The sequence below is a fragment of the Nesoenas mayeri genome, assembly GCF_963082525.1.
Source record: "Nesoenas mayeri genome assembly, chromosome: 2".
Classification (NCBI taxonomy): domain Eukaryota; kingdom Metazoa; phylum Chordata; class Aves; order Columbiformes; family Columbidae; genus Nesoenas; species Nesoenas mayeri.
The window spans coordinates 102,349,762-102,633,912 of record NC_137543.1 but is presented as its reverse complement, the minus strand read 5'-3'; the positions used below and the strand labels follow the sequence as shown (position 1 = coordinate 102,633,912).

At 39.0% G+C, this 284,151-nt stretch overlaps 4 protein-coding genes and 1 long non-coding RNA gene across 22 annotated transcripts; 3 read left to right on the top strand and 2 right to left on the bottom strand.

Moving 5' to 3' along the window:
• Positions 1-30,227: 30,227 nt before the first annotated feature.
• Positions 30,228-33,298, top strand: LRRC14B (leucine rich repeat containing 14B; the record flags this gene model as incomplete). The annotated part of the gene is made up of 2 exons (XM_080364318.1): positions 30,228-31,132; positions 32,653-33,298. 2 exons carry the CDS (start codon positions 30,228-30,230, stop codon positions 33,296-33,298), a joined length of 1,551 nt encoding a protein of 516 aa, XP_080220444.1.
• Positions 33,299-43,554: 10,256 nt separating this feature from the next.
• Positions 43,555-111,443, bottom strand: SLC12A7 (solute carrier family 12 member 7; the record flags this gene model as incomplete). 2 transcript variants are annotated; one of them, XM_080338957.1, is made up of 26 exons in its annotated part: positions 43,555-43,691; positions 44,158-44,291; positions 46,958-46,972; positions 49,116-49,297; positions 51,278-51,394; positions 55,148-55,255; positions 56,822-56,953; positions 57,102-57,271; positions 57,590-57,785; positions 62,384-62,552; positions 63,666-63,770; positions 65,756-65,875; positions 68,017-68,115; positions 69,253-69,371; positions 71,902-72,076; positions 74,319-74,376; positions 75,108-75,206; positions 76,575-76,742; positions 81,101-81,312; positions 83,716-83,957; positions 87,555-87,685; positions 89,744-89,798; positions 90,519-90,665; positions 92,524-92,646; positions 95,133-95,227; positions 111,329-111,443. In XM_080338957.1, 26 exons carry the CDS (start codon positions 111,441-111,443, stop codon positions 43,600-43,602), a joined length of 3,378 nt encoding a protein of 1,125 aa, XP_080195083.1. In that variant the 3' UTR covers positions 43,555-43,599. The 2 variants fall into 2 exon arrangements, with proteins under 2 accessions (XP_080195083.1, XP_080195084.1); XM_080338958.1 differs by lacking the exons at positions 46,958-46,972; positions 51,278-51,394.
• Positions 111,444-130,248: 18,805 nt separating this feature from the next.
• NFX1 (nuclear transcription factor, X-box binding 1) lies at positions 130,249-193,998 on the bottom strand. Of its 10 annotated transcripts, none has more exons than XR_013921779.1 (26): positions 193,940-193,998; positions 184,728-185,771; positions 182,005-182,166; positions 176,765-176,842; positions 175,101-175,206; positions 171,435-171,506; positions 169,657-169,796; positions 168,600-168,699; positions 168,270-168,487; positions 167,097-167,194; positions 165,795-165,825; positions 164,607-164,689; positions 163,980-164,088; positions 157,434-157,553; positions 156,687-156,766; positions 156,119-156,349; positions 155,759-155,832; positions 153,096-153,197; positions 150,083-150,124; positions 149,603-149,701; positions 143,879-143,945; positions 139,429-139,574; positions 136,675-136,738; positions 135,540-135,641; positions 133,948-133,993; positions 132,795-132,804 (listed from the first exon to the last, which is right to left on the bottom strand). XR_013921779.1 is itself a non-coding variant. In XM_080338935.1 (26 exons), the coding sequence occupies exons 1-26, from the start codon at positions 193,962-193,964 to the stop codon at positions 132,802-132,804; spliced, it is 3,483 nt and encodes a 1,160-aa protein (XP_080195061.1). In that variant the 5' UTR covers positions 193,965-193,998; the 3' UTR covers positions 132,795-132,801. The 10 variants fall into 10 exon arrangements, 6 of the variants coding, with proteins under 6 accessions (XP_080195060.1, XP_080195062.1, XP_080195063.1 ...); XM_080338935.1 differs by having other exon boundaries at positions 136,675-136,779; XR_013921777.1 differs by having other exon boundaries at positions 130,249-133,993.
• Positions 193,999-216,085: 22,087 nt separating this feature from the next.
• On the top strand, positions 216,086-255,847 carry ICE1 (interactor of little elongation complex ELL subunit 1). 6 transcript variants are annotated; one of them, XM_080338584.1, is made up of 21 exons: positions 216,086-216,901; positions 217,709-217,767; positions 219,040-219,075; positions 219,521-219,538; positions 220,290-220,401; positions 221,856-221,932; positions 228,407-228,444; positions 230,769-230,851; positions 231,122-231,161; positions 231,249-231,305; positions 233,014-233,103; positions 233,186-233,239; positions 238,836-239,188; positions 239,775-239,928; positions 241,741-244,511; positions 246,230-246,398; positions 249,249-249,409; positions 251,481-251,671; positions 253,017-253,123; positions 253,873-253,971; positions 254,911-255,847. In XM_080338584.1, exons 1-21 carry the CDS (start codon positions 216,683-216,685, stop codon positions 255,090-255,092), a joined length of 5,070 nt encoding a protein of 1,689 aa, XP_080194710.1. In that variant the 5' UTR covers positions 216,086-216,682; the 3' UTR covers positions 255,093-255,847. The 6 variants fall into 6 exon arrangements, 4 of the variants coding, with proteins under 4 accessions (XP_080194710.1, XP_080194707.1, XP_080194708.1 ...); XM_080338581.1 differs by having other exon boundaries at positions 239,775-244,511; XM_080338582.1 differs by having other exon boundaries at positions 216,795-216,901; positions 217,650-217,767; positions 239,775-244,511.
• A 1,427-nt stretch (positions 255,848-257,274) lies between these two features.
• On the top strand, positions 257,275-263,729 carry LOC308037280. Of its 3 annotated transcripts, none has more exons than XR_013921782.1 (4): positions 257,275-257,454; positions 258,136-258,250; positions 258,579-259,178; positions 260,926-263,729. It is a non-coding gene; the product is annotated as an uncharacterized lncRNA (long non-coding RNA). The 3 variants fall into 3 exon arrangements; XR_013921783.1 differs by having other exon boundaries at positions 257,276-257,454; positions 258,576-259,178; XR_013921784.1 differs by having other exon boundaries at positions 257,278-257,454; positions 258,576-259,178; positions 260,954-263,729.
• Positions 263,730-284,151: the final 20,422 nt, after the last annotated feature.

The following is a 284,151-nucleotide window of genomic DNA, read 5'->3' as shown; positions in this document are numbered from 1 at the left end:
TGGACTCTATTGCATTCAGATATACAACAGGAGTAGCAGGGCTAGATCAGCAATAAGCTGGGCTAAGATTCATTCTTAGCATAATTAGAATACGATTTTTGATTCTGTTGTTAAGAAGCCTTGAGTCAGTTATGAACATTTGTCTTTATTCAGTGCCCAGGAAGGGAAAACGGTTCCACTGCAACAGTACAAGTACTCAATCACACTGCTGATGTCATCATCAAATGACATAAGAAATGGTTTAAAAATTAGGCATGTTTACTAGAATGCATCAGAATTCCCTTGCGCTGGTACAGGTAATTGCACAACAGACTGTGGATAAGAAGCATTCCAGTTTTGGTTAGAGATTTATCCTTAAACTGTGAGTTTATCTTAATTCAGACCTTATATGAAACCAGAAAAACGCTTAGGTTTCTGATGCAGTAAATAACTAGTTGTTTCTAATGTGTTAGAGACTTAAAATTAAATTTACCCTGGGTTTAAACAAATATCCTAGTTGCCATTTAATTCACACTTTGTGGAAATTTTCCACACCATAAAAAGCAGCCTTTGCTACTATAATCAACACAGTGAGTGCTGTAAATGAGGTGGGTCAGGCCACAGTTCAGACATCATAATTGAATAGAACATAGGGCACTCTGAGGACTATGCAGTATTCATCATGATTTCGATTTTGTGAAATCCATGATCACAAATTTATGGCCTAGTGTCCTCTGTGCACCAACAAATAAAGGAATGTGGTAAGCTGAATGTACTTCTGTAGTTGATGAAACTTTGTTCAGACAAATACCTCAGGATAAGAGTGAATGATGGAAATTTGATTTGAGAAGAGCTTCATAAAGTTTTGAAAAGAAAAAGGAAGTTCAATTTTTCTTCTGTTCTGGTTTCTGTCCCTGCAGAAGATGTGCTAGTTCAAGTGTAATTATAGGAAACACATAACTTTCTTTACTGGAGTGTCTTGTTGGTCTGTGGTTGTTCTAGTACTCAGTTCCTTATAAATACATTGTTGATTATTTTTAAATGGTGTTTTAAAATGAACACTGAATTAATTAAGGAACTGTGAATTAAATTCCAATACCCTGATTTAGAACTTGAACAATGAGCAGCATTTCAAAAGGACAACTTCTCCTTGACACTTATCCACATTGAAATTATCTTCATTATTTTCTCCCACTGAGAACTTCATCATAAAATATTGGCATATGACTTACTGACCATTTTGTTGCTAACCTTTGTTCTTTTTTCCATTTTGTTGCCTTATTTATAATGGAGTTTATTATTAGGAACTGGTATGTGTACGTGCTTGTGCAGGTATCTTTGATATATCAAAATCACTGCATTTTGACTACTATGTTTCTTAAGAAGTGTTTTGGGAAGTTAGACTTGCAAAGCTAACAAACTTTGGCCTTGATTACTCTCTGAAACAGTCCTCTGAATTACCTCTTAATAGGAGAATGATACTGAAATTTCACTTAAAGCTTTTAAAAAACAATGTAAACTGGAAGTCAGTGGTGGAAATGTGAAGTTTCTCTACACAGACTAAAGTATACAGAAAAGTGGTTGTAGGCTCTGGTCAGTAAGAAATTGACTCCCTGGTGACACCCTCTGCTACTTGATTGAAAGACCACCATTTCTTTCAAAAGTTTCTGAAAGATTTCTTTGCTGAGAATCAGGACTAAATGTTCCAAGATAAAGATACACCTTAATGACCAGATGATAGCTCCGTCTCCTAAATATCTGAAACAGGTTCATCACAAAGCCTGAACTAAGTTTTGACTGATAATCAGCAAGGATAAGAAGTTTAATAAACCTACTTTAGTCTGTCCATGATATAAATTGGGACATTGCGCTGTTTCCCAGAAAAAGAAAAAAAGCCATCTAAAAGCCGTCTTAAACCACTAACTTTCGTAATACTTTCATAAAAATAGCCAAATGCAAACCCCAACAGCCAGCATACTAGTACAGAAAGTATGTTTTACAAATTTTTCTATTTCCCTGTGCTCTCTAGGTGATATGGACCATGATGTTGAACTGACAGAATACTCCTCTTCAGATGACCAGCTAAACCAAAACCAAAGTGTTTCAGTGACTCCACTCCATTTCTTCCCATCTTGCCTCCAAATGCCTCGGGGACCAAACTATTCTTCGTTGCAAAACAGAGGGAATATATCTCTTTCTACTGTCTCTGAGTATATAGCTTCTTGTGACCCAAATGTGCCTGACCTCTTCTGGGAAGCACATACAGATATGAATAACAAACAGACAGTAAACTCAGGATATTGTTCTGAAGTTAGCTACAAGTCAGAGAATTCACAAGAAGAGAATCCTCTGCTTATGTTTGAAGGGCTGGAAGACTCTTTTATGAAGGAGCCCCAAGAGAAGGAAACGTTAATTGATGCACAAGGAAATTACAGATCTGCTGCAGCCAGACGTGTACAAAGTCGACGTTCTTTTCACAGGCCAAAACCTCTGCAACACCCCAAGCTTCAGAAGCTAGCATCTCTTCCAGCATCTTGCCATGTCCCTCCACATTCTTTGGAACAAGAGGAAACACAGTTGTGAGTCAGGACTTACTTGAAAGAAGATGAGAGAGAATAACTTGAAAAAAGGGCTTCTGTAAAAAAAGAGAGCAACATATTGATTCACGGGCTTTGCTCTAGAATGGATTCAGATGGAAAGGGAGTGGGGTCCCATGATGTCAGAAACACTGGAGCTTTTCTGCTGCACTTACATGTTTAAGTTCTCGTTTGTAATGAAAGGGTGCACAGTGAAGGGGAAATATGCCTCCTTGCTATTTTTTCATGTGGTCTGTTACAAAAAATCAATATTATTTTTGGAGGCTAAACCAGTAATCTTTTCACATACTAAATCCTTGTGGTTGTTTTGTTTTGGTTGTGATTTTGCTTGTTTGTTTGGGGGTTTTTTACATTGAAATGGTTTATTATGCCATAAATACATTTAAAGAAATAGGTTACATTTGCTGCTTCAATAATGAAATTCAATATTTATGATGACTGAAATTAACATAGGAGAAGTCAATGGTTAGCCTTTTGCCTACTAAGCCTACTCTGATTGAAATGGATCAGTGCCTTTCATAAGTGCAAGCTAAAGAAAGATATTTTCCTGCTTTTGAATACTTGTGTCACTGAGTAATCATGGGATATTGACACTGGAAAACTTTCCGGGGAGAAGAAAGTCTTAGCATCTTGAAATTTAATCAAGGACTCCAGGAAGGCCATTTCCTTCCTTCATCTTCATTTCCTCTAGTCAGCATCACCCGAATGAAAGAACATCCAGAATTAGTTCGGAAATTTAGTTCGTGTGGTCACAAACAACTAATTTAATATTCTTAATTAAGCTGCTCTATTTAAATAGCCTCATTCAGACAGAAGTATAAATATTTGTCATTTTTACTGCTGCTTTGGAAGACGGATTATTTTGTTAATTTATGTACCACTTTCAATAGCTGATCAGGATAATGGTCTCATAGATGCTATCCTATGTCTTGCCACACTGTTTAAGTGCCACAATGACTCAGGATGTTGATGGTTCAAAGTATTGCACAGAGTTATGTACCTGTTTGTGTTAGGAACTAGCTTTATTCTTTTTGTCCCCAGTTTTCTGTTAAACAATCGTAGTTATGATTGCACCAGATAGCTATTGTGCATGAATCTGATCTACATCACCCTGAGAACAGCTGGAGACATCAATAAAAGCCAACTCGGATGAATACTAAGTGAAATTTTAGCTTGAAATCTTCAATGTATAAGTTGCAAAGGTTCTGTGACATCAATAGAAAATGAGTACTTAACTGTTTTTGTGATCCTTACATGTACCTTATTTCTATTTGGTATCAGTGTAAACCATTTGTAAATGAGTTAAATCACCTTCAGGGAGGTATTTGAATCGCTTAAGACTGAATCCAACAGAGGCTTTATTTGGTAAATTTTACTTTACCTATAGGAATTAGTGGTTGTTTCACTCTACCTACCCAGATCTTGAATGGATTCTATGTGATTCTGTGTCAGATGTCAAATTTGAGATCTACCCAGACACCCAAAAAGAGTGGAGCAATATGTGAAAATTTCATACCCCCATGTTTTTCCTCTCTTTGTCCTTTTTGCTAAAACCGTTTTGCTGTAAGGTGAGTGCAAATTGCAGAGATATGACGGCAAGTATCATATATAAAATTTGATACATAATGTAGAGGTTAAACTCAGAATATTGGTTCTTTTGATATCAATCCAAGAACAGCTGCCTGTTTGCAATCATCCTGGGCACTGATTCAAATCAATTTCCCTAATTGGAAAGCTTCATCATCCAAAGGTAAGTCTTGTTAATGAGGGTCATGAAACATAAGGCTGTCACCAGCAGGGATGCTAATTTTATGATTCAGTAATGTAAATACAATTTTTTGAAAACTGAATACATATGAACACACTTTTTTGGTGAAATAGAGCATATCAATGTTGTTCCAGATACTATAATTGGAGCAAGTCATTGGCATAGATATTATAACAGGACAATGACTGATCCCAAATATTAACACAGGTAAAGTGCAATGTGCAAAAATCTAACCTCCAGTATCATAGCGTAATACTGAAGTACCATCACCAAAGTTAGCAATATGCTTATCAGGTGTTGACTTTGAAATAAAACTTGCATTTCTTATTGCTGGTGTACAGAGGTCATTGCTGTGCAGCTGGAAGAAGAGTGACACTGTGGACTGTGCTTTCTGCATGCTTGTTGGAGCCTTCCTCATCTGTTTGCGTACAGGCTACCTCAAGAAAACATCTGTAAATCATCATCAGCAAGGTTTTGTTTGGCATAGTTTCTCAATTTGAAATGCAATTGAAAAAAAGCTTCATGTCCCAAATTTCTATATTGAGAATATACACTTCGCTAGAATATAGTGGATTATAATTCCTTTTTTCCAAGGCAATTGCTCCAAAAAACATGTTATAAGAGTTCATCATCTGTCTTTTTTTTTTTTTCCCCATACTCTTTCTATGTACTTTCACATTTCAGTACATTTCCTGTGGGTGCAAGTGTTTGGTTGCTTCTTCAGCACACTTTATCAGTCAAACACTACTAAGCTCCATCCCAGCAACACAGATTTAGAGCTGCTGAGAATCTGGCTGTATGTATCAGCTTCTTTTTTTATCAGGTCAATTAGATTGGAATGATCAGCTGGTAAATTAGTTCCCCTCTGGTGAGGCCAGTTCCATTCTTGCTTCCCTGGCTGAAAACTCTGGTGGTTTTTTTTTTTGGTGACACACTCTGTCAAAGAAATTAAAGTTGGGAATTCCACAGTTGGTATTTCTCAAAGAAGTAACCATGGCCTACCTTATTGTAAAAAGATGAAATGCAGAAATATTTGATGTGTTGTCTCTGCATTTTGCTCCATGTATAAGGTTCTTTTTAACAATGTCTATTATGCTGCACTATGACCTACCAATGTTAAAAAGTGCTGCCTGCATTCAGACAAATTCTTTCTCTCTGAGCTGTGAAGCTAGTTATTGAACTATATGAAATTAATGTTTTACAAATGTATGGTCTAACCAGAGATTCATGTAACAAACGTTGGAAAATAATCATGTGCCTTAAATTGTTACTCTTTGGAGTGCTGTTGTTTGGAGATTTTTGTGTGTACTTTCCAAAAGGTGTCAACTTACTGCATATATTTTTAAACAAGTCAAGTTGTTCTGCTAATGTGTCTTTATAGAAACATTTTAATAGTATGTCATAATGAGAAGTTTGGCAATAAATAGTATCACTTTGGTGGAATCACACTGCTTTGGCAAGTGATTTAGAGAATCCTTTATTTAGTACTTTTAGAGAAGACCTTCCTTCCATACAAGACTCCTGAGTAGATCGCATTTCTGCCATTAGCTCAAACTTTGAAAAGACAATAGTGTGCTGCTGATAATTTTTGTCATTTAAAAAATGCAAATCATTAAAAGCAGCAGCAGAAGTTATATATCTCCTGAGTATTTCATCATCTGACAACTATGACACATTTTGTATAGGTCTAGCCCTACTGCAGTCAATGGCACAATTCCCTATGATTTTATAAGCCAATATTTCCATCCTTAGAATAGAAGGGTCTGTGAAGAGCCACTTCTGTTGGAAAACCTAAACTCATAAATCAGCATTGAAAGCTATTGGTAAGGCTTCTGATAGGTCAGATTTAACGGCTTCTTAGTTTAATGAGCCAAGAGGTACATCACAGGTCATAGGCTTTTGCAAAAACATGTGCACAACACAACAGGCACACAGAAGATGAGAGAATTCAGTGTCGTCCATTGCTTAGAAACGCAAATACAAAGTTGTGGTCAGCACAGTAGACTGAAGCAAGGTAAGAGTAAATAGTCCAAGAGGTTTTAGAAAATACTGCACATGAGATTTAATCCCTAATAAAAATAGTGTGACTGTAAGTTTCAAATCCCAACTGTGTTTTCATTTTTTAAATACTGTTAGTGGACTGAACACACCACAAAAGCTTTTATATTCTTTCCCCTTCACATCTGTTTCAGGCTCTCCTCACATTCTGAGTGGCAACCCAAATCTTTGCACCTTGGAGCTTTGTACTTCATAGATCTGGAGGTAGAGAAAGGCTCAGTGGCAATTATTAGTGATTTCAGCAAAAACAAGCAAAAACGGAGTGCCATATAAACACTGACTTCTGGCATTGGATCTGGCTCACCTCTCAACTTGAACAGTATAGAGTGGCTTTTGGAAGCTACAACATTCACACTATGAGAAACTCAAGATGGGTGTTGGGGCACACAGCATCTGTTGCAAAGTTGCTACTTTGCATCACTCTGCCATTTTGGTTTGTTTGCAATTTTTAAATTCATAATGTGGAGTGTAATTTTGCATGGAAATTAGATTGATTTCAGCTTATATATTTTTGAGTTTTGGAGCTCTGTATTTAAAAAATATATCTTTATCTACTGGTATCAGTTCGTGTCAGCACCTGCTATGATACAAGATAATGGCTTTTGCAGTCATCACACCTATCATAGCCAATATCAGAAGACATTGTGCTTTATAGGAGGATGGAGAAGTTTTTCTTTCAGAGCTTTTACAAATTGGGTTTCATGTTTAAACCAAGACATAATGTGAAACTTGGTCAACAATTGTCTTTTACCTATCTAGAATAAAAACCATGTAAGCCTAGGAAGTTTTCAATGTTCTAACTTGCTCAGTAATTCTAACCTGCTCTGAAATTCTAACCACACCTGCAGTTCAAGTTTTCTTACCAATATTACACCCCACTATGCTCAACAGTTATGGAAAGGGAGCAGGTTTTCTGTGAATTTCACTTGACATTGTTATGGATCTGAGTGGTATCACTTCTGCTTCACAAAGCAGGTCCTTCTGATGGGTTGTGCCACACAGAACCTGTACTTCCATCCATTACAGGTGAGCTGATTGGCCCGCAACGCCTCTGTCAAGAACAGACTAGAATAAATAACCATCCAACATTTCTCTTGTTAGAGCTACTGCATTCTAGTATTTGCGAAACCTGATCCTTCTCATCTGTATGCATTTACCATCTAATTACTTGCTGTTCTGAAATATTGATGCATTCATCTTGAATTCTGAAAGTGTCTATTGCATCCAACATATAATTCAAAGAAATAAAATTCAACTCTATCTGTATAACTGGGCTGTGAACTGTGGGGCTATGGATGAGTGAATATTTGGCTGATACTGCAGTAAGATTATCAGAATCATAGAAGAAGTTAAGTTGGAAGGGATTTCTGGAGGTCACCTAATCCAACTTCTGAGGAGCTAGCTGAAGGCTAACTAACTTAGAGCTAAATGACCAAAGTCAAATCAGATTAGAATCTGGAATGATAAGGATATGTGAGAAGGGTATTCAGCTCTTTACACACACACACACTAGCAGTTCTCAAGTCTACTTTCTCAGCTCGCCAAAAGAAAACCTACCTTCCTGGCAGAAGGCCATAAGGGTACCCTCCAAGAAAACATTCCAAGTACCTGTCATCTCTGATGTCTAGAGCTTTATACAGGACCCAAGAGTCCAGGCTGCAGATGCGTGATATGGGCTGCTCAGGGAAGAGTAGGCTAGGATCACTTCACCAGACAAATAAAGCCTTCTGCATATACTAATCCTCAGAATGTGTGATAGAGTGGTGTTCATTGTGCTGATTTGTGTGGCACAAATTTTGAACACATGCCCTTTTGCCTTATAGACATCAACCTACCTTGCTGTATGAAAGACACTGCTCCTCTGTTCATCAGAGGTTGTAGCTACAAGTATGATCCTGATAATAGTATTTAAGATAGGTAGTCTTCTTCTTTAGCTTTAACGGGCACTGCAGGAAGTCGATCATGTAACTGCTCTGCAACAGACTTGTATGTGGCCAAGACCCTGCAGGTGGCAGCAAATCGTGCTTTCTAGTAGTCTTCACTATGTAAACACATCTGTCATTTAAGCTTTGCATTTCCTCTGGGGCTTTCTTCATTCTTTAGATATAAAAAGACTCCAATAGCATATGTACCCATTTTTTCTAGTCGTCATTTAGAGACAGCTACACTAAAGCCCACCATCTGCGGATTTTCACCTGATTCAATGTCAGTGTGCTGCATGCAGAGGAACATGGGAATGGAGGTGTGTGCAGGGAAAAGGCTAGAAAACTGGATCACAAGATGGGGAATACACCCTGAAGTTGTCTCAACCATACTGCCTGGGGGAGTATTCTGTGGAGAATGTAGCCACTGAATCTCTCCTGAGAGCTTGGTGCAGGACTTGGTTGTTCCCATTGCAGAAAGCACCATGGGAGTGATTTGACAAGCAGGAAGTGTTGGCAGTCTGGAAAGCAACCCAAGCCAACAGTGTGTACAAAGTCAATGTCTGGTTTCTACACACAACCAAGAATGTACAGTCCATTCACATCTTCATTTGTGAAATGTATTAATTTCTACTGAAAGACTTAAAAAAAAAAAAAAATCTTTAAAATGCAAATCTGGGAGGAATTTTAAGATCTCTGTTAAAAGTGATGACTTTTTAACCTCACAGCCATATACAGGCAGAGAACTGAAGGAATGGCTTGAACTTGTCATAATCTTCAAAATGTCTCTCATTCTCAAGGGGTGATCCCTCTCTGTCAGTGAACGTGCTTCAGGAACAACAACTGTAAGGATTAACTGTATGGACACAGAGTTATGTGGGACTGATGCTGTTTCCAGTCGGCTTTCAGGGAGAAGGATGTTGCATTCCCTGAGTGATGCTAAACAGAGAAAGACACTACACCTCCTTCTGCCTGAACATAAGGAGAAGCAAGATAGACTGTCTACATTAAAAAAAAAAAATCTGGAAATATCTTAGAAATGTGAGACAATCAAGATCTGTGATCATGATCAGTTGTCAGGCATTTGATTATTTTATTTGGATCCTGGTAGCTTTTGGGGCCATTTAAAAGTAATAATTTTCTAATGATCATGATCTCAAAATATTTGGATGGCCTACAGGCCTCTGGTATTCATTTTTACATTTACTATGAAGATGACAGAGAATGTGCATATATGTATGAACAGACAGATTGGTTGCTTGTGTTTGTATGTCGTTAACAATACAGGAAGAAGACCAGCTGAATTTAAAACCAAACTACAGTTATACTGGTAATCTAGAAAAACTGAATTGCATATGAGTTGCTTAACCTGATACAATGAGAACATATTTCTTAGACTTGAGCTAATGACTCTCTAAAAGATTTTTGTTTGTTTGTTTATATATTTCTCCAGTGACTGGGCAGTGTGAGGAGTCCATATTCCCCCAAAGGAAAAAAAAAAGAAAAAAAAAGAAAAAAAAGAGAAAGAGAAAGAGAAAGAGAAAGAGAAAGAGAAAGAAAAAGGAAAAGGAAAAGGAAAAGGAAAAGGAAAAGGAAAAGGAAAAGGAAAAGAAAAAGAAAGAGAGAGAGAAAGAAAAAGAAAAAGAAAAAGAAAAAGAAAAAGAAAAAGAAAAAGAAAAAGAAAAAGAAAAAGAAAAAGAAAAAGAAAAAGAAAAAGAAAAAGAAAAAGAAAAAGCAGCATTTCTCTGTTGTAAACTCAGTTTGTGTGTAATTTATTCTAGCTCACCAGCCAGCTCCAGTCACTCTGTTGAAGGTGGGTGACTGGACTCACTTCAATAAGTAACAATTTTCACAATGTCCCTCCTTTCCTTCTTTCATTCCAGTCTGTCTGCTTAATTAATCATTGCTTGAGTGAATAAGTTATCCAGTGGAGGGGAATTAAAATAGACGAAATTACTGCTTGGTCCTGTGAATGACAGCAGTAACTGTTAATAATAGTAGGAGTAAATTCTGTAATTAACCTTTTGCTTATAATATACTGCAATTACAAGCCTGCCCAAAACAGACTAGCTGGAGGTCCTGTGTTGTGAAACACAGTTTGTTCTGAAAGCTCATACTGTTAATGCCAATTAGAAGCTAGAATGGGAACCGGGTTTTCATTGTTCTCCCGAAAAGGGCAGATACAAGGTCCCTTCAGAATTGAATTTTCTTCCTTACTTCTACTCACTGTAATTTCCTCAAGCAGCAAAATGACAAATTCTTCCCAGTGTGCCATAGCACACTGTGAGCTCACATTTTTCTTGCTTAGTGGCTCCAAAAAAAGTGACTAAATTTTAAAATTACTACTTTATGTCAAAATCCTGGAATATAAGCCATCCTTGCACTTGTGCACTTCACTGACTCAAATGTGGAGTTTGGGATGAACTAATCCAAGGAGTGTCCACAATGTTTCAGTTCTAGAAGTGGGATATTAGCCTTCATTTCAGTTAGAAATTTTCTTTCCTGGATTATTTTTTTCCCCTAGCAATTCTTACCTCACTGTCTGGTCAACCTAGACTTAGTGCATACTGAGCCAAACCAGAAAAAGAGATTGTCAACATTTCTGAGGTTTACAACAACAACAAAAAAAACCCAAAATAATTCCTTGAGAAAAGCAAAGCTGCAGAGAAGATTGCAATGCGGGTGCTGTTGGTCAGCAACCCAAATATTTAACCCAGCAATCATTACTACCTTCAAGGTTTCCTGTAGATCTGACATCAATAAGGGCATAGACTTTTATTAGAATTAAAACACTGGAGGATAAAACATTTACTATCATAATCACATTCCCAGAGCTTTCTTTGTTATGTGGATCCCGGTAGATCACTCTGCCTCACAGGTGATAATGAGTGTATTAATGCAAGCTCTACAGTTTAGACTGGCTGCTTGCTCTCTACCTTTCTGACCTCTGCGGTAGCAAGCAGAATAACTATCCCTTATTCTCCCCATTGTAACAGTCCTGTACTCAGTCGCTTTGATTTGGGCAAGTTTTAACTTATGTACAGAAATTCTTTGAGTTAGATATACACAAAGTATGAGTAACCAGCAAATATCTCTTTGGTAAAACAGTGGTGCTGAACAAAGCTATGCCTGGAATCACTGTATTTGAAGAGGAAGACATATGAGAGACTTCTGTTCCTCTGAGCAGGACCTACAGTGGGAGACATTGACACTGGAGACTGGGATGGAGACGGTACAGTGACAAACCTCCAGATCCACTCCTCTCAAAAAGCCTAAGAGGTATGCTCCTGTACGCTCTCTTTATGTCTGTTGGCTGCAAGTGCTGATCAGAGAAGTGGAACAGGCCTGACAAATACCAGTGACCCTGACAGTTGAACTCAGAACAAGAACCTTAAGCTGCAGCACTGCCATGCAGGGGAAGTAAGTCTCCAAACCCCTGGGAGGAATGGTTATAAAGTTATTGTGAGAGTATCTACAACTCTGTTAGACTGAGGAGTCATGTCAGTATCTATAGAAGACCTATCATCAGTATATCAAGAGGGAATTAAATGCATTGCCGATGGAGAAAAATGAAAGCCCAAAGAAAGCCTAAGAAGAACGGAAGCCGAAAGAGGAACATGCTCATAAGCTGAACATGCACATAAATTGAAGTTGAAAGCATATTCTGAAATTATGTGGACATCAAATTCATGTTCTTTACCTATAGTAACTTTTGTTCTTGTTTTAAAAGATAAATATTACAGTTGTAATAAACTGTTTATTTTCATTTCCATTTCACTTATATGCTGTTTCAGTGTATTCCTCTTCAGATTTTCTGAATATCACAGATGTGAAATACCAATTAGCTTGAAAGCAGATCTCTAATGACAGCAAAAAGAAAGGTGTTTTCCTTGATATCAGTGATAAAACTTTCCTTAATTTGTGGGAATGGATAAACTAGCGCAGTACAAGTTTCTAAAACTTTTGTGGAGTAGCTTTCTAGTTATATATCAGGGGTTTGTACTTTTTCTTAAATGACTATGTTGCTCTAGAAAGCCTGACTTAAGTTTTAGTTGGTTTTAGAATTTAGGAAATAGTATCGAGCCATAAACTCGTAACTGCAAACATTGTATGTATCCTTGATTTAAAGTGGATTTTATCTCACATTTCCAGTTTAAAAACAAAAATGCTTTATTTTAAGAACTCCTTTCATTAGGTCCAATTCTTTTGACTAAGACTTTATAGAGGCGAGTTGTACCTCACCTTTGATGAACAACATTACATCCTAGGAGTACAGAATATTATCAGTAATGGTAAGCAATTTAGCTTCTGTGTGATTCAACTGTTTAGAAAGGTAGGATGCTGTTGGCCTTTTTGGTCACCTGGGCACACTACTGGCTAATGTTCAGTCAACTGTCAACCAATACCCCCAGATCCCTTTCTGCCAGGCAGTTTTCCAGACAGTCCTCTCCAAGCCTGTAGCACTGCCTGGGGTTGTTGTGACCCAAGTGCAGGACCTGGCAATTGGCCTTGTTAAACCTCATACAACTGGCCTCAGCCCAATGGTCCAGCCTTCCTACCCTCCAGCAGGTCAACACTCCCACCCAGCTTGGTGTCAGCTGCCAAGCAGAATTGGATGAGATTTGTCTTAGAGTGATTTCTACAGGATGGGAGATGTGAAAGGGTAGAAGGAGGCACTCCTGTTGAGTCATAAGATTCAGAATGGGCCCCTTTACTTTCTAAACTCCCTGTAAGAGTCCAGGTGTGGCTGGATTCAAACAGACCCAGACTTGATCAACAGTTCATGTCTAAGAGACATAGAGGTTAATGGAAAACACTGAGGGACTGTATGTATTTATGGCCAAAGGACTACATGTGCACACCTGGTTCTGCTTGGCATATTTGGCACACACAAATACTATGGCTTTCCAGGTAACTGGCATTCAGTGCCCAGGCTTCCAAGAAGCTGGCTCTGAACTCTTGATCTCCCTGTGATCTGGGAGCTGGCTGACAACTGGGCATGCAGACCCCTGAAGCCTGTAATCACATACCAGTTGTTACTCAGACACTCCTACATGGACTAACACATGCACAGACACACATACTTGGATCCTGCTGTCTCCTGTTGCATAGACACACACATGCAAGTGTGTCTCACAGTTGACCCCTAGACCTTATGGTCTCTTCAGTAGTGAAGCTGGACCACCTCAGCCCTTCTGTATCTAACACCTCCAGTTGCCTCAGGCATTGAGATACACACATGTAAACAGGCCTCTCACTTCAACCCAGACCATATGGTCTCTCCAGTAGCTGGCTGAACCTTCCTGGTCCCTTCAGTATACAACCCAGAGTTACAGTTGCTTTGATTCCTGACTTACAAACCACTATCCTATTTGCCACCTAGTCTGGCTTGATATTGGCTAGTGTCACATGCTATACCCACACCATATGCACTCACTCTGGTCTCTCCTGTTGCTGGCACCACTGACACAAAGACCTCTATGAGCTGTGGTCTGATTCCACTTGCTGGACTTTGACGTCCATATACACACTTTTATATAGAATACTGAGACCTTCACCCAGGAAAATAGAAATGCATTTTAATAAGAAGACAGAAGACACTGCAGTGATCAGATGTAGGGCATGACCAAAAGAGCACACTGACCAGCAATCTGTTTACATACAACCAGTCCCTGAAATACCTTTATCCCTCTATCTTCTTACACTTGTTCAACCCCCAAACACCTTGATCCCCCCCTTTCCCTGTCTTTGTTTCCTCTTCAAAACTTTTTATAAAATGTATTACAGAATCCCAAGATGCTCTTGCCCAGCATCCCATAAGCAGTAATCCTCCTTGGTCTGTAGGTTGATCAGAGAATCTATCCAGTTGATTCCTCTTGATGATTTTCACCACACAATGGAGCTGATCATCCCCCTGTGATAGCCCTGGAAGGAACCAGATCAGAGCGCACCACTTTCTCTACTTACATTATAAGTGTTTCCTGATTATCATTGTCCCTCTGTGCTCCTTTGTGTGTGTGAAGACCTTATTTCATAATCTAACAGTTTAATTGTAAATCATGGGTGAAAAAAAAAAAGTTCTAAAATTATGATTTTCTACTTATTAAGGCTAAGTAAAGATAATAAAATTTTATATTTATTCTGAAATGGCAAACATCATATACTGCTCATGCCTGGACAGTCATATAGCCCACCACTGGCAAAATAACAGCTGATTGATGGGAATGTGGGTAGAAATAGTGTAGGTGAATGGGACACACAGCCTGAAAGGCTGTTTGGCTCAAACTGATAAACCTAAAGAGGAAGATAACCCTGAACTAGATTGAACAATAACCAGGAAATTACCAAGAGACTTTTGGATCAAAGAAGGGGTCATCTCATAGAGAAGTGTAAAAGAGGCATGAAGGTTTGTAATAATGGGGATAGATCTCGGAGCAGCAAGGACCAGTCAGTTAAAACCCAGTTTTAACAGTGCCAGAAACTGTCCCACCACAGAATGACCTCTCCAAAACTTCCTCTCTGTCTGATGTCATGATTAAGCTGCATCTGCACTAACACTGTAGGATATACCAAGTTGAGACTTACACCTCATGTGCATGCATATGACATTTTTGGATGTTCTCTTACCAACATGCAGATTAGCACATTGTGAAAAACACATGGGGACACATAAAGCTAGAACAGCAGCACACTTTTGAAAGTGGGGGAACCCACGCTCCCAGAAGAGGGTTTATGTGCTGATATTCCATGGTCTGTTGAGGAAAGGAAGCATATAATTTTGAAATACATGTGTATGTCTGTGTCTGGATTGGCATTTTTTAGAATTAGCTATAGAGAGTGTTCAGAAATTAGATGCAGATGCACATTTTGTTACTGTCTAGTGTTAGACACATACTGACATTGATCCTTCATAAATAGTTCAATAGATGTTATTTAACTACATCATCAATAAACCAAGAAATTCTTCAAACTTCATGTGATTTAAAAATCTGTGACTCAATCATGTTTTGTCTGTGGCAATCTGCATTTTTTGAGTTGTTGGGATTATCAAGATAAGCAGAGTTACTTGCACCAACAGATCATGGTCACAGCACATTCAGTAATTGGTTTCTGCTTGTAATTAGAGGATTCTATCAATCATCTGACATACATAATGAACAACGGCACCTTTACAAAATGGCAATTGTAATTAACTTAATTCGGCATTTCAGATAAGTGTTTCAGTAACACTATTTATAACATCACTCCAACAAATTTGCACTTCCTTTGAAATGTTTAAAAGCCAGATCAAATTTACAGGTAAAGTACAGCCCTGAATTCAATTCAGTGAGCACTGCCTAGATTTCCTGGGTTAACAAGGTTATTCTGACATTCTGTGACAGTACATTTTACACAGGTAATTGTATTTTTAAACACCCTCATCTAAACTCACACATTAAAATACATTTGTCATAGGAAGACGATGTCTCTTAATTCTAGAAAGTGGGAGTTACCCCTACCAGTATTTTCTAGCCCTTGGTAAAATCTCTTTGAGTCTTACTTCCCTCTTGTGCTAAGCATCAACAGTAGGATTTTCTGTGGAGATTTCAGCAAGAAAAAAAGAAAAAATAGAGTTGCTATTGCCTAAAAATAAAGGGAAACTGGGTTTTAACAATTAATTGACTTCATACAGAAGGGCAAAAAGACCAGGCATGCTGATAAGTACACAATTTCTCCTCAGGTCTCAAAGAACAGCATCAAACTCCAGCAAAAATTTTACCTTATGCAATAAAAGACACTACCTCACCTTGCCACCTACTCTATGACTAGGCTGTCACGACTACAGAACTTTTTCTTATTTTGTATCAAGAGGGAAAGCTTAAAATCTAAAGGAAAAAAAATACTCTAAATTTTAAAAAATAGAAAATAATTTCAGCCTTGTATTCAAGGTTCATGTCCTCAAAAGATCGAGATTTTTGGTGGATTTTAGAGAAGGTGAGATACTTTAGAGGTGATTTAGAGAAACTAGCAAATGGTTAAAAGGATTTCCTTTTTTCTAAGGTCCTTGAGCTATAAAAGAAAAGGTTTTAGTCAGGAGGAAATTAAGGCATTTTCCTTTTAGACCCTCACTGATAATGCCTGATTGTCTGTGGAAGACAAAACCAAATGATTTTTTAGACATAGGAAGGAAATGCAAGAGCATAGCAGAAAAAGATAGAAAAGTCTCTCCAGCAAATCCATTAGGGGAAAGGGAAATGACAACATCTTAGAACTGGTTGCTTCAAAGTTGCTGCACTATTCTAATACAGATATGCACTGAGAGCCCAGGTTAGCAAGGATGTTCCTCTAAGTAAAGGAGACTCACCAAAAATACATTTTTCACAGCCACTGCTAATTCTGAGAACTCAGTGGGACATCCAACTGCCAGACAAGTCTGCCTGCATTACAAAAAAAAAGTTGCAGAACTGAGTTCTACAGCAAGAATTTATTTGGATTTAATTTAGGAAAAGTAACAAAAGAATACAAACCGTATTTAATGTTATGCATGAAATGCAATGGTTTTCTTCAGCACAGTTCTACACTAGCATTTAGTTGATAGCAAAAGCTGTTTCCTCCTCTTTGAGCTCATATATTGACTATAATCAGAAGGAAGACTTCGTATTTTTGTGATCTCCAATGATCGCAGACTCACACAATCATAGAATCACAGAATGGCTGAGGTTAGAAGGGATCACTGGAGGTCATCTGGTCAAGCAGGACCACCTAGATCCGGTTACCCAAAACAGTGGCTTTTGAATATCCCTGGGGATGGAGATACCACAGGCACTTTGAGAAACCTGTGAAAGTGCTCCACTACCCTCAAAGTGAAAAAGTGTTTCCTGATGTTCAGAGGGAACCTTTGTAGCCATTGCCTCTGGTGCTGTTACTGAGCACCACTGAAAAGCATTGCAGAGAAAAGGACTTCAGAGTTCTGGTTGACGACAGGTTGACCACAAGTTAGCAATGTGCCCTTGTGGCCAAGAAGGCCAATGGTATCCCAGGGTACATTACGAAAAGTGTGACCAGCAGGTCAAGGGAGGTTATCCTCCCCCTCTACTCTGCCCTGGCAAGGCCGCATTTGGAGTACTGCATCTAGTTCTGGGCTCCCCAGTTTAAGAAACACAAGGAATTACTGGAGGGAGTCCAGCAGCAGGCTGGTGCATGAGGATTCCTCCAAGGTACAGGACTTTGCACTTCTCCTTCCTGAGCTTCCTGAGGCTCCTGTCAGCCCATATCTCCAGCCTATCGATGTGTTGGATGGCAGCATGAGCATGTGGACTATCAGCCACTCCTTCCAGCTTTTTGTAATTGGAAAACTTGCTGTCCCATAATGCAGATCACTGATGAAGATGTTAAACAGGACTGCATCCAGTACAGACCCCGCCATTCAGAGTACACTGCCAGTTACAGGCATCCAGCTAGACTTTGCACCACTTATTGGCACTCTGCAGTCCCAGCCATTCAGTCAGTTTTCAATGCACCTCAATGTCTGTTCATCCAGCCCCTGTGGCAACAGCTTGAGGGGCTATGAAGGTCTTAATGGAGACAGTTTCAAAGGCCTTACTGAAGGCCCAGTAGACACTAGCCACTGTTCTCCTTTCATCTACCAGGCCTGTCATTTAATCATACAAGTTTGCCAGGGGTGTCAAGCATGACTTCCCTTTGGTGAATGCACGGAGACTACTCTTGATTACTTTCTTGTCGTTCATGTGCCTGAAGTGTTTTCCAAGATTAATTGCTCCATCACCTTCCCACAAATCAATGTGAATCTGACTAGCCTCTAGTTCCCTGAATTCTCCTTCATGTCCTTTTTGAATATAGGAGTGACATTTGCTTTCCTTCAGTCTTCAGGCACTTCTCCCAGTTGCTGTGATCAAAAATTGAGAAGCAAAGAAAGCATTCAGTGCCTCAGCCTTTTCCATGTCCTGTGTAACTAAGTTCCCTGTCTCATTCACCAGTGGGCCTACTGTTCCCTAATCTTGTCTTTGTTACCTATAAACTTATAGAAGATGTTCTTGTTGCCTTTGACATCCCCCACCAGTTCAGTTCCAGGTGGGCTTTGATTTTCCTAAACTCATCTCTACATGCTGAATGTTTCTCTATTTCACTCAAGTTACTTGTCCCTGCTTCCACTTTCTGTATGCTTCATTTTGTGTTTGATTTTGCCAGAAGTTCCTTGTTCATCCATGTAAGCCTCCCGTCATTTTTGCCTGACTTCCTGCTCAATGGGATGGAACACTCTGGAGCTTGGCAGGGGTCATGGCTGAATGTTAGCCAACTTTCTTTGAAGAGACCAAAGTCTGCTCTCCTGAAGTCTAGTGTCATGATCCTGCTTTCTGCCCTACTCCCTCTTCTCAGGATCCCAAACTCCACTATCTCATGGTCACTATGCTTTTCTCTACAGCACCTTTTATCTGCTCTACTGGACATCAGATTTCAGGAAAAGTCTTCCAAAATCTTCCAAAGAGAGTTCTTCTGATGGCCAACTGCATGTACATGTATACAAGTACAGCCCTGGGAACCCTGATAGGAACAATCTCAAAAATATGACCTCAGAGTATCTGTTCATAATAAGTCAGAGACAAAAAAATGACATAAATGTTCTGAAAGCAGCATAGTGTACCTCAACTTGTGTACAAGACCTCCCAAAAGTATAGCTCAACAGACATAGCAAAACTGTGAAAAAATGGTATGCAATTAGCTGAGATTGATATAGATCCTGGTGATTATGAAAGGTGTACTTGGGCTATGGTCCAATCTGATACTGGCTATTTAACAATGAAGAATTAAACTCAGAGGGAGTTTAAGATTATATTATTACATGCTTTTCCCAGAACTACTGATTCACTGAAAGAATAGAAATCCAAGGGGACAGATCCAGCTATGATTCTCAGGTGATATGTTTATACACCCACTGTACATCCAACCCTTGCCAAGGAGACAAGACCTAAACAAATCTCAGGCAGCACTGGTACTAGGTGAGAAAAAGCATAATTCATTAATCCTGTCAGATTTCCTGTTTCCCTGTTTGAAAAGGGCAAGGAATTGACTTTAAATGAAACTGGGAGTGAGAAGTCTTAAGGGTCACTGTTTTTAATTTAATCACTGAACTGTCGTGAGACGATGTGGAGAATGCAAAATTGCCAGCAGGACCTCTTTGAGCACGACGGGCGGGCCAGCGAGAGTAAAGAGTCTAATTCAATATGCATTTAACATCAATACCCTTTAATGAACTCTTAACAACACTGAATATCAATGTCCGCCAGACCACGTTTTTCCAACCCTTATATACTCTATACCGAAAGGCCATGCGGCTAGCACAGGCTACGATTGGTTACACTTGCAGTCATTCTTACGCCCCCACGATGGTGATTAGCTGCAGGGCACCGTATGCACAGCAACGATGGCAGTGCCCGTCCTGGAGCCTGGATCGAGGGCAGACCAGCTTCTGTTTACTTCCGTATGGTCCTAGTGCACCACAGCCACATCAAGCGCTGGCTTGTTCACAGCAGACAGCCCAAAACTCTCCACACTGAACCACTTGACCCTCAAACTGAAGAAGAAACTATAAAATATTTATTTAACCTGTTAAAGAGGTTGATTGAATGAAAAAATGAATGAATTAAAAAATCCTGTAGTCCAGTAAAATGTAGTGCACCTGAAATGACAGCATCTAAGTACAAGACAAATGCAGACATAGAAATGAACAACCTACTTCAGAAAATGTGAACATTTAATCTCATTAGCCTTCCCAGGCTATCTTAACCATTATCATAAGATTACCACTGACTATAGAGAATTTCATACTGAGCTCTGTGATATATCAGATCACTGGGGAAAATGACCAACAAATTCCATTTTTAGTTATGTATAACTTAAAGTATCTCTTTCTGCTACACAAAGCAATGCTAAGGAATAAACAGAAAACTGAATACCTGAACATTACACTGTGTAGTTCTCACATTATTAGATTCTGTTAAGAGAAATCTAGTTAGCTCCAAGACAGCAGCTGAGTTCCGTTCAGGAGATTATTTGCTTCAGAGACCACTGTCATAGGCAATGTGAACGACAGTGTTGCTGGATTGTTTCTTTGCACAGTTCTCAACATTATTCCAGAAGACCTTGTGCCTTCACATCTCCTTACATACCACACACACAGTGTTTCCTATACAAACCAAATTTCCAGAGGCCTAAGTAGACTTTTAATCGCTCAGGAGTAAATTAATCAGTGTGAGTGGTTGAATGGAGCTCTAAAAGCTCAAATCTCCTTCCTGCTGTCAAGAGACTTAACAAGATGGTAGTCAAAACAGGCTCCTGGGCCAGTGTTAAACATTTAGCTCTTTAAGTACCTCAGATGAGTCCCATTAGACACCATTGACTTATAAGGATCTAGCTAGTGCAGCAAATCCCACACAAGTTTGGGGGTGGCTTGGAGTTTCGCGTTCTCACAGTCATGGTACTCTAGCCCAGGACCCTGGGGGTCCCAGAACCCATCATGGATGTTGAAAACCAAGGAGAAGAAAGCTTTGATGGTCTCTGCTTTCTCTACGTCCCTGTTTGTGAGGTGACCATACTCATCAAGTAAGAGGCTAGTGTTATTTCTGGCTTGCCTTTTGCTATTAACATATTTTTAAAAGTCCTCTTTATTGTCTCTCACAGTACTGTCCAGCTTCAACTCTAATTGAGCTTTGGCCACACAAATTTCCTCCCTACAGTGGTGAGCAGCATCTATGTAGGCCTCCCATGATGCCCAACCCTGCTGCCACTGGCCATATACTTTCTTTTTTTTTACCTTAATTCTAGAAGAAGATCTCTGCTTAGCCAAGCCAGCCTTTTATCTCTCCTGATTGACTTTCAACATTTTGGAATTGCTTGCTCTTGTGCTTTTAGGAGGTGATACTTTAAAAGTGACCAGCACTGGTGGACCCCAGCACCTTCAAAAGCTTTTTCCCAGGGCATCTTACTAAGTAGTCTGGTCTCTTTGTTTCCAGAGGTCTTGCTAGCAAATTTCCTCCTGTTAGCATGGATTTTAAACCTGACTGCTTCATGGTGACTCTAGGCAAGGCACCACCAACCACCACTTCACCGATGAGATCCTCACTTCTGTGTGGGTGTACAGCTAGATAGAAATATAATCCTCCTTTCTACCCTTTTTAAAAATCAGTGTAATGTTTCCCTTTTTCCAGTCACCAAGGACTTCACTTGACTGCCATAACTTCTCAAATATAACAGAAAGGGGCTTGGCAACTGCATCATCCAATTCCCTCAGGACTCTTGAACGCATCTCATCAGGTCCCATAGGCTTATGGATGTTCAGGTTCCTTAGGTGGCCACGAACCTGATCTTCACTTACAATGGAGAGACTTTGCTCCCTTTGTCCTGGCCTTGAGGTCCATCCACTCAAGATGTGGGAAGAAAGCTTGCCAGTGAAGTCTGAGGCAAAGAGGTTGTTGAGTACTTTGGCCTTCTGCTTGTCCATTGCTACCAGTTTGCTGGTTGTATTCACTGGGGCAGACCACTTTCTTTGGCCTTCCTTTTCTGATTGATATACCTATAGAAGCCTTTCTTATTGTCCTTTGCATCCCTTGCCAAGTTCAGCTCTACCCTGTCTCTGCACAACAGGGCAGTGTCCTTATACTCTTCCCAGGATACCTGTCCCTGCTTCCACTGCCTGTGCATTTCCTTCTTGCCCTTTAGCTTGTCACACTGGTCTGTTGCCTGCCTTTCCCGATTGCTTACATCTGGGGACTGAGAGCTCTTGCACTCAATGGAAAGTGTCCTTGGAGATCCACCACCTCTCTTCTGCTCCCTTGTCCCTGAGTACAGTTTTCCAGGAGGATCCTATTGACTAATTCCTGAACACCTGGGATTGTGCATTCCTCAAATTACTCCTCTCCTTACCCATATCCTTCAAGACTGTGAACTCCACCAGTGCATGATCACTGCAGCCCAGGCTGCCTCCTATCTTGATGTCTCTGATTAGTTCATTTGTGTTGGTGACCATCAGGTCCAGTATTGCATTCCCCCTGGTATGGTTGTCTATTACCTGGCTGAGGAAGTTATTCTCAATACACTCCAGGAGTCTCCTGGATTGCCAGTTTCTATGTGAATTTATTTATCAATGATCTGGATGAAGGGATTGAGTGCACTCTTACTGAACTTGCAGATGACACTGACTGACTGGGAGTGTTGACCTGCTGGAGGGTCAGATGGCCATGCAGAGGGATCTGGACTACTTGGGTCATTGGGCTGAGGCCAACTGTATGAAGTTTAAGAAGCCCAAGTGCCAGATATAATCAGTGCTTTTCCTTCAATTAGTTTATATATTTCTTGAACTGCTTCCTCATCACTCATGTCTTTAAATCGCTTCTTGGAGAGTTCTTGAAGATCTTCCTTAAACTGCTCAAAAGTGATAGTTCTGGAAGACTTTCCCCTGTCAAAATGCACAAAAATTGAAAGAAATTACCAGAGAGCATAACAAGCATTCTAAGAAGAGCAGAATTGTTTCAGTTTACTACAGTGAACAACAGAAAACTGCAACAGAACAAGAAGACCCATGCAGCCCACTTAAGGCGTGAAGTAAAACATATCCCACGAACATCACTTTCTTTGTTATGTACATCAGTAGGGCAGTGCCTCAGAAACTTCACTTGAGGAACATTCAGAAATAAAGACGAAATAAAGGGACCTGGCCCGCTGTGAGAATGCTTGTGGGTCATCAAATCAAACAGTCTCCTTTGAGTTGATCACTTGTAAAGCCCGCATGCATAAAAGACAAGAACTGAAGCATCTTCAGGGAGTTTTGTTATTTAATATTTTTTTATTCCTCTTTGAATAACTGGTTCTAAAGTATTAATCATAGGTGACTATTCATGTATTTACAGGTAAATGACGAATAACACTATTGTGTAAAGCAAACTATTGAAAAGCATTTAAAAACTTGAAATTCCTCCTCTGTTAACAACTGACAATTTTTAAAGTGATGCATTTAAATTCAGTATGTTTTTCTTCTTAGATCATCACCTTCATAAACATTCAAAGGTTCACAGAAAACACAAGACAGCACATAAATCCCCCAGAAATTCAGACCTGAAGACTTGCTGTTGTTTTCACTAATAAGAAGCCTACATTTCCACACTAGTAAATTACTACTAAATTTAGTGGAGAAGATATTGCTAAAGCAGTGTACAGTGCAAAATCTGAGTGGGAAATCACACTTTACAAACAGCTATTTATAGTCACTCCTGCAGATCTCTTACATCCATCAGGCCGAAGGGTTCAGTTGATAAAACTCTTACAAAGAAACTCAGCATTCACCAGAAACGTGTTTAACTAAAAAGGGAGCCAATGCAAGTCTGTTTTCTAACATTTAAAATATTCAGTTTAGGGAGGATACATTATGAAACTTTCGAAGTCATAGAAATATTTGAGGGTCCCTGTTCCTAGGAAACACGCTACTACCAACAGTTAGGATGTGACTCTGACTTCAATTAATTAAACATAAAATTAAATTTTATCCCAGGCTTTTAACACAAGGAGAAATCAGTTATTCACAACGAAATACACCACTAACACAACCATTTACATACCATCTATTACTAGTATCCTTTTCAACACAGATCAACATGTAGCAAAGCCCTACATCCCTCACAGTCCCTATTTTACCCAGAAATAAACTCTATCTGTTTTTTGACCAAACTTTGCCATTTGCAATTATTTTTCTGCTTTAGGTGAAGCATATGCTGGGAGTATCTCAGGGAATTACCTAGTAAAAGAACATCATGGCAATGGAAATGAAGAATATAATCCACTATTTCATTAATCAGAAAGACACAAGGAATAAACTGCAATTAATTAATTGGAATTTGTCCAGGATTTTCATTAATAGGGTTAAAATCCCTCTTCTGATGAAACATATCCAGTAACTTTTAACCAGCTCAAGAGGTCAGGACTTCATTTTGTTTTGCCTCTCATTTAGAAAAAGATGGCATTGGCATCTGCAAATCTTCAGCATAACACCACACTACAGCCCTTGTTCACTAGAGACACAAAGCTAAGTCTAATATACAGACCTTCCAAATGCAATTTTCTGTAGCACATAGTTTACCTGAAATCTCTAATCAGGACTGCTAGAGTTTGGCTTGGATCATCAGTCAGGATCATCACACAGAGAATGACCACCTTCAGCAAAAACTGTTGAAGTTCACGTTGACTCCTTTTACTTTTATTAACATATGCAGAATTTTTGGTTCTGCACTTATCAAATAGAAGAGCATGACCATTTTTTTTCCCTCTGTATTGAAAGGAAAACTACATAAATAATGGTGCCAAAAGGAACAAAGAACATACCCTCCTGGTCTAAGACACAGCCATTGCTACCTCTCACATTTGATATTTTCCCTGTCACTGGGAGTTGGTTCTTTTTCCCCTCCAACTTAAGGTGTAACATATACGTAAGCAATGTAGTATTGCTGCTGGACCCAAAACAAAAATGACAGATATTCTTTACCAGCAAAAAACATTAGTTGGAGCGACACTAAAAGTAGGCTTGGGAGTAAAGGAATTTTTGGAACTATATCCCAAGTAAAAGTTTCCTAGTAAAGCAGCTTTGATTTTAAAATTCATTATCTTTTTCTACACACTAAAAACAGCCTCTCTCTCCCCCTCCTATCTATTAGGATATGATCAAACCCATTTGAAAAGCATGATCATTGACTCAAAAATTCCACAGTTGCAAGGTATGGTCCATCTTGTGGAAAACCCTAAGAGCATAACTCTTAATTAACTCGCAACACATTCTGGCACTTTTGGTATGGCATGTATGCTGCATGTATGCCAGGTACCATAACATCTAATTGACCAAGTAGCCATGATACAACCCCTCCTGTCTCTCGAGGCAGGTCTCAAAGAGCAAAAGAGCTCAAAGAGCTCTGAGCAGCTGCTGTCAACATTGTTACTCAGCAGGACCACATGCTCCTACCCTGTCTTCCGTCTGTACAGTCACGGGTTGAATGTAGAGGAGAAAAGAGACTCAATAGGTAGAAATGACAGAGGCAAAGTCTGTCAACAAACCCACATAGCTCTTGATTTACATGTTCTTAAGCTACATGATCAGTCGCCTCCAGGTCCACAAAAATGCCCTGCAGAGAACTCAGAGGTACTAGTGAATGAAAAACTGCACGAGCTGGCAGTGTGCACTCACTGCCCAGAAAGAATAAAATTGCAAAATATAGACATACAATGTAAAAAGCTTACAAATGCAAAAGAGAACAGTTTCTTGGCTAAAAATGAACAATGTATGACTAACCCAAAGCAGAGACTTGTGTAAAAATCTGACAAATATCAATGAATAAAGAAGGGGGCAGAGGAAAGGAAAGATACCATAACAATTCTATCAGGTTATTTGCACTGCATTATCCTATAGCTCTAAAGAAAGGTGGTTGTAAAAGAACCAATTTATGAAACAAAACTTGAGGTATCACACCAGAGACTTCTGCCCAGTTAACAGGTAGAACTGGGATAACAAAATCAGACATCTGGATCTTGATGCCGTGACAACCTTGAAGTGCTTTCCCCCCCCCATCCTTAGCAGAACAAGGGACCTTGTTATGCCTTAAACGTCTGGTTTTTGTTGCGTTGGGAGTAAGAGATAGATAAGACCTCATCTTATCTGTCCTGAAGTTTTATGACCATGAAGGCAGACATCTTGGAAGATAAGGACAATTAACAGTGTTGCTATGAAAGGCCTCATGGCCTAATTGGGATGACAGAGATGAACCATCTGTCAGACAACCAACTACCAGAAGAAACCATGAACCAACAGGTACCCTTGACGGGCAAGACAACTCACTTGTGGTCAATACCGTGAACTTTCCCCTAGTTTGAAGACCCCAGACCCATTTCCAGAAGAGTCTTCCTAATTAGCATGAAGAGCGAGCAGAGGGAGGAGACGAACCGCCTTCTCCTATCTTGCATGTAAATAAACTGGGTTATAAAACAACCTCACGTAGGATACAGGTTGGTGGCGTGTAAATCTTCAATGCATCCCCCCCTCCAGAGGTCGTCGCGGGACCGATGTACCTGTGGAGTGGTGATATCTTACTCTCCCTCTCTGTCTCTCTGTCTCTCTGTCTCTCTCTTTCTCTTTCTGTTATCTTAGTTGTCCTCTTCTCTCTTTCTCTTCCTTTTTCTTAAACATTCTTTATAAGTAATACCATTGTAAGTTCTGCTGCTAAAGTCTTGTTAAGTTTTGCATTACAGTTTACTAATTGTTGCCAATCCACCGTTTCTAGAAGGGTTTTTGCTGTCAATGTATTGATAAGTTTTGTGGTACTATAACATACTTTTGCCAAGTCACTGATTGCTGTAATTTGTATACCACTATGTGCTTTTAGTAAATTCATAATTGGACCTGCGGAATGATTGTCTGTCATTCACTTCGCATTGCTGTGCACAATTACTCGGAGCTAACTCACCTGATCTCACCTGTTGAGTCAGGGCTCGTGCCGCGTTCAGAGTTAACTCATCTCTCATCCCATCTGTTGGGACGGGACAGATGCAAGCAGGACTAAGTTGGAAAATTGTTAGGAAAGTAAATATCCTTCTAGAAAACATCCCCAGAAGAATGATCCTAGGAAGAACATACAACAGAGATCTTCAGTTAACGCAGTGGTCTTTTCTGGAGCACAGGCACGTTTGAGTGCATGGCTGTTTACCAGAAGTGGATTCCCTTGAGGGAAAGATTAGGACTGACAAAGAAGACGTTCAGATGACTTTGACAATTAGTCTATAACTTCTAGTACCTTGATCAAGTCAGATATAAGGACCTGGACTGAATGACTTTATATACCCCACAATCACAAGGCAATGCCATCACCAGTTTTCTCATCATTCCAGGAGTGTGAAGCAACTAGAGAGGCGTCATGCAAAACACACTGCAAAACGGTCTCTTGATATCACAGAAATAGCCATGACTTGTAGAAACCTTTTGGGAGCCATGGAATGGGCAGCAAGGGCAGAAGAACACACATCATTCGCTTAGGAACTGAGGGTGGAAATGCCAGTTTCCTCCAGGTACTTTTTGTCTCATTACTGAGCAAGGGTAAAGCAGAGTGCACATAGTTCATTCTAAGTATCTGAAACTAAGACAGCTCGTGAACTGCCACACTTTGAAAACCTGAAGCAAGTGACTGACTTCATCAGCTCTCTAAACCAGAAGTAAATACCTTTACCAGGCTTTATTTTAACCTAAATATTTTAGGGTTCTGTCATGAAAACTCTCTTCTATTTGAATTTAACCTTTTCCTCCTCTTGACTTTATTTTAGGTAGCATTTCCTTCCTATGTGCTTCACTCACAGTGAAAATTCGTTTTTGTATTGGGAAGGGAATGAAGAGGGTGACTGGAGAACGAAAATGACTTGGCAAAAACATGTAGTAGGTAAAAGCCTCCAAAGGAAAGCAAACCCCAGAATGAGTTGCGGGGGTTAAAGACATTAATGGGACTTAAGGCGGATGTGGAAAATAAAAAGCTCACATAGAAAGTAGGTCTGATGATTATATAGGGCTTAGGAGAAGAAATAAAATTTGCTTAGAAAGAGTAGCAGAATCGGAATCTACTCATTTGGAGGTTTGTTTGTTTGTTTTTTCCCCAGTTAGAGAGCAAAAATAATGTTACATCTGGATATTTAAGAATAAAAATCCATGTAATGGTTAGCTGCTGATAAAAAGCTGTAAAGGAAGTATTTGGAAAATTCTGTGAAGCATAAAGAAAGCACATGCCTCAACATACGTTGAAGAAATCTGCAAATGCATTTCTCATGACAGGTATGTACCTGAGTTTGAAAAGACAGAAACATGTGCTACCAAGTAGTCTGGGAGGACTTCAACTTTTCCTTGTTAACTGGTATTATAAAAAGAATATATCTGGCTGTCAATCCCTTGGACTTTACACAAAGAATGTAATAACCGTACACACAAAATGGATAAAAGTGCTTTTATCCTTAGAATACTGTCTACTTCTGTGAAAGAATCCAATAAATGACATGAAACTTACAGAGCATGTTGCTCAGTAACATAGAAATCTACCTTTCAGGTACATGAAAGACTAGCACTCTTTGTCAGCACAACTCAGGTAGAAGTTAGACATTAAAGGACGTAGCAAGGGTGAGTGACAGCCGCAGAGCAGTTAGCCAAAGTACAGAAATATGTAAGAAATGGTCAGCAAAACAAGAGAGGCTGCAGACAGGTCTTAGACCCAAATGATAGGGGACAAACCAGTGGTGACATAGAAAGACGGTTGCCTCAGAATCAGGCTTTTGCAGATATGCTGTTTTCTTCTCCAGAGGGCTCAATTTATTTGCCATTCTCTTTGGATCTTGTCATCTTGAGGATATGCACTAGGCTGGGCACACACACACAGATCACAGGGCAAGGAAGCAGAAACTGTTAAGCACAGTGTAACAACCTAATACAGTTCACAGCTGCCAGGGACACCGCTGAGCTCATCCAAAATATGAAAATCCAAAAGGATGATGTGCTTTCCAATCCCTAACATTCTGTGATTCTGTTATTCTGTGATACACTGAAATCCCAATTGTACAGCAAGAAGCTACATAACTCAAGTGTAAAACACATCCGTCCCCCCCCCAACAAAACAAAACCAACAAGAATCCACACATACATATATAGATATAGATATAGATATAGATATAGATATAGATATAGATATAGATATAGATATAGATATAGATATAGATATAGATATAGATATAGATATAGATATAGATATAGATATAGATATAGATATAGATAGATATAGATAGATATAGAGATATAAAAGTGATCCAAGTAACTTAGAAGCTTCAGGCTACGCTCATTCTCTATCCCACTGGTTGCACAGCAAAAAGACATGAGAGGACACCATTCGACATCACTTTCCTGGCAGGCAAGTGCCAGGTTGAAAGAAGGAGAGAAACATTGTGTCTGCTTTTGTGACAGACAGGTGAGAGAGATTTTTCTCCTGGCCTGAAAAGAAATAGATTTCAAATATTTTCCCGCTGTGTATCACAATGAAACCACAATTTCTCAAATAACAGGAAAAAAAAACCAAAAAACCACAATTTGTCTCTCAAATCAACAGCAGTAGAATGCTTGCCTGGAAAGTTAAGAGAAAGTTTTAACTCTGTCTTGTTCAGCTTGTCTTGTCCTTAACCCTCAATCTCCTATCACGAACAAGTGTTCTCGTCACCAAGGCTCTGAGCTCTTCTACAGTCTTTTGTCTTTTCCAGTGGAGCCACTGCCAACTGTTCCTTTGCTGATAGGGCAAAATGGAGGGACACTGTGTAGCCCAATGACTGTAGCACCTCAGTCGTTCTCCATTACTACAGTTTTTAGGAGAAGGTCTATGCTAACTTTGAGAAATCTTCCCTGTTGAAATCAGAATGTGAATCCCCAGCATGTCATCTTTCATGGAAGAAAGCGGAATACAAACCATGTTATAAGTTGGAATCCTGAGTGACTTTTTGTATGGTATAATAAAGATGCAGAAATATTGTCATGTATGTGCACTGCACTGATCTTACTATTCCTGCTGGGCAGTGGTCTGTGCTTAGTTGAGTTAACTTTTTTATAATGTTGTATATGAAGGTTTAAATAAATAAATGCTGTCTCACTAGAGATCTCGCAGTTAATTACTGCAGAACCACAGTATAGCTCCAAAATAGAAAGCAGATGATCAGCATGTGACTGTTCATTCTACCTTCCCAGTTAGGCTTCCTTTAGCAGCACACAGCAGCTGCAGATAAAAATAGAAGGTGATAAGCAACTAGAATCTCTAGTTAAACACAGAAGTCACTCTCTGTGACAGCAAGGAGTCCAGAGCAACAATGAAGTCTCTCCGATTCATTAGTGCTGAAGCATTCGTGTCAAATGCAGAGTTTGCCAGGAAGAGTCTCAGCAGTATTGCTCATAATCTTTTTCCTCTTCTTTTTAAAGCCAGCTATTTATTGGAGCAAGGGGAAGTGATTCATGACTTGGTAAAGAACTGGCCACTTGTTGACTTTAACATGGGAAACCTTTTGGGAACTACTGTGGACTACCAGGAAGACCTGAGCCATAGAACATGCGCAGTGTGCTTGGAAAGCTGTCTGACAGGGCTGAGAGACTATGTGCTGAATCATCCTTCGCCATACGTGAAAAGGTTGAAAGTGGTCGACCTGACAGGTATAAAAGATGTTGAAGTTCAGTTTTGTGAATGTAAGAAGACAATGGGGAGGTGGGCCAGGACACAGCTGCTCTCTAAGCTTTGTTTAGAACTGCTTGTTTACCTGCAACAGATGCAGTGCAATCCAGGTACCTTGGAAATCAGTATTGATGTGCTGATTGACTTGTTTGTAACGGAGCGAAACTATGAGCTGGTAGTGCAGGCCCTGTTGAAGAAATGCCATTGTCCACTGAAGATCTGCTGTGTGTCATTCAGATCTGACAACCTGGCTTTGCAGAAATTCTTCTATATCATAAAGCTCACTGAACCCTCTTTATTGCGCAAACTGGAAATTGTTCACAATGTTCGCTTGGAAATGGAACACTTGGAAATACTCTTCAACAGTATCCACTTCCCTCTATTGATGTCCTTGACCTTGCCAGCACGAACATTTAATGTGCGAAGGTTCACAGCTACAGATGAACAGATGCTCACTAACATTGGAGAAAAGTTAGGTGAAATGACGCAGCTGACTGAGCTGAGTATGCCATTTTCTATACTCACAGGAAGAATACAGGGACTCCTCAGGTAATGTGATCATCCTGCTTTCAGTCAAACTGAACAGCCCTTTGTGCCATTGGTAAGCTAAGAATATCTGAGAATAAGGGAAGTGAGCATATCTCAGGGTATGTGTGAGAAAGGAAAGTAGAAAGCTAGGAAAGAGTATTTGTTGTGGAGAACTGGAAGCCAATATATATATTTAATACACTTAGAAGAACTGCCTGTTCTTATTAGCATTCCAGAGTACGTCTGATAAGTATGATGAGAATATACTTTTGGCTACCACATAAGAGATGGGTGCACCCAGACATTTTTTATTTGCCACATTCTTGAGCTTATATCTCAATCAGCTTGGGTTTGCCTTTGGTGCAATACTTGAGTCATATTCTGAGTGTTTTTCAAGGTCTCTACTGAATTTTTGTCCTCTAAAAAACAGGCAGTAAATATACTAACATTTGCAGATACTGTATTTTTAGGTGGGCAGGGGAATAGTAGACTTTGATTTAAGACTTTGATTTCAATTGTTTGTTGTGTCTTTTGATCTCAAGGCAAGAAAGATCTGATGCTTTTCTGTACTGTACATTAAGCTAATACATGAATATTCATTATTAATTCCTGGGAAAAACTGGAAATTCTCAAAAAGATAACAAGGTGCCAGCAAACAGTTCATATTTGAATAGAAAATAAGTTAACTGTATGCTTTTCAGAGCATTAAAAAAAAAAAATCAGACAAAAGTTTCACTGAGACAAAATCACCTTGGTCTAAAATTCCTCCTATACAAAAAATACGTAGTTTCATGTATAAGTTGTGAATGGCACACTGCTTATATTGACAGATATTAAGTACGTTTCTAACCTTGATCCAGCTGAGATCTATGGCAGAAGTTTCACTAAGATTTAATATGTATGAAAGGGATCTCTTAATTTTTATCTGTCAAAACTATTTTATATTCAGCTAGAATACTTGCACATAATCTAAGGTACAGTTTTTCCAACTTTCATCATCAGAAGGTCTTCTTACAATTTCAGAACAATACAATGTATAATCCTATTGGACGTTTAAAAATATAGCAGAAACAAAACTAGAAACAAAGCAGAAGTCTTGTCAGAATACTAATTGGCTTTCACTTTGGAGTGAATCCTTCCTTAATGAAAATGATCTAAATTTCTGGAGCTATAACAGCCTTCTACAAGGAGCAGCCACCAATGCTTTTATGGTATTAATGATCTGCTGCTATTAATTCAGCAAGTAATAGACACCTGACAACATACAACTGATAACAGAATAGACACATGGAATTTTACCAAATTAATCCCCATTAAAACCACACAGTTGGAGTCATGCCCAGTAGGAGCTAATTCATGGAACTGATTTCAGGAGGAAAATATATTTGTCATTGTTGGCACATGCTTCTGTTTCTCAAAAGAGGTTATAAAAATAATATGTCAGATAGCTGCATTCAGAATGGGGATAGCTGTATGAAAGTTTGTAAATGTAGTTTTTCATTGGTTTATGCCTTAAAACTTTTTTCTCTTTAATTCTGCAGCCCACTAAAAACTCCGCTGAAGAAACTGAATGTTTCTAACTGCTCATTGAACCATGCTGATATGGCCTATTTAGCCAATAGCTTCCAGGTTAATCACTTAGAAGCCCTGGACCTGAGCGGTCACAATATACCTGACCTTTACCCATCAACATTCTTTAAGCTTCTCAGCCATTCCTCTTCAGTGCTCAGGAGTCTTACCTTGGAGGACTGCAACATCCAAGACACTCATGTCAACATGTTGATTTTAGGTTTAAGTCCTTGTCAGAAACTACAGGAGTTTAAGTTTCTTGGAAACCCACTGTCATCCCATGCACTTAAACAACTTTTTACATTTCTCCGTGAGTTGCCAATGCTGAAAAACGTGGAGTTTCCAGTTCCAATGGACTGCTACCCTATTGGCATCACGTACCCAATTGAAGACATCAATCTCTGTAGATTTGATCACCAGAAATATGAAAGTGTAGCAGAGGAGCTTAAGTTCATTTTACTCCAAGCAAATAGGGAGGATGTGAAGGCTTCAACTCCACTCTTTGGCAGTTATGATGCAGCTGTTCAGGAGACAAACAATGAACTGGGAGCTTACTTGATCAAGTCCTTCAAAGAGGCTGTGGAAAAGTTCACTATTTCTCTTAACAAAATGAGTTAAAGGCATAATACAGTGGTGATGAAATGCTCTGTCAAATCAAAAGTTAATTTAGTCTTTTCTAGAACTGTACCTTCATTGACAAGTCTTGAGTTTCTTTTAATTTCTTGGCTGAATTTACTTCTGTTTCAATAACCTGTGATCATCTGAGGTATTTTAGCTATGCCATATCTATTGCATATACTTTACATAAGCACTACTTGATCTCGTAAGAGATCAAAAGCACTTCGTTTCTCAGTAAAACAATAGGTGTCTAAGCTTGGCTGATTTCTTATACAGTTTCCTCTGGATTTGGCAATGAGGATTGTAGCCATACAGAAAAGACAAGACCTTTCAAAAGTCCAGCAGGATGTCCCAAAGATTTTGCGCATATCCTCACCTATGGCTCCCTAAAACAGTTTTTGGCCTTGGCCTTCCAAGTTCACCATTCTGTGTTTTATCCAGTACATTCCCAAAGGTGAGTGATGTATAACAGCCTCCATTCCCTTATGGTTCTCTTTCTTCTACAGAGACAAGCACAATAAACCTCCTTTTGCACAGGGTTTTGTCTACTACATTGTTAGTGAGGAGTGAAGTTCTGTACTGAGGAGGCAGCAAACCAAATTGTTGGTTGCCTTCCCTCAGAAATACAAAGCAGCCTATGAGGACTCTGCTGAAGCTCTTGCAAAGTTTATTTCACAAAGCCGTACCAGCACAGTGCTGTACAGCTACGAGTGTGATGCCAGCAGGTAAGTGCCTCTAGTTACTCCCTTTGTTGTATCACCTTATTGGCTGGTAGAATGTATCTTGCTGCTTTCAGCTGTTTTAAAGAAAGTCTAGGAGCAGTGTCAAAAACAAACATATAAAAATTAATCCAATGCCAATTTCAAAAAGGGAGAAGGTGGGTTCCTGAGTAACTAGAAGTTCATCTACATAAAATACTGCCTTCTTCTGCCAGGACTGTGTATTGTTCTTCTTCGTAAGTAAATACCGGCACCTGGAGGAATCACATTTATTTGGCAAGCTACAATGCAAGAAATGTGTTTGCATGACAAAGAAAATCCCAGACAACCACACACACTTGTGTTGGAACGTGGGTAAAGGAGCCACAGAACAAATCTGGGAAGGGTACTATAATTGGGGAGTAGGCAAGTGTCAGAGTCTTCCCAGCTTCTCACCTGTAATGCTGTAGACAGACCAGAGAGGAAGATATTAGAAAATCTTACCTAGTATCAGCCAATTTTAGATCTCTGCTGACAGCCTCTGTCAACTCAAGAGGGTTAAAAGTGCTCTGATGTAAAACTAGAGACTTGGTTAGCTTCTAGGTGATACAAAACAAAAAAAAATAAAACAAACAAAACAAAACAAAACAAAACAAAAACAACCAACCAACCAAAAAAAATAGGATGCTCAAGTTAATGCCCAGCACTCTGCCACTAGATATACCTTAACAGCTCATGAGAACTTGATTTTACAGTATTAAAAGTGAATGTTGTAGTAGTAGTTGAGGTATCATTGTAAACTAAGCTCGTTTCCAGTTTAAAAAAAAAAAAAAAAGACTGAATGCCAAGCATAGCTTACAGGTTGCACAGCATGCATTTAAATGATTTTTTGATGTCTTCTTAGCTTATGTTCTTCCTTCTAGCATGTTTTATTGATTAAACATACAATGGTTAAATTAAAAGTGAACGGATGTGGCCTGTTTATGTTTACAGAGCACTACAGAAATTGGGTTCAAATATGGTCTTGCTTATATTTGGACAGACTTCCACATGGTCCCTTGTCCTCACCTCTGCTCTTTACCTTTCCCTCCTTCTGACCTTGCATTTTTTTCATCCTAGACTTGACCCATGACTTCTAGGCCAGACATGAGTGGTTTGAGTTTTGCTAGGCCAAGGCTCTACTTCTTTGGGATGAGTACTGATACTTCCTCTTGCTGGGAGAGAACATTCCATGTAAAACAGCTGCAAACCTATGTGTAGTGATTCCTCCACCCTGGCACCAGGACCAGCTAACAGGTTGTACCCGGAGGTGAAGGTTGACTATTTTAGAAGCATGTTGTGCTACAATAGCCAGTCCCTGCCCTTTTCAGAACAAACAAAACAGACAGCTTGTTCATAGATCAGTTCTTTTTTTCAGAATATTTAGATGCTGTCTGAAGACTGTTGCCTATGCAGCCATCTCCCTGCTTTCCTCTTGTCTAAAACCAGTCCTGGTCCATCCATTTATTTTATTCCCTCCTTCTTCTGCTTCCCACAAACTCCTGTCTGTCTTCCCTTTTCAGTCTTACATATATATGCTATCTATTTATGACTCTCTGGGCCAGGAAGAGTATGTAGAGGCCATGGTTCTAGTGCCCAGTGTGGATCAGCACTATGTCTATTTTGAATATTCTGTTTGAGCCTGGAGTATGGAATGCATTGCATTATAGAAGAAGTGTGCATGCATTGCTTCATGCAGAATAGCTGTGAATGACTGACAAACAGTTGTAGCACACAGATCCATGTGCAGAAAGGATTTGGACCTCTTTCCCAAGAAGTCAACTGCTCTGCAGATGTGTGCAAGAATTTTCAAACTTTTGTGATATTCTAAAATGCATTTTGATAGGACTGAAGCAAAAGTTTTATTGTTTACACCTGCATGTTAAAATGTTATTGCATGAAGTACAGTATAAACTAAAATACATAACAGGTATAACAGTACTTTGAATAGTATTGAATCCAAAATGCTGAATTGCAATAAAATATTGCTGGTATATGACGACAGTATTTTACTGACACAAAACCATATTTCCTTCAGAACTTGTTGGGAGAAAATTATATATTTAAGGTGAGTGGGAATTTGTACCCTTCTGGAACGGAATCAGGTATTTTTTCTGTTTTAAATAAAACAATTTCCAGCTTTAGAGCCAACTTTTTCCAAGTGCTTAAGAACTTCAAACCAGCTGCACGCAATTACCTTTGAGGTGGTGATAGGAGCTCCTTTGTGGAAATCCTGTCCTTAGCTCTGTTTTGTGATAGATATCCTATCTTTGTCTCTTGAATTTCTTAGAATCATAGAATAATTTTGGTTGGAAAATACCTTTAACACCATCAAGTCCAACCATGAACCTAATACAGTCAAATCCACCTCTAGACCACATCCCTGATAATCTCTGCTATGTATCTTTTAAACACCTTCAGGGATGGTGACTCAACCATTCCCTGGGCAGCCTGTTCCACTGCTTCACAACCATTTCCATGAATTAATTTTTCCTAATATCCAATCTAAACATCCCGTGCAAAGGACAGTAAGGCAGGTCAAGGCACAGAAAGGCAAAGGCAAGGCAAGACAAAGCAAAGGCAATGCAAGGGAAGGCAAGGCAAGGTGGGGCAAGGCAACAAAAAGAAAGGCAAAGGCAAGGGAAGAGAAAGCTAGGGGAGGAAATGCAAAGGCAAAGCAAGGAATAGCAAACTTAATGCAAGGCAAGGCAAGTTAAGGGCTAGCAAGGCAAAGGGAAGGCAAGGCAATGCAAAGGCATGGCAAGAAAAGGCCAGGCAATGGTAGGCAAGGAAAGAGACAGAAAAGCAAAGGCAGGGGAAAGGAATGCATGGCAAGGAAAGGCAAGGCAAGGCAAGGCAAAGGCAAGGCAATGGAAGGCAGGGGAATGAAAGGCAAAGGCAAAGGAAGGTAAGGCAACCAAAGGAACAAGCAAGTCGAGGAAGTCAAAGGCATGACAAGGCAAGGGAATGTAAAGAAAATGCAAAGGCAAGACAAGGGAAGGCAAGGCAAAGGTAAAGGAAGGCAAGTCAACTAAAGCAAGGCAAAAGCAAGGGCAAGCCAGGCAGTGCAAGGATAGTTGATATCCAGGCAAGATAAAGGCAAGAGTAAGGGAAGGAAAGGCAAGGCAAAAGCAAGGGAATGTGAGACAAGACAAAGGTAAGGCAGACTAAGGCAAAGCAAGTGAAGGAAAGGAAACCAATGCAAGACAAGGCAATGGAATGCAAGGCATGTGTGTATGCATGTGTGCGTGCCTGTGGATACACTGTGCGTATATGTGGGTGCCTGTGTATACAAATGTGTGTACACATGTGGTTGTGCGTGCACTCACGTTTGTGGCTATATGGTTTTGTGTGTGCACGTGTGTGCGTGACATATGCATATATGTGGGGGGGTGTGCACACATGTAGGTGAGTGTGTGTTTATACACGTTTGTGTGTGCACACCTGTTCATCAGTGTAGACATGCATGTGCATGTGATTGGGTGCACAAGTTTGTCCATGTATTTGAACACAAGCAACAGATAGCTGCTCGCAGGGTCCAACGAGAAGAAACCAGAACTGAAAGTTTTTGCTGGCAATCACTCTGGCCTCACAAACTCTTCACAGTCACATGAAAACTAATGCTCTGTCATTGATCTACTACGTATCTCTCACCAAGCCTATCATATCACCAATTAAGAGCAACATGTGCATTTACACACCTGTTCGTATACATGGGTGTGTACTTTTGCATGTAAGTGCATTTTTGTGCATTTGTAAATGTGTGTGCATGAATGTGCAGGTGTATGTATAGATTAGTGCTTGTGCATGCATGCCTGTGTGCACATGTGTATATATACGTGTGGTTGTGTGGACACATGCCTGCATGTATGTAGGTGTGTGTCTGTCTTGTTGCACGTGCATAGACTTCTGTGTGTGCACAGCATGTGGCTAGGTGTGTGTGTACGCACACTCAGACACTAATAATATGTGGCTGGTCAACAAGATATTCCTCACCAAGCCAATCATATCAGCAAAGAGCAACAAAGTGTGGGTCACACACATGTCCATGTATGTTGTAGTGCGTCCACACATATGTGCGCGTGTGTGCATATGATTGTGCATGCACGCTTGTGGTTGTTTACATGGGTTTGGGTGCATGTATGCATGTATGTGTGGGTATATGCCTGCCTGTACATAAATGCGTGCGTATTCACGTGTGTGGACATTCATCTATGTGTATACGTGGACACAGACCTACACAGGTATACACATGCCTTCCCATACATGAAAATGCTTTTGAGCACACATACATACACTCACATGAATGTAGACATGCACACACAGGTGCATATGCATGCCCTAATTTACATGCAAACGCTAATACATACACACACACACACGTATGTGCATACTCACTTCTATGCGCACAAGTGTGCATTCAAACTTACAGCTGTATATATTCACATACACATTCACATTTGTGTGTACACAGACTCACATACTCTCACACTTGTGAGAACCGTCACGTTGTGTTTCTTTGGCAATATGTCTTAACGAGGGACATCTTACAATCAACAGAGATTACCCATTCTTGTGCATCTGTGAGGTGTCTATCAAGGAAAGTTATTGCCAGCAACAACTTCCAGTTCTGGTTTGTTTGTGTGGGAGCCTTGCCAAGCAGTTATCCATTGCATGTGTCTACATAAAGGGACAAGCTTGTCTACCCAGTTACACTCACATGTGTGTCTGTGCACATGCACATGTGTAAACACACACCCACATCCACCTTACAGAGTGTGCACACTCATGTTGACTGAAACACATAGATGTACATGCATATGCACACACACCCAAATGCAAGTTCCCACACACATGCATACAAGCACGTGTGAGCACACACACAAACACATTTGCACACACATCTACACATGTATAGACACACCCTCAAGTATACTCAAATGTGTGTGTACACACACAGGCACATATGTGTATATGGACACATGTGTGTCTATGTGGCTGTGTGTACACACGAGTGTATATATGTGGGTTCATTTTTGCCCACAGGTGTGAGTGTATATTGGGGTGTGTGTGTCAACAGGTGTGTTCTTTTGTGCACACACATGAAGGTGCATGTGTATATATGCTTGGGTGCCTGTGAAAATGTGAGTGTGCATCTGTGGGTGCATGTGTATACATGTGTGAATTTGTGTGAACACGTGCACAAATGGGTTTGTCTGTGCAGACACATACACGCAGACAAAAATGTATGTGAGGTTGTATGTATACATGTATACATGCATGGGGGTGTGTATGCACGTTTGTGTGCATGCACCCATATATGTATATTTATACGCTTCCACATACACTCACAGGCACAGGCAAACTCACAATCATATAAATGACCTCACTTGTCCATGCAAATGTGTGTACATAAACCCACATGTGTATACACATGCACCAACATACATGCACATGTGTACACATGTGCCCATATACAATGTGCACAAGGGCGTGCACATAGAAGCACACCGACCCTGACACCTGACTCCTAATCCTGACCCTGAACCCAAACTCTAAGCCCTGACCCTAACACTGAACATTATTCTTGACACTAACCCTTGACCCTAACTTTAATCCTGATCTTTAAAACTGACCCTGACCCCAAGCCAAACCCTAACCCTGACCCTCATATTTGAGTCTGGCATTTTCTTGCTTCTCATTGGTTCCTTTCACTGACCCCAGGCAGGCCTTTGTTCTTTTTTAGCTGCAAACATTGTTTATATTTTGTCTGAATTAATCCTATTTTGTTCAGCAAAGTGCAAAACAGGCCTTATCTTGCAGGTGTCCATGGTGATCTTTAGATGGTAGACTAAGTAGATACAAGTTTGGTGATATGATTAGAACTTTACAACATACAGCTTAAGATTTCAGCAAATTCAGCTTACTAAATAACATGAAGAAGATGGTATATTAAAATCATGACCATATAATTCTAAGTGATTCGTTCTATTTAATATGCAGTTACTTAAGCTAAATGAGCAATATGAAACTTAAATTTGGCTCATCCAGTGATGTGTGAGCAATAAAAGATTGTTACCATAGAGCCAGCCTGCGTAGCAGAGAGAACTCACTGTGGCTCATGCAGGCTGTCACATTCATGGAATAAAGCACTTGGCTCATAGTCAAATCACACACAGTGGGAAAGATCTGCACCCACAACTGATTGGTATTCAGTGCTGTTCTGCTTCCTTATGGGTTTCTTGAAAGGAGATCTTGGCCCAGCTGGGGCTCAGGCCTTTACCTCCCCTGGAGCTTGGACCAAACTGCTGCTGGTTTGGCTGGGGGGCGGGAGGGGTGGCGGGTAGGTTGAGTGTATCCATCACACAGAGTTAGAGATTTTGGGTTAGGGTTGGGTTTGGGACCACTAGGGTTGGAGTTAGGTTTAGAGCCACTATGGTTAGTTCGAGCTGACAGCCACTCATTTTGAAACTGGGCTCTGGCCATAGTGAGCACAGAGGAGAATGTTTAGGATTAGGTATAGGGTTAGTGCTAAGGTTAGATTTATGTCCATTAGTGTTAGCACCATTAAGACTAGGGTTAGCACTAGGGCAATTAGGTTTAATGTTAGAGTTAACATCTACTTTCACTCAAAGAGTAAAGTCCTATCCCAATTCCAGCCAAGCATTCTGACACCTGCTTTGGCTAGAAGTGATTGTGTAGTCACATCATGAGGCAGTTGGCTTACTGATCTCTCTGGGAAAAAAATATAAAAAAGAATTGTTGCCAAATAGTTACAAACTCTGATGGTGCTGTCACAACTCTTCACTTTTTCTTTCTTACCATGGTCCATCCTGTACCTCTTGCTACCCTCCATCTTATCCACCTGCCTTGGCTTTTAAGCTACTTTGTACCTTTCCTACTACGCTTCTTACACAGGTTATGTGGGGAGGTGGAGCAAAAAAGACAGTGATCCTGATTTTATTTCCTGATGTTTCAAACACCACAAGGTTCTTGCAGTGACAGACTTGGAGGTTTAGGTGCCAAACTAGTAAGTGCTTACTGAACATACTCAAAAAGAATTTTAGAGGCTAAAACAATGACATTTCATTTTCACTCAGTTCTTTAAAAGGAATAAGAATGCAACTCTTACATCCTAGAATCAGACTAGCTTATTTCCTAAAGACTCTAGTCTTCAAGGCATTTCAGGACTATAATTTCTCAGTAGAATTATTATTAAATATATATGTATTTGTAAGCATTCAGTATCAAAATTAAAAAACCCTCCCAATCTTAGTTTGAAATATTTGAACTCTTAAACTCTTATTCTGTGAGGGCACAAATGATACTACCAGGGAAAAACTGGACAGTATCAAAACTGGCTACAGACCTCATGGCAGGGGTGGTGGGGGCAGTAGCAAAGGGCATGGGGAAAAGCCCAGCTGGTGTTCTTGCCAATCCTGCTGGTGAGGGAAAAGGCAACTAAAAAGGAACTAAAAGCAAGTAGAGACCTGACATGCACTCTGCTGGTCTCCAAAACACACCAAGAGGCATGTGGAGGCACTCACATTTCAGTGAAAGACAGACAGAGCACCCTGGCTATACATAAAGCACTGGAAGCACCCCAGGCAAAGCATCCTTGCCCAAACCTACTGCTGACTCTAAGACTAAGACACCCATAGTGGTGTACCATTGTTACTGTTCATCTTGACCTTCTGAATGCCTTTCAGTATGCTTCAGGCACATCTGGGAGCTGTGTCAAGTGTACCAGAATCATATCAGGGGTTTTCTGTGCTCCCCACTGCTCTCAAGAGTGTTTCTGAGGTGAACCAGGGTTTCAAGTGACATTTTGCACATACCAGGCTCTAAGTATCTTACAGTATGGCTACAGGAGCCTCCATTAGCCTTGCCTTGCACCATGGCCCTCTGAGAGCCTTTTATTATGTCCTAAGAGAAGCCAAAAGATATTTAGAGTGCACCAAGGGCATCCGATTACATTTCTCTCCTCCCCAGTGGTCCAAGAATGCCTTTTCATCTATTACTTGATGTGCTGTGCAAACCTAGCACCTTCAGATGCCTTCTGGTAGCCCACAGGTCTTTGTCTTTCATTGTACCTAAGGGCCCCTGGATTGCCTTTGATGTGCCCCCAGGGTATCTCTGAATGCCTATACATACACCTGATCCTTAACTAAAGCCTAAACCTACACCTACACACAGTGGTATGCAGGTGCCTTCTGGTGTACAGCATGCCTTTCCAAGTGCCTTTTGGTGTGCCCCAGCAGTGTTTGACAGTTGTCTAAAGTTAACTGGGTCATCTGATCACTTTTCTGTGTTCCCTCTGTTGCTGCACATCAAGCTACAGAGACTGGTAATAGCTACTTTCAGCTTTGGTTGTTTATAACTTAATTTTGCTTTGCCTGAGAGCACCAAGATAAAAGCACTGGCCTTGAACTTAGTGAGGAATTTGGGCCCTGCATCACTGCTATCCCACTCAGAGCAGATATGTTGATTGTATTACAAAAGAATGGTTTTATTTAATCATATATAAACTATGAGAATAGAACAATCTTCCAATACCCAACAAAAAACATTAGGTCCTAAACATTATCAACAGCAAACAATGTGTCCAAAAAGGGGAAGAATTGAATGAAGCAAGAAGTTTTTATTGAGCATCTAAATTTTTCAAAAATTCCAAAATGAAACACTGAAGAGGTCATTCAGTTCAGAAAAGCAGATTTAACAGCAGCACAAACACTTTCAAAATATACATATTTGAAAACAGACTGTATTTCATCAACTAACTTGTGGTTTACCAATTGTTACAGTTATATTTGCAACCAGGTGGAGTGACTACATCATAGCCTTCTGTATGAGTTGGGTGCTCTCAGGTTTCACTGGTGTAACTGCAATATACTATAACTGCTAGTAGCTCATAAAACAAAACAAAAACACAAAACAAAACACATAACTTGTCAATTTACTGTTACTTTCACCTGGAGGCTTCAGCTAACAAAGTATTTTAAATAGAGAAATGTGATTTTTTAAAAAGTGTAGCAAATTATGAACTTCAAGGAAACACTTTATGCATGTAATAGACAAATTTGAGTGGGCATACATATTTCTGAAGTTTCCTGAACCAGGACTAATCCCAAAACAACCAACATAGCAGCATTTTGGTAAGGGAGGAAGCCAACTTTTCCTAAAACCTTTCCCTTTTATTTAGATGCAGAACAAAAATTAAAATAATCAAAAGTTGCTTACATTTCTAGATATTTAAAAATACCACTGCCTTACCAATTATTTTCTTTTTCACCAGTTTAACAACTGTCAGAATATGCTACATATAAACATCCTAACCCATTCACCATTTACCAGTTGACTACAGAAATATTTTCTACATCAATTTATCCTCTTAAAATATAATTTAAATACAATTTTTAAACAGAAAACCAGAACATGTTATCAGAAGATACAGCTTATGGGTAATTTTTAATGCACTGGAACTCTTATGAAGCTGCTCAAATTATGGCAAATAAGTTTGTTTTCTCATTTGGGAGGGGAGTTTGAACGAAATGTGCAATCAAGTTAAGAATAAATGGTGATCACTTCACGTCCACTGCCTCGGACCAGGAGAACTCTATCCAGACCTTCTGTCAGAACTTCCAAAAACTCCATGTCTGAAATATCATTAAGTCAAGGAATCTATTCAGAAAAGAAACAAAACAACCACTAATCTCTCAAAAAGTCTAACATATAATGCAAAAATTAAATTCAACAATTTCATCAAGGAGTTTTCCTGTGTCACCCTTTACTGTCCCATTATGTAATCTACTTGCTTGTTTAAGTGGAAGTAAGGGCCAATTGGGGGGAAAATTCTAATTCTGCCCTACTCACCTCCAGAAAATACTAAAGCACATATTATTTTACAATAAGTTTAAAATTTAGAAATGCTTTACATCAATTCCATCAAAAAAACACCGTTAACATTTCTTAAAACTCTGTGGAATCAAAAGTAATTTTCTTAAAGGTAAACTCATGCTTACTACAATTACTAATGGTTATCCCAACAAATAAACAACACCACCATCACAAAAATCAAGTTCCCAATTTGAAGAAATATGGAAGCAATATAGTAGAGGATACAGTTTTCATCTCCTTTTCTGTTTTTAGGAGGTCCAGGCATATTCAAGAGAACTAGCTGAGCATGCTGTGATTTATCAAGCACTACTCCATTGAGCTTCACAGCGGTGTGCATTCTTCTCACATTTGTCTGATTCCTAACATGCAAACAAACATTTTTAAGTATTGTCACAATACTTATTTATTTGAATTACATGTCTTTAAATTTATATATTTAATCCATACGCATGTAGAATGAGCTGTTTTCATGGACACTAGTATTTGTACACACTCAAAATAAATTTGAGAAAATACATTCCCTAGGTTTATAAGATTTTTTCTTTGAACAGAACATGTAACTCTGAAATTCAAACAATACTAAGTAGATTGCAAAAATGCATGAATCTTCTGATTGCCAGTTAACTTTTACAAAGATGAAGTAGAAACTGAATTTCAGTAGAAATTGTTTAGTGAAAACACACTGAGAATCTAATTCGTTGAATTATATAAAAAAGTAACTGGATTTGTACAAGAAATTCCAAACAAAGGAATTACAGGAATGTGATGGAAAGATTACAGTATAAGATTGCCCTCATGCTCCTTTAGAAAGGATACAAGATTACTGTAAGCCTGGTGAAGAAAATTCAGAAACAATACAGAACTTCTGAAAAAATCACTAGCTTCTCATGTCACAAGAGTAAGACAGTAAGCAATAAACTGAAATTGAGCCTCTCTCCTTACATTATCAATAGTAACTAATGCTTCTCTTGTGCATCCACAACTATAATCACTAAGTTTGTGTGCAAAAGCAAGAAATTGCTAGGACTTCAGAGATTTCCTTATTTTAGGATCTACCATGGATGATTAGTTGCTCTTCTGAACAAAATAAGAGTTTCCTTACAGTTCCTGAGAAACTGCCATCTGTGTAAAACTAACAAAGACTGGAAACTATTCATATGCTACAGTGCAACAGAAACATCCAGACTCTACTTAAGGCCATTTATCAAAAAGATCCACGGCCCCAAAGCAGATTCTTTACAAGTGAATTGAGTCACTTCAAAGGGAACATCAGAAACACATCTCAAGAGCTGCTATGCTGACATAAGACATATGTTGCTCTATCCTGTGCAATTTTCGTAGCACTGGAACTAGTGGTCTTCCAGTAAAAGCACAACTGCCCCCTGCCGAGCTGGGCTCACATGCTGTCCTGTGGCAGAGGGAGGAACAGCAGATTACCAGCAGCAGGTCATGAGACAGGCAGCCGGCATCTTTCAAATTCCACTAAGCAATCAAAATTACAGCACAAACTCCAGCACTGTTTCAGCTCAATGAAACAATAGAAATGAATGAGATGTCTTTTCCCAAAAGACAAATGTTTAGGAGGCCAGAATTTACAAAAGGAAACTCAACTTTGTTCTACTACCAGAATTCATTTCAGTGGACTACACCAACACACAATCCTGGAATCTTCTAGCAACAGCCTCAGATTATATAAATAACTGTGGAGCTGAGAACAACCACCAGATACAGGATCATTCAAACACAGGAGACCAAGAAAGGTGAAGAATGCTGGGATCATATGTACTTGTATTCTATTAAGTCTTATTTTTACTATGAAGGGTAAAATGCATTAACAGAACACTATTAGAAATAGTATGTCTCATATAGTATTTTCATCCTTGATTTTGCAAGGGCAATTAAAAAGCAAAGGCATTTGGCCTGAAATTTAGTGGCCAGTGGAGACCAACTTCATAATTTCAAATTATTCTCTTCGCTTCACATTCTCTTCACATTTTCCCTCAAGACAATGACATTTCCAAAACTGAATTTATCAGTTCCCTCGGGAAATTTTCTGTCACATCTACCATCTATCCTAAGACCCAACTGTATAACAATCATATAAGGAAGAATACTTGAAGCTCAGATTTTCAGAAGCAGAACAGCAGCTCAAAAAGACCAAAGAATAACTGAAGAAAGAGTGTATAATTAAAGAGGTGTATAAATACTGAAGTAGAAACATTGCCAAGCTAAAGATAAAACGCAAGGGAAATATGGAGGGTGCATATTTTTGACGGAGTGGGCAAGAATTAGGCACTGAAAGGCTGAAATTAACTAAAGGTACGTTGTGTACAATGTGAACCAAGGCTGATTAACTTCATTTAGCCTTCAAGTTCTGGTAGAACTGAAACCATGCATGGTACACAAAGTAAGTTTTTTAAGTTTTTGTAAGAAGCTCAATTTGTTAAACAGACAAAACAAAGGCAACACTGAGCTCTGGAAAAAGCAGAGCAGTCACAAGTCAGTTCCACCCATGAATAGAGATGCAGTGTCCCATTTTTGTAAGCTGTCATACCCAATGCATATCTGTACTTATGCTATTTCTGCACATACATGAGTTGGTAGAATGGAGGCAAGAACTGGCTTTTGATAAAAAATGAAAGTTCCCTTTGTGATATAACTACTTGGACAATAAGGATAGAACAATGTGGGCTGTTTTTCCAGAACAAAAATACATTCACTTTAATGTAGTTAATTAGAAGACTACACCAGTGTAATATTTAGTTAAGTTTCACATTCTTACAGAAAATAAAATTCGCATTCTGTGACTTACCTTGAAGGGAATGTTGATAATATTTAGAAGAAAGCATAAGTCAAAATGAAGAATATTTTTCAGTGAAAAATGCTAAATCACAGTACATAAAACAACACACAAAAATACACATATTGCAAATCATTATTTAGGCAACATGCATACAATGCACAAGACCACAAGAACCAGGGAACACAACCTAGGTTGCTTAAGTGAAATGAAATTTCAACTTACAGATTTCCCCATTCTCTACATGGAAGGGAAGCAAATGCACAGAAAAAAGTGCATGCCATTAGGTACATTTTTAAATCAACAGTATTAATATATTGTAGAGGCACAGCAAGTTTGAACTGTAATTTCCACTCCCAATCACATATAGTAGTTTTAAAATAATATCTGAAGTCTGTCTCTTGCACAATTCTCAAGTAATAGGAAATATTTCCAAAATACAATAATAGAATAATTTCAGTTGGGAGAGACCCTCAGGATCATAAAGTCCAACCACAACCTAACTCTAGCACTGAAACATGTCGCTAAGAGCCTCATCTAAATGCCTTTTAAACAAATCCAAGGATGGTAACTCAACCACTTCCTTAGGCAGCCTGTTCCAACACGTGACAACCCTTTCTGTGAAGAATTTTTTCCTAATATCCAAGCTAAATCTCCCCTAGTGCAACTTCAGGCCATTTCCTCTTGTACTATCACTTGTTACTTGGGAGAAGAGACCAACACTCTCCATGCTACAGCCTCCTTTCACATAGTTGTAGAGAGTGATAAGGTCTTCCCGCAGACTCCTTTTCTCCAAGTTAAACAGCCCCAGTTCCCTGGGCTGCTTCTCATCAGACTAGTCTCCAGACCATTCATCAGCTTCTTTGCCCTTCTACAAACTCACTCTAGTACCTCAATGTCTTTCCTGTAGTGAGGGGCCCAAAACTGAACACAGTATTCAGGGTGGGGCCTCACCAGTGACAAGTTCAGGGACACAATCACTTACTTAGTCCTGCTGGCCACACTACTGCAGATACAAGCCAGCATGCTGTTGGCCGTCTTGGCCACCTCGGCACACTGCTGAGTCATGTTCAGCCACCTGTTGACCAACAGCCCCAGGTCCTTCTCCTCCAGGCAGCTTTCCAACCACTCTTCCCCAAGCCTGTAGTGCTGCCTGGGGTTGTTGTGACCCAAGTGCAGGACACAGCACTTGGCTTTGTTAAACCTCATACAAATGGCCCCAGCCCAATGATCCAGCCCATCCAGATCCCTCTGTAGAGCCTTCCTACTGTTCAACAGATCAACACTCCCACCCAAGATATTAACAAAAAAGCCCCTAAGAATTACAGTATAATGCAGGCCAAAACAAAAACTGTGCTTTAGAGTGTGAGCAAGGTGATGTTTGGAATTTGCAGAAGCCAAACTGTTTCTGAAAAGCTCAGAGCAAATCCACAAAACAACATCAGACTTTAAGGTGCTAATTCTAACTGCATCTTCTAACTTCATTGTCTATGAGACCTAGATTTCAGATTTCCTTTAGATATTTAAATTCCCCTTGACATCCACAGTTTTGCTTTAGGCATGTGGAAAAAATAGTCTAGGCCATGGTTATAACAGCATTCTTCCAGAACTCAAAAGATATGCATGCGTATGCTTGAATCATAACATGAGGAAGCAAGGAAGTCCATTCCATTCTGTCTACGACATCACGCTTGACAAAGGTAGTAGCTCTTACCTATTTAAGAGCTTAAGACTTCAAATTAATAAAAAGACAAAAATATGTCACAGAAAATACTTATAACAAGACATACATGTAAGCACATGTTGCTTTGTTTACAGAATGACGGCTGAATGTCCATTTAAAAGAATAAAAAATAAGATCTTGTGAATGACTCTTCTCTCTGGTGACCAATGATAGCAGTCAAGGGAATGGCAGGAAGATAGGCCAGGGGAGGTTTAGGCTGGACATTAGGTAAAGGTTCTTCACCACCTCAGAGGGTGGTGGAGCACTGCAACAGGCTCCTCAGGGAGGTAGTCATGGCCCCAAGCCTGACAGTGTTCAAGAAGCAACTTGACAATACCCTCAGACACATGGTGTGAATTTTGGGGTTGTCATACGCAGGGACAGGAGTTAGACTTTATGATCCTTGTGGCTCCCTTCCAACCCAGGACATTCTATGATTCTTCACAGTCATTGTTGCTCCACCCAAGTCCATGCTAGTTTCATAAGGATGGCATTTAAGTGCATGGAAAGATCACCTTTGTAATGAACTCTACATAAAAATAAAAATTAAATATAAAATAAACCCACAACAGAACAATCACCACCACCCCCCCACACACACTCTAAAATACAGAGTCAAATAATAAACTCTAAACACTACACGGCTACACATATACTTACGGCTTCATGTTAAAAATATCTTTAAAGCCAGACACATTCAAATCTTTGTTTTTATGCTTTTCAGCTACAAACTTTTCTTTAGTCCAAGTCATTTGCACTTTTTCTGGCATAGCAGCAGCCATGCTTGATTTGACTGCTGGAGTTGAGTGCGAAGCAGTGTTTCTGTCATGGATCAGCTGAGCCTGGCCACAGAACAATCAATTACCTCAAGATTCAGTCAAAAAGAGCATTTGTAGATTATGCAGTATTAAAATTTTGAAAAGGAATTTCACAGCAGCTCAACAAAATAATATACAGAAAAATGCACCTTATTATTTTCTCAGATACTGTCACAACCGCTGTCCATTTCACATACCTTTAGGTGAACTACCAACATGACCCATGATCTCAGTAACACAACGTTTGACTGGCTGAATTGAAGACTAGCTACATTCCATTAGATTATTTATGCATACAAGTGCATATTACAGAACAAAAGCCAATCAACCTAATCACAATGGGGCCTACTCTTCCCTTGTAATAGCAGAAATTCAAATCACAACTGTAAGAACACAACATTGTTGGTTCCACATTCATACACACTTTTATGTTCTCCATTTTCCATTTCACTTGCTCCTCTTAAGAATGAAGAAATATTTCATGTTATTTATTCACCTTCCCTCATAATATTTTTTTCCATAGGCTTCTGTATTTCCATTGAACGCAACAGATATACAGTACCTTAGACTTAAAATCATAAGTATGGGGGAAAATTGTTTTTGAGTGAGGGGTTGCAGGTGTGGAGGTGTGGTTGTTTTTTTGTGGTTTGTCCCCTCCGCCCCACCTTTTTTTTTTTTACATTTTTAATAGCTACAAAGTCTCTTCAGAGACTTGATAAATCATGAGTTGAAGCACCTGTTCCATTTGGGAACATCAATTAATCACATGTTAGTGATGGTCATGTCCATTTATGTTGCAATTCAGAAGAATCAATTTCTTTCAAGTCACAATCAAAAGCATGAATAAAATAAGGACAGATGAGAAAACTACTTCCTATTTCTGAACAGCAATTCCCTCAGTGGTTCACAAACTGTAACTGCAGCTGCTTTTAAAGGACTAAGAGATTCTATATTTTTCCTAAGTTATTTCCCTAGTCCCTTTCCTTGAGGATTCCTGAATCCTAGAATTCACTTTTGGAGCTTGCATAATATCTATTTGACAGTCTTCAGATCTCCCCAGAAGATTAAATCACAAGTCAAGACTACAAATCTGAAGTTACTGTGGATACAGTTCTATCATGAGAATGCAAAAAGGTAACAAATACATGCAGATACTATGTGTGCCATACAGCAGTATCAAATAAACTAAAAATTTCAAACTAACAACTGCGAGTTCAGAGCAACCATGCTTCAATGGATGAAAGTTTGCCATTTTTAGAAAGACAGCAAGGCCAAGAGAAATTATGGATCTGTAGCACACACCTATAAAGAAGCACATTTTCATTAGGGCTATTTTGATACCAAATTAACTACACGTTAATTAATTAACTAACATGTTCTTGTCATACTTCATGAAGAAATGGAAACACAAAGGTATACAGCATTTCCACAAACTAGGCTATGAGCAACAGTTCAAGTGCACACTAAAACAATTGATTACATCACTCCGTTTCCTTTCAAACTCACCATGCAGAAAGTATTAATAACATTTATGGGTTAATGATGGCTTGTCAATAAGCATAGAAATGTCTTTAAACAGCTTTAGTATATTGATACAGTCTCTGAGAAGCTTGAGTACTGCAATGTCAGAACTATACAGGAAGGCAGTGCGTTATGAAAGCAAGAAATATGCTTATTAAGGAAACTATTAAGACTAAGAGATAGAAGGGAAGTTTCTTTGCTTCTGGCTCTCATGAAAAACAGGCACTCTCAGAAACATAAGTGCTTATTTTATGGAAAATAAGTATGAGAAAAATAGGATTTAGTTCATGTCACAGAAGCATCATCTAGAGAAAAAATATAGGGTAAGATAATGAAGTTAGAAAAATACTGAATTTAAAATTTATGAAGAATTGTTCCATAACAATGAATAACCAAGTTATTCCTTTGTAGTTTGGTCTGAAATAGTGGCACTTCAAGTGTTGCAATAGGAAAATATATCTAGCCAGTACTATGTCCAACTACCTCCTCCTCTTGACAATCATTAGTCAGCAGTGCCTGCACATCTTGGCCAATGGACTGTGGACTGGAGTAGCTTTTTCTTCTGACTGAGCCTCGAGACTCATCAGTGATGCTCTGAATCTGGGACAAAAAGGTTACCAATGACAAAAAAAACCACCACCACCAGTCTACAGACAAAAGCAGATGATCATCTCATTCAAAAGAAGAATTGTCTTTGTTTAAATAGATGAGATTTGGTATCATAGCTTGTTACAGACAAAAGCAGATGATCATCTCATTCAAAAGAAGAATTGTCTTTGTTTAAATAGATGAGATTTGGTATCATAGCTTGTTACAGACAAAAGCAGATGATCATCTCATTCAAAAGAAGAATTGTCTTTGTTTAAATAGATGAGATTTGGTATCATAGCTTGTTACAGACAAAAGCAGATGATCATCTCATTCAAAATAAGAATTGTCTTTGTTTAAATAGATGAGATTTGGTATCATAGCTTGTTATAATCTTGGTTTCTTTTCACAAACATGCCATATGTTTATATATACTATTTTGGAATGTTAAGCAGTTAGTTATCAAGTCTCTTTACAGAGATTTATGAAAAGAGGAAGTGAATTGAATCCTTTAGTCTACATAGGAACCTCAAATACTCACTCGATTGTGAGGTTCACAGCCCTTCATATATGTGATGCTTCAGATAAACTGATTTTATTCAGTTACAATCAAGAGTATAAAAAAAATTAAGCAAATGAGAAAGCTGCTTTCTGATTCTAAACTCTGACTTGCTTCCCAGTAATTCACAAACTATAATTAGGCTCCTTGCCTACATGCACCCACATTTTTGCCTATCTTACCAAGCAGCAGCAATCTGCTGCACAATCCAACACAAAGCAGCGGTGAGATGGATGACTGCCTTTTCACAGCTGAAATGATATCACTGCCTGCCTCAGAAGTCAGAGAAGGAAGCCAACAACCACCAGGAAGCGCAGGAAGGAAGTGAGGGAGGTTCTACATTTTCTTTAGTCTTTGCAGCATTACTGTCAGAATCAAATGTTTGGCAGTTGCACTCAAGTCTTCAGATCTCACTCTTTGCAGGTACGTGTTACATTTACACCCAAATAGAAGCAAATCAACCAAGTTTTTCAAAAAAAGGAAACAAAAATCCAATGGGTCCCTGTGCCACAATTCCACAAGAAAATCCAGGGGGAAGATCAAGTAAAGTTCCATTTTAAAGAGTGACAGAAGAGGGGAGGGTGATTCTTCAGGGATAAGAGTATGCCTAGAGGGAAACAGTAAAAAAATGCTATACAAAACCAAGTTCTCCTCTTTGCGAAGGTCTGAACTTTGTTTGAGGAGATACTAGCACAGAAGTGAGGTTAAAATACTAACCTTGGTGGTAACAGGAAACAAAACTATAAGTATCATTCAAAGTTGGAATATCAGCATTATATTTGAATATCCGGAGACAGATAACTGAAATAAAGGCAATGGCAATTTGAACTAGTGATATTAATGAGAAAAATGTTTTGGAGGTCATCATGAAACTGAAGGGGATGGCTCAGCTCATTTAAGACAAGATGATGAGATTAAGAAAGGTACACTGAGTGCATATTCTCAACTTGTAGCTCCAAAGGAAATGAAAGCATAACTAAACATTTTCTGATGAAAATACAATCAGGGAATAGACTGCCTTAGCTAACAGAATTATTCGGTATACTGCTTCTTACAGAGCTTGTTTAGAAACTGCTTATATAGAGCTTGCTTAGCATAAGTAACTGAGTTCTCTCTGGTTGCCAGCTGTGAACTTTGGAACTTTCTGACTTGTTAATCCAAAAAGGCCCCAGAGACTGTACGAGAGAGAGGATAAAAGTGCTACATCCCTAGAGGTAAGCAAAGGAACAGAAGGAGGGTCTAAAAGAAGATGAGAAACAGAGGTTTTGGCTATGCCAAGGACTTATTTTTTCTTCCCAGCTACAGGTGCAAAATAACAAATGAAGGTCAGGACTTAGACTGATACCTTGTCTGATCAGTAAAAGACAACCACCCACAGAGATAAACAGCCCACCTGACAAAAATGAAGAGGATCCAATGAAGCAGGAGGAGACAGATTAATTTTACAATTGGTCTAAACTGACACACAAGAGGCCAAAAGCTTAGACTGTAAGTGTATAATTTGGCCAGGGTCTTTACTAGGGGTATGACTTCCAGAGGCACCCAGCTCAATCTGCTTTATGCTATACCTTATAAATTATTTAATTTAGAGGAATTTCTGGAATTCATGCTGAGTCTCTGCTTTGGGATACGCAGAGTGAAGAAGCTTCCCTAACAATACAAAAGAACAAGGTAGATTAAGATATGCCAATCAGAAATAGACAGATATGGCTTTTATTCTTGGACAAGGCAGGAAGTAAGAACTAGATGTTCTTGGATTTATTAAGGATTTTACTTCAGATAATGAAATAAACTCCATGGTATTTTTAATAGCTCAGATTTTACACTGCCTTGATATGAAGAAACAGACTGGAGCTATAACCATGATGGTTACATTTAGATAAAAGGGAGTAATAAAAACATGCACAGGAGGGCGAAGGAATGAAAACTTCCAAGTAACCAACACTCAAGTAGTACGGACTCCAACCAGCTCACAGAGCGGAGAAGAAGTTTTGTCTCCACTGCAATTTATATGCTATAGACTATAGAGCCTTATGTCCTTGGACTACTTTTAAAGAATACATGAGGAAGTTAAATCATTGAAAACCTACTACAGATTGATTAATCGCTTCAACTCCACTAGAAAAATACTACCGTTCAATAATGAAATGAGAAAAATTTAAAGATACTGAGTAAGGAGTAGAGGATAACTAGGTTTTTTACTGAAAATATGTTAGACAGGCTCAGAGTAAAAAAAAAAAAAAATCTACTTTGACACAGACAAGAAGAAAGAAGATTTACAGCAGCACGTTATTGTGGCAATACAAGGCAACTTTAGGAACCTTAAAAAAAAAAACAACAAAAAACATCCTGCCAAATGAAAAAACAAACACATACCACACCAACTGCATGCATTTGTAGGATTAACACCAAAATGGCTTAGGCATAAAATGAGTTAATTATCAGTAGACAAAAAAGTCACAAGAAAAAAATCTTGTTATTTTACGAATGAGCAGTTAAACATAGTGGAGATCTCTTATTTGGCTAGGAGGGAAATCACAGTGACAGAGCCAAAGCATTTAATACATCACTAAAAATTGATTATAATAGTGGGATAGTTAACACAGTAAATGAAGGGGTAGGAGCACAAGCCAAGAGAAAAAAATAGTTAAAAGTTACAAATACTTACAAAAGCACAGTTGCACAAAGCCTGTCACTACAACATGCAAAATACACTAGGGACTAGTAAGTATAGGGGAGCAGCAAATGTAGCATTCCTATCTGGATATCATAGAATTATAAGTCAGCCAGCCTAATTTTGGCTCCAGAAACTATTAGTTGACACATAAAACATTCAAAGTCACACAGAAACTAAAAAACAGTGTGAATTAACAAGACCAAGGCACAAACAAATCTGAGTAGTCATGAACCTTAGATACTGATACATGCCAAGTCTGGAAATGTTCTAGATATATTTCATGTTGACACAAGTGTTTTGCTAGTAAATACTTGTACTAATCTTAAGGACAGAAAAACAGTAAACATATGTTCAAATAAAAAAGGCTTTTTTCTTTTTTCCACACAACCTCGTAAGTGAAACCTGCTGTAGAGAAACTAACATGGAAAACAGCTATAAAAGCTTTTGACTAGTTAGAAACTGATTAAAAGCCACAGCCAAGAAATACTACTTTCAGTTTTTTCACAGAACATCTTGCCAAAGTCCCTACCTCTCTTTCCCTTTCATTCTTTGATAGCTGCATCTGTTTTAGCATCTGAGATCGTTGTTCCATCATAAGAGTCTTCTCATATGTGAATGCAGAAATATCATTTTCAAACTGCAAGAGATTGGCATTAGAAGCATCAGAAGAGAAGTACTACTCAAAAGAACCACATTTAGACTATACCACATTTGTTCCCGCATTCATTCAGTCCTGGATGTATTTATCACATCATAGTATTCCCAAGCATATAATTGATATAATCATTTCTGTCCTCATTCTTAGATCTTCTTCAAACAATCTCACACAATGAACTATCCTACTATAGCAACATCTGTGTGATTTTTATCTAAATTTGAGGTACTTGGGACAGACTTTCCATTTTTTTCTTCCAAGTAGGTTGCAGAAATGAAAAAGGGTTGAAAGTGCTTATTTAAACTGGGTCTGCATTGCTGCCCTCCTGAACATGTGTGCACACTTGGTTTCTTAAAAACTGTTTAGAGCCACAAAATAACACATCATCCTTTCACCAGTGAGAAACGTTCATGAATAGAAGCATCTATGAAGAAACTCCAGCATCTATTCTCACATCAGTGCAAAGCTAAAATACAACATAAAAATCTACGGCGGTCATGTATGTTGTCACTGAATCAATGTCTCTTATCTTTTGGAAAATTCTCAGGTTTAAATATGACCCACATAAGAATAAATTGTGCTTCCTATATTATCTTTACATTAAAAATCCAGCCAAGACTGCGCCAATTTATGGTGTTCTGTTCATCTTTTCATCAGAACATGCCACAGCATTTTAGTCTTTTATATTCAGTACTCTAAAAAAAAAAAAAAAAAACACAAAAACCCAAAAAAACAACAAACAAACAAAAAAAAACACCCACACCAAAACTAAAATAAATAAATAAATAGATTTATCTTACTTTCTAGATCAAAATACTAACCAAATTTTTCATAAGTCTTTTTTTTTTTTGTAATTTAAACAATCCTTAAATTTCACTTTATGGCTAACACAGTAAGTCTTTTTGACAGGTTTTGTTCATTCCAGGAGCTGGTGGTAGTTTAAGTATTGAACCAGTTGATAGACTACAGCTTCAGTCCTTAGCAGTCTATGACTAGTACTTAAAAATGGAAAAAAGTTAAAATTAATTTTATCCCTACTTGACTTGTGAATCAGTAGCTATATCATCTTGTTGTTCACTGCTAAAGAGGCTGGCAATGCCCAAAACAACCAAAATACTCCCATGGGGACCTAGGGATTCCTTATTCCAGGGAGATATTAATACAGCAGTTGGAAAAACAAATATGTCCATCCTCTCTCATGCTGGATGCCATGGACTATTAGATTAAGCATATTCTGCCTTCCATTTCAGTGCCTGCTAATAAATCAAGCATTTCCTTCCTGAATGAACTCTCTCTATGGAGTAGTCCTCATAAATAAAGTAGGCACTAACATACCAAAACTCTACTTGTCAAAACCATTGAGCTCAGTGTCTCATACAGTAGCATTGTGACATGGTATGATAATGTTGCTTTAAGAAACTTTTCGTTCTTGGCAAGCCTGCAATCTTTCCCTTCTCATATTTGGGCTAACATCTCTTACTTTCAAAAACAGTAAATCTATTTTCCCAAGCTTAGTCTCAATTGCACCTAAAATAAGCAGTAACATACCATTTCAACAACTTCCACTTCAGCATTCAGTCTAAGATGATACAAGAACATCTGAAGATCCTTCTTCATTTGAATGCTATTATCATCCATTTGAGCGACAGTGAAGATACGCATTTTACATTTTCTCCAAACCTGTCACAAAGATACATTATAACAGTTTGTAACAGTGGTTGCTATCACTATGCATAACTCTACCAAGGTGAAAGAGTATTTCATTAGAAACCCTCAGAACTATTAATTGCTAGAAAACAAAATCCCAGCCATTTTCTGTTGTCCTTGCCTTGTGCTGTCGAAGAAGAAAAGGCAGTAACATCAGCATGCCACCATCATGAACAATCCACCATACATCTATGTTTCCTTCAGTAAAACGTTCTTGATTTGTTGGAAATAAGTCTATGTTTTTAGCCACCAGCAGCGCTTGCTGAGCTGCTGTTGTTTCTCGTACAGTGTCTGCAAAGGAAAACAAGATCAAGAACTTCCAGCTTTCAGTCACAGCTTTTGTTTTACATTCAAAAACTTAAATCCTCACAGATTCTGCTGAGGCAAAAGAAGAACATCCTGAGTTTAGGGACTAACCTGCTTGAGAGAAGAATAAGAGAAGCTATGGTTGAGGTGACTGAGGGCTGAGAAAACCCACTTCATGTAAAATCAGATGTGGGGAAATATTCAGTTGTCCAGCAGACATTCAGTGTCACATTTACTCCACACAGCAAATACATCAGTTACATAGTTGTATTACAAATGCAGAGGAGAAAGTAAAAAACATACCAACAAAATTTTTCCACGAGAAACGATTTTCTGTCTGCTTCCATGACTGTGGCCATGCCATCAGGACTGTGTTGTGCTTCATCCCTCCTAGACCAGCTGACTGAATTAAATAGGATATTCCATCTCTGAAATTGGGAGACACCACAATCTGGCAAAATCCTTTAGTCTTTTCTACTCCCATTAAGGCCTTAACATTCTGCAAAATGAAGATTACAGTCATCAACACTGGTAATAAATACCATAAGGAGTAACAGCACTAGGTAAGTGCAAAATGTTAGCTACAATATACAACCAACGTCAAGAAACTGCTAATTCCAAAAGAGGCAACACGATTTTATGAAAACAAAAACCCAAAACACCCACCTCCCCAAAAGGCACACACAGGTTTTTCATTACTTTCATTATTCAGCCTTTTATCACAGTATGTTTGGGATTGGAAGGGACCTCAAAAGATCATCTAGTCCAATCCCCCTACTGGAGCAGGAACGCCTAGGTGAGGTCACACAGGAACATGTCCAGGTGGGTTTTGAATGTCTCCAGAGAAAGAGACTCCACAACCTCCCTGGGCAGCCTGTTCCAGTGCTCTGTCACCCTCACTGAGAAGAATTTTTTTCTCAAATTTAAGTGGAACCTCTTGTGTTCCAGCTTGATCCCATTACCCCTTGTCCTATCATTGTTTGCCAATGAGAAGAGCCTGGCTGCATCCTCATGGCACTCACCCTTTATATATTTATAAACATTAATAAGGTCACCCCTCAGTCTCCTCTTCTCCAAACTAAAGAGACAAAGCTCTCTCAGCCTTTCCTCATAAGGGAGGTGCTCCACTCCCTTAATCATCTTTGTTGCCCTACACTGGACCCTCTCCAGCAGTTCCCTGTCCTTCTTGAACTGAGGGGCCCAGAACTGGACATAATATTCCAGATGTGGTCTCACCAGGGCAGAGTAGAGGGGAAGGAGAACCTCTCTCGATCTACTAACCAACCCCCTTGTAATACACCCCAGGATGCCACTGGCCTTCCTGGCCACAAGGGCACCGTGCTGGCTCATGGTCATCCTGTTGTCCACCAGGACCCCCAGGTCCCTTTCCCCTACACTGCTCTCTAATATGTAATTTCCCAACTTATACTGGAACCTGGGGTTGTTCCTGCCCAGATGCAGGACTCTACACTTCCCCTTGTTAAATTTCATTAGGTTATTCCCCACCCAACTCTCCAGTTTGTCCAGGTCTCGCTGGATGGCAGCACAGCCTTCTGGCGTGTCAGCCACTCCTCCCAGCTTAGTGTCATCAGCAAACTTGCTTGTCTAAATCATTAATGAATATATTGAATAATACTGGCCCCAGTTCTGACCCCTGAGGCACTCCACTAGATACTGGCCTCCAACTAGACTCCATACCATTGACTACCACTCTCTGGCTTCTCTCCTTCAGCCAGTTTGTAACCCACCTCACTACTCTATTGTCTAGACCACACCTCCTCAACTTAGCTGTGAGGATGCTGTGGGAGACTGTGTCAAAGGCTTTACTGAAGTCAAGGTAGACCACATCCACCACTCTGCCATCATCCATCCACCTTGTTACATTCTCATAAAAGGCTATGAGGTTGGTCAAGCATGACTTACCCTTAGTAAAGCCATGCTGACTGCCCCTAATAACCCTCTTATCCTTGATATGCCTTGAGATGGCACCAAGGATAAGCTGTTCCATTACTTTCCCAGGGACAGAGGTGGGGCTGACCAGTCTATAATTACCCGGGTCCTCCTTCTTGCCCTTTTTGAAGACTGGAGTGACATTTGCTTTCCTCCAACCCTCAGGCACCTCTCCCATTTCCCAAGACTTGGCAAAGATGATGGAGAGCGGTCCAGCAATGACTTCAGCCAGCTCCCTCAGCACCTGCAGATGCATCCCATCTGGACCCATGGATTTATGGATGTCCAGACTATTTAATTGCTCCCTAACCCAGTCCTCATCGACTAAAGCAAACTCCTCCATTGACCTGGCTTCATCTGGGGTCTCAGGGGTACAGGGCTCCCTGTACCTCTTCTCTTCCAAATAAGGATGAACAAGACACAAGTAAAACCATATTGACAAAGATAAGTAACACCGCTTCAGGTAAAGTCAAAACTGTTGACTGACAAAGCATTATATGTTTGGAATGACAAGTTTTTTATTTTAGTATTGGGAGAGTCTGGAAAAACGTGATGGCAAGGTCTTTAAAAGAAGAGGCTTCCAAAGCTGCTTAAACAACTTTGACACTGAGAAGCTGATTGTTTATTTATCAGCTCCTGACAAGTAAAAATAGCAGGAGACCACTGGAATCACTGGTTGAATAACAAGAAAAACTGATTAGATTAAACCACCCACAACCCTTTAATTTCAAAATGGCTCACCTTCATTTAAACTCTGACAAACACCCAGACTCATAACCAAGTAATTTTAAAGCAGCATTCAAAATGGTATCAATGGTATCAACGGTATCAACGGTATCAACGGTATCAACGGTATCAACGGTATCAACGGTATCAACGGTATCAACGGTATCAACGGTATCAACGGTATCAACGGTATCAACGGTATCAACGGTATCAACGGTATCAACGGTATCAACGGTATCAACGGTTGGCTAGGGAAGACCAGCCTAGGCATTTTTTTATGTTTTGATGGCATGACTTTAAAAATCCTGTCAATATCAATGACTTGTGTGGAAGATCAGCACATTTTCAGAAAAAGAGACAGCACACTAAAATCTAGAATTTTGGAAGCACCAAAATTCCTATCAAAAACCACCAGGAACAGATTTGATCACACTGGCTCAGTGTGGCTTCACATCAGAAATTCTGTTTAGCAGAGGAAAAAAAAGTTCAGAGAATTTGGTAGCAAAGCTAGCAAATCTGTCTGTGCAAGCAGTATCTGCAAAGGCCTATCAATTGAAACAGATTTTTCTTTTAAAAAGACAGAAGAAATCTTGTTTTCTTACAAGTCTTCAAGAAATGTCTTCTAGTTGAAATCTTCCAAAACCAATGAGGCCTCCAGAAACTCAAACATTTAAAATTCATCTTTATTTTGATGTTAATTGCAATAGTTTCCTTAAATACCAGGTCTAATCTTGGAGTTCTCCAGCAAGTCAAGTTTCCCTTAAATTCATTCTTGTTCCATCTCTCAAAAATGTAATTGACTTCAAGTTAAACCAACTGTAGGTAAGATTTCAAATCCTCATAGGTAACCAGTTACTGTTTAAAAGGTTTTATTTGTTTTATTTCAGAGGTGTGATTGTGTTCTTAGTGTTGATTTCTACTCACACATGTTGATAATAAAACCTTAATAACCATTACTTTCACAATATATCACTGCTAGACATTTTCCATCATGCTTTTAAGCTAATTGCTCTCCTGGAGCCTTTTTACATGATATCAGCTAGGCTATCTGGCTTCATACTTTGTTACATTAAAAACCACTAGGGGTAAGTCTGAATACCAAGGGGAAGAAAATAAACTGGGAGAAAAAGGGCTGTTAGCCTTTTTCTATTTAACAAATATTCCTATTTCTATTTCTATTTAACAAATAAATATTTCCATTTAACAAATAGCTTTGTTAAGTCTATTTCCACATCCCAAATACTTATTTTAGAGATTCCAGGTTTGAATAAATCACAGGTGTTTTTACACAGCTTTGAAGACAACTTGGATCAAAACAGGAGACATTTCAACTGATACTTTTTTCAACAACACTGAAGATATTAACCATATTTGGGTGATAAAAGGGCAAAGCCTACTTTTGGAGTAGACTTTATAGTAGTTTTCTAAAGGCAAGAGGTTTTTCAACAGTATTCAATAAATACATGAAACATTGTATGTTCTAAAAATGTTTCCCCACTCTATAAATTTAGGAGCAGGAGAGTTTGCATAGGTAAGCAAACAAAATTATCTATACCGAGTTACCCAATACTGGATTAAACAAAGTAGTACACAAGTTGTTTGAGACTGAACAAAAAGGGAAACTTGCTTTGCACTGAGTCCAAGCTATATGAACAGTGGATCTTTAGAAGATCAGTCTATTAACCTCCCCTTTTCCTCCAGGGGACAATTTAAGTTTAGGTTCAGGTATTTTCAAGGGCTTTCCACAAAAGTGCTTATTTATTTCCAATCAGGTAGCACAGTTAAATACTGATAAATTGTCAGGGGAAAAAAAAAAAAGAAACATTCAAACTAAATTAACTTTTTGTAAGCACAGTTAGATATAATTTTAAATTACATGACAACCTACTGTTTTTTCCTACCAGGTCTTCTTTCCAATAGGAAAGAAGAAAGAAAAGTAAAGGATCTCAAGAAGGGATTCTAGAAAAAAACTGCTCCTAATCCTAGCTCTGCTATGTATTTCTAGGACAATGCAGAAAATAATACCATGTATACATCTCCAGAGGATGAAACTATGCCAAACACATCTGCATTTGTTAGATTGGTATTAAATAAAACTGTTTATAAGGTAATTTGTTAAAAGTTAATCACTTGGCTTTTTCAATAATGTAATTTGATTATAAGCCCAGGGCTCCCAATATTAAAGAAAATAAAAATCTAAGTATCAGAATTGTCTGATCCTATTGGGAAATTCTATAAAACATTTTGCAACACAAGTCAACCTGTTCTTTAAATATCATCATTGCTTGTGTCGATAGTAAAAATCAATGGTTTATTCAATACTTTACAACAGACTATTCTAATTCAAGATATGAGTTATCCAGACTCAACAGGTAAATACTAATAGAAGTTCCAAGTGTTTGTAAGATGACTTTTTCATACCTCTTCAGCTTTCTGAGTTTCTATACATTTATCCAAGTAGACTCCCTGAAGCACAGAGCCCACAATAGTAAGTCCTTTACCAGCCTTCAGCTGAGAGGTGAAAGAAAGTAATCTAGGATGTTTCACCAATTGCTCATTATCCAAGTTTAATAAGACCAAAAGTTGGGGTCTGCAAAAAAAAAAGTTAGACACGTATATATACAGACAGAAAAGCAAGAAATAATTGGAAAATTGCAGATTAAGTGCTTAATTCAATGGAAAACATTCAACTACCAAACAAAATAATGATTTGCAATAGCAACAACAGTTCAGGTACAGAACACCTAAGTGAGCCACCATACAATCATTCTGAAAAGCTACATTGAAGTTTCAACAAGAAAATTATTAAATCAAAATTATCACCTTTCCTGCTACTTGAAATGGTTAAACACTGAATGTGCACCAGATTGTTTACAGCTCCATCCAGATCGATTTTGAAAAGCTCCACAGAGAGATATCACTCTGGGTAACCTCTTCAATGCTTGGTTATCCTCCTCAGATTTATTTTTTTCCCCTCTCTCTCCATTCAATTGTGTTCCCTAATGCTCTAAAGTATCATGCTTAGTGACAATTTCTTGTATGTTCTGCTGATTAGAGCTCTGATTTGCATTACATTCATCACAAGTGACAACGTACAAGTGTCCTTTTCATTTTATTTTATTTTTGTTTTAGCTTTGAGGAAGACTGCTTGTTTAACAAGTAAAAAGAATATATTGCAAAAAAAAGTGGTGGACATCTAACCCCATTACATACAAATGGACAGCAAAAGTGAGACTGTTTTAATGATATCTAAGCAGCTTAGAAAGCATTACTATTAAATGAAGCTCTGTAAAAAAGGTTGCCACAACAAAGTAAACAATAATGTCTCCTCTGTATATTTATACATATATAGCAAAAAGAATACTTATGAAATTGCCACGTTTCTTCTAATAGAGACAGTGAGACTCAATGATAACTGTTCTTTGGAATCTAAAAACTCTAAGTAATCAAACATTAAAATTCTTCTGCACTTCAGAAAACCACATTAACACCACATGGATTTAAGTTTGATTTAATTTGCTCAAGTTTCTAGCAAAGCTGATTATATGCTGAGCATAAGTCGCATTCTATTGTGGTAATTCAGACTATTGCAATGACATCATTGCCACTCCCAAGTTAAAATACTTTAATTTTTTTGGCCATAGCTTTACCATCAGTATTCCCAGATTTACATATTTCAAGAATTATGTGACCTTGGACTTACCTCCAGTTCTTGGTGTGAGGAGGACCATCTTCAACACGAAGCAAAGCATAACGAGCTGCATTTAGAGACAGTCCTCGGATGCCATCACCCCATTCTTTCTCCGCTCTTCAAGGTGCAAAAGAGAAATTCAATTAACAGGATCTCATTTATTTATACAAATGAAGTGCATTTTCTCATGTGAAGGATAATGGGCATAAAATTGAACACTGTTTTACATGAATGCATGAGAAAACATCATCTTGAACATTTAAATCAAGGATGAAGACTAACCAAGGTAAAGGGATCTAAGACTGCTTCAAGAAAATTATTTTTTAAGTATTTATAAATATTTATTATGGCCTATTTTATTCATACTTCAAAAGTTTTTTTGTAATCATGAGAGCTACTTAAGTTGTTTTCAAGCACTAGAATGAATAAATGAGGGCAACTCAAAAGGAACTGCTTTAGAGCAGCAGAGTAAGTGAAATGACTTTGGATGAATTAGTGTGTTGTATCTTCCCTCCAACACCACCACTACAGCTTTCTCCACTTCCTTTCCTTCCCAGTTTCTCTCCTGGTTGAGTATGAAGCTTTGTCTGCCCTCCTGATCACTTTCAATTTCCCTATATTTTCCCCTCCTCTTTCTCCCAATATAAAACTGTGCTATATGCTGAGTAGCCAATCAAGTAAGAAGTTCAAACTTTATTTTGCTTTGTGGGGATTCTACTACAGCAAGCAGTCCATATCCCTTGCGCTCCCCTCTCTCTTATTTCCATTCATGAATTCTCACTGAACTTTGCTACCTCTAGCATTCTTTTGAAATTTAGATTACATAAACCAAACTGAATTCAAAAGCTATTACAGAACATGGCAACACCCCAACAGACAGAACATTCATGTAAGTTCCTTTCATTTAGTTATACAAAAACTAAAACAAAAACTGAGGTTTTCTCCAGACAGTAGTTTGTACGTTTTCGGGTGAGTTTCTACCCACTGCCAAATCAGCCCCTGCATTTGTAAAGGTAGGGAGAAGTTCAGTTTCTGGAGGGAGGGGGGGGGAAATCCCCCTCATTCTACAGGGTTGATGTGCTGGCTATGTGCCAACATACGTAGAGTCTGTATATGAATTTGGATGTACATGTAATTTTATGTGTCTGCATACCTACATACACACAAACAGAACTGTTATCCTCCAATCTGACTTCTTGGCTAAAACAGGCAAATGAATTTCCTTAGAATTAACGCAGTAAATGGAGCTCTTACAACCCAGGAAAACATCTAATCTGGAAATGGAGATATTAAAAGATGGAGAATCCACAAGGTGGAGCAGTTTATACCAGATGATCCACTTAAGATCTGTGCTTCATTATTTATCAACACAACTGGCCTCACTTCAGTTTCCTTTTCCAAGATATTACTATTTTCTTGAATAGATTATTTCAGCATTGCATATCTTCCCTTAGAAAGGGAAATCACATACCTTACTGATCATAATTACATCTAGTGTTTGGGTATGCTTAGTTTTGGGGTTTTTGGTTAGTTTTGTTTTTATTTTTTTAAATGAACTAAGCATGCTCTTCATGTCTCCTACTTGCACAGCATTTCTTACAGGTGTGGCTCTGTATGTGTCCCTTGTCAAATGCATACAACAAAGTATGTTGCAATTTAAAGATTATTTAAACCTTCAGAAAACAGTCAGTTTTCAATGGATGCTCTGGACTGTTCAGTACAATGCATTCACAAAAGTGCTAAAGTCCACAAAAACGAGTGTTTAGCACAAGTTAACAATAAGGCAGCAGTTTTGTAACAGTTGCTGCTTGATATTTAAAGGTGATGTTCCTGAAGTACCAAAACTTTACAGCATGATCCCTGCTCAAGTGAAAATTTCCCAGCCTTATGGGTTCTTATTTTGACTCTGGCTGTCAAGAAGTTCCAAACAGAGCTTCCAGAGAAATTAGAACCTGAAAACTTAAAATCCTTAAGAGAGACGAGATCTTATCTTCTTTCAAAGAATACTCTTAATTCTATTACTTCAGTTGTATTTCTTTTATACAGAAGTAGTTTTTGCTTAAAGATATTAAATATAGAACAAATAAGATATATGGTCTTACCCTCTATATTCTATGTATTTGTATATACATCCTGCGATTAGCATGGCAATCAAAGCATAGTACCAAGAGCAAATGAACATCAAGGCAAGACATAAACTCATCCCCAGGAATGATAGAGTCCTAAAAAAAACCATTTTTTTCCATTTTTTTAAATAGGCATGCAAACATTCCACAAATTCAATTTCTTATCTAAGTTAACTTCCAGAAAGGTCCTCCTCCTTCAAAGGCCATTTCACAGCTACTATATCAATAAAACTACATTGCCCCCTCTTTTTTTTTAAATTACATTCTGAACCTTTGTGTGAAATAAATAATACAACTGAACTAGATATAACAATAGATTTACTACATTTGTCAGTTCTGCAACTCTATCAGTACCACCAAGTAAGGTCAGTTTCAAAACACATTCCTATCACTTACTGTTGATTTGAAACTAAGCTAAAAAAATTCTCAAACAATACTAAAAAACATTATATTACTTCCTGAAAAAATAGTTGATTAGTTTAAATTAAATTTGAAACCATTATATTGTCTACTCCTGTCATGGCCTCTTAGGCAAGAAAACACTCAAAGGCTACAATGAAAGAATGTGTGAGAACTCAAAAAGTTATACAGCATTTCCAGATTAAAGTACATATATGCCTCGTTTGCCCACACTTTTACTCAAGATAGATGTAAGCCAACTCAGAACTGGAGTTTTGTGAATACTTTTAGTCATTGGTAGCACCTCAGATGTCTTTCAACCCAATTTCCAAATTAGATTTAGCTTTCACTGTATTAACAAAGACTGCTGGCTGACCCAACTTATGTTTGGTACTTTCCTTTACTTTGCTGCTTTAGCACCATATAAATGAGTCCAAATGCATTCACTTTTAAACCAAAGAAGAGCTTTCTACCTGTTCTGGGGACATTATGGAAATGCAATTTGTTTAAAAGAACAGCCCCTCTTTCACACTTGACTTAGCCAACCTAAGACACCACTTTTACTCAAAAACTCCCATTCTGATTCTAGCCAAGCATTCTAACACCTGCTTTGGCTAGAAGTGATTATGTAGTCACACAATGAGGCAGTTGGCTTACTGATCTCTCTGGGAAAAATTATAAAAACAGAATTGTTGCCAAATGGTTACAAACTCTGATGGTGCCATGTCACAACTCTTTGCTTTTTCTTTCTCACCATGGTCCGTCCTGTTCTTCTTGCTACCCTCCATCTTATCCACCTGCCTTGGCTTTTAAGCTACTTTGTAGCTCTCCTACTACACTTGTTCCACAATCAGATTATTTGGGGAGGTGAAACAAAAAAGACTCAAAAAGCCAGCAATCCCCTATTTTACTTCTTAATGTTGCAAACACCTTTAGGTTCTTGCGGTGACTGACTAGGAGACAGGCACTGATGTAATTGGAAATTTGGGTGCCAAACTATTAAGTGCCTACTGAACATATTCAAAAAGAATTCTGGGGGCTAAAACTGTGACATTTCATTTTCACTCATTTTTTTATAAGGAAAAATAATAAGCAACTCTTACATCCTAGAATCAGACCAGCTTATTTCCTAAAGGCTCCAATCTTCAAGGTATTTCAGCACTAAATTTTCAGTAGAATTACTGTTAAATAAATACATGTATTTTTAACATTCAATAAAATAGTCCAAATCTTAGTTTGAAATATTTGAAGTCAATAAAAAAACACACCTAAGAACACACCCACACTTCCATATAATTGACCTTTACTGACTTGGTCAAGTGCCCACTTGTCTACTTCAGTTATCAAATGCAATGTCAGAAGTATAACATTTTACAAAAAGGATTATATAATTAAAGAACCAACTGATATTTAGTGAGATATTTTTATGTACAAGTTTTGTTTTTGTTTTTGGTTTTTTTTTGCATAACTACAGTTAAATAATATCAACCTTGCTGAACATTTTTACCTGTTCTCCTTATCTATATATACACAAGACATTATTTTTTTTTCATCTTCTTTCTCACATATTCAGAAGATCTCTTGGCTTATAAGTAACATTAAATGCCATCCTGTATCCCCCTCCCAAACCTTGTACATCAGCCACATGTTTTCACAATCACAGCTATTATTAGCCCCATCCCAAACACATGAAAACAAATGTCGCTATTAGAATATTCACAGCAGGAATAATCTTGTACCACATTTAAGTCAGGAGACATCTTATTATTGCAAGAAAAACAACAATTTAGGGCTATGTAATTTGTTTTAACTCTTTTGAATGAAAGAATATTCCCTACCAATGGTAATATTTGAAACGAGGTCTCCAGTTGGGAGTCCGTAAAAGTGTCTGAACTGCACAAGCCAGATTTACAAACATATAGCACATAAGGAAAAACCTGTGAAGAAAAAAAAAAAGAGAATTTTCCAATAGGAAATTAACTAGACAGATTTGAATCAAAAGGCTGAAGACAATACAAAAAAGGGTAGGAACTTATACACCACATTCATAGTGGTCAATAGAACACAAGACACAGACTAAATACTTGTAGAGTATTAGGCCTCAAAACATGGTACTAGCATAATACAGAGCAATGTCTTCAGAGGAAAAGTAGCAAATAACTGACAACTATGGTATACTGGTTTTGGGTTAATTTTCTTCATAGTTCCAGGTTTGTAACCAAAACGCTGTTGACAACACAGGGATGTTTTAGCTGATGCTGAGCAGTGCTCACATGGCATCAAAGCTTTTTTTTTTCCTTTGCTGTCCCACCAGCAAATAGTCTTGGGGAGGGGACACATCTGGCACAGCTGACCAAAGGGATATTCAATACTATATCACATCATGCTGAGCAGTAAGAGCTCAGGCAAAAAAGAAAGAAGGAGGGACATCTAGACTTAATGGTGTTTGTTCTCCCAAGTAACAGTTACATAGGGTGAAGCTTTCCTAAAAACAGCTAAACATCTGCCTATTGACAGTGAATTCATTCCTTATTTTGCTTTGCTTGTATGCAGAGGTTCTGCCTTACCTATTAAACTGTCTTTATCTCAACCCATACATTTTCTTAGTTTTACTCTTCTTATTCTCTCTCCCATTGCACTACGGAGGACTGAGTGAGCAGCTGTGTCAGGCTGAGCTGCCCACCAGGGTCAACCCATGACACATGGGACAAACCTCCAAGACAAAGTCAGTAAGATACAGTTTATAACCTAAAACATTAAATTGTTTTATCTGTCTCTATTAGATGCACTTGAGCTGAAACAGTAGGAATTTTAAAACTGAGGTTTTTAAAAGCTTAACATACTTCTACTAGCATTCAACAACTCTGTCACGGAAAAAGTTTTTTGTGTCTAGAAATCAGTTCCCATCAAAATATGTTGTTGTTTCATATTACCTCCATGATCAAATAGGAATATAACTTATTAGAAGACCAAGTCTAGCACATATTATTTTAAAATAAAAAACCATTACCTAGTTAATTTAAAAATAAAATACTATTTAAATTAAAAACACAAAACATCACACTCATACTTACATTGAAAGAATTGGTGCTACACTGTCCAATGAGGCTATCAAAATTCCTATTTCACAAATACCAGCAGTGAGGAGCAGAGCCCAAGTTGGTTCTCCATTTGCTTTTCCATGACCAAATACCTAGAGTTCAATTCAAGTAAACAGTAAGATTAGGGAAAGCTGTTCATTGCACAGTTAAAAAATACAGTGCAGATAATGAGCTAACTCTACCTGGAACCAAAAATAGTCATTAGTTAAAGGAAAATGAAGACATCTATACTACAAAAAGCCACAACCAAACTGCAAAAACCACCCATTTCCAATATGAAAAATGTTTACTAAAATAAGCAATGACTACATAAATGTACTACTGCAGTTACTGTTGAAATAAACCTAAGTAACTTAAAATCCACATGCAGATATTTATGCTTAGTCTATAAAAAGCCAATATAGTTGAGTGCAGTATTTTTTTGTAACACACAAAATAGGCATCAACTCAGTAGTTAGGAGCATAAATACTGATCTTTAAAGAGGACTTACATAAGCCCATAATCCTTCATAGAGCCCTACCAAAAATTATTCTGCATGTGGTAATTTCCCTTGGGGATAATTCTGTCTAACTATACCAGTGATAGATTGCAAAATGCAAAAAATAAACAAGTTACCAATACTTTAGACACAGAGCAGCTCAAGCCAGTAGAATCAGAGACACAGCAGCTGCACTTCCCACCAGCAGTAACACTGCTCCAAGCACTGCTGGTAGAACATTCAGGCAGTAAAGGGGCTGCAGAAGCAGCAGCTGCTGTCCTTCTTAGTCTTACTTCTTGATTCATTAACCCTTCTGGCTCTTGCTCCCAGTCCCAATACTAGCATACACTTCCAGTGACCATCTCCCCCTCCAGCCCAAGAGAAGAGAAGGACCTGAGAGAAAATACCAGGGATATAGGCCCACTGAGACTAAGCACTGTCAGACAGACCAGGGAAGCAGCAGCAGTAGAACAGACCAAGTGATTAAAGACTAAGAAACAAATTGACAACAGCAGTATGATCTGCTTTCGGGGCAGGGAGGGGAATAAACAACAACAAAACAACACCACACACAAGCAAACCTCAACACACACAAAAGCCAACTGACCCAAAGCCACTAGCATTACCTCTTCCATTTTATTTTGCTTCTTAGCTTGTCCAACGATCTCCTCTAACCCATTCCCTGTGTACTCCTTCCCTCTCTTCATGCAAGTCCTCTCCCTTTCTTATTTTCCTATTCCCACATATTCTGCACATCTTCTTGCCTCTCAGATGTTTCCCCCACAACCTCACTCAAATTCTTTGGCTACCCTGTCATTCATAATAGTCCTAGGCACATCCTAGCTGAGGAATTTTCTCCTCAAGTCACACAGAGTGTTGACTTCCCCAAACTCAGGAACCAAACAAAGCTACTGCTATTCTATACCCAGCCCTCACTGAAGATAGATTATAGATATTTCTGAATAGAGTCTTGAGTTATTCACTAAGAGTAATAGCTCATTTTTAACACAACATACTACACTGACCACAGATATGAGAAAATGACCTAGAGCACATCAAGACTCCAGAGGTAAGTGTGGGTATAGTAGGAAATACTCAAACTTAAGTTTGGTCACATAACTTAGGTATCAAAATAATTTTATTAACCTGCCAAAGAGTTATATACAAACAAACAAGTATTTCAAATAATGTCCAGGACTCTCTCCATACAGAAGAGCCTATTGTCCAAAATTCAGCCCTAGCTACCTTCAGTATCTGTGCTATCTGCAATTTCTGTGTGCTAAATTTGACAGCTGTCCCCTAACTCTGTTTCCAAAATATACATAGTTACTCAGACATAATCTTTCTTTTTACGCTTGGAACTGTTCTTGATAGTTTTTCATTGTGCTGTGCAACTGTAGTCTACTCAATTTGAGGTAAGCTGTCAAACTCAAAAACAACAGAAATCACAGCATTGCTCTCTAGACATTTAGAATTTAAAATTTATTTTTGATGAGTCCAGCTGTCTGATTTTTACAGCTGCAGCCCAGCAATTGTGTTAAATTTGTCCCAGTAAGATTTCTCTTATTTTCTTTGTTTGCCAGCTCCCTTACTCATTTCCTTTAAGAAAAATCTGATCTACTTGTTTTTAAAATATGCACAAGGATGCCAGAACAATCTTAATGTCTGGAATAATGAGACAGAATTCTAGTGTTACATCTTTGACTTAATTTAGCTTACAAAAATGAATAAAAATTAGAATTGTATCTGTACGATACAAGTAGTAACATGCAGTTCCATAGTGAGATTAAACCAGTTAAACTAATTCTGTTCACACATACAAGTTGTGAACATGGCCTGGTGTCAAGAAATTCAGTTGTTAGTTGCTTCTTAGATCTTTTATTGCCATTTATAGAAAACTCATTGTTATTTTTGAACCACTAACTTTTATGTGTAAGAACAAAAATAATTAAACCGCACTGCACAGAAATCTAAGTTCAAACTTTGTCCTACAATAGCTTGATTTATTATTACACACAATGAGAACCAAGCTCCAAATCTTTTCCTCACAGTTCTACAGGAATTTCAGAAGTAATGCATTGGGGTATTTTTTTGTCATAATGTAAGCCATACTTGAAGAACTATAAAGAAAAGAAAATCTCACTTGAATGAACGGTACAATGCCATCTCTTGCAATGGCCTGCAACAGACGGGGTGCACCAGTGAGACTCTGGAGACCAGCACCACACGTTGAAAAGAATGAACCAATCACAATAACCCATGGTGAAGGCCAGGCCAGTGTGGCAACCACTAGATTTCCATTAACTGCTTCTCCAAACCTTAGGGAAGGAGGGAGGGAAGGGGGAAGAGAAAAATAAAACCAGTAAGCATTAAAATAAATTTTACTATAGCTTCACTCTCCATGTTTCAAGCTTTTTGAACAACACTTTTCAACAATAAACACCACATCACAGTATGTGCTATAGGATTTCCCAACCAATTATCTTTAATCTGCTGTTTTAAAGAAAACATTTAATTGATGTATTACAAGTGCTGCCTCTAAGCGGACATGCAGCAATTATTAGGTATCCTGGCAAACTTTACAGAATCAACAGCAACAGCAAAAGTATTTACATATGCATTTTTAGAGCCTTGTGACTACTAGGAACTAGATTGCAGAAGTCTGTTCTACAAGCAATACAGGTATATCCTGGGGCATAAGTATGAGGTTTGCAAAACAAAGTATTAACCTTTCCTTTCAATAGTGTGAAACTGATATATGGATAAATAAATACAGAGACTGCTAGACAACCATTTCAAGTTATCCACATACATTCTGACTGTCATCCTACCTGATGTAATTTTTCAATTACTACAGTAAGCAAGCAGGTAGAAGTTAGTAAGAGGTGCTACACTGTGATAACATAGTTTATTTTTCTCCATGTTTTCAGGTTCTTCAAAATAAACAGAGAAAAGAAACAGCTACAGACTAAGAAAAATGAAATGCTTTCTCTCTTTTCAGACCTGCTCTTAAATAGGGTCAAGAAACATAGTAACCAGGTTAATATAATAAGCCAGTGTTCAAATTCTTGTATATGCCCAAGCTTGATGCATAGCTACATACTGTTTTCAGCATATGGTAAAATGGGAGAACACAGCCTTTAAAAATACAGGAGAAAAAAAAAATATGCTTCTGTGATGACATTTATACAACTGAATGTTCATTCTTAATTGAAATTCTAATATCTATGTTCTAATTAATGATGGGTAGGAACAATTTGTAAAGGTGAAAGACAAACACAGAAAGATGTACAACATTCTTTTTCCCATGTCAGATATGATAATACATAATTAAAAAAACAAACTTTAAACTGGACCAAAATCCATACATTTTACTGTTATGCTGGATTTCAGCCAAGAACTGGCAGCACTGTAAATGGAAGAACATGGTTTTAATGCTTTTGCTACAATGCATCCTGCCCTAGTGACAGATCACCTGTACTCAGAGCTTGCAAAATTCCACCATCCTCCCCCAATACATGTCAAATACATTACTTTCAGAACTCTGATTATAGATGTTGGCTCTGCATTACTTTATACTTCAGAATTTCAGAATTCGTTTACTATTTCATAAGCATCAGCTTTACTCAGTTTGTATATGTATTTTGAAGAAAAAGAAAACGGAGATTTTCACTGATACAGCAATACCATTTTGAAGTAAAAATGATCTCCTGCCACTTCTAGTATTAGCTGTGATGAGAATCCAGCTTTTAGTCTAGAAGGAAAACCATGAGTTAAAAGATTCTTTTGAAATAAGCTGCTGCGGCATCATCTCCATCAAGAAACAATACCCCAATGCCACTGCTTCATCACCAAAAGCAAACTTGGGCCTTAGTAGAAAAGAGAACCAGACACCAGCAAGGAAATAAATGAGAAAGCTACCAACAGATTCACCTTAGCCAACTAAACTTTTCCCAAGGTAAAAATTAATCAAAATCTGGAGATTCTGTTAATGCTTGTCTTATGCTTATACACTTATTCTCTTCATGCTTCATATTATGCCTCAAATATCCTCAGGCAACTACATGGGTGAAAACTGATGTGACTCCTGGCCTACAATTGATATTTTAAAACAAAACAAAAAAATAGTCATACATCCAGGGTAAATTGTGGGCCTAATGGTGCACTGTAGTCCTTCTCATGAACACTCCTTGACATTTAACTGTCAAAAGTCTTTTTCTGTCTTTGTTTCTCAGGAACATACTACTTCTTCCAAAGTATTCCCACTCCCTTCACCCCCACACATCAGGTCTGCAAATACTAATCATTATTTTCTTTCAAACAACATTTTATTAGGGACAGTTCCAATTCAAGCATTTTAGATTATCCTTCTACTTCTTGAAGAGATACAGCCTGATAACCTGACCAGTTTGTTCAGCCATCTCAGTTTAACAGATAGACTTCCTCTCCAGTTTTAACCTAAGCAAAAGAAAAATATCACATATTTCCCAGAAGAGCCCTATTACCATAACCCACAATCATACATACTCACTGTAAAATTAAGAGTTGAATACGACTTACTTATCTCTTAATACCACTCCTTCTATACAGGCACCAAACAACACTATACAGGAGAGATCTATTACTGAGACTGAAGGAAGATTATACTATAAGTAATCATATCTATAGAGCAAGAAAAAATATTTTTCACCTAGGAATGAAATTGAAGTGTCCATGATAATGATGTGGGGGTTTATTTGTTGTTTTGTTTGTTCTGGTTTTTGTTGTTGTTTGTTTTTGTTTGTTTGTTTGGGGTTTTTGTGGGTTTTTTTTGTTGTTGTTGTTGCTTTTTTAATTCTTGCCTGATTCAACTTATTAGTTTATGTTATCTACAACTGCATTCAATGCACAATTGATTTGTATTGGAAGTATTGGAAGAGGCCAATTCATATATCATGCAACAGAACAGATTTTTTTATACAAGTAAGTATTTGTTCTTTCCAGGTATTGAAGTACTAGCAATTTCTATTGCTTGCAGTTTGCTTTAACACTTCTACTGGTTATACTGGGTATAACAAAGCCATCTGCCAACTGAAGCATGGTGCTAAAAGTCTCTACATCACTTAAATAAAAACATCAATTATATCTTGGAATTTGAAGCACTAGAATATATAAATATTTAGCTAAGTAAAATTTGATATATTTTAATAATATAAATAATATACTTTAGACAAATAAAATATTTCTTTTCAGTTTATATTTCATTCATTTTATACTTGGGCAACTCTAATGACTTTTCAATAAAAATTATACTGTTATACCTACAGAATGTGCACTGGGAAAAAAAACAGTTCACAGCATAAAGGATACAAATAAGAGATGTAGTTGAAATAGCCAAAATTGTTCCAGTAGGAATAGATTTCTGAGCATCCTTAAGATCTCCAGATCTGTTTGAACCTGCCATAATACCTTAAAAAGAAACCCAATTTAGAAGTCAAAAAGAGTTAATACTAATTCAATTTAAATAAAAAATAGAATAGGAACATTTAACTTTAAGCCTGACATAACTTATTATTACCAATGAAGCAGGTTATGGAAATTTATTATAACCCTTCACAAATCTTCAATTTATTTATATTTTAATCAGAAATGTGTTACCACCCATTGTTGACTGAACAAATTCCAGAAAGCTCAGGAAAATCATTTAAAAAAATGAAAAAAATCAAATATAACTTCACTATTGTTTTTAAAATGTGGAAATATTAATTGTCAGGGATGGATGTTATAAACTAATGGGGATTTAGCTATTTTAGCCAGTGTGACCAAATGTACTAACTTTCTACTAAACAGACCATACTTAGTAAGATACGCAAGCAAATCAATAAACTCAATAATAAAAATATAGAAACAAAAAAGAAATGAGCAGGCAGGAAGTACAAGAAGAATTGTGAGGAAGCCACATGTTAGAAAATATTTTTATTCAAATAGGAACATATACATGTACCATGACAGGAGTGATAAATCATACAATAACTGAGTAATTCTGCCATCTTTCTTAGAATTTCCCTGACCACTATTGGAGGGAAATCCAGGGGAGCTGATGTCAAGATGTTCCAATGCAAAAGCATTATCTACTCCATGCAATGAAATCCTAACCACAGGCTCAGATACAATGAGATATTGATAAAAGAGCCTGAAGTAGAAAAACAGGAACAGTAGGGGACAAGAATATAAAGGGACACCTCTGCCTGGTATTCTAGTAGCAACTTATATTGGAATTCTGTGTTGCTTCTTCATAGCACTATCGCCTGAGCTGGGACTTCTGAAGAAAAATTTCTCTGGTTATTTCAGTCAAATGTGACCTGAAGAAAATTATATACAACTAATCTAACCTTTAAGCTTGACAAAAAAGTCTTTACTGGTTACAACTGAAAAATAAATAAAATAAATAAATAAATGGAACGCAAATCACAGGTGGTTCACATCTTGAAAACCTGAAGCAATCATCTTAATACTCAACTGTTCTCTCATGCATTTGAAGATTAAAATATTATAAAGGTATGTGTCTTCTTTTGAATAAGCATTTAGTAACACATGAAGCTTTTGTTTTCTTTCCAGAATAAACAATGAGCTAAGTGCTATTTTTCTAAGTCCCATAATCTCTTAAAATAACCAGCCAGCAGCTATGTCCCTCTAGCATCTGAAAGTTTTAGGTACATAAAGTTTGGGACATACAGACTAGCAATATCATTTTTCATCAATAAAAATACACATACAAAGTCTTTTTTTCAGGTATAGGTACACATATCCTCAAACAAGAAAAATAGTTGTATCTACCTGTCACAGATGGGAAATAAATCCCTACAAGCATTGTGAAGTAGGTCATGATGTCTGTAAAAACATAAGGGAGTCCACCCATTTTTGTCTCTTCTGATCCAGCAACTGATGCCTGATTTTTTTTCTCAAGTATTGATCCTTTTTCTGAGTAGGCGCTCCACAGATTATCTACAAGGGCAGAAAAGACAGTGTCATCTCTCTGTTTCAGGATATTAAGTGGTAAGAATGTAATAATCTCATTAATCAGATGGCTTTTCTTACACAAAAATCATTTGATTCCAAACATTTCCTTATAAAGCCAAGAATGCAGCAGCAAGATGATCAATAACAATTGTAAATGGTGGACAATCTCACCATATGCCAGTAGAATTGCAGTAGTGTATAAGATGCAACATACAAGATTTCCTCCTCCATTAAAGACAGATTTACTTATGGAATTAAATTCTAATATATTTGTACAATACCCACTTACATTGCACAGGCAATTCTTAGGATGTATTGTGAACAAATAAGGAAACTATCTCCAAGTTCAGGGAATCTTAGCATATATTCATATTTCTTACTGCATTTTGAGGAGCGGGTCAAAAATGAAATGGTATTTATCAGTAGCTTAAGCTCTTTGTGACCTGCTGTACAGAAGAACCCTGGACAATAGTTCAGGACTCAGCTGGTATTCCACACAGTTACAAGCACAGAGTAACCAGACTCCAGAAAAGAACTGATAAGCACAAAAAACCAAAACAAAACCCAAAAAGAAAAACAAAAAACCAAACCACAAAACCAAACCATAAAGCAATCAAAACCCAGCAGAACATAGCTCAAATTCCACAAATAAAGGATGCTTGTTTGATTAAGATTAACAGGTCAAAGTACCAGTAGCTTTTGAGAGCTTTTCATTTGTGGAAATACAGATTGTGTCTCTTGACAAGACAGTGAGAATCTACAGCCCTGATTTTACTTTAACATGAGACTAGTTGTCCTACCACATGTGAAGAAAGGGTAATTACTCTCCCTCCCTATCAAAGAGCCAAAGGATTTTGCACCACAGAAGTAAACAATTCCCATTGATTGTGAAGACGACAGATCTGATAGCTGATTTATCAGCCATCCAGTACAACTTAAGGGAATTAAGTACAGTATTCTAAGCCTTTGTAATAGCAAAAGTTTACCTTGAGCACAATAGGAGATTACTCTGGATCTCCTTAAGTGGCCAAATATAGGGTGCTCATATCCAGATTTGTAATAGAAATCTTGCAATCGGTAAGCATATATGGAAGCATGCATGAGAAACATAAAAGAGAGCAGAACAAAGATTGCTACAGAATGTTATGTATATTAGCTCATTCAAATGAAGAGGAATAACAAACTTATCTGGAGATAAGACCAAAGTCATATAAAGAAGAGTTAAGGAAACAACAAAATTTTACTAAAGAATTGAGGAGTGACATAAAACAAGATATCCAAACTAACACCTAATATTCCCTATGAAGCATAAAATGTCAGTCCAAAAAAAAAAAAATCAGTTTGTCATTGCCAATCAAAAGCACTAAATACTTAATGAGGATTCAACAGTCTGTTCTTTATTCAGCATGACACAGAAGTGACAATAGCCTGAGCACTCTAATGCATACAACTCTAACTGTTGAAGTGCGCATGCCAGCATGAGTGTGTAAACCCAGCTTAGAAATTTTGTAAAATAGAAGTTACTTCCCCTTTCATAAGACATCACACAGAACTTTGTTAGACTAAATTTCCTATGTTCATTTTCCCAAAGCAATAAAATCTAAGTGGACTTTAAAGTTATTGTGGAGAAAAACAGCCATTTTTCAGAAGAGTCCACACATTTGTTTGGAGGTAGGTTTCCCTCCTAGGACAATTTATGGGTTGTGAAGGGTTCTCTAGCAACATTTAGGGACACAAACAAGATCTACTACAACATATCTAAACCAACAACATGCTACCATAAAGTAGAACAATGTTGATGGAAACTGTTTTCAGAACTATTTCATTATTGTTGGGGCCATATGCATGGGCATGTTTGGTTAGCTATTTGTAGAATTATTTATTATTGTTAGGATAACACCGACAGAAGGTATATAAGAGATGCATACTTACTCTACACAAATGCCTAGTAAACGGTGTGAGGACTTACAAAAAAAAACTTCCTGAGACACACAGGCATATCTGAGTCTTCCCAGCCACCGCTCCAGAAACTTAAATGTGCAGACTCTGCAGCTGCAAAGTCTTCACACAAAGCAGAACATACACCATCAGTGGAAGAAAATCCTCCTTGAGAAATCTTTGCCAGTCATGTTTAAGCTTACATTAGGTATCAGAATGTGTGCTCACATTCCACAAGCAGGACAAGGTGATCCGCTTAGCATTACATGACACTAGGGTAGTGAAATGCACTTTTATTCAGTGGTGCTAGTTTAAAGAAGTGTTATCAGTGAAGAGAACTAGAGCACATTTTTCCAAAATTAGAAAAATTTGTACTTAGCCTGGAATCTCCCAAAATACTGAAAGACCTGAGAGGCTAACTATGAGTCCACCTGAAATGGTATTGCTAAGGACTGAAACATGACAAATACAAGGCCAACTTTAAGAGAGTTTCAGAGATACCAGAAAACTAAAGGTTCACAAAAAGCATCTGCAGGTGAACAGTTGATAGCAACAATAACAATGGATAGAAGCAGGAAACACACAAGTGTTATCTTTGAGTTCTGAAAATAAACAGCAACTATTCACAGGGGGATTTTTTTCTTGAGTTTGAGGAACTGGGAAAGTCTCAGCTTAGCTTTTGTAAAAGAACGTTGTCAGAAGTATTCAGATTTCTTGCAGGAAACAAACGATGGCGATCTACTTAATTCAGTCCTACCCAGATTTCCCATATTTTTGAAAGATTCTTCACCCAATGAATCTATAGTAGCCGTGGGATAAGAGGAAAATTCCTCACATGGATTAAAAAAATGGTTCAAAGATAGAAAACAGGTAAGAGTAAATGTAAATACAGTTTTATAATACAAGAAAGCCATGAGTAAGCTTCCACAAGGATAAGTAGCAGTATGTAGCCAGTGCTTTCCAGTACACTTGAATGGCCTAGAAAAAGGAGCTAATGGCAAGGTGAGAAAGTTTACGGGTAATACTCAGTTATTCAAGGTTGTGGAAGTAAAATCAACTGCAAAAAACTACAGAAAAAACACATCAGACTCAGTGACTGAAGATAATGCAGTTGATGAAATTCACTAGAGGTAAGCATCAAGCATTGAACACTGGAAGACACATCCCTGACACTGAGCTTTCAGTAGACTCTCCCAGCTGTTAGAAAGCTTAGCATTACTTGACAACAGAATAGCAAAATGCACTTGTATACAGTAGCGCTAGTTCAAAGAAATGTTAATCAGTGAAGAGAATCAAAGCACAATTTTCCAAAACACGAAAAATTAGTACTCAGCCTGAAACCTTCAAAAGCAAAACAGCTTAAAGCTGACACAGTAGCAAAATGCAGAACACAGAGTTATCTTCTGAGTTGCGGCAGGAAACGTAGAGATATTCAGGAAAAAATGTAGATATGCATGTGGTAAATTAAAAAAATGCATAGAACAAACCCCAAGTCACATTTATTGTAACAAATATTCCAATCAAAAGTAATTTCATTTGTCAATGAGGAAAATGAGTGACTTATTTAAAACAAAAATTTTGATGATTTTTTAGTATTTTACTATGTATTTGTACCCTTTATATTTGAGAATATAAACTGAATTAATTACTATGGCAGTAGTGACTGCCTAGTGTCCCTATGTAGAGTTGCATATTTATTTAAGTCAAATCTTATTTTAAGGAGAAGAAGGGGAGATATATCAGAACATCCATTTCATCCCCAAAACCAGTGTTTGTATACAATAGAATCCAGTACATGTTCAAAATTAATCTTATGTCCCAGACCAATTGGAATCCCAAGCTGCCACAGCCATACAGGAATGTAAACAGAAGAAAATCTATACATTTTGTAGAACACCTCCTGTCCAAATGCTAGACTAGAAGCTAGAAAGACCACTTTTTCTCCAAACCCATCATTAACTTGCTGTATCACATTGGACAAGCCACAGGACTTTATTCCTCAATGTATCACCTGAAAATTTGAAACAAGTTCTCCCTCAGGAGAGTTTGAGAATGTATTAATGCACAGCTTATTGAAATACATGTATCTGGCATATAAAAAAGCTAAACACTAAAAAGAAAAAATAGGTGGAATAAACACTTTAATTTTTTTTTTAATAGAATCATGGCTTTTGAGAGAGTGCCTATAAAACTGAAATGAGCCCTAAATTAAAGTATTTGATATAAAGCATCTAAAAACAGATGGAAACTTTATAAGAGTAAGCATGCTCCAGGTAGCAATCTTTCACACAAAAAAGATGAGAGCTAAAGTAGTAGTAACAGGCTAGACCACTACATTAGAGAACAGCTACAGGCCAAATTAATGATGTCCACAAACTTTCAAATTACTGTGCTTTCCAACTTACCAGTTAGAACTCCACTCATTATTCCTGGAATCCCTTGAATTTCTGTTACGTTATTGAGACTAAAGTAGTCATCACATGTTGCATTAAACATAGAACTGTCACAGAATAGGCGCCACAAAGTTGTAGTCTTTGTTTCATTATTGCTTTCAGTAAATTTGGCACAGACATCAAAGCTGCGTTTAGATAATGTACGGTTTCCAAGGAGACAGATACTATAAACAAAAAATAAAACAGTGATATTGCAATGTAGTGCTGTGCATTAAACCAATTTTTTTTGTCCATTAGATTTCTCCATAAGCCTGTTTTATTCAGTAGCTATCTTACAACCTATAGTACATCTACTGAAACCGCATATTGATAGTTGTTTTATATGCAGATACTATAATCTTTAAAACAGTGATCAAACATTTCTACTTTAAGGTATTGATAGTTATCTCGCCTTCTGATGTTTTTTTTGGAAAATAAAAATCAACTCAAGCAGCTTGGCCATTAAATAATGAAGATCATGATTTATCCAGCCCTACAAATAAGAAGTGAAATTGAGTAATACTTTACATAACAATGAGCCTGACCAAGAAAATACAAAAGTAATATTAGGCAATTATCTCATATCCTTTCCTAGCAAATAAATATTTTAGATGGCCCTCAAAAATACTAAACTCCAAAAGGTAGGAAATAAGCCAGCAGGATTAAACAGCAAAATCAAAAAGCATTGATAGGAGTACAAATCAAAGAATCACGTAGCAGGAAGAAATTAAAACACTCAAATTAAAGAAACAGAACAGTTCGCAAAAAGCAATTTCCTAACAGCAAATAATATTAAAGATCTAAGAACATTTATTTGCTGAGCTACACAAAAGATGTTTAGGAGCTATCTACTCCAGGGTTGCTTGATAATGAAGTTATATATAATATCTAAGAAAACAAAAGAAGGAACATCAAAGAAAATATCTGTGTTGGGCAGGTAAGTAGAAGAACACATAGTACACATCTAACACTTCTGAAGGAGTCCAGTTAAGAAGCTGATAAACAGTAAAAGCATACCATTTGGCATTACAACAAGTATACCAAACCAAGCAGAATACTGACCTACTGCAATATCCTATTTTTGATGCCAGTTAAGAATAGATACCTCAAGAAGAATACAGGACACCAGTATAGCTTCAGGGCATTACATTTAAGTTGAGCAGATTTAACAGAAAGCTGCTGCTTTCTGCAAGATAACATCTTGCCACTTGCCTTGCTAGTTTTTAATTTTAAATGCTATTGATTTGGTGACCATATAGCAGCCAGGTGAGTTGACTGCCCATGGAAACTTCTTACAGTTTGATTCAACTAGGAGATCATGAGGTAAACTATTTTACCATCTATACAATAGCCAAACCTAACGGAGGTTAGTGATGCCAACCTAACTAACAAACTAGATGGAAGCTGGTCTTTTTGGTGATCAGCTCACCACCGGATCACCTTTACCATAATATAAAACCACACTCTCATTTTGAGGCAGACTGGCCAAAGTGTGGAACAACTACATATACTGGAATATAACCTTTATTTTTGTTTTCCTCAAACAATATTTCACAGCAGCAGCCACAGATAAGGTTTCCAGGAACTTGATAATAAGCCTTACCTATGCTAAATATCCAGATAAACCCACTTTTTCCTATGAAGGTGACTAAAACATGTAAGTATATCCCTATTGGAAGTTACAGTTTTAGAAACTCAAAAGTTTTCTTCAGAAAAAATATCAGTTTTGAATGCACATTTTTTTTTCAATAGAATACTTGATATCATTTTACAGGACAGTCCACAAATACTGGTTTAACACTCAATGCATAACACAACCATCAACACTTCAAAGTACTATGAAATCTGTAACAATCACACAAAGGATAACTTCAGTCCTGCATAACAAATGGCACTTCATAACAAAAGTTACGAGGCTATTCTGCTAACATGTTAAGCAGTATCATCTTGACAGCAAAAGATCCACAAAAATACAACTTGCATACTGATAACTAGACAAAAGAAATCATTCTTAGGGAGGTAAGAGAGGTAGAAGATAGCACTGTTTAGAAACACTATGCCAATAAAATTTGATTTTTATTAACAAGAAGATAGAAAGCCTTCATAAACACTGCAATGTCTCCATTTTAAGTAGGGAGAAATGCAAGTTTCAAAGATTTCCTCATGACAAAGAAAGTCCGAAGGTACCTTTCTTTCAGAACTACAGTTCATAGCTACAACATTGTCTTAAACTAAAAACCTACAGAATAAAGTAAAAACTTCAAATCTTTATCTAAAGCAGCTATATTTACTGTCAGAAAAACCACCTCCCTGTTCTTCATGTGCAGATGGGATAACAGCCAGTAACTTTAACTACCAAAGAACGTTTTCCAAATTATCATGTCTTATGAAGAATGAGAAAGATTCAGACTGGTAGGCTCAAAATAACAAATGAGCACGTAATTGCCCAAAACACATAAAACCTACCATTGAAGCCACTGTGCTTGTATTTTGAAGTTTAGCTCAAAATGTAAAATTGTTACGGTAGCTATTTGCCCCATACGCTTTTTATTTAATACAACCATACTACTTAAAGCTATTGTACTTACGGAAAGTCAGGTGGGTCAAAAGCAGTCTTAATTACTCCAGCATATATGGCAATGATGGAAAGAATCACACAGGCAAGGAAGACCAATGCAAGTTTGTTGACATACTTCACTCCCACAAACACTACTATGGCCATAAGAAGGATAATGCACGTTCCATAAACTCGCATGTTGTTCAGCATAGCCTTTGTTTCTTCACCAACCTCTTCCGCTTTAAATATAGCAGCACTTGGAGAAATGTAGGTCTGCAAGAGATATGGCAAACTATCATTCATGTAAAAACAAACTTTTTATTAAAAAACAATTTACTTGAACCTCAAAGTCTAAACTTGTAATACAATATCAGTTTTATTCTTTCACAAACCAGTTCAACCAGATGACATCGACATTTAGAAATTGTAGAGGTAAAAGAAAGGGGGAGGCAGAGATGAAGAAAAATTAGTTTTGAGAATGAGGTACTGTTTTCAGTCCAGCATCTTCTCCCCCCTTTAAGCTTCCACTCCTTAAATTCATGTGTGTACCTGAGGTGGTAAGGGATAAGTGGGGTGGATTGAAAGAGGCTATTGACAAGAAGGAGGAGGAGAGAGAAAAAAAAAAAACACCATACACACATTAGCTCAAACGAGATATATCTTTAGATTTATTTATTCATTTGAAGCATTTGCAGATTAATAATCTCATTGATTGAAACAAAATATGAAGAGCCAAAGAAAAGCATAATAAAAAATGTTTTCAGTACTGTAGCCCATGCACTAAATTTCATAAAATTTGAACAAATATACCTTAGATATTGTCTCTTGAATAACATTTAATGGTGAGATTATCTTAATTTTTAATCTGAAGTTAAAACAGCACAATTTAAGATTAGTATGACTAATCTTAGTTCTATGCTAAACCAGACAAACTACTCTAATTTCAAACAGGATTCTATTATTACAGATTTCAATTTCCTATAACTTTTCTGGGTTCTACCTGAAAAGACATTGGAAACACAGTTTATAGGACTCGCACTGATAAGCGCAAATGAAAAAGCAGATTCTGACCTATAGTTCTGAAACATTTGTGTACTACACTCCATGATGGAGATCTCTTTATTCCTTCTAACACCTTTAGCAAAAAAAAATAAATAAAAAAAAAAAATTAAAAAATCTCTGCTCACCTATTGAAGCAACTCCACTCCTTCAAAACAACTGTTAAACCTTAAATATCCTTAAATATTTTCACTTCTAAAGGCAGGAGAAAACTTTGAGCAGGAAGCTATCCTGGTATGTTCAGAACAAAAATCCAAAACACAACATAGGCAATTCTTTACTAGAATTTTCTTTAGATTTAATTAATTTTAGACCAAATTTAAATCTAGTAAATTAATATTTACTAGAATGCTAGAAGATATTATTATTGTCACATCACCATGAACAAAAACAAGGCAAAACAAAAACCTGATTACAGAATATTTACATATACTTACTAGAGAAGTCCAACATTGTGATGCTGCAGAAGTATCAGCCTCTGTATGGAGGCACTCCAGAAGGTTTTCTTGTGCACATCGTTGCTCTGCTTCTCACAGCCTTTGCTGTGGAGAGCCACGGCACATGATTGATTTCTGTCCCTCTAAATGATCCACATCCCAGTCCAGGGGAAGAAAACAATAAAATACTTGTGCCTTGTGGTTAGGCTGTTCTGAAGTCTTCTGCTACATATGGCATCCTTGGATGCTTTTTACTTTGAATTCCACAGCTGACCCCCATACAAGTTAAAGCCAGCATGACTCTTAGATAGGGGGAACACAGCACGACATGGTGCTAGTGTTGTTAACATAAATCATATCTCACAAGCTAGCAGTAGTGAGGGAGGACTATCTAACTTCAAATCCAAGCTGCTTTGAATTTATGACATAGTTCACAGCAAGTAACAAATAGGAGGATTTCTGAAGTACGTCCTGTGCATACCAGCACTGTCTCTGATATGATGACCAACAACTGTCTGACCCCTCCTGGATGAGGCAAAGCCAATGTAGCTGGGTCACTGCCATAAAGGCAGTCTGACACAGTGTCTTTGGAGGAATATGAAATCTCAAAGTCAGTAATCTGAAAAGAAGGAAGTGGGATAGATTCTTAATTCCTACCTCATAGGAGATATGCCAGTCACATTCTCCATAACCTTTAATTGGGTAGCAGCTTTGCCCAGTGCACATGCCAGTGTCAAGTAATGTGGAAGCTGAAAATTTCTTAGAGTTATCCTGGGAATGCTTGTCTACTGCCAAGCCCACAGATTTTCATTTGGAAGAAGGAGAGGAGTCCTCCTAGACCAGGGGTGTCAAACTCATTTTAATCGGGGGTCACATCAGCCTCACGGTTGCCTTCAAAGGGCCAAATGTAATGTTAGGACTGCATGAGTGCAGGAGTAGTTATACAGTCCTAACATCACATTTGGTCCTTTGAAGGCAACCGTGAGGCTGATGTGGCCACTGGTGAAAAATGCATTTGACGCTCCTGTCCTAGATCTTAAGAAAACATGGCTTAGAAGGACTTTTGTCATGCTTACCTCAAGTAAGCAATTCTTCCAACAGAAATGTAGAGCCACCTGTGTATGTTGACTGCTTATTATGAAGCAGTTGCCAGATTTTAAATCTTATAGTCATGATCTCAAAACCAGAACAGTAAAATGGAAAATTAATTCCAGTAGATAGAACGTAACTGCAAAATGCCCTGAAGAGCTCACTAAAGGATTCAGAGCTCTAAGGCATACAGCCTGGGAAAAGTCAAACAAGATATATACTGAGAACTTACAAGCAAGAAAAAAAAAGTTAAAAAGAAAAAGTATGGGTAATACCACAAAATCCATATCCTTCTTAAAACCTGTGAGAATCACAAGGAAAGTAACCAAAACCACCTTCTGTTAGAAGAAAAAAAATGAGTAAGATTTCATTCAAAGTTGAAGAGAGACTCCAGAGGAAAAAAAAGAGATAAACTGACTCTCAAGATGGAATCTTTAGCTTTTCAATTCCAAGTCTAAGGTGAACTAAAGGAAGTGCTATGTGCATCTGTGCATTTTTGTTCAGAAAAGGAAAGGAGAACATACAACACAAAAGCAGCATAATATTATGAATAAACTTTTTTAAAGTTCACTGCAGCTCACCATGAACATATGCAGACAAACATTCAAAGAAGAAATTATTTCCTTCACATTTGTAAATTAACTATTTTTTAAAACTGACTTAACATCACTAAATCCAAATGATATTTCAGAGGAGCTGAAAATAGGTATTGACAACTATAATTTAATCTGCAATCTAATGTAATACTTCACTAAGGACTGCACTATCTCTTATGGCATTTTATTTTCATTTTTGATACAAAAGTTGTAGTTTTAATTAGGCACCAAAAAAAACAAAAAACCAAAAAAGTCACCCTTCTGTTCTGGAATTCTAGGTATGTCTTACTAAAATTAATATAGTTTTCCTTGCAACTCTGTAGGTGTATAGTAGTGCAGGCATAATTCATAGAAACATTCAGTATTCAGAACATGTTATGAAAAGGTGACATATATTGTATTTAGTACAAATTAGTAAACGTCAGTTAACAAATTCTGTTTCCTACTTTATTCTAAACTTATATCAAGCAGCCTTTGTTTTCGTATTGCTGACCACAATTTTTCGAACTTTTTCAAATAGTCACAAGGAGAGAAAGAATAAATATTGACATACTAGAAATATAGTATCAAAACATTAAAGAAAAAAAAAAAAATCACCAAACTTGTATGCATTTTAGGCCAAGTGTGTTCCTCAGCAATCTCCCCAAACAGACCGAATAGATTTAATCTTAAGAAAAAATAGTACTTACCAATAAAATTTCAATGGTACCGAGAATGTACATTGCTCCTGCAAAGGTTGTACCCAAGTAGAAACAAAGTCCCACTGCTCCACCAAACTCTGGTCCTAAAGACCTTGAAATCATGTAGTAAGAGCCTCCAGCTGTGAATTTAACAAAAAAAAAAAAAAACACACACCCCACAAACAACAACAAAAAAAACAACTCAAGACCTTCAGATTAAGGACAGCAGTAGAGAATAAAAATTTGAATCACTCAGTCAACATAATCAAGATAAATACTGCATGCGCCTCCATTGAAACGTTCACACCAAAATCTGTATTTAATGTCTATATATGAAATAGGCTGTTAGAACATACACTTTGAAGTGAAATGCGGAACAGAAAATAAATGCCAAAGAGGAAAAATCCACAAGCTAAACAATATAAAAGTAAATTAAGAAAAGCATATACAGGTACAAATACACGTGAATCAATCTTCAGTTTCTAACCTCAAGCTTCAATCATACAATAAACTTCCAGAGCAATTTCTTTATGAGATGGGGACAAAACAGAATTTGATTCACTAATGCATTCTTTTTTCTTTTCTGGACATGAAACCATTACCACTTTCACTACAGTTATTTTTTTCAGTACCATTTATAAGTGTTAGGTAGGGACTGTTTTTTCCTATCTGCTCATACTATTCATTTTGCCCGATTTTTTTCAATTCTCACTCATACTTCCCATATACATGCATCACCTTTAAGTTGTAAGCTACATGCCCCCCCTCCCATTTCACCTGTACCATTCCTTTCAATAAGGCTTTAACTTTCAAGCTTTTTCTCTCTTTAGTATCTAGACTTTCCACCCAACCCCCTCAAGGCATGCTCCTCTCTAGTTCCCTCTCCATCTTCTCTTAGTTTCATTATGTTTGTCCCACTCGTGAAAACTGAGGAAGGAGACAGAGAAAGGAAGAGCTGTATTTTAAATAAACATACACCAGCCTTATGTAAAATTAGCCTGCAAATAAGAAACACACTTCTAATCAAAGAGCAGATTCTGAAACAGCTTTTCAATATGAACAAATGAGAAATTAAAAATTTATGATTTAGCACCAATCCTTTTACTAAATACAGTGCTGTTGCACATAATGCTAAGAGACAAGATCCTGCTGTTTAGAAGGTCTCTTTCAATCCTAGGTTCCTATCCATGCTTTCTGCCTCCTCCATACATTCCAGCAGAAGCAGCATTTATCTAAAAAATGGTATCAACAAAAAAAGTGAGAATGAAGACCTGTCTAGTGTAAAAACTGCAAACTTCAAATATTTCTGTGACACTCAGATGTTAAGCAAAACCTTTACAAAAAACTCTAAAAATATGAGGGATAAAAGAGCAGAATATTTTAGTTATCTGATTAGAATAACTACATTTCATTATAAAGCATTTGTAGCAAAAATTTCTATTGTATTTATATTTCATATATGGCACTGTATCCATGAAACAACTATTTGACACCTGTGCAAGCAACAGCATTTACTTTTACCCAACAACTTAGGCATCAGTTCTGGAACCCCTTACTGAGCTGGAGAAGCTCTGCAAGCGAGGAATCATTTAAACTTCTGTTCATGACAATGTCTGAACACCAATATTATTTAGTGTGTTGAGAAACTGAAATGGAGAAGAGCTTCAAGGGCCAACTGATTTTGCATCTAAAAAAAATTTCAGCTTCATAATTGAAAAGAAACAAGTCGATCTATTTATCCTGAAAATTTAAGGAGATAAGCATTAACTAGAATGCTAATATACAAAGAGATTTCTGCCAGCAGACTGGTTGTTACTCTTGTAGAAAACAACATAACTAGCTCTAGCATTTAGAAATGGAGTCTAGGAAAATTCAGGTAAAAAAAAGAAGCCTATTTGTAAAGACATCTGCTTTGCATGAAGATGCGTCTCCATTAGTTCAAGTTATAACATCATATATTTCATTCAACCAGAACCAAATGATTGATGACAAAAATATGCTACAGTTTGTAACTCCCAGAAAGTTCAGTTAAAATATTGCATCTCACCCTAAAAAGTCATTTATAGATCAGTTAAAAGAAAATAGGCACTTGACACAAAAGCACTACTTCTGATATCTCAGACTACAGTAATTTCTTATCCCAGCTTTAAGCTTCCAGAATTTGACTGTTCACTATTTAAAATAAAATTCTTCATTACCTGGAACTACACCATTTGTTGCTATTGCACTCATTGAGATTGCAGTCAGCATAGTCTGTGGAAAGATGAAATAGAGGAAGTTCAGAATACTAAAAGTTTTTTGAAAGATGGGGTAAGACCAAGTGATCAAATGTAACACTTTTTATTTTTTTTAAATAAGATGTTACAGCAACCAAAATTGATCATATCTTTGGTTTGGGATATCCATATAAATTAAGTACTAATTTTTTTCACGAGATGATTCAGTTAAATTTAAATGTTTGACGCAGTCTTCAAAAAGAACTGGAAGAATACAGACCACCACTGAATATACTTAAAATAAGATATTCATTATTGCAATTAAATAGTAGTGACAAACTGATCAAGTGTCATTGTTACGACAATATCATCTACTAGTGGTCTCACATTCCAATATATTAGTTTATAGGCGTAATACTGTGGATTCATTTGTAGTTTATATTTCAGTTTGTTCTGAAGTTGTGAAAACCATGACAATTCAGGCCTCAATGTAAATAAGGAAATATTTGCTAAAAGCTGCTTTAATAAAATCCATATAATGTTTCAAACAAAAGTTTACTGTGATGAACTCAAACTCCATATAGGCTAGAATAATACATGACACTCAGTGCATATCTATCTATCTATCTAATGTCTCTCAAATACACTGATACTTAACCATTATGGAGAAATCTTTCTTTGCTGCTTATAAATTAGAAGGCAGCAGTACTCCTGTAATAGAAGATTTGGCCAATAGTAAATAAAAAGGTTAACTTACGCAAGCACAACACATGAACACAATGATGAAAGACTCAAGAACTCCAGCTGTACCCACAATCCATGTTAAACGTAGGAAAAGGATAACTCCCAAGATGTTCTGCAAGCAGGGCAGGTACACACCAATAAAAGTGCCCATACGTGGAACCTGGGAACAAAGTCAGAACACTAATTCCTTGGCACTAAACAATTTAAGTACATAAGGATTTCCTTCAACAAACACTTATCACAAATACCTCATTAATAAATGCCAAGTAAAAATGAATGGTAGCTTCAGAGTGACCAGCTCTGCAAACACTCATAGGTTATTTATGCAGAAAGATTCCCAAAAAGAAAAAATAATTTGTGATAGCAAACCGTCTCGTTCCCTAGGAACTAGGATGAAATCCTGACAGGGGTAGGATGGTCTTTTCTCTGTTAATTACAAAGCTTCACAAACTTTCTTCCAAAACACCAGCTACAGACTTACCGTTGAAGAGATGTTATGGCCATAATCAAAATACAAAGTACATTCTGCAAAAAAGTTGATCACCATTGCCATGCAGCTGGCCCACAAAATAATATTCAGCAAGTGTTTTCAATTTTTAACTAAAAACAGTGTGCTGGTTTGACTGAAAATGAATTAATTTTCTTTGTGCAGTTAGAAATCTTTCTTTTTCATAGCTAGCACAGTCATTATTTGGACTTAGTTTGAGAACAAGAAGATAACATCCCAGCACAGAGTCAATGTTTTTAATTGCTCTGATCTGAGAACTAAGGACATTCTGAACACTCTGCCCACAGGTGTGAGGCATTGAGGAAGAGGGGCATGGATGGGGCAGAGCTTGACTGACATCCAGACTGATTAATAAGAGTATTCATCACATTAGCATCATGCTTCATATTCAAAGAGAGTCAGGATCTTCCAGTATCTCTTTCACATCATCTTCGCTTTCTTTGCTCTTTTTGTCAGAGCTGGGGTAGTTCTATTCAAGACATATAGTATGGTCTTTTTGCCATCCTGCCATTTTGCAGAGGCCTTTGGGCCTTTCTGCCTTTTTCTGTCTCCTCTCTCCAGGATCAGCTGTTTGGGACTAGGTGGTGTTTACTGGGACTGGCTGCTCAGTGCAGATGGAGTTAGTGAGGAATTGCATTGAGTACTTTACTTAGTATCTATTGTAAATTTCTAAGTTTCAGTCACCAGGCCCAGCCAGTTCCAGGTTATCATTCCTCCTTGCCTGGGAGTTTTTGTACCCTGTCAGGTCACATGTTTTTGATCTAAACTTCCTCTTTCTGAAACATCTCCCTGCTCACAGAGGAATAAATCTAACATCTCATTGTAGAGTCCAATTATTGCGTATGTTCCATTTCTACAGAGGCCTAGATGAGCACTGTGGGTATCCAGTAGACTACTGTCAAAGAGTTCACTTGCTGTCTTCTAGTAAGTATGTTAAGTGATGTGCCTCTGCCTTTCCTTCACCCCCTGCCCCGGTAAATATCATATTTGAGGCATGCAATAAAATGTTTCCTTGGAATGTGTCCACTAAGTTTTAAAAATACTACAACACGCAGAAATGAGATACTCAGGAAAACTGCTGCCATGTTAACAAGAATAAATATGCTTGTGGATTTAAGAGAGGGACCTGTTTAATCTCAAGTTATCCTTAAATTTCAACTTGAGGTAAAAACTCAGACAATTAACATGTATTAATGAACCATCCAGGAAAAAAAGTCATATTGTATCCTCAGTGGACGTAGACAAAAGGATTGATGCTCATACAAGGACAGAATTAAAAAAAAAAGGAAGAGGAAACTGGATACACTGTATGTTTCCAGTCCTGGCTTTGCACACATTTTATCAAGGGCTTTTACAGTAATATCTTGCTAAAACATGCTGACAAGAACAGAGTTAACACAAGTCCTACTGCAAATGCAAACTTCACTCCTCTTTTTAGGCATCTGCGTATTCTCTTTTTAGGTTGAAATATGCTCCTCTTTGTAGTTAGCTTTGTTTCAACTTTAAGTACCTTGACTTCCTTTCGCTTGCTGTCTTCATCTGCTTCATGTTCCACCACACCTTGAGTCAGATTAGTGTAGTTTGCCAGTTTATTAAGAAGAGATGACACCATGGGATTACTATCCATTTCCTCCTGTTGGTATTTTAAGAATACTCCATTTATTAAATAGGCTTTTAAGAAATTATTTTATGGTACTACTTCAAACACATACTCAACAGGTCAGCCCTGATCCACCCAAATCCAAAAGTTAATATGACAAAATACCAGACAGTTTTCCACAAGAATTCTAAATCTTTCTAGAAGTTTAACACTACATGGCTATTTTGCAATATTTCACTTTTTTACAGCTGGAACATAACTCTATTCCTATCACAGTATGGTTTTCAGGGTCAAGTCATTATGGTGTTTTTCCAACATCTTGCTTATGTCTAGAGAATGGCTTCAAATTATTCAAACACCAAGATACTTAAGGACCGCTCTCAAGAATACTGCAGCAGGCTTACATATTTTATCTTTAACCATGCATATTACTTCTAAAGTATTTGTTGAAAATACAGGCACATATGCATATCATATGGAATTGCACATATGTAATATTACTTGACACAGAAGTCAGGCCATCTTTCTTTAGCCAAATAACTGCTACAAAACAAGAATATGCTAAAAAAAAAAAAAATAAAATCCATGAGAAGCACATTTAATGAAAGGATGCCAAGAAATGCAGAACCAGAGAACTCAATCAAGTATACAAGATCAAATACTGGAAGGTAGGCAAGAGATCAAGATTTCAAACAAAGACAAGAACTAAGGCATCTCCGCCCAAGGCATTAGGTCATGATAACCACAGTTATAATAGCCGAACTTCTTTGTAATAGTTCATACAAAATTCAAAACACAAGTCAGCTGAAAACAGTAGAAGAATAAGATCATTAGAAACATACTATGAGATATACATACTACCAAAAAGATTCATCACAACAGCACTGGAAGACTTAAATGCAACACTGTAACAGCACAGTCTATAATCTCAGATATGTAAAAGACAGTCATCATTATACCATAATCTGAGGATTTAATGTCAGCAACTATTCAAAATAACTGATGCAAGTATATGTTCAAAGGAGATTAGGGACAAAAAAAGCAGCTACAGCCCATTTATCAACACTGAGGAATACAACAGTTAATTTAAGCAACAGGAAGTTTTGGACATTGCTTTGTGAAATAGAGCTTGAAGGAGAGAAATTCAGTGACAAAACTCCACTACCATGGTTTCCCTCCAAAAATTGTAAGAAATTCCATACATGACTGACAGACAATTAATGACCATCATTACTTTGATCCTTAAAAGAAGACTCATCGAAAAATAGTAAAAATACATTATTTAGGTTATGCAGAAAGAAGGAGCTGAAAGATCATGTCCTCTGTGGAAAGATACTTCAAAGGAGACAAGATTGTATGGGAAAAACAAGAAAAAAATAGGTAGAATAGGTAGAACACAACAGCAAGATGGCTAAGCAAACAATGTTGGAAGGACATTGTTTATTGTTAACAGAAGCATCAAAGCAAGACCAGCTGATGCTACTAAAGTAGAAGAACTTGAGTCAAACTTTACTAAAAGTACTATTTCATTGCAAAAGTGGCACTTTAATGTAGCATATAAATATATTTTTTCTGTAAATAAATTAAACAGGTATTAAACTTGCATTATAAAGTAGATGTTTCTATTAGAAAATAGCTATGGTATGCTCTACACTGTAATTAGATACTGTAACTAAGTCATGGCCTATCACAGTTTGTTTTATAGTTTTGCTGCTTTAAGAGACATCTGTGTTCCCCTGTTCAACATATTTGCTAATCCTTTTAAAACTGGATATTGCTTGTGGGAGATTTAAGGAATTTTCTTGAAGTAAATGTGTGGATGGGTTTCTATCAGATGGAGATTTGTTATTGAACTAGCCAGGCCCACAGGAATTTCAAGGCCACCTCGTCAAGCTGAAAACAGGATCTACTGTGGGAGTAAAATAGTTCAGCAGCAACACGATGTATATCAACAGACCTATCAGCAGTGAGACTCAAGCACATGGACAGCTCATGAACACAGACAATATCCAATCAATTAATGCATGCTTGGAGCATGGACGTGTGATCAGGAAATAACCACATATATAAGGAGGCTTGTTTCTGCAATAAATTGCCTCTGCTTGAATTCACACTGGATTGTGTGGAGTCCATGATAATTCACCCTCACAATTGCTTTGTTAAAACCACTAGATTGAACTTTCGGCACCTTTCTGTAACAATTTCTAGATCTGAGACAAAATTTTTCATGCAAGACTGCTTATTTCGTATCTTATTAGCGTGTACCAAAATTTACTGTTCTTGCCTATACAGATAAACTAAAATATAGAAGGAACAAAACATCTTTTTAATAACATGCTTTTTCTTATTATATCATTAAAATTCGCTGAAATGGTATGTTAGCAGGAACCAAACCACTGAAAAGTTATTATTTTTCCCTCATTAAATTTCAAGAGAGAAATAAAAGGGTTTGCTTGTTTTCGTCTTGCTACCAGAGCCCAATCAAAGGTGGAATACAATTTGGGGGGTATTTAACTTACCTCAAAGAGAGCCATATTCTTTCCTTCATACATGTTTCCTCTGTCCATCTCAGCACTGTTAATAAATGGACTACTTTCCTTGGCAATTCCATCTCCTGGTGGAAAAGCACAACAATTGGAAACAAAAGGAAAATAAAAAAACAAGGTATACCACAAAAGGCATATTCAGAAGATGCTGGCTTAAGAAACGGTTCTAGGTAACACTGGAGGTGGCTGCCAAACACACTGTCCCAGACATGGGGACTCAGTGTCCACTGAGTGTCCACACAGTGTCCACATTTAAGGAAATTAAGTTTAACAGTCTAATCTTTATATACTATTCCACTTCTTAACTATTACTTATTATTCTTTAATACATACACTGATCTCTCCCTTTTCCTCTGCCTCATCTTCCTAGTTTACTTAAAGCACTTGATAATATAATTTCACATAAATCTTCTGGCCAACAACAACAACAAACCAACCAACACCAAGCAAACACATACTACCTTTTCATTACATTATCCACTCCCTCAAAAGAACTCCAGTAGCTGAGTCAGGAATTTACGAAAAAAACAACATAAAGGGGAATTATTTTGTAAAGGTTATGGAGACATTTTCATGACAGCCTACATTTACTCTATTCCTGATTGAAATCTCAATCTCATTAAGCTGTAGTTCTCCTGATGTGCTCTGGAATATCGCTCAAAAAAAAGCAGAATCCCTTTCACTGCCTGTTAGTCCACACAAACACAAAACCTATTACATGTTACCTATTACTGTCATAACACTGGCATTTCCAAATGGTCTCAAATCCTTCCCTGTTCCACTTTGCCTGTCTACACTTTTGCCCTTCTATTCACAAGTTACAACAGTAGCACCTACACCGTCTCTTTACTACAGAATTAAGGAACAGCTGGAGAACAAGTTGTACTCTTCTCCCTATGTCCTCCACTCTGTCCCTACAGCACATGAATCCCTACATGAAGTTCCAGAACAAATCTCTTGTAAACATGGACACCAGTCTCAGCACAAAGTATTATCTTGGTTGTAATAAAGCCTGAAATAGATCAGCTCCAATGTATTTAGAAGGTTGAGTTACCTTTTCCATAGATGAACTCTGTCCCTAACCAAATACATGCCAATTCCTCTCATCGTCATGCTGATGTGTACAACCACTAGGGCTTCTTAGTTAAGACATTGCACTTTCTTCCCAATATTTTTTGAACATTGTTGTTGGTTTTTGTTGTTGTTTTAAGCATGGTCATTTCAAGGAATTGAGCTATTTTTGCTAAAGTTTATGCAAAGCATTCATTACAAGGATCATGCCCCATGTGAAAACGTTTGGGGTTCAAAAGGCGTTTACACAAGGTTCTTAGGGACATGGTTTAGTTAGGTTAGGTTATTGCTGGGCTCAATGATCCTGATGGTATCTTCCAACTGAAATGATTCTATTATATTTGTCTTGCTAAGACTACACTTCTATTGACTTTCTTGCCTATTGACAGCTGGCCACTGTACTTACTAACTAAACATTAATTCTCCCTTCAGGGCACTTCCAATCCCCTCAGAAAGGATTACTCTTCAAACAGTGAGCTAGGACATTTCTAGTATTTTTTTGTTTTCATACAGATTGTAGTGTAACTGCAGTCACTACCTCAGTAGATATCATTAAACTAATCAAAAAATCAAAATATCAAAATGGTAGCCAAACAAATAATGTGAATCAGTATGCATAATTCTGAGGTTGAAGAATATAGTTTTGTCTTACCAGCTTTGGAGGTTGGAAAAAACACAAAAACCACCACCACTACAAAAAAAAATCAGCATGTCAGCACTGTACATTAGATATTTTGAACTGTAGGTAGGAAAATAGTGAAGTCTTCCTTTATATGCTTGTATTTCTAACCAAACTGTTAGTTGGCTTTGCTCCAATAGGAAAAAGCTCAGACCACAATGTCTCTAACAAACAAGTCTTGTCAAATACATCTAAAACTTCAAATGGAAAAAACAAAGAACTGAAGTTTCCTATTCTTCAAATTATTTTCCAGTGTTTTCAATCAGTATTCCATCTATTTTTAAGATTTCTAATGCTGCTCTTCAAAATAACCTATCAGTACCAGACTCTGTAACTCATTTCCTTAATACAATTGTCTCTTTTCATACTTAGTGGATGTTTGGTACAGCATTTTAATAGTATTTGACATGATCAGGATTATCTATTTTAGCTCTATTTAAAAGGGAGTCAATGCTGAAAAAGTGACCACAAAAACATACTGACAAGTGCTCTCTCATCTGCAGTTCACTGACTAATCCTACAAACTATGAACACCTTTGAACAAGCTCCTTTGGGTTTTCAGCATCGCTGTCAGCAAAAGTCACATTGCCTGTAAATTAAAAACCACAACCTCTGGAGGCATGCTTATTTATTATGCTTAGAAATACATTGAGCCTTACAAACATGTAACTTGAATTGAGATGTATTACACCATCCAGTAGAAAGAACTAGGTTTAGGACCTCAACACATTGTCTCACGATAGTTGCTGATTAATGAAAGAAGCTACTATCGCAATCTATAGCTCATCCTTTCTTCAAAGGAAAGGATTCATTAGGAAACCAGAACTGAAAGAAAAATATAGGATTTACACTTTTCACAAATGTCACCTCTGGTGCGTCAAGTGGAATGGAGCAAACAGAAAAAAATTCTTTTAGTTGCTTCCACTGAGGTAGCATGGAATATAGAAATAAGTATTTTATTCCACTAGTAAGTCTCAAGCCATTTACAGCTTTGTATTTTAACCCTATTCCCTTGAATTCTATGAGTAAGCTTAAAGATAATCAAATCACAAAATCATTTAGGTTGGAAGAGACCCTTGAGGTTACAGTCCAGCCATTAACCTAACACTATCAATTCCACCACTAAACCATGTCCCTAAGCACCACATTTATGCATCTTTTAAACACCTCTAGGGATGGTGACTCAACCACTTTCCTGGGCAGCCTGTTCCAGTGCCTGACAAGCTAAGTACCTTTCTCTCAGGCTTCCATAAAACTGCATCAACTCTAACTCTTCTCAGGTGTGGAGGCAAGTTAAATATACAGTAAAAATGCTAACTTTCAATGTAGTTCTAGACATTCCCCTAAACCGCACATCTTCTGGAATCCAATTAAAACTTCTGCAACTAAAGCACTCTAAGTATCTCTACTTACTGTTCCTTGATTTCTGAAAGTAATTCAAGTTATGAGGGCTTACAGGCAAAAAAACCCCAACAAAAACAAACAAAAAAAAGCCCCCCCCCCCCCCCCCCCAAAAAAACCCCAAGCACAACAGGAACAGTAACAACAACATAACACAACAAACAACACACCAAAACAAAAAAACTTAAACCTGGATTACATTAGTCATCCATTTGAGCAAGTGTTTCATCTTAGACCACCACTGGTGTTAAAAGATCCATAAGAAAGGCAAAATAAATCCACAAAAACCTCTTCTATGGGCTCGATTAAAGTATAATGTTTCCTCTGTCTTATGACACACACCCAAAACCAAAAACACCCTGATGTGACATTCCTTTCAACTTAACATAATGTGATAAAAGCCTAAACTCTAGAAATAAATGGTTCCCCATCCAAATATATAATTTTAAAAAATATTATTACTGGTTTTAATCTGCTGTGGAATGTTCATATACTATAGCTCAACTCTGTACTTATTGAGGGACCAGTACACAAACTAAAGTCATAACTAATGTACCTTTCCTAGAAGCCTGTCTGCTACTTTCTGTGTTGATGGGACACGCAAAAATTTCAACTCTTGATTTCTACAGATAGTCAAACACTGTGATGGGTATAGCTATATTTACATGGAAGTTACCTGCAACAAACTACATTTTCTTTTCTACATGAGCTATACAGCTGCATGCAGACAAGGCAGGAGAAACATCTCAAGTTTGGGAGGTAATATTCAGAGCATTCATGCAGGCAGATGATCACAACATCCACACCCAGACACCCCAGCCCGCCAGTTGCCAACACAGTGTAACCAATACAAGTCAACACAAACCATCCTAGAGTTGTGGTAGCCTTGAGTTTAGAGCTGCCAATGACATCAGATGACTTCTCATTAACATTTCCACACACCAAACAAAACTTACATCAGAAATGCCTGCGTATCACAATTAAAAGTGTTGGTCATAGAACCAAAAGACAGTGCTTTGTTCAAATTTGTACTCCTCCAAAGTTTCAGAGCAGTGATCTTCCCAAACATTGACAGGTAGAATACTTTAAGGTATACTACTGTTTAAAAGTTTCTAAGCTGATGCAAACTGGTCTATTTTATACAGTGTAAGAAAGAACATAACAGTATAGCTTAAACAGGCAGAAGCCATCTTTGCCACCAACGGGGTGGCCTCTCATTTCCCTCTCACACTTAACACTCATCCATTTGTGTCCCTGTATCACACTGTTCCTCACACAAACAGAACTTTTCATTCTAAATGCAACAGTAGTGTATGCTTAATGATGAGTTGGAAGATAGTTGTTTTGCTTTTGTTTTTATTCTTGCTGCTACTTTTAATCCAGATGAGTTTGTGTGTTCCCTACACAAATGCTTGTGCTTTCACTAGAGAATCCACCAGTGCAGGAATGAGCAATCACTGTAAGCAAAACCACTCTCTTAGCATTGATGCCAACATTACTAAATCATAAAACTAGAGTGGTTCATTTTCCTCTTTTCCCATCCCTTCCCCATCTCAAATCAAAAGAGGTAGAGTATGAGGGAAAAAAAAAAAAAAAAGTGTTGCAGGCATCTTGTCTTAGAGAAATTGGCAGAGCAGGGCTTGGTGTAGAGGAGGAAATGATTGTTTAAGTGATCCTAAATTTGTACTAGGATGCCTACTCAAGAGATTAAGGATAAAAATAAATCAGATTAGATGGTCTGATATTGTTGTTCCACAGGTTGCAGAATTGTTTCTGTGTTGCACTCTATAACTGAAAAAACATACTGAGATTTGACCAGTATTTCTCTTTGTTTTCAGAACTGAAATAAGAAAAAAGCCTACCAATTTATCTTTATAAAGATTAAGGGGGTTTGTTAATTACTGGGAAAATATTAAAGAAATTGTTCCTTATTTCTATTTAAATAGGGCTCTTTCAGACTTCTAGCTGTAACATTTTAGTACACCTTCTAAATTTCACCACTCACACTTAGTATTTTCTATCTGTGAAAGTAACTATACTTATTAAATCTCAAGTATCCTTCCAAAAAACTGAAACAGTTAAGTTCATAAAACATTTTCCTAACCTTTATTTTGCGGCAACATTCTCTCCAGTTTAAGTTTAGATAACTTAAAAAAATTTCAATCTTTAAAAATCAAATAGATCCTTCAAACACCAGTCTCAATCATGCTATTTACAGAAGATTATACATCACCTCTCTACTCCAAAGATCAGGCTAGCCTTCTTTACCATGGCATTAAACCAAGTTCATGATATTCTATTCCAGTCTGACCCCCAAATCCTTTCAAGATTCACTGCTTCCTCACTGTCCCACACTACATCTGTTATTATTGTTCACATTCAAGAAGTGTTCTATTTGCCTTTGTATTCAAACACATTTTGTCCAAAAAAGTAAGCATCTGTGCCTCCTATCATGCTGTAAGGGCTTAATATCTATCAGAAAAATAAAACCAGATTCTTTTTATATGACAAAAGAATACAGGTGGTGTTTTAACAAGTAAGAATGATCTAAAACCTTTGAATCACACAGCCTCAAATAAGACAGCTTAACTATGATAAAGTATAGCTGTTCGCTAAACAAGTACACATGTAAAGCTAAGATGTCTTGTTCCCCCCTAGAACTTTATAGGCTGCTATCTAAAGTAGAATGCAGTTGAAGAATAATACTTCATAAAGAAGTCCTAACCTTTCATAGTTTCCAAAGGGCAATGCTTAATCATAGTCCATATAACTTGAAGCAGCTTCCTGTTAGCCAGATGCAGGTGAAAAAAAACAGTTTTTAATAAAAACTACATTAACATTTTCATTAAGTTATTATTTGGTCACATACAAGAACAAACCACTGCGCACAAAGAATATGAAGAGCCTGTTTAGACAAGGGTAAACAAGCATTTACTGTTAATATAAACAAAAGGTAAAAATACAGAAAGTTTAAAAGTCACTAAAACTGATGTATACAAGTGTCACGTCCAGTAAAGCTGCCTGTGGCAAAAAAAACTGTAACTGCTGTCTCTATCATGCATATTTACTTCCTAGATGTCCAAATTTTCAATTGTCAGGCAACTAAAGAAAACTCAGATAATCTTAATTTAATTTCTTACCAGTCCTAATTCAAAAATATATAGAAGTATTCTTTGGATCTCCAACATAAACTCACATTTTCAAAAGTAACTACCTTGCTTTAATTCAAATCATGAAAAGGCATCAATAACCTTGTTTGAAAACATCTTGCCTCTGAATTTTTGCATCAGATGGGTTTAAGAACTCAGTGTAATCTACTTCAAAGTTGCAGGTCATTGCGTTGGTTTTTTTTTTTTTTTAGAAATATCTAAGTATATTTACTATATCACCAATTTCTTCAGCACAATTTATGGAAGTTATCTTGAAAAGCAGAATGCAGTGTACTTAAGCTCCTTATAAACTCCTTAACATAACTGAGAATTCTAATGCTATATCCAGCAATTACCTCATCAACATTACTGAACTTGAGTTCCTTTACTTAGGCTACTATTACAATCAAGCAAAGGCTACTTCAAATGAAAATACACTGCAAAAGCTCTTTATAATTCTTTAAAATATTCCTGTAAGTACAGAATCTGCTATTTCAGTAAAAGACTCATTAGAACCACAGTACTGTCTTTTAAAGAGACTCACTTGGAGTTGTCCCACTTTCTTCATAATCTTGTTCACTCATGGTTAAGCAATATCAAGTTATTCCCCTTGGTTGATTCTTCACGTATCAAGAATTGCAACAGGAAACTGACAGTTGCTTCCTCACTGCTTTGTGTAAGACCTCAAATCCTGTTTCTTACCAGTATCGGATTAGTCTTGAAACAAGTCATTAACGCTTCATGCAGTGTGAAGGATGCACATGACACAGCCAAACTACACGACAGTCACAGAACTTCCTAAAGAGAATTAAGCTGGAGCATTTCTGTCAGCAACAAACAGCGTGCTTAGTGAAATGGTCAGGATTAAATTACTAAAACATCCCATGTCTGCCTAATGACAAATGCATGTAAAGTTTTCTTTCCATCAAATCAATTCACTTTAAAATACTTCCATTAAGCAGATCAGTATACATTAGTAACAAGTATTATTAACCTACTCCACAGATCTACTATTAAGAGTTCACAGTCAACTGTGGAAATGCTGAAAGGGCTGAAGGCTCCTTACATGCCCGTTTCCCAAAGTTCCTGCTTCCTAGAACCAGCTTTGCTACTTGCTAGGCCCCTAAAAGAGCCACTTCAACTCACTGATGCTGCAGAAATAGCCTGCCTCCTGTACTTCCCCCTTTTGATTCTTTTAACTGTTTTTCCCCATGGACTGCTTCTCATTCTTCACAGGCAAAATAAATCAGTTTGTACAAGTCCTCAGCACACATTCCACAAAGCAAGAAAGTCAATAAAGGGAGACAAAGATAGGACTGTTCACTAATGAATCACAGCAATCTATTAGGTTGCTCATCTTTAATGTCCTGGTAAGTTTCTGTTAGGACAGCTCTACTGGCAACAAAGCAAAGTTCTGACATATTTTCAAGGATGTTCTAAACTTTCATTTCTGAAGCTAGAAGAGAAACACATAAGCTTCCCATTCTTCAAGACTGAGGAAATCTGCGGAAAGATTTTATTCTCTTCAAAAAGTAAGCTTCTAGGAAGACGCTTTTCATTTTAAAAAGTTTCAAACTTGTGTGCCCCTTGTCAGAAGGAAAGAAACAGAACAAGTTTAATTTCTTCCAGAAACAGATTTTTTTTTTTCCCAGAAGCTACACAGGATTTTAAAAAAAAAAATTTTTTTTTGCAAAGCAGTTATCACTCAACCTCTCACCTCCCAAAGGTTCCCAGAATTATTTCTTAAATAGGTGGAATGCTGCTTATTTCTGGTTGCCATAAGTTAGCTAAAGGACACAGCTAATTAAGGTACCTAATTAAGAATGTCAGCTATTGAAATCAGGATGCAGATAATAAATACTGTCAATTGACACAGACATTAAGGCATGCTTTCATATTGCTGTGATTTAAGAGCAAAGTGCATCCAATTTTGCAAATACTTTAAAATTTGCATATGAAATCAGAGAGACTGCAGTTTTCATTGACTTCATGTGGTGGGCTGACTTTGGCTAGCCACCAGGTGCCCACCAAACTCTCACTCCTCCTGAACAGGACAAGAGGAGAAAATAAGATTAAGAAGCTTGTGAGTTGAGAAAAGGACTGGAAGATCACTCAGCAGTTACCTTCATGGGCAAAACAGAATTGACTTATGGAAAGTAATTTAATGTCAATTATAGAGTAGGATAATGAGAGATCTAAGAACCTTCCCTCCATCCCTCCCTTTCTTCCCAGGCTTGACTTCATTCCCAACTTCTCTACATCTTCGCCCTGAGCAGCCCAGGGGGTCAGAAAATGGGGGGTTGTGATTATGTGCCACTCCTCCCTCCTCTTCAGTGCAGGGTTCCACTCATGGGAAACAGTCCTTCATGACCTTATCCAATATAGGGTACTTCCTACGGGCTGCAGTTCTTCAAGTACTGCTCCAGTATGGGTCCTTTCCATGGGGTATAGCCCTTCAGGAACAGCAACCTGCTCGAGCATGGCCTCCTCTCCACATGCAACAGTTCCTGCCAGGAGCCTGCTCCAGCATGTGCTCTCCACAGGTCACAGCTTCCTTCAGGGCACATCCACCTGCTCTGGCATGAGGCCCTCCAAAAGCTGCAGTGTGATTATATCCATGAGCTGCAGGGTGACAACTTGCATCCTATAGTCTCCACCACAAGCTGCAGTGGTGCCTGGAGAATGTCCTCCCCCTCCTCCTTCACTGACCTTGGTGTCTGAATAGTTGTCTCTCCCACATATTCCCTCTCCACTCTCTTCACTCCTGTTGTGCAGTGGTTTTTTACCCTTTCTTACTAAGATCACCAATGGGCTTTGGTCAGTAGCAGGTCCATCTTGGAGCTGGCTAGAATTGGCTCTGTCTGACGTGGGGGCAGCTCCTGACATCTTCTCACAGAAGCCACTCCTGCAGCCCTCTTGCTATCGAAACACACTTTATGTATTTTTCTTTCAGCATGGAAGGAAAAAATGTTCACAGCCCCTGCCAAGAGTGATGACATCACTCAATTTGTCTTTGTTGTCACCACTGTGTCACATGGAAAACATACTGCAAACCTAAGGTACTTATTATCTTGGGGTAAAGGAAGGTAAATAGAAACCTGACAGGGTAAGTTACACTATTAGCAGAATTAAAATTCTGCTAGCTACTGTCTGGACAGTTCACAAGGCCATAGCACACAAATAATTGCAGTTATACAAATTATACTGTGTAGCAGAAATGCTCCTTGTTTGACTGGTACATTGAATCAAATAGGAAAACACTATCTGATTCCAGAAAAAAATACCACATAGGCCACAAAAGGATTACATAGGGGAAAAAAAAAAAAAAACAAACAAACAACGTAGGAGAATCCATTTAAATTTATAGGATAGATAATTTAAAACAAATTCTGTTAAGGGAGGAAAACCCTCAAGCATCAATATTTTTACTCAGATTCAGAGAATAAGTGCCCTGTTATAACATTCTATAGTTCACTAGTCTGGAGAGCAAATAAAAATAGCACCAATTGTTCCATTTCCCATACTTCAGTATCTATTTTTAAGTAAAGCAACAACATACTTCAAAGATGCAGGAAAAATTAATCAGGGCAGTGCTTCCAAAACAGGTGGTTTTCTGTATTGAGGTGGGGGTAGAACAATACTGTTTTTCTGCAATAAACTGATTCAAGGAAATAAAGACTCTTAAAACAACTTTTTAAAAGCAGCTATTTTTATCTCATAGCTGTTTTCCTGCTGATTTGGCTCCCTAAAACAGTTCACAGGCAGTAGCAATGGAGAGAATCAAAATACTTTTTCCCCCCCATCAGAGAATAATAAGATCTGCTATGCAGTAACAAACTATATCCCTTATGAAAGGCAGCCCTTACAATGCCTACCTGTGAGTTTTTAACATAAGTCACCTTAAACATGCACCATAAAAAACATTACAAGCAAAGTTCTTTTAGGAAAAAGAGTAAAAAAAAAAAACCCAGTTCCATCAGAAAACTTAGTCACCATATTCTGATGGCTTCAAAAGTAGTCTCACCAAAAGAGGAATCAGCAGAGATCAAAAAAACCTCAGTAATAATATTTTCATCACAGGACCAGAGAAGTTAAAATTATGCTAACTGATACCACTGTATCTGATGTTACTTTCCACTGGAATATTCTACTTCAAAGTTGCTTTATGACTAGAATTATTTACCTTTAGCTCTTCAGCAAGAACACAGTAAAAGAATGTTAGCATTTCATTCGCATGAAGACATGGTCAAAATAATAATTTCCTGTCCATCTCAAGCATTAAAATCCTCTCCTTCACTAAAAAGGTCAAAACTACAACACTCCAAAATAAATGTTTAAACAGTTAAAAAATGCTAAGTGACCACTTACTCCACAGTGAAGTTAGTTTATCATCCTTAACTCTGCCTCCTTTATTTGCCCCTATTTCCCTTGGGGTTATCAATACCCAGCAGAAACACATATTCACAATGATGCATGTAGCTGTATCAAAGAGTGAAAGGAACAATTGGAGCACCTTGGCAGAGCTAGACATGCATCAGGGATCAACCCAGACAGTCAAGGCCCCTCAGAGCAAAGAAAATATCTATGTGTAACTCCCACACCTGTGATCACATGTCAGATATGCATCTACCTGCAACAGGAATAGTATTTTGCATTCCAACATTATATTATACAGTAAGTCATTGAGGTGGCTGGGTAGGACAACAACATGGTTTTTGCAAAGCAAGATTCTCACATGCCTACAAGAGTTCTTTGAAAGAATCAACAGCAGGAACCCAATTTATACAGTCTGCCAAGATCTCCAAAAGACTTTTGAATAAGTCCTTCTCTGAATATACTTCAGGAAATGAAGCAACCACAGAATAAAAGACAAGATATTGCATAAGCCATAGGTAAATAGTTTTGTAAGAAAAGACAGATATGGCCTACTCTCGGAGACGGAAATAGCAACTGAAGTTCTTCTGGGACACATGATGCTCCACACATAATTAAAAAACAGCAAGAAAAATAAACATGAGATGGCCAGAGATGTTACAGTTCTAAACTATTTCAAGTTATTTGGAATACTAAAGGCACAGGTCAGTTGCAAAGAGCTGCAGATCTCCAAGACTAAATGAATGTTAAAACAACATGCAAAACTGGATGTAGAAATTTAAAGAGTAGATATATACATATATGAAGGAAAACAATCCTAAACCAGTTGGACTCCAACTGATTGTTACTTCTCATGAATTAGACACTTGCGTTATGATTGTTTCATGAAAACATCAGTTCAATAATCACTTTTCAAACCACAACCTGAACATCAGAAAGGAAAAGGGAAAAAAGTCCATGTGAGACAAAGGTATGAAAAAAAAGACCAACACAACACCATTTGTTCACAACTCGATTATCATGCACAACACTTCAAAATGAACAGAAGTGGAAAAAGTTCAGAGAAAGAAAGAACAATAAGCATGGAACAGTTTCCATGTAAAGAAGAATAAATTAGAGTCTTCAGTTTGGAAAAAATGTGATAGGGTTAAGATGGGACAAGGTTTACAAAAATCTTGAGTGATCTAGAGAGGGACCTGACAAGTATTAGTGTGATTTGATGCCCTTAATCTGATGACTGGATCAGAAAAACAAACAAGAGGTAATTTGCCTTTGAGCAGCAGATCTTACTGCTAGTTTCCAAGTCCCAAAAATATACATTGATTCCTGACTGCACAAGAGAACGGAAGAGAAATTCACAGAGTATATTTGGAATACAAGCAAATTTATAACTTAATCTAAACTCACAAAAAAAATGAGAAGCTAATCCAGTTTCATAGAAGTTTCATCTTTTTCTGACCCACAAGTTCCTGGAGCCTGGAAGAGCATGTGGAAAACAGTATTGTATTCGCCAACCCATGCTCCCATGCATATTCCTAGGGCTGAGCCTTTAGCCAGTACTGGAAACACTGTGCACACTACTGCCTAAGCACATGAATGGGGCAGAGAGGGATAACTAACCTGTGGAGGCTAAAGAAAGGGAGTGAAGACATCAGTTTGCATTACTTTGGGGTACAGAAAACTGGACCTACTGCAATGGGATGAAGAGGAACACGTAATACTGTATTTTCCTGTAAAGCAAGTTCTGAACTACAGAATGGTTCTGTGTTTGAGCACAAGCTGACAGAAAATATACTAGACATCTCAGCAAGATTAGCCTATCTTCCCTCAATTGCACATACGTATACCTGCTTCAACTAATCCCTGGATTTTCAGGAATCAGCATTTCACAGAAATTCACAGAATTTATGCTTCATTAGTCATATGATGACTTCTCAGTAGATGACCAGGTTTGCCATTGATATTCCTTGTACTTGAGGGCCTTCAATTTAAGAGGATTTTGTAAGTGTTAGTTTTCATAATGGTTTCTAAATATGACGGCTGTGTGGTCAAGTAAATAATACCGTGGGAGAAGAAAAATGAGCCATGCTTTGAAACATCTGACATGCAGAGCTGCTAACGAAATAGAGATTTTATCAACTTTACAAAGTTTTGACAGCTCTATCTAATAGACAGTCACTACTGACATGTGTAAAGAAAACAGATAAAAAACCCAACACAAATCAAATAAGAAATTCTGGTTTAAAACTACACCCATAACTGCCTATAATAGATTCCTGTTTCCTTCTTGTCTTCTACCTGTTACTATTTCCTGACCGCCCTTCCCTTGCAGTGTATTATGAACACATTCAAAGACATATGCTTCTGCACAGGTACATATGCCTTCTGCTACTTCGTGCATATTTGAGTCAGCAGCCTCCAACCCTCAACTACATTGTTCAGTCCAAGCAGTAATTTCCACTCTGCCCCCCTACTCTTCCCAAGTACTACTTTGGCCAGTGCTATAATCCAGCCACTCAAATAGCCACTCACCCAAGTCTTTTCTCCTTCACACAGATGAGGGTATCACATAACCAAAAAATACAATGCTATACACTTTCATACAATTATGGAGTGAAGAGTACAGAGTAAGAACATCCCATCTTACTTCATTATCACATAGACAAGTATCAGATAAGAATGTGTGGAAGGAGATAAATGCACAGAATTGGTAAGTGCCTTGCTAATAAGATACCAGAACTACCTTACGCATTATCTAATAGCTGAAGAGCATACAGCCTGCTTCCCTCCAAAAAAGTGTTGTAGGTTTGGTGGGGGTGGGTTTTGTTGTTCTGGGGTTTTTTTGTGGGTTTTTGGTGGTGGTGGTTGTTTTTTGGTTTTGTGGGGGTTTTATTTGGGGGGGAGGGGGGGATTTAAACAAGACACTAGTGCAGTCAAGGAAATCGCAGAACAAGTACTTTGTTTTTAAACCAGACAATTCAATCAAAACTGATACAATTCTAGATTCCTGAACTAGTGGAACAATATTATATGCTGAGCTATATAGGCTAAGGGTGAGCTGAAGGCAAAGTTCCCATTCCCACATCTTTTTTTTTTTCCCCCCTATCACTGCTCATCATTACCCCCCTTCTCACCTTGACACAATTCTAGCCATTATCAGACTTTTGCAGCCCTCACTCAGCTCCAAAACATAGGAAGCATGTTTTTCCCTCTGCAGGAGTTTAGTTTTCTGCCAGTTTAGCACACTGAACCAGCCCAGTGAAGTGTCTCATGAGCACCAAGGTCAAGCACAGGAAAAAGGAAGGGGACCCAGGGGCAAAGAGGAGGGCAGAGAAGGAAATGTTTTACTCCCTAGGCTTTTTCTCAAGGCTGTAGCTGACAAAAAGGAAAGCACTCCTTCTCTGCAGAGTAGGCTTTTAGATAGGCTTAACTACAACAGCTTTTAGCTGTACTAATAGTTTAGAATTCTTTAAAGTTTTCAGAAGAATGAGTCAAGGAGAATTATTTGATTACACAGCATTAACAAAACTTTATACATGACAGGTTAACATACCACAAACATCAATATAATACCTGAGGAAACATAAAGTATGCTATTCATGTCTCAAACCTCTGTATCCAAGTATAGCATTTGACCCCTTAATGAAGTCAGAACTCTCTGACTATACTTCGTTTACAAGTCAACACCCTCACTTTTCAGTATTTTCCTCTCCCTCTTTTACAGGCACATTAATGTGAGAAATCATACATAAATTCATCTGCTCAAGTTTTTTTAACACATATTCCAAGTACTGCTAGTCCACACAAATTAGACTTAATTGCATGAAGAATTATTCTTTTTTAATCACAACCCTAAAGGTTAGAAATACGCTACAAGAGTGACAGTTCCACTCTTCCCCTCACCCTCCCAAGATGTCCAAACATTTCAAGCCTTGCAGGTGCTTCATATATACACATGGTCTAACAAACTCTGTCTAACTATGCATGTTCAGTACATTGGCATACCATCTGACTGAACACTAACTGTAAATAGCTCTTCTACCATAAGGAAAACAAAAAGCGCACAAACAGATTAATGTTATACTGCTGTCACCCATCAGTACAGGAAACAAACTGTGGCCACGGTTTATGCTATTTTGTTGGGGTTTTTTTATTAGAAAATTGTGGTAGTTATTTGAACACTTGCTCATTGCTTTAATATATACTACATGTAGTTGCATTTCCTTTGGTGTATCTTTCACAGGTCACTAGGGGCTTGAGGGTAGTTAACAACCCAGCTTTGTCAGTTAGGTGTTTTACTGGATGATCTTCCTAAAAAAAAAAAAAAAAAATACTTGTGCAAAAAGAAATTAAAATAATATACACATATTAAGTTTGTCAAATATCTGTTTTCATATCTCTACATTCACATCCCACAGTATTAGCCTTACTTATCTGTGATCTATACGACAAAAAGCAGAAGCTGCCTTTTACAAAAACCTATCTTTCCACCTGTGATCATCTAGCAATAAATAAATAGACCACGCACAACAAACCATTAAGAATGAGTGCTGACTGTAACCTAACGTCCAAAATAATGTGCAAGATAAAACCAGCAATCACAGAGCTAGCCGCGATTCGAGCACCATACTTCGTATTGCCGCCGCAACAAGCTTCAGAAAGAGGAAGTACTAAGGGCTCCTGAGGCAAACGAAGAGTTATTGCTTCCCTAGCAGTGCCCTATCACCCGGGTGAGAAAAGCACTCATTTCCCCACCACCACCTGCAGAAAAACACGCATGCTGCTGCATAAGAGGCCGCCCAGACCAGACCCTCGCTCGCGAAGTCCCAGCTCCACCTCAGGCTTGATTCTGCTCCCCCAAGCAGCTTCAGGGGCGAGGCCTAGCAGGAGGCAAGGTCCTGACACTGCACCGTCAGGTAGCGAACACCTACTTCACCCCAAGAAACGGTCGCTGGTGCAAAAGCACACGGTTGGACAACCACCTGGAGCAAGCCCGGAAACACTGCGCTCTTCTCCACAGCCACAATCTCCCGTGCTACCTCTCCCTCTAGTGAGCTTCAGCAGGACTTAGCTTTCAGACAGAGCTTCCAAGCCCGTCAGTTAAACCGCCAGTGGCACCGGCTACTCCCGCTCTACACACCAGCGGGAGGTACTGACCGCGCCGCGCCCGCCTCCGGGCTCCTCCGCTCCCGCGGCCGGAGCCAGCCGGCAGCACTTCCTCCTCTCGGCTGGTGGCGGTGGCTTATAGAAACAAAGAGAAACAAGCTCTCAGACGCCCCAGGCGCCGCACTTTCGTCCTGTCCCGAGGCGCTCTTCTCCACCTGGACAGGTAGCCCCAGCACTGTCCACTGTCGAGACGCGAGGCGGCTCCTCCATAGGCCACAGGGGTCCCCCGGCGGCGAACCGGTCTGCCCCAGGCGGCAGCCCCACTCCCCCGCACACAAAGCGCCGGCGGTGTCCTCAAGCGCTACTCTCCGGCAACTCTCCACTCTCACCGGGGCCTCGGTCCCTCTCGTCGTCTTCCACCTTCTGCCACTGCCCATCCCGCTCCGCCGGTCCCCGCTCCTCGCCCTGCGCCTCCACCGGCACCACCGTGAAGCTGGTCGGCATAGCGCAGCCGACCCCGGGACGTATCCGCACCTTCCCCCCAGCAGGCAGGCTAAAGCAGCGCTGCCGCCTCCCTCACGTGACAGCCATTTCCTCACTCAGCGAGGGGCGGGGGCCGGATCGAGCCCCCGCCCCCTCCCGCCTCTTCGCCGCCTGACTGACGGCGCTGCGGCCGAGGCTCCGGAGAGGGAGGCGGGGGCGGGGGCAGCGGCCTACCCTGGAGCGAGGAGGAAGAGGAAAGGGGTGGGTGTTATGACTAGCTCTGATTTACAGGCACGCAACTTCTCAGCTCAGAACTGAGGCAGGTGGGTGGGAGGTTTTGTTCTCCCGCGGAGCGCTGTGGCGTTGGCGGGGTAAGTCGGTCCAGCCAGCCAGCCAGCCAGGCGAGGGAGGTGATTGGCCTGTTCTGCTCTGCACAGGTGCGGCCTCACCTGGAGCACTGTGTGCAGTTCTGGGCACCACAGGATAAAAAGGATGTAAAGCTACTGGAGAGTGTCCAGAAGAGGGCTACAAAGCTGGTGAAGGGTTTGGAGGGGAAGCCGTGTGAAGAGTGGCTAAAGTCATTTGGTTTGTTCAGCCTGGAGGAGACTCAGGGGTAACCTCTTGCTGGCTACAGCTTCCTCACAGCAGGAGGAGGGGCAGGCATCGAACTCTTCTCTCTGGCGATCAGTGAGAGGGAATGGGAGGAAGATGTGCCAGGGAAAGGTTGGACATTAGGAAAAGGTTCTTCAGGTGGTGGCGCACTGGAACTGGCTCCCCAGAGAGATGTCACAGCCCCAAGCCTTACAGTGTTCAAGAAGAGACTGGACAACACCCTCAGACACATGGTGTGAATTTTGGGGTTGTCATATGCAGGGACAGGAGCTGGACTCGATCCTTATGGGTCCCTTCCAACTCAGGACATTTAAGATTCTATGAAGTGTCTCCTGTGAGTTGACATAGTGCCATTGGGGAAAAAGCCCCAGAAGGGTGTGCACATGTGTCTGAATTTGTGGGAGCTACGCTGGATTATTTCACTGGGCTTCTTCAGCTATGGGGTTTGGGCACAGAAAATTCTTCCTCTCTTTTTTAAACTTTGCCTTGCATTTATCCTTACAGCACTGGGACCACCTGGCTGCTGCTCTTCAGACCTCAGCAGACAGAAACTATCTTCCAAAGGAAACCAGACTGTAGGGCTCTGATCCTCCATGTCTGTAAAAAGTATGGCAGTATCCAGAAGGCCCAAGCAGGAGCTTTGCGGGTCACATTTTGGACAAGTGGAGAAGAAAGTCCACTGTTTGCCTTGGGACTACCAGGAGATGAAGAGAGTTCCCAGAAATCTGCCATGAGTTTCAGGGGACAGTTGAGGGCCCCATGATTCAGGTTGGAGTCAGCATGTAAGCTCTGACCTGAAGTGAAGCAGATTCTGTGAATCAGTAGATGAGCACTGTATCAAATTTAATGATGTAGCACTAGTGGTGAGCTATAGCTCTTGGTTACCTTAAACTTCCTTACCAGAGGAGGCATTTCTGCTCCAAAAGTAGATAAAACAGACTTGGAAGCTGAGGGTCTTTTTCTTGTCTCCTGCTATTCTGCTATCTTCCCAGCAAAGTGCTGGAGCAGAAAGACTCTATTCATGTTGGTCTGTATTCATGTTGTCGCTTTTGGAAGGGAACTGATGGGTTTGTGGGTCACATACCTCAGTGGGATGGAAGATGTCTACCTAACAGTACAGTCTGTCCCACAGCTTAGAGGACTTCAAAGAAGGGGGTGGGGAAAGTGGTTCTGGCCATCAAAAGTGACAGATGTGGAGGTGGTAGGGCAGCAAGGAAAGCAGAGAGAGAGAGGCTTGGTAACATTTTGATACCCGGTATAGGCTTCCAGTTCCACCTCCATTCAAACCATGGTGTAACTGCAGTAAAGAGAACAGTAACTGAATGAAAAAGGAGTTTCTGTGTTGGGGATGTGCCTCTTCATTCTTACTGTGCTCTTTTCCAAGCTCAAAAAAGCAACTGGAATCATGTCTTTGCTAGTGATAGCGGATTTCCTATATGTTAATTATGTTAACTGCAGCGGCAAGGATATTTTGGTGCACTTTTAATGTTAAAGCTCCTTTTGTTATGGTACAGACTATTATCAAAATTAATGGTACTAAGGAACTAGATACAATGATAAATTAGAATAGTAAATGTAATTTTATGACATATACAAAAAATAGCAATTCCTTCTTCAAGGACTGAACAGCATGCAGTGTTTGAGGCATGGTATCATATATGAGCATTGATAAGAAAATTGTAATTAGCTGATCATTTTTTAAGTACCATCCATCTGGTGTCTTGAGAAATCTATTGAAAGAAACTCATGTAAGATAAAGATGTAAACTGACATACAGTGTCATACTGCATGCACAAAAGGTTTAGTGGTGAGAAATTAGAATTGCAGCATTCAGTTTTACTTCAACCTGATATATTTTCTTTTTGTCTAAAATAGCTAAGAGCAAAAGAAAGAGAAGGTTTGGCCCAAACAACTTCTGAATGAACAGAGGCAGCGCTTCCTCTTCCAACTCACTTCTGTTTCCTCTGTCATAACCATGGAGAGCCATTTGATGAAAATGAGGTGCAGTTCCATGGAGCAAGGATGGTAAGTTCATACAGGGTTCTGCATTGTCACCCATTACAAGGACACACTGTAATCAGAGAGCTGCCATTTGTGAGCCTCTTAAAAGTTTTTGCATGATGACTGGGAAAAGTAACTCACTTCAAATAACATGAGATAAGAAGTGTTGTGATACATGCCAGGTTTAATGACAGGCTACTCTGGTGGTACCCTTCTGGGAATAAGAAAGAAAAAGAACAGAAGTAGAATAAGATGAGGACATTCTATAGATCTGTGTCAAAAAAGGTGCAATGCTGGAATCATAACATTACATGACTGTTTTGTTAAAAAAAAAAAAAAAAAAAAGGAAAGCTTTCAGTCTGTGACGTTCACTGAAAATACAGAGCTCTGGACCGTCATCATCTTTCTGTTTGGCAAGATAGAAATGCAGCAATTACACCACCAGTTCAACCAGGTATATCCAGATGGACCTTTAACAAGAAAGGATTTGGGGGTGAATATTTTACTAATTGCTCCATCCCCAAGCTCCCCCCTCCAAAAAAAACCCCAAATAAACAAAAAACACACAACAAAAACAACAGAACACATTAAGAGATGTGAAAGTATAATGAAGCTAGTTTACATACTGAGAGCCATCTCCACCTCTGAAAAAGATCAGCCAAGTCTCTGTTGTGGTACATACTGCTGTGGCACTGCTGTCTTAGAGCTCTACAAGCTCTAATTCCTGTTCATCCTTGTTCCATCACTTATTATCACTTGCAGAATTAACTTTCCCATTACTTCTGTGCTTTCTTTAACAATATGTCACAGAACAAACACAGTGTTCCTTGTCCACTTGACGTAGCATTTAATGTATACCTTGAGCTCGGAGACTGTGGTGTCAAAAAGATGCCACAACTGCAGAGATGCACCGGTAGAGTATGCATAGTAGATTTTTCTGGCTGCACAGTATGTGTAATGTTGTGGTTGAGACAGACAAATGACATAGACCAAGTTCTTCCAGGATGAAAGTAGTAGATGCCATTTACTGCCACAAGGGCATTTTTATACAGTTTTACCAATTCATGTGTCTCTTCACTATTGGTTACAAGTTACAGCAGTAACATCTCATTGGCTATTTTTGCTATCATCAATGTTACTCTTCTACTCCCTTCTCTCTCACGGATACATCCTTAACATCTCTGGATACTCCTTTACTCCCATCTTTCTCACGGGTAAGCCTTCATATCTTCAAGGCTAATTTCTGTTCCCATGCCCTTTGTCAGGGAATCCCCGGACCCACTGTAGTCCTCCACAGTGCAAGCTGGAGCTAGTTTTATAGTTACAGAAGTGATTAAATAAACTACTATTAATGACTAAAAACAACTGCAGTGCAAACCTCTCTGCAGGATGAAGGTAGGAACACCAACATGTTTGCTTAGTACACTAGCATACTTTTCACGTGCACCTGTTCCTCTGTGCCATTGCTAAACCAATGCACTGGGGAGGGGAAAATTCACTCATCATGGAAATATTTAAAGTGGTTATGCCTCATGAATAGCCTGTGCCTCTCAATGGCATCCACAGGCAGACACAGTGATACTGACTCGCAACATTAGCACTGCAGGTTAATCAATGCCACAGTTTAAATGAATTGTGAAACAAGTTTCATAACACCAAATAAGTGAGGAGAACATAGAAGCATGTTATAAAAATGTAAAGAGTTCTTTACATTATCAAATGTATGTCAGGAAAAAATATTAAGATAATACAACAGAAGTTAGTACTACTTTTGCTTTAATACTACTTTGCTTTAATTGTGGTTTATTATTCTGCTGACATGGACTATTTGGCAGAAAAAAGCCAATTATGTTGCTTTTCTTCTGAAGGGAAACTATGCTTAACTCAATGCTGGGAGTCTCTTCTACCCAGTGAGGACCCCTCATCAGTGAGCAGCAGCACTGTCTGGTTTCATATATGCACTCCCCAGAGTGAGTTCTCTGCTGGACAGTGCTATAGTTTCAGTAGAAAGGGTAAGGAGTAACTTCTTGCATACTCATTAAAGATATTATTTTGCGATATAGAAATAGCATAGTTGAATCTCCTCAGGCAAGAAATGTTTATAATCCACCCGGAGGAGTACTCTAAATAACAGGTTATTATGCTAAAAGTAGACACTTCTTCTGTTTTTCATTAACTTTTGACTGTTATATGTTATGTTCTTCAATATGTCTGCTGGATGAGACCCCTCAGAGGACATGAGCAAAATTAGCTGTTTCTCTGCTCTGTCTGAATTGCAGTGAATCTATGGAAACAGGCTGATTCTTCATGTGTGAAGGTACTCAAATACCAGCATTAAGGACATTTTGCAAATTGAAAATCAGATCTTGATTGAATCAATCAAGGCACATATAGTGTTAGCAGACAAGTATGTCTTCTCTATTTCCATCCTGGACAAAGGCACCTGAATTCCTTATGTGTTTTATTAAATGCCAAGGAACATAGTCTTAATGTAGTTCATGATTATTTGTAATTGTGTCAAGGTTTAAGGCAAGGTGGCAATAAACCATGGCAGACGCTCTCTGTTATCCCGTTTACCTCCCATCACCCCTTACTTTAGATCGGAAAGATGATAAGAAAGGTAAGGGGAAAGGAAGAGAGACTTAGACTTCAAGTTGGAGAGTTGTCAAGGGTTTTACTAATACTACTAATAAATAGAGAATATATACAAAATACACAAAACCAATCTCAAGTGCTCGATGTGGAGCTGGCGTCACTCCAGCAGCAGGAGCTGGGTGTGTGAAGCTGGCGGCTCCAGCAGGTGCAGCTCAGGCCCCCGGAAGTCATGGGTGGGACTTCACAGCAAACTGGAACCTGGTTGCAGGGATGCAGGGCCTGGGGCCTGTAGATCACAGGCAGACTGGCAGGGTCCTCTCTAGATGCTGGCCATGGTCAAAGAGAGCTTGACCCTCGTGATCACCCTCTTATATAGGGGGTATGACGATTATGGGATGGAATACTTCCGTTGGTCAGTTCTAGTTACCTGTTCCAGCCACCCCTCCTCAAACACGCACCTCTCTCAACGGAATGTGGGAAAACTTATCAGTCTTTCTTAGCTACCATAGTAATAAATCTAAACACAAGCTTCTTCAACATTCCGTTGGTCTCTTATCAGCACCGAGTACAGCATTCTAGGAAAAATATGCAGGCTAAAACTCAGAAAAGTACAGCCACCTAGAAGAACTTAGCTGAAAGAAAAATCACTAAAAGAGAACTGGTCTTGTTTTTAACAAAACCAGGACAAATTGGCTCTTTAAAAGACTGAAGCATTTGTCAGAATCAGCTGATGGCACTTTTCCCTCTCCCTCCGTATATTATGCCAATTGACCTTTTTTTTGCCTTTTAAATAATATCAAGGATTCATCTTATTTGAACATTACTATATCTTCTAACTTGTTCATCACTATCAGCTGAAAATATTTCACCTACATAGAGACTTCACAGGTGTGGTTAGGAGTGATACAGTATATTATCCATTTTACATATTCTGCAGGTGATAATGACTACAGCATTAAAAAAATAAATAAATGGCTTTAAAATACTGAAATTACCCCCCCAGATGTTGGTTATAGTTTATCTTTCTTCCTTTTGATTTTCCTATGCTTCTCTGCTAACATCTGTGATAAAATCAAGTTGAAAATACACACACATGGCACTTACAAGAGAACCATGCAATCAGGCCCAGTTAATATGGGTTTATGAAAGGCAGGTCCTGTTTGACCAACCTGATCTCCTTCTATAACAAGGTGACCCAACTAGTACATGAGGGAAAGGCTGTGGATATTGGGTACTTAGACTTCAGTAAAGCCTTTGATACTGTATCCCACAGCATTCTCCTGGAGAAACTAGCAGCTCATGGCCTGGATGAGTGTACTCTGCTAAGCCTTTGACACTGTATCTCACAGCATTCTATTGGAGAAACTGGCACCTCATGGCCTGGATGAGTGTACTCTGCTATGGATAAAGAACTGGGTGGGTGGCTGGGCCCAAAGAGTTGTGGTAAAAGGAGTGAAATCCAGTTGGCGGCCGGTCATGAGTGGTGTTCCCCAGGGCTCAGTTCTGCTTATTCTCTTTATTAATGATCTGTATGAAGGGATTGAGTGCAACCTTAGTAAGCTTGCAGATGCGACCAAATTGGATGGGAGTGTTGACCTGCTGGAGGGTCAGATGGCCGTACAGAGGGATCTAGACCAGCTGGGTCATTGAGCTAAGGCCAGTTGTATGAGGTTTAACAAGGCCAAGTGCTGGGTCCTGCACTTGGATCACAACAACCCCAGGCAGTGCTACAGGCCTGGGGAAGAGTGGCTGGAGAGCTGCCTGGCAGAAAAGGACCTGGGGGTGTTTATTGACAGCTGGCTGAATATGAGCCAGCAGTATGCCCAGGTGGCCAAAAAGGCCAACAGCATCATGGCTTGTATCAGGAATAGTGTGGCAAGCAGGACTAGAGAAGTGATTGTGCCCCTGTACTCATTGCTGGTGAGGCCACACCTTGAATACTGTGTTCAGTTTGGGCCCCTCATCATAAGAAGGACATTGAAATACTAGAGAGAGTTCAAAGGAGGGTGACAAAGCTGATGAGGGGCCTGGAGCACAAGTCTGATGAGGAGCAGCTGAGGGAATTGGGGCTTTTTAACCTGGAGGAAAGGAGGCTGAGGGCAGAACTTATTGTAGACATGCTGTCTACAACTACCTGAAAGGAGGTTGTAGCATGCTGGTTCTCCCAAGTAGCAAGTGATAGGGCAAGAGTAAATGGCCTCAAGTTGTGCCAGGGGAGGTTTAGATTGTATATTAGGAAAGAATTCTTCATGTAGAGGGTTGTCAGGCATTGGAACAGGCTGCCCAGGGAAGTGGTGGAGTCACCATCCCTGGAGGTGTTTAAAAGGCATTTAGATGAGGTTCTTAGGGACATGGTTTAGTGCTAGAGCTAGGTTAGGTTAGGTTATGGTTGGACTCAGTGACCCTGAGGGTCTCTTCCAGCCAAAATGATTCTATAATTCTATAACTGTAAATATATCTCCCTGTTTGCTTATAAGGTGATTGTGCTAGGTTCATGTTTTTGTATTCCAATTAGAGGCAGAGTTTTCCAGTGTTTTTTCTCAGGTGCTGTCTTTCAGTTATTGGAGGACTGTAAGATAAAGATGTAAACAGAAAGTGTATGAACTGTAGTAGCAAACTGTCCAATTAATTCTCAATAAAGAGAGCAAATTTCTTTTATGTATGGGGAAAGCTAGCCAACTTAATGAGCTTGCAAACTGATAGAAAACTGCTAATCTCAATGAGGCCTTTCTATAACCTGTTGCAATGGCTACAATGACAGGTTCAAATTTGATCATTGACTAAAATTATAATAAGGCTTGTGATGCTGAAGTACTAATTAACATATTTTTTTCCCTTTGTATAATTGTGTTCAACTAAATAAATGCAAAACCTCATCTCTATATTAGATTTTCTGTTTTTTAAAAGTCACAATTTTCACAATAGTTGAGAATACATAGTCTCTGTGGATATTTTTTTTTAATTTATCATATGTCCCTGTATTGTTGTATACTATCATACAGTGGAATACAGTCAGGCAGTGGTTATCAGCATAAGCTGAGGAAGTAAAACATGATTAAACAGTATCTTTCCAACCAAGAACCAAATGGAATTTTTCACTCACATTTGAAGCAGTGAGGCAACTGGGGCTGCAATAGCATCTATTGGTGACCAAAGAGCATGGGAAAGAGAGTCAGGTTTTAGAAGATTTTTTTTTTCATAATTCAGTGACAAACACAGCTGTGGTAGAATCCAAGAAAACAAGCTAGATTGTGCCTGCTCCATGGACTTTGATCACGCTTATCTAGAGACTACGTGCTGCAAGCTAACTGACTAGGAGATGGTTTTAGAAAAGCTGTCTGTGTCTCTACAACAACCTGTTCTCACAGATTTTCTTTAGAGATAAGCTCTCAACATCAGCCAGTTTTGCCTTGCAGGAATAAATGCCTATGCTGTAATGCAAAGGCAAGTCCTGATTTGAGCTTCACCTTCATTTAGGACATTACACCTTGAACTGTTTTCTACATGAAAGGTCAGGAAACTGTGTGAAAGTGCTGGGGGCTGAGCAAAGCCTTGTAACTCTTCGTGAAATGTCACCTGGTTTGCAGCCAAGAAGATGGCCTCAGCAAAGGGAATGATGCTTAATTTTGAACTTTCAAGTTTTTCACCTTTTTTAAGTTTTGAACTTTTACAGCATAAACAGAAGGGCATTGTTTTCTCTAGCTAGGCAGCTCATGTGGCAGTGGTTTTCTGAAGTCAAACTAAGTAAAGGATATAGAGAGTCTGGTGCCTCAGCGCAAACAGCCAGAAGAGTTCCAGGTCATTAGTTCTCAACTGGTAGCTAAAATGTGCATGTTTTTATGTTTATGTTTTTGTTTTTGTTTTTTTTTTAAATGTAGCTGAGTAGAAACCAACCTCTCCACTATTCCTAAGAGTGTGCTACAATGAAACTAATAAAATAAATTATATCTGTGTCTTTACTAGGTGGTGATCTATTAAAAATAATTGACTTTGAAAGGAAAAATGTGTAGTGTTCTGTAGCTTATAGGTTTGAATCTGCAAGTTTTAGTGAATTTGGATTCCCAGAAGAGCTTTTCAGAACTGACCCCAATGCATAGAAAAGGCAGATGATACTGTATGGATATGTCTGAGCTGCCAAGGTATACTATCACTGATTTCAGAAGTGACACTTTGGGGCACCTTATTAAATGTTCCAATAGAATAAATCAATTAATGTTAGTAGATGGAATATAGAGAAGAGGGTGAAGAAAGAATAAAATTAATGCACTTTTTGTTTAAAATATCACTTCAGAGTTGTAAGGAATATGGACCTGGACATAAATTGACCAAAGCTGATTTAACTGAAATTGACTGTAATTTAATTAACAAAATCATGAAAAAGTAATTTATGCTGCCCACCAACTTGCTCCTAGAAACAGAATCCAGTTAAGGCCAGTGTGCGAAGTGGACAATGCTAGCAAAGGATTGAAGCAGTTAAAAAAATTAAAAAAAAATAGCCTACTAGCGGTAAAAGTCAGCACAGAAAATTAAGTATTCAGTACTTGTGTACTTCTTTCATTTGAAATGAAAGAGTCTGCTAATGCCTAACAAAATTAAACACCTATGGCAAATTTGGCCAGAATTAGGAAAGAACAGGTTACAAATTACTTGTATCAACTGAATGGCTTTTTTTGAATCCACAGCACCTAACAAAATTATCTTTATTGTATTAAGTAACTATATGTAACAATTTTAAAGCTATTAGTGGACACCCATATATTTTACATCTGTTAAGACTGGGACCGTACAGTCACTACTTGGACAGTCTTGCTTTTTTCTCTCCCATCCCTGAGTATCTTTCTTCATCCAGTCCAACATCTTTTTTTTCCAGTAAAGGCAGGTCTTATGATCAAGCTGCCACCTCTTACACAACTCTGTCCTTCTGTTTTCAGAAAATGGATGAAAACTGTCATTCTCTTGCCAAGGCAAAGGGGTTTGTTTTGGGATTCATTCACTCCTCCCATCAGAAGGCAGATTTTTAGCCATCTACAGTAAAGCCAGGCTCCATCATGCTAAGTTACTTGGGAAGGCAAACTCCATAACTCCAAACATCCTCCCCCTTCCTCCTTCTATGGCCAGATTTTATTGCTGTGTGTGACATCATATAGTGTGGAATATCCCTTTGTTCAGTTGGTGTCAGCTGTCCCAGCTGTGTCATCACCCAGCTCTTTCTGCACCCTTGGCCTAATCACTGGTGGGGCAGTCTAAGCAGCAGAAAAGGCCTTGATGCTGTGTAAGCACTGCTCAGCAGTAACTAAAACATACCTGTATTATCAACACTGTTTTTATCCAAAAATTTGGTCAGCAGAAATGTGATCTACTTCCTGTTGCACAGTAAAGCAAACATTTGTTTGCCAGGATTGTGAAAAAATGTCATTAAAAAGTAGAGGTATTCCAATGGGTAGAATGAGTAACAAGCGAAATTTCTCAGGAGAGAAACAGTAAATTAGAGGAAGAGTTACATGAAGTTGTGGTTGGGCTTAAAAATAAGGTTTTGATGTGGTGATAATGGTATGTGGCAGAAGACAAAGGTAGTATTTGAATCAGAATTCAAAATGGTGGAATTGATGCTTGCGTATTTAAACAAGTGCAGAGGAGAATCACAAATGTGTTTGTTCCAGGAAATGAAGAACATGGCTCAGACCATTTTCTATTAATAAAGGCATAAGGTGACCAGATAAGTGTATTAGACTAGCTTTGCAGATAGATAATACAGGGCACTAAAGAGCAATTAATCTAGTAGGAAAACACTGATTGGATGCCAAAACCAGATAAAGAACTATTGACTCAGTCCTGGAGGAAATTAAAGGCTTCTGAAGTCCATCAGTTTGCACAAAATCCAGTAACTTCCTCTGTAACCTTAGACTTCATGGATTTAAAAGTCTGTACAGCCATCCCAATTTTTGCACATAACAAGCAGCTGTTATCTTGATTTATGCTTCCTTCTACCTAGTGATCTTTTAGGGTTTGTTTGTTTGTTTTTTGGGAGGAATAGTTTCTTTACCAATTATTTTAAAATATCTGAAACAAGATTCATTTTATGTAAATGGAGCATAGCGAAAGGGACTTTAAATTTTTTCTTCTATTCTAATATACAGGGTGTTTCAGAAAGATGGACCCAGTTTGCAATCACTATATTACACAATTACAGATAAAGTGAGAGTGGGGGAAGCTCTACAACTGCCCACACAGATTGTCATTCCCAGTAATGCCACAAGTGCAACACTGGGAGATGTCCCAGTGCACGTAAAGGGCACTTCTGAAAATGCAGCTGGCACTCAGGTGACACAAATTAATTGTGTAATTATAACATGTTGCCATCATGAAATATACTGCTTTGATATTAGGTCCATCTTTTTAAACACCCTGTATATGTCCAGAGAATTATCTCAGTCAGGTCTTCCTGGTGGAGGTACAGTCTTTACTGTCAAAAGAATACTTTGGCTGGCAATTGCTTAAGACAGCCTCCTAAAGAGAACAAGTCACACTTGCAGAATATACTTACCTTTAGGTGGTTATACCTTTATGTAGGAATGTGGTGGGGGGAATCACATCTATGACAAATGGTGTCAAAATTTAAAGGTATAGATAATATAGTTAAAACTTTAATGTTAAAATCTTAAAATTCTGTAGAAATGTACAGTGTTCTTGTAAAGAGCACTTGCCACTATTTCAGCTCATCACTCTGCTACATACAAAACATTTATCTGGAGAGAATAAATGTCTTATGTCACTCTCACTCTAGATATTCTGTTGCCTGTAAAAATACATTTTTCCTTTCAATATTACGGGCTTAGATATATAAAATGACTGTTACTGTAGGATTTATTACCTGATATATATGTATATAAAGTATTTATATACTGTATAAAGTGTGTATATATACATGTATATGTGTGTGTGTGTGTGTATATATATATATATATATATACACCCTGATCTGTTAATCTCATTATAATTCTTATAGGATTAGAACAAGGATACCATATACCTCCTTAGCTAGAACTGATTGTTCATCCTGTCAAAGTCAAGGAAATAGGCAGTGCAAGTCATATCAGTAAAAGGAGTCAGAAGTTGCTCAGTTAACTGAGAAACTGCTGCAAGATGCCCCTTTGAACATAGACTTTGTGAAGAAGACCTGTCTTCACAACCAAACAAGAAAAATTGAACATATGTGAAATAAACTGCTCATGAGAAAGATTATGTAGGAAAAGACTGGGTAGAATAAATTGTCATAACTGCATACGATTTGTTTGGGCATGAATGGACAGAAATGGGTGACTTCTGTCTAGTTCAGAGAATGGTAAACCTGGAAAAGTCAGGGAATAGATGCAGCCTTGATCTGAGGGCAGGGAAGAGAGGAAGAAGAGTTGCAGCTGTGACTATAACATGATGCCTCCAGAGTTCAGTGCAGGGTTATGCCTATCCCAGTCCTCTGGTATTCCTGCAATATGTAGACTCCACTGCTTTTTTGCAAGGCTAAAAACGCTTTTTCAGCTCTCCTCCGTGTCATTTGACCTTGAGTCACAGCTCAAGCTCTGAACTTGTTTCTTTATAGGACTTCTTCACAGGGCTGAAATTTGATCAAAACCGAACAGTAGAGGTGGTCTGTAGAGTATGGCTGCAGCCAGGGGGTTCGCTGCCCACATCCACCTGTGTGACCTGCTGCTTCTTCTCTCTGCTGGAATATTCTCTATTTATATCTGTTTCTAGATCGGTCCACTGCATGCCATTATTTCGTAACAACTCAGACATACCCCTCTCTCTTTCTGCCAGGCCAGCCCTGTGCTGTCTTTGCTGTTTCTACTTAACTTTCTCACAGGCAAAACCAAAACCCCACTCCTCTACAAGGTGATACCGGGCTAATTTCATTGGAACATACCAGCTTCACCAAATGTATTCTTGTCCATAATTGAAAAAATCTTAGCTCTGTTTTGCCTTCTCTAGCTGGGCTTTATCCACATGTATGGCTCATGTCTGACCTCATTCTAGCTGCTGGAGCAAGTTAGTACACTGCTGTCTTCCTTCCTAAAATACTGGCCTGTGTACACCTTTCCCATTTTTCCTTACTGATTGTGATGTGACCCTCTTGCAAAACCACTGTATTATAGACTGTCCACAGATTTTATATGGTTCAGTTGATGTAATATTAGCAGTAATGATAGCAATGTAAGAGGGTTGTCCCCCTACCCCTAAACGCGCAGGGGAACAAGTTAGAACATGCAGGAGGGTTATGCCCAGTCTTAGCAGGCCACCAGGAAATCCCCAAGCAAGCCCTGCCTCATGCAAAGAGGCTAATCCTGTGAGTCTGACCAAGAGACCCATGTACCCAAGCTACCAGGATGACTATGGCAGTTCCTGGGGCAGCATTTGGGCTTTGCACTGTTCTGCAAGATGCAAGCAACCTTAGGACAATGTGTGACACAAGCAGTTCTTTTGAATTTGTACATTCTAGCATCAGACTCATCTCCTTTGAAGACTGCACAAGCTGTTGAGCAAGTACTGTGCCCAATCTTGTAACTTGAATCTCAATAGATTAAAATCACATGGGGTTTATCAGTAGTAGACAAAATGTTAATATATTTTGTAAGCCAGGTTCTACAACCACAAGAACAATCACTGAAGATGCTTAGCCAAACAAACAGTATTTCACAGACCATAACAAAGAATCCAATGTATCATCTCTGGTTGCTCTGCAAGAACAGAATAGAAGACAACAGAATTTATACCTACAGTTAGTTAGAGGACAAGTGGTGATCAACCAGAATTCACTGGTGCATTTAATACTTATTGGTCTTAAGGACGATTTATCTTTCCCTATTAGTGGCAAATCGTCATAGAACCAAGTGATTTTTTTTTTCCTCAATTGGTTTTAACTCCATGCTATTACCTGGCACTCTGTCTGCCTTAGACCTAGAAGCCTTCTGATACTTAACCCAACAAGCGTGTTGTGCACTATCTCTTGGGCTAATCTGTCAGGGAACTTAGTGCCCACTGCAAAATGAACTTCTCAGATCTCCCAGGTCTTTAGTGTATTGGTATTCCCATCCACTTCTCTGTGACTTTGCTCACCCTTTGAAGCAGGCCAAATTCAGGTTGAAGGTCCACTCCACATTTGGCAGGGGAGGGAGGTTTCACCAGCATTGCTTTGTGAAAGTGTAACAAACATCATGTAAAGAGCCTGGAGAAACAGACCTTCTCAATCTCACACCTACCCCCCATTGCCTACCATGCAAAACTTCTTCACCTGTGAGCTTTGATGCAACCATGAATTCCAGGTATAACCCGCCTGTTTCTCCTTTGATCAGTCTACAGTCATTAGCTCATATTTGCTAAATCTCCCATTCTTATTTTCAAGCAACTTCATCCCTCAGTGTGCCACTGGAATGATCTGCTTACACTTACCAAATGCCTGGGCCAGCTCTATTTCTTTTTGAAGAGTATAGCTGGTTGCAATATGCTCAGAAATACTGTTGAGTGTACATGTCCCTTTCCTCATTTTGTCCTGCTTTGCTATCTTTTGCCATCACTGTGAGACTGTTTCCACCCATGTCTTATTCCAGAGCCCGATTTTCTGCTCTTTTAGCAGAAAATGCCTGAGCAACATTTTCTGCATTCCATGCCTCTACCTTCTCTGAGTACCTCATGACCCTGAGGCATGCTAGGGGAATCCACACCTGGGCTGCTAGGATGAGCCTTTGTTCCCCACCACACATTAGTCCCTCTGCTTTCTTCCTCCCATATCTTAGCCAAACCTGCTGCTTCCTGGCTGTCTTATGCCCCTAGACCTGTCCTTGGGAAGCCAAGCTCAACAGCACAAGGCATATGGCTCCAGCCCAGTTTCCAGTGTCATTCATCTACAGTGCTAGCATCTACATATGCTGCCTTCCTTGCTACCTTTATGTCTTCAAGAATAAAAAAATAAATCTTCCCCATACCCTTCTAGCACTCTCCATGTGTTTGGCACCCTTATGACAGAAGATTGCCAGCTCTATTACAATCTTCTAGGAACTCTGGAATGAAAAGCCCCAGTCATTACCTGAGTCCAACTATGTAGAAAAAGAACTGTTAAAGCTCAAAAACAAAACTGAGTTAAGAGCATAGCTTGTTTAAATTGACCATGAACTGTAGGATCATATTGGTTGGAAGGGACCTCAGGGAGTTGATGTCCAGTTGCCTGCTCCAAACGTGTCCAGAAGGTTGCTCAGGACTTCATCTAGTTAAGTTTTTAAAGTCTTCATGAAAGATTCTATAACATTTCTGTGCAAACTCATCCTGCATTTCACCACCCTCATGGTAAAAGTTATTTTTTATTTTTCAAGTCATAGTTTCTCATGTTTCAATTTACGTCTATTTCCTCTCTTCCTTCTACAGCACACTCCAGTGCTGTCTTCTCTATACCCTCCCATTAGGTAGTTATGAACAGCAATAAGATCTCTTATTCTCTCTTTGAGCCTGAACAAATCCAGTGCCTTCAGTGTCTCCATGCAGGTCACATACTCCTGCCTCCTGACCAGCTTGGTAGTCCTCAGTTTGATTCAGTCCAGTCAGGCCTTTCTCATACTGGGGAGGCCACAGCTGGACCCAGTACTACAGAAGCCGTCCCTCAAATGCTGAGAGCAGTGATCTGTCTCATTTCTGTCGACCTCCTCTCTTTGTGCTCACCGACACAGCACAGTAGGCAGCTGACTGCCTCAGCCACAAGGGTGCACTAACGCACATTCAACTTGCTGCCCACCAGGACCCCCTGCCCCAAAGGTCTTTTTACACAAAGCTGTTGCCTAGACAATGGGCTCCAGCCTCTACAGTTGCACTGGAGTTATTCTGTTCCATGTGCATGGCTTTGTGTAGATTTAGGCTGAAGACTAAAATAATTTCTCATAGTCAGGACTGGAAAAAATGGGAGAGCCACGGGTTAAAAAATTTCATTGATTTCATATGGAACTTTATCAGCTATTTCTTTGTAAAACATTACTTACATTACTTAGTAAGTACTTAGACATCAGCTAGCAGGTAAGATGTAGGACTCCTTAAATGCCTAATACAGTTACCAGAAATACACCTTAAATAAAAATTCATTAATGAGTTATTTCATTGCTATTTCAGTGACATCAATGCAATAACTGTTTAATCACTGCCGACTTCAATATAATATAATTAGAATTGCATAAGCCTTTGAAGGTGAACTGGCTTTCATAAGCAGTCACACAAACATATACTTAATTAGGAACTTTGACATCTATTTATTTGATGCCAACATACAGAATTTAAACACCAACCTAAATCAGTACTTACCCCAGGAGTTACTGCACTGACTGAAGATTTTAATTAATGCTTCCTGAAACAGCATTGATTACTATCCATTAAGATGAATCTAACTTATTGGGTAAGCAGTAAATTCTGAAATCCCTTAAATTGCCTGTTAGAAAAGAAGTTAAGCTCTCTAGGTGCCTTGAATGGACAGAATGTACCTTCATAACTGTATTGTTTGATAGGTAACTGTCCAACACATCTCACTACTGTTTTCACCACAGTCTTTTATTTCCTAGAACTCAGATTTATAAAAAATGCTCTCTAGTAAAACATGTAAGCTTACACTACATACACAATTTTGAAAGAGACAGCCTTTTCGTTCCTATCTACTATATAGTGTTATATTAAGAGGAGTTTTTCTTTACAGTGATCATGATTTTTAGTTTAGTTTCTTACAGCTACTTACAAATGAAGCCCTCTAGTACTTTGACTGGGATGAATTCCCTATACTTGAAGAGAACAAATATGGATGTAGCAAAAAGACTGGACATTAGAATAAGCACACATTAGATCTAGTAGAAAGCTAAATCATTTACTAGGTGGCAGTTCCTGGACATGATTTCACAGAAAATAAGGTTGTGAGGGGCAAGCAAAGCAGATATCCACACAACAGTGATGTTTTTCCCCTCCTTCCTCTCACTGGGAAGAGCTCCAGAACAGGCAACAACAGCAGGCCATACAATGAGGGAGTCTAAACTAATTTACAGAGGATTGCCTGAAACACTAGAAAGATGCTATGTCTTGGTCTGTGCTCTGAAAAAGAGTCTGTCAGTGGCAAAACACATTTTCTATTGTGAAAGAGACCTGTATTTTCCATAGAAGTGCAAAATTGGACACCTTGACTTAAAAAAACAGTAGCTGATGGGGTGGCAGAACAAGACTTAAGTCTAGACTGTACCACAGCCCCACTCTAGAATATTCTGCATATTCAGCAGCAGATTTCACCCATTGTACACAAAGTGTACACCCAGTGTACATAAAGGCACACTCGCCTATCCCTTGGCTGGAAGCTAAAAGGATCCACATGCTGTTACCTGCAAGATGGTCCTGTTAGCAGCAAAGGATCCACAGGATCCTTGTAGGACCTGGCTTCTCCCAGGATAGCAGCAACATTGTCTCCTTCCCTCTGCTCAAGAAGCTACACTACTTCCTCCAGAAATCCTGACATAGCCAAGACTAAGAAACCTGGTCTAGAGCTCAGGAGCATACAAAACACAGCGTTTCTAAAGATACCTTTTCTAATGTCTCTGCCACAATGGTTCATGGCTAAATAACAAGTATATAGAAAAAAATTTGCTCATTAACCATCTTCAGAATCCAGGATCTTAATAAAGGATGAGAACACCATTTGTTAAATAGCAAGGCTTCTGCTGGTAATTCAGCATCTATGAAGTCTAAAACACTCAGAAAACAACATTATTTGAACAGCAGTATCTAAGCATTTTATATATATATTTTTATATATATATAATTTTTTTTTTTTTTTTTTTTAAACCTAGTAGGGGACTGTTGTGACCACATCATAACTCAAATTACTATTTCCAAACATGGACAAGGTAAGTGAACAGAAAGCAAAATTGATTTGTCTTTTCTGCTGCCATTTGCACACACTGGTAATGATGACATGTTTGGTCACCTTCTAGTCAATGACAGTCTTGAATTGCAAGATTTTTTTTTCAGGTGGAGATTTCCAATTAAGATGTGTTTTGCAATATTTATGCATCTGCAACATGCCATCTTCATCCTCCAAAATATCCTGAAAAACAAAGTCCAAACTTACTGGCAGTTGAGGTAGTATGACAAGAGGTTTTCAGCTGTCTTTGAAGAACTCTTCAATCTCAGATCATTTCTTGAATTTCTTTGAGTCATCCTGCACTCCACCTGAAATTTTAGGTCAGTTAGGTAACTTTTGCTGCTGTTCTTCATTTCTGTGGTTTTTGCCATTGGAGATGCATCACTTGGTATTACAAAAGTTTCAGGAGGAAACAGTTTAAATCGTTTCCAACTTCTGATTTTCAGACTGTTTGCTTTTTGAGTCTCCCTGCCATCTACCAAACTGTCTTGGCAAAGTTTCACCCATCCCCCCAATCTGTAATCCTGTATTTGTTAAATCTAATGCCAATAGGACTTTTAAGTGACATTAGTCCTCAGTTCCTCCAGTCCCCTGGCTCCATACCACTCCTCTTTACAGTCACTATTGCAACTGAACAGTGGGCAAACACCAATGAAGGGACAATGAGTCAAAATAATACATTTTATTGCCAAGTAGCATTTAAGCTGACATAGTAAAGGGTTTTTCAGATAATGTACATTTCTATTCAGATAGTCATCTGTCCTGTACTTCCGAATCCTGGTAAGGTAGTAAGATAATCCTTAATCTCAATTTCCTGGGGAATCCCTCTTTACTTGCTTCATTCTCCGTAGAGCATTCATTTAAAAATCACGTAAAATCCAGGAAATCACACCCCATATTTCAAAATTCAACAAAAAGGACTCCCCAGACTTCCATTTAAATCTTTATTGTTTCTCTGTGATATCTTTTAAATTTGGAATGCCAAGACAAAGCTTGCAAACAGTTCCAAAGCACTGAAGTTCCAACTTGGATTTGTTTCATGTTTCTAAAGAAAGTAGTTTTATACCAGTAACTTGAAAAAATAGAAAACTTTCAACAAATAATTTAAGTGTTTTAAAACAATTTTACTTTGCTCAATTCATTATGCGGCAGATACTGTACAGAACTGCCACAGAAACACTGGTATTGAAGTCTACTCAGGCATCTTACACAATTTTAAGTTAAACCAAAGCACTGAATATTCAGAGCACTTTAAACTTGTTAAACAATATAGACAGGTAATAGCACAGCCCAAATGCCAAAGTACTGCCTATTCTATACACAATTTTAAAAGCACTTTATGAAGTTGCATGAATTTCAACAGACGTCACAATTAATTTCAAAAGATGCTTATTGCACAGTCCTTTTTTCAAATAAATTTACAAGAAACAATAGTATTATTAGGGATGTAGAAAATGAGTAGCATATCAAAGCTTAAGTCTTGGTTCCAGTGATGCCAATAGGATTTTTGCCACTGACTTCACTGATGCAAAGATTTCTTTTATCCACTCATTTTTCTGTTAGATAAATGATAAAGGCCAGCTCAGATTTACAAAATAGCTATTTGAAAAATATTTCCATGAGCCACATGTGCAATATGAAGACAAGTTATCACAGATATCAAAACTACAGCCTTTAGTGCTATTCCATATGAAAGTTACAGATAAATTGCAGCAAAAGCAAACCAGAACAGAGAGCACCACTGTTAAACTTTGCTGAGTTCCTTCTTAAGGCTATGTAACTGTATTCTGGGAGGAAAGATATCAATATTTTTGGTATAACTTTCCCAGGTAAATGTATGGTATCACATTCTTAACCAACCTAGTAAAAATGCATTTCAAAGTAAATGTTTCTGTACATGTGACTTGCTTCATAACTACAGATATGCTCCAAAAGCCATAATTTAGAGATATGTAACACACAGTTCTAGAAGAATATTTTAACATTCATATAGTTAAGAGATTTATTGATGAGAGTTATGACTTCTCAGTATGAACAGATTCAGTAATAAATTTAGTCTCATCTTGAGAAGCTGAAGATTACCTCAGTTTTCTTATAAAAAGCAGTGGCAAACTGGTACTTGACTGCTGAAGTGCATCTCACCAAGGTTAACGTTGTTATGTTAAAGCCAGTTCCTGTGTTCCTGCTCCGGCAGGGGGATTGAACTAGATGATCTTTTGAGGTCCCTTCCAATCCCTAGCATTCTATGATTCTATATTAAAATAGCTCTGAGTTTCAAAACCAGAATTAGATTTTGTCTGGCCACACTGAGCTGGCACTTGTCTGCAAGCACTGGAACCGATACACTCCTCACAATGAAGGGATTGAAGAAATACATTTCTAGAAAGATGCTCAGCAACTTATTTTTCAGCTGAACTTAGCAAAGCAGTACACCTTGTAGAACCAAATATTAATTTGCTTAAGAAATTAGGGCAATACAAGCCATGTAAATTTGTTTTTAATTTCTGTTCACAAAATGTTAGACAAAAAAGCTAAAACCAACTTAAACCACTACATGCAAATTAAAAGCCTGAACACTCTTGAGGGTTGAGAATCCTTCTGGTAACTGTTTTAGCTGAAGCATATGCATTTCAAGTGTTTAGAAACATGTAAGACTACTTAATATTTTATGTGAAATAATAAGCTCCTAGAAAAATAGGCAGTAACAGCATGCATTTTTCTTTTCAAACATTTTGGGGGGACAGATAGAGTCTCTGTGAGCTTGCTGCTCATTCTTTCATGTTTTCACAAGCTGTTCAAGATGTAATGTAGCCACAGAATGCTTCACAGTTAAGGCTCAGGGTCACATTTAACTCTCAGTGAACCTAAGCATGGATAACTGACTTCCATTTTCTTGGCAACAAATATTACACTACACCATAGTAAGCTGACTGAAAAACAAATCGACAACGGATGACAAGTCTTCTGCTAGATCAGTTTCTTCATTATCCTAAGCCTCCTTTAGCAGCAGCCTCTTATGCTGTACAAGGGACTTGCCTCTAGTACTACATGTAGCCAGCCACAAGGAACAAGAAACGAAAGTGCATCAGATTTACTGAAGTTATTCATTCAAAAAACATCCTCCTCAAGCGAACAGACATTAGCCATACTCAGAGCTGTGCCACCTCTTCTGATCTCCTTTCCCTACTCACCTACCTTAAGTCATCTGGAAACAATTCACCATCTATGATACCACTTTGGGGTCCTTCACTGTTTAAAAACATCATCCCATTTTGTTTATGGCACTTCACATAAAACAAAGATGTTCCAATACTAAACAGTTTAGACAGATGTTCTTATAAGTTTTACAAATGTTGCTCCAAATTCATAACATACTTAAAACAAACTTCATACATTCACCTTAAGCTTGCATAGTACAGAAAAAGATTATAAAACCCCACCAAAACCATGCAAAAAAAAAAAAAAACCAGAAGACCATCAAGCTAGCGTACCTAAATGCAAATTAAACCAAATAGAACACCAAAACTATATGTAAAGTCTAAGTTTGTTCAAGGTCTTGAATAACAAAGTATTAATAATTTTATGGTGGTGTGTTTGGGGGTGGTGGTTTTTGTTTTGTTTGGGGTTTTTTTTTTTTTTTGGTGGGGTTTTGGTGTTGGGTTTTTTTGTGGGGTTTTTTTTTTGGTCCCCCCCTTTTTTTTTTTTTGTCTTCCCCCACTGCCCACATCATATTTGAGATAAGGTAAAGTAAGTCTTAATTCCCCACCTTCCCCAAATCCTGGTTCTTCAGATACCAAAGGAAGTCTGTGCTCTTAATGGGCATTTAGTGTAAATATTCATGCTTAGACTAAATTTTATATTTCCTTCCATGTAGAAGAGTAACTCAAATCCCCAAATTTAGCACATTAACACAAAAGTTAATTAATAAAATACAAAAACACATCAAGAATATTTCCATCATTGTTTGGATACAGATTATTTCTGATTCATTGTAAGTTTGGTGAGATATTTCAAAATAAATCTTTGAGATTTATCATTGTTCTTACTACCGCCAAAAATATATTTGATTACCAGTTCTCTCACTTTAAAGGCATCAATGGGAATCTACATCATTCTGACAGCACATTATTAAAAAAATTGCACCAAACCCAGGTTTAAAAAGCTATGCTACTGTATTATGCAGTTACACAAACTGTAGAAATGCATAACTTTTTAAATTATCGCAATCCATCTAACATTAAATGTTAAATCATGAATATGCCCAACAACTGATCATTTGATAGATAACCAAAAAGCCTCCTCACACAATAACTTAGTATCTTCACCTCTAAGCTTTTATACCATAATTCTATATCAATTATTTCAATCCTGGACATCAAAGTAGTCAATTACCGGGTCTTCTTTTAATGGCTTGGATAAACCACTGTTTCCACTACCTCTGAAATTATAAGAATATCAGATGTCACTTACTTGCATGAAAAACAAGATACAAAGTAAACTTAAATCACCAACTCCCATAATGTCTCAGTGTACACATGAACACTGCATTGGTAAATGGCATGCATTTCTAATTTATGTTTTAATGGAAGTACCTTAACGCTCCTGAAAGCCTTTGTTAATTGACTTTTGGAAAAAACATATACTGTATTAAATTAATGTACACCAATATGTGGCTGAATTGAAACAATTTGTTTTGTGATTTTACCAGAAAATATCATTTACTGGTAACATTTATTACAAAAACAACACTTTGCTGAAGACTAAATGCTCAGCATGCCTTTTTAAAAGAAAGAGTGAAAGAAATACTGCTAAAGTGAGGTGATCTAATCTGCTCGCTTTTAAAAGCAAGAGTAACAAAAAAAATATGGTAATATCAAATTCAAACACTGCAAAGATTTTTTTTTTTTATAAGACAGTATTAGACTTTGCAGAAGATTTTGTAGAACTGAGCACTTCTAGAAATTACAAATAAATGGCTAAAACCCTTTTTAAATTTAGTGTTGGCACATAACCACCTTTTATTAGGGTCACTGAAGACAGGAATCCCACAGAAGTGAGTGGCAATAAGGACTAACAACCTTTTTAAAATTCACATTGAGTTACATCATGAGCAGTCATTTTAGTCATGTTTTGCTCTAGATGCTTAGTTCTGAAACAATTTAAATCTTCTCAGAACAGCCTACTTTGTATTCCAGCAGCACCTTAAACATCCAAAGCTACTGCAAAATTAAGCTCTCTCTTTCTGCAAATGATACTTCACAGAACACAATTTCAAATGCTAATTTGGAAATAACTTGAGTGGAAAAGTTCTGAAAAGTAAACTTGAACAAAGAATAAGCCATCCATTATTTTAATTCATAACTATGAGATTCATAATTCATAACTATGAGATGACAACAGGTAACTGAAGTTGGCAGGTCATACAAAGTAAAGGCTGTTCTATGAGACTATTCACCGAGAAGCCTTATATATCCTATCTGCAGTAGTTTTCACTGAGAAAAATGGTAGTTCACCTTCAGGTAACTGTGTAGTCGTATCTACACAAGAAAAATACATTTACTTCCTGTCTTACTGGCATAAAATGATTTGGACATTACTCTTTTACACAGAACAGTTAAAGGTAAAAAAATCCCAAAGTCTCCAAAAAAGTTCTCTTCCCAACTATCTAATCTTATTTAAAAAAATGAAAAAAAAACCCTCCACACTATTTGTTACATTACTACTCCAATACCACATAGCAAATCCTACATTTTCTTAGCACTTCATTTCAGGTTTACTTCTGTGGAAAGAAAAAAAAATTAAAAAATAAATAAAATAAAATAAAATTAAAAAAAATTAAAAAAAAAAATAGTGCAGGCTGCTAGCTCCAAAGCTGTGTGTGGGTTGTGAAAACAATGCAACAGAGAATATAAAGTTGAAGCTCATGAACACTCGGGTAACTCAGCACAAAATTGAGAATACTGTTTTATAAACAAATTCCTTACCTATCTGTTTGTTTGTAATGAGGAACAGGAGGTGGAGGCCTGCTCTGCAACTCTTTATCTAGCACAGAAGTTAAGGTATTGCTTGGACAAATGGATTTCCCTCTAGAGAAATAAAAGAAAGGTTATTTGCCCTTCAAGAGGAAATTCTGGTGTCATATTTGCATACTTAAATAACTCATTAAAATATTCAGTTTTCCAACCACTGAGACCAATAGTGTGAAGAGCCCATTTTCATTACAAAGAACAAGATATACAGTATTCTAAATGTCTCTTGATTGCTGTCTATAAAAGATGCAGAAGCAGCTTACAAGATTTGAATGTTGGTGCCCAGACTCCTTCCTTTCTGCATGTGAAGTGCACAGCTCATTTCTACTATGAAGTGTACAACATGACCAACTGTTAAAATACCAAAAATGCAATACTTGCCTCTGGGGCAAATAAGCTGAATAAATTAAAATTCTTAAACCTTGTCAAAGTCAATTTCTTACCCATCTTGCACTTTCCTCTAAACCCAAGCTACTGACGTTTTAAGACCCAACTACTTCTGGTACACTAAATTGGATTGCTTTTGTATTTCTATCTGAATGGTTTATATTGGATATTAGGAAAATTGTCTTCACCAAAAGAGTTTTCAAAGCACTGGAAGAGGCTGCCCAGGGAAGCAACTGAGTCACCACCCCTGGAGGTGTTTAAAAGATGTGTAGACATGGTGACACGGTTTAGAAGTCACATGTCTCTTCCAACCAAAATGATTCTATGATTCTTAGTAGACGGTTTAGAAGTCACATGTCTCTTCCAACCAAAATGATTCTATGATTCTTAGCAGACCACTCAGTGTCTGTAAGAGTGGCAGAGATCCAATAGCAGCATGTGTGTTCTGCACAGTACACTGTTGCCTGACCAACGCAAGGGAAGGACAAAGTGTGCAACCTCTTCTAAATGTCATGTAGACATGGTGTAGACACGGTTTAGTGGTGGACTTCATAGTGTTAGGTTAACAGTTGGACTCAATGGTCTTAAGGGTCTTTTCCCACCTAAACAATTCTATGATTCTGTGTCAACCACTAAACATTAGTTTCCTCGTCGTTTATTTTATTAATCACTTTTTTTTAAAGTGCTTAATGCAATAGAGTACCTTCGGGATGTCATCAGAACTTCTGTCAAATTGGAAGTGAAAGTTATTCCAGCTACCAGAAAGGCTGCAGAGACAGTTAACTTGTTAAGTAGAAAGACCTCGTACCTGGAGATCAAGTACACATTTCAGTGTCCAGAAAAACTTAAAGAAGCCAAAGAATAAGTCTGTTTCCTCAGAGCAAGTCTGCCACTGGACTGTACAGTTTTTGCCTTCTGTGATGCAGCTGCCATGATCTGATAAGGGTGTTCCATGTAACTACAGGGGGTTTAATTTCTTCAGGTCTTCGTTCCTGCTGGTCTTGTGTAGCCTTCAACTAGATAATCACTCCTCAACTGTCTCTAGACTGACCTCATTAAAAGAAAACAAAATCCTACATGAAGAATAATAGAGAACACCTTGATGATACTATGGCAGGATGTGGTTTTCTCAGTGAGAATAATGTGCAGAAACTCTGAAACCTTCTTGAAAAACCCTCTTGTTTGTGAGGAGAAACATACCCTATTCATGCTCCTGGAAGGAGCAGGAAAAGGATGGGTCTTACAGGGATGACTGTTCACAAAAACAGCTCCAGGATGTCTCAAGCCCATACGAGCTGCTTAAATACTGGTCACTACATAACAACTAGCAGAAACCCATTAACAGGTTATAAGCACCACAGTTATTCATAGGAGGAAGAAATTAAAATGACTAAAAGACTCAAAACACTGACAGGTACAGTCAAGTGCATGTGTTGACTTGGAGAGGAAAGCCTTCCCCTTTTCACCATACCAGTCTGGACATTACCTTTGAACCTAGTTCAGAAGGAATCTGGTATTGCAACTGCTCGAAAGATGGTGACTGCAAAGGTGACCAACAGGGAAGCACAGAGAAGGGCACTTGCAAAGATTCACTCAGAGACTTACACTTCAAACAATACCAGAACTGTAATTCAGATCAGCCTTGACGGTCAACACTGGGAATGCTCTTTATGTGGTTAGACATTGGCAATGCTGTACGTCAGTGATTCTAATGAAGCTAATATGATCAGCTCTTACTGAGGTGATGTAATGATTATGGAGGCAGGGACTGAGGACAAAGCAGATTTGTGGTGTTTGTTTGCTTCTAGATATTTCAAAAAGGAAGAGTGGTCTCTTTGCCTAGCATCATTTTGAATTATCCATACTTGGAGGAGCCTATAATAGAAATCTGTAGGGAATACCGAGAACAGGATGAAACAAAATGAATCAAACCATTTGGACTTTCTGGTGGCTTCTAGCCCCTGGACTCGAAGAAACTACTGTGAAATAATCAAAAACATCATCCTTGAAACTGAGCTATCACTTGTCTGTGGCTTCAATGCTTTCTATGCCTTTAAAAAGGGGCAAATACAAAACCAATAAAAAGCAGCTTTGGATTAATCCGCTGAAATAAGAAACACTGCTACGCATCTCTGGAGATGTTTAAAAGGCATATAGATGAGGTTCTTAGGGACATGGTTTAGTGTTAGAGTTAGGTTATGGTCAGACTCTATGATCCTGAGGATCTCTTCCAACCAAAATGATTCTATGATTCTTAGCAGACCACTCAGTGTCTGTAAGAGTGGCAGAGATCCAATAGCAGCATGTGTGTTCTGCACAGTACACTGTTGCCTGACCAACGCAAGGGAAGGACAAAGTGTGCAACCTCTTCTAAAACCACAGGGGAAGACCTCCCATTCTCAAGACGCAAGATACATCTTTGTCTTTAAAGCATAGTCATCTAATTTCTCATTCCAAACCCCAACCACATCTACTTCTTTTTCTAAAATAAGCCTTTTCCAATATAATATCTTTTCTCACCTTCCTTTACTAGAAATGAAATGAGTATCTTAAATTGTTTCATGGAAACAGAAAGGGGTACCAAAGTGGTGTTGCATCTCTCTTGGAAGAAATCAAGATTGTCACTAAGCTACCAACCCATGAACAGGCTCAGGAGCAGCTCATGGCACTCTAGTAGCACGGAAGGTTACTGTTTGTTTTATAACTACAGTCAATATCTACAGTTGAAAACAACTGTTTGTCAAAGAATCACAGTTTGACAGTGCTAAATTAAATATGCTGCTCAGTGTGCAGCAGAAGCAAGGAAGCCTTAATACCTGATCTGGGAAGCCTTCCCATACTATGTCTCCAGTGCAATCACCTGGCTTTTCTGACGGCTATATTCCCTTCACTTCCTTCTCTAATAATTGCCTTCTGCGGGTCTTCTCCAAATATTACCAGTTTTGCTTAAAAATGCCTTAAATTTGCAGTAATTCCAGCTCCCACTTTGTCCATTAACTAAAGAGGGAGTATACTCTGTGGCAGGTTCAGAGAGAGGAGAAATAAGTTCCAATACCAGATATTTTCAAAGAAGGTGTAAATTTAAGTATAGCTTCTCAACTCAGTAATTAATTTTTGTAAATCTTCATGATATTTATTATCTTCGATCCATCTATCAAATCTAGCTGATGGCAATAAGATAAAAGGTTATTGCCAAGAGGAGTGGAAAACAGCCTTGCAAAAATATTTTCTTAGCTTTTTTTGTTTCTAATTGTGTTTTCTTCTCTGAAGATTTACTTGACCAGTGGAAATAGGAACCTACGAAACAATCAATTTAAAAACTGCTTTAAAAAAAATTCTACTAGAAGTTACTGCATGTTGCAAATTGCACTGTAAAAAAACTTCATCAAGTGATAAAAACATCCAATTATTTAAACTATAGTTAATAGATTTGAAAAAAAAATAATGCATTACATACTTCACTGCAGTGATAACAACATTACGCTTTGGTTCATTGTCATAGCTCACACTTTCAATGCCATAAACCTGAGCTAATTCATGGATGATTCTGCGGTGATCTCTGTTCATTGGTGGGTAACAGTGGCTCTTCTTTGTATGCTTGCCCTGAATTCAAGAGAAAAGGTTAAAGAAAAAAAGGGTGAAGCTTTCCTTTAAGGGGAGGCAGAGGAAATTAAAAAAGGAAGTGCTTCTACCTCTAAAATTTTGCCACTATGACAAAATCAGTACCACAAATACCTCAGTATTGACAGAAAACTTATCTAAAAATGTCCATTTATTTCCCAAAAAATTAAATTACATGTTCTCTGTTGTTCCTATCACCTCAGAATATGTATACACACGCAAGTTTGAAATACAAACTCTGAATGTATCCGTTCTACTTACAGCCCCAAGAAGCAGCATAAAATTATTTTTTCTGAATTTTTAGTTTTCAGAATGATCTGCCAATTTTGAATCAGATCTGATTTTATTTCTCAGACTGGCTTTCCAATGCACATGTTACAGATAGCTACAAAGATTTCAGATTTATCAATCACCTCCCTCTCCCAAAGAAGCTATTTATCTGCAAGATCTGCCATGTAATGGCATCAATAGACTTTTTATTAAATAAAAAACAAAATTGTACTTTTGATTTCAATTAACAAAGACTGATAACGCTTGATTCTGCACTGATTGCTATGTAAACAGTACAAGAACAAACAAAAAAGGAGGGTCGTATGAGCCCTGTCCTAATGGGATGGGCAAGTTTTTAACAGCAAATGCAGATGAGGATGTGACACATAGTGCTTCACTCTGCTTCAGGGACTCAAGACATTGCTTCAGCTTTTGCCTTGGTTGTCACCAACAAAGTCTTCTAGGTCTTTGGGTCTATAGAGAGGGTTCAAGAGGAAGACAAACTACCAGCAGTGGAACAAGTTTGAGTCAGGGATTTCTAGAGAACCACAGAATACCAGGTTGGAAGGGACCACAAGGATCACATGGTCCAGCCTTACTTAGACAAAATGCACAGTCTAGACAAGATGGCCCAGCACAATATCCAGCTGAATCTTAAAAAGTGTGTAATATTGGAGAATCTACCACTTCCTTGGGGAGATTTTTCCATGTACATGAAGGAGAAGAAACTCCTCAGTAGTCGGCATGGCTTCACCAAGGCTTCACTGATGTGATAAACTTCTACCAGGCACATCATTTCATCACAGATGAGGGGAGGGCAGTGGCTACTGTCTACCCGCCCTTCAGTAAGGCCTCCTTGTCTCCCAGAAGGGCCTCACAGCCACTTAAGCTGTTGCTGTAGGGGCTGGATGACCAGACAGTGAGGTGGACTGACCACTGACTGAATGGTTGGGTCCTAAAGGATGGTGATGAGCAGCAGAAAGTCTAGTTGGAAGCCAGTAACCAGCAGTGTACCCTGGGGGGAGAGGAGGAGGGCTGCGTACTCAGTCCAGTCCTCTTTAACATCTTCATTATGTTCTTTATTAGTGATTTAAATGATAGGGCAGAACTTACCCTCAGCAAGTTTGCCAGTGACACAAAGTTGGGAGGAGTGACTGATAGGGCAGAAGGTTGTGCCATCATCCAACATGAGCTTGACAGACTGGAGAAATGCACTGTCAGGAACCTCACCAAGTTCAGCAATAAATGCAAAGTCCCACACCTGGTGAGGAACAACCCAACACAACAGTATATGCTGGGGGCCACCCAGCTGGAAAGCACCTGGGCAGAAAAGGACCTGGAGGTCCTGGTGGGCATCATGTTGAACATGTGCCAGCAACATGCCCATGTGGCAAAAAAAAAAAAGCTACCTGGTATCCTGGGCTGTGTTAGGCAAAGTAATTTCAGCAGGCTGAGGGATGTGCTCCTTCCTCTCTGCTCAGCACTGGTAAGACTACACCTAGAGTCCTGTGTCCAGTGCTGGGCTCCCCAGTACAGGAGAGACATGGACATACTGGAGAGAGTCCAGGGAGGGGCCACAAATATGATTAAGGGATTGGAGTGTCTCGCCATCGTGAAATGCTGAGACAGTTGGGACTGTTTAGTCTGGAGAAGGCTCAGGGGGATTTCATCAATGATACTTCATCATGAATATATCTGAAGGGAGGGTGTAAATAAGATACAGACTGGCTCTTTTCCATGGTGCCCAGTGTCAGTACAAAAGGCCACAGTCACAAATTGAAACACAGGAGGTTCATACTGACCATCAGGAAACTTTTTTTTACTGTGAGAATGACTGAGCACTGGCACAGGTTGCCCAGGGAGGCCTCTTCATCATTGGAGATACTCAAAAGTCATCTAGAAATAGTCCTGGGCAACTGGCAGAGGGCTTAGACAAGATGACCTCTGGAGGACCCTTCCAACTTCAAAGATTCCATGAATCTGTGAAACAACTATAGCCTTGTGTTGCAAGGCACAAGTCAATCTACTGTTACCAAATGGGCTCATGTGCAGAAGCATAGGAAGTTTGTAAGCAATGTGAATAATGTCGATCTAGAATGGGCATCTAAACAGAAAACAGAAAATCAGGATTCTAAACATTTCAAGAAGGAATTTAACAGCCTTGTCAAAGTTGATATGTAAGTAAATAGATAATTTTTAGGGACAGAACATTCAGACTGTCACAGAACTCCTCAGGTAACCACTGGTCTTGCCTACTGAAGACTTCAAGAATGAAGAATGATTTCTTATCTGCATTTGCATTACAATATATAGATACCAAGCTTTAAGTTGATCACTTGCCTTTGGTGCTCAGAAAGAAATATCTTCCCCTTTGAAATATAATTTTACTTCTGGGGACTTCTTGTACCTTATGAAATAGCAATTGCCAACACAGCCTGAGGGGCAGCATGGTACAGAACTGATCTTTGAGATACTGGGTCTAACTCATCCTGATCATGATAAAAGCTTAATAACTTAGTAATTCTCCTTTTAGGTGAGACAGGGAAAAGATGGCCATTACGGTTTTTCATGTTTTCATTCTCTTCTGCAATGTAGGGTCATGATTTAACAAATAGCACATTACTGCTGACAGCTAAAGCACTGGAAATGCTCTTGAGCTCTCTGGTTCTCTTGTTTTGTCACTAATTTGATGTCACTAATTCATTGTATATTGTATATTGCAAATTCAAGACCTGTGGCTCCCAGTTTTTACCATACATCACATAACTTGGTTTTATATTAGTATAGGCATATACATTGGTATGCACAGTTATCATGTATATACAGGCCTGAACATTATTAGACACAGATGGCCCACTTCCAGAATTTCATTCTAATGTGGAAAACAACAGGCAAGAACATTAGACAGGTAGACAAACACAAAGATTTAGAAACTTCATACATAAAAAGAAGGAATAAAGTTAACTAACTGTCCTCAGAGGGCAAAGGGAAGGAAATTAATGCTTTCTACTGAAGGTTAACTCTTTCTTGAGCTAAGGGCAACTGAGTATAGTATGGTTTATACTGTCCTTTGAACCACACCTCATTAATGACCTCATTAATTTTTATAAATATGTAAAAGAGTGAGTGTCAGGAGGATGGAGCCAGGGTCTTCTCAGTGACAACCAATGATAAGACAGGGGCAATGGGTGCAAACTGGAACATAGGAGGTTCTACTTAAATATGAGAAGAAACTTCTTCACAGTGAGGGTAACAGAACACTGGAACAGGCTGCCCAGGGAAGTTGTGGAGTCTCGTTCTCTGGAGACATTCAAAACCTGGCTGGACACATTCCCATGTAACCTCATCTATATGTTCCTGCTCCGGCATGGGGATTGGACTAGATGATCTTTTGAGGTCCCCTCCAATCCCTAATGTTCTGTGATTTTGTGTGATTCACACATACTGGGTCAGGCATGGTGCAGCAGAAAGCCAGGACTGTGCTAACCTGACAGGCCTCAAGGCAAAATTCTGCTTTCACTGAAAAACCTATGATTGTGTCTGGGATATAAACCTGGCTAGATATACTGGAGTCTGCCAAACAGCTGCAGCTGAATCCCAGTCTCCTTAGAGAAGGAGGACTACCTTGCATCCTGGCAAATGCAGGAAGGTATCCACAAATCAGTATGAAAGTTCCACTATAGGGATCAGAAGAACCTACGCTTTCCTCCTCAAAGTCTGAACCTTTAAACACCCATCCTTGACTTTATTAATGGAAATTAAAAAATTAACAATAAATCCACTGATGCAAAGCATTGATGCAATGATGCCTAGCACTGATTGAATCTTTAAATAAAGCCTGTCTGTCACTGAAGTGATCATGAACTACTATGCCTCCTGAATTTTTTTTTCTAATTATAATTAAAATGTCCACCCTATTGAAGCCCAAACAAATGTAGTGTCACCTAATAACTATTAGTATTAATAAAGTTAACTGTTTCTCATAATTAAGTCATACAGAATATCTGAATACTGACCTTATTCACAGCTTCCACAAGCATTCTCATTTCCTTCTCAATGTCACTGACAAATTTTAAATCCTTCCTGCAAGAACAGCATTCTAGGTAAATGAGGCAAGAGAGTGTACAAAGATATAATATCTTCATATCTTGTAACATTATTTTCAACAAGAACAAAATGAAAGAACTCAATTGACAGAAGCAGGAGTGAGCACATTTTGATTTATATATGACACTATTTACATTTTTAAAGTGTAAGTATGTCATCACTATTACAAAAATAATGCATTATTTTCCCTTCAATCCTTGGAACCCAGCATAAAATTCTATGATACAACTCCACTGTAAGTTGCCATTTCAGTGTTTTTAAATTACTTGTAATTAAGGCAATTCACTTAATTAGAATGTATGATTAGACACAAAAATGAGGACTAGGTAAACAGAGTGGAGATCTTTCCAAGACAGAGCAAAAGTACACTGACTTCAGACGTCAATTTTTCTAGCAATAAAAGCCAAAGAAGCAGCATAAGGCTACTTGCAAGCGAAGTGTTCTTGATATGAGATACTAAGGATTTTTAAATTTTTTACCTTGCTTTATCACAGTAGGTCAAGTGTTTCACATAAGGGTGAGCTTTGTGTTCTGTTCTAAAATAAGCGATAAACTAACTCCAAAAGTAAGGGCATTGTTTGTTAGGACATCATCCCCAAGAGGAAAAAAGGCTACCTGAAGATTTCATATCTCAAACCTGTTTAGTAGTAAATAACCTTGTTTCTTCAAAAATACCACAAAATACCAAAAATATCACAACACCACCTTATGAATGATGTCAGAATTTCATCCATCAAGAAATGCCTACCAAAACAGGCAGTACCATCTTTAGTAGATACCCTACCAAAGTTCTGGACGCTGAAGTGTGTGTATCATGAAAAGACCCGGTGGATTCAAGAAAGCATGCAAAATGGGAATATTGAGTAGCTCAGCTCCCAACATCACTTGATCACTGGTACGATGGACTCAGCTCATCACTGGAAAACCGCCCAGGTTTTGCAATAGTGGATGGGCATGGCATGTAGTTGTCAGAACTCCTGGATCTTCAGTGGCAAAAAGCATTACATTGGGAGAATTGCAAAAAGGACCTGGACAGTTAAAAAGAAAGGAGCCTCCAGACACCTAGGCTATGAAATACAGAGTCAGCCCATACAGCATGAGGCTTTGGAAAGAATACGACAGCAACAGTCTCAGGTTAAGCTAAACCCAAAAAACACCACCACCACCACAAAACAACCAAAACCACTGATACCTTCAGGATGATCTTAACTCCATGGAGTCAGAAAGCAAATGCTACACAGAGTGACAGTCATGAACACTCAAATTTCAAGGTGAAGTGATCACAGGAGGCAAGGAAAAATGGAACCAACAATCCAATGAGACAGTTCACAAGCACCTGATGTGTAATATTTAAAAACCTACTGAGGAACCAGCTCACTGACTGGAGGATATGTTCAAAAACATCAACTCTTCAAGAGCCTATAAAAACAGAGTTATCAACTGGAAGTCAAAAGTGAAATCAACCAGGTGGGAGTTCTTTCAGAAATACCTAGGCTCTCAGCTTCAGGAAAACCCAAGATAGTCAAGACTGAAATACTCAAATAGGAAGATAAAACAGAAAGCATACTATGCTGGAGACAGGGCCAGGGATTGATTGGTGGCAGCAGAAAAAAAAATATTAAGATAATATTATTTTCCTGTAGGAAAAGGTGAGATGGATTGGAGTAGATGAACTGTACAGAAACTAATTTCATGGGCAGCACCTAAGATCCCTAGTTCCAATAACTCTCTATGGAGTAGAGGCAGGACCTTACTCCCTGTTGCTTGTAACATACTACACAATGGCAGAGTTATGGCTACTGATACATGCATTCAAAAGTGAGGCAATGTTTTATGTGCACTTTGTACCTCCCGAATCTTTCATATAGAAGAACTACAGACCATTCAGACAGGAACAAAGGGCAGGCCAATGTACATGGTGAGACAGACAAAACAATTGCTGTTCCTTTGGAATCATCAAAAAGACTCTAAAAGATTCTAAGAGAGCATAACTTGGATTGAGGAATGTTTAAGGAAATTACAGACTTTAGTATTCCTTAATCTGAAATTTTCCTTTGAAAGAGGTGTCATCAACAAATATCTGGATTGTCCTAGACTGTTCTGGCTGTGTCAGTAAACAACTGAGGCAATCCAATGGGAAGATGCATCTTCTGTATCTACATGTTCAGAGTGAAGAATATTCCTTCAGGCTGTTTACTCCTCTGCCACTAAGGCTGACAAAGCACAAACAGCATTTTCTTTACAGCATCAAACTTCCCTTTGAGATCACCAAATGAAACAGAGAAGAAAAAATAGTCTCTTTTTAACAGGGTGAAGTCTTTCCTTTCCAAATTTGGGAGTAAGCCTCATTAGACTGCCATGACATAAGAGGAAGGGAGTGTCAGGTCGACATGCAAGGAAATATACTCTTTATTCCTAGCTATACAGAAGAATGAACCCACGCTTCACTGAAGGGCAAAAAGAAGCCTGCAGTTGCCAAGAAACACTGGCAAGCTTGACTATTAGCAAAGGTCTCAAAAGGCCAACAGTAATGGAAACCATCTGTTAAGAAAATGAAGCCTATTGTAAACCATTTCACAAGATGGAAAAAAATAAACCTCTGCAGGTTCAGTAGTTTTCTGTGTATGATCCTGATCAGATACCTGGGTGAGCAAGGACAGTAAGAACTGGCTACTGCTTATTTCTCACCTGTAGTTGTCTCTAGTTCTGGTCTCACTGTTTAAGGCTGCTTGTTTTGACATTTCATTAGCTTGCTCATATCCTGTTTGAGGAATTTCATTTGTGGTTGTCCTGAGCTGAGATTCGCTTGTATATTTGTTGTTTAAGAAAGCTACAAAGGTGTCCTGCCCCTACCCCTGTACACTGCTCCTGTTGCCACATCACACACAGGAGTGCTTGGCTCTGCCTTCATTGCCTACAACAGCACATAGAGTGTTAATCCTTGGGAAGACTTGCTAAGAAGATGCCTATGAAGGACCCATCTCCCTCTCTGTGTCTCTAGACTTAACCATTTGATCTAACATTTCCCTGGTCCATACAACTGCTGTGGGGTCTTGTACAGCCAGTGACAAAATAAGGAAATTCTCTTCTGTGTAGCTCCATATGGCCAGATATGCCAGATGTCCTCCTCCAGTAGTCTTAATTCATCAAAGAGCAGCCTTAACATCATCGTTGTCAAACTGGGCACCAATACTTGTGCCAGTCTACCCTCCAGCTTCATATCAATGGGACAGCTTGAGCATTTGCTTGCTCTCTCTGTCTGTTTCTGGAGCCTCTTAGAAAGGTCAGTGCTGAAGTGTCCACACAGTGAATCTGTACCCCCAATCTGTGCTTAGTTGTCCTGGCACAGTCATCTTCATGCTAGAAGATAAGTTCCCTTTGGCAGAAGGATGTCTCCTCATGTAAAGCTCTCATGTAGAGACTTCTTTTCTAACTTCTTGTCAGATTCTGACAAATGTATCAGCAAGATCAGCATGGAGCAGCATTACAATGCTATTTCTGGTCCTCCCTTCTCCTGTCACCCTCCTACAAAGGAGACATATTATCCTGGAATGCTTCCACTTGCTCATCTTATTCCTGTTACCTAGAGTTGTACTCCACCCTGGAGATTTAGGGTTCTGTAATTAAAGATTACAGCTCAAAATCAGGAGTTTCCCACAGCTTTCCCGAGTTTTCTCATTTCTGTATATGCTGGTTTTTTTTTTTTTCAGCCCTAGCTTCACAGATCAATGGATTGCCTAAACAAAGATAATAACACAGCATTCTACTAATGGTTTTGGCAGCTACCTTCTTCTTGAGGCAGTGACCCTCAATGCACAGGAAGGTGGCTGTCATATTTCTCATAGTTCTGACATCCCATACATAGATGTATAAATTAAGCTCTGCAGAAAACCACAAGCCCTGAACTCTTGCGTTACTGAAGGGATCTGCTCAAGCAAGAGTAAATGCATCTGTCAAAACTTATACAGAATGCTGAGCTACCTGAAAAAAAGACTGTAACAGATCCACTTTGTAGATCATGCCATTGTGAGGGAAAACCTAGATCTTTTCCAAGACTGCCAAGAAGAAAGATCATCAAGAGTAGCCAAGGAAGTTCATAAAGCCATAGCTTTACAAATTGCAGATTGCTGCTCATGTAAAGAGAGAGATGTTAATATAGGGAGAAACTTGAAGACTAGATAAATAAAATCCAATAATTCAATGTGCAAAGTCATTGACTTGAGGACTAACTAAAACTTTTGCTTTAACCTGTGAATCAGTAAGAATAGCCTGAGTGTACTAGTTTACCATGAGTTACCATTATGAAGTGGCTACAAAGGAAATGCAAATAAAATCACAGAATGACTGAGATATTTTCAGAGAAATGTGGAAGGATTAAGGCTACTTTTCAAGGTATCTGTAAGACCATCTGGAATACAGTGCATGATTCTGGTCAGTTCAGTTCATGAAAGATGAACCATGCACCATGGATAAAAAATGGCTGATAGGAAGGTGAGATTGTACTCCAAAAAAACCAAAGAGGTGAGTGCACACACAACACAAGATATTCAAGACAGAAAAAAAGGGAAAATGTGTTCTTTGTTTTCTGAAAGATGTAGAACAAAACATATTCTATACACACTTAAGAGAATAGTCCTTATAAAATACCACTTTTAAGTTCAAATACTAATAAACCAGTACCTCCACAATGCAAATATTCAGCTCTTTATCTTGCAGTAGGCTAATCAGTTGGAAGCAAAGCAAGAGGTGATTTAAGTTCTGCATGGCTATTTATGTAAAATTTTCATTTGTCTCAACACATCAGCACATTAAATCAAGGATTTTTAAGTAGAAAACATCCTCACAAAAATATGGAATGTATCATTAGGATAGTGAAGCAAGAGCAAACCAGATTCAGCTGTTCTAAAAACTTAAAGATGGTAAAAACTAACATCATGCCTAAAAACACACACGCAAGAGTAAAAACTTCTCAGATGACACTTATCATTTAAGTATATTTCTAAAAACAAGTCTGATCCCTCCCAGGTTTCAAAGTGTTTATTCTTGTGATGCTTTGGATATTACCTTGACTTTCTATTGACTTTCAACTTGAGATGTTTCAGTCTAGCAACTCGCTTTGCAGTCTGCACTGGCATAGGCTTAGCTCTGCATCAATAATTTTATTAACCCCATTTCTTTATTTTTAAAAGTAAGTAAGGCAAAAAAAGATTGGTGGAGGGAAATAACGTCAGGCTATGAAACCATATTTCATTACTTAGCTATCCCTTTTGTCTTTGTCTTGAAAAGTTTACAAGGAGCACTGAGATGGGGATTGGTTGTGTATGAAAGCAGCAGAGATGTAAGAAGTGCAGGTACTGATTGGTAGTGAGAAGAATGGTGGAAAATGGAGCTCCTGTTCTAAATCTGGTCCTGTTACAGAACAAACCAAGCCATCAGGCACTTGTTGATCTTCAGGTTCTCATTTTAGAGGTCTTGAGAGGTGGACATCACCTCCTTTGCATCAATTATCACCTATTGCCTAGGCTGGAGAGAAGAATAAATGTTTTCAAAAGAGTAAATAGAATTACTCTGCATTTCCCATCTTGCTCTCAACACTCTTCACCTATGGCACCTATCATCATTTGAACACATACCTTGCATCTTCCTTTAAAAGGTCACTGTACTTTGGTCCAGAAGAACGGATGTTAAAAGGATCAGAATTATGATCTATTTCAAGAGCCTCAGCAAGACGCCTAGATTTGAGGATAGGAGGGAAAAAAATAAACAAAACGCAAACATAACAAAACCACAACCAAACAAAAACAAATACACAAATTCCCCCAGCCTCCCAAACATGTTGTAATTGAAGAGTAAAGATATGGGTGATTAATACAGATTAATAGCTCACAAAACATACAGTCTGTATATTTGAAACTACTAATTTAGGACTTTTCACTAGAATATTCTAGTAATATCTCAGATCACTCAATATAGATCCCTATAGCATCATTACTAGAATCATCTCCACATGTATCAGTTCTCAAGGTCATGAAGGAAAGGATATTTTTCCACACAGCATTAACTTTCTGAACCTGGACTTGCTCTGAAATATAGCAAACAAGTTCATTGCCCACCTGTTCCTCTGAAGAGCTAAGCATTCTTCATCACATTGTAACCTGAATTATGAAAGAAAAATACAATTAGAATCACTGCTGCTACTCATACTTTTCAAACTTTGTTGGTGTCACATCATTATCACAGCCTAAATTAGTAAGAAGGGTGTATGAGAAGAGTTTATTGTATTAGATCAGATAATAGAGCTAAAACCAACCAAACAAGATCTTTGAACACACAAGCCCTTCACCAGGTCTTGAACAGAAACAGCAGTTACCAAAACCATATAGAAGCTGAGCAAAACAGCTTCTGAATTGGATTATATTGGTAAATTAGATCATTTGACAAAAAAAAATGTGGTTGATATCAGCTTTGAGGGGACACTAGGAAGGATGGGAAACTAGCAGAGGAAGATGTGACAAGGTCACTTACTCCTATGTATCATAAAAAAAGTCATCAGCCAGGAAAACAGGGAAGTTAGCTATGTGTATGGAAGACTGTGATGCACCATAAAAATCAGTATTTCAACCAAGCCCATAACTTCTAGTGTTAGTAGAGTTACAAATTTCAGTTTTCTGTCTCATTCTTGAAAGGTAATTTTAAAGGATTAAAATGTCAGAGAAGTATCAAGAGTTCTCCAGAATTTCACAGTGACAGTTAGAAACTTCTGCCCTTTAGAATGAATAAGCAAGCTGACTCTGTTTATTATAGTTCCTTGATTTCAAATGAATAATTTCTACAGGGGAAACTGGTTGATTCAGTGATTTGTATTATGTTTGGAGACACATAGCTATACAATCCAGAACTCCTAGTGGTTTTCTCAAAGGAGGCAGAAGAAAGCTATCATACTTGCACTGTAAGATCAACCTGTTACTGTTTAAAGTAATTTGCTTGAAGAATAATTTTTTCATCTTCTAGAAGAGGAACATGACCAATTTACAGAAGCTACTCTAGGACCAACCAAATTTGTCACAAAAGAAGTCCCAAACCCTAATAAGGAAACCAAACAAAAGTATAAAATGTCTACAGACCGGACAAAAGAGAAACAAAGAAACGAAATCTCTGCACAGTTTGCATAAAATATTCTGCTATTGTAAATGAATGAAGCAGATATGTAAGTTACTTTATAAATACTGGAGTTTATCAATAAACTACAAATTTAAGAATAAAGATTTAATGTACCATCATTTATTTTCCCCCCTGCTCCAGTATCCGATAGATGAAAAGATGAGGAAAGGGAGAATACTTCCTCTGGCTGTTCTGGAATAAAGGCTACCTGCCACAGTTCAGATATCACAGTAGGAAAGATGTGCACAAAGAAAAGTAATCTCTGGTAATTTCAGCTATTCAAGGAAAGGGCAATAGAAGTCTGCCCACAGAGAAAGATGCATGACAGTGACTACAATACAATTTATATTACACATTGCAAAGGCTGGGACACCAACAGAGGCACTGGTGACTTATTTGCTCTCCTGAAAAGTATGCAGCTGTTAAACAGACGTGCAGCTTCAGTAGCTAAAAAAGTCATCCCTCTTTCTTTTACCACTCCATTCTCCCATCCTCCCTCCCGAGTTCTAGCACTGTCAAACGATTGCTTTCTTCAAACAGTGACTCATTTTTGGAGCAGCTGAAATTGACTTCATTGTTGAGTATATTTGTATCTGGTTGGTATTGTGACACAAATAGGAAAAGAGTTGAGGCTCAATCTAGGTAAAGCAGAGATTATTCCATGGTAATTCTAGAGACAAAAAATAATGCTTATATTGTACATTTTTGAGTATTCAATTAATTGAAATAAACAGAGTAGGTTGAAAAAGGCTAAATTACTGTTTCCTATTTGTGTCTGCCTTATACTATGCTCACACAGCACTACCACCACATTCTTTAAAGTTGCTTTCAGGAAACAGCATGGCTCTCCCTCTTTCACCTTGTTTTTTCACCCCACTTTCTTCTGAAGTATGACACCAGCCCAAACAGAATGAAGCTGGAGACGGGCATGAGCAGGTGCTCCCATACATCATTTCTGCTCTTAGTTCATCTTGCCCATACATTCAGAGTTAAAATTATTTAATTGTAGAAAATTATCCAAAAGGACTCAGTAATAATGTGCTCCTATTTCATAGACATTAAACAAATAAACAGAACAGAATGACTTCGTGAAGGTCTTGAAGTACCCGGTATTAGCTTTTGATATAGGAAGTCATGAAGCATCTGTATGGGAAATTTCAATATTTTACCTTTACACAATATAAAGGAATATTAGATTTTAAGACACATAACAGACTTACCCTGAAATAATAAAAGTCACAATTAAGAGGAGAGACAGTAACAGAAAATAAACTAAACAGAAATTAGGGCCTTCAAAGGCAAAGACTTCAGGAGGTAGAGTTTCTAACAGAAGGATGTTGGAGAAACTTGAGAATTCCTTAAAAAAATGATACCAAAAGTAAAAAGACAAGCTACTGCAGTCCTGAGAAACAACAGGAGGAACAGAAAAATCACCAAACTTAAATCACAAGTGTTTCTGTGACTTTAAAATAGATCTGCAGTGCCAGTCAGTATGAGAACACAGAAGTGCCAATCAAATTGACATACAAATGTAAGAAATCTAAAAAGGGTAACAGAAAAATATTATCAACAGTAAGACGAAAATATGCCTATTAATCATCCAGGGAGGAATGCTAGATGCTGAGAGAGAAGATAATAGCAAAAAGTTACACTGTCTAGAAATCTGAAAAAAATCCAGAGGAATTCTAAGGAGTTTGCTGGGTAACAACAAGCACTAAACCCACAATTATATTGTTCCATATATAATTATAACAACAAACCAGCCAATGATGGTTAACTCATTCTACATAAAAGCGAAAATGTAAACCACTAAGGAATTGCAAAATAATCTTTTAGCAGTACTGTTACAGTGGAGTCTTCGTATTTTAGCTGGGATTTTGCTCATAATAGTATGCATTTTCCATGACATCTATGATTCAGGTACACACAAAGGTTTCAAATATGTTTATACAGGTATCTCCTTACCTGGCCTGCTTCATTTCCTTTTTTGTAATAAGCCTGCTGATTTCCACTGAATCCCCAAGCTGTAGATCTGTTAGCTTAGTGGCTATAGATATAGCAGCTATTCTGAAAAAGAAGAGCATTATATTTAAATTGAGGCAACACATAAACCTTTGAAAAGGTGTATAAAGCTGAGATTTAAATATCCAGGTGGAATAAGTAAGACAGACTGACCATTGCCTCATCAGATTACAGAATGGGACTCTAGCACCACATCGCCTAGTTTTAGGAGTCTAATCTAGCTGTGTAAATTAAGAAGTTACTCTCTCTCTCATTTCCCTCAAGCAGCTAGGAGGAAGACTAACAAATGGATGTGCTTCTTCAAGGAATGTTTCAGAGCATCAATTCCAAGCAAGTGTAAACGAGGCAATGTGAATACTTTCTTCTCACCTGCTAATATTCAAACCATAGCTTACCGTATAGCTTTAATTGCCTTTTTAATTTTTACATGATTCTTCCTTAACTGTGTGCAACTGAAAAGTGTAGAGTGAATTTATAAAGTACTTAAGAAATCTGCTTAGAAAACATGGATTATACAATCCGTAAATGAAGAGCAAAAAGCCTACTGTTACAAATTTTCTTTATTATAAAGATTCTTCATCATTCCCTTCAACAACAAGCCTCCCCGGTATGATTTTTATGCTAAAATTTCTATAACTAAAATATTCAGCAAGTTTCTAGGGAAAAATCCCACATTATTCTCAAACAAAATCCTAAAAATGGAACTTCTATCCTCTGAATCATCTTTTCTGTCAAATTCAGATAAAAAGATATTTGTCTCTGTATGTTTTACATCACATTCAGAGTACTAATATCTGTCAGGAAGGAGGATGATTATATTACCTGAAGACAAAAAGCACTTAGAGGCACCATCAACTTCATATTTATTAGGTGGTGACAAAGTCTAAGGTAATGGGCCATTAGATTATATTACATTATCATTAGTATCATGTGTACACATATAGCAGCACACTCCCTTTCCTGTTCCATTGGGCATAATTTTTATTTTTTCTTTTTTTTTTGGGTGGAGATGGTGAAGGAGTGGTTTGGGTTGGTGGGGTTCTTTTGGTTTTTTGGGGGTTTTTTTGTTTCTTTTCTTTACAAGTGTGTAGGTGGTTGGAAAAAAGCCAAACCTAACTCCCATAAAAACAGAATATTTTAATCTTTCAGCATCCTGAACAGCTGGAGTTATCATACAAACTTAGCTAGCATTAAATCCTGCTTTTGTTAATATCACATCAGCCAAGAGTAATCTGTAAGCATATATGAACATATTTGAACAAACACTTGCTTTAAACTGATTGTTTCTTTCCCTTCCTCTTGACTTGGGCTCTGATTAGATAAATAAATACATGTGTTCAGCTTATGAATGCAAAGACACTCACTGATTTCAAAGAACTGTTTCCTCCTATGAGTATATTTTCAGTGCCTGAGTTAAAGAAACAGTGGAGAAATAACGGCCTTCAAAACTCTGGACTTGTAACTATGTTACCTTCCCAGATTATAGTTAATAAAAGGCATGTGTCAATTTAAACTGTTATTTCAAAGTTGAGTCAGTCTTCTGGATTGTATTGTGACACAGATCTCAAAAAAACCCCCTCTTTTTCCTAAAAAAGAAAAAATGATCACCACTACTTTAAGTCTAACTTGCATGCAACTTAGTGTTGACTACAACAGTTCTTAACTGTTTCCAATTAGCACATTTTTCTCATCTTTTTTAATATGTAGTATTAAGCATCTATTACATAGATGCTAAACCATGTTCTGTCACAATTTGAATCCGAGCAGTGTTCAGCAGGAACAAAGCAGCATATCTTAAGCTGACCTAGTATTGGGCTCTCAAACAGCAGTTCCAAATAAAATCTGTGACTGCTCCCCTATCAGCTGAGATACAGAGCAGAACTCTGGTTGCATACCAACTCTCTAGATTAATTTTTTTACTCCCTGTCAATCACAGCCTCAGACTAAGATGTTTCTTAATTATTATTTACAGTTTTGCTATTTTCATTGCGGAAGTTCCAAAGACCTACTTTTCTTCTTTTGCTTGTCCCCTCCTTGCCCTCTCTCATAAGAGAAAGAAGTTTCAAAACAGGACCTGGAGACAAATCTATTGTAATAAATGGAGTTGGGTAGGACTCAAGATTTATATGACAAAGCTCTCCTGCTTAAGTTTAGCTAATTTAGAATGACTTGAAATCACTCTTATCTTCCATCATCTGTATTGACTATAAATAGATTCCATCACACATTAATGGAAACTTAGACAGCAACTCACACATGGACTGCTATACGTAATCATCTACAATCAGGAACCTAAATCTGGACCTGCCCAAAAAAGTCTGTATCTAATTGCTCTGTGTGGGTGGAGCAGAATTACAGAGATGGGAGATTCAAGCTTTGACACACCATCACAGTTAGACTAACAATGGTGAAAAGAGGAACGTGTTCTAGTATAGCATAGCTGGTATTAAAGCTCAGGGGAATACAAAAGAAGAAACCATACAATAAAGTGCAAAAGCAATGCAAAAAAGCTTATGAATTAAGTATATTTAGTCAAGCTTGAAATTTAATCTAACTGGAAAGAAGAAAATCCTATAAGGAATTAAAAGAATTATTACAGTACAAACCTTTGATAGGTATTAGATGCTTCCGAGCAAATCATACTCTCCTTTCTTCTTCCACACTCACACTGAAGATCAACCTGTTGTATCACACAAGAGAGCAGCTTTTTTAAACTTTGCCTTTTTATGGCCACAGAGGGGTGTGAGGGAGATAAATTTATTTCTTCTGAAAGTCCCATTTTAGTGGAATAATGGCTAATTAAAAGCAATGAATTTTTTTTTTAATTCCATATTATATGCTTATGGAAAAAATGTCATGCTATCAATACACTAACATGTCATTTTTTGTTACAGCTGTTACTGGCTGACAATTAAACCATAGAATTTGCCCATGAACTTGCAGTGAATTTTCTTTGTGTATCCAACCTTTGCAGAGCAGGATGTTGTTGGACAGGGTGAAGAAGGATGACATGGAGCCATACAGGGATGATTACAATATAGCCTTGGAATAGTACACGGTTGTTTACACTCTTCATCTATAAGACATTCTCCTTTGTGACATATTCTTTTACATTTGTGCATTCCACATTTTAACATTTGATTGCAGCGAAGTCCACAGGAAATGTCAGTGAGATGACAAGGAATATTACTTCGCAGCTGGAAGAGAGGAGTAAAAAGATGGCAACCAAAAATGCAAAATTATAAACACATATCTCAAAGTACTTTTACTGTCAACACCTCCATTTGGCACTGTCCACGCAAGAACAGTAATACTAAAATATCTTGGGACAAAGACTGAGTTTTTCTTTATATCATAGTCCAATACAGCAATTGGTCTGAATGTGTATGGCAAAAAAAGATACACTTTTCTAATTTAATCACATTTAAACTCAAACTCCAGTAACATATTCCATTCCAAAGAGACCAGAAAAATCTAAACCTATGGTCCTAGAACATTATGTAGTATTCAAAAACACTACGTGTCCAGACTTACTTCATGCTTGCCCATACACCATTTCTGAGTGAGATAGGTACAGGGTGGACATTTCTCCTCACTGTGACATGAATGGTACACTGCAGTCACGGAAATAGAAAAGCCAGCACAGTTTTATTAGCATACTTCAGTCAAGTGCATGAAAAGAGACAGTAAAGACTATTAAAGATGAGTTTGAATTTCAGAACTACACACTTTATGGGAAGTACAACACTTCACGCAAGGATAATTGCTCTATTAAAATTATGATGGCATATTTTTAGATGAACATTCTTCCATATTTTCTAAACAGCAGAGAACTTTTTAACTTCTGAGAATGGTTATTCTATCAGACAGAATTGTCAGAAATTCTATCTGTTTGACCTGTGCTACATTTTTTGTGATCAGCCAATGTAATTTCCAGGATTGCAAAAACTCACTGTTCACTAGATTATCCCACTGTTTCAGTAGAGCACTTAATCTTTGGAATATAATATTTAATGTGTTGTAATAAATAATAATGATCAGAAAAAAATACAATGCTTTTAACAGTCAGAACTACCACTACTAGTATGCATCTCAAGTTTTTAGTTGGTTGGCTTTAAAGCGTAGACTTTTGGAAATATTCACAACTAAAATGCATCTAATAAAAAAGCAAATACTTTTGCAAACAGACCTGTGCACACTTTTCTACATTTTCATTTAAAAAAAACAAAAAACAACAAAAACCCACACCAAACACAAGCAAAACTGAATTGCCTGACTTACCTGGATGATCACAGTCATGTGGCCTGGTGCATGTTTTTTTACACTCTGGTGGCTGAGTGCCACAGGGGACAGGGGGGTAAATCACGGATTCACCACAATAACAAGTTAACTCCTCAAAACCTGAAAAAAACAAGTCAAATATATCCCAATGGCTACATGTATCTGCACTTCTCCACTCTGAGAAATCTAACATGCAAATATCCTACTCCAGCTTCGTTTTTTGATGTTAAGCACCACTGTAGTAAATTTATTAGCTTTTGTGGCTCCTACGAGAAAATAGAACTATAATCACTTCCTTAGGAATTACACTTGCTTTTACAGAATGGTTCGACAGCAACATTTTGAACTGGAGCAAGAGAAATGCAAGCATCAAGTTGAAAGCTGTTGCTGTTCTATCCTTGACTTCAAAAAAAGGAGAGATATCTCTTGAGTTTCCTTCCAGAAAGCAAATGATCCCCTGCCATCACTTTTTCAGATCAGTGGTTACATTTTGTCCTTTGGCCAAGCCCTGTACATGGTACTGGGAAGATTCCAGAGAAAATTACCAAGAGGTTGCCAGTCTGTAGACTTCCTTCTGTAATTTCTTCTGTATACTTCCTTAGGTCATTTAGTATTACATGGGTCCTAATAAGCAACTTGTGAACCCATCCAAATACTTAAAAGCCAACTTTGTATGTTTTAGACATTCTCTGTCTCAAGCAGTATACATTTTCTTCTCCTCCTCTCTATTTTTTTTCCCCCTTCCACATCTGGGAAACAGCTTTTAAACTCTTTGTTGTGGTTTAACCTGAGCTAGCAATACAATCACGATAGCCACTCACTCACCCCCTCCCCCCGCTACAGGGGAGAGAATCAAAAGGGAAGGGAGAAACTTGAACTGAGATAAGCACAGTTTAATAAAATAACAAAATACTAATACACTACTACTAAATATATATAAAATAGAAATAAAAGATAGTCAAGGCAATTTGCCATGAACTCCATTGACACCGAGCAGCCAGTCCCAGGAAGCAGCACCTGGTCCCAAAGCCAATCCAGAAAGAAAAAAGAGGAAAAAGGCAGAAAGGCTCAGAGGCCTCTGCAAAATGGCAAAAGGCCAAACTAAACGTCCCGAACCAAAACTCTCCCGGCTCTGGCAAAAAAGAGCGAAGGGAAAAAGAAAAAAAAAAACAAACATGTTCACAAGAGAAAGCGCCTGAAAGCCAGAGGAAGAGCGAGAATGTCTGAGAGAGAGACCAGAAGGTCCTAACTCTCCTTAAATATGAAGCATGATGCTATAATGAGATGGAATACTCTTACTGGTCAGTCTGGGTGTCAGTCAAGCTCTGCCCATCCATGCCCCCACACCTGTGGGCAGAGTGTTCAGAATGTCCTTGGCTCTCAGATCAGAGCAATTAAAAACATTGACTCTGTGCTGGGGTGTTATCTTCTTGTTCTCAAACTAAGTCCAAATAATGACTGTGCTAGCTATGAAAAAGAAAGGTTTCTAACTGCACAAAGAAAATTAACTCATTTTCAGTCAAACCAGCACACTCGTATTATAAGATTCCAAATCCCAGTGATAAATAAAGGAATAGAAATACTTACACACACCACCCCAACTAAAACTTAACACTGCACAAGAATTAATAAGGTTCACTGCTAGTTTTCAGACTATAAAGAAACAGCGAGAGAGACTGATTGGAATGCAAACTACCATTCAAACAGATAAATTCTCAGAAAATCAGGACACTAAGAGAAAATATTAACATCAGAAGGCATACAGGAGGAGATCCCAGGACAAAAACAGAATATGATTGGTCTATAAACTAATAAAGAGAAAGTAGATGAGGGAGAACGAGAATGATCGGAGATGTAAGAGAATAATAGGACAATAAAAATACAAAACAGTAATTCCAACCTGAAGAGGAGTTTGTTAAGGGAGCTGCTGAATTCAGCAAATTCTCTGACTTTGGAAATCACAGGATTCCTCCTTCCTAGTCTATAAACCCCAAAGGTTCCTACTGTCCCACTTCCATGGATATGATCTCTGCTGGATCAATACGCAGGTCCAGCAAGTAGCAAGACTGAACACATATTCCAGAAAGACAAGACACACAATATGTACATGACAATAAAATGACCCAACACACAGACCAAACTGAACAACACCAAGATTCACATGAACAGTAACACCAATACCCACGTCCTCTTCTTACTCTCCAGATCATCAGGACTGAAGTTCACTAGTGAAGACAGACATATGCATGCACTCTAGATTCACAGGTGCATCACATTCATGGATCGCAAATATTAGCATAGGCTCTGTCTAATATCCATATGTGGACAGACCCCTTACCTCAGTGGCTGAAACCTTGGGTATTTCCAGAGGCAGATCTCCTCCTACTAGCCAGCTTTGAAGCAAGTTAATTAGCAAATTACCCAGACAAACACAGGCACACACAGGACTGAAATTAACAAGGGAATCACATGCACACCCTGGTCTCTCCAGGTGCTGGCACCCAGACCAAGGGGTCCCTATAACTTGTGATCCCATCCTCCAGCTGCTGGCACACAGTATAAGTTGGTCTGGTCTCTCCAGTTGCTAGCATAGAGACTGTGTGGTCCCATGATCTGCAGCCAAGTCTCCAGTTGCTGGCACTTACACCTCTCACACACAGAACAGAGAATAAGATTACAGTGAAATACATTAAATCTTACTCTTAACTAGGACAGGATAGACAGTTGTTATCAGGTGCTCTGTCAGAGAAGTGCACTGACCAGCAGCTTCATTTGTACAAATAGTGCCTTTTAATCTCCCTTTCTCTCAATTTTCCCATGCATTAACCTTGATTTCTCCCAAATAATCTGCCAAAATAAATTACTACCCATTGGTACCAGTTTTGCTACATCTGGATCCAAATCTGCTATTTCTGGTATCATTAGCTAGGTCATCTCAGTATCACACAACTACCTAAGTTCTGTTGGCCTTGCAATATTCTACTCCCAAAAAGGTTCCCAATACCTCCCTCCTCCAATTACCTGTGAAGCTCAGTCATCTCTCATGCTTAACATCTGTGAAATCCATCCACTCCTCATGGCACTATCTGAAACTTTTGTCAGCTTTTCACTGTGTATTTTGTTATGTTCAGAAATTTCTCATGTCTCGTTTTTTGTGGTCTGTACAGTCAGCTAAATCTCAGGCCCATTTGTTCATGTATCTTGGAGTGCAGCAGTTAGGATCATAATTTTTGTCTAAGGAGACTCAATTACAATAAATTCTAGCAAAAATAAATTTTGGGAGAATGAAACATTAAGGAAGAAGTAGAAAAAAGTAGAAGAGAAAGCTGAGAAGTTTTACAACATTCATGGATATTATGTGGAAAGCAAGCATGGGAATGAGTAGGGCTTGTTGTCCCTTACTACAGATCTTGAAACCACCCATAATGCTCCAAGCCTCAAAGCCAGAAATCTTCCTTGGCCCAGGAAGACCGAAGACCAAGCTCTCTGGCAGACCTATGCATTACCCAGCTATACTAGCTGCTCTCTATTGGTGAGAAGTGATAGGTGAAGAATCAACTATAATGAAGGCACCTTAACTTGCACTAATCGGGATAACAGGAAGGGAGTGCAGAGAGGTCTGGTCCAAATAATAGAAATACATCTGACAAATATTTAAAAAAAAAAAAGAAAAAGGGCACCTCTCTATTGCTGACATTTGTTTTCCCCAATAGATGTACTGCTGCCTTGAAGGTGTGTATAAAGAGACTCTGGCACAGAAAGGGACGTCACCTCTCCGTACTGAAGAAATGACACTGGAAGGTAAAATACATGGGAAGCACACAAAACCACAGGGGAGCAGATGCACTCTAGTATTGCATCTTGATGCCAGTGCGCAACATTTTCAACAAAACCAGCAGCAGAGATGGAGGCAGGGGCAAGAAATCCAATCTAATGAGTGGCAAGTGGTTTGCTGCTGACCATGCCATGGCACATGATAACATGGTTGATGCAGCTCAACTGCAAAGTGGTGTCTAGACAGGTGCATCAGAGCCAAGAATGGACTTCTTAATGCTGGGAAGCACTCTCTGTCACCTACAGGGTCAGAATCACACAATGTATGTCTCTGAAATCTCAACTAGCAGCAGCCAGGGAAAGCAAGTAAGAAATCTTTGAAGATTCTGCTTAGCTGATTTACTTCTAGACATATTCAGGATGGGAGACTTCAGAGACACAAAGGTTTAAGCCAAATGATCATAAGTATCTGGTTCCTTGAGTAGGCAGCCACTTTTCCTGCACTCAGAAAATGGCATCACTGCAAAATTTCAGCAGTGAAGCTTGACCTCTCAATTGTATCACATCCAACATTGGAACAATTTACAGGGGAAGCAATTAGGTCTCTCAAGGCTAAGACAGGCATCTGAATCTCAGGACTGAGAGTGAAATACAATCCTCAAAAATATTGCAGCAATGTGGAGAAGTTTAATGATCTTGAACATCAAACCCATGAAATCCACTGAAGAAAAACAACTGCTCAGAAAAATCCGTGCATTCAGACTGAACTAGACCAGAGGTTACTAATAGAACCTCTGAGATGTTTAGATTACTATTTCACTTTGTCTAGAGAAATGTTAGGACACAAAAACATTTTTTTAAAGAGAAGTACAGTCAAGATGCACTATTATTATAGGCTATTATTCATAGGCTATATTATAGCCTATTATTCATAGGCTACTAAGACAGACTACAACACTATTTCAACCAGTGAGCTTTAGAGTCTCTAGTACCTTCTCTTTTCCAAGATGTTTCCACGATAAGTTGGTCTCCATAAAAATTACGTTCTTTGACTATGTCCATGGGACACATGTACTACTGCAGCTAAGACACTTCCAGCGGTAAACAGTATCCTTACAATGTACACCACCTGTCTGTCTCCTTTTCACCAAAGTCATGAGGTCTGGTTCACGCTTTCAGCGTCTCACTGTCCTCTTTCCCACATTCCAGTGAGCAGTTCCAAAGCAGTACCCAGTTTCTGAGAGAGAAGACTCACTTTTCTCCAGTAGTGACTGCAGAACTACTAGATGAAAGACAGTATTTGATGAAAGCCAAAGGGGAACTACAGGTGAGTATTTATATTCCATTCTAGAAACACTCTTCCCTCACAGTTTTATCGTAGATTACAGCAGATGCAAAAATAAACCTAGAATTCACAGCTGCAAGACTTAACGATGATGGGTTTAAAGAAAACTTTCAAACTAAGTATACACTGAGTGGAAGGATGGATACAAGCTGAAGCATCCATTAAGGGCTTTTTCTGTCCAACCTTCAAATACTGCATTTAATAAATAGCTTAAAATTGCTGTGATAAGCTACATGTATATAAAGAAAGGGGAAATCTATATTAAAATATAAGACTGAGAAAAAAATTAAACTGCTATCACATTTGAAGATGTTTCAGATCAACTAAAGGCTCTGCTAGCAGAAGGAAACACACAAGCATTCTTCTGTCTGCTTCAGGCAAAAATCAAAAAATGTAGTATTCCCTACCTATTGTAATGGTGCAAAATAATCAATATATGGTGCCCTATATTAAGCAGTAAAAAGCAGTTGTAGAAAACTAGTATATCCAACTGGCACAGCTTTTAATAAAGTACATATCTTTCTAAAACTATTGCACCATTTTAAATCTTCAAGTTATTCAGCAATCCTAAGAAAATGAATAACTGCTGGCTGTCAATCTATTTCTAGCAATTTGATACTAATTTTCACCATCCAGAATATGCATCTGGGGTATAGAAACACACATATGTCACACTAATTGTTGTTTAACCTTGGGTGCTTGACAAAGTAGAACTTCTGTGTTTAGATAACATAGGCTCATGAAACACTTAGAGGCACCTTATCAAATATCCTTGAAATTCCTACTCTACTGCAAGCAAAAAGCAGTGTGGTAAACTGTGCCTGCATGAATCCCCTAGATACAGGCGAAACCAGCAGGCTCGTTGAACTTCAAGCAAGGACCGAGCTCTGCAGTGCCTGCGTTCCCCCTTGCGTACCTCTACCCTGGTGCTTTGGTGCTTTTTTGGAGATCCCATGCTTAGGATAATAATGACAATAAATTTACTCTTCGCATTTCATCCATAGTTTGTGGTTGTTCCTGTGGCCAGCCTGTGTCAGCTCACAGCTAAACAAATTCTGCTACACACACCAATATCTTTGATAGAGATTACACTGTTAAACAAGAATTCCATTAACTTAGAAATTATCTTTCTAAATTGCTTTTTTTTCCCTGCATGTTTCCTCAATTTTTTTAGGTGATTGCAGGATCAAACTACATACTGAATATATTTCACTATAATTCAGTTTTAACTATTAAAATCTAACACTTAGTAAAGTCATCTAAAATGAAATAACTTTAACTTTCATGAAAAAACATAAAACGGAAATCAACTGTGTATTCTTCAGGTTCTGCTCAATTTGGGTCACATTCTCTGTCCAAATCTGACCAGTTAAGTGAATAAGTTCATATAATGTATAAGAAATAATGTATTCTTGCACATAACTCACTTGTTTGCCAGCATGTTTGACAACTGCCCCGATGACAAGGTTCTTCACATCTATGAAGCCCACAGTTGAGTTTACGACCACAAACCAAAGAACACTTATGTTCTGTGTCCTAGGGAAAGGCGAAGAAGAAAAGGATAATTAAAATATAAACCTCTTTATTTTTCTTTTTTAGGTCATAGTCTACTAATTGACAAAACTGTAGAGTGCAAAAAATAGCTCAGGCCTGATCTATACAGTTTTTCCATCACTGTATGGATACACAATTTTTAAAGCGGATTCTGTTAAGATCTCTCTTGCAGGCATAGTTACATTATAGCTTATGCTTCTTAAGTAATATCCTTCCCCTCCTCATTCTCCCTGGAATCATTGACAAAAAGCACCTTTACACTGATTTAATTGCATTTAGGCTAGAACGTGTCTTTGCATTTACAGTGATACCCATAATACAAAAGCTACAAAACAAAATCACATAAACAAATGTTTTGAGCGTGACCAATACTACAAATAGAGAATGAAGATGCACAAAACACTGAAAGACATAAAAGCAAAAAAAAGTCTTTTGGCATCACAACCAAAGCCAAACACACATCACAATGAACAATTTTATAAAACCACACATAAACTCACCACACAGCAAACTTCATTACACTTGTGTCGTCCACATGATCTTTTCTTGTTGCATCTCTTGTCACACATAAATGTAATAGCAGCTATTAAAAAAAAACCAAAGGAAAACAGTCATAACTTTTATGTCTTTGCTTATGCTGAGAACAAAAGCTGCGATCACGATATTATGCTAAGGCTGTTACAGAGCATGGTCTAGAAGAGACTAATACAGAGTAAGTCAGCAAGTAAACTTTTACATTACTTGCTCCTCTACATTAATTCCCCATGAGAACACTTGGCTTCCTTTAAGCTTACCCTTGTTCAAAAGGATTTTGGAGAACAGAATACATTAAACTGGTTTATGTCACATTAGTCTTTATATCATAAACTCTGCAGAACAGAACACAGGAAACAGGATATCCTGGTACCATGAGTACCACAAACATCCAATTAAAGACTGCTTAAATTGATAAGGAGGTAAAAGTCACCTAAAAACAGCTACTGCTGATATGCTCATGAAACTAGTGCTAACAAAGAACATCCTTATCACCATACACAAGTAACAAAAGCAATGACTTCTGAAGAGCAAAGTCTTCACAGATAAAAGCTCAAATTAGGAAATATGCATATTACCGCCTTTGCACTTTGAGAATAAGTACCTCAGTATGACAGTGGGTCATCAACTAAACAGTTAACTGAGGTAAATTTTGAGATGCTACATCCAGAATACCAAGAAGTGTCAAATGGGAAGTCTCTGTCAAGCTCAGATGCAAAGAGAAGCAGCACACAATTGCAAAACAGAATCAAAACTTGTCCAGGAACTTGGACAAGAACAACAGCAAAAGCATTACTTTATATCTGAGCTGTGCAAGCTGACCCAAAGATAAGCAGGATGCTGAGAGGACAACCTACTGAATACAGCAGGTGGCATAAGAAACTGTTAAAATTGAAATAGCTTGTCTGGAATTCTCCAGATCAAATGCTGACGAAGTTTTTCCTTATGTATAGGAAGCGTAGAAATGAAAGAGGTTTATTTTAAACCTCTTACCAAACAAAGTAGCATCTCAAAAATTACTAACTTGGCACAGAAGTGTGGATAAAAGAAGCAGTAATGATCAGATGTTTGCCAAGTTCATCAAACCCAAAATTAATGAGTTGTGAAATTGTTTCAAAAATTATATACGTTATCTACATAACATAACATTGTACCTTTATTTCTGAGGAGAGCACATGGGACTTCCTAGGAAACAAGCAGGGAGCCATTAGGTTAAAAGAGATGAAACAATTGAAACTTACTTATCTAGAAAACACCTAGTGACATGACACAGAACTAAGCAGCATTCTCAGTTTTCATGTGTGTAACACTTCTGCAAACAAAAGTTAAACAAAAGCTGGAAATAAAAATCTCAAATCTTTTCATTAGAGATTCAATACTAAATAAAAAAAATGTAGTTTTGTATTCCCCATTTGATTCAGCAGATAATGCTGTGAAGTGACAGAAAAAGATTTGCATGGAGGAAACCAAAAGAGCTCTCTCAGAGAATACTGACAGAGTGCATAAATCTGTGCTTCGACCAACCATCCAAAAAATGTGATTCTGACTGGATTAAAAAAAAAAATAAGAGTGAAGTCAAACCTCATGATCAGAGACATTTTACCTAGATTGAAGACCTTAACATTAAAATAAAAGGTGATGAATGAAAAGAACATTGTAAAGTTAGATGACTGAAGGCTTAAACATAGTCAATCAACACTGTCATTTCTGAGCATCACATTTTTCATGACTGATTTAAATAATCACTGTAATTCACTTGTAGCTTTTCAAGAAGCAGCTTTCTGGTGTCTAAGAAGCAGCATAAACTGAAACCCAAACCTCATTATTTTGTTTCAGGCCTCAAAATGAAAGATAATCTGAAGGCTTCTATCCCATAACTACCTTCAACAAAGTTTCAGGGAAAAACTCTTCCAACCTCAAGCACAGTCTCCAGTCATTTCTATGTACTTAGAGACTTATATATTCAGAAGCCACCTCTACTTATAGATTTTATATATATATAAGAGGTCCGAAAAGTCATCAAGGCTAATGTGATAACAGCTAAAGATTTCAAAGGTATGATTACAGAAAGGAGTATAGTTTAAAAACATACTATGAGAATTGCTGAGAATCTGCTGGGTCACTACATAAATGTACAAAGAACAAGGACCAGTAAATTCCATTTTCTCTCTAAAAGCTTCTACAAAATACAACAGCCAGCTTAAACAGAATTCTGTGTAAACTGCAAAAATACTTCAAGAAATTGACTTCAGTAAATAGCCTATATTACCACTTCACAGCATAATCTAGTTTGCATCTATCAGTTAGTATGCAACGGAGGGTCTTGCAACTAAGAAGCACAGCACCTTTTATACTTCTTCACTTTCTTTCCATCAACTACTTCAGCTCCTTTTTCTCCACAGCTTTAAAAAACAACAAAAATTACCTGTTTCCATGGTCAAGCTTTATACACTCACCTTTTTTTTGAAGCCACACCTACAATAAATATTTGATGTGTGAGAACATGGTCTACAGTCTCCTTCATGGCAAAGGCTTTCACATGTATGAACAAACTCTAGCAAAATGAAAATACAAAGATTAATAACTAATGAAAAATAAAATCCATGACCTGGAACTTCATATTTCTTAGGATCATCAGCAGTCAGAGATATTAAGCTTATGTGCTGCTGGGTTTCCCAACAAACTAACTATTTTGAGTTAAATGTGCCTTAAATTTTGCCATTATTTTCAACTTTTTAATCCTAAATCTATAGATTAGAGTTTTGGGTCTACAATTAACATTGAAAATGCATACACTTTTTACATTAACATATGAAAAAAAAAATCTTGTGAGAGACTGTCTTACCCAAGTTCTAGAAATTGTAAGTAATTTTTTTCTTCCTTTTCAGACTAAAGAATGACTTACCATGCACACCTTCATATTTCACTTACTAGGTTAAATTCAACTAAAAGCTAAATTATTCATTCCCTTTCTACTTGCTTACTTACTTTGGACTGACACAATGGATAAGTCATTAATAAGAAGCCCTCATATTGACAGCATTGGTCTCTCTCTAAAGTTTAAAAAAATCACTATTAAATACGTAGCCTGTGGAGCTTCACAAAAATCTCACAGCTAAATATGCTTGAGTTACCTAATACACTCACTGAAGTGTCAAATTGCTTCTGCAGGTAACTTTCTCCAACTTTTCAATGATACTTTCTACTTTATGACCTTGTTACAGTAGCAGGAAATCAGTATTTACTAAAGACAGGTGAACAAAGTCATTTATCTCTACCAGTCTCCACAAAAAAGTCAAAGATCTAGATAGCCTTTTAAAATACACCTATACATACTACTCTCTGGAAATTCCTACAGTTCTGTCCCTCTACCAATATAGGAAAGGTGCATGTAAACAAAATTCAAAAGGTGAGCTAGTGTTAGTGCTTTCAGGATATATATATTTCCTGATTTTAAGGTATCATTATGAACAAACAGCCAGATTGCAGGATCTGCAGTGGCTTTTACACTTAGTTTGGTTAAAACCCAAAACTACTAATCAAATATTTATTGAAATGAAACATTTAAGAACCATTTAAAAAAAATAAATAAACAATTTGAATACTCTGATGAGGAAAGTTCTAATTACCATAGCTACCACAGGAGAGAGGCTTGCCACATGTTTTTCCACATGATGGGATAGGGTCTGTGCATACTTTACGTTCAACACATCCTAGTTCCAGTAACTTGCTGAGAGGAGTCTGACCACAGGGACAGCGATGTACTACTTGTGGAAGTCGTGGACAGAGCTGGCAAGGCTGAGGATGGCATACTTGTGTACAGTTGTGCCTCCCACAGTTTAATTTTCTGAAAAAAAAGAAGTGTGTGTGTGTGGGTAGAAGATTATTTAAGAGTATCATGATCACTGTGAATAAAATTACCTTTTTCTTTTCAAAAGCCTAAATTATGGTGACCTTACTTGCCACATATACTCTGACATGAGAAATTCCCAAATCCATCAGAGAATTCTTCCATTGTCCCACACAATACTTCTTTAAAGTTGCTTCCACAGTAACACACTGAAAGAAAACAATATTCCACAGAAAACAACAGTTTTGTCAGTGACAAAACACCTCCAGCAGTACAGCAAATATAAACAGGTAAAGTGTGAAAAATTGTTAGAGACAGTTTTTAGAAGGATAATGAAGTTGTTCTTCTTTAGATTTATTTGGGCAAAGGTTTCTCAGTCCTACAGAAGCAGGGATTCTTGTTTTATTTGTTTTGATAAGGAGACAACGACTGCACAAAAAGTTCACTTAAAGTAGTATACATAAGTTAATTATTACCTTAAAAGTCAAGAAAATTAACTTGCAATTTTCTACATAAACCATTCAACAAAAATGTATTTGTATACTGGCAAACATACCCGGACAACCTAATTTCCATTCAAGACCAAGTTTAGAAAATTTTAACAGAAGCCATGAGTAGCTTGTTGAAATGTGCTTTCCTATACCTCTATTGTTAGTGTTTAATCAAGTCTCAGAATTACAGTAAAATGTTAAGTAGGATCATAGGTCAATTCAGGTCAGAAGGACCTTCAGGGGCCACATTACTCAGTGTTTATTCAGTTAGGTCTTGAAACCTTCAAGTTTCCAAGAAGAGTTTTTCCTTATAACTAGTTATAACATTTCAACTTTGGATGATTCTCTCTCATCTTCCCCCCATGCACAGCCTGTTTCTGTCTTCTTGATTAGGTCCTATTAGCTACTGAAAGGTCACCACTCAGCCTTCTCAAGTTAACAAAGTCCAGCGGCTCCAGCAGCCTAATCATGTTGGCAGGATTCTTTCTAGTCATGTTTATATTCTTATTTAAATACATAGTGATGCTGACACATTTTCAATTTTTTAAATATTCTAGCAATAGATTTTGGTTTGGCTAAGTAAAAACAAAGCACTTGCCTCTTGGTATTAGCTTTAATTCACCCTCTTGTTTTCATAGTATACAGTGGATATACGTAAGGCACTACAATACTTACCTTGCTGTACTGTTAATTGGCAAGGTGAACATTTTCCTGCATGGCACACTTGAGTACAGCTGTGCTTACCACAGTTTAAAGTATTTCCACATACATTAGAACAATGAATTTTTGTTGACTGGCCACAGCGAACTGAATGACTGCAAAGAAATGGCACCATAGTCTGTCAGCTACCTTAATATCTATAGAGCATTAATCAAAAAAGAAAATACTTTTTCATTAAAATCCAAAGCCTTCAAAAGGGAGCATAACTTATTAATGAGAGTGTTTTTAGGAAATAACCCCATTTTTGCTCCTGCTTCCCCTCTCCCATCCCATTAAAGTAGAACATTTATCACAGTAGTGAGTCTACAGAATTTTATGTCAACAAGATGGGAAAAAACCAGAGGTGACACTATAACTTGAACCTAACATATGGTTATGCATTATGCCAGAAGAGCAGATATTTCTATTACAGACATCTTTCTGAAGACTTAAATGATCCTAAGTACACTGATTACAATGAAAATAGGGAAGCGGACCTTAAGAGTGAGCCAGCAGTCCACAAAGATAGTTGATTTTTTTTAAATTAAATTGTTAAAACAGGGACAAAACAATAATTTCTCTCCTTTTTACATTCTGGATGGCCTCATATTATGGCTGTAAAATGTACATCTGGAAGAGCAGCTTTAAAACATCTTAAAGTCAGAAGTGCCATACCATACATCTGGGATGCTAATACACTGCATATGAAAAACTGCAATTCAGAAGTAAGTATTAAATGCAATTCTACAAAAATCAACAATCTCGTGAATGTAGCTGACACCTAGTAAAAAATATTAAATCAAAGTTGGTTGCATCTATTAAACTTTTAAATGCAAGCAATAGCTAGAATTAAAAAAATGAGTTGATCTTACTATGTAATATAAAATTCATTGATCTACAAACAATCCATCTTTCTACTGAAGACAAAGTGCTTTCAACTACATATACTGCCATGGAAGTATCTGTACCTTCTTTTGAAAAATTGAGATCACTTAATATTACTTTCAGACTTTCAGAGATAATTTTAAAAGTCTGAAAACCTTTTTTTCTAGAGCAAGAATGCTAATAACTAAATCAGTTTTTGTTTGTTTTGGTTCTGGAACCAGGCACAGGCAAACATTTTGTTACACAGAATCAGTTCTCAGTAGCTAGAGCAGGGACTATAAAGACTTGGACCAATTGAATATGAGCAATCACAGACAGTACAGGCAGTACTGTCTTGCTGTAGGCAATGACAGTATATGCATGAAACGTGCAGGGAAAAGATAGCCTTTGAGTCTGGAATATACTACAGACTTCTCTCTTGCTAGTGGTACAGCTTCCCAGAAATTGACATGGTATTTCTGAAATTATTATTTCTGGAATGGAGTAACTCCAGATTACATTCCATTCATATAGAAAAGGTGTGAACCTTTTTCTACTTTATTCTCTGTGTCTTCTACAAGATAAAATAAATACTAGAATAGGATTTCAAAATCAAATCAACTCACAGACTACATGGGCAACTCAGCTACAGGTACCATAAATTGATTTTAACACAGACAACTCTTTTAAAATTATTTTTATTTTTCTTAAAAGATTTAAAGTAATTGCATTTCTATAAAATATAAAATTCTCCAAATTATTTTAGTGCACAAATAAAAGTTATAGATCAGAATAAACTTTGTTCTTGAAACTTTTAATAAACTATAAGAAAAAATTATTATATAAACTTTTAATAAACTATTTTGTTTGTATAATAGAAGCATTCTCACCTTGTTTGTCCACATTCACATGTTTTTGTCACAAAGGCTGGGCATGAAGGGCAAGGTCCTGGATGGCACAGGCTTAAAAGTAAGTCAAAAAAGCAAACAAAATTGTAAAGTTAATTTTAGTTTTACTACACTCCCAGAAAAACAATCCACCATGATCTAATCCACAGTGCATTATCAAAACACCCGTGCTCCTGCATGACATAAAAGCATTATTAACATAAGAAAAAAAATATTGTATTATTCCAGTTGCATCAGTTTCAACTGAAGGAAAACCTCAGTATTCCTGCTGCTGTCAGTCAAATCAACAGTAAGTGCTACTAACACATTTCATATTTTGCTTTTCACCAGCATACATGCATCAAGTCAACCACATTCATCACTGATAACACTCAAAATATAATCACATGTCCAAACCATTAATACATTTCTTTTTTCTTCAGTGATCTCAAATAGATTAGAGACAAAAACTTCACTAGGAATTTCTTCTTTTGAGTTGGAAGCTTAACCTTTGAACTCAGCATTTCTAATGACACCAGTATGATCTGTTGTTCCTCTTCCTGTAAGGTAATGTGTAGGAGATGCAGCAAGTCTGCCTCAGTTTTCTTTCTTACCATCAAGTGCAATTTCCTCTGAGTATCATCAATGCCAGTCCTTTATTGGATTATCAGATCTCGCCTCCTACTTGAAGAAACACTAGATGGTCCCTATCTGCATATATGATCTCTGTTGGGTGCATAAAAACTGGGTTTATGGAAATTATACTTAGTTAACTTGTCTGCACTCTTCCTTCACTAGCTCTCAGTTCCCTTCCTTTGCAAAAATAGCAACTTTCATGTGGAACAGCTATTATTGGCCAGGACTGAAGGCACAGATGTTCTAGACAAAGAAGAAAAGACAAACAAACCAACTAACAAACAACACACCAAACACCAAAACACCTCATAAACAGAGTAATTACTAAATTCCCCAAGTACAGCCACTATGAAAGCAATAATTAGTACACCAGTTTCTATAGTCATATGCAATATAATTGAGTTATGTCAGCAGTTTGTTGTCAGTAGTTTGTCAACAGCAGTGTGGCTCCCTCCTTCTTCTACCACTCCTCCCAGCTGACAAGGCCTAACCTATCACCCAACTTATTCCAGTTCCAACAGTAAAGCTAAGTGATTAAATGATAAACCAATCAACATAAAAAAACACCACCAAAAACAAAACCAAAAAACAAATGACCAAAGAAAGCACAACCCTCTTTCTTTAATAGGTCAATTTTATGGCATGATGAATAGTTCAATAAGCACTAAAGTGGGGATCAGGAAAGGCAGAAATGAGCAAAACTGGACAGAAAAACATGATACTATGAATCCATAGCTTGCAATAGGCACAATATTGACACCACTGTTCAGAAGACTTCCTAAAAGAGAATATCAGAGACTGAGCCTCTGCTGTAGACTGGAATAGGAAAGAAGAGGAAAAGCTGTTTCTTCCAAGCAATATAGGAAAGTTTGTTAAGTACCAAATTGCAGTTGGGGAGTTCTCACAGCAGTTAAGGAATCTAATTATTTTTGACTGGGCAAAAAAGTCCTCCATGGACATGCTCCTCTTCTGAGATGGCTGTCAGTACCTGGCCTTCATGAGAATTGGTGTTCTGATGAGTCAAGATATCAGCTACATCAACAAGTGTAGTCTAAAAGCTAATCTGTGTTTCAGTTTTACTCTGCAACCACAGTGACAAGGACCTAGTATGATGATAAATTAAGAAAACAGCTATAGCACTGAAAGGATGGTCTGAAAAGAAACTGAATAGAATATTTTCATGTGTCAAAAGAAGTATTAAAGTGTAAAAAAAACTGAACACATTAAATAAAAAGTTCAGAGTAAAGTTCTAGTAAAGTTCTGAGTTCTAGTAAACCTTGGAAAAAGTGTAAGATGACAATCTATTTGTTGAAATGACTGAAGTTTTTGATTGTGTACCAAGAACAGAAACAATTGCTTCTGACTATTAAAAATTTCTCAAAACACAAATACAAACAGGCATTGTGGTTCAACTTCCATACATGGAAAATGAAGCTAGATACACTAGGAAAAACACATAATTTGACTAGCAACGTGAATTCACCTGAGACCTTTGGAAAGCGGGAGGCACTGAAGGGTAAATGCTAAAATTCCTGGAGCAGATTTAGTGAAAGTACTGCTGCAGCTTGGTCACAGGTGCATGGCAGTGTAATGCACACACATACAAAGGAGGGAGCACATGGCCTGATCAGTGTAAGGCACACAAATTGAAGGGGCATTACATGGCCTGATCAGTATAAAGCATGCATACATAGTACATAGTTAAAGAGAGCGGGGAATACACTTGGCATAGAGGAGGGGACACACTTAAATGAGGTATTACAAAATCGGGAAAAAAAATTATGGTACAGTGAATTTGTCAAAAAAAGCCATGCAACGACCTTATATTGAGAAGACTGGCCTAAAAACCAGGTTCCTGGGATAAATGGATTATTAGTACGTTGGAGATGGCTGAGAGCGCAGGAGAAAGCAGCTGAGTCAGGGAATCAGAACACAAGAGGTAATGCTTGCTGTAGCTGAAGCTACTGCTCTGAATGATGGAGTTCAGGCTGTGTCTGCCCCACCTTTTGCTGATTATTCTCTGTCCTCTGATAGTATTCTGCCTGCTGCCAGACTCTGTCCTGTGGTTTCTAATGTGCTGCCTAATCCTGCTGCTATGCAACCAGGAGGGTGGGGGTTTGGATTGTGAGTGTCTAATAGTCCGAGGTTTTTTTCTGTTGAAGGTCCCTCTTTAGGAGGCACCCAGCTCCAGCTGCTCTACGCTGTACTTCATGAATAAATTACTTATTTAATAAGAATTTCTGGAATCCATGCCTGAGTCTCTATTATGGGAAAACTAGGGAAAAGGAACTTCCCTAACAGTTTGCCCATTGAAAAAGCTCATCTAATGCTCTTAACCTTACCAATATAATACCACCACACTGCTAAAAAAAGATCTAAAGGAAAGCACCCAAAACAGAAAACAAAATTGTTCTTCTTTGCCTCTTTTAGTTGAATTTTACCAATAAAAGTTAGCAAAAAAAAATCAGATTTACAAATACTGATTAAGATCTCCATGAGGGATGCTGGTTCAAACATCTGGTGGTGTCAACAAATGGATAAATACATATAATGCCCTCTTATCCTCAACAGTTTACAAACCAAAGAAAACAAAAAGAAACAAAGGATAAAAGTGATCCTTCAGTTTTACCAAGTGCCTCAGCTCGTAGATTAAGATATACAAATGCCATTACATGAAAAGCAGCATCTAAACACCTGGTGAAGCACTGGATACACGTTTTAAATTACTGCTATTCACTATTATTTCTCTACTTCAATGAAAGTTCTGGAAACAAGTCAGGCAGCTGGTTCAGTTCCTAAAGTATAATGGAAATGCTGCTACAACTATTGCTGCTGATCTAGTAGTGTCCATTCTCTCATATGAACTCACTTCAGATATACAAACACAAACAGCCTCCATTTCTTCCAAGCTTCAGTTGAGCTATAAAGCAAATACACCTTTAAGCACATCCTGTAGTCAAAAAATACCCAAATACAGTCTTCAGAAGTTTTCTCTAGATCACTTCAATATTCATATCATAAACATTTACTTACATGTTACAAAGATGGGGACAGTCCAAACACTGTCTCTTCTTTCCACAAAGTTCCCCACAGCTATGTGGGATTTCATTTCTATTCCATTCAGGATTGTGCACCTTACCTAAACAACACCAAAGACAAAAACATATTTATTGCCTTAAATACAATACTGATTGTGGGGAATGTATCATACAAAAAAAAAAAAAAAAAGGCAAAAAAAAAAAGCTGTATTTTCAATACTGGCAGTAGTTGTCTTTGAAAAACAAAATGATACAAATGTTTTATGTTTTGCTCAGCTTTCAGTGCTGATATATACTCAACTTCTTTGAAAGTAAGTGCCACTGGAATATCGAGCTCCAGAAGATTCCTTCCTTCTATGTTCTCAGCAGGCACTTAAGTAGCTGGTATTTTTAATTAAATTAAACTGCTGAAATATAGGAAAATTAAAGGCCCCCCTTACTTTGTTAGGCTGCATAGCAGGTAAGAAAATTAAAGGGTGAAACTCCCTTGCTGCCTCAACAAAGAAGAAAAACAAACAAACAAACCCTACACCAAACAAACAACCAACCCACCCCACCACCACACATAAAAACAAACAAATAAATAAACAAAACAAACAAACAAAACAAACAAACCTAAAACCCACTAACATTCCCAGAAAACAGCACCTAGCTGGTAAGGTGATGGGGAATAGGAGAAGAATTAAATGACTCGGCAAATTATAAAAGTCACTTCTCTAAAAAGAACCAGACTTGACATAAATCTAAACATTAAAGGCTGACATTTTGATGAATGCAGCAAGAAATCTTGAACAAGAAGTGATAAATCCAGTATGTTAGCTTCAAGTATTCTGTATTTCATATAAGCACAGAAACCATATTTTATAATAATTCATCTGACATACTGTTAAGAAATCTCATAGCTCCAAGTGCATGAGATGATTGATCATCAGGGTTCAATTTAACTGCCATGGTTAACACACGCAGACCTAATCTGGCTCTCTGCAAGAGTGGAATTAAATTAGCAATGAAGCAACTCAGCCAAGGTTACAAATTTGAGTTGCAACAATTAAAAACACTAAGAAAATGTATTTTTGGTGACACAGATAATTTTAACTCTTTTAGTATACTTTTGCATATTCCACAAATAGCAAGTTAGGAAAACATGAATGAACACCACAAATGTCATTTATTCACTTGAGTTTCAATTAAACTAGTTAAAACACCCAGGAAAATCCTGAAAATTACAAGATCCAGAATTAAAATAAGCAAGGAATTTCCTTATGGAACAGTGAAAAAACCCACCCTTCATCACAAAACACGTCATCAGTATTTTGCATCAAACAGAAAATAGCTTTGCATAAGCAACTGGTGATGTCCAAATGCTGTATCATTCATTTCTCATAGCAGCCCAATTCTATCATTATTCCATGAAAATTTCTACATAATGGTATGAAAATATTTACCACATGATTTAGTATTTCATTTTTAAAATGTTTTAAGCAACATATGTCTGATTCTCTGCACAGCCACTTTCCAGTGTCAATAAAGTTTTAAATGGGGTTAAATTTCAGGGATGTAGGCAAACATGTAGCAATAGTGGACTTCAAATTAAAAAAAAAAAAAAAGAAACAAAATTACAAAATTGCTTTTCTTTACAAAAGCAAGCAAGTAACTCACCACAGAAACAAGTATAAATTTTAGGAACTTGCATAGAAGCATTCTGACAAGCTGGACATCTCCAACCACTATTACCATCTGTAATTAAAGATAAAAATGACTTGAAGAAAATAAAGGAGCTAACTTGCAAACCTAGAATAAGTGTTCACAACTTGTTTCTTACCATAGCTGCAACCAAACCAATTTTTTCCATTTACTCAGAAGTGGTGAGAAAGCATGTTAATAAATATTCATTTTATACAGTATCAAGATAAACACAGCAGCAGTATTTCATCTTACCAGACTCCAACTGTATACACGAGGCAAATCCAAATTTTTAAACTGCACTTTTTTTATTATTGTGTACCCTCTTATAAGACTTTCTACTGTAATACAGAGATTGTTCACCATATCTAAAGATGTGAGAAAAAAAAGTGTTAAAGTGTGCGAAATTGGTGAGAAAAATATAATTACCTACAGCCTTAAGTACCACCTGCATTTTCCTTTTCATTATCCTCTCATGTTACGAGTTTACATGTCTTGTAAAAGACCAATTTAGTACTGCTTCATGTCCAGAATAAATGAGTGCTGTATAAACCACTATAATCTACTTTTATTAATTTAAAGGTGACAGTACCGAGCTATTGACTAGGACATTATTCTTCAAGTTGGCCTCCCTTATCAACATCTCTCCCAGAGCAGGATGCCTAGTCCTCTACGAGCAACAGTTTCTATATAGTACAGTAAAGGACCTTGTAAAATAGGAGCCCTTTACCAAGCAAAATAGCTTTTCAAGATATATTTTGGTCTTCTTAATCACTGATTATCCTTTGCTCCTCTAAGGCATAACTACATTTATGTGGGTCCACCCACAAGGAACATGCACAGTTGCCTTCCTCCAAAAATACAAGAAATTAAAGTTTTCTTCCTGGATTCAGATGCAATTACAGTATGATAGTAGGATGACTCCCGATATCCACACTGTAAGGAGTGGCTACAGAACCACTCCTTACAAATCCTGATTACTGAAGAAAGTGAGAATGAGGATGATTCTACAGAATGAACATTCCACTCTTGTGAATCTTCTCATGAACAGGAGAGAAGTAGGTAGAATTCCAACCAAAGGCACCAAAAGGACAGTTGGCTAAGCAAAATCAATGCACCTCACTCCTGTTTACTAGAAATTCTTTTAGTACTTGCTATACTCTCCCTCCTAGGATTAAGAGATGCCTTACTTGTAATTATTTGCCAATTTTTTTCCATACATTTTCGTATTGCAAGTGTCCCTACTTGCAGCACTTTCAGCCACAAAAATCTTTATTTGTGGTAGCATGCCCAGAAGCCTGCCCCTTCCTATTGTGTATCTTTTGTCACAATGGCACGACAAATGATCTCCTCAAAAGAACCTCCAGTAGAAAGAGCTGAGAATTATACATACAGACTAGGAGATGCGCAGTTTTAGACAAGTAACTTTCCTCTTTACATGCTTGCCTAGATGAGTCATAGGTGATTACATAAGAAAGGATCCAAACACTGGAATAGTGAATGCTAAAAGGCTACATTTCCAAAGGCAGTAGTACAGCAGGAATTTTCAACATATATACAATGCTGGGTACATAGAAAGAACTCCAAATAAAATATTTCAGTCACTTCAACTCTAGTAGAATACAGTACATAGTGCTTCAAAAAGATGGACCCAATTTCAAAGCAGTATACAAGGTGTTTCAAAAGGTGGACCCAATTTGAAATCTCTGTATCTCTGCAACCATGAACTGTCCATGAATGAAACTCTTACCACTTGAAAGTGTGTGTCACAGAGTTACAAATGATTACTGCTAGATGCCTTTCCCAGAGCACAAGCAGCCTCTAGCATCAGTCATTCACAAGATGGTGACTCTGCAACTGCTTTGAAATTGGGCCTATCTTTTTTAAATACCCTGTGGAATCACCATGGGCAGTTTCATATTCCTGTTTCTAAAAGGTCTTATGCAGTTCTCCAATGAGATAATCTGTATCAGAATAAATTATTGTTTTGACTTCTCAGCTAGACACAATAAAAAGCTTTTGTCCCAGTAAAAAAGTGACATGTATGTAATATCCAAAGCCCACACAATGGATTCAGCCTCGAACTGCGTGACTTGGCATGGGGGAGAAGAAAAAAGGAAAAAAAAATTAAAAAATAAAAAAAGGCAAGTAGCTTCATATTCTGACCACTGAAACTCAGAAGCCATCTTAGAGTCCAATACTGGATTGGTACAGACCACTAGCCCATCTGGAAGTAGAGGGCAGGGGCAGCAGAGGGAGCAGAACAGAAAGAGACACTTGTAATAACTCAAATATCTCTAATCCTTCCAGCCAAAATGAAAATGCCAATAAAAGATCTTGTGTGCAATGCAGATTATTTTTGTAAAATTCACCTTAGCTGTGCAGTATCTAAAGGTCACATTCCTCCAAAACATAATTCAAAATGTTAGTAAAAATGCTTGCTAAGGAGAACATTCTTCCTTACAGGAAGAACCTTTTCGCATGATGGCAAAGTGATGCCTAGTAGAGCTACTCCTCCTTCTCCTGACCAGGACATCTCTAGTACACAACGAAAACCCATTATCTAGTTCTGAGTGCAACTGACAGTCTACATTGTAGAAATATTGAATGCTGGATGTCAACTACAAGTCTAATGTAAGAAATGCCCTCTGACTCCCCACAGATAATTAGGAGACTTTTACCTGGTTTAGCCAAACTTAAAGTCATTTTTCAGATGACTGTCAAGACAAGAGAAGCCAAAGAAGTCTCTGAGGGAAGACACCTTCAGTAAAACACATCTGAAAAAGGCCCTGAGACAAGAGATACTGTAGAGTGTGAGAAAGCTTTGTTACAGTAGGATAGTTCTTCAGTTCTTCCCACACGAGTATGTAAAGTCCCAAGCACATTTTATCTTTTTAACATGGTAACTCAGGATAGTTCACTTTCCTCCCTCATCTGTACCCACCTTTGCATGAGTGCCAACCTTACAGTCAGCTATGGATCTTAGAATTCAGGCAACAGCATCTGCATTACATCAGTGAGTTTGCTAATGAGCAAAATGGAACATTGCATGTGTACAATACGTTAATCAGCACAAGTTTTATTATCCATCTCTGCGATGCCTTCCTTTGAGCTTCATTCCCAAGCAGGGTTCCATTGCATCGGTGTCCCAGGGAACCCACTGGGGTAATGTTATGCTTTCATTAAAGCCAAAGCTTTCACTTGCACAGTGTTGTGCTCTGTCATTGAGGGATCTGCACCTGCTTTTCCCCTGTAACAGATATCCATTACTATTGATCTGGAAGATGGATCTGTGTGGGAAGATACCTCATCAAGGATGTTTTCTATGTCATCCAAGTATTTAGGATTTCTCTGATACAAAGTTGTGGTCACAAAAAATTGTGAGAAATTATGTACATGTACATACTTTCAGACTCCTACTATGTGCCACAGAAATAAGAGCTGCTGTAAGGCCTCAAATGAAGGGACATTCTCACCAAAATATTGAGTTCCTTCATAAACATAAAAGAATGAACACTTGAAACCGATCTTATGAACAAAACATTCTCACTAGGCTGGATGTAACATGTAGCAGTGAAAAGTTTTGGTGCTGAGATTATATAAGATTTCCTGGAATTCACTGTAACATTCACAGAATCAAGAAGATTTAAAGTAAAACACATCTAGAAAAAAAAACAGGCTTTTTTTGTCTTTCAGAAAAACAGTGAATTAGTTAGGTAAATTACAGTGTTCTACTTCTCTTCTGGTAGAAAAGAATTACTGCCAGGGCTCTAGAGAATTCCTCAATATTATACAAAGCCTGAAAACTAGTCTCTAAGCTGAAAAACTACCATAAAAAATACACTCAGCAGCTCTAAACAAGATAGGGTAGCAGAACCTTCCAAGTCAGGCAATATGCATCAGTGTCCTTACTGGAGCTATGGAATCAGTTCTACTGAGGCCACCACCTTTAAATTCTAATAACAATTAGCTCAAGTTATCTCATACACAGGATACAGTAACATGTTTCATCCGCAAATTCTTACAAGAAAGCAAATGGCCAAAAAATACGGCTATCTGAAATGCTGTCAGGATTCATGCATCTAAGATCATTGTCTAGACATATAGGCAAAACCTCCATTATACAAGCAGATACTCTTTTGATCAAGCAATAAGCTGTTTCAGGGAGATAAATCAGCTCCAAAGAAGGTGACAGAAAAAAAACTAAGAGATAAAGGTTCTCAGCAGTCCCTCTCAGTTTTGCTTGGGATCTCAGTCTCACTCAAAAAATCTGTTCCCTTCTCAAACATTCCAATGCCTTTATGTTTCAAATCTTGTGCCAATATTTGTAACTTGTTTTCTACCATCAGTATGAAGCATGATCAGCCCTACCCAGAAGTCCACCTATGCATCTTCAGAAATCCAATAACTTTGGAACCAATCCTTTCTGCAAGAGATCTACAGTCTCTAAGAACTTCTCTCAAATATTTGGAAGTAGCTGACAGACTATATTTCCTCAGTCTGCCCAGAGAGAAAGACATATGAAGAATGGTAAAAGCTAAACAAGCAAGGTACAGAAAAAAACAACCCTACTTCAAGATTAATGTCACAGTCTTCAGTGTGTCTACATCACACAACTGAACACAGCAGAAAGGCCTTAACTTACACCAAAGCACTCAAAGGGCAGAATGTAGTGGTATAAGAGTTTCAAAAAGTGGTATAATAAATACAAAGAATCTGAAACTGTTTAAGCTAATGACAAAGGCAGAAGCTTTCTGTCTTCTCTGAATTTCATTTCACTGCGTGGCATCAGTGATGGATTTCAGGAATACTTCATCTGAGAACAGAACTAAGAAGTGGGTGAGTAAAACCAGACAACTAATGCTCGGAATGCTTCTTCTGTTCAACTGCTCAGTCAAGCACAGATCAGAGAAGATGAGACATTTCTTGTTGTATAAAACCACAGCCACACTGGGCTGAGTGATCTTATTCTTACACACCCAAACCTGAAAATGAGTTTCACCTAGATTACTAGAAAGAATCAAAATAGTCGAAAGGATTATACAAAGCATCCAAAGAACCCTGAAAAAAACCACATTTTTTAATTTAAAACCTGCTTTGTTTACAGCTTACTGGTTACCTTAGATAATACGTATAAGTACTTTTCCAAAATAAGAAACACATGAACTTCGTTATTATATGTATCTGAGAAAGTGTGTGCAATAGTGAATACCAACCTTCAGCTTGTGAAGCTGGTGATCGTGCCCACTTCTTAATGCAATTCAAGTGGAACACATGGTAACAATTCTGACAGCTCCACACTGGGGCTACTATTCGGACCACTTCACAGCATACCATGCACTCGTACTTCTCTGTGGTCAGCTGTTCAATCAGTGACCCTGCAAATAAAATGTATTACTTGTACATGAAATACCAGCTGAGAAACAAAATCCCAAGATTTCATTTAAATTATAACAGAACTTATTTTTCCTGTGTGCCTATCAGCAAGGTACTAGTTTACTCCAGGAAGATTCCAGTTTGATACTCGGTATGCATTTCTCCAGTTTCAGAGCAGGAAGAGGGAGTATGAGACTCCTACAAATGTGGCAACAGTAATTCCCGTTGATGAAGAGCAATCATTCTGATCTTACAAATTAGTTAATAGTTTTAAGCTTGGCAAAAGTTTGAGATTTTACTAATCACTCTACATGGAAAATCTTTGCTTAAAGCTTAAGCTAGAAAACTTAAAGCTTTTAACCACAGAAGTTTCAGCCAAAATCAATTCCCATCCTCAAGTATTCCTGGAAGACCACACAACAAATACTAACAGTAAAGTACCCGGTTTATGGAAATAAGCCCCTCATAAACTGACTCCTTTAGGAGTAGAATGACTGGGAAACAATACTCAAACTACAGGGCCTTTTAAGCCATATGGAAGAATGTGAAAAAGTACTTTGAAATTAAAGCAAGATCTCCATGTGAAAAACACAGATGTGCAACTATAACAAAAGCAACGCATAACTCCAATTCTGCCAGATTAATTCTCATCAAGGTAAGGCTACCAAATACACCTTAGAAATGCTAGTTGATCTGTGCTCACAGAATTTTAAAATATCTTAATTACAAGTGTAAAGTACAAAAATGTACCATTTTTATATGGTGTCAATACAAGGGAATTTACAACTCACAATGAAGGACAAAAAAATAAAATAATAAAAGAAAAAAGAATATCAATTTACAATGTGCTTGTACCACACAGGACTGGAAGCAAGCCCATGGATGCCTTGAAATTTTGAAGTGTTAACACTGTTTGCCCTCCTTAATAGGATATAAACACTTTCAAGCTTTTTTTTTCCAGCCCTCATGCATCAAGCACCATAAGATATGGAATTAACAATTATTTCTGCTTTCAGTACCCCATGAATATTACCTGCTGCAAAGAAGTCATCCCCACCTGAAACATACTTCTTTTCTCCAAGAGACTACAGCTATACTGTACTCAAAAAGGATAGCTGTCCCATAAATAGTTTTAACTCAGTCTCAGTTGCACAGTCTTCTGATGCACAGATGCGGTCCGTGAGAAACAGTGGCAGATACTGTTTCCAAAAGAGCTTCCAACTAAAGCATGCAAAGAAAGACTGCCATTTTGGAGGGGGGAGTTCCTTAAATTCTCTGTAAAAAATTACTACTTTTCTTCCTGCTTGTTGCATATGATGTTTTTCATTTAATAATAACGCAGGGAGAAAGACCAAGCTATCTGTAATTTTATGATTCAGGTAGAACCCAGGAGCATGAAACTTAATGTATTTAAGTAAGAAAGTATCAAGGACGATCTTGATCCCTGAGCTTCTCCTATGGGAATGAAGTTTCTGACTGAAGCTATCTATGCTTCCCAATTAAGAGAGAGAAGAGATACTGAGAAAGAAGCAAAATCCTCAAAAAACTCATACCACAGTTAAAACAACAGGAACTAGCCTACCCAACTCTATCATTCTGGGCAGCAGAGATGCTTTGTAAAAACCAACTAAATATCATTTTTAGTCTTTGTTCAGCTAGAAATTGATTAAAAAAAAAAAAACAAGAACAAAAAAACAAAAAAAAACAAAAAAAAACCAAAAAAAAAAAAAAACAAAACAAAACCAAAAAAAAAAAAAAAAAAAACAAAAAACCACCAATCTCTTCTTATTGTCTCCAAAATAAAATAGGACTTCTTCTGCTGGTGCTATGAATAACATGAGACTGTTTTCTCAGTGCACACTTAAGCTTATCTAAAATAGTGAGAAAAAGCTACCTAGGTTGTCCAGAAACTGCAACCAATACTGTGGCATTGAAGAGACTTGTCTGATTTTCATTTAATGCTTTAAGTCCCTTATGGTGTAAGTTGGCACAAAATTCACTCAGACAATCAAAACATGTGGGCCTGCTTTACACAGTCAACAGGACATTCCTATTCTCAGCTTCCAAAACTAGTGAGAGACTCTCTCTATTTCTAATTACCTTTTGATACTACCATTGCAAAGAGAAAAAAAATCCGGTTAGGAGCAAAATACAGTTCTTCTGTCTGGCATTTTCCTACTTCTACAGAAAACATGAGAAAACTTGTTTTGCAAAGAACCATTTTAGGATTGTCCCTCATAAGTCTCATTGTTCAGAATGCACAAAATTTTACTCCCCACTCCAGCAACAAACAATTTTTTAACATGGTACCTGATCAGGCGATCATTTGCAATTAGGTGGTAAAGCAAAACTCACTTTAAACAGAATCTGTTCTTCCCTAGTAAGCTTACAGAACACCTCCCCACTCAGAAACCACTCATTTACATATAATTCTATCCTCTGAAGCTGATACTAACCTAAAGTGAAATAGTAAGTTTCTTCAGCTAGTCAAATGTGAAGGCAGTTTACATTATTCCAGATTGTATCTTTAGAACAGGAATACAGGACATTCTAGAAAGCTTACCTGTATGAGTTTCTTTGTTTTTTGGTACATCACTTTGCTTTTTCCAGTACTGGGTCCAGCTGAAATGAAGTGCAGGTGCCTGATCCCCCTTTAGCAGGAACTTTCTTCCACTACATCTGACAGAATCAGACAACTGATGCCTGAATTCACTGGTCAAGTTTTCATCATTTTTGTGAACAGAGAGTTCTTTCTTCCTCTGATTTTTATCTTTTGGAGTATATGCAAGAGAAGACTTCTTACCTACTTTTGTATTTTTACTACGGTGAGAATCATGTCTTTTCTGACACTCTTTTTCTGCCGGCGGTTTATTCCACATGGGCTTCCTGGGATATCTTTTGTTTACATAATTGTAGCCTTTCTGCTCATCCCCACTACCAATAGGTGCATCACAGAATGCCTTTCCAACAGATGATTCTGAAGAGTCAGACTGAGTCAAATCCAAAGATGGAACATTTTCAAAGAGCTCTGCTTTTTGTTTAGAGCACACTCTCTTTTCCCGGTCATGCACTTGCTTTCCCTTCTCCCTGAAACCTCTTCCAGATGCATGCATCAGATGTGTTTTCTTTGGCTTTGCTCCTTTGCTATCTGCGTTAGGTGCCTCCCTGTCACTCTCTGAGGACAGAAAGTCATTGTATCCTTTGGGAGGTGCTCTTCTCCCAGGTACTATTGCAGCATCTGGAATTCCTGCACCTGTAGCAGCATCTGCAGCACTTTGCCTTATCTTACTTCTAGTACATGTGCTATCATTTCTTGATCTGTGCCATCTCTGGCTTTGCAAGTTGCGATTCTTCAAACTTTTACTGGTACCAAAATACTGGTGGAAGTCTTCAGAATTCCCATACTGACTTTCTGGATTACAGAGGCCATAATGCTTTGTGGATGAGCTTTCATAATCTGTAGCTCTTTCAGAAGACAGAGCAGGGAATGGTAAATTACTTCTATTCTGATTAGAGTCTTTCCTAGCTTTATTTACCCAATTTATATCTGTGGGCTGTCTTTCTCCTGGAATGGAATCAGCAGCATCAGGATTGAAATTCAATGCACCTAAAAAGTGAAAAAATAAAAGCACGTGTACAAGACTATGAAATAGTGAACATTTCTTTTCAGCAAAATTAGTATACAAGCAAAGGGTCTGAAGTTCAATCAATCCCACACTTGATAGAACAACCGCGAACAACTTTCCAGAAGCTAGAGTTGAATTATACGGTGCTTCTCATTATCATCTTTAGGGAAAGACTGTGATGACTCAAAGTTAAGAATATAAAAACATAAGGTGAAAAAAAACCAAACAAAACCAACCAAACATTTGAAGCACCCCTGTACATATACAAGACATGCAAGTGTGATAATCAGTGTTTAACATGTGCTGAAGTTTTTCCTACCATGTTTATATACATACACAAACCTGAAGAAAAAGGCATCCTTTAAATATGTCTACATCTGAGAATTTAATATTACACGGAACTTCAAAAATAAATCAATATCCATCAGCCAAAAAGTAGCAATAGTAAATACTTGCATGAACTCTGATTACACTGTTCTACATATAAACATATAAAATGGCAGAAAGACTACCACGAGCAGCTTTGCAAAATTATTTTTCTGTTATGAGGCCATCGACATGAACCATTCTTCTACTCAAGAGGTCTCCTGTCATTTCTGTGTGTCTAGATAAAAGAAAGAGGTGCACATAAGAAATTCTATGTTGTTGAATTTCATATCATATCATGCCAACAGGGCCTGCCTGCAAGACGAAATATCAGGTGAATACCAGGGAGAGTTTAATGGGTTTTGGCATATTGGTTAAGTCTTACAGAGCAGTGTGATAAAGAGAAAAGAATTCTAAATTCTCACTGAGGTAGTACCCACTTTATAAGTCAGGTAGGTTACCGAGGGCAGATGCAGTTTATTCCTGGTTTAGAAAAATTCAAAGAAACAATAAAGCACTTGGGCTATGAGCATAAGACTCTCCAAAAGCCTAATGCTACCTGGATCTCTCAACTGCCTATTATTTTAACTTTTTAATTAAGATTGTGGAAATTAACATTTTGAAGAGAAGAAGTGTGCTGAGTCAGCCAAGATAGGTTAATTTCCACAGCTAGCTGGGGGGACGAGACAGCCAGGACAGCTGTCCCAAAACTAGCCAAAGGGGTATTTGATACCACATAAGATCATGCTCAGTTATAAAAGGTGGGCTGGCCAAGGCAGCAATTGTTCTCCCTTGCTGCTGCGGAACAGGGCAATCCAGAAGACTCTCAGTTCTCTCTGGACCGCATGGTTCAGTGCTGCTGTGTTTCGGGCATGAGCTACTGTCTGGGACGTGGGGAGGAGGTTTTGGTGCAGGCTGCTGTCAGGAATCTACAATTGCTGCTCTGGAGGAGGCAAGCTGTAGCATCAGAAATGACATGTGGTGAGAGATTGCACCATGTATCCATCACTTTGTACATTCATTGTTGTTTTTATTGTTTATTTGTTTTGTTTCCTTTTTTTCTTGCTCCATTTAACTGTTCTTATCCTAACCCACAAGTTTTGCCTTTTGTTTCCTGATTCTCCTTCCTCATCCCACCAGATGCTGGAGAGGGGTGAGTGAGCAGCACATGGTTTTAGTTGCTGGCTGTGGCGGGGAGAGGTTTGGGCTAAACTATAACAAGAACAAACCAGAACACTTCAAAGCATTAACTTTTTTTTTTTTTTAGTGAAATTCATTTACTTTCAATTGAAAGAGGGTCTTTGTAAACTCCTAGGAATGGCCATCACTATTATGAGGGATTTAGTGACCAAAGAAAAAAATATAACATACAGCTTTGTGGAAGTGAAGCTTTAAGCTTACTAAAAGCTAGGCATTTAAAATTATATTTAAGGATGTTCTTAACTGCAAAAACCATCTTAATTCAAGGTGAGTGGAAGTCGAGGGGGAGGTGCTGAGCTCTTCTTCCAGGTACCCAGTGCCAGGACGTGTGGCAATGGCTCAAAGCTGTGTCTGTCCATCAGGGGAGGTTCAGACTTGACAGGAGGAAACATTTCTTCACTAAGAGGATGATCAAGCCCTGGAACAGGCTTCCTTGATGCCCCAAGCCTGTCAGTGTCTAAGAGGCATTTGGACCACACCCTTAAAAATACACTTTAACTTTTCCTCAACCCTAAAGTGGTCAGGCAGTTAGACTCAATGATCATTTAAGTACCTTCAAGCTGAACTATTCTACTCTATCATTACTGTAGACCCTTGTAGATACAAAATATTAGGCTAATACATACAAAAGTATTTGGACTGCAAGCAGCATCACTGGTAACATTGTATTTTTTCTCATCTTAACATATGTTTCCTGTGCAAAGAACTCAAAATAAAAAGTTGTCCTTTTTACTTTCCACAGCTACACTTATTTTCAGTTTTTCTAACGTTTTGCCAGTTTCTTTTCTATCACTAATAAATAGGACTACAAACATAAACCACAGTAGTTTTACATTTTAAAGTAAACAGCAGTCATTCAGTATCAATTACTTAAACTAGTGTTTCACATTTTGATTTCAAGACAGGATGCAATCCTATTATTACATACAAATCTTATTTGAAACAACCCATTTTATTAGTTGGCTTAAGATTTCTTTTGAATACCATAAATTTAAAGTCTGATGGATGGATATAACAAGGTAAACCAAATAGCTTCTTAATGTTTAATAAAAATGTTTTTCAAAAAAATCACACAGCTTCCCTCTAAAATGTATATTCTACTTCTAAGGACCACATTGTTTCTTCAGTTATGAGATGCGAGATGTAAAATGTGTCCATGAATTATAAACAAGTTGCCACAGAGGGCTTTCAAATAAATGCAGTAAGCATGAATAAGTATGTTTTGAACATCAGTAAAACATACTATCTTATACTGACATAAGATATGTGCTGGAAATTGTTTTAAAATGCTGGTTTTCCAAAATACAGTCAAATTGACTTTTGAGCATGGTCTCCAAGAAGCATAATCAGGCCTTGAAATGTAGCTGTGGAAGTAATATTTTTGAAAGCATTTTCCAAATAATCTATCAAGTTTGAAGAAACAGATGGGAAAACAGGATTCAGATATTTAAAAGCACCTCCAAAATATGAATAATTCATTAGAATTTTTTATATCACCCATGAATATGATTCCTATTCTTACTGACAGCTTTTACATTACAAAAAAAAAAATCCAAACACGTGGTAAATTCTACTAAAACTGATTTTTGTCTGTCAAGACTAGAAACAGCAAAATACATATACAAGTGCAATAATCAGTAGCTAGCACTGACTCATATTTCCTTTGACTTGTTTACATGTACATACACAAAAATCCCAAGAAAATGAGAAACTCCAGAGTTAGATTCCAGCCTGTATTTCCATAGAATAGACAAAGAAAATCACAGTACCTTTAGAAACAACCTCTACATTGCAGATTTTAATATGCCTAAGAGCTTGAATGCAAATTAACACCAAGCATATGAAACTCATATGGTTTCATGCCTGTTCTGCCATAAAATTGCACATTATACCATCTCAGCACTAACTGTGTACAGAGCCAGAATGGCCTGGCAAACCTCAATAGTCTGTGTAAGCCATCCTTCAGAAAAAAATAATTTGGTGAGGACATTTTTAAAAATATAAAGCAAATTAGTACATACATATCTCATTTTAATAAGTACAAGCTCTTCTTCAAAAACAGACTACTTTGTGGACCAGTACAGCCAAACTTAATAACTTGGGTACTTTTCTAATGAAGACATCAATAATGACATTTGAAGGTGCCAATTAAAGACATCATGCCCAAGTGACATTTCTTAGCACAGTTTCAGCAAGCTAAACTCAATTAGAGTTTGAAGAGCCATTAAACAATGTACTTTAATTAGGCAGAGACTGTAAGAAGTTGATAATTAAGAATAAATACAAGAAAGAATAAAACACGTATTGAAGAAGTCCAGACAGAAAAAAAATGTACTGGGTACAAGAGTCCACAGGGTCACCCCTCAGGTGTTGGAGGTAGTACTTATTCTTAGATGAATTCAGTTCTATCTCCTAGATAGGAAAAACTCCTATTTTCCTTCTAAAGCTTCAGATCAATACAAAACTGGAACTAAACAACACTGGTTAGTACCAGTCTTTCAAGCACTTATCTTTTAATTGACCACTTCTTATCGAGATACCCATAAATTCAATCAAAAACAGTGTCACCTTGAGTACTGTGCTCAGTTTTGGGCTCCACAATACAAGAATGATACAGAAATATTATAATGTGTCCAAAGTAGGGCAACAAAAATGATGAAAGGACTAGAGGACACGACCTAAAAGGAGCAGCTGAGGATATTAGTTTTGTTCAGCTTGAAGAAGGAGACTGAGAGATGACCTCATTGCTGTCTACAGCTTCCTGAGGAGTGGAAGTCGAGGAGGAGGTGCTGAGCTCTTCTCCCTGGCACCTAGTGCCAAGATGTGTGGCAACGGCTCAAAGCTGTGTCTGGCAGGGGAGGTTCGGCCTTGACATGAGGAAACATTTCTTTATTGAGATGGGGGTCATACACTGGAAAAAGCTTCTTAGGGACGTGGTAATGGCCACAAGCCTTCCAGTGTTCAAGAAGTGTTCAGATAATGCTCTTAGATAACTGGTTTAACTTTTAGGTTGCCCTGTGTGGAGTCAGGATTTGGACTCAGTGACTCTTGTGAGTCACTTACAATTCAGGATATTCTATGATTACATATACTGTTTATCACCTGGTTCCCAGTAGAAGAGAAAGGTAATTTCAGGACAGATGTCTTCAGTTTTAAAGCAATTAAAATAACCTATTATTTCACCTTAAGACAAATGACAGTATTGAATGAGTACACAATCTATTTGTATCAGCACTGCATATATATAGACAATAAATGTCTGGGTCAGCTGAACACAAAACACAAGTTACAGGGAAGACACTCCCCGCAGGTCTTATGGTACCTATATTACACTGTATACACTGTACCACCACAAAAAAAAAAAAAAAAAAAAAAAAAAAGCAAGCAATCTCAGGGTTTCCCCATACCATTGGGAGCTTCAAACCTCTTTCTCACAGAACACCAAGCTTGATCTTTCCTGTCTTCTCTGATCATTTTATGTATTCAACTACAGCATCCTATCATTTCCAGAGACAACACATATTTACAAAAGGTTGGATTTCTTCCTAAACAGGAATTACACTGTTTCAGGCTTTAAGACTCTAGCAGTGCAACCCATTTTCACAAAAAACAATCCGCCTGCTCAAAACTTACTGTTTCTTCCAACTGTAGTAGCTCATATAAAAAACTATATGCTCCCTTCCCACAACTCTTGCCAGAAATTATTAGAGAAAGATTATTATGCAAAACCATCATTACCATAAAATCACAGAATGTCTGAGGTTGAAAGGGACCTCTTGAGATCACCCAGTCCAAATACCCTGCTCAAAGAGTCATCTAGAGCAAGTTGCCTCGACTGTGTCCAGTCAGGTTTTCAATAACTCCAAGGACAGAAAGGTCATGACCTCTCTGAGAAACCTGTTCCAGTGTATGACCATCCTCACAGTAAAAAGGCTTTTTCTCATGTTCAGATGGAATTTCATGTGTTTTAATTTGTACCTGTTGCCTCTTGTCCTTTCACCTAATACCACTGAGAAGAATCTGGCTCTGTATTCTTTGCGTCCTCCCATCAGGTATTTGTACACAGCACTAAGATCACTCTAAGACTTCTCCAGACCGAACAGTTCCAGCTCTCTCAGCCTCTCCTCATATGAGGGATGCTCCAATACTTTAATCATCTTCACGGCACTTTGCTGGACTCTCTCTAGTATGTCCACGTCTTCCCAGTACAGGAGAGCCCAGAACTGGACACAGTGCTCCACGGGTGGCCTCACCAGTGCTGAGCAGAGGGAAGAGGCACCTCCTTTGACAAACTGGCAACACTCCTCCTAATGTCTAGGGTACTGTTGGCCTTCCTCACAGAGAGGGTTCATTGCTGACTTATGGTCAAGGATCCCAAGGTTCCTGTCTGCAGACCTGCTTTCCCACTAGTTAGTCCCCTGTGTATATTGGTGCATGGTGCTATGTTTTGTCTTTTTATACTATTGTTCAAAATCAGTGCTTCGAAATTTAGAAAATAAAAAGAAGTTTTAGCTAGCCCACTTCAAGATGGGAAAGAAATACAACTTCACCATAAGTAGTTTGACCATCCCAAGAGAAGTATTTACTACAGAATGAATTTCACATCTGAAGAATAAATGTATTGTAAGATTTCACTTTACTTTTCACCATTACAGTGTGCTACTCAATGCTTTACACCAGCTCCCTGGTACCTCCAGTTTAATGATGCACTGTACCATGTATAATGACCCAGCTATCATTGTGAAGGCAAAAACCCCCAAAACTACATTCAACAGCAATTATGGGAACTTATGGGAAAAAATCCATTCATGCCTATTAAATACAAATACGATCTGTCCTTTCTAAGTAAAGAGGGCTGGAAATTAGAAAGGTATATCTACATGAATAATCATTCTACAGTTGCCTTGCTTCTTGTCTTCTTTGCCTTTGTCTCTTATACTTGTTCACTATTGGCAAAATATCGTGGATCAGCTGCACATCTGCCATGACCCAAAAGTGTCATTCTTTGACCTCAACTGCTTCCTGTGGTCTACTCTGAGAGGAGAAATATCTTTCATATTTAAGTTCTCAAAATTCCTACATTCGCTCTGTCCATGAATTTGCAGGGCAAAAGCCAGTTCCTTTCCTAACACCACACAAGCACAATTTGAAATTTACCTATGATTCTTGATAATGTAGTACATATTACCAGAACAAGGAATGAACTCCAGAAACAGCATGTGTAAATATTTGTGTTAGCTTAAGTATTATAAAGCAAATGTAGAAAAGGCATACCCTCCAGACTAATCTATTGCTTTTCACTAAAGATAATTTTAGCTCAGTATACCTACTTAAGACCTTCTACTCCAATACATATATCCTGTACTAAAGGTTTCAGGACCAGAGGTGACTTGCAGCCTGATAGCATGGAGGATAAACAGACAAGCAGACATTTGCCTGCACCAGCTTCTCTTTACTGAAACTATCAGTCTCTGCCCTCTGAACCATGTTCCAGGCAGCTGTGGACCCCTTTTGATCCTTAATCTAAATTAACATCAGGGTGCTGCAAAAGTGGAGATTCATATTATCTTATTCACCTCAGCCATAAAAGTCCAGGATTCTTCCTGGTGGAAATCTGACGACTCTATAAACAATGAAATGGGTTACCTCATCAAGTGACCCCAAAGTGACATTAATTACCTAAGAAGTCTACCCAGACTGCAAGAAAATAAAGCAACATGATGAAAACACTAAATATCATTAATGACTCTGAGTAACAACGTTATTTCTAGTTACATGCCCAAGATACAATTACATAAGCGTTCTTCTATTGTTAAGTGCCCATGATACATCATTAAATGTGAGGCTGGAATATGGATCTTGAAAGGCTAGTCCCCCGCCTCCTCAGCAGCCATACCCAGTAAAATGGAAGTTAATCTGAGTCTGCATCATAAAAGCCAGCAGGGAAAAATAAACAAATAAATAATAAAAAAATCTTTTCTTTCTCTCTTGTCACTCAGTCCCACTCCAGGTCGGGTGTCTAAGCTGGTCTCCACCCGTGAGCCCCTGCCTAGCTCACTCTGGGCAGGTGGCACCTGCTCTAGGCAGTCACCTCCTGCAAACCCCAGACCTCTGCTCCTAGACCCGTGCGAGACCCCAGGAGACGCCGCAATTTTACAGCAGCCCGTAGGGCTGGGACTGGTCAGACTGTCCTGTGCAGGCGGCATCGTGTTTCACGGGCACGGGTGGGTAGACGGCAGTAAGTTTTCCAGAAACCAACCGCCTCTGTATTTTTTTCTGGCGTTCCTGTTCGTTTGTAACATCTAGAAGCTCGTACGATCCTCCTCAGGCAGTTTCCCTACTGCGCCCTGCGGCAAAGGCAAGCCCAGCCATTTTGAGCACCGCACGAGCCGCGAAGTTGAGGCGGGCGGGGCGGCGGCAACAGGTGGTGCCGCAGCCCGCGTCCCTCCACACGCCAGCGCCCGGCCGCGGCCCTCTGCCCGACAACCACGCTGCGCAGAGGTGACTGCTCCTCCCCTCCACGCACAGCTCACCCCACCTGCCCGGTCCTCATAGCCGCCCCGAGGACAGCAGCCGCACCTACCTGCGCCGGGCCGCGCCTCCGCCATGCCAACGCCGACCCCACGCGCCGCGGTCCGGCTTCCTGGCCGCTGCGCACGCGCACAGCCCGTACCCACTCCCTCCGGCGGAGGGCGGCCCTGAGCGCGCAGCCGCGCTGGAGCTCCGAGCGCGAGCGGGGAGCGTGGGCGGGCACGAGGGGCGGGGCCGGGGCTGGGGCGGGCGGGAGCGTGGGCGGGCGGCCCAGTGCGCAGCGGGAGCCGCGGGCGGGCGGTGCTTCCTCTCGCGACGCCGGAGTGAGCAGGAGGCCAGGGTCCTTGTCTGGCGCCGCGAAGACGGTGGAAAGGAAATCTCAGGGCGAGGCAGAAATGTCAGCGCTGGCAGTAAATTGGCCGTTTGCTTAGCAATAGGCTTGCCTGCTGCAGCCTGCCCCTGAAACGGGCCCACTGCACTGGCTGCGTTTCATAGAATCGAACCATAGCATCATTTTCAGAGCCTGGCAAAGTGAGCCAAGAGCAGGCTCATGGCTCTGTCTAGGTGTTTAAAAGAGGTGCTTTCTCTAGGCACGGAGTAGAAAGTGGAGATGTGTCATCAGGCTATCTATTGCATTCTGCATGCACTGCTCAAGGGAGGTGGCAGATCCACACAGTTGTCATCCCAAATGAGTGCTGGAATTTAAGCTCAAAGCCCACAAAAGGATTCCTGTAGTACAGCTGGTGCTGCAGACAAACCTTATCATGCTACAGCTATAAACACTCCATAGAGCTGCACACTTTGTCACACTGCAGGTTTGGGCACCAGTGTTTTAAGCACTGTATGATTCACACCTCCCTGCAGAGGTTTGCAGTGCCATGGTTACGGTACATCTACAGAACAGTTCTACACTTTTACTGCTGCAGTGTGGCTCCAGAGTCTTTACAGAGCTGCTGATCTTTTCAGACACTGCAGAGTAAGTTCACAGTTCCATAGCAACTGCAGCTCTGAATGCCACCTAAGGAGCACTGCTGCACACAGTCTCTCCATTCTGCCCTCCACACCCTCATGGTAAAATTCTCAGATCAAAGTTTCATTTGCTGCATAGTTCTCCTCCTAGTGGGCTCCAAAACCCTTAAAGAACCAGTAGGCTTATTGCAGAAACATAAGCTGTTGAAATGCACCCCAGACTTCTGCTACAGCTGCAAAGGAAGCTTGCAAACCACTATGGCAACATCCTTAAGAAATTGCTACATGTTTAGCCATGGATTTTGAGTGGGTTTGAAGTTCTTTGTTGCATTTAAACATTGTTATCATCTGAGGTTGCAAAGAAAGGTATGTGACAGTGGGATCCTTCCAGAGGTGATGCATGGTTTTCCTGCTGCTGTCAAGAAAACTTGCTATAGTCCACTGCTTCCCATAGACTTCTTGGTCACTACTGTAGAGCTGTATTCATTCACATAGAACTACTACAAATTTCCAGCACTGCCTTACATGAATACCACAGCACAACCACTTTAGTATCCACTCTCTTTTTTGCTGCCACCAAAAAAACTGTTGTGGTATGGAAAGCACTATAGAAATTTGCACCTCTATGTGCTGCTGCACCAGTGCCAATAGTTAGGTCTATATGGCTTTTCATTCATTCCCCATTTTCCTTTTTTATCTGAACAGTTCTCCATTTTTTTTTTTTTCCTTTTTCATCTTAAATTTGCATTGGGCCAATGCCACCTGATAGCTTAACTGAGTTGGCCAGTGTTTCTGTACAGGCATATGATTTTATTATCTTCTTTAGTTTGGCCAAAACATTTTTTTATCTTTTTTTTTATAACTTCTTCTTTTCAGTGTAGGGATGGGGGCAACAATCTCCCCACTATATCATAGACCTTCCCTTAAAACATATTTTTTGTTTCTACTTTGTCATGCTCAATATTTATATCCACATCCTTTTGCCATTTTTCATTCATTTCTTTCCTCAGTGGCTGCTTTTTTCCATCTGACCAGTATGTCTGTCAGGAAGCAGCAGGGACAGGCTGCTCCATAAGTAGAGATGAGAAGTCAGACTCAGCAAATTCCATGACACCTGCGTAAGAAAAGCAGAGCAGGTTTGCCAACATTTGGGGCAACAGGCCAGGCAGCCAAGCAAGCCAGTAGTGAAAGGGCAGCTCAGGCCAGAAGTGGGTAAGGATTGGCTAGGCACAAGCATACCTGTGATGTAGGTCAGGCAGACACTAAAGATGAGAGCATGAATTTCAAAGCAGCGTGGAAAAAAAATGAGGGACAGGAACCCACTGAACTTTCTCCAGGCCTGTCAGCTACTTACAAAAGTTGGCGCTGAGCCCATCCAGACAAACCCCCAGGGTGGTGGAAGGGACCTCAGGACCCTTACAGTCATAGATCTCTCCCATATACAGCAGGGATGTTGATAAACAGCCTTGCCTTCAAGGGCAAGGGGAGGCGAGATAAGGGAGCAGAAGGCAGGGAATACCTACCCATAACTGCCAGTGCCAACATGCCAAGGGAGATAAATGCACTAACGGAAACATATTCATTCCTGAGCTGGCATCATGGTGCAGTCATTTTTAAGGACGAGTCAGCCCAGGTCAGTGCGGGTCAGGAGATGTCTTGACATGAAAAGCACAAGGTTGCCATGATGCTGAGATTCTAGTGAGGAAGATGAAATGGACTATAGCAAATCAACTGTGATTCCAGATGTTCAGCATGAGTCTCCTGTATACACGCATACTCCTTTTGTGCCAAGGATTTCCCAGAGTTCTTGATTTTTACATAAGCTGCTCCTAGGTGTTTCCAAATGCCATTGGAGTTACAATCCCTGTAGCCAGGAGCAGTAGTTTAATACAGTATGATGTATCCCTCCAGAAGGCAAGGGAAGAGTTATAAGGTGCTGTGGGCACAGTCTGTTGCAGCACACAGTGATGTTCTGACTCTTTTGTCCTTCCTTACATAAAGCCTGTATAGATGAGCAAAAAAAAAAAAAAAAAAAAATCTATCAATATGTGCTTTCATTTGTTAAAATGAAAAAAAAAAAAAGGAAACAACCTAAAAGTGAAGAAGCTTGTTAAAAATGGAGGAACAGCTAAAATAATTATGTCTTTGAGGGTTACATGGAGACTTTAAGAATACATGGATGCTTCGGGCAAATGCATATAAGGAAGAAAAGGAACCTGCCGTGGTTAAGCAGCAGGGACATGGGAGCCTGTTGCTGGGGACTGCTTTTCAGAAGGATCCTTCCAAGAGCTAAATTTAGGCCTAAAATTGAAAAGAATCCAAACTTATGACAGATGAAAAATAAACCACACCATGAGATAGGCCAATAGGGTTTCAAGAACAACTTGCATAAGGCAGAAAATCTAATAATAAATTACTTTTCAAACACTTCAGACTCTGGAAACCTGCCAGACAGTCTGCAGCACCAGGAAAATAAAAAGGAACATACAGAGAAAGTAACAGAAAATCTAAATTAATTCCTTACATCTGTGTTCACTACTGCAGACCTGGATGAGATTCTCTTCTTGTTTATACAGACACTCACCAGTTGTTCTGTCTTGAAAGAGTCAGTACGGAACATACAGGTTATGAAACATATAGGCAAAATTAATAGTAACAAATCACAAGGACCAGATGGTATATAACGAGGAATCCTAAAATAATTAAAGGGTGAACTACCAACTGTCCTCTTCAATCTCTAGTATAAAACTGCTTTGGTAGCAAGAGAGAGGAATGTGTCAGTTATAACATCATTTTTTAAAAAGGATGCCATAAGAAATCTAGAAAAGTACAGACCTGATGTCTGTAACAGGCAAGTTAATGGAAACTGTAAGACAGATTAGAATCAGTGAGCATATGCATAAAGATGCTGTAATAAGGATGCGTCAAAATGGCTTTTGTAAAGGGAAGAACTGCATTACAATCTTACTGAAATGTTTATGAGTCACCAAGCTTGTTGCTAAGAGAGAAAGACCCTAGAATCCTGACCATGGATTTTTGGAAGGTATTTGGAGAGGTCATTCATCAAAAGTTCTTAAAAGTTACACTGCCAAGATATAAATAATTGCAGAGGTAAACAACTGGATGAAAGACAGAAAATAAGACAGTAGGAGTCAATAGTCCATTTTCACAGTAAAAAGAGATCACTAATAGAGTCCCACAATGGTGTGTTCTGGAACCTGATCTGTGCAACATATTTTTCAAGGAACTGAAATTGGCAATTTTGGAGGCTGCTCATGGTACAATGTTATTTAGGGAAATATAGGTAATGGCAGGCTGAGCACTACAAGTAGTCTTAGGATACTGAATGTATGGGCAAAAAATGGCAGGGGGGATTTAGGGAAGCTCAGTGTAAAATAGTGCATATGGGAAGAAACTGTCTTGTCTTCACATTTGAAATGAAGAGCCCTGAGCTGTTGTAACAGTTATAACAGGTAGTTGTATGAAAATGTCTTCTCTGTGCCCAGTAGGTCTCTGTTTCTTACCCACAAGCTTTCAGACTCTATCCATTTATTGATATAGAGGGCAACCCCTCCACCCTTTCTTCCTTGCCAGTCCTTTCTGAACAGCCTGTAGCCATTGATCGCTGCACTCCAGTCATGGGATCTGTCCCACCAAGTTTCAGTAATGGCCACTAAGTCATAGCTTTCCAGGAGCACAGCACCTTCCATCCCTTCCTGTCTGTTGCCCATGCTGTGTGTGCATTGGTATAGAAGCACTTCAGCTGGGTTGTTGGCCATGTCACTTTCTTAGAGGAATACCCCTTAATTCCCTTTGAAGCATTTCACTGGTGTTTCCCTGTTGGCTTCTATTACCTCAGGATCTCAACATATCTCAGGGCCACTGGCTGAGGGTCCTTGCTAGCACTCTGCCCCTCTAACATTGGCATCTTGTCCTACAGCTTGTCACAGGAGAGGCTGGTGTCGTCCCCCTCCCCCATCATGTCTAGTTTAAAAGCTTTGTCAATGAGCCCCACTAGCTTATGAGCAAATACCCCCTTCTTTGAGTATACAGGAGGACAATGCCAGATAATTTACCACCTGGATGTTCCCCCAATACCGATAAGAGACACTAAGAACAATACTTCAGGAATGATATAGAAAACATCTTTGATGTCATGGTAACAGAACAAAGAACCAGATCACCTCTCAGAGTTATTTTCATAATCAGAAGAAACTGTGTCTCTGAGTTGATGAGCAGCATGTAGCAAGAGCTGCTTTCCGACAGTTGACAAATCAGAGAGGAAAATAAAAAAATAAATCTGTTGGAAAGTAACATGTGGGAAAGCAAGATGTGCGGTTCCAGCCGCCTGGATGATAAAAGAAGATCAATACTAACATGACCATTTGGATGGTCGAAGACATAATACTAACATAATAATATATAAAGGGCATTGGACAGATTACTTTGAAGTACGTTTCTCATAATTGTAAAAAATAGCCCAGACTCGTGAGAATAGTATCTCAGGCTGGGTAACTGCCCCCAAGTGCATGGGATGTGTGAATGTCCTTAGACCTGGTCTGTGAATGAGTGGAAAAACAAGTGAGACAAACATCACATGAGTTCAGTGTGATTTTAATAACAATTAGTGGAAAAACACCATTTGTAAACATCTTAGTCCAGGCCCATACCTGTAAATCCTATAAATTGTCAATGGTGAATAAAGAAGGCAGGCTAGGCCTAGGTCAGCTCTCTGCTTGGCCAGGCTCTGCACTTCTTCCTGAACAAAATCTCTGGCTCTGCGTGAATTTCTGTCTGTGTCCTGGTATGCGTTGTTTCTAATCGCCGCATAAATCTAAAAAAGAGGTAGTGCAGAAAGTGCTACACAGAGTACTTAGAAAATAGGGTAAAAAAGGAGAAAGCCTGAGAAAGGAGGTAAGACTATGACACATCATCTTCACTTTGAAGTAGGACTTGACTCACCAAGATTCCTAAACAATGTCCATGAGACTACAGGAAACAGAAACTTTTTTGTCCTGTAGCATAATTACCTGAAAAAAACCCTCCTGTATATTTATTCCCAGGATTCTGAATACTATGCAGTGCTAACCCAACAGAAGCTGCAATGTTGAGTGTACCATTGAACTGGTGTGTCTGGATTTGTTCCACGCTGGAAGAAAGAAACCCTGAAAACTGAGGCATTCAGAAGATTAAAAAAATAGCATATTATGTCTCAAATTCCTTTATTCCGTTATTCCGTTACTGTAAATTTATGTAACAGAAACTTACAACTCTGCAAAATGTATGTGTGTGTGTACACATCTGTATAGAGTGAGGGAGAGAAAGAGAAAGAAGAAAAATAGGAAGAAGTTTGGATATACCAGATGGACAAAAGTTATAGTACTCCACTATGACTAACTGCCAGCAATCATTTAGCTGGCAGCCTAATTAAATAGCATTTCTTAAGGGTCAACACTGAGGCTGATGCTCACAAATGTTCACAAATGTTCACATGTTCACAAATGTTCACATGTTCACAAATGACCTGGAAAAGGGGATGGAAGAACCCTGAGAAAGTTTGCATATGACTCAAAATTGCAGGGAGCATGGCATGCCCAAAGGCAGGCCTGTCATTTAGATTGACCTTGACAAGCTGGAGGAATTCACCACCAGGGGCCTCATGATATATACAGGCAGAGGCTGAGGTAACTGAGTCTGCCCAGCCAATAGAAGGCTAAATGAAAGATCTGATTGCTAACATCAGCTGTCAAAAGGGGTTGTGACAACCCTGAAGCTCTCCCCCCATCCTTAGCAGAACAAAGACCTTGTTATGCCTTAAACGTCTGTTTTTTGTTACTTTGGGAGGAAGACCTAGATGACACCTCATCTTATCTTTCCTGAAGTTTTATGGCCATAAAGGCAGACACCTTGGAAGATAAGGACAATTAACAGTGTTGCTGTGAAAGGCCTCATGGCCTAATTGGGATGAGAGAGATGAACCATCTGTCGGACAACCAACTACCAGAAGAAACCACGAACCAACAGCTACCCCTGACGGGTAAGACAACTCACTTGTGGTCAATACCGTGAACTTTCCCCTAGTTTGAAGACCCCAGACCCATTTCCAGAAGAGTCTTCCTAATTATCATGAAGAGCAAGCAGAGGGAGGAGACGAACTGCCTTCTCCTATCTCGCATGTAAATGAACTGGGTTATAAAACCACCTCAGATATGATACAGGTTGGCGGCGTGTAAATCTTCAATGCATCCCGTCCTCCAGAAGTTGTCGCAGGACCGATGTACCTGTGAAGTGGTGATATCTTACTCTCCCTCTCTGTCTCTCTCTCTCTCCCTTTCTCTTTCTGATATCTTAGTTTTCTTCTTCCCTCTCTCTTCCTTTTCCTTAAACATATAAATACCGTTGTAAGTTCTGCTGCTAAAGTCTTAAGTTTTGCATTACAGTTACTAATTGTTGCCAATCCACTGCTTTTAGAAGGGTTTTTGCTGTCAATGTATCGATAAGTTTTGTGGTAACATACTTTTGCCAAGTCACTGATTGCTGTAATTTGTATACCACCATGTGCTTTTAGTAAATTCATAATTGGACCCCCAGAGTGATTGTCTGCCATTCAATTCGCATTACCGCGCAGAATTACCTGGAGTTAATTCACACCTGATCTCATCTGTTGAGTCAGGGTGCGTGTTGCGTTCAGAGTTAACTCATCCCTCATCCCATCTGTTGGGACGGGACAGGGTTTTATAGACAAAACTGTGCCAAGCTCTTCTCTGACATGCACAGCTAAACAAGAAGCAACAAACTCAAACTGAAACAACAGAAATTCTGACTGGAGAGGAAAACACTCTTAGGAAGGTTCAGCACATTGACCAGAGAGATAGTAGTATCTACATCCTTGGAGATTTTTTAAAATACCACCTGGCCATGGCCTTGAGCAACCTGATCTAACCTGTAGTTAAAGCCACTTTGAGGAGGTTGGACTATAGACCTTCAGAGGTCCCTTGCAAGCTATTTTTTTTTATGGTGCTGTAATATTATTTATAATAATAAAATTATAATATCCCTGCCTGCTAATGTCTAAATAAAATAGCTCTTTCAAGTCTGTCTTAAATGTGTTGTTTCATAACCATTATTACATCCCAGGGTACTGGGGATAGGAAGTAAGAAAAAGGGAAGACTGCACTTCCATCCTGGAGTCTCTTTAGTGAGAAGAGTAGGATCGTATCTGCCTGTATTTCCAACCTGGAGATGTGAAGCAGTTCAGGAACCTTGTACATTAGATTGTCAATAGGTTAACACCACAAGAATCTGAAATCAGCAAAAGCAGCTGAAACTGGAGGTTCCACTGAAAGACTGCATAGAAATTCTACATAGGAAGTACCTCTGCATATCACCACAACTGAGATAGGTGGCAGTGCCACATGTCCATAAAGTAATATTACTCACTTGATACTATTGTTCAACATCAGATAAGACATTTGGATGCCAGTAAAGCCTTTTAAAGAGTTTATTGTAGGCAAAGTATCGGTTACACTAGTGAAAAGTCATATCGGTACAAGAACTGTAGGGGTGCAAGTTTAAAGGCAAACAAACAAACAAACCAACTCCAAACAAAACTAGATGAGAGGGATATCAGGTGAAGTAATTCCACTTATATAAATCCTTAATGATCAGTCCAATATATATCAGTCCAATAATATTTCTTATTTTTATTAATGGATTTCACATCAGACTAAGTCTATGATAATAGAATTTTCTGAGGACACTAAGCATTGTCCATGGGGAACAGCAACAGTATACAGATCTACTTGGGATATTATATAGAACGAAGTGATAGCATCTCAGTGAGAAGTAATGGCTCAATATCCAGGCCATGCAAACAGTTACAACCCAGCTAAAATGTTTAGAAAATCAAGAAGAAAGCAGCAAGTAGGATATTCAGTTGCAAAAGTAGATGCGCTATCTGCAAAGTTAAAGAAATTAAGATGGCATTACGCAAAGCAAAAGTAAAACTCATCTGGAATTTAATCCGTGTACATCCCTGGCCACCTATGTTTAAGATACATGACCCACAATTCAGAGAATGTAAGAGTTCTCCTAATCGATAAAGCAAAACCAGCTCAGATTGCTTCGCTTATCAGAGGCCAAAACAAATCAGAACAGGGTCAAGAGAAGCCAAGATAGAGTTTGGTTTTGTTCTTTGTGGAAGCGGCAGGATGTGTAGTTCCAGCTAAAGGGCCTTGGACAGATTATACAGAAGTATGTTTTTTATGAGTGTAAGGAGTGATAGCCCATGCCACTGAGAATGATATCTCAGGCTGGAAAACTGCCCCCATATGTGTGATTTGTGAATGTTGGGCCTGGGTGTGTGAATGAGTGGGCCGAACGCCGCCCACAAGATATGCACGGAAACATGACTGAAAACAGACACAACGTGAGTGCAGTGTGTTTGGAATAACAATTAGTGAAAAAACATCCTGTCTAACCTCTTGGTCCAGGCCCATATCTGTAAACCTATAAGTTGAGAACTGTTAATAAAAGTCAGTTCAGCCTGGCTCTGCTCTCACTGCTAACAAGAACTCTGTGTCTGTGCATTTCTGTCTGTGTGTGCATCGTTCCACATTGCTGCAGTTCTTTGTAAACACAGTGTAGGGTACACCATTGGAAGTGAGAATAATTTAAAGTAACAGAAGAAAAAAACTATATAAATTGGCTATGATTACATTTTAACTGGAAATTAAAAATGGACTTCTAACAATCAGGGAGCGACATTCTGGACCAGCTCACAATAAATATAGGCAGAATAAAAAATCTAAATAGCTGATAATTGCTATAAAGGTAAAGGATTACATGTGACTGCAAGATGCTTGACTCAGTGTTAAAACAGATTCTTCCAGATCCCATGTTTCTAATTTCTATATAAATTATGAATATATGGTGGCATCATAAACTACCACCAATATGGATGAATGACATGGTCTTCATCACCTTATCAAGAGTTTAGTAATAAAATGCAGTGGTGTATGATGACCTGGAAGCAGTAATATGTCACTGAAACATGAAGCATGAAACATGAGCATGGATGTCATCAGCCACTGCTCAAAAAAAAAATTTAATACTTATTGCTACTCAAGAAAATTTTCCCCAACCATCTTGTTGGTCAGGTCTTATCACTGTGCTCAGCTGTAGCTTTCCCACTGCTTGTTGACAGATTGCAGCAGGCATGGCTGTTCTGAACTAGTAATGGGAATGTTGCAGAACAAGTTTAATTAACCTAAAAATTTTTAATCATATTCTATTATTTCAAATATATTACTTTGTTTTAATTACTTTGTTTAGTATTAGTTAGCAGGACAAGAACTTATCTTGTTGTGAACTTATCTTTACTTGGTAGCTTAGTTATGGGTGGGCTTTGAAGGCCATTGCAGGTGGGAAGATCAGGTAGGAACAGCACACCCTCTGCCTGGAGTTTGGAGACAGAAAACGAACAAAGAACAATCAAACCCCCAAACCATGGATTACCATCAGACTAAAAGGTGCATGAAGTGTGTATGAACAGGGGGTGCAGAGATTGTAAGGATTTAAATTCCCAAGCTTTTTTTGCCTTTAACAGAATACGAAAAAAAAAAAAAGGGTATTGATGATCCCTGTGTTGGCTGAGTCATTAAAATGCACATAAGCATCTTAGTGTTGCTGATAATTTGGAGGCAGGACAATACAGTTTTTACTTCTCCATGCTAATAACTTGGAAAAGATTGTATGCAAATGCCATATGCTGAAAACGACAAAACTGACAACGAGAATAGTTCATTGCTGACTGTAACACAGTTATCCTGGTTGAAGTTCTAGAATGTCAAACCACACCATCTGCAAGAAGGGAAAACTATTCACATTTTGAATAGTTGACCCTCCTCAAGGTCAATCAAGTAATATTTGGTTTTATCTATGACTAAAATTTTCTTTTCAGATAGATTTTATAAGAAATCTTTTAAAATAATTGACAGTTGTATGCATATTTGGTTAAATAAATAAATTGTACTCTCAGTTATATGAATGATACTTTCATGGACCTCATCTGGGATTTACTGTATGATAAATGTGAGCATAATTACATTAATATGTTTTCAAAGTCAGCTGAGACACGGAAATCAGACAAGACTTTTAAAGAGAAGTTGCCTGGCAGCAAAACTATTGCTGCTCAGCCTCTCTGAAGGTAAAGTGTGGGAAACTGCAGCGGGTGTGTGGAATCCTTGACAGAAAACATGAGAGTAGAGATCAGCCTTGAGATATTAAGATTTACCCTTGAGAAGGATGGGAGTAAAGGAGTATCCAGAGAGAGGAGAGATGTACCCGTGAAAGAGAAGGGGATAGAAGAATAACATGGATGATAGAAAAATTAACCAATGAGATGTTAGTGCTGTAACTTGTAACCAATAGTGAAAAGACACATGAACTGGTAGAATTGTATAAAAATGCAGTTGTAGCAATAAATGGCGCTCTATTACTTTCATCTTGAAAGAACCTGGTCCATGTCGTTTGTCTGTCTCAACCGCGACATATGGTGACCCCGACGTGATCCTGCCTGAAGAGGATCTCGCATAACAAGGTGACAGCGGAAAGCTGTGAACAGCCGAAGAAGAGCTGTGGAGACGGAGCCCGGTACAGCTGATAAGAGCAGCCAAGGAGAGCTGCCAAAGATCCGGATCGATTGTAAAGACACCTCGCTAAGGAGGAGGTGAGCTACCGGGAACAGGGGGGCTGAAACTTATCTAAAGAAGAGGGTACTATATTATCTACATGGAAGCTGCTTCTGAAGAAGCAGGGTGTTAGCCTTCCGGAACTGACTTTAAGAAAAATGTTACTGTGGGGCAAAGCACAAGGTTTAGAGGTTAATCCTGTGACAGCATTTAGTGTGTCACAATGGATAGACTTGGGAGATAAATTGTTTGATAGTGCTACCCAAGGGTCCAAGGAAGCAACTGAACTGTTAACGACGTGGCACTTATTATTAGATACTCTGAAAGAGTTAAAACAGCAACAGGCAGAGGCGGCCGAGGGAGATGGTCTTCCTGGCTCTCCTGGGCCAAATTTGGAGAAAAAAGTAAGATTAAGTACTGCTCCGCTTCCCCCTGTTACTAAGGATTCGTCAAAACCGCCCAAATCCATATTATCTGACACGGACAAGGATCCGCGGCACTTTCTTGGAAAGTTAAAAGGAATAAAGGAGGAGCGTACGTATGTGTGGCCCTGAGATCAGGAAAAAATTATGAAAGAGTTGTATACATATGTGCGGTCCCGAGATCAGATAAAAGCTATGAAAGACTCACATGAAAAAACAGTGTTGGGTTATCTGCGATCTCGGGAAGGGCCCTTGGACCACCAGTCAGAGCAGTGCGTCCAGCCGACCGCTCCGCTGTCATCGATCGCGGCTCAAGCCTCTCCTCTACCATCATCAACCGCGGTTCCGCCGTCTGCGTCACCGTCATTAATCACAGTTCAACCTTCTGCCCCGCTGCTATCAGTCGCGGAAGAAAAAAAAATGGACATTTTTTTTTCCCTATCCCCCCTTGCCTGGAGATTTGGGTGGGGAGGACCCCCCGCCGTGGTGAGCCAGACTGAGACAAATAACGTAATTCCTACAGATTTGGGTCCACCCAACCTGCCCCCACCTCCCTCCCACACTGAATTCCTGAGGGCGAGGGTAGAGTTTCAGAGTGTAAACCGAACCTACTAAAAAGCTGGGATTTACCCCCAGTTTCGATTACAGTTAAACCATGGGACCCTGTGCGTTTCTGGAAGAGACGCTAATTGACACACCACAACTACAGGCACGATAACTTTCTGAAATCCTGAGGCAGTCAACAGACCTCGCATATCAAGCTATGATAAAGGTGCCTTAAACCAACAATGCAGCCAAATCATTTGCAACTATTAATCAGGGTCCCAGTGAGAATTACATGCAATTTATTGACCATCTTCAAGAGGCCATCAGGAAGCTCACATGAAAAAGAAGCTAAGGAAGCATTGGTGTTGAAATTAGCAGTACAGAATGCTAATGTTTGCTATCTGCGAGTTTTACAGTACATATTATGTGTTTCTGTGTATTGCCTCTCTGAAAATCAAGCAGCTTGTTAGGAATGTGAGTTAATTGTTTTACTAGTTGTTTTTAAGTGCGCCGTAAAACTCTCTCCCCATTTTTCCCAGTCATGCTGCAAGCAGCACCCCTCCCTTCCTTCCCCTTCTCAAGGTTTTTATTTGCAAGATGGGGTCAGGAATAATTATTTTCAGTTGTGTTCCTGAAAAAATCAGTATTGGGAGGTGTTTTGAAACTTAGGAAAGCACTCGGAATTATAAGGAAGGAAGATCTTGTTAAATATTGAAATCAGTGTTCGCTCCTGTTTAAGTTAAATGATCGGTAAAAGTGTCCGGAGAATAGAATTTTGTTGCAATTAATGTTGTTTTTAAGGTGAGAAGCGAGGACAACATAAATCTCTACAAGAGATCATTAGATCATTACAGACAGTTTTACAGCTGGAACGGTTTGAACGTCAACAAGCTGAGAGAGAGTTAACTGATAACACACAGGTCACAGTAAACTTGCTAAAGTCTGCAAGATGCTTTCCTCATTAACCTATTTTCTTTGTGGGTATCGGTTCAAGCATGTTGCAATTTTGGTAGGTCTTTCTTATATGGTACGATAAGTTCACAGTCTGTTAAATCATGAGAATTCATTGACGCAAAATGTGTGTTTTATGATAATACAGATGATCATGAGTAATTTAGTTCTTTACTGCGTGAATGTGATGGTAAATTTTGCGTGTAGTAGCTGTTATTTTTTTTTCTCTAGCATGCTAGCTTTATTCCAGCATTCAGACTTGCGCAACTCTGTGACAGGCTGTGTCTCATCTCGGTGTGCTGGATTTGTTTTTCCTATATGCACATCATGTAAAGAATCCTGGTTTTGGAATAGCAGCTGTAGCGCACCAAATGAGACACTAAAAAAAAACAAACCAAACCAAAACAAAAAAAGGCCTTGCCCAGTCCGGCTCGGTGGGTGCGGATGGGTTTCAGCACGCAACTGACTTTTTTTGTCAGGGAGACCAGAGGTACCTCCACCTGGCTGGGCAGTGAGCGGCCCAAAGGTGCAATGCAAAAATTGAGATATTGTCTTAAATTGCTGTAACTGTGATCCATCTGCATATTTGAACTTGGTATATGGTTTTCATATCTGAGCTCAGTATTTTAGTTTGTATATTCATATTTGGTACCAAAAGAATCTTGTTTGGGGAGATAATTACAAAATGGGAACCGGTTCCACTGCTAAAATTCCACCTTGCTCCCGCTTAGGATGCATCCTTACACATTAGAATGATTGCTTATATTGTTAGAAAAGCATTTAAATTGTTAAAATGCTATGATAGCTGTGAATTTGGAAGAGGTTGTATTTAAAAATTGCTAGAATATTAGCTGATTTGGATCTAGGAAAACAGAATAATGGATTTATGTTTATTATACTGGTTTATACTGGTTTTTGACATCTCTAAATTGTAAAAGGTAAATGGAGCTAAGGAATGTAACTATTTCTGAGCTACTTGAAATTGCATATAAAGTGTAGTTGGAATGAAATGGGAAAACAAAACAGCAAAATATCCCAGGCCTGTGTGCAGCTCATTGTAACTGAGGAGTTTGCCAGAGCCTCCCACTGCCAGCTGCATGACCTTGACTATATCTGAACTGCAGGAAGAAGAGAACGAAAAAAAATGGAGAAACCTGTTTTCCCACTGCTAAGCAGAGAAAGTGGGGCTTTACTCCCCCCGCTCTGTCTTTTTTTTCCCTGAAGTATTGTCATCCATTTTTGTTGTGGCACTGTGTTGTTTTTCGGCTTTGACTCAGGGGTTGTTGGTGTTGTTTATTTTTGCTTCTGTCTTGTTTCCTAGGTTTTGGCACATCTGGGGAAAAGAGCTCATAATTTTACCTCCTTGCTGAAGTCAGTTTTTTCACACTGGTCAGCTTTGGGGGGTCACAGTATTCAGTGCTTCTCTGGGTCAGACTGGTACTGATTTGAGTGTGGAGTGGAGCCATATTGGTTTGATGTGTAGTTCAAACTGATGTGTTTTCATGCTGGGCTGTATGTCTTGCCATCTCAGATGGGGGCGAGAGGGAAGTTTTATTCCCCCCTGCGCCCCTCCCCCAAGCAATGTTACTGCTAGAGAGCTGTAATACTGCATGAAGGAGTCTGAGGGTAAAATTTAAAGGCATCACCAGTGGATCTATAGTTCTAATGAAACTGGAAAATTAAACCAAAAATTTGTTAATAGACTTATTCTGTGGTAATTAGTTGTAAGAGACTTCTTGGTAAATTCACCATGCTAGTTTTTGAGATCATGAGAGAGAATGAAAGAAAGGCCGTTTTTTGAGACCAATGGAATGTCAAATTTGGAACAAAGTTTAAATACATGAATTCTTATAGTTGTTAGAAACTCCTATACCTCTCTTAGGTTAAGATTCATTAAGTAAATTGTAAGCTCAAATAATGTTTTCTGAGAATTCTGTTTAGTTGCATAGCCTACAAGAAGCTGCTGGGATGGTGCAGATCTGCTTGCTGCAAATGAGAAATCTCCAAGGAAATTTTGAATGCTGTATTTCTACTAGTATTAACAGCCCATGTTTCGATAAAGCAAATACTACACTGATTGATCTGAAACAGGACTTTGATCTGGTAAGGGAAAACAATATCCAATAAATATGACAGCCAAAATGGAGTTGGAAACTTTGAGGAATAAATTTATGACAACCTTACAGGTTGACTGTATTTGATTGGACTTGCAGATTCGTCTATTTATGGCTACAGCATAGAAACACCCTGTGGCTATTGTGGGACAGTATGATGAGATTGCTAGCAAACTGATATACCGACTGTTATATACCAATTGTCACTCTACTCAAGAAAATGCAGGGAATTAATTTAAGTTTCAATAGGCCATGATCCTTTTGTCATATATGTACCATTTGTGAAATTTAATTCTGATTTTTTTATTTTATTTGTAATCTATGTCTCTATAAATTGCACTAGCTGGTTTTCTTAACATCACAGCTTTTGGCATGCATAAATGTAAAATGTAAATTGCTGCAGAACCTGCAAGTCTTTAACATCAGGCCATGGGCCATACTTGTATTTGGTCTGATCCTACATACTTGCAAAGTTTTTGTCGATGGTTCTGGGAAGTCTCATAAAGCTGTAGTGGTTTGGTGTGAAGATAACAATTGGCATCATTCTGTAAAAAATATTGAAGGTTCAACCCAATTAGCAGAACTTGGCACAGCTTTAAATTACTTAGAGCTTTTTAAGGAGGAACCTCTAAATTTGATTTGTGATTCTGAGTACGTAGTCAAGGTCCAATGCACGTATCTGCTTCTGAACTGTGGTTTTTGTTTTTGTTTTATTTCTTTTTTAAAACAAAAAGGGGGGAGAAGTAGGGAAAACACCACAAAACCAGTTGTCAAAAGCATTGTATGTGATGAAATACTTTGCAAGTATGACCCAAAACCATGCTAAATCAGAAAGAACCTACATTAGTTATGGCCAAATCACTAGTTAATGGTCAATGGAAAAGGCCACATCAATTGATAACCTGGGGGAGAGGTTATGCTTGTGTCTTTACAGATCAAGGGCTGCAATGGTTGCTGGCGCGAAACGTGAAACCTGTGTTATCTTCCTGACAAAGATTGTTGCAGCTGCTGTGTTTTGGATGCCCGCACAGACAAAGACTAACATGTGGAGTACTTCAGCCAACATGACTGACCAGGACTCCATATGCCTAGCTATGGCATCTCCGGAAAACCTGTTCCACACATGCTTGGTTGGCATCCCCCTTGATGACTACAGCAGCATCACACAACTGTTTCAAAATAGTGGTCGGTGCAGAGGCATTGCAATTAACTGTAATAATACCAACACGGCACTTTGGATTAACTGTCTCCCGGAAATAGACATTGAACCACAGGAACTGGAATTGCTGGCATCTGTGCCCACGGATGCTTGTTTCATGGTTTGTGAAAAGTGCCAGGACAATATGCTAAAGCATGAATGGATAAGACTGCAAAATGTTAATGCTACCATTGGTGACTATAGAAATGAAACTCGATGGTGTAATGCCTCACAGAAGAATCCAAGGGATGTCATTGATAACGTGGGACAGCGACCCCAAGACCTCCTGTATGGTGTATTCTTGATCTGTGGAGATAGAGCCTGACCAGGAATTCCTTCTAATGCTGTTGGAGGACTGTGTATTTTGAGACTATTAACTCTCTTAACGCCCAATGTATCTATGATAATAGATCACAGAAGAGCAAGACGAGAAAAACACTTTTTGCGTGTATATGAGTCAAAATGTGATGATAATGTAGATTTTTGGGGATCAAGGTTAAGGGTTTTAGGATCTCTTGTATCTGGTGTTGGCACAGCTAAAAGCTTTAAGTATTTTAGAAAATTAGGATGCTGGCTAGTTAAGCAGACTAACAGAACTTAAAAGGCTTTAAGTGGATTTTTTTTTAGATGTAGATTCTGTAAGACATGCCACACGGCAGAGTAGAGCTGCGATAGATTTTTGTTATTAGCTCAAGGACATGGGTGTACAGATTTTGATGGGATTTGTTAAATAAATTGCTTAGTGGTTGAGGGTTTTTAGGATGGTTGTTATCAGTAGTGAAAACAGGACTGATCATTTTGATGATTGTTGTGGTTGTGTTACTAATGTTGCCATGCATGATTTCTCTGCTGCAAAGGGCCCTGCAGCGGACAATGAGGGCAGCATTTTTAGCACAAATGAAAAAAGGGGGAATTGTGGGAAACTGCAGCGGGTCTGTGGAATCCTTGACAGAAAACATGAGAGTAGAGATCAGCCTTGAGATATTAAGATTTACCCTTGAGAAGGATGAGAGTAAAGGAGTATCCGGAGAGAGGAGAGATGTACCCGTGAGAGAGAAGGGGATAGAAGAATAACATGGATGATAGAAAAATTAACCAATGAGATGTTAGTGCTGTAACTTGTAACCAATAGTGAAAAGACACATGAACTGGTAGAATTGTATAAAAATGCAGTTGTAGCAATAAATGGCGCTCTATTACTTTCATCTTGAAAGAACCTGGTCCATGTCGTTTGTCTGTCTCAACTGCAACAGTTACCTGGAGGTGAACAATAAACAACAGAATTATTGGATTATGAATCAATTAACTAAAGGTGAAAATACCAAATATAGCTTTACACTATCCAGACAAAAGTTCTGATGAAGCAGTTATGACTTAGTGTTATTTTACTTGTATGTTTAGAGATGGAAAAATGACAGATGTAGATGACACAAAAACATTGTTCCCCATTCTGGAAAGGGAACAGATCAAGATGATCACTGTTTGATACTCCAGACTGGACTTGGTACCAAAATAGGTGAAATGTCCTTAAGACAGATGAATCAATCATTACCCATCTATGGAAACATTCAAGACCAGACTGGATGGGGTTCTGAGCAACCTGATCTAGTTGAAGATGTCCCTGCCCATTGCAGGGGGGTTGGACTAAATGAACTTTGAAGATCTCTTCCAACCCAGATTGTTCTATGATTCTATGATTCCCACATTCTCTTCACCATGGACTCATTCAGTGGGACTGAATGAGCTGGATGCCATGCCTGTGCCTGGCCATGGACTTCATTGATCTGGACCCTGGCCTGCACATTTGTTTTCCCAGCTTGACCTCAGATCTGCCTCGTCACTGTGATCTGGACTCTTGGCTGAACCTGGCTGCCAGCCCTGGGTCTGCCCTGCTTGTGTGGCTGGTGATGACCCAGCCCTACCAGTCTTGTCAACGGACTTAGCCCCCTGGCTTCTGTACCCTGGGGAGCAACTGGCCCTTGCTGCTTCCTGACGTTGTTCCCAAACCCATTCATTCTTAGACTTTTGAAACACTTTCCTTCTTCGGAAGGAAGGCAGGTAAGAATATTGTCTTTTTCTGTATTCTCTACATAGCATGTGAACAGAGACAAAATGTTACTGCACAGTCCAGATGCTGTGACTCTATACAACTTTTTGGGTGTCCTGATATTTTTTCCTGGGGACTTGGAATAAATTATCTTAGCATTAAAAATACAGTAAGAATGTTGTGGGTTTGGTTTGGGTTTTTTTGGGTTTTTTTTTTTTCTTTTTTTTTCTTTTTCTTAACTAATGTCACTAATTTTAGCCAGGAAAAAGCTTTTATGTAAGAGTTACAACTCCTCAGCCTACAAAAATATTTATTTCCTTGTACTGTGTGCAAGGAGTAGAGCTTTAAGTAACTACTTTTCCTAAAGACTATCTCAATTAAACTGAAAATCTCATGAGTTTTAGCAGCTTGTGACTGAAAGGCCATAGAGGGAATTTACAGAAATCTTAGACCCCTATTACAAAGGATGCATTTCTAATAGGAGTATGAACCTTGGGCTTATTCTAAAATACAGATTTAAGAACATCCTCACATTCAAGACTGAACATTTTGTACTGAGTAGAAGGAACTCTTGAAGAACATTGGTTATTCATGTATCATTTTTTCATCTATTTCAGCACTTAATGCATTTTTTTAGTGAAACAGAATTTCATACTCAGAGTTCTTCAGAGTGTTGTCTGCACAGAACTTCTTTGGGAACATCGGCGTCTGATTCTTTTTGTTTTTCATTCATGAGAAGCAGGAAGGTCAGTTTATGTTGTCTCTATGAGCAACAGTAAAGAAATCATGTTTATGTGCTGCTAGCTATTTCAGTTCTGCTAAATAAACACAATAATCCTGCAGGCATCATTTCATTCTTTTTAAATGGCTCCATTCAGCAATGAGGAGATTCACAGCTATCAACAGTGCTAACTTCCTATTTTATCATCAACAAAAGAGACCAAAGACTCTTGACTCAGACCTCATGGCACACACATTTTTAGCACTGTATAAGTCTACTATTGAACTCACAGGGCTTTTTAAATTCCAGATTAATAACCCTTCCCTTTTAGATCCTATCTGCCCTTCCTAGTGCCCTCCCATCCCCATGCATCCTCTCTAAACTCTGATGTGCTCATCACTTGAGATACAATGAAGCAGAACATTGGAACTCCAAACCCCACCATCTTCTTGGCCTAAACAAGTTAAGTGCAATTAAAAAAGAAAAAAAATAATATAGTTTACATTATTATTTCATACTCTTTGTTTTAAATTTAAATTTTTTTTTTTTAAGGAAATGCTTTTAATAACTAGTTTTTGTAGGGTGTGTTAAAACAGTTTTAAAATATTTTCTTCTTGTTAATGAACAGAAACTTCACCATAAAAAATCACAGAATTACAGAATGTTTAGGATTGGAAAGGACTTCTGGAGATCATCTAGTCCAACTCACCTACTAAAGCAGGTACACCTAGAGCAAATCACAAGGGAATGTGTCCAGGTGGGTTTTGAATGTCTCCAGAGGAGACTTCACAGGCTCTCTGGGCAGCCTGTTCCAGTGCTCTGTCACCCTCAAAGTAAAGAAGTTTCTCCTCCTATTCATATGGAACCTCCTATGCTTCAGTCTGTGCCTGTTGCCTCTCATCCTATTGTTGGGAAGCATTGAAAGGAGTCTGGTCCCATCCTCTTGACATCCACCCTTCAGATATTTATAAGCATTAATAGGATCCCCTCTCAGCCTTCTCTTCTCCAGGCTGAACAGACCCAGCTCTCTCAGTCTTTCCTTATAAGAAAGATGCTCCAGACCCGTAATTATCTTTGTAGCCTGCTGCTGGATGCCATCCAGTAATACCTTGTCCTTCTTAAACTGAGGAGCTCAGAACTGGACACAGTACTTCAGATGCAGCCTCACCAGGGCAGAGTAGAGGGGGAGGAGAACCTCTCTCGACCTGCTGGTCACACTCTCCTTAATGCACCCCAGGATATCATTGGCCTTCTTGGCCATAAGGGCACATTGTTGACTCACTCAACCTGTTGTCAACCAGAACTCCCAGGTTCTTCTCTGCAGTGCTGCTTTCCAGCAGGTCTGCCCCTAAGCTGTATTGGTGCCTGGGGTTATTCTTCCCCAGGTGCAGGACCCTACACTAGCCCTTGTTGAACGGCATCACGGAAAATGGCAATACTGAATTTTCATGTGTTTACTAGCCTAGTTCTGCATGTATTCAGTCTGAAACTTAAAAGTTTTTATAGAAGTGTAAACAAATAGAAAATTTGGGCATATTCAATGTTGAACAGAATTTTGAGGATAATATTGTCATTTAAGCACAAATAATCACAAGAAACACTGAACTCTTCTGAAAACATCTTATCTCTGATATCTCTGAAAACACTTCTCTCTGATACAGCATGGTTTCTTTCAGTAGAAACATGCCATTAACTATCTCACCTAAAAAAGTGCTTTGTTACCTGACCTAACCACAGCCCCAACCTTTCACATCTAAAATGAGCAGTGCTCAGCTCCATTCCCTAGGAAGGGCTCTTCACACAGGAAATTCACTCACCCTAGAGGGAGTGATCCATTCCAGTGACACTGTCACTTAAACTCTAATGAGTATTTTATTATAATGTTGTAAAGCTCTCAAAGTAGAAAGATTGAGTAAGCCTGAAATATTCTCTTTGATCACACAGGATTTACAAGTTTCAACATGTAAGCCAAGGTCCAGTTAACCATGCTGCTGCACTATTGTCACTAACAAGGAAACATAAGACATAAGTTGGCTCCATAAATCTAGAGATGCATAGTGACTTCCCTGAGGAACATTACAAACAATTAGGAAGATGAGTGAAAAAGCAATTTGAAGCATCTGGATAAACTGTGAGCCAGAGAAAGTTTCAGGTAGACTAAAAGTTGTGTAAGCAGCAGCACCATTGCAAAGAGCATTCAGTAAATAAAGTCCAACTGCATGAGCTGAATAGGATAAAAACCCACAAAGTAATTCATACTGTGTGCAGCCATCTATCCTGTGAACTAGATATTAAAAGATTGCTATGGAAATAATGCACTGAGCCCATATCTTAGCAGTAACACCATATGGAAGAAGAGAGACAGCAGTTACTACCCTAACTTCTGTTTCTCTAAGCAATTGAAAGCATTGGCCTGCAAGGCATGAAGTCTAGTTCGTTCTCTATGTATGATATTGTGTAAGCGGCAGATGTGGCAGCCATTATGATAAGTGATGCTAAATACTGCCCTTAAAAGTGTCTTTACGAATTCTTGGTTGAAATGAAAAGCTTGATCTCTTGCCATGAAGAGCACGTTCCCACGAAATGCTGTCTGAGTGAGCTGAGCTGCTACACTCCCCTCTTAAGAATGGGTTCTATGTACGTCAGGAAATAGCAAGACCTAAGGATGGACAATTATCGACAGCAGCTCTAGCTCGGCAGCAGCCGGCGACGTGACAGAGGGAGGGCGGCTGGGCTGGGCGCCGGTAACGGGGCAGCGCTGCAGCCCCCTCACCTGCACCGGAGCGCAGCTCAGCATTGCCGCTCACCGCGCCTTCGGACGCGGGGACAGAAGGCGGGGCAGAGGGCGGGCACCGCCCCAGTAGCAGCCCCGCCCAACCTCGCGCGCCTGGCGACACGAGCTACCCGAACCGGTGCCTGCGCCAAGGCCACAGCAGCGTCCACAGAAGTGCCCGTGCATTAAAAAAAGGAAAAAAAAAAAAAAAAAAAAAAAGAAGTAGCACTCGTTGAAGGGTGTGGCAGATGTGGCAGATGAGGGAGCAGTCGTTCCTTTCAGTGGGCCAAGACGGTGTTCACCGGTCGGCCTCTGCAGAGAGCACTTTCTGCAGTCTTTTCCGCTGCCAGTAGTGAGGCAGCGATGGCGTCACCCTCGAGAACGCGAAGGCCAGCGAGGTCCTTACTGAGGCGGTGGCGCCAGCGTGTGACGCATTTTTGCCGCGACCCCGCACTGCGGTTGGGCTGTGCGGAGGGCCGCGTGTGGCGGTGCCGGTTCAGGGGCACGATGATGCCGGGAGAGACGCCGCCGCCGGCTGGGACTGCGGCCGCCGCCTGCACGAACTGCGGTCTTCTCCAGCAGGTAGCAAGGGGCCGCCGTCCTTGTGGCGCTAGAGGGCCTGCCTGGGGCGGGGTTTTTGCTGAAGGATGCAGCGGTGGGGCGGCGGGCCGAACCGCCGGCGGGTGGGAAGCGCTGGGGCTGCAGTCACCGCTCCCAGTGCAGCGGGAGTTCGGATGGCGAGTGGGGCAAACGGGCTCTGTAGAAGGAGCAACAGTGGCGAGCTTTAGCCGGGTGGAAAGCCAAAGAGTAGCCGCTGTGTCTGGGCGTGCCCAGGGGGATCCGCCAGTGGATTCTGGACGTATCCTTTGGAGCTGCTTGAGTGCAGCGCGGTTAAGCTGGTTTTTTAGTATAACGTTTTGAGCAATATCAGTTTCACCTTTAAATGACCAGGAAGGCGCTCCTGAGAGCTCAGAGGGTGGAGGAGGTCTTCTGACATGCTTAGAATGAGAATCTAGGAAATCTGTAGGTTTAAATAAGCTAGCTGCTGTTTATTGGTAATATTCTGCCAATGCTTAATTTGATTTTGAGATTAAAAGTTATGGGGCTTTTAGTTATACACTGAAATTTACTGTAAAGGTTAAGTTTGAAGAGCTTTTCTAGTAAACTATCTAAGTATGCATACTTTCTTATAGAGCCTGCATTCTCTATATGTATTTTTATGAATATAGCTTTTGTGAATTAGTAACTTGTTCACTAAGAGAGCTGAAAAAAGAAGACAGGTTATTGTATTCTTTACAATATTGACAATCAGCTTAGGGGCTATTTACAGTGTATATTACTGGTTTTGGGGATGAAACATCTTTACCAACTTGAGACTCTTCCTTACAGAATATAAATGAATATGTAGCGGCATTAATTGCACTGAAGCAAAAAATGATTGATGGAGAGTAAGTACAATTGCATTAGTGGATTTTTGTTTGTTTATTTTGATTTGTTTTTTATTGCTCCCAAATTCTTTAAGCAGTGCAGCAATACATTTTGTGGAACTAAGTCCTCCTTAAAATGAAAGTAATTTCTTCACAAACAGGTCTTAACTCTAGACTGTAAGACTTCTTTAATTTATGTCCTAAAACATCTGTGTGTAGTGTTAGTAAAACAGGGCTATGTTGTGTAGCTATAATAGCTTATATATTATTACAAATATTAGCAGAAGCAGCTCTTTGAAGATATCTATTTTCTTTTATATGTTGTAAAGAATATAGTATTAGAATTAAAAGTTGAGTACAGGTGTATACGGACCTTTTCAATAGAATTTAGTCCAACCATTAATGTGTGAAATGCTATTGGGATCAAATACACGAATATGGAAAATGAGGCTGAACATCAGTCAGAAAGATTCTAAAATGCTTCTGATTCTTTGTCTTCTCTTCTGCAATTGCTTCCACTTCTTCTCAATAACAATCAACTTATGATTGTATGAAATAATGTATTGAGATATGTATAGCTTCATACTATGGTTTAATATCCTTGCTGTGTCTCATAATTGAAATGGTTTATTTCTCATGTTCCCTTTCCCCAATATCTGTCAGTCTGGCTTTAGTGTATCTGAATTTCAGTCCTGTGTTCTCATTTCCAAAAGTACCTATGAGAGCCTTCACTTTCTTCACTGGGGCACTTTTCTTCAAAGCTCCTTTACTCAGCGTCCTTTTCCTACCTCCAGATTTTGTGTCCCTCTGCTCTTTGCCAGTGCATACATTTATTGTGGGAATTACTTCTCCTTTAACTACTTGTAGCTCAGCCCTTCTTTTTTGCCTTGCTTGATTACTGTTAACTGTTGCAAGAGAGAGTAATGCAGCCCTCTCTGAATTGAAGTAACTGCCATGGTATTTTTCTTTCTCTAGGAAAACATCATTTTAAGTTTGGGAACTAGGATATTATTTTTGTGATTATTTATGTATTTTTTTAAGCTGCAAATAGTTAATGGCTACAAATTCATGTAATTGCCAGTTGTGGTTTTGCTTGCTTGTTTTTCCTATTTTAAAGCAGACTGATTTGGGTTTTGAATGGCTTGATGAAAAAAAAGGTTATATAGACTACGATCAGAAAATGCAAACCAGTCTAACACATTCTGTATTTATCTATAACACAAAAGAAAAGGTATCCTAAGACATGATTGTCAAAATCAAGTGAGAAAATAAGTAATTTTTTTTTTCTTGCAGTCGTTTGCTGACAGAGTATCAACAGAAATGCACTGATATCCTTTACTTTTCTACTAGTATTCTTACAGAATTAGTATATCAACATTTCTTATAAGAGGGCTTGAGGCTTTTTGTTTAAGATTTAAGTTAAGAAATGATGCTTCTAGTAAAAATCAGACTAGATAGCCTTTGTAAAGAAAATAAGGCTTTGGAATTAAGACTGTCCACCTAAGCTGTCCAGCTGTTTCTAATATATAGCTTAATATGGACTTTTTGAAATCTGCATTGCTAAGAATGACTCAGGTGTTTTCATGTAACAGAAGCAGCTCTGCTTATTCACTTCAAAAATATTGAAATGTTTCAAACACTTAGTTCTGCAAGTCCTATGTATTTTTGGTGGAAATTTTTATTGGATGTTTCTTTGCAAGTGGCAATTGGATTGAAATATACTTAAGGACATTTGATACACAGTTTTTAATTTCTACCTTAACATGAGATTACAGCTTCAATTTGCTGAACGGTAAGTTTGATTTAAATTATTTACTGAAGATGCTATGTTCTCTGTGTCTTTGACAGTTTTAGGTGTCTGATGTTGTAACAGCAATAGCCCTGGGTCTAGGCTGAGCTTTTAACAAGGTCCTTTCTTTTACCATGCTTTCTAGGCCATAGTTAGTAAAGCTACCTTTGATGAGGATATAAATCTGACCTTCTACAATACCTGAATGAACTTCTTTCCTGGTCCTGTGTTACATAAGAGTCTAAAGTGACTGAGTGGAGATCTTTTGGTGGTGGTTAAATGTAAGCATGTTTGGGATGGCCCTATTTGTATGAAGCATATTGTCTTAGAGTTGTGGCTCTGTGCCTTTGTTTATTCTGCTTGATTAGAGGAAGAGGCATCATATAATCTTTACAGACTCTGTCTTACCTGCTGAAATATCCCACAATTGGCCTCTACTCCTATTTCACAGCACTACCTATGTAGAGACACTTAGTCCTGGCACTTCAGTGTAGGCAGCTGGGCAGTAGTCCTGTATGGCACATGCCATCTGCTTCCATCTAGCTTTAAGCTATTTTTAAATAGATCTTGAATTTTCTTTGAATATAAAATGGATGGAAAAATGAGAGAACACTTGCCCTTGGGTATCTCTCATAGCATTTTTCCCTAGGGGAAAGCAAAATACTCAGACACTTGCCTGAAGAATCAGAGCATTGAATTTGAGAGCACCCATGTTTTTTGGCAACTTTTTGTGAAATTGCGCTTCCCATTTCAGAGAGATCTCTGCTCTTCGTTGCCAAGTGGAGCAGATGCTACAGAAAATCTTGCCGCTGGAAAAGTGCCAGGAAGAGTTGGATTCCTTGAAAGCAGAGTTGGAAGAGAAAAAGGTGTGCTTGTAAGGTTTAAATAACTTGCACTTTTTCTGTTGAAGAAAATGTAAATAACTAATGTTCATGTTAAGGAAACAGGCTTTAATGAGCCCAGTTGTTATTTCCAGCTCCCTGGGACAGGCAGCTCTGGATTTAGATGAAGTTAATTACATGACAGCAGTAAGGTTGAGGCTTTTGTAGTTCCTAAGATTTTTTTTTATCAGATTGTTGGCTTTTATTTCCTTATTTAGGAAGTAAGGAAATATGTTCAAATTCTTTTGGTTTTCTGTTCTTATCTGGTTAAATTACTGAACTCTCTGTAACTCATACTACTAAGGCATGCAAAGAGGGTCTGTGCATATGTGAGCCAACACAGGCTGGCCGCAGGAGCAGTCACAAACCACAGATGAAATGCAAAGAGTAAATTTATTTTCGTTACCTCGCCAACTGTGGGATCTCTGAAAAAGCACCAAAGCACCCAGGCAGAGGTACACAAGTAGGAATGCAGGCAGTGCAGAGCTCAGTCATTGATAGAAGATCAGTAAGCCCACTGGTTACGCCTGTGTATCAGAGATGCACGCAGGCTCAGTTTATCAACTGATCTTTGCCTGCAGTAGAGCAGGAATTTCAAGGATGCTCTATAAGGTGCCTCTAAGTCTTTCGCAGGACTGTGTTATCTAGATACAGAGGCTCTACTTTGTCAAGCACACAAGGCTAAACAACAACTAGTGTGATATATGTGTTTTTCTATACCCCATCTGCAGTCGGTTCAGTGTATTTACAGCTCTTCTTGCCAAGCTTCTGTTATATTCCCACAGTGCAGAATAGGATTTTGCTTCTGTTACCATTTTGAACATAAGTTTTTACATTATTAGCTATTTGAGCTTATTCCTAATTTCTCTCTCATCCGTTAGTTGAGATTTAGTCTACAGAACAAAAGCTTTTGACTGTTCAGATTTTCTAAATATATGTATTTTCTGCACATTAACTATTTTTTTAATAAAAAATAGCCTCCTCTCTTTCTTTTATTTTTTCATGGCAATACAAGGTAGGCTATGAACATTTGTCTTGTCACTGTACCTAGTTTTTCTTCAATGACAGAGCCATTTTTTAAATCCTCTTCCCTCCACAAACATTAGCAGCTGATGTCCTGATGGCACGTTTTCAAAAAAGGCAGGACTACATGTAGGGTGTATAATAGTGCTCTTGACTTCAGATTTGAGTTCCTATCCAGATAGGTTTTGGAGGCACATACTCAAAAGATATATAGATACAGATTTATTTATTTGTTTATTTGTTACAACTTTTGACTTTAAATACAAAGAATACCCAGACTTTTCAACTTGCTTGTTTTCTCATTGAATATACTTTTTCAGCTCTGTACTGTTTTCATTAGAATAGGTAAAGTGCATGCAATTTTTTTTTTTGTTCACAGTGAAGACACATTTTAACTGTGCTTTCCTTCTCCACAGAGTTCTCTCAAGATTTATCAGGAGAGCCAACTGGAATATATTAAAATTAAAGAAGAAATAGTAAACAGTGATGCTCTGTGAGTGATGCTTCTTTTTTCACAACATTTCATTCCCCCTATTACCTCCTCCAGAACTTGGTCTTCTACCTTACCTAGTTATGCTTTCCATTTTGCTGAAGTTTTTATGCTTACGGGTTCTTTGAACAGGGAGTTGATGAAAGAATTGTCTTAAATTTTGTAGCAAACACTTTGAAAAGTAGTATTAGTTCCGTTATTATTGTGTCTTGAAGTAGCTCTTGGTGGTTATTTAGCAAAGGCTTTTAAGAATAGGATGAGGTTGGAGAAGCTGTAGTTTCTCCAGTTTTAAGTGGTTCTTAGTCTTGACTGTTTAACAAAAGGCTGTCTGTTTCTGTTGTGTTGATAAGCCTCTGAGGCCAGTATATAAATGATTTTGCCGAAGTGATCTGCACTTAAAATCAGCCCTTAAAATAACTGCTTTTAAAGAAACAGCTCAGCAGGCTCTGAACTGTCCACCTTGTTTGGAAGTGGACAAGAGGGATTTGGCACCAAAAATGCAGAAGCCGTTTTTGCTGCCATAGTGCAAAATATTGTGAAGCTGTGCCTTGATACTTGTCAAAGTTTGTTCTTTCGGTAACTAGTCACTCAAAAGCATCCTTGCCTGGACCATATGTGCCTGTTATGTCTTAAAGCTCTTGATGTACTCTCTAGTGAATTTTTCTAATTGGTTTTTAACGCTGTTATACTCCTAGCCTCTAAATCACCTGTGTTAGGGAACTAAAACTTCTCAGTTTTCTGTGCAAAAGTAATTATGTTCTCAAAAGAAAACCAACTAATATACAGCTGGGTGTTGTGAGTTTGTAATTGTGGTTATTTTCCTCCATGTGCATCACTTTGCATTTATCAACACCAATGATTGCTCTCTAGTCACTTGGAATTCCAAGACCATTCTGCTGTTTTTTGTAGTCAGCTTTTACTTCTGGTTTGTTCCAGCACACATCCCAGTGAAACTCCTATTGGTGACTCCTCCCTCGCTTCCTCCCTCCCTTTGGTGTTCCTAAGCTATTTTGGTGTTACCAGCAGGTCAAACAAAGGAGGTGATCATTCCCCTCTACTCAGCACTGTTGAGGCCATGCCTGGAGTACTGTGTTCTGAGCTTGTCTGTACAGGAGAGATGTGGGCATACTGGAGAGAGTCCAACAAAGGGCCATGGAGGGACTGAAGCATCTCTTCAATGAGACACCCTAGTATCTTTACATGGTTTGTGAAACATATAGTACTCACAAGCACTGCAACAAGCCACTATTATCTAATAGATTGTACAAGCAGGCTAGCATTGTTGTCACCTGCTGTTGTCACTTCTGCCAGACTACCGTGATTTCACATACAGGTGATCTGTCCTGTGATCTTAATGGCACTTTAGCACAGCATCCTATCTAAGAGCAGCAGAGAGCAGCTACCCCATTGCTAACTGTGCCTCAAGAGGGAACTGACTACCCTAATGTGCTGACATACACTGTCTGAGTATAGATATGTCATCTGTCTCCTATCTGTCACTCTTATCTTCAAGAAGAAGGATCCAGGGAACTACAAGCTGTTCAGCCTCACTTTGATCCCTGGAAAGGTGATGGAGCACCTCATGTTTTTCACCACCCTGAAAAACATTTCTAGGCACGTGAGGGACAAGAACCTCCTCAGGAGTAGTCAGCATGGCATCACCAAGGGGAAGTCACTTGACTGGCTTGATAAACTTCTACGATGAACTGATGTGCCTGGTAGCACTAGCAGTGGCTAGTGTCTACCCAGACTTCAGTAAGGCCTCCCCCACTGTCTCCCATAAGAGCCTCACAGCCCCTTAAACTGTTGCTGTAGGGGCTGTGTCAGCAGACAGTGAGGTGACATGAAGTCTAGTTGGAGGCCAGTAACCAGTCCTGTACCCTGGGGGTAGAGAAGGAGGCCTGCATACTCAGTCCAGTCCTCTTTAACATCTTGGTTAGCGATTTGCATGATGGGACAGAACGTACTCTCAGCAAGTTTGTCAATGACGCAAAGTTAGGAGGAGTGGCTGATAGGCCAGAGGATCATGTTACCATCCAGTGTGAGCTTGACAGGTTGAAGAAAAGTGCTGTCAGGAATTTCAGGAAGCTCAGCAAGGAGAAGTGCAAAGTCCCACACCTGGTGAGGAACAATGCCACACACCAGTATATGCTGGGTACCACCCAGCTAGAAAGCACCTGGGCAGAAAAGGACCTGGGGGTCCTGGTGGACATCACGTTGAACATGTGCCAGCAACATGCCCATGTAGCAAAGAAGGCTGCTGGTATCCTGGCCTGCATTAAGCAAAGCATTTCCAGCAGCCTGAGGGATGTGCTCCTTCCCTTCTGCTCAGCCCTGGTAAAACTACGCCTGGAGTCCTGTGTCCAGTGCTGGGCTCCCCAGTACAGGAGAGACATGGACATACTGGAGAGAGTCCAGGGAGGGGCCACAAAAATGATTGAGAAATTGGAGTGTCTAGCCATTGAGGAAACACTGAGAGAGTTTGGACTGTTCTGTCTGGAGAAGGCTCGGGTATCTCATCAATGTCTATAAATATCTGAAGGGAGAAGATGAAGCCTGGCTCTTTTCTGTGGTGCCCAGTGTCAGGACAAGAGGCAGTGGGCACAAACTGAAATACAAGAGGTTCCTTCTGACCATCAGGAATTTTTTTTTTTTTTCTTTTTTATTTTTATTTTTTTTTTTTACTGTTAAGATTGCTGAGTGACTAGGCACTGGCACAGGTTGCCCAGGGAGGTTGCCGCCTCCCCATCATTGTAGATATTCAGAAGCCTTCTGGACATGATCCTGGGTGATGAGCTCTAGGTGGCCCTGCTCGAGCAGGGTGGGTTGGACAAGAAGACTTCTAGAGGTCCCTTCCTACCTCAGCCATTCTATAATGGTATAGCTATTTTATATACCTTTGACGTTGAGGCTATTTTAAGCAGTAGGTCACATGAGTTCAGTAATTTGAGCTGAGTTTCTTCAGAAGCAGAATCCTAATGAATTGTTCATAAAATGAATGTTGGTCTACAGTTACCGTAAAATAATCTAAGTAAAAAATTAGCTCTCAAGTACTTTGGTCCAATCCACCATTCGGAGCCAGGATCAAAGTTAGGTTGCTCAGGACCTTGTCTTGTTGAGTTTTGAATATTTACAAGGATGGCAATTCCCCAATTCTGAGCTTATAACAAGTGTGATAACTTGAGACAAATGCGTCCACTACAGACAAGCTCTGAAAGAAGTACTCAAAACAGACTGTTCCAGAAGTAAGGTTGCTCACTTAAATTAAAAGGTCACATTCTCTCTAAGGATGAAATAGATGTGACACACAAAGTTGTTGCTTGCATTTATATTTTTCAACCTTTGAGTACTACAAATATAACCACATTATGTTTTCTGTAATCCGGGTAGGTTATAATGCTGGATGGATTCTGCTTCTGAATGCAACTTCTGTTACCAAAGCTTTTCTGAAGTTGTGCATGCATCTTAAAGACTGGATAGGAGCTCAGGTTGCATAGCGTAAGAAGAATTCTCTCCAAATGTATCATCAACAAACCTTGCTTTTTGTGAATTACTAGTTTTAACATCTACCTATTTTATGTCTTAATGTAACTTCATGTGTTGATGAAATCAATCAGCATCTTACTGCACTTGTAAAAGTAAATATTTTGTCTGGAAATACCATTGCAACGATAAATGTTGGCAGTTAGCGTCTGTCTGGTTATTCAGATTCTTAGTTGTTTGTATCATGGAATTTCTGTCTTGAGTTGAAAGGTACCTATAAGGGTCAACTCAATATAAGTTCAACTCCCTGCTCCTCACAGGACCACCTAAAACTAAACCATATGACTCAGAACATTGTTCAGATGCTCCTTGAACTCTGACAGGCTTGGTGCCATGACCACTTCCCAGGGGAGCCTGTTCAGTGACTGACCACTCTCTCAGTGAAGAACCTTTTTCTAATGTCCAGTCCAAAACTTCACACAGTACTCAAGGTGGGGCTGCACCAGTGCAAAGTGGGACAGTCACCTTCATTGGCCAGTTAGCTATGGTGTACTTGATGCACCCAGGACATGGTTGGCCTTTTTGGCTGGCAGGTAACACTGTTGGCTCATATTCAGTTTGCCATCAACCCACATCCCCAGGTCTCTTTCCACAAGGCTGTTCTTCAGCTTCTCATCCTCCCATTTGTACATGTAACCAGGATTACTTCATCCCAGGTGGAGACTCTGGCACTTGCTTTTGCTAAATGTAATACAGTTGGTGATTGCCCAGGTTTCTAGTCTATCTGGATCTCTCTGTGAGGCCTTTCTACTCTCAAGGGAGTCTACAGCTCCTCCTAATTTTATATAATCGGCAAACTTACTTAATGTACCCATTTGTCCCCTCATCCAGATTATTTATAAGAACATTAAAGAGCATTGGCCCTAATATTGATCCCCGCGGAACCCCACTGGTGACTGGGTACCAGCCTGATGTAACCCCACTTACTAGAACTCTTTGAGCCTGAGCCCTTAGCTAATTGCTTACCCAATGCATCATGAACTTGTCTAGCTGTGTGCTGGACGTTTTGTCCAGAAAGATACTTTAAGAGACAGTATCAAAAGCTTTGCTAAAATAAAAAAAAAAAACATCTACTGGCTTCCCTTAGTCAACTAGATGGGGGACCTTGTTATGAAAGGAAATGTATTTAAACAGGACTCTCCCCTTGTGAGCCTGTGGTAGCTATGACCAATGACTGCATTATCTGAAGTGTTTTTCAGTAACTTCCAGAATAACCTTCTCCATAATTTTACCTGCCACCAAAGTGAGACTGACAGGCCTGTAATTACCAGGGTCTTCCTTCTTACCCTTCTTGAAAGTTGGGACAAACATTTGTCAGCTTCTAGTCAATTGGTGTGTTTCCAGACTCCCAGGCCCGTTGAAAAATAATGGAGAGAGGTCCTCTGATAACATCAGCCAGCTCCTTTAGTATCCTGCAATGAGCCCATCAGGCCCCATAGACTTACATGCATCCAGCTGGAGCAGTAAGTCTTGAACAACTTCAGAGTTGCTGGGAGTTTATCATCCCTTTAGTCTTGGTCTTTCAACACAGGACTCTGAGGCTCCCAGGGTCTGTTATTGGTGTTAAAGGCAGAGGTGAAATGTCTCTGCTTTGCTTACAACCCTATTTGTGAGGTGACTGACCTCATCAAGTAATGGACCTGTATAATCTCTGATCCTCCCTTTGCTGTTAAGATAATTTTAAAAGCCCTTTTTGTTGTCCTTCAGACTACTAGGCAGCTTGAACTCTAATCAAGGTTTGTCTGCATGAATCTTCTCCCTACAATGGCAAATGGCATCTCTGTAGCTCTCCCATGTCATCTGTCCTTGCTTCCAAAATCCATACATTGTAGATACAGTACTTCTGTGCATTGGTCGGAAGACAATCTACAGAGAAACAGAACTGCATTACCTGCTATTCTTTAAAGAACCCACCTTTCTTTTTTTCCTGCAAAGATGTTTTATGAGGATTTTTTTCTAAAATTCTCACCTGTGGCTTGACTGTCAAAGCCATCATCTTAAGTATAGACAGAGTTATTTATGAACCTGTTCAGGCTGAGAAGGCCCGAGAGCATTGGTCTATTACTTTGTAGTGTAAATGCTTTGACTACTGAGCATGCCAAAGGTGGCCAATCATCCTTTTTGAGTGGATTTTCAAATGTATTCCAGTTAATGCCTGAAGTGGTGATTAAAGCTTGCACATCCAGAAAGGCTTAGGCTGTAAATTTCAAGTCATTATACAAAGTGATCAGTCAGCATTGGTAGCTTGTGTTTGGTAGGACAGAGTCTTCTACTTATCACAAGAGTTTAAAAACTGTTTCTGGGATATTGAGATTTAACAGAAGGAAATAATATAAGTTGTTTGGGTTTTTAATTTTTTTTTTTCTGTTTTCCAGTTCTTTGTGTGTTTTACCTGTAAAGTAGGGTTGGAAATGCTGAAGTCAAAATTGTTTAGGATGCCTCAGTTTTTTGGTTTTGGTTTGGCTGTCTTAAACATCTGGATATTCTGAATAAAAAGCTGTGGGACATGAGTGATCCTGAAGGCTATTCCTGATTATCTCATTACTTACGTCTTATTGATTGTAAGCAAGGCTTAATTGTTCTTAAGGAGTAAAACTAACCTGTCTGCATTGCATCATAGATGACAGAAACCGGTTTTCTCGGATTGTGTTTATAACTTCAAGTTATAGCTGAAGGTATATTTATGTACCTGGATTAGTGGATTGACTCTCTTAAGAGGAAACTCTGCCTCTGTAACAGATACAGCTGTTTATGTGAGAATGTCACCAACATGCCACTAATGTAAGTTTTCAGCTTCAGGGACACATTGATCTCACAGGTCCTGGATCTAGGAAGTATGTTTTCTCTGAAATGGCTAGATTTACTTTTTTTCCTGGCTTTTCATGCAAGATAGTTCTACACAAAAATGATGTGTCAATGTCTTCTTTTTAACAGGAGAAAGAAACTGGAAACAAAAGTGAAGAAACTTGAAGGTAACATTCTACATTGTGTGACTGTGCTGTTTTCCTACTCTGTCTCTTGATTTCTTTTTTATACAAAGAAGTAATTGCAACTTTCTGAGGCCTCAAGGAACAAGGCAGGGCAGTACTGTTTGATGCTGAATTACATCAGCCCTCCTGCAAAATGTTTCTTGTTGAGGATTTTAGGCACATGGTGTAAATGAAGTTGGAAGGGAACTTCTGGTCATGAAAACCTCAAAGGATGGAGTCTGTCCAGGCAACCTGATGCACTGCATGACTATCTCCATGGTGATAAAGATTGTTCTTAAGGCCAATTGGAAACTGTTGTTTCCACTTAGACCTGATGTTTCTGGTCCTCCCACCATGCACCACTGAACAGTATCATTCCATGTTCTTCATGCTTCCTTGTAGATACAAGAAAGCTGCTCTTGTATCCCTTCTAAGTTTTTGTTGTTGTTGCTTGTTTGTTTGTGTTTTTCCCTCTCAAACTAATTAAGTCAAGTTCAATGAGCCTGTTTTCGTAGGGCTTGTGCTCTAGTGTTCTAATAATCTTGACAGCATTCTTCTAGTCATGTTTATGATAATAGTTAGCTATGTTGTAATCTTGGCATGTTTTCTGATTTTTAAATATTCTGGTAACTGTTTTTTGATTGGTTTGTTTGTTTTGCTTAAGTAGAGATAAAGCATTTGCCTTGTGGCACTGTGTTTTTCTTATTTTGCTAGAAAGGATGGATATTCATAAAGCATTCTGATATTTAACTTGCTGTACTATTAGCTGTCCAGGTAATTATTTTAATTCATGGCACACTTACAGCTGTGCTTACCACAGTTTAAAGTACAATGAACTGAGTGACTTGTATCTTAGTCTTAGAACCCCCGCAAATCCTACTGTAAAGTACAGGTAGAGGGTGTATATTTATATGAGCATTTTGGAGTTCCATTACATGGCAGCAACAAGATTTTTATATCTTCCTGGCCCTAGAATCTCAAATTCTGGCAGAGCTAGAACAAAACACTGAGGTAGTTTGCATTATGTCCAATTTGAGTGACTAGTTTATCTGTTCTGTTCTCTTCTGTGTTCGTTAAATATCCCACAGCCCATATTTTAGTTTGGTATCTTTTGTCAATCTCAAGTTTTTCCATGATTATTTTTGTCAGCTTACAACCTGAGCTACTCTTTCCTTTGATATGCTCTCTTCTTTGGCCTGATCTGATCAGCAGGCAAGCTCCATCTGTCTTTTTTCTGCTGTCTGTATATATATGTCACCAAGCTGATCTTTCAGGACTTCTCTCAAGTATCTAACTCACTTGAGAATTTCTCTAGGCACCTCACATTCAGTCGCCACTTACCTGTCCCGTACTCTCTATTCCCATGCATCTGCACTCTTCCCAGCCGTCAGCTAGACATTAAGAGATAAGTGTATGGGGATATAGTGGAAGATTTGGCGAGGAGATTAGTTAAATGTAAATACACTCAAGTGACTTCCACCAGTCTGTAGAAAAAGCACATACATCACACTAATTGTTTTACTGGCCTTGTGTGCTTGATGAGTAGAACCTCTGTGTTAGATAACATAAGCCTGTGAAAAACTCTAGGCACCTTATCACTATGAGATTCCTGCTTTGTTGTGAGAAAGAGTGGGAGTCTGCACCTGCCTGAAGCCTTGAAATACAGGCGAGCTCAGCAGGCCCAGTGATCTTCCAGCACGGCTGAATTTACCGGCCCCTGCATCCCTGCTGGTGTCACCTTTGCCTGGTAGATTAGGCGTGGCTTCGGAGATCCCCCAGTAGAGAGGCAACTAAAATAAAACTTGCTCTTTGCAATGCATTCGTGGCCTCTGGCTCTTCTTACGACGTGCCTGCGTATATGTACACAGATAAGGTACTTTTTTCTGTGCATTATTCTTGTGTGTTCTCTTTCTAATGCAGATGGCTATGGTGTCTTTATCGTTGAACCAGAACCCTCTTTTAAGTAATAGAATAAACACATGAAAAAAACATTGCACCTTATTCTTAATTTTGTTCCCCTTTTTCACTTGGTATATATTGCTCTACAGTACATTATCATTACAATATGACCCCACTCTTCATTCTTGCATGTAAGTGAGGAAAGTAATAAATGTATTTCAGTAGTTCAGTTCAGCAGTGGAAGTTGAAATACTTGTATGTATGAATTATTGTCTTAAAGAGCCAAAATATAACTTCAATAGATTTGTATTTCACACTGTCTTTTTTTTTCTGCTAATTTGATTTGCAGACTGGCGACCGATGCTACTTAAATTAATTGTCTCTTATATTGTAGTTTCTAACTTGAATTTTGTTTCTCTTTTTTGAAGAGGCTGCAACAAAGCATACACAGGACTTCAGACAACTGAAAACTGAAAAGAAAAGGCTTGAAAAGGAGCTAAAGAAGGCACAAGTAAGACTTTCCTTGTCTTTCCAATGAAGCTTCTTTTAGTATTTCTGGGGGAAATAAAGGAAGCTGTTAGTATTAGAGATACTGAAATAGTAAAAATATGTTTTTTGTGGATGTTGAGTAACTAAACATAGCAATTCACCTTAAGAGATAGAAATTTTCCAGCTGAACCATGACCTTTGAAACGTTGATTTAGATTTCATACTAATTAAGAGTAGATGTTCTACAAACTATGTATGGCATGCAATAAATAATATTAATTAATTTTAACAGGGAAAACTTGATGTTGTACTTAAAGAGAAGTGCACACAAGGTAGGTTAGCACCTTTGATTACCTTCAGATTTATGTGTGGTTTTATTCCATTTGAACATTTCCTTCCCCCCCGCCTCTTTTTAATAGTTAAGCATGCAGAGACCCAGAGTTCAGCTGCAGATCTTACAACAGATATAGACAAAGGTAAGAGTTTTTGTAAGACAGTTCTGTGTGTTGAACCAACCATTATTCGTTTATTGCAGCTGTTATGGAGTTGAGTTTTTGGAAACAGAGGATACTAATAGAAATGCTGTAAAAGCAGACGTGATTGATAGAAATATGTTACACTGATGAAGGACTAATATAATAGATGGCTATTTTCACTTCAGCAATAAGGAAAATACTTGATTTATTAAAATGACTAGTCGACCCCATGCATGTATGAAATCAATGGATGTGCAATTATAAACCAGAATTCAAACACTGAGAAAAACACAAACAATCTGAATGTCTTTGACCCTCATTAAAATAATAAAGGAAGCATGCAAAGCAAAAGACACAACATAGGAGTGTAATCTGCTACAATTTCTATATGTGTCTCTCTAAATCAAGTGGAAATCCAGAATGTATACCTGGTTTTTATCCTATGACCTTTTTTTTCATCCTCATGATCTAACATGGCTGCTACAAATTATCTGAATCTGTGTAATGGAGTCCTAAACTTTCTCTGAAGTACTGAGGTCAAACTTTAAGCAAATTTATTTTTTGCATTTTTGCAGTCTTTTAATATATTGATATTGCTTTTGAATTGTTTAGAAATTCTGAAGGCAATTTTCAGGAAAAAAAAGAACTTCCTTGTTCTATTTCTTGTGTTGCAATATTTGTATGTGAAGTTTGTTGCCAAAATTACTTTTCTGAAAAAAGGTAGACCTTGTCACTTCTTGTGTATCTTGGTGTAATTTTACTGCCTTTTGGATGGTACTAAATTGGTACCCAATTTCACCCTTTACTTTTTAATTAGTGGCAAAATGGGAAAATTAAGATCTGAGCTCTAATTTCAGCTTCAAATAGCAACAAGGTTTTATTAGTAATGTGAAGTTGTTAGTGTTGTTAATAGCTGTCATACAAAATTTAGCTGTATTTTTTTTAATATGTCTCTTCATAAAATAGCAGCAGTTTGCTGTGGTCTTTGACTTACAGAATTGTCTCAAAACCAATAATCTCAGTTCCCAGTTGTTTGATCTGATGATAGCTTTGGCATAAGTAGATGAGGTGCTTGTATATTTTGTTGAGTTTTTGGTCTATTTCTCCCTTTCCACCTACCCGTCTTATTCTGGAAATAGGTTGTTCTGTATCAGCTGGCAATAGTGCTGTTAGTACTACAGACAACATCTACTAAAGTTGTGGCCTGATAATTAATTCAGATACATTTAATGCACTGTTCCTCCCTGGTGAGACTAAGATGAGTTACTACTGAGTGGACATAAAGAAAGAATGTGATATAAATATTTTCTTCTTAAAAGATTTCTTCCCCCATTTATGTTCGTGACACCTGAGTTGTTTTGGAAAGCTGTTTAATTTCACTAATGCTATGTTCAAATTTGCTTTTAAATTTTACTCTGGGGGCTGCTACAAGTTCTTGCCACTCTCACTATAGAAAGGAAAAGCTAAAGCATTCTGAAGCTGTTCCTTCAGTCTGCTGTGTGACTATCCATTCCCTCAATGGCATCTAATGTTTCTCTTTCTCTGAAGATAAAATGCCCATATGTCTCTTGTCTTAATTTTTGTTGTAGGTATTTTGTAATTTGTTGTAGGCATGTCTGTGGTCTGAGTAAAAATAAAGAAACATAAATTCTTAGCTCTCTGAGCAATTGATGTTTTCCTCCATTTATAAAAATATTTATTTTAACAGGAAAAGTAAAGCTCTTGTTAGAAGAACTCTGGATGTGTATTGACAGCGCAACAGGAAGAAGAGAGAATCAGGAGAATGATCCTGTTACGGGTGAGATGGCATGCAAAGTGCTGAAATTTTCTTGAAGCGGTCTCTTTTTCTGACCAAAAAAAAAATTGATATGTTTTTTCAGCTTCTGTTCAGGAGAAGGCATGGCCTGAAAAAAGAAGACTGACTGTTACAGAAGGTAGGTTCCAGCAGATGTGAATTTATTAATATGCAGGTGCATTAACTTAGTCTTACTGGGATGTCAGGTTTGTATACTGTTTGCATAACATTTCTATGACAGACTTAAATACTTTCTCTGGTGATTGCCTGGTCAAGTACATCGGTGATTAGAATATTTGAAAATAATTGCAAATATGAATTTGAACAGCCAAGTAAACTGAAATGCTTTCCTAAATAAAAGCTGTTGTAACCTACTGTTGCAATTGAGAAATCAAATTCTTTTACCATCAGCTGCTTTGACTATTTCTGAGTACTCAAAACTCACCTTTTATGTTTATACCTTAATTACTGTATCATAAACTCTGCAGTGTATAAGGTGGATTATGGGGTGCAAGTGCCCTTTTTAGTCCGAAACAAACACTTGGTAATATAGATTGTAAAATTTAAGAAGCTGTTATCACCATTTTCTTCATTCCTACCTGCCTGAATATTCATAGGTAATGGTTTGTTACTTTTCGTATTTGTGATACAGAGAAACAAACCACCAAATTTAGTGATAGCTTTAATTTTTTTATTTGATGTTCAGTATAACAAAAGAATAATTTGAGTAGTTATTCACATGCACATTCACAGCAGACTTGAACTGCTTTAATTTCACGTGACAGCTATCATTTTCATTCTGCCCTCAAGAGGAATAGGTGCCTTGAAACTGCATTACTATATCTGTAGTTCTCTTTCCAGAGTGTACTTATTAATCTTTCATTTTTCTTCTGTTTTCTCTACTACTTCGGTTTTCTGTAGCTCAGGGTATAAAGATACTTTCTGGGATAAGTACCCTGCCTTATTAAGAGCTTAGAATGTGACCTGTTATCCTGTCTCCCCACCCTGTTAGGTCTGAAAATTTGCCACCAGTATAGATCTCAATGAATAGTTTCAGATTGTGTTCCAGTGGAATCCACTTAAGAGGTGCCAAAATATAAGGACCAGCTCATAAGCCAGTTTATCAGCCTCACTCCTGGCAGTTTGTCAGCCTCAGTCCCACCAGTTTAATGCAGCAGATCTGTGGCTTCCATTCCAAAACTCATCTAGACAGTTGTTCCCTGAGATTCTGAATGTGATTTCTTGATCAAGGGTCAATCAAATGACAAGACTAAGCAGGAGAAACTGATGGGATTTCAGGGCTATCGGGTTCTAGTGTCATGCCCTTCCCATCCACAAGGGGAACTTTAGATTCTGAGAGCCCTGTCCCATCTTTCCTATTCACATCTCACTCCCTTTCAAAAAAGGAAGCCATTGTCCATAACTGTCCTTTCTAGTCAGTTCCTCTTTTGCTTTTGTTAGAGTGGCTAGATATTGAGGAAATACATCTTACTTTCTGTTGGTTTGTGTTTGTTTTTTTTCCCTCTTTAAGCCTGATCTTGTGGTTCTGCCTCTTATGAAAGTGGCTATTACCTTGGATTTACAATAGCAAAATGCTTATGGTTACAGATGCAATCTTCTAGCAAAAAAAAAAGGATCTTAATGAGTTTGCTCTAATTTCTTGTCCCCTGTTATAATGGTTTCATCTTAGAGAGCAAATCAGCTTGATGGTAGTATTGCTGAAGCATCTTTTCCAGAGAATGTCAGTTCATCTGTCTGCCTGGATCTAGCCTTTCAGAAAGGTGCCTCTTTGCCTGATTTCTTAGTACACTTAAGTGTGCTGTAAAATATTCAAAACTCTGCATTACAGCCAGTGCCTTCTCTGTTCCACCAAGGCTGGTACCACTTTGAATGGCTTTCTTGAAGGACATGCTCACATACGAAAACTGGAAGATGCATCAGGCTTTACGTTCACGCTTTTTTCCAAGAAATGTGCCATTGTGAAAGCCTCATAGGACAATGAGGTTTTGCCAAACTTAATTTAAAAGCGTTTTTGTTTGGTCTTGGTAGTATTGTTACAAATCTGCCCAGAATAAATTTGACTGTACCTGCAGCTGACCATCAGACCAATAATCTTAGACCATAATCTAAAACATTGCTGTTTTTATACTTCATAAAATTGTTTGCCATGTAATTTGAGCATAAAGACACCTACATTGTCAATGGGCATGGGAAAAATCATTTGAAGCATCTTGCAGCCCGGTGCCCAAAATTTTGGTAATTTGGATTCTCCAACATTCACTGTTCATGTGCAGGCTTATGATGAAAGGAGATGAGGAAAGATGGGAAGACCACATCTGGGAGGAGGTGAGCCTCTTCAAGTAGTATGTATAATGAGGTTCTGAACTAAATCTGGTCTACTACATAGCTATATCCATCTTATCTGATGTTCCTTTTCATTTGGGGATCCAGGACAGGGGAGAAACTGCATGAAGATGTAAAGGAGCACATTAGAGGTACCTTGGTGTCTGCTTTAATACCAGATAAATGGAGATACAAGGTGGTGGCATTACATGTAAATGCAAAGATAAGACCGAATCCCTAGGAATCTGTGTATGTTTTATAGTCCTGAAATTAAAGTCATAGGATGGGAGTGATTTAAGAAGCAGACCTCTCTTCTGTCTTTAAGACCATATTAAATCTCTCAAGGTAACATCTGTTGTAGCATTGCACATTCAGTTTCAGGTGTGCAATGTTCACCCTAATTATTCATATGATGGAATATTTGGATTTGCTGTCTTGAAAAACAGAATATTGTCTGTAGCTCTGACGAATAGCTAGTGTATAAAACATCCTGAAATCCACATGATTGAAAACAGGTTGAAAAATTAAAGGTCATTGCAAGGGCATTAGAAAATTTCTGTGGAGGGATTTTTCATCAGAGAAATATTGCTGTTTGTCCTTGAGAAGTGTACAGTTGTTACGGCCAGGCATTTGCAGTCACTGTGCTGATAGTGATGAGTTTTTGGTGTAAACCAGAAAAGATTCTATGGCTAGAGTAATTATTTTGGTAAAATATCCAGCATCTTAATCTGGTCAATTTTGAGAGAAAAAAAGACTTGTTTCAGAAAGTTGCTTTGTTGTGGCTGGGGAGAGAAGAGGATATAGTTTTGCAATGGTTAATTACCCTGCGATGTAGACAATCAGGAGCAAAGGTTTGAGCTGTGAAATTCAAGTTGTTTAGTATGAAGGCAACTGATATTGGCATTGGATTGCTTATTTCATCTCTGCTCTCCTTTCTCCATTCTTCATCACGGAAGTATTTTATGGTAGTGTGTTAGATTTTGATGGTGTTTTCAGATCAGAATAATTTTAATGTTCTCTCAGAAGTGGAAGAAGCAGCAATGTAAGGGTTTGGAGCTATGTGGACTAGATTCCAGGTTGAAGATTTGGAGACAAAACTTAATCATTTGGTAAGTGACGTATTGAAAGAGAACGTGATTCCCTGGATAAAGTAAAATTTATCTTTGAAATATGATCTTTGACAGGATCCTTCTGATGAGAAGGGCTCAATATCAGTAGAGCTTTTAGTGGACAAGTTCAGGCCAAAGTGCCAGAGTCACCTGTTTCCTATAGAGAAGTTTACTATATCCTGAACCTTTGAAAACTGCTGTGACAACTCTTCTTACACATAAAGGGATAACCATGAGAAAATCACTTCATTTCTAAAGAAATTCAAAGTTATTAGGGACTGACTTGGAAAGGGGTGAGAAAGATGGAGAATCTCATAGTTATTCAGAAATTATGTCTTCGATCCATTTCTCAGAGGAAACACCTTAGTGGATTCATGTGTATCAGTATTCTTGGGCTCCATATAGGCTCCTGACTGATCTTGGGAGTACAGATAGGATGTAAAGTTCCTGATAACTTCATACTATTGTGTAGTTAACTGTACAAAGTAAACTTCCCAGTTGCCTAATTTAAGTTCTTCTAGGGCAAAAATACAGAACGGTGGGTTTCTGTCAGCTTCAATGTGGAGAAAATTCTGAGCTTAGAACTGGTTGGCACAAAGGAGCATGAAAGAAATCTAAGATAAAATCTAAAATTATATCTTAGAATGAACCACATTCTGAATTTTTCTTCTTTGTTGATGCTTGTGAAGGATCTTGTTTTCCCTTTGGTGGTGTAATGGAACTTGAATTGTAAATGGAATCTAGGTTTTTCACAAGATGGAAGCTCTATTTGACTGCAGCTTGTTAATAGCTTTATAAAAGTGTGTGATCTTAAAACTTGTAAGATGCTCCTTTGACCAATGGAGATATCAGAGTTACTTATCTTTGGGGAAAAATGAGTTGATAAGGCCCTTTAGGCTGAACAGTTTCTCTGTCCTCCTACTGTCCATTGACGCAACTGAGATTTTGACATGGATCTGCTACGTGAAGTAATTGAGATAAATCTTGGAAATAGGAGTGTATAAACACCGACAGCAATAATGGAGCACACTGTTATTTTTTATTTTTCCAACGAAATGCCTGTTGTGCCAATTAAATCAGTACATCCTCTGTTCAAAACCATTTTGTCCATGAGCTGTTCTTTATCCTGTGAGATTGTACTTGGATGTATACAGAATAGGCTTGATCTGTTGTTTGAATACTACTGATTCTGTGTCCAATAGTATTTGTCAGCACTACAAGCAAGATCACACATACAAATGTTGGATAAGAATTGCAAATACCATAGAGTAGGTTCTAGTTCCATGTGGCACACCAGGGTTTTGGAACTGTTGATTTCTGCTGGTTTATTGGAGGTAATCTTTCCTTTTTATAAAATCATAGAATTTACATTTCAGAAAGCTGGGCCATCTTTTCACTTTTAAAAGTATCTAGCACAGTTATAATACATATTTAAATTCTTTGTGTACTTTTTAGACTTTCCTGGGGCAGTGTGCTTTGTCTGCATGAATAAGAAGTGGGTTACTGTGTAAATGTAAAAATGTAATTTGAAAAGGAACAAATCGAACAATGCAAAGTATCACAGAACATTTGGACGTGCTTTCTTGCTGCTAGAATAACTGTGTAAAGCTGGTATAGTTGACATTATCTTGAAAGGGTTATCAACTGCTCAATATATTTCATTGTCTTAGTGGTTCAAAGTCCTTTGTGCACATGTATGTTGTGGAGGAACCTTACTTCTAAATATTTTTTTTTTTAAGGGTTCAGCTTTAACTAAGATACAGCATTAAAGGCAAAATCCTGTACAGTTAAACTCAATATTGAAATTTAAAGAACAAGCACTTTAAAAGCATATGTGTATTAAATCATAAAACTAGGAAATAGCTAAGAACTACCTTTCTGTGTTTATGGGAGGGTATAATTGTAACTGGCCTGCAAGTGCAGCTGCTGGCTCAAAGCTTCAAGTTGCTTTAAGCTGAGAATCACAGCCTGAGTGGGGAATGTCACCGTATGCTTGTTTTGCTTTTCCCCAACATCAGTTACTGGGCTATAAATCATTATGCTATATGGACCTTCAGTTCTACCCAATATGGCCCTTCCCGATTGAAAAAGTTAGGAAGAATAGTCTTAATGATCTTAAAGAGCTGATCTCTGTAACAAAAATATTTCTGAAAGTGACATTAAATGCTTCTTATTCCTGGTCTATGGGAACATCACTTGAAAAGATGGTAATGCATTCTTATTACTATGTTATATTACCTCTATAAAGAATTTTTCTTTTTTGAAAATATTGTTGTGTTTTAGAAACTGTAGAAATCCACCAAAAGGTCAGGAAGTGTGATGGCAAAACGCTACCACAGTATTCTTCACTAGAAAGTGCTGGAAAGCAAAATTCTGTAACAACCATGCAACTTCAAGTGAGTACCGAGCCTTTTGGAGATGACTGTGTGGAGAACAGGACTACTGAAGAATGTCTGTACAGTGATGAGGATAAAACCGTAGATATGATAATACAGACAGATGGGCCACACAGCAATTCGGACTTAACCAATCAGGAGCTAAAGGGCCCAGGTGGAAGTGTGATGGATATATTGAATTGGGCCAGGCCTCTCCCTGCTCTGCTTTCTCCAGTACAGCTTTCACCACTATCTACACAGGTGAGTTTCAACATGTATCTGGCTTGGCACTACCTTACTGCAAAAATAATGATTTTATATTCCTGGGCTTTTTTATTTTTTTGAGTATCAATATTAGTTACTTATGCACTGAAAGGCTCTCTGTGTGAGTGTTTAGATCCATATGGATACTCTTTACCTTCTAGCATACTGCCTGTGAAAGGAGGCAAAACAATTTTCAGAAGTATATTTAAAACAAAGTTATCCATGTCTCAACTGCTGTAATAATTTCTTTTCCCAATGTTGCAGACTTACAGTCCCAATTCCTGTTGGGTATAAGCATGGCTTTCATAGAAAAATTCCACAGCTTGAAAGCTAAGAGGAACCTACTCAGATATTGTTTTCCAGTAATCTTAGAATGCAACTAGGTAGGTAAAGAAGTCTCTGACTTTTCTCAGAGGTACTGTTTGCTATGAAGAACAATGATGGAGAAGGATGTAATTCTGTTGATCAGCCTTAGTCTCTCAAAACCACTGCATGTCAGAGCCACCAGTGTATTTGTTTAGAGAAATAGATCTTAAAACTGATACCAGGCTTTGGAATATTAACTTTGTATTTTACATTAAAGGATACATTGTTTGGAGAAGTCACAGGCTCCAGCGACCAAGAAGTTGATTGGAGTGCTTCTGCAGTGGAGGTTATTCTACAAGAACACCAAGTTCAGCATCAGAGTTGTAATGTCTTCAGCCTCAATGAGGAGTGCAACAGACAAAGCAAATCATGTGAGTGTGGTCTTGATGCAGAAATCTCATGTAACCTGAGTTGGAATGAAAAAAAAGTTCTTATCGGTCCAAAGATGTCAAGCAAGGAGGAGAGAGATGCTGAAACAAAGCAAGCTGAAGCTGCTACTTTAACTACAAACATGGAAACTGACAAAGATTGTTTGGAGAAGTCTGAGAATATGGAAACTAAGAAGAGAGAACTAGCTGAAGCAACAGTACATGAATTGAAAGCTGTTGAAGAACAGAAAAGACAGAGTGAGGACATGCACAGTGAAGGGGGAGGTTCTTCAGCTGATTCCATATTACACAGTTTCAAGCCTCAGAATCAGATGGAAAAATGTAGTGAGGTAGAACAAACAGAGGAGAATGTAATCTTTATTAGAACTGGTAGTTACAAGGATACACATGAAAAGCATGGTGAATTAATAAAAGCAGAAAGAGATGGATTATCAGAGAGAGAAACCCCCAGGGCAGTATCTGTTCCTCCAAATGCTACTCATTTGCCACCTGAGCAATGCATTTTGCTTCAAGGTGAAGATTCTGAGGAGAAGTCTGATGTGTTGATACAGAATGAAGTGGTTGAAAATGAATCAAAAAATGTAGTCAAAGTAACTAATATGGCAAGTGATGCAGGGGAAAACATAAACCAAGTGATAATTGGAAAGGAAATAAAAGCTGCAGTACAGGTAGAAAGACTCTGTGCAGAGGCAAGTAATAAGAGAGAGCTCTTTGAAAATGTATTGTCTGATTTCAGTAGCTCAAAATCCTTCTGTGAAGTGGAGTGTCTTGAAGACTTAACAACACAGTATGATGCGGAGGGAATAATTATGGAGACTGAGGCAGACACTGGAGCTATTGAGATCTCTGCACACTCCCAGTGCTCTGAACTAAAGCATGACAGTGAAGAGATTCTGGAGAAAAAATGTGTGCAAACAATAAAAGATGAAGCGGACAGCGAATGTGAAACAGGGGCTGTTAAAGTCTCTAGACATTACTTAACTGTATCTGCTATTGAAGGAATCAGAAATTCATTGTCTATGGATGATGTAGACAAAAATGTAGGTGTGGAGAGGACTGTTTTGTCAGCCTTTCCAAAAGGTGATGAACAGCTCAAAATCGAAGGCATGAATGTAACCAGACCTGAGAGTGTTGATCTAGCCGTGAAATTTAACAGAGAAAGTGTTCTAGAAATCTCTGAATCGTCAGAGCTACTCCATAGTGCAGAAAATGGAAAGTTAGTACATAGAAAGGAGAGGGGACATCTAAAAGGCAAACCATACCAGGAAGAAAATAGTAATAATTTATCACAAGGGAAGTCAGACTTGGAAAGTATATTTGCACTACCAAAGATGAGATGCATTATTGATGCAGAAAGCAGTGTACCTAAAAGTGAAATGGAACAACCTCAAAACCTGTGTAGTATATTAGAATGTCAGTTGTCCAAAACTCAAAAGTTTAGAGGCTTTGAATCTAAAGAGCCTGAATCAAAAGTTAATATAGAAGATTTTGGAGAGGAAAGCAGTGACATGTTAGAAAGAATGGATATGATTGAATCAGTATTAGCAGAAAGTAATCTTACTTCTCAGTCACAGTTTGCAAAACCTCTGAATCAGTTATTGGTAACCGAAAATGTTAAATGCAATGAAGTAAAAGGGGAATTAAATAAACAAAGCAAGGAATTGGTGACTGAGATTTGTTCCTGTTCACTTAAGTGGGAAGAGAATGTTGTGAAGAAAAATAATACTTCTGAGATCATCTGCCAGCCTACTTCAGAAATGGATTTTAATAGTGGCTTGACTTTTTCTACCCAAGGGGACTTGGAGATGGTCTGTATAAATACTGAAGAAACAGATTCTTCTGTGCAAGTGGGAATCAGCTTGGAATCCACCATACCTTCTGATCTAAATTTCAGTCTTCAGAAAGCTGTTGGTTTTGTCGAAACTGATTTCAGAGAAAAGGCTGCTTTTTCCCATACATGGAAAAACAAAAGAGATAAAAATTGTGTTACGGGTACTACACTTAACTGTTCTTCAGAAAGCTTGGAAGAGGGTGCTGAGGTCCTGTCTGCTGAAAAAGGCAACATGTGCAAAGAGCTGGACTGCCCTGAGAGGGAATATGTGCACAAAAATGAAGTGAAAATTCCAGATGAGAAGGAACAGCCAGTGAATAAAGAACCTCATGCATCTGTTAAGTCACAGATCTTAGATGCAAACTCTTACAGTAAGAGTACTTTTCTTCAAAAGTTTGATTGTCAAGAATCAGGATGCAGGACTTCTATGTGGGAGGTTACAACAGATCCTTCTAGAACTGGTTCACTAATATCTGGAGGAGAAAGCAAAGAATTAACTAGTTTTGAGGCATCTGGGAAAAATACTATAAAAAGGTCTAAAAATGATTTTGATATGCCAGAGCAGAGCAATGAATCTGAAGAGAAAGCCTGTTCTGTACAAAAAGTTAGGAATGTGAAGTATTCTGAATGTGTTCCCATGTTCAGAAAAGAACTGAGAGCTTCCAGGACAATTGTAGTGGGTGCTGTGGAAACTGCTGCAATTGCTGATTCTGATTGCCACATCTGTGAACTTCATTCAACAGTGCACCCAGGAAATATTTTGACAGTCGGTCATCTAAAAGCAGACACTGTGATGGATATAGATATACATTGTGAAACAAACACCTTTCCAGATACTGCAAATGAGTTGTCAAGTGTGGCTGGGGAGGGTTATCCTGAAGACTCTCTCTCTTGCAAAAGAGAGTGTGTACTAATAACCTCTGAAAATACCGAGGGTGCTAATAAATGCATAGTAGATTCTAACAGAGCTGGATGCTTCAATGACAGTGAGGAAAGTCTGTTAAAAACTGGGACATCAAAAGAAAGCCTTGTGATGCCAAATGCTTCAAAAAATAGATTACCACTATGCCAGATGTTAACCAGATTTTCAGAAACTTGCAGACCAACTGTAAAAAACAGTAAATTAAATACAAGAATGTTAGCACTTGGTAATTTCTTAGAAAATGATTCTGAAAAACTTCAGTCAAATGTGGAGCAAAGTCTACTACACAGTGTTTATATGGGGGTCTCAGTGTTTGAAGAATATAATAATAATAGTAAAACTTGCACTGCTTGCAACGTAGGAGAAAATATCACTGGTGTTATCCTAGACGGTAACAGTAGGAAAAAAAAAGAAGTCAAATATCTTCCAAATCTAGCCCTATCTGATGTAGAGTGCAATTGTCAGTCACACAGGCAGCCTTCTGAGGCACAAAAACCAGTATTTGAGAAGCTATCTATGTTGGAGTCAGAATCTTGTGAGGATGTTGCACTCAAAAAAAGCAATAAATTGGAATGCAAAGAACAAGAACCATCTGAAATCTTGACTGTTTCAACCAAGACAGCTGCCCAAGTAAGGCATCCCAAGCTATCAAAGAGGCTGTTTCAAGATAAAGGAAAAACAAAGACTCTCAAAGTTAAACTAACTCATCCAGTACTTGCAAATGCTGATACTTCTATGCCAACAAAATGCTCATCCGAGACTATAAATAAAATTAGGCAAGAGATGGGTCCTCCTTTGCCCCCCTTGCTACTGCCTTTGGTTGCTACTCCTCCAAAAGGTGCATGTACTGTGTCCCCAGTATTGTCTTCTACTGGTCGATCCTCTTTGCTTTCCCCTCTTGATGACCTTATATCTCCACTACGTGATACTCCCATGCCTCCTCTCATGTCTCCGTTAACAGATACTACAACATCAAAATCTGCTCTTTTATTTTCTCCTCCCTCATCCTCAGAAATGGGAACAGGTAGAAGGATTTGCTCGTCACCTTTGAAATTTTGTACTTCCATTCCAAAGCACGCACTTCCGGTCCCAGGAAGATTTCCTCTGTTTGCAGCTGATAGCGTTGCTCCCCTTGCTCCTCCAGAGAACTCTGTGAAAATATTGGACACTATGTATCCGGAGCTGTCTGCAAGGGCAAGGACACTAAACATTCTGAGAGGAAATATTCAGCTTAACCGATGTGCTTTTCCAGACAGCCAAAGTTTGCCAGGGCCTGTGGCTCAAATAAGCGGGTTCAAAGCAATTGCATCTACATCAACTGCTTTTGTTAAAACTGGGAGCAATTTGAAATCTGACAGTAGCAAAGATCAAGGAAAAGATGTGCAAAATCAGCAATTGTTTTCAAGCTCATCAAATGATGTTGAAGAACAGACACTATTGCCTATGTCTATGCCAAGAAGTGCAAAGAGACTGAGGTTGGATAGTGAACCACCAAAGCTGGAGCCCAGTGATATTGCTGCTGTTGGAAATACTAAAAATAAAATCTCTGAAATGCAGGAGGCTTTATATGACAAAAGCTGTGAAACTGGTGATTCAGGACACAGTTCCAGTTTAGAAGCATCCCTATCAGTAAAGACGGTTATTGATCCTGGCTGCCAGAAAGTTTCTTTGGCATTGAAGAAAATTGCTGAATCCTGTTTTGACTTGTTACCAGTTATTAAAGGTCATGTGTATGTCAGCAATATCTCAAAGATTCCAGTAATGCGAGATGAAGAGAAAGAAGTTATCTATGAGTTTGGTATGAAAAACAAGGTAAGTAGCATAGATTTTTAATTTTGTGTTTTAACAATGACTTTGGTGCAGGTGAAAAGAGTATAAGTATGTAGTATTTGAGTTCTCAGTTGTTCATGCAATCTGCCGTGCTGAAGTCTTTAAAGGTTATCAGACATCTAAACTTGTATAACTTAAGAAAATATAGAAATTCACAAGAAATTACTGTTCAGTGGTGTCCAAGATGCAAAACTGCTTTTCAAAATACATTTGTTTTCCTGATGTATGCATAAAACACTATTTTTGCAGAATTTTTTGTAGTGGGTATCATTAACAATTGTAGAAGGAGTTCCTTTAAAAAGTGTGAGGTTCAATTACATTTTTTCAATTAAATAAGATAAACAGTGTTGTATATAAAGTAGTGGCATACCCTTTCATGCCATGTTTACCTTTATTATTCTCCATCATGTCGTTCAAATGAAGTTTATTGGAAAAATCTTTCAGTACTCTGTTTCTCAGTACTGACAGCATCAGTGTTGAAAAAATTCACTTTGATTGCTGTCTTTCTCATAGATATTTTGTAGTCTGCAGGAGAGGAATTCACCAATTGATAGCATGGTAGCATTTTGCCCTGTTTCAGTTCTTAGATATAACTAAGTTCTCCACAAAAGTTGCTGCCAAGTTCTTGGGACATCTTTGTCAGCAGTTGCCAAATCTGGTAACTTCATAGAAGTAAGGCTGCGGCAGCTTTGTGTTTCCAGGTCCAGCCAGTGGCAAGGCCGAGTACATACTCCTAACAGGCACATGTGCGCCTGATCTTGTTCCCTTCTCTGGCTGATGAGGGTGAAAGCCTAGTAGTGGAAAATACATACACACATATACAGACAGTATGGATCCCTCCAGTAGCTAACATTAGACACTCAGTATACCCAGTAGGTGGCTCCTGTTCTCCCCACTTGTGTCATGCAAAGACAGACTTACAGACACAGAAGAAAACACATGTCCCTCCAGTAGCTGGTCCAGACCTATGGCCTTACCTGCATCTGTCCCTCAGACCTTTGGGCTTTCAGATTCTGGTTGCTCATGAAGCCAGCACACAAGACTCCTGGTGTCTACCTATTCTAAACCTGTGGCCTCTCCAGCACCTGGCTGCTAAGCCTCTCTTTCTACTCTCCACTTCTAGCCCTCCTTTCTAAACATCCTATAGTAAGTCTTGGACAATCCAAATATTCTCCTTTGTTGCATGTCATATCAAGTCTCATGTTACTGTAGACAGTAACACCCCCTCCCTACCTCCTATAGTGTGTAAGGTCATCTAGGGAGAGACTCTGCTGTTGACTAATCTAGTAAGTCTCACACCTGGACAATGGGCTGTTTGTCCTCCTCTGACAGCTCTGGGAGTAGCCAAGTCAAGGTGCTCTATTTGCTCTGATTAGGCTATTGAGGTTCTTCTATCTGTCATTATTTCTCTCCATTTTTTGTTTAAAGAAGATAGCTTTTAATTACATAACTAAAGGATTTGTATTTAAAGAATAGTAGTACTATCCTGCATCTGTTGAAGACATGTTTATGCTGGGAAGTTGTTCTTCACTCTTTTTTCTTTTACTGGTTGCCTCTTGTTTACTTTTATGCATTTTTATATGTATGCGAACAGTATTCTTGAAAATAAGATAGTAGTTCTTTTTACTTGTCATACTACTAAAATGTATCAAACTTTCTCAAGGATATAATAGTCTAACAATATGTTTTGTGCCTTATAGCATTTAGCAGAGTCCTTGTTACATGCTATTCTCAATAAACTCAAGGCTCAGAAGAATGCCACAAATTACAATTTCAATCAGGCTCTATGTCGAGTCTATATAGGAATTTGTCGACAGTTGGGAGATTTGGAAAGAGCCCGCCTTTTCTGCTATAGCCTGCTTAAGGAAGGTATAGTATGGCTTAGCGGTCTTCTATCTTAAATATGCTGTGTGTCTGCTGTGGTGTTCCAGAATTCTTATGTTTGTAAAAGTGAACAAAAATCCTGTGAAAGTTCCTTAGAACTTTTTTTCTGTTCTAGAAGAATTTTCCTTTCTCACAATTCCTCCACATCTGTGTCTCAGTTTGGTGACGACCTGTGCTCTTAGTAGTCTACTATTTTTTCTGAAGAAATATTTAGGTTACTTTGTACTTTCATTTTTGCCTCAGCATCTCCAAAATTATAATGTGATTCCAGGGAATTTTGTACTTTTTGCTTATGAGTATTTTCTTTCTTTAACTGAGTAAGCACTGATTCATAACCAAGTCGCATTTAAAAACCTGTGTTGGCTTAAAATAGTGTCAGGAGTTGGACAGCACCTTGCCAGCTCATTTGTACAATATGTCCTCCTTACAGTTGTATTACTTCCAATTATCCCAAGTCTTGCTTTGTTGAGAGGTTTTTTTTGTTTTGGTTTCCTTTCTCTCCCCGCTTCCTTTTGTTCCTGGTGACAAAGGTAATATATACATACTATCACTGTACTAAGTTAAGAGTCTGCCATAGTTCTGGAAAGACTTCACTTAGTTTGAAAATACTGAGCCATCCAGGGCTTAAAACAGTATAGTGGTATCTGTATTTCAAATTAAAATAACATAAATTAGGGAGCACTGAGGAGCAAAATGCTATGATTTTGACTGCTTCAGTTAGTATTTATGTTCAATATAACATCCCTGGCTTTTTTCTTTTTTTTTTTCTTCCTTTTTTATCTGATTAAGGATTATAGTTTTATTTTGTTCTTAATTAATTTTTTTGTTGGGTTGGAGTATTTTTGGTTTTGGAGGATTTTTTTTTTTTTTGCTTGAGTTCTTTTTGGAATTCCTAGTTTCTTATCTGTTTTTCTGTCCTACATACAGTCCATCATAACTCCCCTTTCATATTTTTCTTGTTAATCATTTTAATACTGTACCATGTCAGAAACTATTACTTGCCATAGATCTTTCCTTAGTCTAAATTAACAATTAACCATTTAGTTTTGTGGTACCTTGGTACATTCCCCTTTTTTTCCTTTCTTCTTTCTGGATAAGGTCCAAACTTCAGTAACTAAATCCAGATTTTTGTTGAATGATTTTCTACTCTATACTTTGAATTGCAGAAATTCCTGTTGTGGTTGTTCCATGGTTTTATTGTTATCTTTTGAGTGTAAACCTGTCTTAAGGGCTGTGTGTTTTGGTTTTGTTTTAATTCATTTATTTTGATTTTATTACAATGCTTTTATTTTAGGGTTTTCTCTTTCATGTAGCTTCACATATTAATTCCCATCAGAATTATGGCAACACAAGTGTGAGCTGTGTGCCAACTACACAATTGCCAAATTGACTATCAACAGTCAGTACCAGTTCATTAGCCTTGCATCATCTCTTTTAAGTGTTTCAAATTCATGGGCAGGCAATTAAAGTTGCAACATGTAGACAATTCTAGTTTAGCAACTGTCCTCATTCTGACAAAAAAAAAAAAAAAAAAGTTCATTCTTCTATGATGAGAGGCTTCAGAGTGAAGAAGGTCCATCCAAGACACTGGGTGGAACTCCATGAGTTTTTATGCTCAGTGAATCCATTAAAGCTTCTTGATTTGATATATTTTCATATGCTTTCTAGTTCTTAAGATCTTTCTAGAAATGTAGAAGTTATGCTGAAGTGAAGAGAGAAGACACATTTATCTTAGCAGTTATCTTTGGGTTTTTTTTGCTTTTTATAGTGACAAGTGTTTCAGTATTGCAGTATTGTATTAATATTTCATGCATGAAAGTAATACCTACTTCTAACTTAGTCCAGTGTACTTTTTATTGCTTACAGTCTACACACCCATGTTTTATCTTAATATTTTGCCTTGAATATCTCTGCTTTGATGTTCAGAAGGATCTGTTAGCTTCCTTTTGATGGCCTGGAACTCTGTCCTGTCTTGCTCATATAGTTCTGGATATATGGTTGTCAGATACTTGCTCTGAGGTTTTTCAATTGTATCAGTAGCACACTTTATTGTGTCTATGGAATTAACAAATTTTGACATGAATCATTAACATACACTCACAACTTGTGTAATTTCCCTGATGGAGCCTGGGAAAATTTCTGAGCAATATCAGATTTTGTATATGAATTGTAGGAAACCTCTTTGCAAAGGTTTGGGGTTTTTTTTCTTTTTTTATCATGTAGATTTCATAGGTGTATGGGTGCAAGGTGTTAGCAAATACTGTGAATTGGTACTGAAGACCTGATTTTCACATTATTACACATCAGGATTATTTTTTCATTTGAACTAGCTCTAGTTTGATCCAATGATCAGATTGCTCATTTGTGATTGGAGTGTATTAGGCAGGCTTCTGGAGTGCATCTTCCAGTTTCATTTCATCCTAAAAGAATCTGGTTTCAGTGCTCCAAACCCACACTCTTTAGTGAACTAAAGTGCAGTAAGTAGAATGAAAGGAGACTAACCTCAAAATGTGAAAGAAAAGGTCCTTTTCCACTGTTGTTACACAGCAAAGTCCAGTGAAGCTTTTTTTTTTTTCCTTAAAAGAGTGAAATTACAATGAAGTGGCTTAGGGAGGGGATGTTTTTTTGTCTCGGGTCTTTTTTTTCTTATTTAATCTCAGGACTGAGATACTCTAGTATGACTGCACTTCTCTGGCCTGCAGTTTTTACATGACTTTTATGCCTTCATCCTGAGTTATCTTGCTGAAGAGTGTACTAGCTTTTAATGCCTGAGTATGGTTTTTTGTTTGTTTTTAAATGCTAAAAACTTACTTTGTTCTCTCTTCTTTTCCTTAGACTTTCCGGACTCAGAAAAATTGGTTTTGTTTATCACAAATGTATGGTCTGACATATTTGTCTTCCAAGGTGCAATTAACAAAGCTATGCAATTAGTTGTCAGGCAGAGTGCGAACAATGAGATGTTGGCCTGTTTGAGTGCTTGTCTCAACTGGGAACAGGTAACAAATGCTTTCATTGTCAGTATCAGTTTCTGTCATTATTGGTCTTTTTGCTGACTGAATTGAATCAGGCAGCTTACTTCTGATGAAGGGTGTGAACATACCCTGTGAGTCTCCCATGGACTTTGTGCAATTGCACAACTAGTGCTGCTTCAGGCTTTTTTTCCTGTGGTTGTCTAGACCATACTAGAACACAACACTTTTCTTGTTTTCCTCTTTAAATACTAATCCCTCTATTAAATATTAAAAGTAAATGTTGGTTTTAAACTTTGACTGGAATGTTCTTAGGCTAGGGAATTCTGCCCTTCTGTGGAACTGTGACTTTGATGTTCTTTGAGATGTTTTGTTTTGTTGGGAGGTTTTAATATGTATTGGGTTTGTCTGTCTTTCATAGTTCTCTGTGTACTAGGTAATGGTTTATCACAGTTAATTTTAAGATGAGCCTGTCTCTTTTTACTTATGTGAGGGAGACTGTAAGTATTCATTTATCACAGGTTTGTGTATTTGCTTAAGGGCTAGGGCCCCAGTTATTTTGAAAACCTTGTATCAGGGGTGTCAAACTCATTTTCACCAGGGGCCACATCAGCCTCACTTTGAAGGCAACTGCTGGGCTGATGTGGCCCCTGGTGAAAATGGGTTTGACACTCCCAGGCTTGCTTGATGGAAATGCTATAGTTCTGTAAATATCAAGTGAACAAAATCATCTTGATTCGTAGCTCACCTATTCCCTGGTCTAACATGCTGCTCCACAACTGCTTTGGAGACTGCAGCTAGGCTTACTGCTGTCAGCATAGCCTTTAGGTGTTGTACCCGCTGATGATTTGGAGGGTTTTTTTGGGGTCTAAAACCAGCCCTTGATTTAATGTGGTACCACTGGAATTACAGCTCTTATAAATCTCCTGGTTTAGTGCAGGTTTACAGTGGAGTGCATTAAGAGGGCATGGATTTGTGTATATTTCTTTTTTATTAAATCATAGTAGTGGTGTAGCATTAAGCTCTGGTATTCAGAGTTATGCTGTGCTGCAATCCCTGTTTAGCAAATAATTTGTATTCTCCATTCTATCGGGTGACAGTTTTCAATCTCATGCCAACAGAGATGCACATAAATATATCTCAGTAAATGTTCTTGGAAAAATTAATTCTGTGCACTCACGCTACCTACTTACTTTATGAATCTCTATGCAATATGAGAGCTGCTGCAGCTGGAGAGAAAGAGCTCAGGAATTTCTATATTGGACATAGCAGAAGACATCATCCTATCTGTAAGATGTTTTTTACTTAGGTGGAAGTACAAGGGCATATTTCAAGTGGATTGTGGTCGACAGTCTGTTATAAATATAATTTTATTAGAAGATTATTCTACTTATGAAAGTAAAGCTCATGTGGAATGGGTATTTAGTTCTTGGTCAAAGTATGCGATTTTAGTGGCTTGCACCATTGCAGAACTTGCCAGTTTTATGAGCTTTTGTACTGAGAAGAAATGCTTAGCATCTACTGTGTTTGTGTGATAAGCTTAGACATTTTTCTTAATAAATCAGATATACAAAGAATGTTTGCTTTTAAATTTCCTTGCTTGCCTTAGCTATTTCATTAGCAGAATTACTTCAGATGACATGTTTTCAGTTATTACTACCTCGACTAGGGAAAGTACTTGCTTGGAAATTAGCCCATGATGAACAATAAACTCTAACAATCTCAGAAACAGCAAATAATTAAAAACAAAACAGTGAGCAGGATTAGTCTAATCTTCTTGCATTGGAAAACACTCTTCTGACCTTAAAGCTTCATTGAGAGAAACAAAAATCCCCACATTGTAGGAGAGAGGAGAGTGGGTGTAGGGTTTCTGGGTTTTGTTGAGGTTTTTTTTTTTCCCAAACTCTTCTTTTCATATAAGCATCAAGAAAAATACTGACTACTTGAAGATTTTAGTTTTTGTTTGTGTTAAGTCATACTGAAAGTTGAATTTATGGTGCAAGATGCTGTGAACAATCAGAATCAAATATATGTAAAGAGTTTGGTTCTGAGTTGGTAACTTTTCATGCATTAAGATAACCACCTTCTAAAATTCCAGAGTTCCTCTTTAGATGCTGGTGTTATGGTCTCAAACCTGCTTTCAGAAATGCAGTCATGTCCAAAAGTAGAACTTCAACTGAGTGAGCAATATGGAGAAGATCTGAGTGACAATGCTTGGCAGTACATATTTGCTATTGATCTACTCTGCTGTCATCTGAAATGGGATTGGACACATGACAATGTTATAAGGTATTGTGGCAATTTTCTCTGTGGGTTTTTTTTTGTGGATTGTTTTCGTGTTTGTTTGGTTTTTTTCCCCCCAAATTTGAGACATTTTGACTTAGCTTCTAACATAATAAAACATTGCATAAATACTTAGAAATGGAGGTGTTTTAACCTGAGACCTGGACTAGTGGGTGTGTGCCTTATTTTAAGACAAAATGAGCAGTTGATGAGTCAATGTCGAATTTTATGGAACCGTTCTAATAAACAATTGCTTTTAAAATAGCTATATAGGGAAAATTGCGAAAGATCTTGAGATGGATTGTTTGTCAATGAAGCAAAATTCTTGTCTTCCTATGAACTTAATTGTTGGGATTCCCCTCCCCCTCATCACTAGAAGATGAGGGTGGAACTTTTGATGTGCTGAAAGTGAAATGTAACCATACTCATTTGTGTACTATCCTGATTTCAGTCTGATTTTAATTTGAAAATCATTATAATACTTAGATTAAATGCATGGACTGCTACCATACCTAACTTGGTTTGAAAGATTTCATTTTGATACCTATACTGATCTGGTAGTCCTTATTTTCATGTAGAGGTCGTATAACCTAGTAGAATTTCAAAAAATATGGCATTTGTTTAACTATGACATAATATAATCATTGAGTATAAAGTAAACACAAACAGCTTACAATCATAGTCAAGTCTTTTATACAAGTTACATGCTTTCAAATACTAAAGAAGTTATTTTTAGTGAAATACTTCTAAAATGAATACAAATAATCTTCAGTGAAAGGTATGTCATTTTAACTAAAGCCATATAGAGTTGATTGTCCATGTGGAGTTGTGATGATAATAGGTAACTAGGTCTATAAGCATAATTTTAAGGATGAAAAAAGTCTTATCTCAGGTTCTTTCAGGTTTAAAAAGAAGCATCAGATCCTACTTGTAACACGCAAACTGTGAATTTTCAGCCATATAAGAAGCTTGTATAACATATCAACATGACATTTGAAAGTAATGCAATTTCATATACATTTATTAAGTCAGTAGAGTAAGTCCTTGACTTTAGGTAGAGATGCAGAATGTTGCAGGGAAATGAATGGAAGATGACCAGGAATACTATTCGGAACAGGAATGATTTCTCCAGAAAGCTAGTTTTGATTGCTTGGGTTTAAAACCATCTTTACATTACTCAGATTTGGGGATGCTTGGAATATTATGAGTTTCTCTAGAAGGTGACCTAAAGATGCAAGTGGAGCCATGAAATACATGGTAAACAGAAGAACCATTTGCATTCATTATTATATAAATATTGTACCACCTCTTCATGCAGTGTCAGGTTTTCAAATTCATTTGTCTTTCACAGCAAAGTGCTTTGGCCTTCTATGGATAAATGGGCAAAGAAGAGAAAGGGACATGAAACTGCTCTCTCCATTCCTGATAGTGTTATAGCATTGACACTAAGGTTAATAGGTAAGTAATATAATTTCCTGGCTCAGCTTCTGCTTTATGTAAGTATGTACTTTGAAAGTTTCAGCCTGCCTGGAAAGTGAATTGACGTATTTTTGCATTTTTTTTAATCTTGATTTTTTTTTTTCACTTTCTTCAAAAATTTTTACCTTAAAAGCCAAACTTTTACAAATCTATGCAGATATTTTTTCTGTTTGTCAGCCTGTGGAAAGCATGTAATTAAGTTTTGAGATATGTTACTCTGATTTTGTGATAACAAATATCAACATGTTTTACGCATTTAAAATGAAATAATCTACAGCTACATATGCTTTATAGCAAAGTGTATAAAATAAGGTTTTATATGCAACATGATAGCTCTTCTTGCAGTTTTAAGTTAGGTTTATTTATTTGGGATCTAGATGGCATTCAAGGTAAACAGATAAACTTTGGGTTTCAATAAGATATTTTCAGTATGTAGGCTATATAATATTGTTTGTTAAAAAAAAAATTGCATTCTTTGAGAGTTTTACACTTACAAATTGTAAACCTGCAGAAGATCGGTTCCATCTGTAGAAAAATGCCTTGGGGTCTTTAGTCACAAAAGGAATACGACAACTGTTGTTCTCAAGAAACATAGTAACAAGAATGACTAATTTTTGTAATTGAAATTTGCATTTTCTGTTGATAATTCAGCAGACAATCAGTAAGTCTAAAAATTAGGAAGTTGACTATCTAAATGTCAGATCCATAGTAACCTTTTTTTCTTTCAGGTCGCTTGGGCCAAATAGGTTTGAAGGAAGGATATCTTGCTGCAGTGAAGAATATTAGTTCTGTAATTGGAGTGTTTGTACAGCATGCAAAAGAGGAAGGTAACGTATATTTAGAGGAATTTAGCGTAATGTGCACAATACGAAGTTTTGCCAGTGTGAACAAAACACACACAAATTGAGACACATGTGCCAAAACACTGCACTGCCCTGGTGCAGCCTCACCTGGAGCACTGTGCTCTGGGCACCACAGGATCAAAAGAATATAAAGCTACTGGAGAGTGTCCAGAGAGGGCTATGAAGTTGGTGAAGGTTTGGAGAGGAAGCTGTATGAGGAGCAGCTAAAGTCACTTGGTTTGTTCAGCCTGAAGGAGATGGAGGGGAGACCTCATGGCAGCTACAGCATCCTCACAGGGGGAGGCGGAGGAGCAGGTACTGATCTCTTCTCTCTGGCAACCAGTGACAGAACCCGAGGGAATGGCAGGAAGGTGTGCCAGGGGGAGGTTTAGGTTGGACATTAGGAAAAGGTTCTTCACCCAGAGGGTGGTGGAGCACTGGAACAAGCTCCCCAGGGAGGTGTCATGGCCCCAAGCCTGACAGTGTTCAAGAAGAGACTGGATAATGCCCTCAGACACATGGTGTGAACTGTGGGGTTGTCCTGTGCAGGGACAGGAGTTGGACTTGATGATCCTTGTGGGTCCCTTCCAACTCAGGACATGTTTGTATCTGTTTTAGACTATGTAAACCTGACTTTTTATACATGTCTGATCACCCTTAACTAGAGTCAAATCACTAGATGCTTAAATCTTGTATATCCTTTGAATATGCAAAACCTACTGAATTCAGAAAACTGGAAAGTGCTCTAACAGTATAAAATGAGATGTTATGGAATTCATAGGCAGGTTATCATCTCGTTTTAGGCATCCCAACTGTGATGTGTTTTAATTCTGACTCTTGAATGGTTTCTTTAGATTCAGTTTTCTCCAAAACATTACTGCATATCCAAGTTTCTGTAAGCTGATTTGTCTTAACTTTTTGCAGGTGTTCCCTGGGGCGTGCAGCTGGCAGCCATATATTCACTGTTTGACATGGCTTCAAGCAATCCAGAAGGTATTGTTGAGGCCATCCATGCTTGGAGAGCAACAGTTCTTAACAATATCCCTTTTGCTGTCACAAATGGCATAGCTGAAATCACTTCTCTGTGTAAAATGATGCTGAACTAAAAACTAGAGAAATGGCCTGATGTAAAGGAAGAAGTGCCTTATTTTACTAAGCAGTAGTCATTTCCACTTAAAAACAATACAAAGTGATGTGTCCTCACAAGCTCAGTGGGTTTTTTTGGCTTTCCTGTTTGAGGGAAGAGTTTTTTTAAAAATAAATAAAAATATTTGCTTTTCCTAATAACTGATCAGTGATCTGAAAACCAGTGCATTTTTGACTCCTGAGCTATTTCTGCTTTGATGTCAATAAAAATCAGTAATAGTTTGACATGAGAGAAGACTAACCCTGGCTGAAAACCTGGCTCTGTTATTTTGTACTATATCTATAAAGTAACCATTCAGATACCAGATTCTGCTTTATTTTTGTTTGAGTAGTTTCATAGGTTAATTCAAAATGCTTGTGTAAGACAAGTAGGAATTGACTTCTCATGTAACAATCATGTATAGAGTAACAGAGGTATTAAATCTCTGAACTTGTATCTATGGTATATTCTGATAATGTGTCTCACATTTGATATTGTTCCACTTGAGGAATTTTGTGTATGTAAATAGGAGGTTGGTTCAAAAAAGTTCATGATTCTAAAGATAGCTTCACTACACTCTGTGGTTTTGTATCTTTCATAATAAAAGAAGCAAACACCACTGTGGGCTTTTTGGTCTTTTAAAATAACACAGAATGAACTGTTGTTTTTAGCTTTTGGGGGCAGGAGGAAATTACCTATGAGGTCATTTCACTGAATGAACTGCCCATAATACTGCAGTTCTGGCTATTGGAAAGACAGTATATACCTCTCCAGAATTTTGTGGCATGCTTTGGGGCCTGTGGTAGTAGTTTTAAGAATCCATTGAAATCTTCTCTTTTCACCCCCAGATTATAACCATATAAAGGGGTAAGCTTTGCTAATGCATATTCTCATTGTAGTGGGACCTAGACTCTGCCAAAGCTTTTATGCATTGTCAGTCTTTTTTCCTTTTTCTTTTGATCATAAAAAGGTCAAAAGGCTTTTAGTCTGTTGAAGCCAGCTGTGAACTTGGGATAATGAAATCTTGAACTCAGAATAGAACATATAGTTACACCTAATTCTTTCTGCTATGCACTGTGTCCTGGCAGGCACATCTATGCTTTCAGGATTGTCTTCAGTCAGTTCAGTATCTTTTGGTTGCAGCAAGCACTTAATATCTTTTGGTTCTTGTAAACATTTTGGGCATCTGAGAACCAAGTTGTGTTTCTTGATCCTCTCAACAGTTTTTGAGTTGCTGCAGGAGCTACAGACTCTCAGCTCTTGTTGATCTTGTGTTTCCTATAGGTTCTGGTCTGCAGCATGTTGAGTTGCTCAATAAAGAAAGCGAAGTCATCCTCTTCTTGCAGCTTTTTGGTGGTTTTGGTGTTGACTGTTGTATCGATACCTGTAGCATACTTTAAAGTTAATTTAGACACAAGCTTTAGCTTATTCTGCCTTGCCAGTTTGTATTTACATCTACTTCAGATTAATGTCTTAAAACCTACTGGCTGGTTTTGATGCGAATGGAATTTTGTAAGAACCTCCCTTATGATTCCTATTCTTGACTCGCTGGTAAAGACATTTAAAAAGTAAAATCAATTCAGTAATATTTCTAAATATTTACTGAACATGTAAAATTCTGGTTTGGAATAGCTGGTACTGACACTTCAAAATTTATTATTTTATAAAATCATATATTTTGTGTATTTACAGAATTTACACCAAATATTGTATAAATATTTTGTTTCTGATCAAATTGCTTTACACTCTATTGTGTATCTACAGAAGCAAGTTGTTAGTTCACACATCCAATCTTCACTTCTGCCACCAGTTAGTCTGTCTTTGCAGTATCTGTGGCTGGCATGTTTTTAATGCTCATTGTGTGACGTAAGGGGTAACACATCTGCTGAACCTTCACTTCTTCTCATTTCCTCCCTGAATTGTCTGACTCCCCCTCTGCCAGCACTCCTTAGACCCAGAGGGCATGAACCTCTCAGCAGGGTCACCCCAGAGGGGATAAGGTTGCTCTGGATATGCACCTCTGGCTGCCCTGGTCCTGCCCCTGATCCCATTCCCCTGGGGCCGTGGTGCTCCCCTACTGCTTTCTGGCTCCACATTCCCTCCCAGCACCTTTCTGAGGTGGTAATTGTGAATTACTGCTGACCCTCACTTTCTGGGACTTAATCCCCAACAGCTGCCGGTTGTGAGGTCAGGTTATATAGGGACCTGAAGGCCCTCTCCCAGGCTGGGTGTAGAGTTGGAGGTTGTTTTGTTGTGGTGGGTAAGTTTTCAGTCTATTCAGAATGCTGTTGTACTGGGGACATCAGAAGAGGTATTTCAGCATCTGAGAATGGGGATGGCAGGTAAGTCATGCTGCAGCAAGTGAGGGTAAGTGGGGGTAAAGGGAAATTTTAAACCAAAAATGTTGCTTTTCATGTTTATTCCCTATAGACTAAACTGTAACATTTTAGATGCTTATGTTCCTGCTTTAAATGTTTCTTTATGAAAAATTTGGGATCTATGCTGTTGTGTTAAAGCTCCTCATGCAGCTTGTTTTACCTCCTAAATGTACCTGAGGGTTGTTATCCCTGTAAAGGAAACGAAAACACAAGCAAGTTATGGGGCTTGGTAGTAAAATGAAGCAGCAAGGTCTGAGGTTTTAAATCCTCCTGCTGTGAGGCAGTTGGCGTGCAGCTCCATGCCTGGCCCATAGGGAGAAAAAAGGTTTGTCTGGGAAGTTGTGGTGAGATACTGTGGCAGAATGCAAACCCCCCTCTCTCCCCCTCCCTCCTTCAGTATGGAAGGAGTAGGCACATCTCCCTCTCCCTCTGCTACTTGAGGCTAACAGCTTCTTTTGTTTGGCCCCAGAGCCCTGGCCAGGGCCATTAGGAGAAGGGAGTGCCAAGGCGCCAGTGAGCCGCTGGGCACCTGCGGCCAGTGTGGGGGATGTTTGGAGGCTTCAGGGGCACCCACAGCCAGTGTGGGGGTGCAGAGAAGCTTCTAGAATGCTTACAGGCAGATCTGATCAGCCAATATAAAAACAGGATTCTCATCGAGACTCCGCCCGTTGTCACGGGTCTCTCGGAGCACGAGCAAGATGCTGCCGCCGAGAGCCCCCCTCCCCAGGATGGAGACCCTGCTTGCCTTGCCGCCACAGGTGTGAGTAAAACTTCTCGCAGAATTGCGAGTATATTTATACTATTCCGTGCACATATGCACGTGTAACTTTCTGTGCTCAATACGAGCACATGTATAAATTAATCCTCACAGAATCACAGGTGTATTTTCATTCTGTGCACATTTGCACGTGTAACTTTCCGTGCACATTTGCACGTGTAACTTTCCGTGCACATTTGCACGCGTACTGTAATAAATAATGGTCAAGGTTGTTGAACAAATCGAGTAGGTTTCAATCATATCATGCATATCATTGTAAGAAGTAATTGCGTTTGTGCAAGTTTCATTATATTTTGTAAAAAAATAGTAGTTAAGCCAACGGCCGGATGCCGGGCCCCAACCAAGCCAACAGCCGGATGCCGGACCCCAACCAAGCCAATGGCCGGATGGTGCAACAGATAACAGAGCTCCCAGATGGTGTAACAGATAACAGAACTCCAGAGGCAGAAACACCAAGCGACACCTAGCAACATCTTTCACTGTCGACTAGCCAACCAGGAGTTAACTCGTCAGGGTGTCCCAGCGCGTGAACAAGTGTATAACATATATAAGCACATACGAAAAGTTGAGTTTTGTGCCGTGGCGGAACTGAGCTTCCCTCGGTCACCCAGCGCTGTTTTGCCTAATTACTGCTTGCTTTAAATTTGCTTAATCAATAAAATTAATTAATTGGCTCAAAGACTTGTCTTCATTTATAACAATTTTTGGTGCCGTGACTCGGATTAAGGATTTCTCGGAGGAACTTCTAAACTTCAGGGAGGCGCCCCGTCCCAGTTTCAGACGGCCCTGGAGTGGACGAAGGATCACCCCGAAACCTTAACCTCCGAACCCTAAATTCAGGTAATTAGGCAAAAGAATCAAGCCCCGTAAAACTTTGTGCACGAAGAACCGGATGAAGACCCCAGGGAGGGTAAGTATAGAAAGCGATTCCGTTCGGTTGGGGTGGGTTTCCTCGAGTGTGCTTGAACGAGACGCCCCCCCCCCTTTTTGGGGAAGAAGCGAAGCGAGTGTGGACCCTGCCGTAAGGCAGGGCGGGACTCTCTAGTAGTGCGGTTCTCATTGCCCGCGAGGGCGTGAGCCACGAACGAGGGGGATGTGTGTGTGTGTGAAAGAAGGCACTCCAGAAGATGGGACAGAGGAAGAGCAAGCCCTCTGATCTCATGGGGAAGGGACCCAAGGAGAGGTCACCAGATATTCCCCGAGATTCCCCATTGGGCCTTATGCTCAAAAATTGGGAAGGTGCATTTTGCACGAGAAACAAGAGTAAAGAGAAAATGGTATATTATTGTATGTATGTCTGGGGAAACCAGCAGCGCCCTAATTGAGATAATCAAAACCCGGAACACAGGGGCCATATGGGAGATCTCCGCACTATAATCGTACAACGGATTAAGGAATCGGTCCCTCGAGGGCAGAACATAAATAAAGCCTTTAATGAACAACAAAAGAAAGATGAGACTCCCACAGAATGGTTAGAAAGATTAAGAAAGAGCTTGCAGCTTTACTCTGGGATAGACCCTACGACACCGGTTGGGCAAGCTCTTTTAAAAACTCAGTTTGTGGTGAAGTCATGGCCGGATATTAGAAAGAAGTTAGAAAAATTGGAAGATTGGCAAGTAAAAAGAAACCCATAGGATATTATTCCAAATTATTAGATCCAGTTAGTCGCGGCTGGCCTACTTGTTTACAGGCCATAGTTGCTACTGCTCTCTTAGTCGAAGAAGTCGGGAAAATAACTATGGGAGGAGAATTAAAGGTATACACACCTCATAATATACGAGGGGTATTACAGCAGAAAGCTGGCAAGTGGATTACGAATGCTAGGTTACTGAAATATGAAGGAATCCTATTGCACTCTCCTAAGTTAGAGCTTGAAACCACTAATTTACAGAATCCAGCCCAATTTTTGTATGGGGAACCGAGTGAATCTCCTTCCCATGATTATATCAGGGTAATAGAATATCAAACCAAGATAAGGGAGTATTTAGAGGAAGAGGAGTTGTTATGTGGAGAAAAATTGTTTGTAGATGGATCATTGCGGGTAGTGTACGGGAAAAGGAAGTCAGGATACGCTATAATAGACGGGAACAGTTGGACAATTAAAGAATCGGGTCCCCTTAACATAAGTTGCTCGGCACAAGCCTGCGAACTATTCGCAGTATTGAGGGCATTACAGTTGTTAAAAGATAAGAGAGGAACAATATTTACGGATTCTAAATATGCATTTGGGGTAGTTCACACGTTCGGAAAAATTTGGGAAGAGAGGGGCCTAATGAATTCTCAAGGTAAAGGATTAATACATGAGACCTTAATAAAGCAAACTTTGGAGGATAGAGACCAAAATGAGCTGGGTGAAGTGCCTCCCCTTAGCCCTCTTGAACATAAGGACACAACCGAGGGCTGATACAGGACTTTCCTCCTTTGAAATGTTATATGGAGTGCCCTATGATTTGAAGAAACCAATAGAACACCCTAAAGTGGAAGAAAAGATGTTACAAGAATACCTTATAGAGCTCATGAAAAGGAGGCAAGAACTGTTAAAGCGAGGCCTGGTGGTTCAAAGACCACCTTTAGATATAGCAATACATAGTATTAAACCAGGAGATCAAGTACTCATAAAAACATGGAAGGAATCATCATTAACCCCTCGCTGGGAGGGACCTTTCCTTGTTTTACTCACCACAGATACCGCAGTCTGCACCGTGGAAAGAGGTTGGACACACCTAGTCGAGTAAAGGGTCCTATTCTGCACACAGACTGGGAAGTCGCCGGGAAACCGGATGAGTTAAAGCTGACCTTCAAGAGGAAACAGACACGTGACGCATAGCCCTGGATACCAGGCTTTTTATGGACGATTGTAAGGAATTATGGAAGTTGCACATCGCATGTCCTGTATGTAAGCAATGCAATCCGTGGGTATGTCGCGTGTGTAATGGGTGCGGGATGCAGCAGTGGAAAAAGTTTCCTTATGTTGAATGATGGTGTAATGAGTGATGGGGAAAAACCTTAGATACCATTAGGATATTAATAATCACTGGACGAGAACATAGCACGGATCCTAGTTACGAATACTGTAGAAGAGATTGGTACAAAACTGTTGCACAATTAGAGGAAGAACTTAGGGATATAGGGTGTAATAAAACTATTCAGGTACCCTCTGTTTGGACTGTAAGTCCAGACATTTGGGAAATAACCAAGAGGAATTGTAAGAAGCGTTTTGGTAAGAAAAGATACAGGAAGTGTTCCAAACCCTGTGAGGATTCGGGACAGTGGCCAAAACCTTGTATTCGAAAATAGCCCTATTGGGTTGAGTATTAGAAAGTGGGTTGTGACAGAACAAGAAGAGAATTCAGGAGGCAGTTCCCTGAAGACTACAACTGCTGCCGAGAAGATAACTTACCCGGCTACTCTGAAGCAACAGAGTAGGCCCAGGGCAAGGCAGAGGGGTATACTTGTGGGGATTGGCAAGTGCCTCCGAAAACTTCTAAAATAAAGCAGCTCCATTAAGCAGAACAACCCTCAACAAAATGAACCTCCACTGGCTGATTTTCAGCCAACTAAGGGCTGGGTCACTCTCCCTAATCCTCCTTACCTTACCGGTAATAATAGCAATAAACCAAGGGAGTTCCCATCAACCTTTTAAATGGACCCTCTATCGATGGGAGGACCAAACGATAATACAACAACAAACCACATCAGGGTCACCCTCTTTTACTCCAACCTTATGCCAATTAGTTCAGGTTAAGCCATGCCTTAACGAAATGGGGTTTTATATGTGCCCTAGCACAGGGCCCTCATTTTGTAATACCCCAGGACACTATTATTGCGCTTACTGGGGGTGTGAAACAATTGCTTCAAATTGGCAGATTCCTCAGGCCAATGTGGATAAGTTTTTAAAGATTGAATGGGACCTCCAGGATGCATTTCCTCTAAGTGACTTGGGGGCGGGATGCAATTGGCTCGCCGTGGGATACTAGAACCCGATGGCAACTGTAAATACATAGTCATGAACATAACAAATCCTGAACATAATGGATGGCTTGTTGGAAAAACCTGGGGAATGCGGTATTATCAGCCGGGTAATGAAAGAGGAGGCATGTTTATCATAAAGAAGGAAGAAGTTAAACCGACCTTTCGAGCAATAGGTCCCAATCTAGTAGCAAAATCCCCTCCCCCTCTAGGCAGGGAAACAAAGACAGTAGAAAATGAGAATATAATAGTAAGAGAGGAAACTGTCACTGAAGCCTTGAAATCTCTGAATACTGAAGCCTCAGAATCTTTGAATCCTCTGTGGGAAATTATCTGGGCTACTTATCAAACCCTAAACTATACTCAACCCAACCTAACCACTGGTTGCTGGTTGTGTTATAACGTTAATCCTCCTTTTTATGAAGCTATAGGGGATAATCGTCTGTATACCACAAGCAAGGAGTCTGCGCCTATTCAGTGTCTTTGGGAAAAGCAGTAAAGAGGGATAACTATGCAACATGTAACTGGGATAGGGACTTGTATAGGTAAAGTACCAAATTCCAAGAGGTCACTTTGTGGTAAGATCATACCGAGCCTTAATGAAACCACAAGATATATTATTCCCCCGAATGGAACAAAATGGATATGTTCCAGGACGGGACTTACTCCATGTGTGTCTTTAAAGGTGTTTAACAGTTCCCGAGAGTATTGCATGTCAGTTACCATTATTCCAAGGATATTATATCATCAAGAAGATGTGATGTATCCTAAATCGACTTATAGGACTAGTTAAAAGCCGTGTAGAGCAGGTACACCTTATGCTGCTACAAAGATATGGTACTGATGAAGAAGCTGAAATGATCCTACTAGCCCAAGAAGCGGTAACTCGATTTGATCAACAAATAGATGCTCGAAAGGAAAGGGGGGAATTGTAATAAATAATGGTCAAGGTTGTTGAACAAATTGAGTAGGGTTCAATCATATCATGCATATCATTGTAAGAAGTAATTGCGTTTGTGCAAGTTTCATTATATTTTGTAAAAAAATAGTAGTTAAGCCAATGGCCGGATGCCGGGCCCCAACCAAGCCAACAGCCGGATGCTGGACCCCAACCAAGCCAATGGCCGGATGGTGCAACAGATAACAGAGTGGCCGGATGGTGCAACAGATAACAGAGCTCCCAGATGGTGTAACAGATAACAGACCTCCAGAGGCAGAAACACCAAGCGACACCCAGCAACATCTTTCACTGTCGACTAGCCAACCAGGAGCTAACTCGTCAGGGTGTCCCAGCGCGTGAACAAGTGTATAACATATATAAGCACATACGAAAAGTTGAGTTTTGTGCCGTGGCGGAACTGAGCTTCCCTCGGTCACCCAGCGCTGTTTTGCCTAATTACTGCTTGCTTTAAATTTGCTTAATCAATAAAATTAATTAATTGGCTCAAAGACTTGTCTTCATTTATAACGCGTACTTTCCGTGCTTAATACAAGCACGTGTAATATTCCTTGCACATGTAAGTAAATTAACCCTCGCAGGATTGCAAGCGTATTATAAACTTACCCTCACACAATCGCGAGTGTATTTTCCTCCCATGCTTCCACATAAGCACGTGTAATATTCCGTGCACATTTGCACGTGTAAGTAAATTAACTCTCGCAGGATTGCGAGTGTACACTTTCCATACTCACTACGAGTACGTATATCTCTTTAAAAATAATCCTACACCATGTTTAGGCAAGTGTGTACTTCTCCGGGACTCAGGGACGGCTCCAGTATTGTTTTGAGTGAAGCCACTTGCATGCACACTGTGGACCGCCTGTTGTATTAGTTGCTGCCCCTGAATAATTTTCCTCAACTGATATCCAAACCTTTATTTAAGTCACTTTGGAGTGCTAAAACCCTGTTTCTCACCGGTTTGATAAAAGTTGTTTTGGACCCTGTTGTCCCTTAAACTAACCTCAGGGTACCTCCATGACAGATACTTTGTGGCTTGCTGGGAATCTGTTTCAAACAGGTGTAAAGCATAACTATCTTCTGCCTGCAGGAGGGACTGAAAATAATTGTTCAGAAAACAACCCTTGGGGATGGATGGGAGGTTTCTTCAGGAGTCAAACCCTTGGTAGAAACGCATTGTGGCTGGAGGAGTGTTTGAAGAGGGTTTGGCAGCGCTCCTGAGCGAGGGGCGTGTGAGAAGCTGCATACTTGGATGCATATTTCTGTGTGGCTGAACTTGGGAAGCCAGTGTTTCATCTGCTTTGGTGACCTGTCCCAGTTGGTTCATGTGGCTGTGCAAACTCACTGTTCCCTGGAGACTTCTTTCTTTTTTTCTTTCACCCTGCAGTAAACCAGTAAAAGAACAGCTTCCATCACAGTGGTTTGAATGGCAAAGGGTGGTTGAGGGGTCCCAGACGGGATTTTGGGGTGAAAGTCATCTGCACCAGTGTTTTTGTCTCTGCTCCTTGTCTCTCATCTCTGGACAGATTGAGGAAAGCATGGCTGCATTTTCATGCCATGAATTACACAACACTTGTGTAAATCACAGGGTACTCCTGCAGTGTTCAGCTCAGCAGATCCTCTTACCAGTTTGAGCCTTTGGAGACAAGAAGTTATGTTGGTTTTGATGTCTGTGTCCTCTCTGCTATTGAGATTTTCATTCACTAGGCTTGCGTACAGCTCTGAGACTCTCTTTTTGAGTGATGTTTTTAAGCTACTTTTGGAATAGCAACAATGACCAGATGCTTCTGCTATTGCACAGAGTGAAAACCCACCCTCTTGCCCAGCCTTCAAGGAGAGAAAAGGGAGTAGTAGCCTGTCTTTTATTCAAACATTGCAAAGGCAAAGCTCACTGCTCTGGTAGTCAATTCTCATGTGCCTCCTTTGCTCACTGGGGGACAAGGACACACAGAGTTGTTTTGATGGGAGATGCTGGCCAAGTTATTCCATTTCCTCGAAGCTGTTTGGGATCATTGTGTGGGAAGTTGCTACTGATTTGAGGGCAAGTGACTTAAAAAGCTGCTGTGCTGTAGTGAGTCACCTCCTGACTGAGTGGGTGATGACACAAGCTGCCCCTGAGCCTGCTTGGGGAGTCTGTGATCAAATATTGCCTCACTCACTATGCCCAGGGGACCTCTGCCTCTGCTGTCCCTCTCCCTACAAATGTGTGCAGGACTAACTATGGTGACCTTGCATCTTTTCTTGGGAACAATAATAGCAAAATAGCCATGCCCCCCCAGTCTTGTCTGGGCAAGAACTGAAGACTTTCTTCATCTCCACTGCTCATCAGCTTCTGGCTTCTTTGCACCTTTCTCACAAGTGAGCTGCACAGACTTGTTTTTTTGGAAAACACTGGTGTTTTGTTATTGGTTTTGGCCAGTGAAACAAATTCTTTACAGTTGTCTGAACTTTGCATTTGTTTAAGCAATTCACAGCTATGTCCCTTGGAGGGTCATTTGTCCAAACCTGAATAGCTGTGGGGTCAGAGAGCAGCTGCTGGCCTCTCCACTTTCCCTTCCACCTGGGTATTGGCTGCCCACAGGTGATGTGAGATGAGCTTAGCTTCATCCTGTTTGCTTAACAAGTCAGTGAACCCTGTATCTCTCCTGACTTCTGGGCTGACCTTTAAAATGAAGACTGATCTCCCTGGTTTTTCCTGCTGCTGCCTGTCCCCTGGGTGCAAGCAACAGCAGGAACTGGGCATCTTTGCCTCCCTACAACAGTGGAGCAAATGGAGAGCCTGGCCCTGTGGTCCCAGGGAGGGGGATAGTTACACAGTGACCTGTCCCCAGAGACCCTGTAACAGTTGTTTTTATTCTAAATAAAGCTGCTTTGGAGATGGCAACAGGCAGCACTGTTGGGTGCTTGTGGGTGGGACAGGCTTGTGCTGGAGCTGGGGTGGGAGCAGCTCTCTTCCTGTTCTGAGGCTGATTTCCTTGGGGTATTGTCACCCTCCTTGTCTCACCCAGCAGGCTGTAAAATCTGGAGTAAATCTCTCTTATCCCATCTTCCAGGTCAGAAATAAAAATTCTTCCAGGTGTGTAGGGATCCTTGGAATAAGGCTTCTCCTGAGACCTAGGGTGAGGGACCACGTAAAACATCTGTGAGGTGGAGATAACATTAGCTCGCACAGGAGTGTTTGCTGTTTATAGATACATAAATAATTGCTGAAGTTGTTGAGCACTACTACTACTTCCTAGAGGCCAGGCAGCTTTAGGAATTGTGAGTGTCCTGCTGTTTCACCCCAAAAATAGCTGCCTCAGCTCAACAGCATCTCTTGACACAAATGTAGGCAGGGCTCCTGTTTGTTTGTGGTCTATAACTTGCAAAACCCTGATGATAGTGGCTTCTGGGCTTAAAATAAAAGAGGGAACCACCTGAAGCTGGAAGGCTGTGCTGGGTGGTGAACTCTGCAGATCTGGTGGTGCAATACACCTTGCTGTCTGGCAAGAGATGTGTTTATTGGGTTGGCAGCCCCTGGGCATCCCAGCCCTGCTGCAGAGCCCAATTTGGGGGTGATGCTCTGTGGTTGAAAAGTGAAAGACTGGCTGCCTTGAGCACTGTTGGGCTGCTTGACTGATTTTGCTTCCCACCATGTTAGGTAGCACTGCTCTGGTGTCTGGCTTGAGGACCTTAAACATGTAGTGCAGGCCAGGGGGGAAACAAACCTAAAGTCTGTAGAACCCTCCCAGCTGGCTGATGCTCTTGCCTTGCAGTTCAGCTCTATTTGGGTTCATGAGGCAGTACAGTTACAGCATTTCTACAGGTGCCTCTTTGAGGCTGTGTGCTGTCTGCAGTGTTATGCCCTGTGTGTTTTTAGGTTTCCAATGTGGAGTGGCACAAAAGCAGAGGCAGGTTTCATGATGGGTTTGTTAAAACATGTCAGAAGCTGCACAGGCCCTTTTGCTCTCTAGAAATGCCTCGAGATGCCTGTGATTTGCAAAGAGGAGTCTGGGAGGTGTTGCTGGCTCTCATGGCATGGCCACGATGTCATCAGTGAGTGTATAGAGCTCCCCATACTGCTGGTGGCATTGCCAGAGCCTCCAGTGTGATTCAGGGCTCTGGAAATAGCCCAAACCACTGGCTGTGTGGGAGCTCAGACTGTGCTGTGTCTTGCTGGGGCAAGAAGGAAATAACGTGGACACTCCAACTTATTAAAACCTCCTAGAAAAAGTCCTGTATTTTTGTGTTGTAGCAAAACTGAAACCCTAATGTGTAGAGTGCAACGCCTTCCCCTCCCCCCCCCGCCGCCTTCCCCTCCCCCCCCCGGCCGCCTGCCCCGCCGCCTTCCCCCCCCCTCTGCCGCCTTCCCCCCCCCCTGCCGCCTTCCCCCCCCCCGCCGCCTTCCCCCCCCCCCGCCGCCTTCCCCCCCCCCTCTGCCGCCTTCCCCCCCGCCTCTGCCGCCTTCCCCCCTCCGCCTTTCCCCCACCCGTCTTCCCTTCCCCCCCCCCCCCACCCCCCCCGTCTTCCCTTTCCCCTGGTGCAACTTGAGGCCGGGAGGGGGGGTTTAGATTGGGTATTAGGGTAAAACTTCTTCAATGAAAGGCTTGTCAGGCAGTGAAACAGGCTGCCCAGGAAAGTGGTGGAGTCACCATCCCTGGAGGTGTTTAAAAGATGCATAGAGGAGGCACTTAGGGACACAGTTTAGTGCTAGATTTAGGTTATGGTTGGACTCTATGATCTTGAGGCTCTCTTCCAACCAAAATGATTCTATGATTCTATGCCATAAAAAAGGGTCTTCATGCCAATGTATCACCAGGGGCTAGATCATGGCTTTGGTAGAGAGAAGCAGCTCTGAGGTACCTCTCCATCCCCATGTGGGCTGCCCAGCCCTAGGGCTGGTGTGAGATGGCAAGGGCTGCCTTCCCGTGGATTCCCCTCCAAAGGGTCCCAAGCAGAGAGATGTGCACTGCTGGCTTACCTGAAGCAAGTTCCATTTCAGAGCAGAAAGCACCGACCTGGACTTGAAAAGCCCTGGATTTGGCATCCAGTTCTACCTCTGACCAGCTGTGTAGTTTTAAGCAAGTGGTTTCACCTATCCGTAGCTCAATTTTCCACCAGCAAAAACCCTACCTGACAGAGTTTTACATCCCCTGGTGAGGGTGAAGAATTGCCCAGAAGTCATCCGTGACCGGAGAGAAAGCAGCCAGCACTGCCCTGACACAACATGCCGTGTCTGACCTGGGTCTGAAAATGTTGCTGAGGAATGTTCTCAGGAAGACTGATTAAAAAATAATGTAAAAGAAAGGAGCAAGCCATCTACAGTGACAGCATGGTTTCATCACCAAAATTCCAGTACTGAATGTAGATATTTAGGAACATAGGACTTTACAAACCGCTCAAAATGTTTTTGAAGTCGTTTGCAAATCTAGCAGCTTTCAAAATGTTGTGTTTTGTGGTTTCTGTGGTGACCCATTCATCTAGGATGAGAGCAGGCTCTAGCTAGAGGACAGATGATGAAATAACCTTCCTTTTCCCTTCTGAGAGCCAATACCTGTTCTCCACAAGGCACAGGTTGTTAGGGTTTTATTAGAATGTTTCTCTTTCTCCTCTTGGCTCTTAATTTCATAATCATGTTTCTATTGTTTGCTTCACAGGCTGAGTACCATTTTCCTCTCTATTCTTTTCTCCATTTTTACTTTTTGTACTCTGCACCTAGAAATGCACGAATCCAAGTTGAACTTTCCAATCTATCACTACCTGGAGGGATCTGAAATTAGGTCAGAACAAGTTCACCCATTCCTGCAGGATAATCCTGCTCCTCTACAACACTGCTGGACAGACTGCAGATCTACAGGCTGCTGTTAGAAAGGATGCATGTTTGCAGGACTGAAAAAAGGAGTGGGGGCATATCATTATCTCTGTCGGAGAGGGTCCAGAGGAGGTCACCAAGATGATCAGAGGGGTGGAACACCTCTCCTATGAGGACAGGCTGAGAGAGTTGGGGTTGTTCAGCCTGGAGAAGAGAAGGCCCCAGGGAGACCTTATTGCAGCATTTCAGTACTGAAAAGGGGCCCAGAAGAAAGATGGCACAGGCTTTTGAGCAGGGCTTGTTACAATAGGACAAGGAGTAATGGTTTTAAACTAAAGGAGGGGAGATTCAGGCTAGACATAAGGAAGAAATTTTGTACAATGAGGGTGGTAAAATACTGGCCCAGGTTGCCCCCGGAAGGTGGTAGATGCCCCATACATGGAAACATTCAAGGCTAGGCTGGACGGCACTCTGAGCAACCTGATCTAGTTGAAGATGTCCCTGCTCATTGCAGGGGGGTTGGACTAGATGACCTTTGAAGATCCCTTCCAACCCAAACTATTCTATAATTGTAAACAGAGACAGTCCAAGCATGGGAAAATCGAGAGCAGTCCTACTGCTGGGGGAGGGGCCTGCACTTTAGTTATCCCCTCTCTTGGAAGGACACCATGTTGGACTTCTCTGCTTTCCTTGCAGTACATTGGGAAGTGACAATGCTGTAGCGAACCAGTCAGCCAGGTCCTAATGGTTGTCACACTGCTGCATGCCAAGGTCATTCAGAAAGTCACTGGTGACAGATGGGAAAAAGCAGCTGTCCCTGCTTCACAGGCACAGGCTGCTACCATTGGAGCTGGTTTCTCTTCTCCATGCTGGGCCTAGGTGCTTGCCACCAAGTGTGAAGGAAAATCTGCAACCTAAGTTGATATTTGCTGTTTCAGAACATGAAGAATAATTTCCTTCACCATTGCCAAGGCAGGATCAAAGGCAAGGAGCTGAACAGCACTGATTCCCTCCAGCCAAGGATGGCAGCAAGCATTTGTCCCTCTTGTGTTGTTTCTACTACTGGATATTAACCCCTTCTGGAAATACAGTGTCAAAGAACAATTGCAATATGTTACCAATGTCCAGTGCTTCCCTTAAGAAAATACATGGTGCTGAGGAGAGCTTCATATTGCACCCAAAGCAATGCAGCAATAAGACATGTGCGCTTGTTGGAACAGACCTTGAAGTTGGATGCAGATGCACAGAGTTAGGGCTGAGTAGTTTCCAAATACTCTCTTAAGGAGACATTTCTATCCCCTTTCTTGGGAGCTGGAGAGGCCTCCTGGTCTTTTTTTTGCTCCCAATCTTCTCTTATCTTTTCCTCTTCTGATTTTTCCTCCACCTCTTTGCATCTGGATTGTTTAGGAGAGGTAAAGCAAATCAGAAAGCCTTGATGGGCCACCAAGATGCTTGTCGTTTCCATCCAGGAGACAGCAGTGAGATCAGATAGGAAGTTTTCTCTTGCACAGTTTCTGAAATATCCTGGCTTCTCTGAGAAGGGCCACACTGATGAACAAGATAAGTGCACGGATGTTTTGAGACACTCAAGCAAAGTTCACAGTGCCTTACATGCAGCTAGTCTGGGTGAAGCCAGAGCTACTTTCCTCATTTTGGAGCTGATTTGCAGACCCTGAAGCTCTTATTTGCCATCGTGCATTGCCCTTTGCAGGTTATATTTTGGCACCTGGTTGTTGTAGTGGGCTCAGGCACATACAGAGGTCACTGGAGCTTGCCAAAGGGTAACTTAATTGACACAGACTTGAACATCGAGCAGAGGAAGGATAGTGGCTGCCATTTGGTTGAAAAAGCACGATTCTGGCATGGCACACTGTTGCTCTGATAAGTAGGATGGCAGGTGTCAAGAGGAGGAATATACAACTCTCCCACATGTAAGGAAATCTCCTTAAGCTCTGAAATGCAGTTCTGGATCAAGTAGTGGAAGGATTATTTATTTTAGCTTTACAACTGAGCTAAGATACAATTCTAAACCAGTTTGGTCCAGCATATACTAGCCGAGGAAATTGCATTGACTGAGGCTTGCTTTTTAAAAAAGGAGGAGCTGTATTTATTGTGGGAGATGGAGATCCATCTGTGTTACTTCTCTTCTGGGCCGTGCTTTCAAATGAAGAAAGGGTCCCTTTCCTGAGGTGATTGTCCCTTCTGTGCTGATGTAGTTCATTGCACAAGGACTATGTGCACATCATGGTATCTGTGTTTGGGCCTTAAGATAAATAAGTTAAAGGAAAACATTCCTATTGTACATTACGGTAATTTTTACAAAATAGTTGGCTGAAGTTAAACCTGATTATAATTGCTAGGACTCCTAAGCACACACGTCCCCTTTGCACAGTAATCATATCAACAAAAAAAAAAAAACCTCCAACTTTTTAATAAGTAAATGTTGTATTGTTTCAATTTGCTGCAATTAAAACCTGCTCTTTGCCTTATAAGATCCAATTCCATTTACAAGATGAATAATTCACTTGAGTTCTTTTTGCTTCCATTGTTCTGAAGTGATAGAACTTCTCCCTATTTGGCAATAAAAAGACCATAATTTTTTTCTGTCAGAAGATTAATCCCATATATCATGCAGAGTGACAGCAGAATAAAAGCTCTGTGATGTTGCTGATTGAAGGCTGCCTTGTTTCTGCTTCCCCTGAGAAGACACCTCTCCTTGACAAGGAAGTCTCCCTGCTGCAAACTCAGGACTCATGGATTTACTTGTACAGTAATACCAAACCACTATCTTCATTCCTGTAGAATCAGAAAAAAAAAAAATCTTAATTATTTGAAAGAAGATGGATGAGGGGTTTTTTTGCCTTTTAAAGTTTTTTTTTGATCCAGTTTGAACCATGTATCTTTTTTAACTATCAGAAATAACATACAACTGTAAGCTAGTTCATCACTGCAAAATGGGTTATCCCCACAGATCTGCTAAGAATGGATATGAAACTACCAGTCCTGTGCTACCAGTTCTGTGTTCTCTCCCTCTCATAGCTATGCTGTCTGCAGCTTACTAAATCCTTCTCCAGCTCCTCTTTACTAAGGCAACAAGTCCAAGACCACTACTGTCTACAAAACTGCAAAATAATTGAGGTTGGAAGGGAGATGATCTAATCTAACCTCCTGGTCAAAGTTGCTCAGGATCATCTTCAAAGATGGTGATTCCTCAGCTTCTCTGGACTCCTGCACCACTCTCATGGGGATATTTGAGGGGGAAAGATTTCTCAGAATTTTCTGCTGAAATTGAATAGATTTACAGACTTTAATAATTAAAGAGAAATGCTGTAGCACTTTGAAGTGCCTGTCTGGCAGGAAATGAGGTTTGGCAGAAAGTAAGAACCAGCTGCACCGGAGAGGATCAAACTTTATTTTAAGGCTCTTGTGTTAGCACTTGGAAATGGACAAAATGGTGCTGCTTTATTTTAAAACAAAACTTTTAAAATGCTTCACACTCATGTGATTGTACAACTTTTGGAAGGGGAGAACTACAGCCTGTCTAAGCTAAGAAGGAACCTCTTTAAGTGGCCTTGAGTCTGTCAGCTACGGACAGAATACTCAGAGTTGATGCTTTTTTGGGAGTATGGCTTCATATACTGAGAGGAACTTACCAGTTTGTGTGAAACCATAGAATAAAATAACATTGTTAGTTATTGTGTTCTGTTTTGTAAGTGCACAAGCCATAGGTAGTTTCATAACTGGTTGATGGAATGGAAAAATAATAGTTCTATTTCAGCTGCTCTAAATCTTTAGTTTTTCTGTGTCTGGTGTATTTGTTTATGGCCCAGGTGTGTAGAAAACACCAGTTGTGAGCTGATGTTGCTCTTTGGGGTACAGGCAGATACTAAGCTGGATCATCTGTTTAAACATATCTTCAGGCTGTGTCACCAGAAACCATGTGATAAAATGCTGTAGAATTCTGGAAGCTCCTCGAAGTGGCTGCATCTGTGTGGTGCTCAGCAGCCTTTGGTTCTGCTGGCTTTGAGGTTCAGCTCTCTTGGACTTCTTTTGCTTGGTAGCTCTACTTTCTTATAGCGAAGGCACCGGAATGGTATTTGGCAAGTGAGGACAGACAGACCAGACCTAGTTCGTGTTCAAGGGGTTAAAAAACAAAACTGAACCAAACCTGAAAGAGGGCTGGTGTTAAATATTCTTTATGTTGGTGTTGATTCTGCTTTCACCACCAAGTGGTGCTGTGTGTATTTAATTGCACTGGGAGCTGCCTGTGCCTGCCTATGTGGTTCAGAGCAGTCATTAGAGGAAATGTTCTTCTGGGTGCATCTGTTCTCCTGTGATAGTAAAAACTTGAGAGATATTGGGAGCAGCTACTGCTTTAGGAGAATTTCTATGAAGTAAGGAATTCCTGGTTTTATTTTGTCATCATGGACAAGAAAAAAACTGATTCTAAATCATGTCCGCTGCAGCTTATGCTTCCATGACCCACTGCTCCACTCATCACTCATGTGCAACTTGCAGCTGAGAATTCAGAGTATTCCAGTTGGATCTATTTTGCTGTGTATTCAATATTCTTGTAGCCTGCTGCTTTGGAAGTGCAGGTAATAAGCTTTTCGCTTAAGTGAACAAGAAGTGGTGGGTTTTTGTCGAGGGTTAAGATTGCGGGGTGACAATAAAACCCTAGCAGATGTATTGTTAGCCCCCTCTCCCCCCCCACTTCCCCCCTTTTTCCCCTCCCTCTCCCCCCTTCCACTCAGGACAGGCGATCGGGAGAGAAAAAGAAGGACAGAGAGAAGAGAGTTGAAAAAAATTAAAGATGTTTTACTAATGCTACTAATAAGAATAGAGAAAATAATACAAAATATACAAAACCAATCTTGAAAGTCTCAGCAACTGCAGAGCCGGCACCCAAAGTCCTGGATTAGACTCCACAGCCAACCAGAGCTGGATTCAGTCTCTCACTAGGCCTCAGTTCGCAGGAACGACTAGCAAGGTCCTCTCCTAATGTCGGCCATAAGAACAAGAGAAAAAGGGAAAAAAGGGCCGAGATCCTCGTGATCTCCCATTTTATATGAAGTATTCACGTGAATGGAATGTTATACACAGTTGGTCAGTTGTTCCTCGTTGCCCCTCTCGCGAGATGTCCATCCATGCTTATCAATAAGTTTGCGTTCCATTGCTAGGTTTTACCAAAACATGTGTCTGATTCTCCAGGAAAATGCAGTTAATATGAAGGCTTTAGCTGACAGGCAAAATTCACTGAAAGAGAAACTTGTTTTTAACAAAACCAGGACAGTTTTGTTTTCCTTCCCCTGGAAATCTAGTGATTAATAGTACTGCTCTGTCCTGTGCAAGTTGTGTACACTGGTGCTCTCCAGAATGCTACTTAGGGTGCTGTTACAAGTAGGTCATTTAAAATAATAACCTTGGACTTTAAAAAAGTGTAAGAGTTAATGATGCGTAAAGATTAGAGCAGGGTAGTAATCAGGTTAAAAGAACTTTGTGCGTATGAAATGCACAGTGAAGGTTCCTTTCAGATGGCCCTGGTTGCAGTGATCTTTAGTTTTACTATGTGACTAACTTTTAGTATGAACATGGTTACTTTCTGCCTACTATTTCAGTTCCCTTCCAGACATAGTTAAGGTAGTTGTTTAGGGCTATGGAGTGAATATATATGTGTGTATGTAAATAATAAGACCTAAAGTGCCCTCCCCACATGCTTAGTTTTTGCTGACCTGCATTTCAGTGTTATCAAGACTTTAAAACTGAACTGAGTATTGCTGTTGCAAATGTTCCCATGTTTGTTGAAGTATCCTGATGAAATAAATAAATCAAAACACTTCCAGTTTTATTGCTTGCCCTGTAAATATTACAGGTTTTCCCTGTCTAATATCCCCTTTTGTCAGAATTCACTTTTATTTTTTTTACCATTTGAAATGGAAGGAGATTTCTGGCTTATGGTTGGCTTTTAATAGATGTTTTTTTGTGGGAGATTTGAGGGATTTTCTTGAGGTTGTTGTGTGGATGGGTTTCTATTAGATGGAGATTTCTGAACTAGCCAAAGGAATTTCAAGGCCAGCTCAAAAGCTGAAAACAGGACCTGCTGTCGGAGTGAGGCCTCAGGGCCTCAACGAGGTGTAAATCAACAGACCTATTAGCAGTGAGACTCAGGTGCGTGGACAGCTCGTGAACATGGACAATATTCAATCAGCTAATGCATGCTTGGAGCGTGGACGTGTGATCAGGAAATAACTGCATATATAAGGAGGCTTGTTTCTGTAATAAATGTCTTTGCTTGAATTCATATTGGATTGTGTGGAGTCCATGAGTTCTCGCCCTTGCAAGTGGTGACCCCGATGTGATCCATAAGGAGAATTTACGGAAGGGGGACAACTGCTGCAGGGAGCGAGTCCCAGCTGGAATGGCTTGGCTGGACCGTGACCAGGACATAGTCTGCAGGCTGCATGACTCCTGATTGATCGTTACAGAAGTGACAGACGAAGGATACAGGATCCAATATTGTTGCAACGGACACCCAAAGAGGTGAGCAGCTGGGAGCGAGAGGAGATGGGGCAGAATATTTTTAAATAATAAGAAGAAATACTGTGGTTCCTCTCGCATATTCTCTCTAAGAGAGAGGTGAAGTATGAAGAGAGTAACCTCAAAAGACTATTAATTTGGTGCAGAGTCAATGGGTTTCCTGCTGCCCTGTTAGGAGTTTTTCAAATAGAGACTTGGGAAAAAGTGGGAACGGTGTTGTAGAAGGCAATTAGTCACAGTGAAAAATAGATTCTCGGCCTTGTAACTGCCTGGAAACTGATAATTACTACAGTGAAGCAATTAAAACCTGAAAAGACTGTTACGAGCACTAGTGACTCAAAACTTAAACTTGAACTTTGGGACGATATAGGGCAGAAATTATGGGATGAAGTCAGCAATGGAGGTAAAGAAGCTAAATCATTAGCAACTATATGAAAGCTTATAATTGCCACCTTAAAACATTTTAAGGCTGAACGGTCTGCTGCTGCCGGAATTTTTGCAGCGTTGCAGCCTGATAAGTATCCTGACAGTCACTGTGAAGTTTACCCAGTTCATGTCTTTGATACCCTCCCTATTCCATCCCCTGCTGTGCTTTTGGCACCCCCGATAGTTCAGCACTCCGGGGCGGGGGGAGGAAAAATGCCGAGCAGGTGGCCTCCTGTACCATTGCCCAACCCTGCTGAGAACAACAAGTCCAAAGAATTGGAGTCAGACAACTTGCCCAAGGAACCTGTGAAAGCTGAGAACACTAAAGTCATAAACAAGTGTGCTATCAGTCCTTTTACCAATTTGTATCTGCCTTTACCGCCTTTTAACCCTCCAACTTCCACGAGAGAGCAGAAGGAGTCACTAGATAAGAACTGGACAACAGAACTGCGTGACAGATTAGATCAGCTAATAGCGAGTGAATCTGACAGTCGGCAATGCAGTCATGATGATCGCGACGGGAAAGGGGATGCTCCTAGGGACTCAGGTTATACAAATAATTATGATGCTAGAAAGTATTGTCAAGAATCTGCACTGTTCGGAACCCCCCTGTTACCAATGATTCTCCAGCACTGTTCAAGTCCGCGTTATCTGATTACTCAGATGAAGATGGAGGTTTGCAGCATTTTCTTCAAAAGTTAACAGGAAAAAGAGTATGTGTACGTGTTGCCCCAAGATAGATAAAAACCGTGAAAGACTCAAGCAAAATTACATCTATGCAATGTAACAGCTATAGATCATTTAGGACGGAACGATGGGGACTCATTGAAAGGGGCGCGTATCCCACAACTCTTGGAACAGACACTAATTGACACACCACAATTACAGGCACTATTAGTTTCTGAAATCCTGAGTCAGTCAACAGATCTTGCATATTAAGCTATGATAAAGGTTCCTGAAACCAATAAAGCAGCCAAGTCATTTACAACTATTAATCAGGGTCCCAATGAGAATTACATGCAATTTATTGACCATCTTCAAGAGGCTATCAGTAAGCAGGTTGAAAACTTAGAAGTTAAGGAAGCACTGGTGTTGAAATTAGCAGTAGAGAATGCTAATGTTTGCTATCAACATGTTATCTGCGAGTTTTACAGTACATGTTATATGCTTCTGTGTATTGCCTCTCTGAAAATCAAGCAGCTTGTCAGGAATCTGAGTTAATTGTTTTACTGGTTGTTGTTAGAATTGTTTCTTTGTGGTATAAGTACACCGTAAGACTTTCTCCCCACTTTTCCCACTCGCGCTGCAAGCAGCCCTGTGCTTCCCCCCGCCCCCGCTTTTCATGGTTTTACTTATGAGATGGGGTCAGGAGTGACTGTTTTCAGTCGTGTTCCTAAGAAATCAGTATTGGGAGGTGTTTTAAAAAATAGGAAAGCACTTGGAAATAGGAGGAAGGAAGATCTTGTAAAATATTGTAATTAATGGTGGCTGCGGTATAAGTTAAACAATTGGGAAAAGTGTCTGGAGAATAGAATCTTGAAGTATAACACTTTGTTGCAATTAATGTTGTTTTTAAGGTGAGAAGAGCAGGATAAAACAAATCTCTACAAAAGATCATTAAATCATTTCAGACAGTTTTACAGGCGGAACGATTTGAACTTCAACAAGCTGAGAGAGAATTAACTGATAACACACAGGTCAGAAAACTTGCTGAAGTCGGCACAATGTTTTCCTTATTAACCTGTTTCCTTTGTAGGTATCTGTTTAAGCATATTATAGTTTGGTAAGTCTTTGCCTGTTATATGGTACAGTAAGTTCACAGACTGTTAAATCATGAGAATCTGTTGTCTCAAAATGTGCGTTTTGTGATAATACAGAAGATCACGAGTAATTTAGTTCCTTACTGCGTGAACGTGATGATAAGATTTTGTGTGTAGTAGCTGTTACTTTTCTTTATAGAATGCTAGCTTTATTTCAATATCCAGACTTGCGCAACTCTGTGATAGGCTGTGTCTACCATAGTTGGAGTGAAATGGGGGAAGAAAAAAGCAAAATAACCCAGGGCACGTGAACATGGATTTCAGGCCTATGTGAAGCGGCAAGATAAACTCAGCTCATTGTAACTGAGGAGTTTTCCAGAGCCTCCCACTTCGAGCCAGCGATTACACCAGCTGCGTGGCCTTGGCTACATCTAAACTGCAGCAAGAAGAGAAAGAAAGAAAAAAAAAAAAGGAAAAACCTGTTTGCTCGCTGCTAAGCGGAAAAAGGGGGGCTTTACTCCCCCCGCTCTGTCTTTTTGGTTTTTTTTTTTTTCATATTGAATTGTGTGGAGTCCATGAGTTCTCACCCTCACAGTTTTATCCATGAGGAATTGCCCAGCAATCAATCCATAGAGTTTAGAATTCAATTGATGAACTTTTGGTATGCCTATGATCGAATATTGAGGCTAACAAGCCATTATACAGTTCATGTTCCGAGCTTTATGGATACTTAAAGAGAGACAATAGGTTTGTTTTGTTTTGATTTTTTTAATAATGCATAATATTTTTCTCTTTGGCAGGAGCAGGCAGGTCTGTGGGGTTTTGTAGTACTTGCAGCTTTTCCCTCTCACCAGACTTTAAAAAAGGGAAAACCTGTATCAAGTAACCAGTTATGAAGGTGATTTTTAAACAGCTCAGCTGCAGAACAGTCTCAGAAAGAACATGTGTGGCTGTGAAAGAGGGTCTGTGGTGCTGCATTACTGACATTTGCAAAAAATAGTTTTGAAGAATTAAGCATTTGCTTTATGAAAGGTACTTTAGGACAATTTCTGATGTTGCTGAAGATTGCTGAAAAATTTGCATGGATTTCACAGAATCACAGAATGTTAGCGATTGGAAGGGACCTGAAAAGATCATCTAGTCCAATCCCCCTGCCAGAGCAGGAACACCTTGATGAGGTTACACAGGAAGACATCCAGATAGCTTTTGAATGTCTCCAGAGTAGGAGCCTCCACAACCTCCCTGGGCAGCCTCTTCAAATGTTCTGTCACGCTCACTGAGAAGAAGTTTCTTCTCAAATTTAAGTGGAACTTCTTGTGTTCCAGTTTGTACCCATTACCCCTTGTCCTATCATTGGCTGTTGGAAAGTAAAATGTGGGAAAGCAAGATGTGTGGTTCCAGCCATCCGGATGATAAAGGAAGATCAATATTAACATGACCATCTGGACGGTCGAAGACATAATACTAACATCGTAATATATAAAAGGCCTTGGACAGATTACTTTGAAGTACGTTTCTCATAATTGTAAAAAGTTGTAGCCCAGACTCGTGATTCAGTTCCCAATAGTTTACATATTACTTGGAGATTTGTGTACTCTGCACTATTGCAGTTGCAGTCAGCAGAGCACATACTGCAAGGGCAAACAGGGGAGGTTGGACAGAAAAACACAAATGAGAATGTTGCTAATAATTTGAGTCTTGAGAGCACTCATCCTTTTGAGTCAGGCTCTGTAGATCTCGAAGAAGAGTCAGTTCTATATCCCTCATTAATGCCATCACAGCAGTGTAAAGATAAAGCAGAAATTTGTGAGGAGCTGGGTCAGAAATCTAAAACTTTACCCTCAGCACCTCCTTTGCCTGATTTTAATGATGCTTATACAGCATCCAGTAACCCCCTCCTGACTAAGACAGCAGAACACAAAGGAGTGATGCAAAAATGCTGTGAAAAGGCTATGAAGCACGGCGATTTTTCTTTCGCCTTTTCAGTTTTTTACAAAACACACCAAACACCAGAACATGACTCAATACCTTATGCAATGGTTAAGGAGTTAAAAAAAATCTGTGCAAGAGTGTGGGTTACACAGTTCTTTTACAATGGGGATTATTCAAGGTATTGGTGTCACGTACTTAATGACTCCATGGGATTGGAAATTGCTTGCTAAAACAATTTATACAGTAGGTACCTCTGTATGGGGACCTTTACCTAATGGATTTTTTTGATTGATTGTTGGACGCTCTAGTGCTAGTGTACAGGGTATATTTGTTCTTACTGGTGTAATTGATGCAGACTATCTTGGAGAGATTAAAATCATGGTCACAGCGACTCGGATTCCCTGCAAAATTCTAGCTAATCAGCGAATTGCACAATTATTGCTTTTGCCCTACTGAGTCCCTCAGACAGCTAGAGCTGGATGAGGTGATTCTGGTTTTGGGAGTTCTGGCCAGCCACAAGTATTGTGGTCCCAGGAGATTACTACGCAGCAACCCGCGCTTACTGTTTCAATTCAGGGCAGAACTTTTACAGGGCTAGTGGATACTGGTGCTGATGTTTCTATCATTTTTAAACAGCAATGGCCAGAAAACTGGCCCTGGAAGTAGCTATGGCCACAATTGTTGGAATTGGAGGAAGTCAAACACCTATGAGAAGTGCTCGAGTGTTGCAGGTTGTTGGCCCAGATGAAGTTTCAGCTTGGATTCAGCTGTATGTTTTACAGACTGCTATCAACCTTTGGGGTAGGGATTTGCTATAGCAATGGCACTTTACTTTAACCACTGCAGACACAAATTTATCTTAAGGGTCGCTGATCTAAAACCCCTTGCTCAAACTTACTTGGTTGTCAGACAAGCCGGTTTGGGTCGACCAGTGGCCCTTGAAAGGGGAAAAATTGCTCCAGGCTCATTCACTAGTTCAAGAACAGTTGCAGGCAGGACACATAGTACCTTCCATGAGTCCGTGGAATACTCCCATTTTTGTTATACCAAAAAAATCAGGGAAATGGCGTTTGCTACAAGATTTACATGCAATTAATGCAGTAATGCAACCTATGGAAGCCTTACAACCTGGCATTCTAAATCCCACTGTGCTGCCTAGTAATTGGACACTACAGATTGTTGATTTAAAGGATTACTTTTTTACCATTCCTCTACATCCTGACCATTGTCAGTATTTTGCTTTCTCAGTTCCCAGCATTAACAATGCTCAGTCTATGCAGCGTTATCAGTGGACGGTTTTACCTCAGGGTATGAAGAACAGCCCCGTAATTTGCCAGCTTGTTGTGAGTACTGCTCTGCAGCCTACACGTGAGGCATTTACAGAGGCTATAATATATCATTACATGGACGAAGAACAATCTGATTATCTCCAAGGTGCAGTAACACACTTACTTCAAGCTCTGAAACTTCATGGCTTACAAGTTGCACAGGAAAAAGTGCAGACCGTGCCTCCTTTGAAATATTTGGGCTGGATTTTAACAGAAACTGTGATCAGACCCCAGCCTTTGACAATTAATAATGACATTAAGACATCGAATGATTTACAGAAATTTATGGGTACAATTAACTGGGTACGACCCATGCTTGGAATTTCTAACCATGAACTCCAGCATCTGTTTAATTTGCTGAAGGGTGATTCAGATTTAACATCTCCTTGCACTTTAACTCCTCAGGCACAGAGAGAATTAGAGCTGGTAGCACACAAAATTACAAAGTTACAGGCTGACCGCATTCGATTGGATTTGCAGATTTGTCTATTTATAGCTACAACACAGAAACAACCTGTGGCTATTGTGGGACAGCATGATGAGAATACAAACAGACTGATATACTTGGAATGGATTTTTTTTGCCCAATTCTTTTTGTAAAACTACTGCTGAGCCCCTGCAATTGATTGTTACTCTGATCAAAAAAGGCAAAGAACAGATTTAGGCTTTAGTAGGCCGTGATCCATCTGTCATATATGTACCTTTTCTGAAAGCAGATTTTGATTTTTTTTATTCACAATCTCTGTCCTTGCAATTTGCACTAGCTGATTTTCTTGACAGCATAGCTTTTGGCATGCCTAAATGTACATTGCTTCAAAAGCTATGTGTCCTTGATATCAGACCACAGACCGTACTTGTATTTGGCCCTATCCCAAATGCTCGCACAGTTTTTGTTGATGGTTCTGGGAAGTCTCATAAAGCTGTAGTGGTCTGGTGTGAAGATAACGATTGGCATCATTCTGTTAAAATTGTTGAAGGTTCAACCCAATTAGTAGAACTCGATGCAGTTTTGCATGCCTTAGAGCTTTTTAGGGAGGAGCCTCTCAATTTGGTTTGTGATTCTGAGTACGTAGTCAAGGTCCTATAGCGCATCCCCTCAACTTTTCTTAAAGAAATCTCGCAACAGCAACTTCTGATATGTTTGTATCATTGCAAACTGGATTACAGCTTCACAAACACCCACTGTTTGTTACTCATATACGCTCTCATACCACTTTACCAGGTCCCATAACTGAAGGCAATGCAATTGCGGATTCTTATACTGTAGCTACAGTCCGCTTCCAGTCTGCCAGGGCTTCACATGCTTTCTTCCATCAAAATACTGCTGCCTTAAAAAAGATGTTTGGTCTCACTCTCAAGCAAGCGAGAGACATAGTGCGCTCTTGCCTGGAATGTCAAGGTCTGATTACAAGCTTGCCCTCCCTTGGAGTTAGCCCTCACGGACTCTCAGCTAATGACATTTGGCAGTCTGATGTTACACGTTTCATCTTTCGGCCGTTTGAAATATATACATGTTTCTATAGATACTTTTTCAGGTACACTTTGTGCATCTGCGCATACAAGTGAGAAAAGCAGAGATGTTCAGCGTCACTGGACCTGCTGTTTTGCTATGCTGGGAGTGCCACAAGAGATTAAAACTGACAATTGTCCTGGATATACTGCTAGATCCACGCAATGTTTTTTACAGCAACGGGGTGTTTCGCATGTCACAGATATTCCACATTCTCCCACTGGACAGGCTATCATTGATCGAGCACATTCCACACTGAAACAGATGTTATTAAAAAAAAAAGGGGGAGTATGACACCTCAGGATCAATTAGACAATGCAACATATACTTTAAATTTTTTGAATCGTACTATGCCTCCCTCCTCTATCGCATCAGTGGAAAAACACTTCTGTGTTCCAGATTCACTATCTCAGAGACCAAAGGTTTTATACTAGGATCCCCTGCACAACAGTCAGTGGTAAGGGCCTGTAGAACTAATCACCTGGGGGAGGGGGTGTACTTGTGTTCTTCTTCCAACAGGACCAAAGAGGCTTCCTGCAAAATATGTTAAACCTTTCTACGAGTTGGACAAACATGATGCAGGACCCAGTACCAGAGGTGCAGCATCTGTCCCTTCAGCAGAGTGAAACACAAGAGACCGAAGAAGGAGACCAGTGATGTTACCTGGGGACAGCTAAAAAAATTACAGCAAAACCTATTAACAATTGTTTGTCAGAGAAGTCTGCCTGTTTTATCAATGATGGGGGGATGGAGGTGTAATTCAGAGTAATTTGGCTTTTGTTTCCATTCTGGGTCTTAATGCGTAAGGTATCTAAAGTAACCATAGTAGATGTTTTTAGTTTGTAAATTAGAGGTATTAGCATATCAGAATTGTATAGATTACTCACTGGTAAAATAAATCCTTCAATGCATTTGTTTTCCTTATTAGGATAACAGACTAGCTCTCTCCAATATTTGTATCTGTTGTAATTTGTATTATTCTGTTCTATTGTAGGTTGATTTGCAACAAGAAAATGCCACATAAGGTATGATGATCCACAGTGGGCATTCAAACTCACCAACAGAATGCCCCCTTTTGACTTTGGGGGCAAGAGGTGACTGCATGACCACTCCAAAGTAGTTTGTCAGATGAGTGTGGTCACAGGCTGGATTGTGAGGCAGTTATACATTCCCCTGAAATCTGGAGCTTTCAATGAGGAGGTTGATGGCTCTTTAACACCTTCTGTGCCCCACTGTGCCTGTTCCCACATATATACAGCTGGAATGGTACCAAGGTGTTGTCAGTCAGATTCACCTCTACCAACTGATGGGTCGGGAGGGGTGGGTCAATTGACAGGGTCGTTAACAAAGACTAGCTGAGAAGCTTCTGGACTATGTTGTAATGCCCACAGCCACATCTGGCCAAACAATGAAATGGGTTTCCTGCCGAAGACACCCTTTGAGTGGTCTTCTCGGAGCTGCAGGTCTGTAAACTGGAGTCCTTTCCTTAGACAGAAACATCCTCTAAGGAAACTTCCTGGGATTAATGAAACCTCACTTTTTTATTTGAGTGAGTGACTATTTCTTGTGAGTACCCTGAAGTAAAAGGCCTCTAGTTTTGTTTCTTGTGAGTGACCACATGCACATTGTGGATCTTCATTATTCTTATGATATTGTATTTAAATAATCTCCT

Excerpts from the sequence above, each read along its gene's own strand:
- ICE1 (XM_080338581.1), top strand. The coding sequence starts at position 216,683 with ATGGCGTCACCCTCGAGAACGCGAAGGCCAGCGAGGTCCTTACTGAGG. Across the intron at positions 228,445-230,768 it reads AAAAGTGAAGAAACTTGAAG|AGGCTGCAACAAAGCATACA; the intron begins GTAACATTCTAC and ends TCTTTTTTGAAG. Across the intron at positions 230,852-231,121 it reads AGGAGCTAAAGAAGGCACAA|GGAAAACTTGATGTTGTACT; the intron begins GTAAGACTTTCC and ends TAATTTTAACAG.
- NFX1 (XM_080338934.1), bottom strand. The coding sequence starts at position 193,964 with ATGGCGGAGGCGCGGCCCGGCGCAG. Across the intron at positions 185,772-193,939 it reads GGAGGCGCGGCCCGGCGCAG|GTGCATTGAATTTCAATCCT; the intron begins GTAGGTGCGGCT and ends TTCACTTTTTAG. Across the intron at positions 182,167-184,727 it reads AAACAAAGAAACTCATACAG|GGTCACTGATTGAACAGCTG; the intron begins GTAAGCTTTCTA and ends TTTTATTTGCAG.